The sequence below is a fragment of the Mobula hypostoma genome, chromosome 1, assembly GCF_963921235.1.
Source record: "Mobula hypostoma chromosome 1, sMobHyp1.1, whole genome shotgun sequence".
NCBI lineage: Eukaryota > Metazoa > Chordata > Chondrichthyes > Myliobatiformes > Myliobatidae > Mobula > Mobula hypostoma.
In genome coordinates, this window is record NC_086097.1 from 177,780,799 (window position 1) to 178,031,640 (window position 250,842).

Below are 250,842 nucleotides of genomic sequence, written 5' to 3' on the forward strand. Positions count from 1 at the left end.
GAGAGGAACAAACAGTCCATGAGCAGGTGGGGGTGGGGGGGGGAGTCCTTAGTTATGTCCGTGGCCCTTTTCTGGCACGCTTCTGTATATGTGTTCTTGATGGCAGGTAGGCTGTTGTTAATGCTTGAAGTTTGTTTCTCTTTGCAAAATGATGACAAAGTGATCAGTTTCACCACACATACAGAAAAAAACAGTGATGTTCTTATATTAATGATTATCATAAATGTATTTAATTGCTTGAACATGATGGTGGAGTTGAAACCCATGAAATATTTAGACAGGCTATTGAATATATACCAAGTCACCCATTCCCATTTGACAATGGAGACCTGTAGTTCAGGATCTTTTCTTTCAAGACACTGAATTCTAGTCCATTACGTCATGTCTTTATTACCACTGTGTGACTCTAGGCCACCAACTCTCCCCTGAAAATATCCAGCAAGTCAGCAAGGGCAGTTTGGGATGGAACTGGAATTGATAGTTAGTTTATTATCATTGCATGTACCATATTACAGGGAAGAGCTTGTCTTGCATACCATTCAGCTAAATCAATTCATGCATTGAAGCAGAAAGTAAAATAATAACAGAATGCCATATAAGTGTTTTGAGCATCAGAAATCAACGACCTGAAGCATGAGAAGACGTAGCTCACTTAGGTTTGCCAGTTGATTACATAAGGCATTGATTTGAGGCAGTTTGGTATTTTGAGAAGTGGCCAATCGGCAATTGGGATTGATTGGCAAGAAGAAATTAAATTTAGGCAGGGAGAAGTGGAGCAGCCATTTTTGGAGTGAACAGTGTTAGAGTAGGGATCTTAAGGCTTTAGCTTTTTAAGGCTTCAGCGAGAAGAGACTTGAGTGAGAGGAGGCAAAAAAGTTGTAGGTAGACTTTTTTCTCCAGTTTATTCATTACTTCCTTCTTTATATTTGCATAGTTAGAACCACAGGGATGCCAGGCAGGATAGTAGAATGCTTCTCTTACTGGTGTGGAAAGGCATGGAGACCTCCAATGTCCTTGATGACGTCACCTGCAAGAAGTGCAACCAACTGCCGCTTCTTTTTTGTAATTTATTTTTTATTGAAGTTCATCATCAAACAAATATTTCCATAAGATGTATTTCAGAATACCGTGTGTGTGTGTATATGTGTGTATATATATATAATATTTGTCACAAATCTCCACATAATATTTATCTGCGGTAAACACTTATAGAAAGGAGAGGAAAGAAAGAACAATTGAAAGAAGAAAACTATGTACAAAGTAGGAAGTGATTTTTTTACAACATTTTCATTGACTTGTGAGAATAAAATCAGGCCTATGAGGTGTTTATGTAGTTAAACCATTTTTCCCAGTATGAATCAAATTGTTCCAACTTATGATTAACAGTTGCTGTTATCTTCTCCATTTTGTAAATGTCCATTGTAATTTCCATCCTTACATTTAAAGTAGGGCTCGCCTGTGATAACCATTTCCTGGTAAGGGTCTTTTTACCAGCCGCCAGCAGTATATTCATTAAATATTTATCTCTTTTCATCCATTCTTGAGGTATATACCCAAAATATATGGCCTTACTCTCTAAGGGTATTTCACATTTAAAGATTTCTTGTAGGGCATTATGTATCCCACTCCAATAGTCTTTGATAACGGGACATTCCCAGAAAATATGATAATGGTTTGCATTTTGATTTCCACAATTTTTCCAGCAAACAGGAAGGTTACTATCATAAAGGGATTTCTGGGAGGGTGTAATAAAATATCTTATCAAGTTTTTCCACCCAAACTCCCTCCATTTCTGTGAACTCGTACACTTCCATTGATATCTCCATATTATTGTCCAGTCTTCCTCAGATATTATTATTCCTCCTTCCTTCTCCCGTTTTGTTTTAATGCATGAGGTCGAATGTGTTTTAAGATTTGACAAACCCTTATACACGCTTGTATACTGCCCAGACTAGCGTTGTCTGAATTATATGCTTTTCTAAATAGCTCTATCAGACATGGTTACATCTTTAACTGTCCTATTAACATATTATTGCATCTGTAAATACCGGTAGAAGTCTTGTTTTTCTGTAAGTGTTTCTCTTTGAACATTTCAAAACTGAACAGTGTTCCTTCTTTCATTATATTGCAAATAGCTGTTATTCCTTTAGCTGTCCAGTCCTTAAATGTAGCATCCAGTTTATTCGGCGTAGAATCCGAGTCATATGCACACCATTTAAGAATTGCAATGTCTCTCTCTAGTTTATATTCTTTTATAATAGTTTTCCATATTTTAAGAGTCCATTTCACCCACAGGTTATCAATAATATTTATGTAACTTTGTAGGTTGTTATCAGCCAAAATTGCCTGTATGGGGATGGAAAATATCCTCTCCTCAATGTTTTTCCATTGAGCATCTTACGATGGGTTGCACCAGCATATCACAGCTCTCAATCATGCTGCAAAATAATAATCTCTGAGAGAAGGTAGAAAAGATCCCCCCTAATTTTGAGACGAACCCTAGGCCTTTTACCTTGCCATATATATCTTGATAGCATCTTGTTCCATTCATTGAATTGATTTTGGTTAATCTCTATTGGTAGGGTCTGAAAGAGATATAGTAGTCTTGGCAGTATATTCATATTAATAGATTCAATCCTCGAACTGAGACCAAGAAAAGGAATTAGGTTCCATCTTGTTGTATCTTCCTTAAGTTTTTCATATATAGGCTGATAATTGCATTCTGATAATCTTGCCAAATCTTTTGGCATAATGATGCCCAAATATTTGACAGACTCTGTTTGCCATGCCCAAGGATATCTACTTCCAATTTCTCTTTGTGGGCTATAGTTATATGAAAGTAGTTGGGTTTTATCTATGTTGATCTTGTATCCTGATAATTGGCCATATTGTTCAAAGGATTGCATCAATTTAGGTAAAGAGTATGTTGGTTGCCCTAGATAGATCAAAATGTCATCTGTGTAACAGGCCAATTTATACTCTGTCCCTTTAATAGTAATTCCCCTGATATCTTCATTTCGTCTGATGTATTGAGTTAATGGTTCCAGATATAATACGAAGAGTAGCGGTGACCATGCACAACCCTGTCTCGTGCCCCTTTCTGGGGTAAAACTATTAGATAAATATCCATTGATTTTAATCCTAGCAGTAGGATTGTTGTATAGTGCCTGTATAGTTTTGGTAATTGTGTCATGTAGACCAAATCTATGTAAAACTCTGTAAATAAAATTCCAATTAACCTAATCAATTACCTTTTCAGTGTCCACACTTATCACTATTGCTTCAATTTCTTTTTTTTATATGATCCATAATGTGAAGTGTCCTTCGTATATTGTCCTGTGTTTGGCATTGTTGTATAAAACCTTTCTGATCATTATGTATCAGTGTGGGTAGAATCTCTTCTAATCGTTTGGCCATGATGGAGGTAAATATTCTATAATCCACATTAAGAACAGATATTGGTCTAAATGACCCACATTCCATTTTATCCTTGCCTTCTTTCAGTATAGCTGAGATTATCGCCTCCTTCCAGCTGGGTGGCATTTACGCCTTTCTTAGAACCCAGTTCAGTGTGGGGAGCAAAACAGGAATTAACTCATTTCTAATTTCTTTATACCACTCTGCCGTATATCCATCTGATCCTGGTGACTTGCTTAATTTAAGCCTACTAATTGCAGTTTTGAGTTCAGCTTCAGTTATGTCAGCAGTCATCATTCTATCTTGTTCTTTGCTTAAAATGGGTAACTCTAAAGAATTCAAGAAGGTATCAATCTGGGTTATGCTTCCCCCTGGAACTTTGGAATATGGAGTTTTGTAAAATAATTCAAAAGCTTCTTGAATTTCACTTATCTTTTTTTTTATCACTTTTGTTCTTGGATCCCAAATTCTATGAATTGTATTTTCTGCTATCTTTTTTTTTCAGTTTCCACGCCAGTATTTTCATTGATTTAGATCCACTTCCATAGTGCCTCTGTTTCAGAAACATTAATTTTTTTCTAATTTCTTGTGTAGCCAAACTATTAATTTCATTCCTAATTTTTAAAATTTCCTCTAGTGTATCCTGTGCCAAACTCAATTTGTGTTTTTTTCCTAGTTCCTTCATCTTATTTTGTAATTCCTGTAATGTTTTATTCCTTATTTTTTTCTTATATGAAGATATCGCTATAATTTTCCCTCTTAAGACTGCCTTCGGAGTATCTCCATTATCATTGAATTCTAAGTAAAGACCAATTGCTTTTTTGATTTGTTCCTTAAAATAGGGATAATTGAGTAGACTTGAATTTAGTTTCCAAGTACTGTAGTATTCTTTGGTTGTAGGTCAAAATCAACAGATAAATGTATAGGTGCATGGTCACTTACATCTATTGTCCCAATTCCACAGGTGATTATTTTGTCTTTATCTTTTCCAAAAGTTATGAAATAGTCTATTCTTGTATATATGGAATGGGGGGCAGAATAATGAGCGTAATCCCTTCTGTCGGGGGAAAGATCCCTCCATATATCAATTAGATCAACATCCTCAAAATGAGTGTTAACTTTCTTATGTAAAGATTTTGTTTCATAAGTTTTTCTATTGGAAGAGTCTAACTTTGGTTGTAATTGTAAATTTAAGTCTCCCTGACATATCAAGAGACCTTCTGTTTCCATTACTATAATATTAGTAATTTTCTGGAAGAAACTAATATCACTTCCTGGGGGTGTGTATATATTCAATGAAGTATCTGGACTTCCGTCTCTATTCCCCCTACCAGAATATATCTTCCCTCCTTATCTCCCATTTCAAATAATTTTTCAAAATTTAGCTTGCTTGAGATGAGAGTAGCAACTCCTCTCCTATGTCCAACTGCCACTTCTAACACTCCGCATTAAGGAGTGAGAGCTCAAACTGGATGAACTCTGGATCCGTCAGGAGGCGGAATGGCTGATGAACAGGGTGTATAGAGAGATGGTCACTCTGTATGTGCACGACACAGGGGACTGGGTGACGGTCAGGAGGCTGAGGGGGTGATAGACAGGGTGTATAGAGAGATGGTCACTCTGTATGTGCACGACACAGGGGACTGGGTGATGGTCAGGAGGCTGAGGGGGTGATAGACAGGGTACATAGAGAGATGGTCACTCTCTATGTGCGCGACACAGGGGACTGGGTGACGGTCAGGAGGCCGAGGGGGTGATAGACAGGGTACATAGAGAGATGGTCACTCTGTATGTGCACGACACAGGGGACTGGGTGACGGTCAGGAGGCCGAGGGGGTGATAGACAGGGTGTATAGAGAGATGGTCACTCTCTATGTGCACGATACAGGGGATTCGGTGATGGTCAGGAGGCCGAGGGGGTGATGGACAGGGTGTATAGAGAGATGGTCACTCTGTATGTGCACGACACAGGGGACTGGGTGACGGTCAGGAGGCCGAGGGGGTGATAGACAGGGTGTATAGAGAGATGGTCACTCTGTATGTGCACGACACAGGGGACTGGGTGACGGTCAGGAGGCTGAGGGGGTGATAGACAGGGTGTATAGAGAGATGGTCACTCTGTATGTGCACGACACAGGGGACTGGGTGATGGTCAGGAGGCTGAGGGGGTGATAGACAGGGTACATAGAGAGATGGTCACTCTGTATGTGCACGACACAGGGGACTGGGTGACGGTCAGGAGGCCGAGGGGGTGATAGACAGGGTGTATAGAGAGATGGTCACTCTCTATGTGCACGATACAGGGGATTCGGTGATGGTCAGGAGGCCGAGGGGGTGATGGACAGGGTGTATAGAGAGATGGTCACTCTGTATGTGCACGACACAGGGGACTGGGTGACGGTCAGGAGGCCGAGGGGGTGATAGACAGGGTGTATAGAGAGATGGTCACACTGTATGTGCACGACACAGGGGACTGGGTGACGGTCAGGAGGCCGAGGGGGTGATAGACAGGGTGTATAGAGATATGATCACTCTCTATGTGCACGACGCAGGGGATGGGTGACGGTCAGGAGGCTGAGGGGGTGATAGACAGGGTGTATAGAGAGATGGTCACTCTGTATGTGCACGACACAGGGGACTGGGTGACGGTCAGGAGGCTGAGGGGGTGATAGACAGGGTGTATAGAGAGATGGTCACTCTGTATGTGCACGACACAGGGGACTCGGTGATGGTCAGGAGGCCGAGGGGGTGATAGACAGGGTGTATAGAGAGATGGTCACTCTGTATGTGCACGACACAGGGGACGGGTGACGGTCAGGAGGCCGAGGAGGTGATAGACAGGGTGTATAGAGAGATGGTCACTCTGTATGTGCACGACACAGGGGACTGGGTGACGGTCAGGAGGCTGAGGGGGTGATAGACAGGGTGTATAGAGAGATGGTCACTCTGTATGTGCGCGACACAGGGGACTCGGTGATGGTCAGGAGGCCGAGGGGGTGATAGACAGGGTGTATAGAGAGATGGTCACTCTGTATGTGCGCGACACAGGGGACTGGCTGAGGGGGTGATAGACAGGCTGTATAGGGAGATGGTCACTCTCTATGTGCGCGACACAGGGGACTGGGTGACGGTCAGGAGGCCGAGGGGGTGATAGACAGGGTGTATAGAGAGATGGTCACTCTCTATGTGCACGACACAGGGGACTCGGTGATGGTCAGGAGGCCGAGGGGTTGATAGACAGGGTGTATAGAAAGATGGTCACTCTCTATGTGCACGACACAGGGGACTGGGTGACGGTCAGGAGGCTGAGGGGCTGATAGACAGGGTACATAGAGAGATGGTCACTCTCTATGTGCACGACACAGGGGACTCGGTGACGGTCAGAAGGCCGAGGGGGTGATGGACAGGGTGTATAGAGAGTTGGTCACTTTCTATGTGCACGACACAGGGGACTCGGTGATGGTCAGGAGGCCGAGGGGATGATAGACAGGGTGTATAGAGAGATGGTCACTCTGTATGTGCGCAACACAGGGGAATGGGTGATGGTCAGGAGGCCGAGGGGGTGATGGACAGGGTACATAGAGAGATGGTCACTCTGTATGTGCGTGACACAGGGGACTGGGTGACGGTCAGGAGGCCGAGGGGGTGATAGACAGGGTGTAAAGAGAGATGGTCACTCTGTAAGTGCACGACACAGGGGACGGGTGACGGTCAGGAGGCCGAGGGGGTGATAGACAGGGTGTATAGAGAGATGGTCACTCTGTATGTGCGCGACACAGGGGACTGGGTGACGGTCAGGAGGCCGAGGGGGTGATAGACAGGGTGTATAGAGAGATGGTCACTCTGTATGTGCGCGACACAGGGGACTGGTGACGGTCAGGAGGCCGAGGGGGTGATAGACAGGGTGTATAGAGAGATGGTCACTCTGTACGTGCACGACACAGGGGACGGGTGACGGTCAGGAGGCCGAGGGGTTGATGGACAGGGTGTATAGAGAGATGGTCACTCTCTATGTGCACGACACAGGGGACGGGTGACGGTCAGGAGGCCGAGGGGTTGATGGACAGGGTGTATAGAGAGATGGTCACTCTCTATGTGCACGACACAGGGGACTCGGTGACGGTCAGGAGGCCGAGGGGGTGATGGACAGGGTGTATAGAGAGTTGGTCACTCTCTATGTGCACGACACAGGGGACTCGGTGATGGTCAGGAGGCCGAGGGGGTGATAGACAGGGTGTATAGAGAGATGGTCACTCTGTATGTGCGCGACACAGGGGAATGGGTGATGGTCAGGAGGCCGAGGGGGTGATAGACAGGGTGTACAGAGAGATGGTCACTCTGTATGTGCGCAACACAGGGGACTGGTGACGGTCAGGAGGCCGAGGGGGTGATAGACAGGGTGTATAGAGAGATGGTCACTCTGTACGTGCACGACACAGGGGACGGGTGACGGTCAGGAGGCCGAGGGGGTGATAGACAGGGTGTATAGAGAGATGGTCACTCTGTATGTGCACGACACAGGGGAATGGGTGACGGTCAGGAGGCCAAGGGGGTGATGGACAGGGTGTATAGAGAGATGGTCACTCTCTATGTGCACGACACAGGGGATTCGGTGATGGTCAGGAGGCCGAGGGGGTGATGGACAGGGTGTATAGAGAGATGGTCACTCTGTATGTGCACGACACAGGGGACTCGGTGATGGTCAGGAGGCCGAGGGGGTGATAGACAGGGTGTATAGAGAGATGGTCACTCTGTATGTGCACGACACAGGGGACGGGTGACGGTCAGGAGGCCGAGGAGGTGATAGACAGGGTGTATAGAGAGATGGTCACTCTGTATGTGCGCGACACAGGGGACTGGGTGACGGTCAGGAGGCCGAGGGGGTGATAGACAGGGTGTATAGAGAGATGGTCACTCTGTATGTGCGCGACACAGGGGACTGGCTGAGGGGGTGATAGACAGGCTGTATAGGGAGATGGTCACTCTCTATGTGCGCGACACAGGGGACTGGGTGACGGTCAGGAGGCCGAGGGGGTGATAGACAGGGTGTATAGAGAGATGGTCACTCTCTATGTGCACGACACAGGGGACTCGGTGATGGTCAGGTGGCCGAGGGGTTGATAGACAGGGTGTATAGAAAGATGGTCACTCTCTATGTGCACGACACAGGGGACTGGGTGACGGTCAGGAGGCTGAGGGGCTGATAGACAGGGTACATAGAGAGATGGTCACTCTCTATGTGCACGACACAGGGGACTCGGTGACGGTCAGAAGGCCGAGGGGGTGATGGACAGGGTGTATAGAGAGTTGGTCACTTTCTATGTGCACGACACAGGGGACTCGGTGATGGTCAGGAGGCCGAGGGGATGATAGACAGGGTGTATAGAGAGATGGTCACTCTGTATGTGCGCAACACAGGGGAATGGGTGATGGTCAGGAGGCCGAGGGGGTGATGGACAGGGTACATAGAGAGATGGTCACTCTGTATGTGCGTGACACAGGGGACTGGGTGACGGTCAGGAGGCCGAGGGGGTGATAGACAGGGTGTACAGAGAGATGGTCACTCTGTATGTGCGCGACACAGGGGACGGGTGACGGTCAGGAGGCCGAGGGGGTGATAGACAGGGTGTATAGAGAGATGGTCACTCTGTATGTGCGCGACACAGGGGACTGGGTGACGGTCAGGAGGCCGAGGGGGTGATAGACAGGGTGTATAGAGAGATGGTCACTCTGTATGTGCGCGACACAGGGGACTGGTGACGGTCAGGAGGCCGAGGGGGTGATAGACAGGGTGTATAGAGAGATGGTCACTCTGTACGTGCACGACACAGGGGACGGGTGACGGTCAGGAGGCCGAGGGGGTGATAGACAGGGTGTATAGAGAGATGGTCACTCTGTATGTGCACGACAAAGGGGACTGGTGACGGTCAGGAGGCCGAGGGGGTGATAGACAGGGTGTATAGAGAGATTGTCACTCTCTATGTGCACGACACGGGACTGGGTGACGGTCAGGAGGCCGAGGGGGTGATGGACAGGGTGTATAGAGAGATGGTCACTCTCTATGTGCACGACACAGGGGACTCGGTGATGGTCAGGAGGCCGAGGGGTTGATGGACAGGGTGTATAGAGAGATGGTCACTCTCTATGTGCACGACACAGGGGACTTGGTGACGGTCAGGAGGCCGAGGGGGTGATGGACAGGGTGTATAGAGAGTTGGTCACTCTCTATGTGCACGACACAGGGGACTCGGTGATGGTCAGGAGGCCGAGGGGGTGATAGACAGGGTGTATAGAGAGATGGTCACTCTGTATGTGCGCGACACAGGGGAATGGGTGATGGTCAGGAGGCCGAGGGGGTGATAGACAGGGTACATAGAGAGATGGTCACTCTCTATGTGCGCGACACTGGGGACTGGGTGACGGTCAGGAGGCCGAGGGGGTGATAGACAGGGTGTACAGAGAGATGGTCACTCTGTATGTGCGCAACACAGGGGACTGGTGACGGTCAGGAGGCCGAGGGTGTGATAGACAGGGTGTATAGAGAGATGGTCACTCTGTACGTGCACGACACAGGGGACGGGTGACGGTCAGGAGGCCGAGGGGGTGATAGACAGGGGGTATAGAGAGATGGTCACTCTGTATGTGCACGACACAGGGGAATGGGTGACGGTCAGGAGGCCGAGGGGGTGATAGACAGGGTGTATAGAGAGATGGTCACTCTGTATGTGCACGACACAGGGGACTGGGTGACGGTCAGGAGGCCGAGGGGGTGATAGACAGGGTGTATAGAGAGATGATCACTCTCTATGTGCACGACGCAGGGGATGGGTGACGGTCAGGAGGCTGAGGGGGTGATAGACAGGGTGTATAGAGAGATGGTCACTCTGTATGTGCACGACACAGGGGACTCGGTGATGGTCAGGAGGCCGAGGGGGTGATAGACAGGGTGTATAGAGAGATGGTCACTCTGTATGTGCACGACACAGGGGACTGGGTGACGGTCAGGAAGCCGAGGGGGTGATAGACAGGGTGTATAGAGAGATGGTCACTCTGTATGTGCGCGACACAGGGGACTGGCTGAGGGGGTGATAGACAGGCTGTATAGGTAGATGGTCACTCTCTATGTGCGCGACACAGGGGACTGGGTGACGGTCAGGAGGCCGAGGGGGTGATAGACAGGGTGTATAGAGAGATGGTCACTCTGTATGTGCGCGACACAGGGGACTGGTGACGGTCAGGAGGCCGAGGGGGTGATAGACAGGGTGTATAGAGAGATGGTCACTCTGTACGTGCACGACACAGGGGACGGGTGACGGTCAGGAGGCCGAGGGGGTGATGGACAGGGTGTATAGAGAGATGGTCACTCTCTATGTGCACGACACAGGGGACTCGGTGATGGTCAGGAGGCCGAGGGGTTGATAGACAGGGTGTATAGAAAGATGGTCACTCTCTATGTGCACGACACAGGGGACTGGGTGACGGTCAGGAGGCTGAGGGGCTGATAGACAGGGTACATAGAGAGATGGTCACTCTCTATGTGCACGACACAGGGGACTCGGTGACGGTCAGAAGGCCGAGGGGGTGATGGACAGGGTGTATAGAGAGTTGGTCACTTTCTATGTGCACGACACAGGGGACTCGGTGATGGTCAGGAGGCCGAGGGGATGATAGACAGGGTGTATAGAGAGATGGTCACTCTGTATGTGCGCAACACAGGGGAATGGGTGATGGTCAGGAGGCCGAGGGGGTGATGGACAGGGTACATAGAGAGATGGTCACTCTGTATGTGCGTGACACAGGGGACTGGGTGACGGTCAGGAGGCCGAGGGGGTGATAGACAGGGTGTACAGAGAGATGGTCACTCTGTATGTGCGCGACACAGGGGACGGGTGACGGTCAGGAGGCCGAGGGGGTGATAGACAGGGTGTATAGAGAGATGGTCACTCTGTATGTGCGCGACACAGGGGACTGGGTGACGGTCAGGAGGCCGAGGGGGTGATAGACAGGGTGTATAGAGAGATGGTCACTCTGTATGTGCGCGACACAGGGGACTGGTGACGGTCAGGAGGCCGAGGGGGTCATAGACAGGGTGTATAGAGAGATGGTCACTCTGTACGTGCACGACACAGGGGACGGGTGACGGTCAGGAGGCCGAGGGGGTGATAGACAGGGTGTATAGAGAGATGGTCACTCTGTATGTGCACGACAAAGGGGACTGGTGACGGTCAGGAGGCCGAGGGGGTGATAGACAGGGTGTATAGAGAGATTGTCACTCTCTATGTGCACGACACGGGACTGGGTGACGGTCAGGAGGCCGAGGGGGTGATGGACAGGGTGTATAGAGAGATGGTCACTCTCTATGTGCACGACACAGGGGACTCGGTGATGGTCAGGAGGCCGAGGGGTTGATGGACAGGGTGTATAGAGAGATGGTCACTCTCTATGTGCACGACACAGGGGACTCGGTGACGGTCAGGAGGCCGAGGGGGTGATGGACAGGGTGTATAGAGAGTTGGTCACTCTCTATGTGCACGACACAGGGGACTCGGTGATGGTCAGGAGGCCGAGGGGGTGATAGACAGGGTGTATAGAGAGATGGTCACTCTGTATGTGCGCGACACAGGGGAATGGGTGATGGTCAGGAGGCCGAGGGGGTGATAGACAGGGTACATAGAGAGATGGTCACTCTCTATGTGCGCGACACAGGGGACTGGGTGACGGTCAGGAGGCCGAGGGGGTGATAGACAGGGTGTATAGAGAGATGGTCACTCTGTACGTGCACGACACAGGGGACGGGTGACGGTCAGGAGGCCGAGGGGGTGATAGACAGGGTGTATAGAGAGATGGTCACTCTGTATGTGCACGACACAGGGGAATGGGTGACGGTCAGGAGGCCAAGGGGGTGATGGACAGGGTGTATAGAGAGATGGTCACTCTCTATGTGCACGACACAGGGGACTTGGTGATGGTCAGGAGGCCGAGGGGTTGATGGACAGGGTGTATAGAGAGATGGTCACTCTCTATGTGCACGACACAGGGGACTCGGTGATGGTCAGGAGGCTGAGGGGGTGATGGACAGGGTGTATAGAGAGATGGTCACTCTGTATGTGCGCGACACAGGGGACTGGTGACGGTCAGGAGGCCGAGGGGTTGATGGACAGGGTGTATAGAGAGATGGTCACTCTCTATGTGCACGACACAGGGGACTTGGTGACGGTCAGGAGGCTGAGGGGGTGATAGACAGGGTACATAGAGAGATGGTCACTCTCTATGTGCACGACACAGGGAACTCGGTGACGGTCAGGAGGCCGAGGGGGTGATGGACAGGGTGTATAGAGAGATGGTCACTCTGTATGTGCACGACACAGGGGTCTGGGTGACGGTCAGGAGGCCGAGGGGGTGATAGACGACAGGCTGTATAGGGAGATGGTCACTCTCTATGTGCATGACACAGGGGACTCGGTGATGGTCAGGAGGCCGAGGGGTTGATGGACAGGGTGTATAGAGAGATGTTCACTCTCTATGTGCACGATACAGGGGACTGGCTGAGGGGGTGATAGACAGGCTGTATAGGGAGATGGTCACTCTCTATGTGCACGACACAGGGGAATGGGTGACGGTCAGGAGGCCGAGGGGGTGATGGACAGGGTGTATAGAGAGATGGTCACTCTCTATGTGCACGACACAGGGGACTCGGTGATGGTCAGGAGGCTGAGGGGGTGATGGACAGGGTGTATAGAGAGATGGTCACTCTGTATGTGCACGACACAGGGGACTGGCTAAAGGGGTGATAGACAGGGTGTATAGAGAGATGGTCACTCTCTATGTGCACGACACAGGGGACTGGGTGACGGTCAGGAGGCTGAGGGGGTGATAGACAGGCTGTATAGGGAGATGGTCACTCTCTGTGTGCACGACACAGGGGACTGGGTGACGGTCAGGAGGTTGACGGGGTGATAGGCTGTATAGGGAGATGGTCACTCTCTATGTGCACGACACAGGGGACTGGGTGATGGTCAGGAGGCCGAGGGGGTGATGGACAGGGTACATAGAGAGATGGTCACTCTGTATGTGCGTGACACAGGGGACTGGGTGACGGTCAGGAGGCCGAGGGGGTGATAGACAGGGTGTACAGAGAGCTGGTCACTCTGTATGTGCGCGACACAGGGGACGGGTGACGGTCAGGAGGCCGAGGGGGTGATAGACAGGGTGTATAGAGAGATGGTCACTCTGTATGTGCGCGACACAGGGGACTGGGTGACGGTCAGGAGGCCGAGGGGGTGATAGACAGGGTGTATAGAGAGATGGTCACTCTGTATGTGCGCGACACAGGGGACTGGTGACGGTCAGGAGGCCGAGGGGGTGATAGACAGGGTGTATAGAGAGATGGTCACTCTGTACGTGCACGACACAGGGGACGGGTGACGGTCAGGAGGCCGAGGGGGTGATAGACAGGGTGTATAGAGAGATGGTCACTCTGTATGTGCACGACAAAGGGGACTGGTGACGGTCAGGAGGCCGAGGGGGTGATAGACAGGGTGTATAGAGAGATTGTCACTCTCTATGTGCACGACACGGGACTGGGTGACGGTCAGGAGGCCGAGGGGGTGATGGACAGGGTGTATAGAGAGATGGTCACTCTCTATGTGCACGACACAGGGGACTCGGTGATGGTCAGGAGGCCGAGGGGTTGATGGACAGGGTGTATAGAGAGATGGTCACTCTCTATGTGCGCGACACAGGGGACTTGGTGACGGTCAGGAGGCCGAGGGGGTGATCGACAGGGTGTATAGAGAGTTGGTCACTCTCTATGTGCACGACACAGGGGACTCGGTGATGGTCAGGAGGCCGAGGGGGTGATAGACAGGGTGTATAGAGAGATGGTCACTCTGTATGTGCGCGACACAGGGGAATGGGTGATGGTCAGGAGGCCGAGGGGGTGATAGACAGGGTACATAGAGAGATGGTCACTCTCTATGTGCGCGACACAGGGGACTGGGTGACGGTCAGGAGGCCGAGGGGGTGATAGACAGGGTGTACAGAGAGATGGTCACTCTGTATGTGCGCAACACAGGGGACTGGTGACGGTCAGGAGGCCGAGGGTGTGATAGACAGGGTGTATAGAGAGATGGTCACTCTGTACGTGCACGACACAGGGGACGGGTGACGGTCAGGAGGCCGAGGGGGTGATAGACAGGGTGTATAGAGAGATGGTCACTCTGTATGTGCACGACACAGGGGAATGGGTGACGGTCAGGAGGCCGAGGGGGTGATAGACAGGGTGTATAGAGAGATGGTCACTCTGTATGTGCACGACACAGGGGACTGGGTGACGGTCAGGAGGCCGAGGGGGTGATAGACAGGGTGTATAGAGAGATGATCACTCTCTATGTGCACGACGCAGGGGATGGGTGACGGTCAGGAGGCTGAGGGGGTGATAGACAGGGTGTATAGAGAGATGGTCACTCTGTATGTGCACGACACAGGGGACTCGGTGATGGTCAGGAGGCCGAGGGGGTGATAGACAGGGTGTATAGAGAGATGGTCACTCTGTATGTGCACGACACAGGGGACGGGTGACGGTCAGGAGGCCGAGGAGGTGATAGACAGGGTGTATAGAGAGATGGTCACTCTGTATGTGCGCGACACAGGGGACTGGGTGACGGTCAGGAAGCCGAGGGGGTGATAGACAGGGTGTATAGAGAGATGGTCACTCTGTATGTGCGCGACACAGGGGACTGGCTGAGGGGGTGATAGACAGGCTGTATAGGGAGATGGTCACTCTCTATGTGCGCGACACAGGGGACTGGGTGACGGTCAGGAGGCCGAGGGGGTGATAGACAGGGTGTATAGAGAGATGGTCACTCTGTATGTGCGCGACACAGGGGACTGGTGACGGTCAGGAGGCCGAGGGGGTGATAGACAGGGTGTATAGAGAGATGGTCACTCTGTACGTGCACGACACAGGGGACGGGTGACGGTCAGGAGGCCGAGGGGGTGATGGACAGGGTGTATAGAGAGATGGTCACTCTCTATGTGCACGACACAGGGGACTCGGTGATGGTCAGGAGGCCGAGGGGTTGATAGACAGGGTGTATAGAAAGATGGTCACTCTCTATGTGCACGACACAGGGGACTGGGTGACGGTCAGGAGGCTGAGGGGCTGATAGACAGGGTACATAGAGAGATGGTCACTCTCTATGTGCACGACACAGGGGACTCGGTGACGGTCAGAAGGCCGAGGGGGTGATGGACAGGGTGTATAGAGAGTTGGTCACTTTCTATGTGCACGACACAGGGGACTCGGTGATGGTCAGGAGGCCGAGGGGATGATAGACAGGGTGTATAGAGAGATGGTCACTCTGTATGTGCGCAACACAGGGGAATGGGTGATGGTCAGGAGGCCGAGGGGGTGATGGACAGGGTACATAGAGAGATGGTCACTCTGTATGTGCGTGACACAGGGGACTGGGTGACGGTCAGGAGGCCGAGGGGGTGATAGACAGGGTGTACAGAGAGATGGTCACTCTGTATGTGCGCGACACAGGGGACGGGTGACGGTCAGGAGGCCGAGGGGGTGATAGACAGGGTGTATAGAGAGATGGTCACTCTGTATGTGCGCGACACAGGGGACTGGGTGACGGTCAGGAGGCCGAGGGGGTGATAGACAGGGTGTATAGAGAGATGGTCACTCTGTATGTGCGCGACACAGGGGACTGGTGACGGTCAGGAGGCCGAGGGGGTCATAGACAGGGTGTATAGAGAGATGGTCACTCTGTACGTGCACGACACAGGGGACGGGTGACGGTCAGGAGGCCGAGGGGGTGATAGACAGGGTGTATAGAGAGATGGTCACTCTGTATGTGCACGACAAAGGGGACTGGTGACGGTCAGGAGGCCGAGGGGGTGATAGACAGGGTGTATAGAGAGATTGTCACTCTCTATGTGCACGACACGGGACTGGGTGACGGTCAGGAGGCCGAGGGGGTGATGGACAGGGTGTATAGAGAGATGGTCACTCTCTATGTGCACGACACAGGGGACTCGGTGATGGTCAGGAGGCCGAGGGGTTGATGGACAGGGTGTATAGAGAGATGGTCACTCTCTATGTGCACGACACAGGGGACTCGGTGACGGTCAGGAGGCCGAGGGGGTGATGGACAGGGTGTATAGAGAGTTGGTCACTCTTCTATGTGCACGACACAGGGGACTCGGTGATGGTCAGGAGGCCGAGGGGGTGATAGACAGGGTGTATAGAGAGATGGTCACTCTGTATGTGCGCGACACAGGGGAATGGGTGATGGTCAGGAGGCCGAGGGGGTGATAGACAGGGTACATAGAGAGATGGTCACTCTCTATGTGCGCGACACAGGGGACTGGGTGACGGTCAGGAGGCCGAGGGGGTGATAGACAGGGTGTATAGAGAGATGGTCACTCTGTACGTGCACGACACAGGGGACGGGTGACGGTCAGGAGGCCGAGGGGGTGATAGACAGGGTGTATAGAGAGATGGTCACTCTGTATGTGCACGACACAGGGGAATGGGTGACGGTCAGGAGGCCAAGGGGGTGATGGACAGGGTGTATAGAGAGATGGTCACTCTCTATGTGCACGACACAGGGGACTTGGTGATGGTCAGGAGGCCGAGGGGTTGATGGACAGGGTGTATAGAGAGATGGTCACTCTCTATGTGCACGACACAGGGGACTCGGTGATGGTCAGGAGGCTGAGGGGGTGATGGACAGGGTGTATAGAGAGATGGTCACTCTGTATGTGCGCGACACAGGGGACTGGTGACGGTCAGGAGGCCGAGGGGTTGATGGACAGGGTGTATAGAGAGATGGTCACTCTCTATGTGCACGACACAGGGGACTTGGTGACGGTCAGGAGGCTGAGGGGGTGATAGACAGGGTACATAGAGAGATGGTCACTCTCTATGTGCACGACACAGGGAACTCGGTGACGGTCAGGAGGCCGAGGGGGTGATGGACAGGGTGTATAGAGAGATGGTCACTCTGTATGTGCACGACACAGGGGTCTGGGTGACGGTCAGGAGGCCGAGGGGGTGATAGACGACAGGCTGTATAGGGAGATGGTCACTCTCTATGTGCATGACACAGGGGACTCGGTGATGGTCAGGAGGCCGAGGGGTTGATGGACAGGGTGTATAGAGAGATGTTCACTCTCTATGTGCACGATACAGGGGACTGGCTGAGGGGGTGATAGACAGGCTGTATAGGGAGATGGTCACTCTCTATGTGCACGACACAGGGGAATGGGTGACGGTCAGGAGGCCGAGGGGGTGATGGACAGGGTGTATAGAGAGATGGTCACTCTCTATGTGCACGACACAGGGGACTCGGTGATGGTCAGGAGGCTGAGGGGGTGATGGACAGGGTGTATAGAGAGATGGTCACTCTGTATGTGCACGACACAGGGGACTGGCTAAAGGGGTGATAGACAGGGTGTATAGAGAGATGGTCACTCTCTATGTGCACGACACAGGGGACTGGGTGACGGTCAGGAGGCTGAGGGGGTGATAGACAGGCTGTATAGGGAGATGGTCACTCTCTGTGTGCACGACACAGGGGACTGGGTGACGGTCAGGAGGTTGACGGGGTGATAGGCTGTATAGGGAGATGGTCACTCTCTATGTGCACGACACAGGGGACTGGGTGATGGTCAGGAGGCCGAGGGGGTGATGGACAGGGTACATAGAGAGATGGTCACTCTGTATGTGCGTGACACAGGGGACTGGGTGACGGTCAGGAGGCCGAGGGGGTGATAGACAGGGTGTACAGAGAGCTGGTCACTCTGTATGTGCGCGACACAGGGGACGGGTGACGGTCAGGAGGCCGAGGGGGTGATAGACAGGGTGTATAGAGAGATGGTCACTCTGTATGTGCGCGACACAGGGGACTGGGTGACGGTCAGGAGGCCGAGGGGGTGATAGACAGGGTGTATAGAGAGATGGTCACTCTGTATGTGCGCGACACAGGGGACTGGTGACGGTCAGGAGGCCGAGGGGGTGATAGACAGGGTGTATAGAGAGATGGTCACTCTGTACGTGCACGACACAGGGGACGGGTGACGGTCAGGAGGCCGAGGGGGTGATAGACAGGGTGTATAGAGAGATGGTCACTCTGTATGTGCACGACAAAGGGGACTGGTGACGGTCAGGAGGCCGAGGGGGTGATAGACAGGGTGTATAGAGAGATTGTCACTCTCTATGTGCACGACACGGGACTGGGTGACGGTCAGGAGGCCGAGGGGGTGATGGACAGGGTGTATAGAGAGATGGTCACTCTCTATGTGCACGACACAGGGGACTCGGTGATGGTCAGGAGGCCGAGTGGTTGATGGACAGGGTGTATAGAGAGATGGTCACTCTCTATGTGCACGACACAGGGGACTTGGTGACGGTCAGGAGGCCGAGGGGGTGATGGACAGGGTGTATAGAGAGTTGGTCACTCTCTATGTGCACGACACAGGGGACTCGGTGATGGTCAGGAGGCCGAGGGGGTGATAGACAGGGTGTATAGAGAGATGGTCACTCTGTATGTGCGCGACACAGGGGAATGGGTGATGGTCAGGAGGCCGAGGGGGTGATAGACAGGGTACATAGAGAGATGGTCACTCTCTATGTGCGCGACACAGGGGACTGGGTGACGGTCAGGAGGCCGAGGGGGTGATAGACAGGGTGTACAGAGAGATGGTCACTCTGTATGTGCGCAACACAGGGGACTGGTGACGGTCAGGAGGCCGAGGGTGTGATAGACAGGGTGTATAGAGAGATGGTCACTCTGTACGTGCACGACACAGGGGACGGGTGACGGTCAGGAGGCCGAGGGGGTGATAGACAGGGTGTATAGAGAGATGGTCACTCTGTATGTGCACGACACAGGGGAATGGGTGACGGTCAGGAGGCCGAGGGGGTGATAGACAGGGTGTATAGAGAGATGGTCACTCTGTATGTGCACGACACAGGGGACTGGGTGACGGTCAGGAGGCCGAGGGGGTGATAGACAGGGTGTATAGAGAGATGATCACTCTCTATGTGCACGACGCAGGGGATGGGTGACGGTCAGGAGGCTGAGGGGGTGATAGACAGGGTGTATAGAGAGATGGTCACTCTGTATGTGCACGACACAGGGGACTCGGTGATGGTCAGGAGGCCGAGGGGGTGATAGACAGGGTGTATAGAGAGATGGTCACTCTGTATGTGCACGACACAGGGGACGGGTGACGGTCAGGAGGCCGAGGAGGTGATAGACAGGGTGTATAGAGAGATGGTCACTCTGTATGTGCGCGACACAGGGGACTGGGTGACGGTCAGGAAGCCGAGGGGGTGATAGACAGGGTGTATAGAGAGATGGTCACTCTGTATGTGCGCGACACAGGGGACTGGCTGAGGGGGTGATAGACAGGCTGTATAGGGAGATGGTCACTCTCTATGTGCGCGACACAGGGGACTGGGTGACGGTCAGGAGGCCGAGGGGGTGATAGACAGGGTGTATAGAGAGATGGTCACTCTGTATGTGCGCGACACAGGGGACTGGTGACGGTCAGGAGGCCGAGGGGGTGATAGACAGGGTGTATAGAGAGATGGTCACTCTGTACGTGCACGACACAGGGGACGGGTGACGGTCAGGAGGCCGAGGGGGTGATGGACAGGGTGTATAGAGAGATGGTCACTCTCTATGTGCACGACACAGGGGACTCGGTGATGGTCAGGAGGCCGAGGGGTTGATAGACAGGGTGTATAGAAAGATGGTCACTCTCTATGTGCACGACACAGGGGACTGGGTGACGGTCAGGAGGCTGAGGGGCTGATAGACAGGGTACATAGAGAGATGGTCACTCTCTATGTGCACGACACAGGGGACTCGGTGACGGTCAGAAGGCCGAGGGGGTGATGGACAGGGTGTATAGAGAGTTGGTCACTTTCTATGTGCACGACACAGGGGACTCGGTGATGGTCAGGAGGCCGAGGGGATGATAGACAGGGTGTATAGAGAGATGGTCACTCTGTATGTGCGCAACACAGGGGAATGGGTGATGGTCAGGAGGCCGAGGGGGTGATGGACAGGGTACATAGAGAGATGGTCACTCTGTATGTGCGTGACACAGGGGACTGGGTGACGGTCAGGAGGCCGAGGGGGTGATAGACAGGGTGTACAGAGAGATGGTCACTCTGTATGTGCGCGACACAGGGGACGGGTGACGGTCAGGAGGCCGAGGGGGTGATAGACAGGGTGTATAGAGAGATGGTCACTCTGTATGTGCGCGACACAGGGGACTGGGTGACGGTCAGGAGGCCGAGGGGGTGATAGACAGGGTGTATAGAGAGATGGTCACTCTGTATGTGCGCGACACAGGGGACTGGTGACGGTCAGGAGGCCGAGGGGGTCATAGACAGGGTGTATAGAGAGATGGTCACTCTGTACGTGCACGACACAGGGGACGGGTGACGGTCAGGAGGCCGAGGGGGTGATAGACAGGGTGTATAGAGAGATGGTCACTCTGTATGTGCACGACAAAGGGGACTGGTGACGGTCAGGAGGCCGAGGGGGTGATAGACAGGGTGTATAGAGAGATTGTCACTCTCTATGTGCACGACACGGGACTGGGTGACGGTCAGGAGGCCGAGGGGGTGATGGACAGGGTGTATAGAGAGATGGTCACTCTCTATGTGCACGACACAGGGGACTCGGTGATGGTCAGGAGGCCGAGGGGTTGATGGACAGGGTGTATAGAGAGATGGTCACTCTCTATGTGCACGACACAGGGGACTCGGTGACGGTCAGGAGGCCGAGGGGGTGATGGACAGGGTGTATAGAGAGTTGGTCACTCTCTATGTGCACGACACAGGGGACTCGGTGATGGTCAGGAGGCCGAGGGGGTGATAGACAGGGTGTATAGAGAGATGGTCACTCTGTATGTGCGCGACACAGGGGAATGGGTGATGGTCAGGAGGCCGAGGGGGTGATAGACAGGGTACATAGAGAGATGGTCACTCTCTATGTGCGCGACACAGGGGACTGGGTGACGGTCAGGAGGCCGAGGGGGTGATAGACAGGGTGTATAGAGAGATGGTCACTCTGTACGTGCACGACACAGGGGACGGGTGACGGTCAGGAGGCCGAGGGGGTGATAGACAGGGTGTATAGAGAGATGGTCACTCTGTATGTGCACGACACAGGGGAATGGGTGACGGTCAGGAGGCCAAGGGGGTGATGGACAGGGTGTATAGAGAGATGGTCACTCTCTATGTGCACGACACAGGGGACTTGGTGATGGTCAGGAGGCCGAGGGGTTGATGGACAGGGTGTATAGAGAGATGGTCACTCTCTATGTGCACGACACAGGGGACTCGGTGATGGTCAGGAGGCTGAGGGGGTGATGGACAGGGTGTATAGAGAGATGGTCACTCTGTATGTGCGCGACACAGGGGACTGGTGACGGTCAGGAGGCCGAGGGGTTGATGGACAGGGTGTATAGAGAGATGGTCACTCTCTATGTGCACGACACAGGGGACTTGGTGACGGTCAGGAGGCTGAGGGGGTGATAGACAGGGTACATAGAGAGATGGTCACTCTCTATGTGCACGACACAGGGAACTCGGTGACGGTCAGGAGGCCGAGGGGGTGATGGACAGGGTGTATAGAGAGATGGTCACTCTGTATGTGCACGACACAGGGGTCTGGGTGACGGTCAGGAGGCCGAGGGGGTGATAGACGACAGGCTGTATAGGGAGATGGTCACTCTCTATGTGCATGACACAGGGGACTCGGTGATGGTCAGGAGGCCGAGGGGTTGATGGACAGGGTGTATAGAGAGATGTTCACTCTCTATGTGCACGATACAGGGGACTGGCTGAGGGGGTGATAGACAGGCTGTATAGGGAGATGGTCACTCTCTATGTGCACGACACAGGGGAATGGGTGACGGTCAGGAGGCCGAGGGGGTGATGGACAGGGTGTATAGAGAGATGGTCACTCTCTATGTGCACGACACAGGGGACTCGGTGATGGTCAGGAGGCTGAGGGGGTGATGGACAGGGTGTATAGAGAGATGGTCACTCTGTATGTGCACGACACAGGGGACTGGCTAAAGGGGTGATAGACAGGGTGTATAGAGAGATGGTCACTCTCTATGTGCACGACACAGGGGACTGGGTGACGGTCAGGAGGCTGAGGGGGTGATAGACAGGCTGTATAGGGAGATGGTCACTCTCTGTGTGCACGACACAGGGGACTGGGTGACGGTCAGGAGGTTGACGGGGTGATAGGCTGTATAGGGAGATGGTCACTCTCTATGTGCACGACACAGGGGACTGGGTGACGGTCAGGAGGCCGAGGGGGTGATAGACAGGGTGTATAGAGAGATGGTCACTCTCTATGTGCGCGACACAGGGGACTGGTGACGGTCAGGAGGCCGAGGGGGTGATGGATAGGTTGTATAGAGAGATGGTCACTCTCTATGTGCAGGATGCAAGGGACTGGGTGACGGTCAGGAAAGGGAACGAGGTTAAGCAGCCACTGCTGATGCCATCCTTCTGAGAAACACATATACACTTTGGATTCTGTTGGGAGGTGGGGAGGTCGGGGTGTGGCGGGGTGGGGAATGACCTAGCAGAGAAAATCACAGCGGCCAGGTCTCTGGCTGTGTGACTCAGAAGAGCAGGGCAGAGAAAAGGCGAGCTGTGGTGATAGGTGTTCGTTTGTTAAGGGAACAGAAAGGAGGTTCTGTGGACGAGAACAAGTTGCTTAGATGGTATGTTGCCTCCCGGGACATGTTGGATTCTTAAGTGGGAGGGTGAGCAGCCAGAGGTCGTGGTTCATGTAGGTACCTATGACATGGGTAGTAAGAGTGACGAGGTTCTGCAAAATGAGTTCAGGGAGTTAGGTGCTGTTAAAGGATACGACCTTCAGGGTTGTGATCCCAGATTGCTACCTGTGCCACATGTTGGTGAGGCCAGAAATAGGAAGAATGTACAATTTAATTTGTGGATAAGGAGTTGGTGTAGGAGGGAGGGCAACAGATTTTTGGATCATTGAGCTCTATTCCAGGGAAGATGGGACCTGTACAGAAGAGACGGTTTGCACCTGAACTGGAGGGGGACTAAGATCCTAGTGGGAAGATTTGCTAGTGCTGCATGGGGGTGGGGGGGGTGTTAAACTAAAGTTGCAAGGAGATGGGAAGCAGAGTGCCAGAACAGATACTGGAGAGGATGTGTGCAGAGCTGCGTATATTTCAATGCAAGTATTGTAGGAAAGGCAGATGAGCTCAGGCTTTGATCAAACCATGGAATTATGATATTCTAGCCGGTAGTGAGACTTGGCTGCTGGAGGAACAGGACTGGCAGCTCAACGTTTTGAGGTTCAGCTGTTTTAGATGAGACAGAGCAGGAGGAAGGTGGGGTTACTAGTCAGGGAAAATATCATGGGTTGTACTCTGTCAGGATAGACTTAAAAACCCATCTAGTGTGGCTTTATAGGTGAGCTGAGGAATAAGAAAGGTATGACTATGTTAATAGGCCTATATTATGGACCACCCAACAATCCGTAGGATTTAAAGGAACAGATTTGTGGAGAGATCACAGACTGTTGCAAGAAACATAAGGTTGTTACAGTAAGTGATTTTAACTTCCTACATTTTGACTCCCATACTGTAAAAGGGCAAGATGGGATAGAGTATGTCAAATGTGTTCAACAATGTTTCCTTAATCGGTACATTTCAGTCCCAATGAGGGAGTGTGAGATACTTGATCTTATATTAGGGAATGAGACAGGGCAGGTGACAGAAATTTGTTAGTGAAACACTTTACATCCAGTATCATAATGCCATTATTCTAAGGTAATTATGGAAAAGGGTAGGTTTGATCTTTGGGTTGAGAATTTAAATTGGAGAAAGGCCAACTTTGATGGTATCTGAAAAGATCAGGCATCTGGATTGGGACAGGTTGTATTCTGGCAAAGGTGCACTTGGTAAGAGGGAGGCCTTCAAAAGTGAAATTCTGAGAGTACTAAGTTTGTATGTGCCTTTCAGAATAAAAGGTAAAGTTAACAAGTTTAGGGAACCTTGGTTTTCAAGAAATATGAAATCCTTGTTAAGAAACAAAAAGGAGGTGAATAGCAGGTATAGGTAGGATAGAATAAATTAAGTATTTATGGAGTTTAAAATGCAAAAGAACACTTAAGAAAGAAATCAAGAGGGCTAAAAGAAGGCATGAGGTTGCCATAGCAGACAGGGTGAAGGAGAACCCTTAGGGCTTCTACAGATATGTTAAGAGCAAAAGGACTGCAAGGGACAAAATTGGCCCTCTAGAAGATCAGAATGGTAATCTAAGCATGGAGCCAAAAGAGATGGGGGAGATCTTAAATGGATTTTTTGCATCTGTATTTACACAGGACACGGACACAGAGTCTATAGAAGTGAGGCAAAGTAGCAGCAAGGTCATGGACCCTGTACAGATTACATAGTATGAGGTGTTTGCTGTCCTGAGGCAAATCAGGCTGGATGAATTCCTAGGGACTGACAAGGTGTTGCGGGAAGCAAGTGCAGAAATTGCAGGGGCCTTAGCAGAAATATAAATCATCCTTAGCAATAGGTAAGGTACCAGAAGATTGGACGATAGCTAATGTTTTCCATTGTTTAAGAAAGGCTCTAAAAATAAACCAGGAAAATATAGGCAGGGAGCCTGACGTCAGTAGTGGGAAAGTTACCAGAAGGTATTCTATGGGACCGGATATATGAGTATTTGGATAGACATGGACTGATTAGGGATAGTCAGCATGGCTTTGTGTGTGTGGTCGGTCATATCTAACCAATCTTATAGAGTTTTTTGAGATAATTACCAAGAACGTTGATGAAGGCAACACAGTGGATGTTGTCTATATGGATTTCAGCAACACATTTGACAAGGTTGTTCAAAAAGTTTCAGTCACTCAGCATTCAAGATGAGGTAGTAAATTGGATTAGATATTGGCTTTGTGGGAGAAGTCAGAGTGTGATAATAGATGGTTGCTTCTCTGACTGGAGGCCTGTAACTAGTGGAGTGCTGCAGGAATTGGTGCTGGGTCCATTGTTATTTATCATCTATATCAATGATCTGGATGATAATGTGGTTAACTGGATCAGCAAATTTGCAGATGACACCAAGACTGGAGGTGTGGTGGACAGCGAGGAAGACCATCAGAGGTTGCAGCTGGATCTGGACCTGCTGGAAAAATGGGCTGAAAAATGGCAGTTGGAATTTAATGCAGACAAGTGCATTGTGTTGTATTTCATAGGACCAATCAGGGTAGTTCTTACACAGTGAACAGTAGGGCACTGAGGAGTGTGGTAGAACAAAGGGATCTGGGAATATAGGTCCATAATTCATTGAAAGTGGCATCATAGATAGGTAGGGTCGTAAAGAAAGCTTTTGTCACATTGGCCTTCATAAATCAAAGTATTGAGCACAGGAGATGGGATGTTATGAGGTTGTATAAGACATTAGTGAGGCCTAATGTGGAGTACTGTGGCAGTTTTGGTTACCTACCTACAGGAAAGATGTAATCAAGGTTGAAAGGGTACAGAGAAAATTTACAAGGATGTTGCTGGGACTGGAGGAGCTGAGTTACAAGGAAAGATTGAATAGGTTAGAACTTTATTCCCTAGAACATAGAAGATTGAGGGGAGATTTGATAGAGGTTTACAAAATTATGAGGGGTATAGTTAGACAAAATGCAAGCAGGCTTTTTCCTCTGCGGTTGGGTGAGACTACAACTGGAGGTAATGGGTTAAAGGTGAAATGTGAAAAGTTTAAGGGGAACGTGAGGGAAAACTTCTTCACTCGGAGGGTCATGAGAGTGTGGAACGAGCTGCCAGGATAAGTGGTGCATACAAGCTCAATTTCAATGTGTAAGAGAAGTTTGGATAAGTACATGGATAGTAGGGATTTGGAGCGCGACAGCCTGGGTGCAGGTGGATGGGACTCAGCATTGTAAATGGTTTAGCATGGACTAGATGGGATGAATGGCCTGTTTTGCTGCTGTATACTTCTATGACTAAAGTATTATGGTTACAAAGAAAGTGCACTGCAGATAGACAAGAAGATGCGAGGGCAATAACGAGGTAGTTTGTTGGATCATGAGTTCACTTTTATTGTATGAGAGGTCCTGTAAGAGTCTGATAGCAGCAGAATAGAAATTGTCGCTCATCTGGTGACATGTGTTTTCAAGCTTTTGTGTGTTCCTCCCAATGGAAGGAGGGAGAAGAGAGAATGAACATGCTGGGAGGGGTACCCTAATTATGTTGGCCGCCTTCCCAAGCAGCGGAAAGTGTCGACCATGCAGGGGAGGCTAGTTTGCGTGAAGGACTGTGCTGGGTCCAACATCTGTCTGCAGTTTCTCATCTTCACAATCAGAGTAGTGAGCAGAAGAGCCTATTCCTATGCTGTACTCTCTATGACTATTTACGTCCAAGCTGCATCTGTTTCCTACTGACTCAGTTATTGATGAACAAATCCCAAATTCTACTGAATGTGAAAGAATTAAATGGTCTTGAAGGTGGTTTCTATAGTCCCTTTCTCATCCCCTTCAAGACCATCCCGAAGGCCTTTATAACCAATGAATAATCACTGGTAAAAACCCTCATACTTCCTCTGTCTCCTTGGTGGTGGTGGAAATATTCTATTCACTGTGAGGATAGGATTGTTGGAGAACTCCATTTTTTTGACACACTGCAGTCTTACTTCAGAACCAGTCACAGTGACTATTCGTAAAGTTACTCTTTTACTGGCTACATACAGTCATACTGCCTGTAAACCAGTCCTGAAACACTAGTCAATTGTGTTTATTGTCATGTGCCCAAGTCCAGTAAGGTTCAGGTACAACCAAAAATCTGCTTGCATCTGCATCACAGGCACGTTCCTGTCAATACACAGAATATAAATTATACCAGACAGCAAAGAGAACAAGTGCAAGCAGAATATTAGTGCAAAAACTGAATGTAATCAGAGACAAGTTCATGGTCATACAAAAGATGGTCGGAGGTGGTCCATTGCTGAGGTACAATTAGAGTTGTGCAGGCTAGTTAAAGAACCTGATAGTTGTAGAGAAGTAGCTGTTCCTGAAACTGGTGATGTGGGACCTCCGGCTTCTGTACCTCCTGTCTGATGGTCACACCAAAAAGAGGGCATGGTCTTGACGGTGGGAATCCTTGGTCACGTTAAACCTTCTTGAAGCCCTGTCTCTTGTGAATGCATCAGTGTGGGGAGGGTTGTGGTCCACTACTGTCTGTAGCCTCTTGTGTTCCTGTGTGTTATAGCTGCTGTATCATGTCATGGTGCAAGCAGTCGGGGGAACTGTAGAAGTTTGTTAGGTTTTGGTGGTCACGGGGAGAATGGACAAACTCCACACAGACAGCACTAGTTCAGAATTGAACTGGGTCTCTGGTACTGTGTGGCAGCAGCGTTAATATCAGTGCCACTTGTGCTGCCCAGTAGAATATAGAACACAAACAGCACAGAACAGGAACAGGCCCTTCATCTTCTCCCCACCACCCATAACTGCATAACATCAAACAGCCTCTTAGCTACCACCATCATATTTGCTTCAACCACCACTATCCCTAGCAGCCCATTCCAGGTACCCACAACTCTGTAAAAATAAATAATATCTGCTTTAAATGTTTCCTCTCTTAAATGTGTGTTTGAAATTTGAAGTTTTTACCTGTCTGCCTTGTCTATAAACCTATTGTGTCTCTCTACAGAAATCAATGCAAGTTTGTCCAACTCTTCTCATTGCTCAAGCCCTCTCTCTATTCCAGGCAGCATTCTGATTAACCATTTCCAAACCCTCCACGTAGTTCCACAGAATCAGAATCAAGTTTATTGTTGCTGACATTGGTGATGATTCTCGTTGTTCTGTGGCATCGGTGCAGTGTAGGCTTTTCAAATTAGTATAAGCTTCAATAGAAAAGTAAATTGTGCCAAAGAGGAATAGTGAGGTGGTATTCACGCACCGTTCAGAAATCTGATGGGAAAAGGGAAGAAGCTGTTCCTAAAACACTGAATATGAGTCTTCAGGCTCCTGTACCTCCTCACTAATGGCAGTAATGAGAAGAGGGCATGTCCCAGATGGTGAAGGTCCTTAGTGATGGATGCTGCCTTCTTGAGGCACTGCTTCTTGAAGGTGTCCTCGAGGGTGGGGAGGCTTGTGCCTATGATGGAGCTGGTTGAGTCTACAGCCCTCTGCAGTCTCTTTGGATCCTGTGCATGGAGCCTCCACACCAGGCAGTGCTGTAACCAGTCAGAATGCTCTCCACAGTACTTCTGTAGAAAATTGCTGGAGGCTTTGGTGACATACCAAAATCTCAGACTCACAATGAAGGGAAGCTACTGGCATACCTTCGTCATGATTGCATCAATATGGTGGGCTCTGAGTTGTTGATGTGCAGGACCTTCAAGTTGTTCACCCTTTCCGCTCAGTAGGGACCTGTACCTCCTGCCTCATGATCGCACCAAACAGAGGGTATGGTCTGGATAGTGGGAATCCTTGATGATGTTGATCCTTCTTGAAGCACCACCTCTTGTAGATGCATCAGTACTGTAATGGGGTGAACAAATTTTAGAACTGAGTTGGGAACTCTACCATAAATTCTAATTTTTTCCCTTCTTTTCCTCCTTGCAGCAAGCGCTTGCGGCTGTGCAGTTTGGAAAGGGCAATGACGGCGTTCAGGGGAATCTGGACCAAGTCTTTCTGGAGGGCAGTTTCTGCTGAGTTTCTGGCCACGCTCATCTTTGTTCTTCTTGGCATTGGCTCCACCATTGGCTGGGGTGGTGTGACTGGACCTGTGGACACAGTCCTTATCTCTCTCTGCTTTGGATTCAGCATTGCCACCATGGTTCAATGTTTTGCCCACATCAGCGGGGGCCACATTAATCCCGTGGTAACTGCCGCCATGGTCTGCACCCGGAAACTCAGCCTGGCCAAGGGAGTCTTCTACATTCTAGCGCAGTGTCTTGGTGCCATCGCGGGAGCAGGGATCCTCTACCTTGTCACTCCATCAAACGTTAGGGGTGGATTTGGTGTCACCACGGTAATATTGATATTGGTTTATTATTATCACATGTACCAAGGTTCTAGGGAAATGGGACTCGTCAAATGTGGTTGGCAGCTGATCTAGCAGAAAGAAAGCTGTGATCAAAAACCTCTGTTAACTTGCGGCTATACCCACTCATGGGGAAGGCTTCGGGAATAAACCCCAATGTAAAATCTGGAGCTAGAGTCCCTAAGGCAGCCCGACGTTGAGTTCAGTGCTAACTGGCAACTCCTGCAATGCCGCTGGTGCCAAACTGTATCGGTCCCTGCTGTTTTTTTGTGTGGAGAGGGAGAGCTTACTGCGTGGGCAACAGATTGCTCTGCATATCGTACTGCCCTGGCTTGCATATTGACTTATGTATATATTACGTAGACAACCAGGTCGCAACGTCCATGGTCAACCCCGACCAACGAAGGGCCTCTAAGATACTGTAAAAACCTTGTCTCGAAGACTGTTCATACAGATAATTCATTACACAGTGCATTAAGGTAGAACAAGATAAAACAGTAACAGAATGCAGAATAAAGTGAAACAGCTACCGAGAAAGTGCAGTGCAGGCAGACAATCAAGTTCAGTATGTAAGTGTGCGGTATATCTAGGGAATTGTATGGTTATGCACTTTGAAAGAAGGAATAAAGGCATGTACTATTTTCTAAACAGGGAGTAAATTTGCAAATCAGAATTGCAAAGGGACTTGAGAATCCTAATGCAGGCTTCCCTAAAAGTTAACTTGCAGCTTGAGTTGGTAATAAGAAAGGCAACTGCGATGTTAGCATTCATTTCAGGAGGACTACAATATAAAAGCAAGGATATAATGCTGAGATTTTTTAAGGCATTGGTCAGACCACATTTGGAGTATTGTGAGCAGTTTTGGCCCCATATCTAAGAAAAGGCATGCAGGTATCAGAGAGGGTGAAGAGAAGGTTTACAGGAATTATCCTGGGAATGAAAGGGTTAATGTATTAGCAGTATCTGATAGCTCTGGGCTCATAATTGCTGGAGTTTAGAAAAATGAGCGGTGATTTTATTGAACCCCATCTAATATTGAAAGGCCTAGATAGATTGGAAGTGCAGAGGATGTTTCCAAAAGTGGGAGAATCTAGGAACAGAGAGCACAGCCTCAGAATAGAAGAACGTCCCTTTATAACAGAGCTATGTGAAGTGATGAATTGTTCTGAGAGGCTGGTATTGAAGCATATCAACTCTTGTCTGAATGCTAACTTGGATCTGCTCCAATTTGCCTACGAAACCAACAGGTCTATAGCAAATGCTATCTCGTTCGCTCTTCACATGACCCTGGAACATCTGGATAGCATAGATGCATACATCAGGATGCTCTTTATCGATTACAGCTTGGCGTTTAATACCATCATCCCCTCAAAACTAATCAGTAAACTCCAAAACCTGGGCCTCAATAACCCCCTGAGTAATTGGGTCCTTGATTTCCTCACTTGTAGACCCCAGTCAGTTCAGATTGGCAACATCTTCTCCACAATCTCCATCAGCACAGGAACACTGCTGGGATGTGTACTTAGCCCCCTGCTCTACTCGCTTTACACCTATGACTATGAGGCTAAGTACAGCTCCAACACCAGATACAAATTTGCTGACAACACCACTGCTGTGCTCTGTATTAAAGGGGATGATGAATCAGCATACAGGAGGGATATTGAAAACTTGGCTGAGTGGTGTAATATCAACAACCCCTCACGCAATGTCAATAAGACCAAGGAGCTGATTGTGGACTTCAGGAGGGGGAATCTAGAGGTCCTTGAGCCAGTAATCATCAGAGGGTCAGAGGTGGAGAGGGTCAGTAACTTTAAATTCCTGGGTGTCACTATCTCAGAGGCCCTGTCCTGGACCCTTCAGATAAATACTATTGCGAAGAAAGCACGACAGCGCCTCTCCCTCCTCAGTAGTCTGCAAAGATTCAGCATGTCATCAAAAACTTTAGCAAACTTCTTGAGATGTGGTAGAAAGTGTGCTGACAGGATGCATTGTGGCCCGGTATGGGAACAAAGCCTTTAAGCAGAAAATCCTGCCAAACATGATGCCGAATTAAACTAAATTTCTTCTGCAACCTCACCAACTTCTTGTGCGACTGCGACATAGCATCCAGAGCGTTATTCTCAGTGCCCTGACTGGTGAAGGCTAGCATGCCAAAGGCTGCCTTCTGCCTGTACATGATCCATATCCTTCCATTCCCTTCATCAAACGTCTTCTTAAACATCCTATCTGCTTCCGCGATTGGGCCTGGCAGCTATTCTGTTAAATCTATGTCACTCCTCGCTCCTAGTAAGATAAATCTGTCACCACCCTCCCTTCATGGCCCTGCAAAGCATTTCCTCAGAAGCAGACAGTGAGCAGAAAGCCCCTGGGGAGTTGTTTGGAACAGAGGGACCTAGGAGTACAGGTACATTGTTCACTGAAAGTAGTAACACAGGAGACAGTGTCTGCCACTGTGATCTTCATCAGTCTACACTTGGAGCTGAGTATAGGAGTTGGGATGTTATGTTTCTCTTGTACTGGATGTAGGTGAGGCTACACCTGAAGTATTAGGTACTGTTTTGTTGACCTTGTTACAGGAATGAAATCATTCAACTGGAAAGAGTGCAAAGAAGATATACATAAAAGTTTCCAGGACTTAAGGACCTGAATTATAGGGAGAGGTTGGATGGGCTAGGTGTTTATTCCTTGGATGGAGGGATAATCTTACAGAGATGTATAAAATCATGAATGGCAGACTGGGGGAATTCACTCCGTCTTTTATTCAGTGAAAGGGAATAAAAAACTAGAGGGCATTGGTTTAAGGTGAACCAGCAGCCTGCGATCATTGTCTTTGGTAAACTAGTTCAGTGCTCGGTATTCATTTTGTATATTTTTTTACACATGAATACAAAAACAGTCCATTTTTATTCCGTACCTCACAATTTTTGGAAGTGTTTTGAGAATTCCATAAGGCCATATTTCCATAACTTGAACTGCAGTGACATTGAGAGTACTCAGTGCGTTGTTTCTTTGGTAAAGAGACCAAACTTGTCCATAATGTTGCAGGTCTGGTCTCCCAAGGCCCTACATAATTACAGTACCAGAGGACTGACCCACTCCTGCATTTAATAAAGGAGAACACACTGTAATCTCTCTTGCCTCTTCACATTGTCTGTCAATGACCTGTGTACAAGGTCCCTTTGAATATCAATGCTATCCACAGCCTTTAACCACAAATACTCAGCCTTTCTATTTTGTATACCAATGTGGATGGCAAAATACAAACGTTTGTATTTGGACCATAAGATAAAGGAGTAGAATTCAGCACAAAAAGTCTTCTCTGCTGTTCAATTTTAGCTGATAATTTATGCACATTAAACTTCATCAGTAGTGCTATCACCCACTCACATAGTTGGTTTATATCATGTCAAAATCTCTATACATCCTCAGAATCCCATTTACTTTTGGAATCTTCATGAAATAAGGAAATCTGACCTCTGCCCCAACCCCAGACAAATTGTTAGGATAGGTTTCTCCTCCATTCCCAATAGCTCCCCCGAATCTTCCACTTCCAGAATCAGAATCAGGTTTACAATCACAGATATGTGCCATGAAATTTGTTGTTCTGTGGCAGCAGTACAGTGAAATACAGAAAAATATTACTATAAGCTACAATAAAAAGTAAAATACACAAATAGTGTAAAACGGGAATAGTGAGGTAGTTCTCATGAGCTCATGGTCCGTTCAGAAATCTGATGACAGAGGGAAAGAAGCTCTTTGTATAATGTTGGGTGTACGTCTTCGGGCTCCTGTACTACCTCCTCAGTGGTAGTAATGAAGTGGCCGGTTGACCTACCAGCCCGCACGTCATTGGGATATGGGAGGAGACTGGAGCCAGGGGGTCGGAGCTCCCACGGTCACAGTGGGAGCATGTAAGCTGCCCACACACACAGTGCCAGACATTGTAGTTGAACCTGGGTCTCTGGAGCTGTGAGGCAGCAGTTCTGTGAGGCCCAGTAAGTCAGACGGTTCATGCCAGGGCTGTCAATAAGTATTCCAGTGATCTCTCATTCTGTGAATACTAGAGTCAGAGAATCAGGCTATTCAGCCCTTGGATCCTGCTGACCCATTCAACCGATGCTACCAACTGATCTTTGTTGTATTAGTAGTTGAAGTGTTTTTTGACATTGAAAAAGCCTATGATACGATGTGGAAGGAAGGATTATTAATTAAACTGCACAAGATGGGGGTTGGTGGGAGAGTTTTTAATTGGATTAAAGATTTTTTGTTTGGTGGAAAAATTCAAGTTCAGATTGGATCAGAATTATCAAAACAGTACATAGTGGGAAATGGTACACCTCAAGGTAGTGTGATTAGCCTGTTACTTCTCATCATTATGATCAATGATGTCTTCACAAAGGTACGAGTGGATATATGTAGGTCACTGTTTGCGGATGATGGGGCCTTGTGGAAAAGAGGCAGGAACATGGAGCATATAATCAGGAAACTACGAGGAGAAATTGATGAAGTGGTGGAGTGGGGTGATGATTGGGGATGTAGATTTTCAGTAGAAAAAACTCAAACTGTATTTTTCACCACGAAAAGAATTGGAGTAGGGAAGAAGTTAAGGATGTATGGGATTGAATTAGAAAGGGTTGGATCATTTAAATTTCTGGGAATTATATTTGATTCACAATTAACATGGGCTGACCATATCAGGAAAGTTGAGGAGAAATGTTAAGTGTAATGAGATGTTTGACTGGTAGGGAATGGGGAGCAAGTTGTTCAGCGTTGAAGAGAATGTATGTGGCTTTAGTGAGGTCTGTGTTGGACTATGGAAATATAGCATATGGATCAGCGGCTAGGACTCTTATAAGGAAACTGGATGTGATTCAGGCTCAGGCTTTGAGAGTGTGCAGTGGGGCTTTTAAAACATCACCAGTGTCAGCCCTACAGGTAGAAATGGGAGTAATGCCTTTGGAACTAAGAAGGATGCAATTGATGGTAAACTACTGGGCTAATTTGCAGGGGCACAATGATTCTCACCCTGCTAAAGGAGTGTTGCAGGAGTGCTGGGAAAATGGGAGGTTTCAGAGGGATAACCTTAGTCGGGTAAGGATTGATATTGCTAAAGAATGTGGAGTGTTTGATCTAAGGATAAGTCCTTCAGTAGTTTATCCGGTTGTAGCTCCATGGAAGCTTGTATGGCCTGACATAGACAGGCATTTGTTAGAGGTAAAAAGGAAATAAAAATATAAAACTGATTTGGTAAGTGCATTTAACTGTCATGTGATGGGAAAGTATAGTGATTATACTCAGATTTATATGGATGCTGCTAAGGAACCTGAAACAGGAGTGACAGGGTTTGGGGTAGCTATACCAGCAAAAGAAATTGGAATCAGCAGAAGAACATCTAATAAGTTAGGGGGTGTATACAGTGGAGATGCTGGCAGTGTTGGTTGCATTGCAATGGGTGGAGAAAGCTAGACAAGTCAAAGCATTGATGTGCTCAGATTCACCCTCAGTTCTAGCAAGTTTAAGGTCTTTTCACTCAAACAGTCGGCAAGATGTTCTTTATGAAGTCCTTCAGTTAGTCGTAAGAATTGCATATCAGGGAGGTCAGGTAAAATTTCTGTGGGTTCCAGCACATGTAGGGGTGAAGGGGAATGAGAGGGTGGATAAGTTGGCAAAGAGGGCGTTAAAGAAAGAAAATATAGAAATGCACATTAGTATCAGTAAAGCAGAGGTTAAGTGCATAATCTGGGGAAAAAATCAACCAAATGTGGCAAGAAAGATGGGACAGGGAGGGGAAAGGGAGGCATTTATATCAAATACAAAAAAGTGTTGCAGGTACTAGGGTAGGCAGTGGATACAGAAGAGAGGAAACTGTGTGGACTAGGTTAAGGCTGGGGCACTGTACATTAAACAAAACATTGAAAATGATAGGGAAACACCAGACAGGATTGTGTCAGGAATGGCAGGAAGAGGAGTCAGTAGAACATGTGGTTCTGAGTTGCAGGAAGTATGGGATACGGAGAGAGATGATGAGAATTAATCTAAGGGAATTGGGGGTGCAGGAATTCACATTAAAAGGATTGCTGGGCATGGATGAGAGAGCACAGGTTAGGGTATTTTTAGCTTTCTTGAGGGGTACAGGGGTTTTTTATAGGATATGACGGATAAACAGGAATAGGATGGCCAAAGATGGCAGGATAAAGTGTAGGTTAGGGTATGTGTGGGTGTGTGATTGGGTGAAGGGATTTAGAATGTACGTCTATCGCACACTCCGGAGCAGAAGGTGGTGGTAATGCACCATTAAGCTGGGTGCCAACCGCCGTAAAACAAGACAGAGAGAGAGAGAATTGTTCCTTGTTGTTTAACTTTTCTATGCTTGCTTATAATCTTTATATAATCAATCATATACATGTAATTGTTCAGTAACTTTTCCAGTAATTGTTGTATAGCTGATTCTATATTTTCTAGAAGTTTCTTAGGGTTTTTTTTGCAGCAGATGTAATGTCATTTGAATCTGCCTATTTCATGACATCTTTTCAATGGAATGTGCTTTTATCTCTAGACTGAGTATGAACCAACAATGACTTTTTTAAAATATCATCTTTGTTTGTTCTTTGTTCTTGTAGCTCTTAGTAAAGCAGCTGTAACCACCAAGCTTTTTGCCCCATTCTTAACTTATGAAGAACTTCCAGACCCATATCCAATATCATGTCTCTCAATGCAGGCCAGCCTTAGGTTATGAAAACCCAACATAAATTGATTAATTGGTTTAATAATGTTACATGTACTGAGATGACAGTGAAAATATTGTTTGCATGCCATCCACACAGATCAATTCATTACAACAGTACATTGAGATAATTCAAGGGAGAAGCAACAACAGAATGCAGAATTAAGTGTTACAGTTACAGAGAAGGTGCAGCGCAGCCAGACAATAAAGTGCAAGGCTGTGATGAGGTAGATTGCAAGGGCATGAGTCTTATCTTATTGCACTAGGGGATCGTTCGGGTTATGAGCTCTCAGGAATGAAACTCCCAGTTAACCAGTGACTGTTTGTAATGCATTACAGACTATAACCCTTAATATTGCAGATTAATGAGAATCTCTCGGCCGGCAATGGTCTGTTGGTTGAACTGCTTATCACATTCCAGCTACTGTTTACCATCTTTGCCACATGTGACTCTAAACGTGATGATCTGAAGGGCTCATCGGCACTGGCAATTGGTCTCTCTGTCACCATTGGACACATGTTTGCTGTAAGTCTCTTGAACCGTGCTGGCTGTCGCTCATAACAGACTTAAAGCTTTCATTGATTCCCAGCTCATTCTAACCCTGTTCTTCTTCTGCAGATTAACTACACTGGTGCCAGTATGAATCCTGCGCGATCATTTGGACCCGCAGTTATTACTGGGAAATGGGAAAACCACTGGGTAATTATTAAGTACCGAATATGGAATCAAGATATTGGTGCTAACTGATGATAAATTAGCACATTGCCCAGCTAACTGATTTGGAAGAAGGCCATTTGGTCCATTATATCTGTGCCACCACTTTGATGGACACTGCCCATTCAAAGTCACTCAACTGCTCCTTCTCCTTCGGTTTGTCAAATTTCAGTAGGCATTCCATTCCCTACTGATTCACACATTTCATTTGCTTCCACTGTCCATTCAAGCTGTGTGTCCAAGATCACACAAGTTATACACAATTTGCACAAGAAAACAAATTAGAACAAAAAAAGTTCATTTTATTGCAAAGTGGTCAAAGTGTAGCTAAGCTGCAGTGATTAGGATTTTCCAGTTCAAGAACCAAATGGTAACTGTTCCTGAACTCCTGCTGCAGATCTCAGGCTTCTGTACTTCCTGCCTGATGGTAGTTGCAAGTAGATGGCCCAGATGGTGGGTATTCTGATGACTACTCAAAATGTCCTTCAATAGGATTGCATCTTTTTATTCAACTGCTTGTCTAAATGTCTCTTAAAATAGTGATTTTATCATATTCTACCACCTGTTCTGGCAGCAAATTCCAGATATCCACCAGTTTTTGTGTAAAAATGATTGGCCCCTTCAAGTTTGTTTTAAAACTCCTCACATATTAAACCTTGGCCTCCAGTTTTTGACACTCCACCGTTGGAACTAGCCATAAAATTGAAGGCAAAATAAACACAGAGCCAAATGGCTTCCTCTTGTTCCTTGTTTATTTGGTTTACAGAATAATAAAGATTTTTGACTCTCCAAAGCCAATAGAAAATAGTCAAGTTTTAATTCAACATCATTCCTTTTTGAGTGGTTCTTGCTTGTCCCTGTTTCAGGTTTACTGGGTTGGTCCAACAATAGGTGGAATCAGCGCTGCTGCCCTCTATGAGTATCTATTCTGTCCAGACGAGGAACTGAAGAGACGTTTTAAAGATATCTTCAAATCTACACCGGCTCCTGGGGCTAAGTATTTGGATGTGGTGGAAAGCAGGAGCCAAGCCATTGAATACGAGGATCTGGCTGTTAAACCTGGAGGCTCTCAGTTTGAGGGTGAAGGTAAAAGCAAAGAGAAGGAAGATAAGGGTGAAGAACGTCTGACACCCGTATGACTAGCAGAGGGCACAAGACAGCAAGAGATGACTTGTGAAAGCTTGGCTGACTGTGTTGTTCCTATAAAAGAAACTGATCTTTTATAAACACTCAGCACTCACTGATGACTAGAACAAGATTTACTTCACTGTACAGACAATTTTAGTGAAATGCTTAAGGGGTTCAAGTGGCACAAAATGATATGATTTCTTTTCAAACTCATTTCTAGTGTTGCTGACAGAAGATCAAAGGATTGGGAAAGAATTACATGTTGTCTTGATGAAAGCGACTTTAGTCCACAAAGAGTGGCACTGCTGGTAGAACCATTGCCTCACAGCTTCCGACCTCCAGTGCTGTCTGTGTGGGGTTTTCACATTCTCCCTGTGATGCGTTTTTCATGGGTGCTCTGATCTCCCTCCAAAAAGGTGCAGGTTGGTAGGTTAAATGGCCAATGTGATTTGCCCCCAGTGTGTACAGTAGGTGAGGGGTAGAATCTGGGGAGAGTTGATGGGACCGAGGGGAAAATAAAATGGGACTGATGTTGGTTGAGTGTAAATGGGTAGCTCATGGTCAATATGAACTCAATGGAATGAATGGCCTATTTCTGTACTGTGTCACTAAGAGTTCATGAGTCAGTTGACAGTAGTTCCACGAGTAACACAACCCTAACCAAAAGTAGAAGATGCAGGAAATAGTCAACAAGTCTCTGATCTTCTCTCAGAACTGTGGTTTCCTGCTGCCTGACCTGTAGAATAGTTGGTAACTGGTTCATTATTGTCACATGTATTGAGATACAGTGGAAAAACTTTGTTTATAGCATGCCATCCAAACAGATGTATTTCAAGACAGTACAGAAAAAAAGCAATAATATAATACAGAATGTCATGTTAGAGTTACAGAGAAAATACAGCGCCGGTGAACAATAAGGTGCAAGGGATATGATGAGGAAGATTGAGAGATTAAGAGTTTATCTTTATCATACATTCAGGAGTCTTATAATAATGGAATAAGAGCTGTCCTTGAGCCAAGTGGTACAAATATCTTCTGACTGATGGGAGGGCGGAGAGGGGAGGATGAAGGGGTGGGAGTGGTATTTGATATTGGCTGCTTTCCTGAGGCAGCAGGAAATGTAAACAGTCAATGGAGGGGCAGCTGATGCTCATGAGACTGGAAATGCTCTGCAATTTCTTGCAGTCTCGGACAGAGCAGTTGCTGTACTGGTATGATGCTGTCTATAAAATTGATGCAGGTCATTGTGGACAAGCTAAAGTTCTGAGATTTACTAATTTACCAATCTAATTCCTGGTCTGAGAGGATTGTCTTACCATCCCCGGAACTGGAGGATAGAGGTTCCATATTCCAGGGAATTTAGATGAATGAGTGGAGACCTTATTCAATGTGAAAGATCCTAGAGGGATTTTGTCAGGGTAGATATTGAAGTGTTTTCACTAGTGGGAGATTGTGAAGGCAAAGTTACCAGATAAGAGGATGGTCATTTAAAACCAAAATGTGTAGAACTTCCTCTTTTAAATGGTAAACAAAAGGCTTAAAATTCTCTGCCCTGAGGAGACAGATGAATATTTTAAAGATCAAAGATGATAGGAAATTGGCATAGCAAAGGTTGGTGTAGATCAGGCATTGCAGGGCAGGGCAAAGGCACCAAGTGGGCTGCTTCTGTTCCTATTTATTGTGTTCTTCTGTGTCCTGGTTTTTGACCATTGGGAACAGTTTTCCTTGATTCACTCTGATTTTAACTCATTCATGTTTGGTGGCAGCAGTACAAAGCAAAGCATAAAAAGTTACTGAGTTACTATACAAAAAATAAATAGTGCCAAAGAGGAAATGCCAAGTAATGTTCATGGACTGTTCAGAGACCCGATGGCAGAGGGGAAGAAACGCTTCCTAAAACATTGGTGGTGGGTCTTCACACGCCTGTACCTCCTCCCTGGTGGTATTACTGAGAAGAGGGCATGTCCCGGATGGTGAGGATCTAAATGAAAGATGCAGTCCTTCCTGTATGTGTAAACTTACTCTTTCCATCGTTCTCTAAAACTCGACCTTTTCAAGATCACTGTGCTGTGGATTTGCTGTTAAACCAAGGCGCAGATTGAATGCAGAAGATCTCATGGAGGACAGGGGATTTCTCCCAGGGCGGGAAGTAGATACTCAGACTCAGTTTCCCATAGTAGTAGTATCAAAACATAGGGTGAAAGGAAGGGGATCTGATGGTAAGTTTTATATGCAGCACACACTCAGTGGTGGTGATGAAATCAGATTCAATCACAACATTTAAGAGGCTTTTATTCAGGCACTTAATTAAGCAAGGCATGTAAGGATACAGTCCTAAAGCAGACAAATGGGATTAGTGTCGATGGGGAAAGGTCAGCATGGATGTGATGGGCTGATGGGCTTGTTCCTCTGCTGTACCACCCCTGGACTCCCAGTACTCTGGTAGATGCCCTAAGTTTGAGTTGACCTTTAGTGGGTTGCATATAATAAACCTGGGAGAGAATATGTTAGCCAACTGGACCTGCTGCACACATTTCCAGTGACCCAAGTTCAATCCTAAGAAGGTGCTGTCTGGTTGGAGTTTGCTCGTTCTCACTGTGAGTAGCTTGCGTTCTACTGGGTGCTCTGGTTTCATTCCACATCCTAAAGAACTGTTGATGGGTTAGATTACATTTAGGGCAGCTGGGTGGCAGAAGAATAAACAGGGAAACAAAGAATGTGTGGGAGATGGGTAATGAAGCAGATGGGATTGCTCTGGTAGGCACTATAAATTCAATAGGCTAAATGGCTTCTTTGTACATTATAAGAAAGTTACATTAAAACAAATCAACAGAGGTTATTGTGAGGACTTTTCAGTAACTCCTCTTCAAGCGTGTGAGTGATCTATTCTGAGTATCATTCCAAGGCTTGGAAACAACACACTGTATAAACTAGGAGGCGGCATTGGCCTGGTGTAAGACCAGCAAGAAATATGAAGAAACGGGTCAACTTACATTTCCATAGTGTCTTTTCCAGCCTCTGGGCAACTCAATTTGCTTCACAGTCAAGAGGCATATCTGAAGCATTGTTCCTCCAGGTGAGGCAACACAACACATGCGAGTCTGTTGGGGTCATCTATTGCATACAGTGCTCCAGGTGTAGTCTTCTCCACATCAGTGAGACTTGATGCAGAGTGAAGTCCGTTTTATCAAGCACCTTTGTTCCGACTACTTCAATGCAGGGTCTCCCTATGGCCAGCCATTTCAATTCACCATTCCATTCCCATTCTGATATGTCTGGTGATGGGCTCCTCTAATGCCACGATGAGGCCAAACTCAGGTTGGAGGAGCAACACCTCGTATTCTGTCTGGGTAGCCTCTAACCTGATGGCATAAATTAATTTCTCCAACTTCTGGTAAATCCCCACCCATCCTTTTTTTCTTCTTTCCCCATTCCAGTTTCCCTCTTACCTTTCTTTTCTCATCACCTGACCATCATCTCCCTCTGGTTCCCCTCCTGCTTCCCCTTCTTCCATGGTCCACTGTCCTCTTCTACTAAATTCCTTCTTCCTCAGCCCTTTACCTCTTCCACCTATCCCTCTCAGCTTTTTACTTCACTCCCTCTTCCCCCTCCACTGGTCCCACCTATCCTTTCCCTCCTCCTACCTCCTTATTCTGGTTTCTGGCCCCTTCCTTTCTAGTCCTGATGAAGGGTCTAGCCAAAATGATGACTGTTCATTCCCCTCCATTGATGCTGCCTGACTTGCTGAGTTCCTCTAGCATTTTGTGTGTGTTACTTAAGATTTCCAGCATCTCTTGTGTTTCTGAATTGGGTTCATGTTTTTATGGAAATGTGGCAGCAGCTGATTTATACGTAACGAGATCGCACAAACATCATTGTGGTAATGGCCAGGCTTTGAGTTATTTGGTATTGGAATTGGTTTATTATTGTCACATGTACCAAGATATAGTGACAACTGTGTCTTGCATACTGTTTATAAGATTAAATCATTGCACAGGGCTTTGAGCTAGAATAACGGAAAACAATACCAATACAGAATACCTAATCAATGTTACTGAAAACGTATGGTGCAGGTGAAGTGCATGATCATGTTAAGGTAGATTGTGAGGCCGAGAGTCCATCTTATCGTACAAGAGGTCCTTTTAAGAGACCGGTAACAGTGGGATAGAAGCTGTCCTTGAATTAATGTGGACTGAGGGGTGAATGTTGGTCAGTGCACAGGCTCTCTGTCTCTTACAATGGAATCTCTAGTCCCCATCAAGAGGGAGGGTGATACTGAGCCACTGAAGCAACTTAATGAAAAGTGACAAGTTTTGGTCAAAGGATATGGATGAGAGCACAGCAGATCAAGCATTAAATGTTGTATAAAGCATTCCTAGCCCTCTGAGACCTTGCTTCAATGGATGGGAACAATGTGACTGAAAGATGTTGGCACAGACCTCTGTGTTCAAACCTCTGATGGATCTGGGAGTAATAGACTGTAAAATTCCTAAGATAATGACTCGGGCTTAGTAGTCATAGGCTAAGATCAACACTGTGAGCTTTAACAGGTGCTATGCAAAGGAGGGGCAGTGGACATGGTCCTGGAGTGTGGATGGAGGGATGGGAGAACTGCTCATAACCTGAATAGTCCCCCAGTACAATAAGATAGACTTATGCCCTCACCATCCACCTCATCACAGCCTTGCACCTTATTGTCTGGCTGCACTGCACATTCTCTGTAACTGAACACTATTTATAGATTTAAGCTTACTTATTTTGAGATACAGAGTGGAATAGACTCTCCCGGCCCTTCAAGCCACACTGCCCAAAACCCCAATTTAACCCTAACCTAATCCCAGGACAGTTTGCAATAACCAATTACCCTACCCGGTAGGTCTTTGAACTATGGGAGAAAACCAGAGAAAACGCACACATTTCATGGGGAGGACGTATGGAGACGCCTTACAGAGGACACTGGGATTGAACTCCGAAACTCCGAGCTGTAATAGTGTCACACTAACTGCTATGCTACTGTGGCGCTCATCTGCATTCTGTTATTATTTTCCCTTATACTACCACAGTACACTGCTGTAATGAAATGATCAGCAACGACCTTTCACTGTACCTTGGTACATGTGACAATAATTAGCAATTTACCAATTTAAGTTGGGTGATCATAACCAAGAGATCAATGATGTTGGATCTGGTGATATTGATCTGGAGGTTTTTCAGAAGTCAAGAATGAGGCACAAAGAATGAACAAAGAAAAATCTGCTGTGGTCATCTCATATTAAAACTAGAGATAAAAGCACTTTCTGTGGATAAGATGTAACCTATGAAATAGCCAGATACAAGTGCCATGGCACCAGCTGCAGAAAAACACAGAAGCTTCTAGAAAATACAAAGTCCACTCCAGTATACTACAATTACTAGAAAATTTACTGAAAAATTATACATATATAGGTGATGCAAGGGCCTCCTTCGGGCAGAGCTGTCCTTGGATATTGAGTCCTAGTTGTCTGGATACGCAAGCCTGGCCAGGACGATATGGAGAGCAAGCTGTTGCCCATGTAACAAGCTCCCCCTCTCCACGCATCTGCTGAACCCAAAGGAACGGCAGAGACTGGTACAGTTTGGTACCAGCAGCATCACAGGAGTTGCCAGTCAGCATTCAAACGCAACATAAGACTGCCTGAGGGACTCCAGCTCTGGATCTTTCCCTCGAGGTTTACTCCTGAAGCCATCCCCATGATTTGGTATAGCTGTACGGCAGCAGAGGTTTGAGATCAGAGTTTCCTTTCTCCTAGATGAGTTGCCAACCAAGGCTGATGAGTCCCATCTGCCTGAAGTGATTGGTTTTAAGGCACCAGTAACCTGCCTTTGCCCCTTCTTCTGTCAGTAGAAACAGTTCTGCCAGGCTTAGTAGCTAAGGCACACGTGAAGGCCGGGAGCTGGACTTGGCTATCAGAGGCTATTTGAGGAGCATGCCATTGGGAGCATTTAATAGATAGTGGGAGCTTGTTACCATTACCACTTCCAGCTATAACAACCTTATGTAGGCTTAGGTTCGGCACAACATTGTGGGCCGAATGGCCAGTTCCTGTGCTGTACTTTCCTATGTTCTACAAAAAGCACCAATCCTACATTCTACTCAAACGGGGTGGTGGCTGTGTCTGTGATAGACAGGTTGAAGGGGCTGTTTAAGAAGCACATGGCAACCATGGTTTTGTGAATGGGGCATGGATTAGAAAAGCAGGAGAACTCCTGCGGCCTGCACAGTAACATTGAGACATTCCACATTCATGCTTCACTGTTTACAAACCTGGGGACCACACTTGCTAAGTCTGAGCCAGAAGCAGCTTCAATATCACTGGTATATGCCATGAAATGTGTTGTTTTGCAGCAGTAGTACATTGCAATATATAGTAATAAAATCTGTAAATTACTCCCCCACCCTGGGGAATTGACAGTGACCATTCACTCTACTTATGACCCTCAAGATTGTATGAACCTTTACAAGGTCACCCTTCAGCCTTCTTTACTCCAGGGAAAACACAAATACAAGAGATTCCACAGAATCAGGAAATCTTGAGCAACACACGCAGAAAGCTGAAGGAACTCGGCGGGTCGGGCAGCATCTATGGAGGTGGATTCAATAATTGACATTTTGGGGCAAGCCCCTTCAGGACTGGAAGGGAAAGGGGCAGAAGCCGGAATAAGGAAATGGGGGGAAGGTGGGGAGTTGAAGTGACAGGTGATTGGTGAGACCAGAAGATGGGGGTGGTTGGGGAGGGGGAATGAAATGCTGGGAGCGGATATTTAGAAGAGTAAAGGGCTGAAGAAGAATGAATCTATTAGGAGGGGCAGTGAACCATGGAATAAAGGAATGGAAGAGGGGGTGATGGGCAGGTAGGAGAAAGGTTGAGGGGCTAACCAGAATGAGGAAAGAGAGAAAGTTGGAGGGGGAGAAATTACTGGAAGTTAGAGAAATCAATGTTCGTGCCATCAAGTTGGAGGCTACCCTGACAGAATATGAGGTGTTGCTTTTCCAACCTGAATTAGGCCTCATCATGGTAGTAGAAGAGGCCATGGAGTGACGTGTCTGAATGGGGATGGAAAGTTAAATTGAAATGGGTAGCCACCTATCGATTTGCCTGCCTTTTGTGATAGACAGAGTAAAGGTGTAAAGATAAATTACATGAATTTGAACCCAGCTAGCTACAACCACACCAGCCATGTCTCAGTTGGCATGGCACTGGGTTGCTCTCTTCTCCAGCCCAGATGAAGAGTCTGGACTGATGATGTTGACTGTCCTTTACCTCAACAGATGCTGCTTGATGTCCTGAGTTCCTCTGGCATCTCGTTTGGTTCTCTCCTTTCACAATCTGTTAATCATTGACAGAAATATGTGTGTCTGGTATTTTTTTTGTCAGATGTACTGGGTACAGTAGAAAATGGTCAGCTCACCCACACTCTGAAGAAAGAGTGAAAATGGATTCTGCCATGCTGTATGCTAAAATGTGTAACACAAAATTGAAGTTTGTAAGACAAAATGGTTATCAGCTTGGAATTTGGTAATAGCCAGGAGATGTACGTGGATATACCTCCTTGAGGTTAGATAATGGTGAAGAATTCTTTCCTCCTTAAAGACCTCATGTCTGGTACTAAGTTATGCACCTTGGCTGAAGGTTATGAGAGATAAGATGGTACAAGCTGGTACCACTAAGGGATGGAAAAGTACTTGAGTAAAAGTTATGTCAGATTTCTGAAGGGTTTTAAAAAATGGGAATTTCTTTGTGCAGGTATGAACCTTCTCTTAGGCTGGGCCTTGACTAAGTACTAAGAGTTAGAGATAGAAACAAAGGTATGATGAGATGGATGGTAAGAGTTTTTTTTCCAGGGTAGGGGAGTCCAAAACTAGGAGGCACTTATTTAAGGTGAGAGAGAAAGATTTAAAAGTGAACTGAGAGGCAACTTTTCATCCAGAGGGCGGTAAGTATTGAATGAGCTGCCAGAGGGAGTGGTTGAGGCAAGTACAATAGTGTAAATTAAGAAGTACTAGATAAATACATGGATAGGAGAGGCTTACAGGGATGTGGGCCAAATGCATGAAATTGGGACTAGCTGGGTGGACAGGCGGCAGCATGGACTGGTTGAGCCAGAGGGTCTGTATCCATGCCACTCTGTGTTGGTCTGTGACTGACAAAGAGGGAGCGAGAGAGACTGGAAAAGCTGTCACACCTTGCAGTTTCCTGGGTTGTAGTCTATGGTGTAGCTTAGTGACTATTTGTTAAGTTTTATTTTGTCTCTCTTGCTCCTTTATTAACTACTTTTCTTGCTTTCTGTAGTTTTTTCTTTATATAACTCTAATAAAGTAATTTATTATAGCCTTTAACATGTGTTTGCGGATATCTTGCTGCTGAATCATAAAAGAAAAAGAAACGAATTTTAAAACATTTTTTGTTACACTCACCTACACAGGGGCAATTAGATATTGGTGATAAATGCAGGCCTTACTGGCAAAATCCACATCCCAATGTGAAAGACAAAAGAAGGGTGGTTCCTTTGACAATATCCCTTAATTGTGGGTTTTATTGTGGGATCCATACCCCATCTAGTGGCCAAGAACACAAATGGATGGAAGAGAAAACTACTAGAGAACAGGTTGCATGAGCATAATATTAACAAAACAAATCTCTGCTTGTTCCGCTGTCGTATAGAACAAAGAACATGGAACAGCACAGCTCAGGAACAGGCCCTTCGGCTCACCTGTCTCTGCCTAGCAAAATGCCGGATTAAACTGCACATCATAGATTCCTAGAAAATACAGCTCAGGTACAGGCCCTTCAGCCCAGTAAGTGCATCCCTACCACGCTGCCCACCCAGCTGCGTTTCCTGTGTTCAATCCTATCTGGCCTCTCCCCTCCATGTATCGATCCAAGACCTTCCTAAATGATACTACAGGGACCATTGGGACCTGAGGAGTGCCGGATTAGTGAAAACGTCGAATTACAGAAGGATCACATTAAGCCAGGGTTCCCCAATTAGTTTTCCACAAGGGCCAAATTATGTCAAGCATGCCAAGCCAAGGGCCAAAACGTCCAGGGTTTTTTTTTTCCATTGCACCAGTAAGTTGTTTTATGGGCAGATGTTGTTGTTGCTGCTATTATTATTATTAGTAGTAGTAGTAGGAGTAGTAGTAGTAATAATTTAGGCCTGGGATTCTCAAAGCCTGTGTTGTGGGTCACGCAAGAAAAAAAAATGCACTCTTGAAACAAAATAAGGAATACTTGTGACTCTAGCTATCACAACTGTCAGCTGTCACATTGAGAACTCATCTGGGACTTAAAATACACACACACACACACACACACACAGTAAACATGGTAGTCTTCACAAATTCTCTTCCATACAAAGAACACTTCTCTTCCACACAAAGAGTTTTAGTAGTACTGCCTTTTCCACTGTTTCTGTTCTCTCATTTAATCTATTTGTTCTTTTTAATTAAGCTATGTAGCATTTGAAGTATGAAGTGTAGCTATAAATTATCAGTATTGTTGTTGTAATATTATTATACCACAATAAGATTGACAAATGGACAAAAAAAAATTGATTCACTCACCTTGTTGCCGTGTTAGCTGACAATGGCACCGTCTTTAATAGCTCCATGATCGTTTTCTTGGTTTTCTCATCATGACTTAAAATTTCGCCAACCATATCAATTGTACACGTTTTAATCAACTCGACATCAGTGAATGGCTTCTTAGCTTTAGCAAGGTTCCATGACTCATGCAATGATGCAGCTGTTGAGGTCTTGTACAGATGTTGACTTACAGATAGTAGAAACGGGGTGCTTGTATGATGTTACCATATTTGCAATTTTTTGTTTGCGTTGATCTGGTTTTGCAGGGTAGTTGGCATTAAAACTGGCAGCATGCATAGTGTTGAAGTGCCACTTTAGATTTTCTGATTTGCAGACAGCTATGGACTGCATGCATATTAAGCATGTTGGTTTAGCATTGGCATGGTCCGGTAAAATAAAGCAAAACTGATCAGTCCAGTCAGATTTGAACTGATTGTTTTCCTGGTCGGCTTTGCACTTTTTCACGCAGACCATATTGTTCTTGGTTTAGGGTCCGTGATTTACTGCTGGTAACAATTCGCTTAGATGACAGATTCGCTTCTTAGATGACAGGTGGGTAGCTGGTGCGTGCCGCTGTCTAGTCAAGGACCGTAGAGAGCGCGCAGTAGGTCAAGTGTATGGTGTGGGATGAGGTTAAAATAAATCAGAGCAGCGCACGCTTTATTTACATGTTATGACAGGTGCATTCACGTAAGTGCCAATGGGTCGGCACGGTCTAGACATATGGTTCTTGCAGTCCAGACCTGGCCCGCGGTCCACCTGTTGGGGTTGTCTGCATTAAGCAATAGCTAACCTTCACTAATCCGGCACCATTGGGACTGAGGAGTGCCGGATTAGTGAAAATGCTGAATTACAGAAGGATCGCATTAAGCATAATCAGTGCCGGATTATCAAAGGAACTGGATTACAGGTAGTCAGATTAGTGAAGGTTGGCCTGTATTATACTTGCCTCACCACTTCCTCTGGCAGCTTATTCTATATACTCATCACCCTCTGTGTGAAAAAGTTACCATAAGACCTCAAGATATATGAGCAAAATTAAGTCATTTGGCCCATCGAGTCTGCTCTGACATTTCATCATGGCTGATCCATTTCCCTCTCAGCCCCAGTCTCCTGCCTTCCCCCATATTCCTTCGTCCCCTGACCTATCAAGAATCTATCAACATCTGCATACATATAAATAAAGACGGCCTCCACAGCTGCCTCTGGCAACGAATTCCACATATTCACCACTCTCTGACTAAAGAAATTCCTCAGCTCTGTTCTAAATGGACATCCCTCTATTCTGCTACTGTGTCCTCTGGTCTTAGACTCCCATGCAATAGAAAACATCCTCTCCAAATCTACTCTATCGCGGCCTTTCAATATTCAACAGGTTTCAATGAGATCCCCCTCATTCTTGGGAATTCCAGTGAGTACAGGCCCAGAGCCATCAAACGCTTCTCATATGATAAGCCTTTCAAACCTGGAATCATGTTCAACCTCCCCTGGACCCTCTCCAACGTCAACACATCCTTTCTTAGATAAGGGGCCCAAAACTGCTCACAGTATTACATATGAGGCTTCACCAATGCCTTATAAAGCCTTAACATTACATCCTTGATTTTATATTCTAGTCCTCTCTAAATGAATGCTAACTTTTGTCACGCACCCCGTGACGGGTTAAAGAACCAGTAGAAATGGAAAACACTTTGGAGTCCAGTACTGCTATTAACTAGTGGTATTTATTAGTAACTACGTGATACAGTAATATAAATGCAGATATATCAAACAGGTTAGCAATGATTTTATATATATATATAGAAAATGTGTGTAGAAATATATGAAAACCAAGCTTCTTCAAGTCTAGGGGTAAATAGTCTTACAATGATGAGTAAAGTTCAGTTCAGTTCGTGGTATTGAGTTGAGTAGAGATGGAGAGAGAGAGGGAGAGATTTGAGTCTTAAGGTGAACTGACACCGTCGATCTTCCCGTTGTCCTCCAAAATCTTTTAGAAGTCACCACAATAAACAGGACCGTTCTTCTGTGGTGGAATTATCAACCCAGGTGAGGGTTGGACACACGAATAACTCCCCACCGGTCACACCCTTTTCACACTGCGAGAGCCACTGATCGATCCGCCTGATTGATCCTCCAAAACCCACCTTTTCTGTGGGCACAACAAAGCTCATTCAGTGTCCAAAAGCACGTGTCTGTAGGACTAACAGCTGACCTTCTATTTATCTCACCATGTTGAACACCAGCTGTCCATCAAGCAGCTCCTCCCTTCTCTCTCTGTAAGAACTTGGAAGCTGCCAGTGTCCTTGCAGAAAGTATATACAAACTGTGAGCAGTCTTTGCCTCTCTCTCTCTTTTTAACAAGGTGTCTGTGTTTAACAACTCTCTCTCTCTTTCTCTCTCTCTCTCTCTTTTCTAAAGCACAATTCATAGGGGTAATTCAGGACCCCGTCACACATTGCATTTGTCTTCCTCACCATCAACTCAACCTGCAAATTAATTTTTAGCGAATCCTACACAAGATCTCCAAAGTCCTCTTATGCCTCAGATTTTTGTATTTTCTCTCCATTTAGAAAATAGTCTATGCTTTTATTTCTTCCTCCAAATTCCATGACCATACACTTCCCAACACTATATTCCATCTGCCACTTCTTTGCCCATTCTCTGAATCTGTTTAAGTACTTCTATAGCCTCTCTGTCTCCTCAACACTGCCAGCCCCTCCACCTATCTTCATATTGTCCGCAAACTTGGCCACAAAGACATCAATTCCTTCATCCAAAGCATTGACATAGAATGAAAAAAGTGGTCCCAACACAGACCCGGCGGGACACCACTGGTCACTAGCAGCCAACCCGAAAAAGCTCCTTTTATTCCTAGTCTTTGCCTCCTGCCAATCAGTCAATACCATGGGCATATTAACTTGTTAAGCAGCCTCATGTGTGGCACCTTGTCAAAGGCCTTCTGAAAATTCAGGTACACAATATCCACTGATTCTGCTTTGTCTATTCTGCTTGTTATTTCCTTAAATAATTCTAACATATTTGTCAGGCAAGATATTCTCTTAAGAAAACCATACTGACTGCCCTATTTAACATGTGCCTCAAAGTACCCCAAAACCACACCCTTAATAATCACTCCATCATCTTCCCAACCACTGAGTTCAGACTAACTGGCCTGTAATTTTCTTACTTCTGCCTCTCTCCCTGCCTGTGTAGCTGGATCCTGGATTTCCTGTCAGATCGCTGGTAGGTGGAAAGAGTGGGCTCCCTCACCTCTGCCCCTCTGACCCTCAACACAGGTGCCCCTCAAGGCTGTGTACTGAGCCCCCTCCTTTACTCTCTGTATACCCATGACTGTGTCGCCACCCACGGCTCCAATTTGATAATTAAATTTGCTGACAACACTGTACTGATTGGCCTTATCTCAAATAATAATGAGGCGGTCTACAGAAAAGAAGTCATCACCCTGAAAAACAAAGGAGCTGGCTGTGGGTTACAGGCGGAATGGAGACAGGCTAGTCCCTATTGGCATCAATGGATCTGGGGCTGACAGGGTAAATGGCTTTAAGTTCCTCGGCATCCACATCACTGAGGACCTCATGTGGTCTGTACATACCGGCTGTATGGTGAAAAGGGCACAACAGTGCCTCTTTCACCTCAGAAGGTTGAAGAAGTTTGGTATGGGCCCCCAAATCCCAAGAACTTTCCACAGGGGCACAATCACTGCCTGGTATGGGAACTGTACTTCCCTCAATCGCAGGACTCTGCAGAGTGTGGTGCGGACAGCCTAGCGCATCTGTAGATGTGAACTTCCCACTATTCAGGGCATTTACAAAAGCAGCTGTGTAAAAAGGGCCCAAAGGATCATTGGGGACCCGAGTCACCCCAACCACAAATTGTTCCAGCTGCTCCCATCCAGGAAATGGTACCACAGCATAAAAGCTAGGACCAACAGGCTCTGGGACAGCTTCTTCCACCAGGCTATCAGACTGCTTAATTCATGCTGATACAATTGTATTTCTATGTTATATTGACTGTCCTGTTGTGCATACTATTTATTATAAATTACTATAAACTACACATGCATATTTAGACAGTGATGTAACGTAAAGATTTTTACTCCTCACGTTTATGAAGGATGCAAGTAATAAAGTCAATTCAATTCAGTTTAATTCAATTTTAGAAGATTGAAGTGACATTTGCAAAGTTCCAGTTGTCCAGAACCATGCCAGAATCCATTAATTCTTTAAAGGTCATTACTAATGCCTCCACAATCTCTTCAGCCACATTTTCAGAAGCCTGGAGTGTGAATCATCTGGTCCAGGTGACTTACCTACCTTCAAACCTTTCAGTTTCTCAAGCACTTTCTCCATAGTAATGCCAACTTCACTCACTTCTGCATCCTGACACTCTTGAACTTCTGGCATACTGCTAGCGTCTTCCACAGTGAAGACTGATGCAAAATACTTATTTGGTTCATCCGCTATTTCCTTGTCCCCCATTACTACTTCTCCAGCATTATCTTTCACCTGTACGATATCTGCTCTCACCTCTCATTTACATTTTATATATCTTAAGAAACTTTTTGTATCCTCTTTAATACTATTGGCTAATTTACCTTTGTATTCCATCTTCTCCTTCTTTATGACATTTTATTTGCTTTCTGTTGGTTATTAAAAGCTTCCCAATCCTTTTTAGTTAACCAGTTAGGTTTTAATAACAATCCAGTAATCTCATGCTCACCATTATTGGCCTTTGGTTTATTAAACTACAGATTCACTTACCTAAGTTACATTTAAACTCCCTGGTGGGATTCGAGCTTCAGGAATGTACCTGTATATAAGCTCATATCTATCTGCTCAAAGAAATCTGCTGTCCTTAATTGTTCTTTGGAGGTGATATCTATATCATTAATTAAGAAGAATAACATAGTGGCCAAGCTGCAACAGACACCAAAGGCTGGTTGATAAACAACCTGTATTTCTGTAGTATCTGAAAGTTTTCCAAAACTCTTCACAGCCAATATCTGCAAGAACTCAGTCTACACTTCCCACTGCCACAGTAAAGCGACCAGCATAATCAAAGACCCCACCCACCCAGGACATTCCCTCTTCTCCCTTCTCCCATACAATACCACCAGATATCTTCAATTCTGCTGTTATAAGACTCTTGAATTGTTCCCTAATATGATAGCATGGACTTGAACTCACAATCTACCTTGTTACGACTTTGCACCTTATTGTCTATCTGCACTGCACTCTCTCACTTTTGAATTCTGGCTTATTTGTCCTTCCTTGATGAAGGGTCTCAGCCTGAAACATTGACTACTTCTTTCTTTCCATAGGTGTTGTCTGGCTTGCTAAGTTCCTCCAGCATTTTGTTACACTTTATTCTGCATTATTATTTTACCTCATTATTCCTCAATGTACCGTGTAATAATTTGATTGATATGAACAGTATGCAAGGCAAACATTGCACTGCATCTTTGTATAAATTATAATAAACCAATTCCAATTCCAGAATGATATTGAACAGCAGTCAATGCTGTAATATTGGAAGGGTGGCAATTTGTACACAGCAAGCTCCCAGAAACTAATTTATTACCTGATTTAAAATTGCAGTCTAAAATACAAAGAATTAGCATGAAAGTACAAGTGGTGGGCTTTGTTGTTAAAAGGTTGGGATTTTAAAGTACAGTAGGTAAAAATTGTTACAGATCTGTTGAGTTTTTGTGAGGTCACACCTGAAGTGTTGTCCACAGATATTATCCCTTTATTTAAGACCATAAGACCATAAGATATAGGAGCAGAAGTAGGCCATTCAGCCCATCGAGTCTGCTTATTCGATCATGGGCTGATCCAATTCTTCCAGTCATTCCCACTCCCCTGCCTTCTCCCCACACCCCTTGATGCCCTGACTAATCAAGAACATATCTATCTCTACCTCAAATGCACCCAATGATTTGGCATCCACAGCCACTCATGGCAACAAATCCCACAGATTTACCACCCTCTGACTAAAGTAATTTCTCCGCATCTCTGTTCTAAATAGACGTCCTTCGATCCTGAAGTTGTGCCCTCTTTTCCTAGACTCCCCTACCATGGGAAATAACTTTGCCATAACAGAAGATATACCTGCATTGGAGGCAGTCCTAAAGATATTCACATGGCAATTTCCAGGATGAAAGGCTAGAGAAGTTAGATCATATGCTTTGGGGCTTAGAGTAGAGAGCAGTAAGCTTATTGGGACAGGAAATTATAGGCTAGTTGGCGTAACTTCAGTGGTAGCTAATATAGAGTCATAGGGTCATAGAAGACTACAGCACAGAAACAGTCCCCTTGGCTCATCTAGTCTGTGCCAACCCATTTAAAGTGCCTAGTCCTATTGACCTTCAACTAGACCATTGTCCTCCATACCTCTCCAATACATGTATCTATTCAAACTTCTCTTAAATGTTGAAATTGAAACTGAAACTGCATCCACCACTCTCACTGGCAGTTCATTCCACTCTCATCACCCTCTGAGTGAAGAAATTTCCCCTCATATTCCCATTAAACATTGCATCTTTCACCTTTAACTCATGACCTCCAGTTGTATCTCACCCAACTTCAGTGGAAAAAAGGCTGCTTTCATTTACTTTATCTATTCCCCTCATAATTTTGTATACTTCTGTCAAATTTCCCCTCAGTCTTCTATGGTGTTGGGAATAAAGTTCTAACCTATTCAATCTTCTCATATAACTCAGGTCCTCCAACCCAGTAACATCCTTGTAAATTTTCTCTGTACTCTTTCAATCTTATTCACACCTTTCCTGTAGGTGGGTGACCAAAACTGCACACAATACTCCAAATTAGACCTCAGCAATATCTTATGCAATTTCAACATAACATCCCATCTCCTGTACTCAGCAATTGGGTTTATGAATGCCAATGCGCCAAAAGCTTTCTTTATGATCATATTTACCTGACATGCCACTTTCAATGAATTATGGACCTATATTCCCAGATTCCTTTGTTCTACCATACTCCAGTTTAAGACCCACCCTGACTGGTCCTCCCAAAGTACGACACATCACACTCGTCTCCATTAAATTACATCTCCCATTTTTCAGCCCATTTTTCCAGCTAGCAAACTTTGATAGTCTTCTTCACTGTTCACTACACCCCTAACCTTGGTATCATCCACAAATTTGCTGATCCAGTTAACCACATTACCATCCAGATCGTTAATACAGCTGACAAACAGCAACAGACCCAGCACTGATCCCTGCGGCACACGACTAGTCACAGGCCTCCAGTCAGGGAGGCAATCATCTGCTACCGCTCTCTGGCTTCTCCTGCAAAGCTAATGTCTAATCCAATTCACTACCTAATTTGAATGCCAAACAACTGAAACTTATTGACCAACCTCCCATGCGGGATCTTGTCAAATGTCTCGCTGAAGTCCATGTAGACAATATCCACTGCCTTGCCTTCATCCACTTTCCAGGTTACATCCTCAAAAACGCGACAAGGTTGGTTAGACTATTCCTAATCAGTCCCTGTCTATCCAAATACTCATATATCCAGTCCCTTAGAATGCCTTCCAGTAACTTTCCCAATTCTGATATCAGGCTCTCTGGCCTATAATTTCCTGGTTTATTCTTAGAGCCTTTCTTAAACCGTGGAAAAACAATGGGCATCCTCCAATCCTCTGCCTGTCACTAAGGATGTTTTAAGTATCTCTGCAAAGGCCCTTGCAATTTCTGTACTTGCTTCCCACAGGTCCGAGAGAACACCTTGTCAGGCCCTGAGGATTTATCCACCCTGATTTACCTCAGGACAGCAAATATCATATTCTATGTAATCTGTATAGGGTCCATAAAGTTGAAGTTATTCTCCGTAACTTCCGCCACCTCCAACGGGATCCCACCACGAAGCACATCTTCCCCCCCCCCTGCTTTCCGCAGGGATCACTCCCTACGCGATTCCCTTGTCCATTCATCTCCCCCATCCCTCCCCACTGATCTCCCTCCTGGCACTTATCCTTGTAAGCGGAACAAGTGCTACACATGCTCTTACACTTCCTCCCTTACCACCATTCAGGGCTCCAGACAGTCCTTCCAGGTGAGGCGACACTTCACCTGTGAGTCGGCTGGGGTGATATACTGCGTCTGGTGCTCCCAATGTGGCCTTTTATATATTGGCGAGACCCGACGCAGACTGGGAGACCGCTTTGCTGAACACCTACGCTCTGTCCGTCAGAGAAAGCAGGATCTCCCAGTGGCCACACATTTTAATTCCACATCCCATTCCCATTCTGACATGTCTATCCACGGCCTCCTGTACTGTAAAGATGGAGCCACACTCAGGTTGAAGGAACAACACCTTATATTCCATCTGGGTAGCCTCCAACCTGATGGCATGAACATCGACTTCTCTAATTTCTGCTAATGCCCCACCTCCCCCTCATACCCCATCCGTTATTTATTTTTACACACACATTCTTTCTCTCACTCTCCTTTTTCTCCCTCTGTCCCTCTGACTATACCCCTTGCCCATCCTCTAGGTTTCCCACCCCCCCCCCGTCTTTCTCACCAGGCCTCCTGTCCCATGATCCTCTCATATCCCCTTTGCCAATCACCTGTCCAGCTCTTGGCTCCATCCCTCCCCCTCCCGTCTTCTCCTATCATTTTGGATCTCCCCCTCCCCCTCCCAATTTCATATCTCTTACTAACTCTTCCTTCAGTTAGTCTGACGAAGGGTCTCGGCCTGAAATGTCGACCGTACCTCTTCCTAGAGATGCTGCCTGGCCTGCTGCGTTCACCAGCAACTTTGATGTGTGTTCCATAAAGTTGTTACTGCTTTGCCTCACTTCTGTAGACTCTGTGTCTGTCTCTTGATGCAAAAAAAATCCATTTAAGATCGCCGTCATGTCTTTTGGCTCCATGCATGGATTACCATTCTGATCTTCCAGAGGACTAATTTTGTCCCTTGCAATCCTTTTGCCCTTAACATATCTGTAGAAGCCCTTAGGCTTCTCCTTCACCTTCTCTGCTGGAGCAACCTCATGCCTTCTTTTAGCCCTCCTAATGTCATGGTCTAGTTCGTGAAGTCCACATTCCGGTTCAGGGTCCGGTCCGTGGACTCAGGACTCCGGCTCTTCCAGCTGTCCCTTGTTTTGGTTGAGTTAATCATAGGCACCTGATTCCCATCTTGGGGCTTGGAATATAAGTGGGCTTGGGGTCGAGTGTGAGCTGCTGGTTTGTCTTGTCCAGATTTCCTGGGAGCAACCTGCTGGTGGAAGGCTGGGGTGGCCATTTGCCATCTTTGGGCCGCGTTGGAGAACCATCGCCTCATGGAGCCTTGCTGTCAGTAGTCGGAGCTGTCTTTGCGGTATGGATTTGGCCGTTTCCCGGGCTTGCTGAGTGGCCGTCAGCCACTCTGAGCTAGGTAGGGATCCGGCTGTTTCCGTAGCCAGCCGAGGTTGCTGGCCGTAACTGCGACTCGGAGCAATCCCGATGCGGAGGTGGAACTGTCTGTCGTTCTTTGGTCTTTGTCTCTTCTTGTCCTCACCTCCATGGGTAAGTCAGGCCATTCTGCCATTGCCCTGCAGGGGGATCTGTCTTGTCTTGTTCTCGCCTCTGTTGGTAAGTCCAGCCATTCTGCCGTTACCCAACTGATGGACCTGTCCCACCTTGGTGTGGAGATAGAGTTGAGAACCGGCTTGTCCAAGGATAAGTCTCGGCTCTATGTCTTTATACTGTCCAGTCTCAAGTTAGTGTCGTGTTAAAGATCAGTCCTGGCTTTTCAAAGGATAAGTCCTGGCTCTATGTTGATGTACAGTTCCAAGTCTGTCTCCAAGCTCAAGCCTCGAGACCCCAGCCTGTCTCCAAGCTCAAGCCTCAAGATCCCAGCCTCCAGTCCTGTAGTCATGTCATGTCCTTGCCTGGTTCTGGGGTCCGTGCCTGAGGCAAGACCCAGGTTCTGGGTCCTTGTCCAGTCTCTGGCTCGGAGTCCAAGCCAGTCTCCTAGTTCATAGTCCCTTGTCCGGGTTCCCTGTCTTGTCCATGTCCTAGCCCAAGTCTGTGTTCTTGTCCCTGCTCCTTGTCTGTATCCTGTCACGTCCCTACTCCTGCATCCTAGTCCTGTCCCTAGTACTTCAGTGTCTGTGTCTTGCATTTGGGCCTGTCACCAGCGTCCCCTTTGAGACACCTAATTTCTTTCTTAAGAGTTTGCTTGCATTTGTTATACTCCTCAAGTACCTCATTTGCTCTTGCCTGCCAATACCTGCTATGCACCTCTTTTTTATTTCTTAACCAAGGTCTCATTATCTCTTGAAAACCAAGGTTCCATAAACCTGACATCCTTGCCTTTTATTCTGACAGGCACATACAAGCTTTGTACTCTCAAAATTTCACTTTCGAAGGCCTCCCACTTACCAAGTACACCTTTGCCAGAAAACAGCCTGTCCCAGTCCACACTTGCCAGATCATTTCTGATAGCATCAAAATTGACCTTTCTCCTGCTTAGAATCTCAGCCTGAAGACGGCACGTATCCTTTTCCATAATTACCTTGAAGATAATGGCATCATGATTACAAGATACAAAGTGTTCCCCTACACCAACTGCTGTCACCTGCCCCGTCTCATTCCTTACTAGGAGAACAAGTATTACACTCTTTCTCATTGGGACATCTATGTACTGATTAAGGAACTTTTCCTGACCACATTTGACTAACTTTATCCCATATAATCCTTTTACAGTATTTGAGTACCAGTCAATATGTGAAAAGATTAAAAAAAATCACCTACTATCACAACCTTGTGTTTCTTGCAACCGTCTGTGATCTCTCATACCTTTCTTATTCTTCGGTTCCACCTGAAAGACTCACGAGATGATCTCTCCAGTCTGTCCTGAGCACTGCCATATTTCCCTGACTAGTAATGCCACCCCTCCCCCCTTGAATCGCTCCCACTCAATCACATCTAAAACACTGGAACCCCAGTACATTAAGCTGCCAGTCCTGCTCCTCCTGCAACCAACTCTCACTAATGGCCACAATGTCATAATTCCAGGTGTTGATCTACCCTTAGCTCATCTGCCTTTCCTACAGTACTTCTTGCATTGAAATATGTGCAACACAGAAGATTAGTCCCAACATGCTCAACTTTTTCCTCATTGATGTTTGTCTGAGGTCTTACCAACCACTCCACTATCTGTTCTAACACTCTGGTTCCCATCGCCCTGTAACTCTGGTTTAAACTCCAGTGTGCAGCACTATCAAACCTTCTCATGAGGTTATTAGTCCCCCTCCAGCTTAGGTGCAAGCTGTACAGGTCCCACCTTCCCTGGAAGAGAGCCCAATGATCCAAAAATCTGAAGCCCTCCTTCCTGTACCAGCTCCTTAGCCATGTGTTAAACTGTATGATCTTCCTTTTTCTGGCCTATATGTTAATGATATGGATGACAGAAGTGATGGCTTTGTGGCCAGGTTTGCAGATAATACAAAGATAGGGGCAGGTAGTGTTGAGGAGGCAGGAATATTGCAGAGGGTATTTCCAGTAGTGGGAAAGTCTAGGACCAGAAGCAATTTATAATGTATATAAATATTTAACTAACCTGGATGAAAATGCAGATTGCTGGTTAGTAAGTTGGTGAATAGTATAGAAAACTGGCAAAGAATATAGCACATTATAGATCAGTTGCAGATATGGGCTGAGAAATGGCAGATGGAGTTTAACACAGATAAATGTGAGGTGTTGCATCTTGATACGGCAAATGCAAGGAGATAGTACACTGTTAAAGATAGGATCCCTAACAGTGTTGCTGAGCAGAGAGATCTTGGGATCTTGATACGGCAAATGCAAGGAGACAGTACACTGTTAAGGATAGGAACTCAGTTCCTAGCTCCTTAAAAGTGTCTACACAAGTTGATAAGGTGGTTAACAAGTTTACTGAATGCTTGTTTTTATTAGTTGAGTTCAAAAGCCAAGAGGGTCTGTTGCAACTTCATAAAACTCTGATTAGGCCACATATGGAGTATTGCACACCGTTCTGATCGCCTGTCTATAGGAAGGATGTTGAGGCTTTGAAGAGGGGGCAGAAGAGGTTTACCAGAATGCTGACTGGCTGGTTTAGACAGCATGTGCTATCATGAGAGGCTGGATAAACTTGGGTCATTTTCTCTGTAGTGCCAGACGCTGAGGGGAGATCTGATAGAGGTTTACAAGATTATGAGAGGCAAAGATAGAGTAGACAGAGAGTATCTATTTGCCACCGTTGAAATGTCTAATACCAGAGAGCATGCATTGAAGGTGAGATGGGTAGGTTCAAGGAGATGTGAGGAGTAAGTTTTTTATTCAGAGAGTTTTGGATGTTTGGAAGGTACTACCTGTTTTGTTGGTAGAGGTAAATACATTATTTAAGAGACGTTTGGATAGGCACATGGATGTAAGGAAGATGGAGGGATATGGATGGTGTGTAGGTGGAAGGGGTTAGTGTTTGGGTGTTTTTGATTTTCTTTTTAGCTAATTCAGCATAATATTGTGGGATGAACGTTTTTGTTCTTGTCCAGTACGGTTCTATGCTCCATGTTCTATGTAACACATCACAATACAAGGATGTCCCTTCAGGACAGAAATGAAGAGAAATTTCTTTAGCCAGAGGATGGTGAATCTGTAGAATTCATTGCGACAGATGGCTGCAGAGACTACATCATCGGGTATATTTAAAGTGGAGGTTGTTAATTTCTTGCTTTGTAAGGGCATTACCGGTTATGGGAAGAAGAGACGAGAATGGGGTTGAGAGGGAATATAAATCAACCATGATCAATTGTTGGAGCAGATTCAATAGATAGAAAATGGCCTAATTCTGCACTTATGCTTTATGGTCCAATATAAAATTATAAGAGGCAATGGTAGGGTGGACTGTCAGAATAGTTTTCCCATGATGTGGGTGTCAGATAAAAGAGATTTGAGGTGAGAGAAAGGAAGTTTAAAGGGGATTTGAAAGGAAAATACTTTACACAGAGTTGTTGATATCTTGAATATGCTACCAGAGGAGGTGGTGGAATCACAAACAATTACAATGTGTATTTTTATTATTAGGCATCTGTTAGTCTCATGAGACCATGGATTTTGCGCCTTGGAAGGTTTCCAGGGCACAGGCGGCACAGGCCTGGGCAAGGTTGTATGGAAGACCAGCAGTTGCCCATAATGTAAGTCTCCCCTCTCCACGCCACCAATGTTGACCAAGGGAAGGGCACTAGGGCCGATACAGCTTGGCACCAGTGTCATTGCAGAGTAATGTGTGGTTAAGTGCCTTGCTGAAGGATACAACATACTGCCCCAGCTGAGGCTCGAACTAGACCAACGCCTTAACCACTTGGCCACGCACCAATACAATACAACAGACCTGCAGAAATCTCTAAGACTTGCTAAAGTCTCTGTTCATGTGTCCATTGAACAACACTGAAAAAGAATGGTGTTCGTGGAAGGACACGATTGAGGAAACCACTGCTCTGCAAAAAAAAATTGCCTCATGTTTCAAGTTTGCAAAAGACTGCCTGAATATTCTAGAATGTTCTGTGGACAAATGAATCAAAAGTTGAACTTTTTGTCATAAATGCACATTGCACATTGTCATAAATGCACCATGTGTAAAGAGGGATATAAACAGGCAATTAAAAGGCAAGATATAGAAGGATATGGTTCTAATGTGGGCACGTGATTAGTGCAGATGGGCAAAAAGATCCCAATAGAGGTACTGGGCAGAAACACCTGTTTCTATGCTGTTCAATCACAAAGCAGCTACACCACTTTCTACACCATTTGGCATGTCACCAAATCCTCATGCAAACTTCTACAGTTACACTGCAGAGAGTATGCAGAATGTATGGCATTTCCTACACACAGAAACACAATAGGCTGAAGAGGGTAGTGGACACAGCCTAGCCCATCACAGGCAGAGCCCTCCCCTCGACTGATAGCATCTACAGGCAGCACGGTAGCATAGGGGCTAGCGTAATGCTTTACAATGACAGTGATCAGGGTTTAATTTCCACTCCTGTCTGTAATGAGTTTGTATGTTCTCCCTGTGACCACATGGATTTCCTCTGGGAGCTCTGGTTTCCTCCCACACTCCAAAGATGTTTGAGTTAGTAAGATATGGGCACCAGGAGCATGAACAGTGACTCAGCCATCATTGCTTCTGTTACCTCATTGCTACCTTTGGCTGGTGTGATACCGAGCTTTAACTCAGCTCCAGAGAGTGACCAGCAGATGGAGCTTGAAGTCCATGGACAGCTTGCAATCATATCACTGCTGTTCCCTTAAAAGTGATTAAAGCCCAAAACTCTGTTTTCCCTTCCCCTTTCACCAAAACTGATTTATGTTCCGGATTCTGAATGTCAAAGTATCCATCCGTCACTCAATGGCCACCTTGGACTGAGTTGGGAGAAGATGATCACGAGCTTAACTTCAGTTGGGTTACCTACTCTCCCTGGGCCTTAATAACATGACCTTGCCTCCCATAATCCACTCATCTCCTTATGGAGGTGGGGAGCTTCAATTTTAACACGGCCCTCCACTTTCCAGCCCTAAGTAATGGAAAGCAGAGGGCTGTGTTCATACACAGTAAAGATTAGAGAGGCAGCTGTCACACTGGATAGGAAATTTGCTGGCATCGGGTTTTAGAGCCATACCGTGTACCGTGTCTTCCGCCCACCGTGTCTATGTTGGTTAGCAAGTACCTTAATGTACTAATCCCATTTCCCAGCATTTGGTCTTTAGCTTTCTGTGCCTTGGTAAGTGAATTGTTGCTGTAAAGTGCCATCCGATTGTCGTCAACTAATGGCAACCCTATGGACGATTGTCCTAAATTCTTGCAAAGGCAGCTCATTGTTGGTAATATTGCATTCATAGCTGTCATTATTGTGTCCATCCAACTGATTGGCACCTTCTTCTCTTCCATTGTCCTTGGACCTTGCCGAGCAGTATTTCCTTTCCTTCATATGATGATAGGTGGAGTCTGGTCATTTGAGCCTCCAGAGAGAGACTTGGTTTGATCTTACTGAGGACTGATTCGTTTGTTCTGTGGGAGGTCCGAGAGATGCATAGTATTTTTCTCCAGCACCATAGTTTAAAGGCATAAATACTCTTCCTATCCTTCTCGTTACCATCTCACTTTCACATCATACAATGTTGGGCATCACCTGCCCAAGTCGAATCTTTGTATGTAGAGATAGATTCCTGTTCCCAAGAATCTTCTCTAAATCCTTCATGGCTGCTCTGCCAAGGATGTTTCTTCATTGATTACTTGATTGCTTATTGCTTTGGTGTTAATCATCGATCCAAGTTGAAACTGTCAACCACTTCCATATCCTCTCCATTGTGACTGAAGTTGGGTATGCTGCCAGTAATCATAATCTTCATCTTCTTCAGGTTAAGGTGCAGACCCATCTTGAGGCTATGTTCCTTGATATTAGTTAGCAGTTGCTTCAGGTTTACTTCATTTTCAGCCAGTATTGTATTGTCATCACCATATCGAAGGTTATTGATGATTCTGCCACCAATTCTTAGTATTCTTTCCATCGTTGTTTGAGCTTCTCAGATTCAGTGAGCATGGCATGTGCGAGGCTGGAATCTTCTTTTCAGTTCTTGTAGCTTTAAGAAAATTGATCTTGTCCTTCCTTTCTTATTTTCCTTTCTACTTCTCACACGTTATTGTAGTAGTTTTCTTTGTCTCACCTAGTAGAATGTTGGGAAGCTTGACTGAGAACTATGGTTGCTACCCTTTTCCCCTTAGCTTTGGCTTCTCTTCTTTCCTGTGTGATTTTCAAAGGTTCTTCACTCATCCATTTTGGTCTCTTCATTTTCACCTTATACAGAGTCTTTTCATCCTTTTTGTGTACAGCATTCTTGATACTTACCCATAATCACTCTGGTGTCCCGTAGTTTGTGTTTAGAGCAGTGAAACGATTGTTCTGGTCAGTTGTGAATTCTGGTGGGATATTTTCAAAATCATATTTTGTTACTCCGCTGAAAAGGCTTGCGCTTCTTAGGAACTTGTCTTCACAACTAACTTGTTCCACATAGCTTCCAGCTCCATTTTCTGGCCTCCTAGCTTGGACCCACCAAGAATTCCAAATATCTGTGTTCGACTGATTGCTTTTCCCTCCGAATTCTACAAGTCACCCTCTCCAACATGTGGAGATAACCTGTCTCTGTCTCTGCCACAGGTCCATGCCTCTTTCTTCTCTGTCTGCTATGGACCTCTCTGATAGTTCATCTTCTGCTGGATCCACACCTTCAAAAGCCAGTTCTTTGCCTTCCTCACATCCTAAAAGGATTGGAAGATTGCCCCATCTTCAGACCGTGTATCCCGCCGACTCCAATTCCATTTCCAATGGCCCTGGACACCTCCATATTGCTGCCCCTGTTGCCTCCCGCTCAAACCTCATTTCAATCAGTCGCCTCCAGGCTACGGATCCCGCCGTCTCCATCTCCGGCTCCAATGACTCTGGGCGGCTCCAGACCACAGATCTCATCATCACCAACTCTGGTTCCAACAACCTCAGATGGCTTCAGACCATGAATTATGTGGCCTCTAGTTCTGGCTCCAGTCTGGACCTCAGCCACCACCATCACCATGCTGAGATCTTCCTTGCTGCTGTTGGGCCTCTGGGCTCCCCTCACTCCAACACGACTCTCCAATCCTGGAATTCTCAGGCTCCCTGTCACCTCTTGGATGCTCAGAGCTTTTCTCTTCCTTCCATCCCACCATCCCCCTTTGTCTGAAATCTCCAACTCTCCTTCCCTCTTCAACTGCAGCTCTAATCCTTGCTGTGTCTTTACCATTCCCTCTGAGGTAAAACGTACTGCCCTCAGCAAGGGACTTACCTTTGTCCCACATCGCCCAGACCTCAGTGAGTTCCTCACCCACCATGACGCCAAGCTCTTCTCCATCGCCTCCGTCTCCAAGCCCGCATCTTTGGCAAGAATTCCCCACCCCGACCCAATGAACCTTCCTCCCATCTCCAAACTTCCTCCTCTTCTTGGACACCCCACACTGGTTCTCTGCCTTCACTGGATCTTTTCATTTCTAATTGCCAAAAAGACATCAACCAGCTTGACTTCCTCACACCTTAACCCCTCTGAACCCACTGCCCTCCTCTTTCTCCTCACCATCAACCCCACAGACAAATGGGGTGCTGTTGTAGTGTGGTGGACTGACCTCTACCTTGCTGAGAGCCCACAGCAATTCCCAGACACCTTCTCTTACCCCTTTAAAAGTGCCCCACCTGAACCATCAGGTCACTATCTCCGACACCATCACTAACCTCCAAATCTGGAGATCTCTCATTCACTGCCACCAAACCCATAGTTACTTTACCCTGCACTGCTCATTTCTACCTCCAACCCAAGATCCACGAATTGGGTATCTGAGTAGTCCCATTGTCTCTGCCTGATCCCGCCCCACTGAACTTATGTCTGCATACCTTGACTCCATTCTATCCTCCTTCCCACCTACATCCGTAACACTTCACATGCTCTCGATCTCTTCAGCAGCTTTCAGTTACCTGGCCCTAACTATCTCGTTTTCACCATGGATGTCCAGTCCCTATACACATCTGTCCCCCTTCAAGAAAACCTTAAAGCTCTCTACTTCTTTCTCAACAGAAGACCCAACCAGTTCCCTTCCACCGCCACCTTCCTCCATTAGGCAGAAGTGGTCCTCACCCTCAACAGTTTCTCCTTCATCTCCTCCCACTTTCTCCAAACTTGAGTGGCAGTCACGGGCACCAGCTATGCCTGCCTTTTGAATTGAATTGACTTTATTTCTTACATCCTTCACATACATGAGGAGTAAAAATCTTTATGTTACGTCTCCACCTCAATGTGCAATGTGCAATCATAGTAATGTATAATCATTTATCATAAATAGATCAGTCAATGTAGCATAGAAATACACTCAAATCAGCGTAAGTTAATCAGTCTAATGGCCTGGTGGAAGAAGCTGTCCCAGAGCCCATTGGTCCTGTTTTTTATGTTGCAGTACTGTTTCCCAGATGGTAGCAGCTGGAATAGACTGTGGTTGGGATGACTTGGGTCCCCAGTGATCCTTTGGGCCCTTTTCACACACCTGTCTTCGTAAATATCCTGAATCATGGGAAGTTCACAACTACAGATGCGCTGGGCTGTCCGCACCATTCTCTGCAGAATCCTGCAATTGAGGGAGGTACAGTTCCCATACCAGGCAGTGATGCAGCCAGTCAGAATGCTCTCAATTGTGCCCCTGTAGAAAGTTCTTAGGATTTGGGGGGCCCATACCAAACTTCCTCAACCGTCTGAGGTGGAAGAGGTGCTGTTGTGCCTTTTTCATCACACAGCCGGTGTGTACAGACCACGTGAGGTCCTCGGTGATGTGGATGCCGAGGAAATTAAAGCTGTTTACCCTTTCAACCCCAGATCCATTGATGTCAATAGGGGTTAACCTGTCTCCATTCCTTCTGTAATCCACAACCAGCTCCATTTATGTTTGCAACCTTGAGGGAGAGGTTGTTTCTTGACACCACTGTGTCGGAGAAATGACTTCTTCCCTGTAGGCCACCTCGTTATTGTTTGAGATTAGGCCAATCAATGTAGTTTCGTCGGCAAATTTAATTAACAGATTAGAGCTGTGGGTGGGGACACAGTCATGGGTATACAGGGAGTAAAGGAGGGGACTTAGTACACAGCCCTGATGGGCTCCTATATTGGGAGTCAGAGGGGTGGAGGTGAGAGAGCTCACTCTTACCATATGCCGGCAATCTGACAGGAAGTCCAGGATCCAGCTGCACAAGGCCGAGGTTTCTGAGCTTCCTGTTGAGACTGGATGAAACTATGGTGTTGAATGCCGAACTGTAGTCCAAGAACAGCATTCTCACATAAGCATCCTTCTTCTCCAGATGTGTAAGGACGGTATGTAGAGCAGTGGCTATTGCGTCTTCTGTCGATCGGTTGTGTCGATATACGAATTGTAGGCGATCCAGTGTGGGTGGCAGTACGCTGCAGATGTAGTCCTTAACCAGCCTCTCAAAGCATTTGCTTATTATTGAGGTGAGTGCAACAGGACGCCAGCTGTTCAGGCATGTTCCTTTGGTCTTTTTTGATGCAGGGATAATGGTGGATAATATGAAGCAGGAGGGACTCTCCATTTTTCATTGGCTAGATGTAACAGTCCATGTTCCAAGCCTTCCCTAGTAATGTTCCCCAACTCTTTCTCCGCCACATTGGTGCTGCTTCATGCACCCATGCTGAGCTCTTCATTTTAATCAGTTTTGCCTCCAACTTCCACCCTGCCCTTAGATTCACAGTCCATTTCTGACTCCTCTCTCCTCTTTCTCAATCTCCTTGTCTCCATCTTTGGTGATAAAATGTCTACCAACAACTTTTATAAACCCAATGATCACCATGACTATCTTTAGAATACCTCCGCACCCTCTCTCCTGCAAAAATACTATTACCTTTTCTCAATTCCATTGTCTCCACCGTATCAGTTCCTGGGATAAGGCTTTTCTTTCCAGGACATTAGAGATGTCCTCCTCCTTCAAAGAAGAGGATTTCCCTTCCTCCATCATTGATGCTGCCCTCACCCGCATCTCCTCCATTTCCCAGACACCTATGCTTGCCCCATCCTCACCTGCCACCCCATGAGCTTCCGCATCCAAAACACCATTCTCTACAGCTTCCGCGACCTTTGATGGGACCATACCATCAAACATATTTTTACTGTCCCCCCAACCCACCACTTGCTGCTTTCCAAAAGGATCACTCCCTCTGTAATCCACTTGTCCATTTGTCCCTCCCCACTAATTTCCCTCCTGGCACATATCCCTGCAGATGATAGAAATGCTACACTTGTCCATTCACCTCCTTCCTCCCCTCAGGGCCCTGAACAGTGCTGCAGCTGAGGTTATCTATTGTATCCGATGCTCCCAATGTGGCCCTCTCTGCATTGATGAGACCCGACACAAATGGGGGGTGCTGCTTTATCGAGCACCACTGCTCCATCCACCAAAAGCAGAATTTACCAGAGGCCAACCATCGGAGATTCTATCCCCATTCCCTCTCAGTACATGATCTCCTTTTCTGCCACGGTATGGAGGAGTCACACCTCGTGTTCCATCTAGGTAAGCTCCAAGCTGATTGCATGAACATCAATTTCTCCTTCCGGTACTTTTTCTTTCTTTTCCCCTCCCCTTCACTCTTCTTCTGTTCCCTCACTCTGTCCACTTCCCTGTTCTCCTCACTTGCCTGTCACCCTACCCTGGTCCCCCTCCTTCTTCCCTCTCTCCCATGATCCACTCTCCTCTCCTATTAGGTTCGTTCTTCTCCAGCCCTTTACCTTCTGTGGCTCAGTCAGTATCAATTGGTGATTCCGTAATTCGAGGAGCAGAAAACCGATCCCGTCGATGTGAGAGACACCCATATGGTAAATTGCATTGCCTCTCGGGTCCAGGGTCAGGGATGACTCAGATCAGACCCATGGCATTCCAAAGGGGGAGTGTGAACAGCCGGAAGTCGTGCTACGTATTGGTACCAGTGACATAGGTAGGAAATGAGATGAGGTCCTGAAGTGAGAATATAGAAAGTTAGGCAGAAAGCTGAAAAGTAGGACTCTCAGGGTAGTAATTTGTGGATTACTGCCTGTGCCACATGCCAGATTTGGCAGATGAATGTGTGGCTGATGAGTAGGGGCAGGGGGCAGGGTTTCAGATTTCTGGATCTTCTGGGGAATGTATGACCTGTACAAAAAGGACAGATTACATGTGAACCTGAGGAGGGAGGGTTTAATCTAATTTAACAAGAGTATGGGAACTGGAGTGATCGGGCTGAGGACAGGGCAGTTAGTGTACAAGTTGATGCAGTGTGTAGTGAGATGGTGAGGAAGGACAGACAGATGACAAGGCAAAATTGTAGTCAATGGGATGAGTCAAAGTGTAATGGGAACAAAATCAAAAAGGGTGATGAATACAGGACAGAAGGCGTTATTTTTGAATGCACGCAGTATATGTTATAAGGCAGATGATCTTATAGCATAGTTAGAGATTGGCAGGTATGATGGTGTGGCCATCTTTGAATCATGGCAGAAAGAAAATGATAGTTGAGAATTTAATATTCAAGGATATTCATTGCACGGAAAAGACAGGCAGATATGCAGAGGAGGTTCCACAGGGATCCGTGTTGCGACTGCAGCTCTTCACGTTTTACGTCAATAGTTTCGATGAAGGAGTTGTTGCCAAGTTTGGGGGATGATATGAATATAGGTGGAAGGGCAGGCAGTGTTGAAGAAGCAAGATGTCTGCAGAAGGACTTAGGCAGATTGAGGGAATGGGCAAAGAAGTGCCAGATGGATCACAGTGTAGGGAAGTGCCTGATCATGCACTTTGGTAGAAGGAATAAAGGCAGACACTATTTTCTAAATAGAAAGAGAATTCAAAAATCAGAGGTGCAAATGGACTTGGGAGTCCTCGTGTGGGATTCCCTTAAGGTTAACTTCAGGTTTGGTAGGTGGTAAGGAAAGCAAATGCAATGTTAGCATTCATTTCAAGAATGTACAAGCAAGGATTCAATGTTGAGGCTTTATAAAGCACTGGTGAGGCCTCACTTGCAGTGTTGTGAGCAGCATTGAGCCCCTAACTAAAAATGATGTGCTGGCATTGGAGAGGGTTCAGAGGAGTTCATGAGAATGATCCCAGGAATGACGGGGTTAACATATGCGGAGTTTAGAAGAATGAGGGAGGATCTCATCAAAACCTACTGAATATTGAAAGGCCTAGATAGAGTGGATGCGGAGAGGATATTTCCTACAGTGGGAGAGTCTAGGACTGGTGGGCACTGCCTCAGAATAGAGAGATGTCAATTTAGAACAGAGACGAGGAAAGCTTTCTCGAGCCAGAGGGCAGTGAATCTGTGGAATTTATTGCAAGCTAAGTCATTGTGTATATTTAAAGTAGAGGTTAAGAGGTTTTTGATTAATCTGGGTGTCAAAGTTTACATGGAGAAGACAAGCGAATGGGGTTGAGAGGGATAATAAATCAGCCATGATGAAACGGTGGAGCAGACTCCATGGATCGAATGGCCGAATTCCGCTCCTCTGTCTTATGGTCTTTTTATTCTGGGGACTTCCCCCTCTCCGTTCCAGTCCTGATCAAGGGTCTCGGCCCAAAACATTCATGTCCAAAGATGCTGCCTGACCTGCTGCGTTCCTCCAGCATTTTGTTTGTGTTGCTCTGGCTTGTGAATCTCTTGTGTTTATGATCATCTGAATGTTTGTTAGAAGTTGTGAGAGCCTCTGCCTCCAAAATCTTCTAAAGCAGTGTATTGCAGATCCTAACAACCCTCTGGGTGGAAAAAAAAACTCTTCCTCTAAACCTTTTAGTCTTCACCTTAAACTCGGGCCCTTTAATGTTAAACTCCTCTCCACTGGGGAATGTTCTTAGTCTACCTTTTCTAATGGCTTCATCATTTTGTACGCCTCTGTCCAGTCCACTACCCCAGCCTCTTCTGCTCCAAGGAAAAGAAACCCAGACAATCGAGTCGCTGCTCATGATTGAAGTATACCATCGCCAAGTAACATCCTGGTGAATGCCCTCTGCATCCTCCTTCTCCACCATGGGAATGTTTTCATTTCAACTCATTTCCTGTTCGCTGCATAAGTGGAATTACATTGAAATTCTCATCCAAGGAAATGAGCTTGTGCTAACTCAGAATATTATCACTGAATTATATGATCTAAAAATTGTTGATTTGCAAAATAACTAAATAGCACAAGCATTCAGATGAGCAGCATGGTAGTCTACCGGTTAGCTGACTGTTACATCACCAGCAACCTGGGTGCAATTGTTCAATTCCCACCACTGTCCGTAAGGAGTTTATCCATTCTCTTCATGACCACATGGGTTTCCTCCAAGATCTCTGGTTTCCTCCCACATTCCAAAGATTTGCAGGTGAGTTTAATTGGTCACATGGGTGAAATTGGGCTGCATAGGCTCACAAGCCAGAAATACCTGCTACTGTGCTGTACTTCTAAATAAAATATAAAAATAAATAACAAATAAAAGGAATAACTAGGTTCATGGACTATTCAGAGAAGAAGCGGTTCCTGAATCATTAACCGTGGGTCTTCATGCTCATGTACCTCCTCCCCAGTGGTAGTAATGAGATGAGAGTATGTCCCAGATGGTGACCGTCCTTAGTGATGAATGTTGCCTTCTAGAAGCACCACACCTTGAAGATGTCCTCGATGGTGGAGAGGGTTGTGCCAACATTGGAGGGGAGGGCAGCTTGTACACTTTATTCTGCATTATTATTGTTTAACCTAATGCAGTGTGTTCTGATTTGATCTGTGTGAACAAGCTTTTCACTGTATCTGTGACAGTAGCATGGTAGCATAGTGCTTACTTACATATTTATGTATTTGTTTAGAGATGTGGCACAGAACAGGCCCTTGCAGTCCTTCCAGCCACGTCGCCCAGCAACCACTGACAAACCCATTTACCCCTAATCTAATCCGGCACAATTAATAATGATCAATTAAGCTACCTGGTACATCTTTGGACAGTGAGAGGGAGGAAACGGGAGGACCTGTAAAAAACCCATACATTATACGGGGTGTACGTACAGAGACTCCTGACAGAGCACGCCGGAAGTGAACTATGAACTCCGAACTCCGACGTCACAAGCTGTAATAGTGTCACGGTAACCGCTACGCCACTGTGGTGCCGCCCAACAGATGTAATGCTGTACGATCAGGGTTCGATTGCTGTCTGTACCTTCTCCCCGTGACCATGTAGGTTTCCCCTGGGGTGCTCTCGTTTCATCACAAATTCCAAAGATGAACGAGTTAAAATTAGGAAACTGTGGTCATGCTATGGTGGAACTGGAAGAGTGGTGACATTTGCAGGCTGCCCCCAGCACAATCTCAATTCAAACAATGGATTTTGCTGTAAATTTCTAAGTCAAACTGTGCACGTAACAAATGAAACTAGTCTTATCTCATTAAACTATTTTCTTCTGCCTGCACATGGTCCACATCCCTCCATTCTTTGCACATTCATGTGCCTATCTAAGAGCCTTTACAACCCCTCTACAATATTGTATTTGGCTCCACCACCACCCCGGCAGCACATCCCAGGCACCCACCACCACTGTTTGCTGGACAGTGGTGTAGTGACATCCACACCGGAGTTTGAAGCAAGTGGTCCAGAGATCGAATCCAGCCGGCTCCTGCCCTCCTTCCATCCTTGCTGGGTTGGGCGTTGAGCTGGGAACGCGACCTTATAAAAAACAGGCAAAAATGCTAATGAAACAGCAAGGTTCCTGCCCGATGCACCACAAAGCATGGAAAAGCAACAACAACCACCACTGTCTATGTAATAAAACCTGCCTTAGAGATTTCCATTAAACTGGCCTCCTCTCACTGTAATTTCATACCCTCTACTATGATTTTTTTGAACCTGGAGGAAAAGGTACCAGCTGTCTATTCTATTTATGCCTCTAATAATCTTATAAACTTCGATCAGGTTTCATCTCAGCCTCCACTGCCCCAGAGAAAACAACCCCATCTTGTCCAACCTCTCATTATGGAAATATTATCAGGTCTAATGAAAGATTTTAGACCCAAATTGTTAGCTGTTTCTCTTTCCATAAGTGCTGCCTGAGCTGCTGGGATTTTCTAGTGCAAAGCAGATTCACCAGGTTAATTCCTGGGATGAGAAGATTGTCATCTCAAGTTTGTGTCAGCAGTCCTTGGAGTTTAGAATTAGGGGTAACCTTATTCAAAATTCTAATATCCTGAGGAAGCCATTCCTCCTTTCCTTGTTCTTCCTTTTTTTTTACAAAACTATAAAAGTACATTTACATAACAATCATATAAGGTACAGACATTTGGTATATACAAGACAGTGAGTACACTCAGATTAAAATATGGTTACTACCATCTATTAAACAGTCAATACCCTGGAAGTCCCCCAGTGTGCCCATCGCAACCGCATGCTCCCTCTCCAAGGACAGCCGGGCATGAACGAATCTTCAGAAAAGGGGCAGGCAGTCGGCCCAGGTAGACCCCTCTATTTTCTGCTGCTTAGATCCATGAATGGCCATCTTGGCCAGGCCCTGGAGCAAGTCCACCAGTATATCCTCCTCATGACCTTCCACTGTCTGGGTGCCCGTATACAAGGATCGCGGGGCTGAGGTGCAGCCAGAACCTGAGCAGCAGCCCCTTCAGAAACTCAAACAGGGGCCGCAACGTCTCACACTCTGTGTAAGCTCAGTACACGGACTCCTCCTGGCCACAGAATGGACATGCGGACAGGTTGTCAGTGAACCTGCTTAAAGACCTGTTGTCTGGTACTGCCCGATGCAACACCTTCCACCCCAGGTCCCCAGTGTACAGGGGAAAGACCCCTACATACAGGGACTTCCACTGGGGACCTCCTTCGTTGCCAGATGGTAACAGAGACCAAGGTGAGTCTGGTCGGCAGATGAAGGCAAGGAAGTGAAAGGTGTGCAAGAGCAGCTTGTACAAGAAACACTTTGGTGCGTCACCAATAGGCACGGTGGGCATCGCCGCGACTTGTTCTTCCTTTGTACACACTGAGCAGCTTGGGTAGAAGCTGAGATGTTTCCAGTAATGAGAGAACTGGAAAGCACAATGTTTTGACTGAAACCATAAGGGGTACAGATAGAGCAAGTGCACACAGTCTTTCTTCCGGGAAAGGAAATCAAAAACACAGGGAACAGTTTCAAGGTGAGATGGGAAAGATTTAAAAGGAACTCGAAGAGCAAATTCTTCATGCAGGGGGTATTATGCAGAAGAAATGAGCTGCCAGAGGAGGTGATTGAGGTAGGTACAATTACAACATTTAAAAGACACTTGGAGAGGAAAGGCTTAGAGGGGTTGTCTATCCAATTCCAATACAAGGATCCATCACAGACCCATCCCACCCCACCATCGAGGACAAGAGGGTGTCTAAAGAAGGTGGCATCCATTATTAAGGAGCATCTGGACCATGCCCTCCTCTCATTATTATCTCAGCAGGAGGTACAGGAGGCTGAGGATCCACGTTCAATGTTTTAACAACAGTTTCTTTCCTTCTACCATCAAATTTCAGAAAAGTGCATGAACCCATGAACACTACCTTACTACCTCGTCTTCTTTTTGTATTTATAATAATTTTATACGGCACTTTTGCACGGTCCTACCACCGCAAAACAACACTTTTCACAACATACTGTATGTCAGTGATCATAAACCTGGTTCTTATTCTGATCTTCTTCAGATAATGCCTCGGGATCAAGGTGATTGATGAAAAGCCTTTAGTCTTTTGTAGATGGGGCAAAGAGAGGTTGTTTCAGGATTGTGTCTTTGGGAAACACGCTGCAAGCATTTTGTTACGTTAGAGATCATCATAACCATTTCTCATCGTATTTACAGATTGCCTGGAGGAAAGTGTCATAAGATGTCTGAAGCCAGTGGAGTTCCAGTGACGCAGGTTCAATCGTGACCTCGGGCACTGTTTGTGTGGAGCTTGCACATTCTTCCTGTGATCGTCCAGGTTTCCTCAGATGTTCCGGTTTCCTCCACATGCCAAAGACGTGCTGGTTGGAAGGTTAATTGTCCCTAGTCTATAGGTGAGAGGTAGAATCTGGGGGGAAATTGATGGGAATGTGGAGAAAATAAAATAGGATTAGTGGGAGATTAGTGCAAATGATGGTTGATAGACAGTGCAGACTGGATGGGCTGAAGGGCCAGTTTTAGTGCACTCTCACTTTGTTATTATTCCAAGAAAGTACTGGGCAGCATTTACAAAGAGTGACACCACTGTGAGAGAGAGTTAACAATATTTTCCATCCTTGGTTCACTTGTCCTGAGTTTAATTCGAACATTTGTTCCATCAGCGTTTCTCATAAATTACCCATTATTAAAAAGCCCAGGGCAAAGAGGTAGAGCTGTTGGGGAAATCAAATTGTTATCGATTTAGTTATTTTTTCAGATTTCGTTTTAAAAATTATTTCTGAAGATGTTTTACCTTCGCTGGGTGACAGTTGCTAAATGCAGCTTTGCAGAAATATCTATTAAAACCTAAAGGTGCTGCTTCTGAGACTTACACAGTTACTAAGTGTTACTTACATGTTACAATATGTTTACTGGGCTTGTAATCTTCATGTCTGGGCTACTGAGTACAAATCTCACAAGGGAATTGTAAATTCAGTAAAACAAAAGCTCTGTCATTGATTCAGGAAGGGGAAGGCAGTGCATTTGCTCCTCTTTACATCACAAGTGCAGGGCTCAAGAGGTTTGAGAGTTTGAAGTTCCTAAGAGTGAACATTAGGAAGGTAGGTGTGAGAAGGTTGGGAAAGTGTTGGAATCTATTATTAAGGAGGAGGTTTCAAGGTACTTTACGACTAATGATAAAATAAGTCAAAGTCAGCACGGTTTCTTGCCTGACAAATCTGACACTTCTTTTTCCCTTATTAGGGAGAGAGAAAGCGAGCCTGTGGTATGCCAAATTACCGGGTGAGTGTGTAGTCTTTAGGGTACTGCAAGTCTGCGTCTTTATTAATGCTTTGTTGCACACTTGAGTGCTCTGTGGAGGATGCCGATGCTTTTTTTGGTGGTGGGGGAGTTCATTGCTTTTCTGCCGTTTGTGCGTGGGAGGGGGAGCTGGTAGGTGCTTCGGAGTTCTAACGTTTAACTGTCATTCATCCCTTGGGGAACTCTTCTGTTTTCGTGGATGTTTGTGAAGAAAAAGAATTTCAGGATGTATATTGTGTACGTTTCTCTTACATTAAATGTACCTATTGAACCTATTGAGCAAGTAACAAGCAGGGTGGACAAAGGAGAAGCAGTGGTTGTCACCTACTTGGATTTTCAGAAGGCATTTGATAATGTGCCACTCATGAAGCTGCTTAACAAGATCAAATCCTATGGCATTACATGAAAGATACTGGCATGGATAGAGGAATGGCTGACAGGCAGCAAGAGGGAATAAAGGGGGCTTTTCTGGTTGGCTGCCAGGGACTAGTGGTGTTCCTCAGGGGTCAGTTTTGTGACCGCCACTTTTCACATTATTTGTCAATTATTTGGATAATGGAATTGATGGATTTGTGGCAAAGTTTTAGATGATACGAAGATAGGTGGAGGGGTAGGTGGTGCTGAGGAAGCAATGCGATTGCAGCAGGATTTAGACAAATTGGAAGAATGGGCAAAAAAAGTGACAGATAGAATACAGTGTTGGGAAATGTTTGATAATGCATTTTGGTAAAAAGAACCACAAGTCAGACTATTATCTAAATGGGGAGAAGGTTCAAACATCAGAGGTGCAGAGGGAGTTAGGAGTCCTCATGCAAGACTTCCAGAAGGTTAATTTACAGGTTGAGTCTGTGGTGAAGAAGGCAATTGCAATGTTGGCATTTATTTCAAGTGGAATAGAATATAAAAACAAGGAGATAATGTTGAGGCTTTAGTCAGGCCGCACTTGGAGTATTGTCAACAGATTTGGACCCCATATCTCACAAAGGATGTGCTGTCTTTGGAAAGAATCTAGAGGAGGTTCACGAGGATGATTCCAGAAATGAAGAGGTTAACATATGAGGAGCATTTGGCAGCTTTCGGCCAGTACTCACTGGAATTTAGAAGAATGCGGGGGGATCTGAATGTTGAAAGGACTGGATAGGATGGATGAGAAGAAGATGTTTCCTGTGGTGGGGGTATCCAGAACTAAAGGGCACAGCCTCAGAATTGAAGGGTGACCTTTTAGAACAGAGATAAGGAGGATTTTTTTTAGCCAGAGAGTAGTGAATTTGTGGAATTCTCTGCCACAAACTGCTGTGGGTATATTGAAGGCAGAAGTTGATAGTTTCCTGATCAGTCAGGGCATCAAGAGATATGGTGAGAGGGCAGGCGTATGGGTTTGAGTGGGTTCCAGGATCAGCCATGATGGAATGGTAGAGCAGACTCAATGGCCTAATTCTGCTCCTATGTCTTATGGTCTAACATATTCAACGGCCTGAGCTGGTACAATATCAGTGCGACAGCCAAGAGGGCTCACCAACGGTTATACTTCCACAAGAGACTAAAGAAATGCGGCATGGCTCTTTTGACCCTCTCCATTTTTCACTGATGCACCACAGAAAACATCCTTTCTGGATGTATCACAGCTTGGTGTGGCAACTGCTGTACCAGTGGCTGCAACAGACAGTGCATCACGGAAACCAGCTTCTCCTCCATGAACTCTGTAAAACAGCCAACAAAAGCAAAAACCCCACATATCCTGAACATTCTCCTTCTCCCTCCTCCCATCAGGGGGAAGACACAAATGCTTGAAAGCATATACCACCAGGATAAAGGACAACTTCTGTCCTACTGTTATAGGACTATTGAACAGTCACCTAGTATGAGAAGATGGACAAAATTGACTTTATAATCTAATCTTTATGGGTTTGCACCTTATTGGCTGCCTGCAATGCACTTTCTCCATAACTGTAACACTTTATTCTACATTCTGCTATTGTTTTACCTTGCACTACATCAAGTGCACTAATGAATTGATCTGTTTGGACAGTATGCAAGACAAGAATTGTACCTTGGTACATGTCACAATAGTAAACCAAATTACTAAATTACCAGCTGCCATCTCTTGTGTTTCTATTTGTGCAATCTGAATTGTAGGATCATTTGTTAATTGCTTGTAATGCACTTTGGAATGTGTCAAGGATGGCTAAGGTGCTACAGTAATACAAATCTCTCTCCTTCCTCTGTAATGCTCTCTAGCCCAGAACTGACAAGCCACTTCCAATTCCAGGGAGACTCTCTGTTCACAGAACAATATCCAATTATAAAAGCACAACCAAGCCTTCGGGGCATGAAGGAAGGCAGCCTATGGTAGTCTTTAATGTTTGAAGAAAGACACATGCTAAACATTAAAGAGAAAATTCTTTTTCTTTTCATTATTTTATCTTGCTCTCAACCAAAGCACCACAGAATCCATCAGAAAAGATGAGTATTTCTACTGTCAGTGAGGCTGTACGCAATGGCATTACGGAGTCCACAGCTTAGCAAGCCAGACATAATAGAATAATGAAACGATAAGAATTAACCAGGCGGTCGTTTGGCCCATTTGTCCTTGCCGGCAAAAATAAAGTAATGGAGTTCTGCAGCATTGAAAGAGGACAGATGCTCTCAGCAGATCTAATTCATTGATACAGCCATGAAGAAGACACACCAGCAGTTATAATTTGTTAGGAATTTGAGGAAATTTGGTATGCAACCAAATTTCTATAGTTGTACAGTGTGGAGTGTTCTAACTGGTTGCATCACAGTCTGGTAATGGAGGCTTGAGTCCCTGAGACCACAGAACATACAACTGAGCCTGTACAGCACAGTCCAGGCCCTTTGGCCCATGATGTTGTGCCAACTTTTTAACCTACTCCAAGATCTATCCAACACTTCTCTCCCGCATAATCCTTCATTTTTTTCTTTCATCCACGTGCCTATCCACTTATTTACTTAAACCCAACATCCTACTGCGGAATAGACCTCTGACAGTAGCTTGCAGAGCCCTCTGTCCTGGGCCAGTCTTCCAAATTGTCCCCAGGTGGAGCCCATCTTCTTGGCGTATCCTTCCTCTGCCAGGGATGAGGTCTTTGGAGCTTCCGTTGGCGTTTCTGTAGCACTGGGTTTTTATGGGCTGGGGTTGCTCAACCCTTCTACTTTCCCAGCTGGGCTAGGGCCCATCCATAGTGGAGTTAGATGCCTACCTAACTGTCCCTAATGTATCTGCCTCTACTGCAACCCTAGCAGCACCTACCACTCTCGATGTCAAAACACCTACCTCTGACACCCCCATACTTTCCTCAATCACCTAAAAATGATGCCCCCTGGTATTAGCCATTCCAGCCCTGAGAAAAAGGGCACTAGCTATCCACTCAATAGATGCCTCTTATCATTTTATACTCTTCTGTCAAGTTGCTCTCATTCTCCTTTGCCCCAAGGAGAATAGCCATAGCTCACTCAACCTTTTCTCATGAGATATGTTCTCCAGCCCAGGCATCATTCTGGTTCATCTCCTCTGCACCCTTCCTAAAGTTTCCACCTCCTTCCTGTAATGAGGTGACCAGAAATGAACACAATACCCCAGGTGTGGTCTACCTACGGTTTTTATAAAGTTAAGAATCCTGCCATTAACCCTGGGCAAGCAAAGGAAGGAGTGACCTTTCCACTTCTGCATCACGCACCTCTTGTCCATCTACGGAAGGAAATGCAAGTCCCATATTAGCCTCAGTATTACTTAAGAATCCAAGGAAACATAGCAATGGTAAGTCATCATTGATACCAAGGGATGAGCTGAGAAGAAATAGAATATTAAAAATTCCATCACCCCGCAAGTCTGTGACAATTTGCTACTATATTAAAAACTAGGGCAGGGAATCTATTGCATTTTAATTATAGATTTCTAAATGATACTTGCTAAGGCAATTATAAGGCTCTTTCGGCAGTGTCTCCAGGAGAGGGAAGTAACAATTTCCATCATTGTTAGGCCAGCGTTTATCACCACTCCGAATTGCCCCTGAGCAGCTGGGGGTGATCTGCCTTCCTGAAGGGCTGCCGTTCTGCCAGTGAAGGTTCACCCACGGTGCTGTTGGGAAGAGAGTTCTAGAATAGTTATAATGGGAGGCTGTTCAAGATTCAAAGTAAAGTACAGTATATATACTGTATGTCACCATATACAACCCAGAGTTTCATTTTCTTGTGGGCATTCACAGTAATCACAAGAAACACAATGAAATTAATGGAAGACCACACCTATTAGAATGGACAAACAACAATGTGCCAAAGACAACAGACTACAAATACAAAAAGAAAAAAAACATAATTAATAAATAAATAAGCAGGCAAGTAATAAGTATCAAGAACATGAGTTGAAGAGTTCCTGAAAGTGAGCCCACAGGCAGTGAGTGAAGTTGTCCCCTCTGGTTCAAGGGCCTGATGGTTGAGGGGTAATCCTGAGGCTCCTCTACCTTCTTCCTGATGGCAGCAGTGAAAAGAGAGCATTGCCTGGATGGTGGCAGTCCTTAATGATGGATGCTACTTTCCTGCAACAGTGCTCCTTGTAGTGTTCTACCCGTAATCCACTACTTTTATACACTTTTCCATTCAAGGGCATTGTTGTTTCCATACTAGGCCATGATGCAACCAGTCAATATACCCTCCAACACATAGCTACAGAGGTTTGTCCGTGCTTTAGATGATATACCAAATCTTCACAAACGTAGAGGTTCTTTGTAGTGGCACTTACATGCTGGGTGCGGGATAGGTCCTCTGAAATGATAAGACCGAGGAATTTAAAGTTGCTGACCCTCTCCACCTCTGATCCCCTGATGAGGACAGGCTCCTGGACCTTCAGTTTCCTCCTCCTAAAGCACCTCCTTGCTCTTGCTGACATTGAGTAAGAGGTTGTTGTTGTGGCACCACTCAACCAGATTTTCAATCTTCCTCCTATGTGCTGATTCATCACCTCCTTTGATTCAGCCTACGTGACTCCTCACTGTGGTTTCCATTTAACTCTCTTTCTCTTCTCCCTCCCTTGCCCTAAACCTCTCCCTTCCTATTCCTTAGCACCCCGTCTGACTCCACAAAGCACCCTATCACTTTCCCACTTCTTCTGTTTCCTCCCATCTCCCTTCTTCCAAACTCACTCACACCCTTTCACACTCTCACCTTCTTCAGCCACCACTCACGTTGTTTTTTGGTTGGCTCCCCCCCCCCTTTGCTGTCACCTCCCTGTCCCTTCCCGGTTCTGCGTGAATAGGCGCGATCCCTCACTCGATTTCTTCATGTCATCAAGGAGTGGCTGTCTTGCTATCTCACTCTCTGGTTTAGGTGAGGGAGAGCTGTCCAATCTACGGTGGGTTTCCTCCAGGTCCTCCTGTTTACTCCCACAATCCAAAGACGTACCAGTTGGTGGTTAATTGGTCATTGTAAATTGTCCCGTGATTAAATCCGGGATTTGCTCGGGGTCACAGCTCAAAGCGCTGGAAGGGCCTGCTCCATGCTGTATCTCAGTAAATGTTCTGTCATGTACCAAGGTAGAGTGAAAAACTTTGTTTTGTGTGCCAACTGTACAGATCATCTCACCACATCTGTGCATCGAGTTAGTACACGGGGAAAGCAATAACAGAATACAGAATGATGCATTACAGTTACAAAGAGATTGCAGTGAATTCAGTTGGCTAGATGACAATGCAGTCAGCATGGACTCATTGGGCTGAGTAGCCTGTATTCATGCTGTATCGCTCTATGGCTGTATGACTCTAATTGGATGTTGTATTGGTGGCGTCTGAGGATCCATACCTAGGCACGTACACACAATCTCTCATCTTCCCCGTCCCGTTGGGCAGAGGATGCAAGAGTTCGAGAGCAGGCACCACCAGACTAGAGAGCAGGCACCACCAGACTCGAGGACAGAGACCACCAGACTCGAGAGCAGGCACCACCAGACTCGAGGACAGAGACCACCAGACTCAAGAGCAGGTACCACCAGACTCGAGCGCAGGTACCACCAGACTCGAGCGCAGGTACCACCAGACTCGAGAGCAGGTACCACTAGACTCGAGAGCAGGTACCACCAGACTCGAGCGCAGGTACCACCAGACTCGAGAGCAGGTACCACCAGACTCGAGGACAGGCACCACAAGACTCGAGGACAGGTACCACCAGACTCAAGGACAGGCACCACCAGACTCGAGGGCAGGCACCACCAGACTCGAGGACAGCTTTTATCCCGCTGTTGTAAGATTTTTAGAGTATGACACTCAGATGAATTCTTCGTCTCCCAATCTATCTATTTGTGGGCCTTTCATTTTGTCTCACTGCACTGAACTTTCCCTGTAACTGTAACATTATATTCTGCATTCTGGTTTCCTTTTCACTCCTATAATATGCAATGTATGGAATGATTTGACTGGATGGCACACAAAGAAAAACTTTCCACACTACCTTGGGACATTTGACAGCAACAAATCAATACCACTTCTAGTTCCAGTCTCCACAATAACAGTGGCTGTGCTGTTGCCTATCACCATTCAAGGCTGGATGTGGGATCACTTACCTCGGTATATTGCATGCTCTCTGGGTGTGATCCTAAGTGAGGGATATGCCAGGTTTGCAGAATGCTGATTGTGGAGATGTTAGGAAATATGACGCTGCTGCTGATCGCAACCCCAGCATCTCATAGACACCAGTTCGGCCGATCTGTTCTAGTGAAAGATCATCGACTTGTTTGCCGACCTGTTGACTGATTAGTTTACTTTATTACATGAATCAGTCCCCAGTTCCAGTTTCTCTGCAATTCCCCCAAACCTTCCAGCCCTAAGATGAAAATCTAACTCTTCAAAGCAGAGGGACCTTGGGGTCCAAGTCTATATCTCAAGAACGTGGCCACACAAGTAGATAGGATGGTAAAGGAGGTACATAGCATGCTTCCTTTTCTCACTGGGAGCACGGAGTACAGATGTAAGTTTACACCTGCATAAAACTTTGGTTGGTCTGCACTTTGAGTGTTGTGTACAGTTTTACATGGATTGAAGAAAAGAGGAGGGCTATGTACGTGGGAGGGTTTAGATTTAATATATTTGAAAAAGTTCATCACAATATCATGGGGCAAATGGCCTATTCTGTGCTGTTCTATGTACTCCAGGAAGGATGTGGACGCTTTGAAGTGGGTGCAGAAGGGGTTTACCATGATGCTGCCTGGATTAGAGGGCACAGAGGAGAAGTAGGACAAACTTGAGTTGTTTTGTCTGGGATGGCGGAGACTGGGGGAAGACCTGAGAGAAATGTATAAAATTATGAGTGACATAGATAGGGTATACACTCAGAATCTCTTTTCTTGTGATAAGTTAGACTAGAGGCTATAGGGTTAGGGTGAGAGGGGGAAAGTTTAAAGGAGACTTGTATAGTATTGGTACAGTATTTGTTTATTATTGTCATATGTACTGAGATACAGTATCGTGTAAAGCTTGTCTTGCATACTGTTCATACAGATCAAATCATTACACAATGTACTGAGCTGGAATAGCATAAAACAATAACAATGAACAATAAAGTGTAAAGACTGCTGGAAAAGTGCCATGCAGTTAAATAGCAAAGTGCAAGAGTCTGATAACAGTGGGATAGAAGCTGTCCTTGAGCCTGGTGTTACATATGTGCTTTCAGACTTCTGTATCTTCAGCCCAATGGGAAACGGGAGCAGAGAGAATTTCTGGGGTGGGTGGAGTTTTTGATTATGTTGGCTGCTTTACGGAGGCAACGAGAAGTATTGACAGAGTCCATAGAGGGAAGGCTGGTTCCTGTGATGTGCTGAGCTGCGGTTTCTTGTGGTGACATGCAGAGAGTTGCCATACTAAACCATTATGCATCCAGACAGAATTCTTTCCATAGTGCATTGATAAAAACTGTTAAAAGTCATCAGCATGGCAACACTTTGTCGACATTCGTCATGACTTTCAGGGAACTATGGCCTCAGCATTCCTCTATTCATCAGCATTTTGCCCTACCCCAATCGGACTGCTGGAAGTGCATCATCTCATACGTGTTGGGATGAAATTCCACTTGACCACGCTTCGCCCGGCATTCAACCTGACTTTAACATATTTAAAGATTAGCTTTTATTTGTCGCATGTACATCAAAACATCAAATAATACAGAGAAATGCATCGTTTGTGTCGACACCCACACAGACCGAGGATGTGCTGGGGGCAGCCGACAAGTATTGCCACGCCTCCAGCACCAACAAGGCATGCCCACAACTTAGTAACGCTAACAAATACAGTAGGTCTTTGAAATATGGGAGGAAAATAGAGTCCTCAGTGGGCAGCCAGTGCAGAGCACCCGTTGGCCATTCCCCTCAATAATAAGTATGCTGCTTTGGATATTGTTGGGGGGAGTGGTAGAATGACCTACTGGGGGGAGCTGCTACAGTGGGAACTTTGGCACCAAGTCTGGCGCAGTAACGTAGAAGGGAAGTGGGGAGAAGAGGAGTACAGTGGTGATAGGCGATTCCATAATTAGACGAACAGAAAGAATATTCTGTGGACTTGAAAGAGACACCCGGAGGGTAGGTTGCTCCGAGGTGCCAAGGTCAGGGATGTATCAGATCAGAGCCATGGCATTCCAAAGGGGCAGGTTAAGCAGCCACCAGACTTGGCACCAGCGACATAGGTAGGAAAAGGGAGGGGGGATCCCCTGAAGACAGAATTTAGGCAGGCAGGACCTCCAGGGTAGTAATCTTTAGATTGTTGCCTGTGCCACGTGCCAGTGAGGGTAAGAATAGGATGATTTAGCAGATGAATGAGTAGCTGAAGAAATGGTGCAGGGGCAGGGCTTCAGATTTCTGGATCTCTTCTTGGGAAGGTATGACCTGTACAAGAGACAGGTTACACCTGAACCCAGGGGGGACCATTATCTTTATGGACAGATTTTCTAGAGCTGTTGCTGAGGGTTTAAACTAATTTAGCAGTGGGATGGAAACCTGTGTGATTGGGCTGAGTTGGGATACAACTCGATGCAGTGAGACTGTCAGGAAGGACAAGCAAATGACAGGGCAAATTTGCAGTCAATGGGTTGAGTTTCATTGTAACGTGGGGAAAAATTTGAAAAGGGTGACAGATACAGGAATGAAGGTGTTACATTTGGTTGCATGCAGTATATGGAATAAGGTAGATGATCTTGTTGTGCAGTTAGGGATTGGCAAGTATGACGTTGTGGTCAACACAGTGTCGTTGCTGACAGAAGATCATAGTTCAGAGGTTAACATCCAAGGATACACATTATATCGAAAGGACGGGCAGGTAAGCAGAGGGTGTGGGGTGCCTCTGTTGGTGAAAAATGAAATTAAATCTTTAGAAAGAAGTGATATAGGATCGGAAGATGTAGAATCCTTGTGGGTAGAATTAAGAAACTGCAAGTGTAAAAAGACCCTGACAGGAGTTTATATACAGGCCTCCCAACAATACCCAGGATGTGAGCTATAAATTACAACAGGAAATAGGAATGCATGTTAAAAGGACAATGTTGCAATAATCACGGGAATTTCATTATAAAGGTAGATTGGGAAAATCAGGTTTGTGCTGATTTTGGATTGCTAGAGAGAGAATTTATAGAATGCTTATGAGATGGCCTTTTAGGGCAACTTGGGCTTGAACCTTCAAGGGGAAAGTCCACTCTGAATTGGGTGTTGTGTAATGGTCTGGATTTGATTAAGGAGCTTAAAGTAAAGGGACTCTTACGTTAAGTTGATTGGAAGGGGCAATAGCAAGGATGACAGCAGAACAGCAATGGCTGGAGATTCTGCAAGCAATTCGGAAGGTGCAAGATAGATACATCCCAAAGAACAAGTATCCTAAAGGCAGGAAGATGCAACGGTAGCTGACAAGGGAAGTCAAAAACTGCATAAAATCAAGAGAGAGGGCATATAATGGAGCAAAAATTAGTGGGAAAATAGAGGATTGGGAAGTTTTTTAAAAAACCAACAGAAGGCAAATAAAAAACTTTAAAGGGGAGAAGATGAAATATGAAGGTAAGCTAGCCAATGAGATCATAGTGGATACCAGCAGTTTTTTTCAGATATATAAAAAGTAAAATAGAGGTGAGAGTAGGTATTAGGCCACTGGAAAATAACACTGGAGAGGTTGCAACGGAGGACAAGGAAATGTCAGATCAACTAAATAAGTATTTTGTATCCATCTTCACTGTGGAAGACACTACTTATATGTTATAAATTCAAGAGTGTCAGGGAGCAGAAGTGTGTGCAATTGCCATTAATAAGGAGAAGGTGCCTGGGAAGCTGGAAGGTCTGAAGATAGATAAGTCACTTGGACCAGATGGACTACATCCCAGGGTATTGAAAGAGGTAGTTGAAGAGATTGTGGAGGCATTAGTAATGATCTTTCAAGAATCACTAGATTCTGGCATGGTTCTAGAGGACTGGAAAATTGTAAATGTCACTCCACTCTTCAAGAAGGGAGGGGGGCAAAAGAAAGAAAATTATAGGGCAGTTAGCCTGACCTCAGTGGTTGGAAAGATGCTGGAGTCGATTGTTAACATTACCTGGAGGCACATAATAAAATAAGCCAAAGTCAGCATGATTTCCTGAAGGAAAAATCATGCCTAACAAATCTGTTGGAATTATTTGAGGAATTAACAAGCAGGATACACAAAAGAGAATTGGTGGATGTTGTGTACTTGGATTTTTAGAAGGCCTTTGACAAGGTGCTGCACATAAGGCTGTTTAACAAAATAAGAGCCCATGGTATTACAGGAAGATACTGGCACGGATAGTGGATTGGCTGACTAGCAGGAGGCAAAGAGTGGAAATAAAGGGAGCTTTTTCTGGTTGGCTGCCAGAGACTAGTGGTTTCCACAAGCGTCAGTGTAGTTACCACTTCTTTTTACGTTATATGTCAACGATTTAGATGATGGAATTGAAGGCTTTGTGGCCAGGTTTGCAGACAATATGCAGATAGGTGAAGGGGCAGGTAGTGATTAGGAAGCAGAGAGGCTGCATAAGAATTTAGACAGATTAGGAGAGTAGGTAAAGAAGTGACAGATGGAAAACAATGTCAAGAAGTGTATGGTCATGCACCTTTTTTTTAGAAGCAGAAATGTAGAATATTTTCTGGTCAACAGAAAGTTCAAAAATCAGAGGTGCAAAGGGACTTGGGAGTCTTGTGCAAGATTCCCTAAACGTTACTTGCAGGTTGAGTCAGTGGTGAGGAAGCCAAATTCAATATTAGCATTCATATTGAGAGAACAAGAATATAAAAGCAAGGATGTAACATTGAGGCTTTATAAAGCACTGGTGAGGCCTCACTTGGAATATTGTGAGCAGTTTTGGGCCCCTTATCTAAGCATGTATGTGCTGACATTGGAGAGGGTTCAGAGGAGGTCCACGAGAATGATCCCTGGAATGGAAGGTTTATTGTATGAGGAGTATTTGATAGGCTTGTATTCACTGGACTTTAGAAGAATGATGTGTGATCTAATTGAAACCTATTGAATGTTGAAAGGCCTAGATAGGGTGGATGTGGAGAGGATGATTGATATAGTCTAAGACCAGAGGGCATAGCCTCAAAATGGAAGGAGACGAGGAGGCATTTCTTTATCCAGAAGGTGGTGAAATTGTGGAATTCATTGCCACAAACAGCTGGGGAGGCCCGGTCATTGGGTGTATTTAAGATGGAGGTTGATAGGTTCTTGATTAGTCAGGGCATTGAAGGTTACAGGGGAAGGCAGGGGACTGGGGTTAAGAGGGAAAATGGATCGGCCATGATCAAATGGTGGAACAGGCTTGATGGGCCAAATGGATTAATTCTGCTCCTATCTTTTATGGTCTTATGGTCATTCAAAGGAAAACCATGTGGTCTTGGGGGGAATATTCAAATTCCCTGCAGACAGCAGCAGAATTGAACCCAGGTCATTGGCACTGTAAAGCCTTGCACTAGCTGCTGCTCTACCATGCCAACCCTCAGATAAAAGGTGCTTTTGTGTGTTTCATGTCGCTTTCTGGTCCATACCTTTCTGTGTCATTCAAGCTGTTTTTCCCCCAGCTCTTAAACACCCTACCATTTATTTTCCTGCTATATTTAATGTCTCCAAAGTGCAACATCACACTCTTGTCTGGATTAAACTCCATCTGCCTCTTCTCTGTCCATATTTCTGGCTAGTCTATATCCTGCTGAAACGTTTGATATTCTCTCTCTCCCCTCACCCATTGGGCAGAAGATACAGAAGTCTGAACGCACCAAGTTCAATTCTCTGGAACTGGCCTATTGTAGGACAACATGGACTCTTGGCCTCACAATCTATCTCATTGTGATCTTGCAACATTATCATTTACCTGCTCTCCATTTTTTCAATAGCTTTTATCATTTATTCTGTATTGTTATTCTTTTACTTTATTCAAGCACAATGCACTGTGTAATGACTTGATCTGTACGAACGTTAAGGAACACAAACTTTTCAGTGTATTTCGGTACATGTGACAATAATAAACAATACGAATATCAATGCACTGCATAAACTCGGTGAGCCAAAGGGCCTGATTCTGTGCTGTAAGATGCCAAGACTATGACACTTCTTCCATAATTATCACTATGTAATGGGAAGGTGAAATTGCACTGGAGAAGGTGTAGAGGAGATTTACCAGGATGTTGGTTTCCCAGGGACTGCAAATTGTAGATACAAGCTATTCCGCAGATACTTGAAATCTGGAACAAGACGCACAAATTTCTGGAGGAACTCAGTCAGTCAGGCAGCATCGATGGAGGGAAATGAACCATCGAAATTTATGACACATTTCTAGAGTATTTTTCCCTTTAATGGCTTTGATACTCTTGCAAGGAAGGCTCTCTCCCCTAAGGTTGGTGGTACCTGCTATGCTGAGGGGACAGGAGTGTTCTGGTGTGCCCCGTTGCTGTGGGCCAGGGTTGAAAAGTAGAGGTCTGCCAAGGCATTCAGGTGGGATGGAGCCTCTGAGCAGGTTGTGCTGGGGCTGGGTGGGTGAGATGAGTTATGCTTGGGTTGGATGGAAGATTTCGGCGGCATGGCTAATGCAACACCGTTACAGTGCTGCAGCCCAGTTTCAGTTCCACACTAATCTGCAAGGAGTTTGTACGTTCTCCCCGTGGCTGTGTGGGTGTACTACAGGTGCACCGATTTCTTCCTGCATTCCAAAGACATGTGCATTAGTAAGTTAATTGATCACAAGTATAATTGGGCAGCAGAGAATCATTATCTTGGAAGGGCCTGCTACCATACTTTGTCACTAAATACAAAATAATTAAAAAGAAACATTAACTATTCATTTCTATTCACAGATGCTACCTAATCCCGTGAATTACTCCGGCATTCTGTGTGTATTGCACCAGAGTTCCAGCACATGCAGTCTTTTGTTTGTGTCAGCATGCTTAGACATTGCGAGATATTTGGGGGAGGTGAGGTAGGGTAATCTGGGTCAGTCAGGTGTCTTGGGAGGAGGATGAGGATGAGGAGTAGGTTGGTTGTCCCTGAATGGGTCACATCAAATTAGATGGGGAGAGCTGAGATGGGATGGTGTGGGAATGGGCTGGTATTGCTGACGTGGGACTGGTGTGTTGTAGTGAGGTGGGAAGGGTTGATGTGGAGCGGTGTTGGGGTGAGGTGGATCAGGTTTTCCGAGGGTGGGGCATGCAGGGATGGAATGTGATGGATAGCAAAGGCAAAGAATGATATGGGTCAAATTTGAGCAAGTGGGATTAGCTCAGGAAGTCACTATGGCCAGCCTGGACATGTTGAACCAATGGTCCATTTACATGCTGTATAACTCTACACCTCCATGTTGGGATGGGACATGGTGGACTGGGTTGAGTTGAAGCATGTTGGAGTGGAATGGCTAGTTTAGGCTCAGTGGACTGGGGTGGGGGTATTTTGGAGTGGGATGGCTGGTTTGGGCTCAGTGGACTGGGGTGGGGGTATTTTGGAGTGGGATGGCTGGTTTGGGCTGGGTGGGGTGGGGTATGTTGGAGTGGGATGTCTGGTTTGGGCTGGGTGGACTGGGGTGGGGTGGTGTATGTTGGAGTGGGATGGTTGGTTAGGGCTGGGTGGACTGGGTTGGGATGGGGGAATGTTGGAGTGGGATGTCTGGTTTGGGCTGGGTGGAACTTGTTAGAATGGGTAATTCACCTCTGTCTCTCTTCTGTCCCCTTTCCCTGACAGCAGCTCCCTCTTTTCCTTTGTTCTTCAACTCAAAACTTGTTTCTGTTCTAACTTCAAGAAGCTGCCTAACCTACAAAGCATTTCTGGCATTTCCTGCTTTGTGTCACTGAGAGTCATACAGCATAGAAACAGGCCCTTTAGCACAGCTGGTCTGTACTGACCAAGATACCCACCTAAGTGCATTAAAGGCTCATGTCACTCTAAGCCTTTCTTATCTAGGTACCTATCCAAGTATCTTTAAAGTTGTTAATGGACCCACTTCTGAAAGCTCTTTCCATAGGCACACCACCATCATTGTGAAAAACTGCCCCTCACGTCCCTTTTAAATATGTCTCCTCTTTAAGCCTCTAGTTCTTGATTCGCAAAAGACTGTGTGCATTATGTCTATTTGTGCCCCTCATTATTTTATCACCACTATAAGGTATATGGGGTAAATGTAGGTGAAATGACAGGGAGATGTTCACTATCTGCAGGGTCCTGCCTTTGGGTGAGGAGTAACCTTGCTCCCTGGCCAAAGGTCAGTCTTCCAGCACAGACAAGAGTTATGCATAAGCTACAGTTTTCACATATTAATAGGGTGGTTAATCGCAAGTTGATTCCCTTCATTAGTCAAGGGATTGAATTCAAGAGTCATGAGGTAATGTTGCAGCTCTATAAAACTCTGGTTAGACTACACTTGGAGAATTGTGTTCGTTTCTGGTCATCTCATGATAGGAAGGATATGGAAGCTTGAGAGAAGATGGAGAGATTTACCAAGATGCTGTCTGGATTCGAGAGCATGTCTTATGAGGAAAGGTTGGGTGAGCTAGGGCTTTTCTCTTTGGAGTGTAGGAGGATGAGGGGTGACTTGATACAGGTGTATAAGATGATAAGAGGCATAAATAGAGTGGGCAGCCAGAGCCTTTCTCCCAGGGCAGCAATGGCTAATGCAAGAAGATGTTTCCTATGTTGGGAGAATCTAAGACTCGAGGACACAGACTCAGGGTAAAGGGCGTCCTTGTAGAATGGAGATGAGGATGAATTTCTTTAGCCAGAGAGTGGTAAATCAGTGGAATTCTTTGCTACAGGCAGCTGTGGAAGCCAAGTCTGTATGTATATTTAAGGCAGAGGTTGATAAGATTCTTGATTGTTAAGGGCATGAAGGGATATGGCGGGGGCCGGGGGGAGACAGGAGATTGGGGCTGAGAGAAAAATTGGATCAGCCATGATGAAATGGTGGAGCCAACATATGGGGCAAATGGCCTAATGCTGCTCCTGTATCTTACAGTCTAAGAGGATACGATATTAAGCTGATTCAAGGAAGATATGGGGGATTGAGAGATGTGTTTTACACAGAGAGTGGTAAGTGCATGGACTGCACCTCCAAGAGCGGTGGTAGAGACAGATATGTTATGGACACTCAGAAGACCCTTCAGCAGACACATGGATGATAGAAAGATGGAAGTCTATGAAGTTACAGAAGTTTGGAGTGGGTTAAAAGGTCAGCACAACATTGTGAGTCTGAGGGCCTGTACTGTACTGTACTGTGCTGTATTTTTAACGTTTACGGAGTTTGGAACAGTGGAGACCTGTTACGAGGGTCTTGAACAGCCATATTGTACAATAAAGATGAAATTTTGATCTTCCAGTCTACCTGATCCTGGCCCTTACACCTTATTTGTCTGCAGTTTTTCTACAATTGTAACACTATATTCTGAATTGTTGTTGTTTTTCCTTTATACTAACTCAATGTAATTATGTATGGAATGATATGTCTGGATGAAATGCAAACAAAATGTTTTATTTGTATCAGGGTACATCTACCTATTAATATGTTCTCCTTGAGAGGGAAGTTGAAATGTGGTCCATGGGGTGGATGGGATTCGGGTGAGTCACAAGCGCTTTCAAAGAGAAACAAACATAATATGAGCTCCTGGACAGAGGAGACATAGAGAGGATCTGAGGGCTTGGCCTTAGAATAAAGGGACGTTCCTTTCGAACAGAGATTAGAAGGAATTTCTTCATTCAGAGGGTGCTAAACCTGTGGAAATTGTTGCCACAGTAGACAGTAGAGGCCAATTGGTGTATTTAAGACAGAAATCAATGGATTCTTAATTGGTAAGGGGATTATGATGCAGACTTGATGTAGATATGGAGGGAATCATAGGGCTGAATGGCCTAATTCTGGTCCTATGTCTGAATATTACTTATGGTCTAAAGGTTACAGAGAAAAGGTAGGGTAAAGGGGTTGAATGGCAGAGCAGAATTGATGGGCTGAATGGCTTGTATCTAATGGCTTTATGGACTGAACGAAAGGACGGATGAGCTTTGTGGACAGGATGGACCGTGGGGCTGTCTGGCCTCCTTCACCACTGGAAATGCTTTGTAAATATATTGATTGGTTTCTTTCTCCAAGCACTTTCACAACCTCATTTTATTTCTGGCAAGAAATGTCGCTCAGCCAGAATATGGACTTGGTCTCTCATTCCTCATCTCCCACCCCCCACCTCGTCACCACCAGCAGTGTGAAGCTTTGTGCCCCAGCAATGGTCTCAAAAACTTCACCGGGCCAGAAGCAAAGCTGCCAGGCATGAGATCTGATAGCTCTGACAAGAAAAGACGCCAGAAGTCTACATTTCTTTAACTCTGCCCTGGGCTATGTTCTTTATTTACTGCACAAGAGCAACATTCTTCCCTCCCCTCCCCTCCCCTCCCCACCATAGCTCGACACTGAGGCACTGCTCTGTGTACCAGTTTCAGTGGACCTGATGGGGAAAAGGCAGCTGGAGCAGACAGCGGGCAATTCTGAGTTTTACACACTTACCCTATGCAAACCAGTTGCAAAATAGAACTGAAATACAGTCAGGCAAATGCTCTACTATTCCTTCTCTGGGATGAACCAGTGTTCTCAGGTATTTGGAAAGGGTAACTGCCATCAGTAAGTGGCCATTCATTGCTTCCGGATGAGGGGTAATTGGGGAGAGGATTTTAACCCTTCTCTTCCCTCACCTCATGGAGTCAGTGAGTAATACAGCAGATATGGCTATTCCCAATTGCCCACATGCAGTCCATTTCCCTCCAAGCCTTGCCCCTCCCAGTGCTTTTTAAATGTTACCTGTCTCAACCACTTCCTCTTACAGCTGGTTCCATATACTCACCACCCTCTGTGTGAAAAAAGTTGCCCCTCAGGTCTATTTCTAATCTTTCCCCTCTCACCCTAAACCTAGGGCCCCCCGTTTTGGACCCCCCTGTCCTAAGGTAAAGAGTCTTACTTCCCATGTTATCCACACCTTTCATCATTCAAACACTTTTACAAGGTCGCCCCTCACTCCAAATAATAAAGACCTACCTGTCCCTATAACTCATGCCCTGTAGTCCCGACAACATCCTCGTAATTCTTCTCTGCACTCTTCTGCATTCTTCACCTCCTTCTCCCCTCTATCTCCTTCTTCATCTACCCCTCCAACAATAGACGTTCTCATTTTATTCGCGATCGTTTTCCCCATAGCATCAACTCTCTACCCCTTTACTTTCTTTCTTCCCCCTCTCCTCCCAACCTCCCTCGCTCCCTCTCTTCACCACCCCCATTTCTCTCACATCCCCATTCCTCTCTCATTTCACCATCCACCCACCCCTCCCCTTTCCCTCTCTCTTCTGGCAAAGAAACACTCGATCCATTTGTAGAGAAATCGCCCGCAGTAACCATCACATCAAAACTAATCATAGCGATTAAAATCAGCTTTCTGTACAGAGAGAGGGAGGGAGAGTAATGAGCAAGTTGTAACTGACGAGAGGGAGACTGTTGCAAACAAAGGAAAATAATGCAAGGACTAAAATTACACAATGTGATGACAAAATAAAAATTGAAACAAAATCTCGCACAGACGGGACAAAAGCAAGGCGGAAATCCCGTGCAGCACCTGGAAAACAGTTAATTAAATTTAACTTTTCTTTGCAGATTGGGTGAGACGCGAGGGGAAGCAATGAGCTAATTGTGTCTTTATCCTTGCCTTGGGGGGTTTCAATGCCCTGAAGCAACTCTTTCTCTCTCTCTCTCTCCCTCTCTCTCTCTCGCCTACCTTAAGCTTGCCGCTGGAAGACGGGTCGGTGCATTCTCTCCCGTGTATCGCAGCGAGCGGAGCGGAGAGAAGGCCGACCATCCGCCCGACTTTCGATGCTTCAGGTAAGAGGGTGTGTGTGTGCGCGCGGGAGAGGGGCAGCTCAGACCGCTCTGTCTCTGTCTGTCTGTCTGTCTCTGTGTGTGTGTGTGTGTTTTGATTTGTGTGTTCCTGGCACTTTAGGGACGCGGCGCGCTTTACGCATGTGCCAAGCAGTTCGATGTGAGCTGTAGAGAGAGACAGATACACAAACACACACACACGGATGCACACTCAAACACACAACACTCTCACGCACACGTCACATTACAAGCGCACACCACACATTGACATACACACACTTGCACACCACACACCACACGCAAACACACTCACAATAGACACAAACATACATATTCACCCAGGCAAACTACATTCACACAATCATACATACAGTATATACACTCACGCAAACACACACAATTACATACATACAATCACACATTTACACTGTCTCACACACACACACACGTATACACTCGCACACACGTACACAGCACACGCGCCAAACACCTTGTCCACCCCCTCCGACATCTCTCTTTTTCTCTCTCACGCACACACAAGCCTCCCGCAGAGAATCACTAAGCGGGCTCCCGCAGTTGTTCCCTGATCAACAAGCTAGGGGGACGGACCGCACTCACCCACCCTAGAGCCTTAGATGTTCGACCCTCGCAGCAGGACGACCACCCGGACATCAGCCGCTCTCCCGCTCTCTCGCTCTCTTCCCCCTCCTCCTCCTTCGAGTCTTCACTCCCTCCTTCCTTCTCCCCTCCCAGCCCTGTACGCCTTCTCTCTCTCTCTCTCTCTCTCTCTCTCTCATCCTCTCCCCTCCTCCCGTCTCTGTTCGGCGACCCTGTCACTGACCCTGGACGGGACAACCTAACCCAACTCAGCCCAGCCTGCCTCCTCTCCATGTTCCATTTCAAACTGCCCTGAATTCTGTGCGATGTAAAGGGGCCATTGTGAACCAACTTATCGCCCGCGGGGGATTAATTGTTAACAGGAGGTAGCTCTACAGCATGTCAATACCCATACACTGAATAACCTCTTTGTATTTACCATATCGTCTGAACCTTGTGCCTCTGTGTTTATCCAGCGCAGAGCGGTTTGTAAAGCCGGTTACAAGCGAAATAATCCCATATACAGTAATGGCTCTCAGTCGTTTCCCCACGGATCCCGGTGTGTGCTTTGGGCATTGCTCGAGCTAAGGTGCCTTTATGACTTCAGTATTATCCAGTGCAGCTTCGCAGCCGATCGGCCCGCTGTACCTGTGCTGCCTTTTTGACAAGGAGCCGCGCCAAAGCTCCTTATCAAAGACGCAGCACCGGAAACCACAAAGTTCCTGGATGGGTTGTTATGCGCTGGGAGACGGATCACGGGAGGGGTTCAATCGATAGAGTCTTCATTATAACCTTCAGTTATAGTCATTGGGTTACACAGCATGGATACAAGCCCTTCGGCCCAAACAAGTTGTTACCTGAGCTAGTCGCATTTTCCCGCGTTTGGCCCATACCCATTGCGGTCAGTGAACCAGAGTACCTTTTTAAACATTGTAATTGTACCCGGCTCTACCACTTTCTCCAACAGCTGGTTCGTATATAGTACCCACTACCCTCTGTACAAAATGTTTGCCGCTCAGGTCCCCTTTAAATCGTTCTCTCTCTCACCTTAAACTTATGCTCTATAGTTGAAGACTTCCCCACCCTGGGGAAAAAAACAGTGACCATTTACCTTCTCTATGCCCGTTGTATATATACACTCTACCTATTTCCCCTTAAATGTCAGCGTGGTCATCTCTACACGGAGCCAAAAAGTTAGAAGGCCTTTGACAAGGTGCCACACATGAGGCTGCTTAACGAGCAGTGAGCCCATGGTATTACAGGAAAAATACTAGCATGGATAAAGCAGTGGCTGATTGGTAGGAGGGAAGGGTGGGAATAAAGGGAGCCTTTTCCGGTTGGCTGCCAGTGACTAGTGGTGTTCCACAGGGATCTATGTTGGGACTGATTCTATTTACATTATATGTCAATGACTTGGATGCTGGATTTGATGGCTTTGTTGCAAAGTTTCCAGATGATATGAAGATAGGTTTTGGGGGTGGGGGGGGGGAAAGTAGTTTTGAGGAAGTAGAGAAGCTGCAGAAGGACTTCGATAGATTAGGAGAATGGACCAAGAAATGGCAGATCGATTACTGTGCCAGAAAGTGTACGGTCATGTATTTTGGTAGAAGAAATGAAAAGATTGATTATTTTCTAAGTGGAGAGAAAATACAAAAAACTGAGGTGCAAGGGGATTTGGGAGTCTGTGTGCAGGTTCCCTGAAGGTTAATTTGCAGGTTGAGTCAGTGGTGAGGAAGGCAAATGTAATGTTAGCATTCATTTCAAGAAGACTAGAATACAAAAGCAAGGATATAATGAAAATTTATAAAACACTTGTGAGGCCGTACTTGGAGAATTGTGGGCAGGTTTGGGCCCCTTATCTTGGAAAGGATGTGGTGAAATTGGAGAAGGTTCAAAGGAGGTTCATGAAAATTATTCCAGGCTTGTCATATGAAGAGCGTCTGATGGCTCGAGGCCTGTATTCACTAAGATTCAGAAGAAAGAAGGGTGACCTCATTGAAACCTATCGAGTGGTGAAAGGCCTTGATAAAGTGGATGTGGAGATGATGTTTCCTGTGGTGGGAGAGTCTAAGATGACACAGCCTCAGAATAGAGGGGTATCCTTTTAGAATGGAGATGAGGAGGAATTTCTTTAGTCAGAGAGGGATGAGTCTGTGGAATTCATTACCACAGGCTACTGTGGAGACCAAGTCTTTATGTATACTTGAGGCAGTGGTTGATAGATTCTTGATTGGTCAGGACATGAAGAGATATGAGGAGAAGGCAGGAGATTTGGACTGAGAGGAAAATTGGATCAGCCATGATGAAATGGTGGAGCAGAATCGTTGGACCAAATGGCCTAATTCTGCTCCTCTATCTTAAGGTGTTAAATTAGGGTGGATAAGTCCCTAGGGCCTAACAAGGTGTCCCATCAGACCTCTGGGAGACCAGTACAGAAATTGCAAGGACCATGGAAGAGGTAGTTAAAACCTCCCTAGTAATGGATGGGGTGCCAGAGGACTGGACAATAGCTAATGTTGTTCTGTTGTAATGTTGTTCAAGAGAGGCTCAAACAGTAAGACAGGAAATTACAGGCTGGTGAGCCTGTCGACAGTAATGAATAAATTATTGAAGATACTTTAAGGGACAGGATATAAATGAATTTAGACAGGCAAGGCCTGATTATGGACAGCCAACATGGCTTCGTGCATGGTAGGTCATGTCTAACCAATTTTATAGATATTTTTGAGGAGTTAACCAGGAAGGTTGATGAAGGAAAGTCAGTGGATGTTGTTTACATAGACTTCAGCAAGGCCTTTGACAAAGTCCTGCACAGAAGGTTGGTCTAGAAGGTTCAGTTGCTTGACATTCAGGATGAAATAGTGAATTGGATTCAACATTGGCTAAGCAGGAGAAGCCAGAGAGTGATAGTAGATGGTTACCTCTTTGGAGACCTGTGACTAGTGGAGTGCCACGGCCACAAGAATTAATGCTGGGTTCATTGTTGCTTGTCATATATATTAGTGAACCAGATCAGCAGATTTGCAGATGACGTAGTGGACGGCAAGGAAGGCTATCAAAGCTTGAAGCAGGATCAGGATAATCTGGAAAAATGGCCCAAAAAAACGGCAGATGACGTTTAATACATTCAAGTTTGAGGTTTGCACTTTGAGAAGATGATGCAAGTGTGGAATGAACTGCTAGTACAAGTGCTGGATGCAGGCTCAATTGCAACATTTAAGAGAAGTTTGGACAAGTTCATGGATGGGAGGGTGTAACGAACTATGGTCAGGTGCAGGTCAATGAGACTAGGCAGAATAACAATTCAACATGGTCTAGATGGGCTGAAGAGCCTGTTTCCGTGCTGTAGTGCTCTATGACTCTGATTCTAAGCTGTCATGGTTCTTTACAGCGTACCTCTATGATGTCACCCCTCAGTCCCCAATGCTCCAGGACAAAGAAAGCTCCAGCCCATCCAACCTCTCCTTATAACACAATCCCTCAGTCCTGGCAACATCCTTGTGAATGTCTTCTGCACCATCCTTTTAAATGTTGTAATTGTACCCACTTCTACCTATAACCTTCCTATAGCTTGGTGACTAGAACTGCACACAATACTCCAAGTGCAGCTTCGACAATACCTGGTTCAGCTGCAGACAAGATGCCCTAACTCTTGTACTCAATGCCCTGACTGATCATATGGTAATTTCATTGTATTCTAATGAGTGTCATCAAAAGCACATAAGACCAGTGAGAAAGAGCACTTAGTAAAAGCAGAGTGAGGGCAAGGGGAAAGTAGTTGTCGTTTGCAGGAAGAACATATGTATGTACTTAAGACTTCCAAATTTTATTGTATTATGGATAATATATCAATTGTTTGTAGGGGTGTCCGTAAGTCATGTGTTTGTAGCCCAAGGATATGAGTGAAACAGAGCATGTTACAGCTACGGTTACCTGAATTCCTCGGTAGCACCTTTGACATAACACATTGCAAATCAGTTCTCAAACACAACTTGGTATAAAGCAGCAAAGTGTAATAATAGCCACACACAAAATGCTGGAGGAACTCAACAGATCGGGCAGTTGACATTTCAGGCCGAGACCCTGCCTCTAGCAGCTCAATCCATGTATTGACCACCTATCAAACCTCTCCCCTCTCAACTTAAACTTTTGCTTCCTAGTTCTTGATTCCCTAACCTTGGGTAAAGACTTTGTGCATTTCTCCTCATGATTTTATACATGTCTGTAAGATTCTTCATTCCTATTTTCCGGTGCTTCAGTGAATAAAGCCCTTCACAGCTCCACCTCTCTCCACAACTCAGTCCCTCATGTCCTGTGACATCCTCCATCAATCTAAAGCCATATGTGACACATAGTCTGTGATAATAAGTAAGATTTCCAGCTCCAGCAGAACCTCTTGTGTTGATAATAATTCTGATTCTGAGTACTGAAGGCGGTCACCTTGGGTTTCATGTCCATACCAGGTCTTTGAAGTTAACCTTCTACCCTGCTATAATAAGACTGTATTAATACATTAATATTTCTAATATGATAAGACAGACTCTTGACCTCACAATCTACCATGTTATGATCTTGCACCTTATCATTTGCCTGCACTGCACCTTCTCTGTAGCTTGTTCTGCCTCAAAGCACTGTGTAATGATCTGGTCTGTATGAACAGTATGCAAGACAAGCTTTTCACTCTCTGTACACGTGACATTAATAAACCAACCTAACCAAACCAAACATTACAATCACTCACTGTCTCTATATTGCCTCAGTGTCTATATCCACCCAGTTCCTCTTGGGAAAACATCACTTTTAAATCTGCTTCTTTTATCACTATTGAAGTATAAAAAAATATCCTTAGTTCACCTCTGGTTCCTTTGTAACTTACTTGTCGATAAGTTTCAGGGAAATCTGTGACTTTTTTGTCAACAGGGACCTGGGTCACCTGTTAGGATGACAAAGGGAGCTGAGATTATTTGAGAAAGGGTGCCAAACTAACTGAAGTTTTCTTGCACTGTGTGAACTCTGAGGCATTGCCAGTACAGGTTGAGTACACCTTAACCAAAATGCTTGGGGCCGGAAGTGTTTCAGATTTCGGATTTTGTTTTCAGTTTCTTGAATATATAATAAGATAGCTTGGTATCGCCATCATTTCAGACTCTGAATTTCTGTGTGACCGGTAATCTGTTTTACACTTGTTTATCACACATATGTATTGATGCAGACATAAATTTTCATCGGTGACAATTTTGGCAAATTCATCAATGAATTTCTCTGCTGCTTCATGATTAGCAGGTGCATTATCACCACAAATCTTTATATATTTAATACCATGCCTTTTCTTAAATTTCTGCAAGCGGCCTGCTGAGTATTCACAATTACCTTCAATTTTCAGTTTGTTGTGAAAGATCTTTGCTTTCATGATCAACAAACTATGCTGACAAATCCACTCTTTCAATACATGATTGAGATTTTCATTTTTTGCTTTATGCAGTGTCTTTATATTTTTCACTAAATTCTGTTCATTACATATAGTATGTGAGGTCATGACTGAGAACTGCCTGTGATGCATAGAGACCTGGACATTGCCTGGGAACCTTCCAAATGACTTGTGGAATTTTCCATTTGTGATGTCATGACCACTCTCAAAATTTTTGGATTTTGGAGGATTTTGGATTTTGGATAAGGGGTACCCAACATGTAATCAGTTCACACACAACAGCCAAGCATCGCCCTTTTAATACAGCTCTCTGGTTAGTTTACTGTCTGCTTCCAGCAGTATCTGTAGCTGGTGAAGTAACACTTTGATGTGGTTTTGCACCATAAACAATTAATAGTTTAATAAGTGTGTTTAGTTAAGGTTGGGTTTATTGTCATATGCACAATTAACATATACACACGTGCAATGGAGAAGGCTACTTGCTGCAGTGTCAGATAAGCAGCATAAATTATGCACAATTTTACAAGAAATAAATTAGGACAAAATATTGTCAATTTTAATGCAAAGTGGTCATAGTAATGCTAAATTGTGGTGATTAGTGTCCGCACCACTCGGTGTTCTTCAGTTTTATTGAAGAGAACGCATCTGCCTTTGTGCCTTTACTGTAGCACTGATTTCTAAACCAAGGAATCTCCACAAAGCTTTGGACCCATTAATAATAGAAGATCAATATTTCCCTTTAGCACTGCTGAAACCATGTTCTTCATTTTTAGAGAATCAATTATTTTATTGCTTCCCTTTTCTCCCAACGCTGTTGGAGGAATGCTTTTCATTTCTTAAACTATTACTTCATACCTTCATCAACCAAGCAGTTCCTATGCTGTAAAAGTGAAGGACATCAGTTTAGCTGCCACCTCTAAGTAGATGGGTCCCATGAGATTGAAGAATGACAGTTTTAGGAAAAAAAACCATCCAGATATTTTGCATTAAATTTTCTAAACTAAATGGCAACAGCAAAGTTATGTGTCCAAAATACAAAGGGAGAGTACACAGGAGAGGATCCTTAACAGTGCTGATGAAAGTGGGACGTTGGACGTTGGCTGTTTAAGAATACAGTAACCACACAGGTTGATGGGGTAGTCATTGGCATGCTTGCCTTGATTAGTTAGAGCAATGAACTGGGAAAATTATGTTACAGCCTTAGAAAACTCTGCATAGGCCACATTTAGAGTAACGCTTTTGTTTATGGTTGCCTCATTTTGGAAAGATGTGGAGACTTGGAAAAGACGCAGTGGAGATTTACAGGCTGCTATCTAGTTTGGAGGATGTGTACTTTGGGGAGAAATTGGACAAACTGGGGTTGATTTCTCTGGAGCAATGGAGACTGAAGGCAGATTTGATAGAAGATTATAAAATTCTGTGAGGATAGACAGACAACCAGAATTTTTTTCCCAGCTTGAAATGTCTGATACTATAGGTAAGGTGAGAGGGGGAGAAGACAAATGAGGTACATGAGGCAAGTTTCTTTTTACATAGAGTGGTGGAAAGCACTATTAGGGATGATGGTAGAGGCAGATAGCACAGAAGATTTAAGGACTCTTAAATAGACACATGAATATGTTGAGAATGGAGGAATATGGTCAAAGGAAAGGAAGAGTGTAAAATTTATTAGGTGTCAGTCTAATTAGATCAGCACAGCATGATAGATCAAAACGACTGTCCTGCACTGTACTGCTGGGCATTCTATAACAAACATAAAAGTAAATAAATTGTTCTATTTGTATCAAATAAATCTATTTTAATTTTTGGAAATAAAGTCCACACCTGACCAAATTCTCCCTACAACTCGATTCCTGGCAATATCCTTGTAAATCTCCTCTGTGTTCTTTCAGTCCACATGAAGGGTCATGCCCTCTAATGTTGACTGTCCATTTCCCTGCCTGACTCGCTGAGTTCCTCCAGAAGCTTTGTTTTGTGCTTTGTGCTCCAACATCTGCAGTCAATCCATTGTGTCTCCAGAATGGATTGTTAGCTGGCTAAAGGACAGACAGCAGGGATCGAGAGTGGAGGGTGGTTGTTTATAGTGGACGTCTGATGGTGCTCCACAAGGATTAGTGCCAAACCACTATAGTCCAAAGTTTACATTCAACCTTTAGTCTCTGAAATGAAAAGCACAAATTTGCAGATGATAAATTGGAGGGCTGAAACAGATTACATTAGGATATTAATAAACCTGCAGTATTAGCAAATAATTGGCGCACTGAAGTTCAACATGTTAAAGGCAAGGCTTTAAAATTTAATTTTAAAATTAAAATTTTCAATTCAACTCAAGTTTAATTATCATTCAACCAAACATGAATACTCATGACGACAGCTAAATGAGACAGCATTACTTTGGGGCCAAGTTGCAAAACACAGCGCCAACAGTCACGCACAACACAAACCACACATAGCACGTAGAAGCTTGAAAGATTCAGCCACTCAATAAAAGAGTCCAAACTTGAGCCATCCAACACTGCAGAAGTCTACAGACAACCACAATAATAGAGCTTGTCTTCTGCTGAATGAACACTGTGGGGGTAGACTGACTGAAACCTGGATACCACGCAATAAAATGGAAATGCATGTAATACATGTAAATACATGTAAATGTATTTTATCAGAAAGAATAGGGAGCTAATATGGAAGTTGTGAATCTAGGTATGAAAAAAGGGGGGGAAATGGGACTCAGAGCCCAAATACACCAATTGCTAGAAGATACACCATTTTTTAAAAAAGTAAATCGAATATTGTACTAGGATTTATTCCTGGAGGGATTGCAATGAAAAGTCAGGATGTTATGCAAAACAGGTTTTGAATGTCAGTTAGACAACACGCGGAGGACTGCCAACAGTTTTTGTCAGCATATTACAAAAGGATTTGAAGGTACAGAAGAGGTTGCAGAGGCATTTTGCACCAAAATTACCAGAAATGTGAAGATTTACACATCAGGAAAGGATGAGCAGACTAGGTTTCTTACCACTTGAGAAAAGGCTAAATGTTAAGATAACACCAGAGATCTTTACATTGATAAAGGAGTCGATACAGAGAAAATGCTTCCATTTCTGAGAAGGAGCTTGAGGTGATCCGTATAGGGCAGTCAAAAAGAAACTCTCAATAGCAAACTGAAATGGATCTTACATTATCCTTGACACGAGGGAAATTGCGGAAGTTGGAATCTGGAGAGAAAAGCAAGTAGCTGGAGGAACTCAACAAGTCAGGCAGCATGTATGGAGTCAGAGGGATTGTCAATATTTCATGTCAAGATCCTGAATCCAGACTCATTTGGAAGTAGTTGGGGGAGGAGATAGAACAACCAGAGGGCATAGTGTGTGGAGATGGGGAGATGGAACCAGCTGACGGTGTCATGGTGCATGCTGGCCACGACTGAACCCAGATGTGGAGGATCAGTAGGCTGTATCACGGTGAGTGCTGGCAAAGACTGAACCCAGATGTGGATATCATGGTGAGCACTGGCAATGACTGAACCCAGATGTGGATATCATGGTGAGCACTGGCAATGACTGAACCCAGATGTGGAGGAACAGCAGGCTCTGTCACAGTAAGCACAAGGACTTAACAACTCTAGTTAAGTCAATGATTAGTATATACTGGTGCTCTAAAAACTCAGAAGCCCAGCCGTCTATGGCACACACACAAGCCTGAAGGACTCGTGACAGAGGGAGAGAACTGCAATAGGGTAACAGGACAGGGCAGTGGTTAACAGAAGGAGGGAGAAAGGAGCAGGGAGCATCAGTTACTTGAAGTTGGAAAGTTCAATGTAAACTGCCAATTTGGTTTATTATTGTCATATGTTCCAATGTATATTGAAATACTTATCTTGCATACCATCCGTACAAATGTTCTTTACCATGTCATAACATTATCTGTGGCTTGGATTTCCCATATTCTGTTCTGGAGGTTTAAGGTCTCCCAAAACTCTGCTCCCTGTGTCCCAGACTGAAGCATGATAATTTGGCACTATCCTACCTTCTGTTGGTCTTGTAGTAATCCAAATGAGTTTCTAAGTAGTGTTTAAATGTGATGAGGGTTTCTGCCTCTTCCACACATTCAGCAAGTGAGTACAAAAGACACTCTGGGTACAAAAACCTCTCCTCTCTCCACATTTTCTGCCAGCAGCTTTATATTTGTGTTCTTTGGTTACTGGTGCTTTTCCCTCCCAGTCTTTCTCTCCTAGGTTCTCACAACTGCATATGCTGAAAAATATTTTCCTTTAGCTTCCTCCCAAAGGTTTGGTAGATTAGTTGTCCATTGTCAGTTCCACAAACTGTGTAGGTGAGGGGGATCATACAACAGTACAGCACAGAATGGGCCATCTGGCCTACAATGTCTGTGCTGAACACAATGCAAAATTAAACTAAATTACTTCCGCCTGCACGACATCCACCTCCATTCCATCCAAACTTGCGAGTCTGTCTGACAGCCCCTTAAACACCTCTGTCGTATCTGCTTCCACCATGTCTTTGGCAGCCTGGTTCCAGGCACCCAGTACTCTCTGTGTAAAGAAAAATGAGCCACACATCTACTTCAAACTTTCTTCCCTTAAGTACATATGGGAAGTTGGAGGATCTGTGAGGAGAAGAACTTGAGATTAGTGTAAATGGGTGTTTGTCAATCAGCATGGACTTAGTGCTGGAACATCCACGCTGAGTTACTTGATCGGTGATGGTGCAGAGAGGGGGAGTTCTGGATGACCTTAAACTTGCATAGCAGAGTGTAGCAGGTACCAAACGCAATGCCTGCCAGTAGCATGAGCCCATCAACTGTGCTGAAGTTTGAGAGGTGATCCCATTGAAATGTACTTAATATAGTAAACAATACAAGGATAGGAAGAGCTTGGAGGCACGTGGGGAAAACGCTGGCAAATGGAACTAAACACAACAGATACTGCAGATGCTGGAAATCTTGATCAACACACACAAAATGCTGGAGGAACTCAGCAAGTCAGTCAGTGTCGATGGAAAGGAATAAACAGTCGATGTTTCAGGCTAAGGCCATTCATCCGGACTGGAAAGGAAGAGGGCAGAAGGCAGAATAGGAATAATGAGTATGTGATAGCAGCCGATAGGTGAGGCCATGTGAGGGGGAGGAGGTGGGTGGTGGAGAAGGATGAAGTAAGAAGCTGGGAGGGAAAAGGGAAGAGGTAAAGGGCTGAAAAAGAACGAATCTGATAGGTGACGATAGTGGACCGTGAGAGGAAAGGATGGAAAAGAGGAAACAGAGGGAGATGATGGGCAGGTGCAGAGAAGAGAAGGCACAAGAGGGCAACTGGAATGGGTCAAAGACGAGATGAAACTTCCTCACCCGAAGTGTGAATCTTAGGAATTCTCTCCCCAAGAGGGCTGTGCTCACAGAGTGTAATCAAAACAGGGATTCATAGATTCCTAAATACTAAGGGAATCGAGAAATATCAAAGGATAGAGAGAACATCCACAGTCTTTTCTCCAAGGTAGCGGAATCTAAAGGTGAGAGGAGAAAAAGCATCATTGTTCACACAGAGGGTGGAAGGTATATGAAATGATTGCAGAGGAAGTGGTAGAAGTGGATACAATTACAATATTTAAAATGCACTTGGACAGGTACTGACATGGATAAGAAAGGTTCAGAGGACTTTGGGCAAAATGTAGGCAAATGAGACTAGCTCAGCTCAGCTTGGACAGGTTGAGCTAAGTGGCCTTTTTTTGAACTGTGTTACTGTATGATAAGAACGTAAGAAACAGCAGGAGTCGGCCATTTGCTCTGCTATTCAATAAGATCATGGCTGATCTGGCCGTGGACTCATCTCCACCTACCTGCCTTTTCCCTGTAACCTTTCATTCCCCTGCTATGAAAAAACCTAGCCAACCTTGTCTTAAGTATTACTGAGGTAGCCTCCACTGCTTCATTGGGCAAAGAATTCCACAGATTCACCACTCCCTGGGAAAAGCAGTTCCTCCTCATCTCTGTCCTAAATTTACTCCCCCAAATTTTGAGTCTATGTCCTCTAATTCTAGTCTCACCTACCAGTGGAAACAATTTTCCTGCTTCTATCTTATCTCAGCCTCAGCTGTGGCAGTGTGTTTGTGTCCTTGAGCAAGGCATTTAACCACACATTGCTCTAGTGTCTGTGTGAGGAGTGGCGACCCACACAGACTTCCAATCTGCGCCTTGTAAGGCATGAAAATGCCCGATACAGTCCTCTCATGGTCTGAGTCAACATTCCCTCCCCTCCCCTATCCTATCCATCCCTTTATAATTTTATATATTTCTATAAGATCTGCCCTCATTCTTCTGAATTCTAGAGAGTACAGTCCCAGGCAACTCAATCTCTTCTCATAGTTTAACCCCCTCATCTCTTGAATCAACCTGGTGAACTGCCTTCAAGGCCAGTATATCTTTCAATTAAGGGGACCAGAACTGCATGCAGTACTCCAGGTGCAGCCTCACCAGTACCCTGTACAGTTGCAGCATAACCTCCCTGCTCTTAAATTCAATCCCTCTAGCAATGAAGGCCCACATTCCATTTGCCCTCTTGATAGCCTGCTGTACCTGCAAACCAACCTTTGGCAATTCATGCACAAGCATTCCTAAGTCCCTCTGCACAGCAGTGTGCTGCAATTTTTTACAATTTAAATAGTAATTTGCTTTCATTTTTCCTTCCAAAGTGGATGACCTTGCATTTACCGACATTGTACTCCATCTGCCAGACCCTTACCCACTCACTTAACCTATCTGTATCTCTCTGTAGACTCTTCATATCTTCTGCACAATTTGCTTTTCCACTCAATTTAATATTATCAGCAAACTTACATACACTACACTCGGTTCCCTCTTCCAGATCATTAATGTATATCCTGTACTGTTGTGGGCCCAGCACCACCCCCTGCAGCATGCCACTCACTACTGATTGCCAACCAGAGTAATACCCATGTAGCCTAACTCTCTGGTTTCTATTAGTTAACCAATCTTCTATCCATCCATCCACATCACCCCCAACTCTATGCATCCTTATCTTATGGATAAGTCTTTTATGTGGCACCTTATTGAAAACCTTCTGGAAATCCAAGTAAATAATGTCCATCTGTTCCCCTCTATCTATTGCGCTCATTATATCCTCAAAGAACTTCAGTAAATTTGTCAGACAGGACCTGCCTTTACTGAATCTATGCTGTTTCTTCTCATAGAATCCTCGCTGTTTCTTCTTTAATGATGGCTTCAAGCATTTTCCCAACTACAGATGTTAAACTAACTGGTCTATAGTTACTTGCCTTTGCCTACATCCTTTTTTGAACAGTGGTGTGACATTTGCCATCTTTCAATCTGCCAGAACCAGCCCAGAGTCCAGAGAATTTTGGTAAATTATCATTAAAGCCTCTACTATAACTTATGCCATTTCTTTCAGTACCCTGGGATGCATTCCATCAGGACCAGGGGACTTGTTTATCTTTAAGCCCACAAGTTTGCTCAGCAATACCCTTGATCAAGGTCTTCACCTCCCATCACATCCATAACATCTCTGTTTGGCATGTTGGTCCTGTCCTCCACCATGAAGACTGACACAAAACAGTCATTCAAAGCCTCTGCCATTTCCTCATTACTCAATATCAATTTCCCCTTCTCATCTTCCAAAGGACCTATGTTCTTCGTTGCTTTTTAAAGTCTTTACAGTCTTCCAGTTTCCCACTACTCTTGGAGACTTTGTATGCACAAGCTTTTAGTTTGATGCCTTCTTTTATATCCTTAGTTATTCAAGACTGGCTCTCCCCACCCTTACTGTCCTTGCTTTTAACTAGAATAGACTTTTGTTGAGCACCATGAAAAATCTCTTTGAAAGTCTTCCAATGTTCCTCAACCATCTCACCATATAGTCTGTGTTTCCATTCTATACTAGTCAAGTCTTCTCTCATCCCATTGTAGTCTCCATTGTCTGGTTAGACTGGTTTTAGATTGAACTATTGCACCCTCCATATGTATGAGAAACTCAGTCATACTGTGATCACTCTTTCCAGGAGGATCCCTAACTACAAAATCACTAATTTTACCTGTCTCATTGCAGAGACCAGATGTAAGATAGAACATTCCTTTGTAGATTCAGTTACATGCTGTTCAAGAAAGCCATCATGGATGCGTTCTATGAAGTTCTTCTCAAGACTACCTCAACCAACTTGATTCACCCAATCTATGTGCAAGTTAAAATCCCCCAAAATAACTGCAGTTCCATTCTTATATGCCTCAGATATTTCTCTGTTTATTGCTTGGGCCACTGTAATGTTACTACTCGGTGGCCGATAGACAACTCCCAACTGTCAACACACATCAAGGTTGCTAGTGAACGCAGCAGGCCAGGCAGCGTCTCTAGGAAGAGGTACAGTCGATGTTTCAGGCCGAGACCCTTCATCAGGGCTAACTGAAGGAAGAGTTAGTAAGAGATTTGAGAGGGGGAGGGGGAGATCCAAAATGATAGGAGAAGACAGGAGGGGGAAGGATGGAGCCAAGAGCTGGACAGGTGATTGGCAAAGGGGATATGAGAGGATCATGGGATAGAAGGCCAGGGAGAAAGACAAGGGGCGGGGAAACAGGATGGGCAAGGGGTATAGTCAGAGGGACAGAGGGAGAAAAAGGAGAGTGAGAGAAAGAATGTGTGTATAAAAATAAATAACTGATGGGGTATGAGGGGGAGGTGGGGCATTAGGGGGAGGTGGTGCATTAGCGGAAGTTAGAGAAGTCAATGTTCATGCCATGAGGTTGGAGGCTACACAGACAGAATATAAGGTGTTGTTCCTCCAACCTGAGTGTGGCTTCATCTTTACAGTAGAGGAGGCCGTGGATAGACATGTCAGAATGGGAATGGGATGTGGAATTAAAATGTGTGGCCACTAGGAGATCCTGCTTTCTCTGGAGGACAGAGCGTAGGTGTTCAGCAAAGCGGTCTCCCAGTCTGCGTCGGGTCTCGCCAATATATAGAAGGCCACATCGGGAGCACTGGACGCAGTATATCACCCCAGCCGACTCACAGGTGAAGTGTCGCCTCACTTGGAAGGACTGTTTGGGGCCCTGAATGGTGGTAAGGGAGGAAGTGTAAGGGCATGTGTAGTACTTGTTCTGCTTACAAGGATAAGTGCCAGGAGGGAGATCAGTGGGGAGGGATGGAGGGGACGAATGGACAAGGGAACGCGTAGGGAGCGATCCCTGCGGAAAGCAGGGGCGGGGGGAGGGAAAGATGTGCTTCGTGGTGGAATCCCGTTGGAGGTGGTGGAAGTTACGGAGAATAATATGTTGGATCCGGAGGCTGGTGGGGTGGTCGGTGAGGACCAGGGGAACCCTATTCCTAATGGGGTGGTGGGAGGATAGAGTGAGAGCAGATGTGCGTGAAATGGGGGGAGATGCGTTTGAGAGCAGAGTTGATGGTGAAGGAAGAGAAGCCCCTTTCTTTAAAAAAGGACATCTCCCTCATCCTGGAATGAAAAGCCTCATCCTGAGAGTAGATGTGGCGGAGACGGAGGAATTGCGAGAAGGGGATGGCATTTTTGCAAGAGACTGGGTGAGAAGAGGAATAGTCCAGACAGCTGTGAGAGTCAGTAGGCTTATAGTAGACATCAGTGGATAAGCTGTCTCCAGAGACAGAGACAGAAAGATCTAGAAAGGGGAGGGAGGTGTCGGAAATGGACCAGGTAAATTTGAGGGCAGGGTGAAAGTTGGAGGCAAAGTTAATAAAGTCAATGAGTTCTGCATGCGTGCAGGAAGCAGCGCCAATGCAGTCGTCGATGTAGCGAAGGAAAAGTGGGGGACAGATACCAGAATAGGCACGGAACATAGATTGTTCCACAAAGCCAACAAAAAGACAGGCATAGCTAGGACCCACACGGGTGCCCATAGCTACATCTTTAGTTTGGAGGAAGTGGGAGGAGCCAAAGGAGAAATTATTAAGAATAAGGACTAATTCCGCTAGATGGAGCAGAGTGGTGGTAGAGGGGAACTGATGAACTCCCAACAGTGATTTTTTTTTCCCCGGTACTATTCCTATCTCTACCCAGATGGATTCAATACTCTGCTCCTTAGATCTTATATCATCTCTCACTATCGCTCTGATCTTATCCTTAATTAGGAGTGTTACCCACCTCCCTTACCTTCCTGCCTATCCTTCCGAATCACCTGATATCCCTGGATATTTAATTCCCAATCCTCTCCACCCTGCAACCACTTTTCTGTAATGGCCTCTAAATCATACCCTTTTACACACACAAAATGCTGGTGGAACACAGCAGGCCAGGCAGCATCTATTGGAAGAGGTACAGTTGACGTTTCGGGCCGAGACCCTTCATCAGGACTAACTGAAAGAAGAGATAGTAAGAGATTTGAAAATGGGAGGGGGAGGGGGAGATCCAAAATGATAGGAGAAGACAGGAGGGGAGGGATGGAGCCAAGAGCTGGGAAGTTGATTGGCAAAAGGGATACAAGGCTAGATTAGGGAGAGGATCATGGGACAGGAAGCCTGGGGAGAAAGAAAGGGGGAGGGGAGTCCAGAGGAGGACGGAGAGCAGGCAAGGAGTTATTAGTGAGAGGGACAGAGGAAGAAAAAAGAGAGAGAGAAGAGGGGGGGGGGAGAAATATTAAATAAATAAATAAGGGCTGGGGTAAGAAGGGGAGGAGGGGCATTAGCAGAAGTTAGAGAAGTCAATGTTCATGCCATCAGGTTGGAGGCTACCCAGACAGAATATAAGGTGTTCTTCCTCCAGCCCGAGTGTGGCTTCATCTTGACAGTAGAGGAGACCATGGATTGACATAGCAGAGTGGGAATGGGATGTGGAATTAAAATGTGTGGCCACTGGGAGATCCTGCTTTCTCTGGCGGACAGAGCGTAGGTGTTCAGCGAAATGGTCTCCCAGCCTGTGTCGGGTCTCGCCAATATATAGAAGGCCACACCGGGAGCACCGGACGCAATGTGTTGCTTGAATTTCCAGCATCTGCAGATTTCCTCATGTTTGCTCTTTATACTGATTTGTGCCAAGTTCACTGACCTTGTTTTAAATGCTATGGGCATTCTAATAAAGTGCCCTTACACTCATTGTGCCATTAAAATCTTGCAATCTTTTACTCTTTTGCACTTGACATTTCTTCACTCCACTCTTACTTTTCTCTTTTTTTAATCTTTCGCTTTTTTTTCCACACTTTTCTTTTTTACTTCCCCAGTCTGTTGAACCCACCCGCCCCCCCCCTTACTATTTAGTTTAACACAACCCTAGTTATGCGATTCACTATGTTCAGGTGGAACTGGTCCCAGTGGAACAGCTCCCTCCTTCCCCAATACTGGTGCCAATTTTCCAAGAATTCAAACCCACTTCTCCCACACCAATCCTTGAGCCACACTTTTAACTCTCTAATGTTCTTGACCCTATGCCAATTTGCATGTGGCTCAGGTGGTAATCCAGAGATTACCACCTTCTTGGTTCTGCTTTTTAATCTATTTATGGCTTGGTCTTAATCCCAGGGTGGGAGAATCAAGAAGTAGAGGGCATAGGTTTAAAATGAAAAAGGACCCGAGGGGCAACTTCTTCACCCAGAGTGGTCAGTACATGGAATGAGCTGCCAGAAGCAGTGGTTGAGAAAAGTACATTGACAGCATTTAGAAGACACTTGGACAGGTACATGGATAGGAAAGCCCTACACAATGGTGGAAACACCTAGCAGGTCAGACAGCATCTGTGGGAAGAGAAGCATAGTTGCTGATTCAGTTCAAACCTTTGCTTCCAGATGGCCGTTACTCTATGTCACTCGAATCTTATAAGCTTCTATCATCCCTCAGCCTTCGCTGCTCCATAGAAAACAACCCAGGATCGTGCAACTTTTCTTTGTAGCGCATGCCATCTAATCCAAACAACATCCCGGTGAACCTATTCTGCATCGTCTCTAAAGCCTCCACATCTTTCCTGTAATAGGGTGACCAGGAATGCAATACACCTGATGCAGCCTAACCATCCTGTATTTTGTGTTTTGTTTAATTATTTTCTCTAATGTAATTTCCATAAGAGCAATTTTTATTCAGTACCTCAAATTTTTGGTAGTGATCTGTGAATTAGCCTTATTGACATTTATAAAATCATGAGGTGGAGGAAGCAGTCTTCCTCCTAATGTGGGGTAGCCTAAAACTGGATACAGAGGTTTAAGGTAAAAGAAGAATGGTTTAAAGGGCCCGGAAGCTCAGATTTTTCATACAGAGAATGGTGAGTATATGGAAAGAATGTGGAGAAGATGTTTCTAATCGTGGGAGAGTCCAGAATCAGAATAGAAGGACAGAAGAGGAGGAATTTCTTTAGCCATACAATAGTGAATCTGTGGAATTCATTGCCACAGAAAGCTGTGGAGGCCAAGTCCTTGGGTATATTTAAAGCTGAGATTAATAGCTACCTAATTAGTAAAGCTGTCAAAGGTTACGCAGAGAAGACAGGAGAAAAAGATTCAGAGGGAAAATAAATCAGCCATAATCGAATGGCAGAGAAGACCTGAAGGGCCAAATGACCTAATTCTGATCATATGTCTAATAGTCTTGTAGGCTTTCAACAATTAAAAGACAGGTATCTGGATGGCAGAGGTTTAGAGCTATATGGGCTAAATGCAGACTAATGGGACTAGCTCAGGTAGACCGTTTGGTCAGCATGGACAAGGTGGGCCGAATGGCCTGTTTCCATACTGTAATTCCATAAGGCCAAAATTCTCTTGCAGTAATGGCCTTAGGCTGCACTGTTTATCTCAACCATTGCCCAGAGACATCACATATTTATCAAAGTTAGAATTTACAAATAGGAAAAATGCTAGTTTTTATGTATTTATTTTACTTGGTAGTAACATATACACTGTTTACTCTCACACAAGCAAGAAATTTCAAAGCACTTTGCTGTATATGACAATAAACTAATCTGAATATGAATCTTTAATAAGTCACCAGTTCAGATTCTGAAGTCTTCAACTAGTTCTGGGCAGCACACTTCAGCAAAGGTGTAAATGTCTTGGTACAGAGAATTAGTGGAACCTTCATGGAACCATTTCAGTGACAACGGATATCAATTATGCAGACAGACTGGAGTAGGCAGATTTGTTTTCCTTAGAAGAGAGATCTGCCAAGGAGAGTGTGCTTTGTGCAGAAATACAAGGATTTTGCCGGGACTTGGGGACATGAGTTACAGGAAAAAGTCGACTACTTTAGGACTTTATTCCCTGGAGCGCAGGAGAGTGAGGGGAAATTATTTTATACAGTATACAGGTAAATAACATTATGAGGCATACAGATGGGGTGAATGCTTTTTCCCCTCAGGTTGGGTGAGACTAGAAGTAGAGATCAAGTTTTGGGGTGAAAGGTGAATTATATAAGGGCAATCTGAGGGGGCATCTTTTTCACTCAGACAGTGGTACGAATGTGGAACAAGCTGCCAGCAGAAGTAGTAGAAGTGGATTGAACATTTCAGAGAAGTTTGGATAGGTACCTGGATGAGAGGGCTATGGTCCTGGTGCAGCTAGATGGGACAAGACAGAAAAGCAGCCAGGTACAGACGGATGGGCTGAAGGGCTTGCTTCTGTGCTGTTGTTCTCTAGGATCCCAAGTCTTAGTTCCTTCAGTAATTTGGAACTGCATGGATGTCATAGCAATTCACTTAAGGATATAGATCAGGTGTTCATAGACTGACGATTTATAATGGGTAACAGGACCAGCACCAGAGAACAAGAGGCACCCGGCTCAAGGTTAGCTTCTATATCTCTGTTACAAGGCTGAGCTCTTCCCTGTTACGATAAAACAGATTGGTGATCTCACCATCTATTTGTCACGGCCCTGCACCTTGTTACCTGCCTGCACTGCACTTTCTCTGTGACTCTCACACGCTATTCTGCTATGAAGGGCTTTCTTTTATTGCTTTCCCTTGTTCTACCTTGCACTGTCGTAATGAAAAGATCCATTTAGATGGCATGCAAAACAAAGTTTTGCACTGTACTTCAGCACATGTGACAATAGTAAACCAATTTGCTGATTTTATTATTTGGGCTGACTTGCTTGATAATGAGTGTGGCATGTTGAAATGGCTTCCAGCTTCCAAACAGAACCTCCAAGTTTAAGGCAGAGGGAAATAGGCACTGGATACTGTAAGAGTCTCTTGAATATTTGATAGGTGTATTGTTCAAAGAAACTACATGACTGGCATTGATACCTTGTAAATAGGATGTAGTTGTTTGGTGACTAATGGACATATTGACTTGACAACCACAAAGAATGTAAAGAAAAATATGTCAGAATCAGATACAGGTTCATTATCATCGGCATGTGACGTGAAATTTGTTAACTTAGCAGCAGCAGTTCAATGCAATACATAATCTAGCAGAGAAAAAAATAATAAATAAAATAATCAATAAACAAGTAAATCAATTGCAGTATATGTATATTGAAATGATTTTTAAAAATGTGCAGAAACAGAAATAATGTATTTTTGTTTAATGTGTGGTAGTGTCCAAAGTTTCAATGTCCATTTAGGAATCGGATGGCAGAGGGGAAGAAGCTGTTCCTGAATCGCTGAGTGTGTGCCTTCAGGCTTCTGTACATCCTACCTGATGGTAACAGTGAGAAAAGGGCATGTCCTGTGTGCTGGAGGTCCTTAATAATGGACGCTGCCTTTCTGAGACACCACTCCCTGAAGATGTCTTAGGTACTTTGTAGGCTAGTACCCAAGATGGAGCTGACTAGATTTACAACCTTCTGCAGCTTCTTTCTGTCCTGTGTAGTAGCCCCTCCATACCAGACAGTGAAGCAGCCTGTCAGAATGCTCTTCACGGTACAACTTTAGAAGTTTTTGAGTGTATTTGTTGACATGCCAAATCTCTTCAAACTCCTAATGAAGTATAGCCGCTGTCTTGCCTTCTTTATAACCGCATCAGTATGTTGAGACGAGGTTAGATCCTCAGAGATCTTGACACCGAGGAACTTGAAACTGCTCACTCTCTCCACTTCTGATCCCTCTATGAGGATTGGTTCGTGTTCCTCTGTCTTATCCTTCCTAAAATCTACAATCAGCTCTTTCATCTTACTGACGTTGAGTGCCAGGTTGTTGCTGTGACACCACTCCACTAGTTGGCATATCTCACTCCTGTACACACTCTCATCACCACCTGAGATTCTACCAACAATGGTTGTATTCTCAGCAAATTTATAGATGGTATTTGAACTATGCCTAGCCACACAGTCATGTGTATATAGAGAGTAGAGCAGTGGGCTAAGCACACACCCTCGAGGTGCACCAGTGTTGATCGTCAGCTAGGAGGATATGTTATCACCAATCCACACAGATTGTGGTCTTCCAATTAAGAAGTCGAGGATCCAATTGCAGAGGGAGGTACAGAGGCTTCACAATCAAGATTGCAACTTCTCAATCAGAATTGTGGGGATGATGGTATTAAATGCTGAGTTATAGTTGATGAACAGCATTCTGACATAGATGTTTGTGTTGTCCACGTGGTCTAATGCCATGTGGACAGCCATTGAGATTGCATCTTCCATTAACCTTTTCTGGCAATAGGCAAATTGCAGTGGGTCCAGGTCCTTGCTGAGGCAGGAGTTCAGTCTAGTTGTGACCAACCTCTCAAAGCATTTCATCACTATAGATGTGAGTGCTACAGGGCAATAGTTATCAAGGCAGCCCACATTGTTCTTCTTAGGCACTGGTATAGTTATTGCCTTTCTGAAGCAAGTGGGAACTTCTGCCCGTAGCAGTGAGAAGTTGCAAATGTCCTTGAATACTCCCGCCAATTGGTTGGCAAAAGTTTTCAGAGCCTTACCAGGTACTCCATCAGGTCCTTCCGCCTTGCGAGGGTTCACTCTCTTTAAAGACGGCCTCACATCAGTCTTTGAGACAGAGATCACAGGATCATCAGGTGCAGCAGGGATCTTCACAACTGTAGTTGTGTTCTCCCTTTCAAAGCGTGCGTAGAAGGTGTTGAGTTCATCTGGTATTCATGCTATTGGGTTTCCCTTTGTAGGATGTAATGTCTTGTAGACCCTGCCAGAGTTGCCGTGCATCCGATGCCGCTTCCAACCTCATCTGAAATTGTCTCTTCGCCCTTGAAATAGCCCTCCCCAAATCATAACTGGTGTTCTGGTACAGGCCTGAGTCGCCACCCTTGAATGCCACAGATCCAGCCTTCAGCAGACGATGTATCTCCTGGTTCATCCATGGCTTTTGGAAATGTTGACTGTTCATTTCCCTCCATAGATGCTGTCTGACCCACTGAGTCCCTCCAGCTGTATGTTGCTCCGTGATAATTATGATTCTGACGCAGGCACTAGGAATAACTGGATAATCATTTCAAAAGAGCCAGCACAGATAGGATGGGACAAACAATCTCCTTCCATGTTGATTTCAATTCTATGATTTAAATCAGGTTCATGGGAAATGTTCCTGGATAGCTTTTCCTCACAATAAAACATAGCTGTAATTGTTCAGTGACATATTAATTCAGTCCATCAGTCTCTGACTGATTCTTCAGCATCACTTGCTCCAGTGATTTAATTTACTTTGAATCATAGCCAGGTTTCAAACCCATAGCTTAAGGCACCAGACTCTTGTGCTTAAAACTTCATTTAACTTAGTAAATTTGTGCATTTCCTAACTTACCTTGATTTTGTATACATGGCATCAAGGGGAATGCAAGCCTGGAAGCTTTTACCCCTGTAAAAATAATAACCACTGTTGACAGGGTCAAATGAATGTGCCAGAACTCTTATAGGTGTATTTTTTGGGAGGACCAAGTACAGGGTATTATGAAATGGAATTAATGCAATAAGAAGTGTTGAATGGCAGAACAGGCTTCAGGGGCTAAAAGGCCCTCTGTTTGAATTAGCATATTATCAGCCCAAATGAATTTAAATATCAGAATCAGGTTTATTATCACTGTCTCATATGATGTGAAATTTGCTGTTCTGCAGCAAAGATGTAAATTTACTAGAATTACAAAATAAATAAATTATCCAAAAGAAAGGGTGGGGGGTGAAGCAACAATGAGTTGGTGTTTGAGTTCATGGGCGATCCAGGAATCTGATGCTAGAGGGGAAGAAGTGGTTCTGAATTACTAAGTTTGGGTCTTCAGCTCCTGTACCTCTTCCCTGATGACAGTAATGAGAAGAAGGAATGTCCTGGGGGCTGAGGGTCCTCAGTGATGATGTCACCTTCTAGAGGCACCACCTCTAGAAGATGTCCTTGATGGTGGTGAGGGCTGTGTCCATGACAGAGCAGGCGGGGTCTGCAGCCTCTTCTGATCCTGGGCATTAGAAGCTCCACACCAGGATGTAACAAAACCAGTCAGAATGCTCTCCACCATACATCCATAGAAAATTGCAAGAGTCATTTACATAAAGCAATCCCACAGGTATGAGCTTTGAGTTTCAGTAGAGGTTTTTGGGGGGCAAACTTAAAAAAAAAAGAGGGCTTAACTAGCTTTGAGTGCTTTTGGAAGAAGTTAAATGAATGGACTTGTGTGTTCACAGCTCCATTTAGAAGGCTAAAAGTTTCTGAAGCACTTCACACCTGTTCAGATACGTGTTGAAATGTGCCCCTGCTGTGAAGTAGGCAGACAATTTCTGTACAACAAGTTTCCTTATCCATGATGGAATAATATTGAGATAATCTGTACTTAGTGATGTCAGTTGAGGGATAAACATTGGACACACAACAGTGCGGAGAAATCCGCTGCCCATATCAAGGCTTTTCCAAGGACAAGAATAGGAGTCTCATGGGAACACCATCACCTACAGGTCACACACAATCCTAACTTGGAAATACACTTGGTCCTCATTTTTTGCTGATTTAGAACACAACATAGAAACGTACAGTACAAAAACAGACCTTTTGGCCCAAAATATTGTGCCAGGGTAATTAAACTGGTAATTAGACATCTAAAGAAACCAATCCCATCTGCACTACATAACATCCCCGCCCCCCACCCCCCCAAATCTCTGCATATTTATGTACCTGTCCAAAAGCTTCTTAAATGCCTCTATCATACACCTCCACCACCCTGGCAGCACATTCCAGACATCCACTACTCGATATGTAAAAAAAACCTTGACCTGCACATGTCCTTTAAACTTTGTCCCTCTTACCTTACAGCATGCCCTTCTAATATGAGACTTTTTGACCCTGGGCAAAAGATACTGGATCACAAACAAGAGAAAATCTGCAGATGCTGGAAATCAAAGCAACACACACTAATGCTGGAGGAACTCAGCAGGTCAGGCAGCATCTATAGAAAAAGGTAAACAATCAATGTTTCGGGACCTGATGAAGGGTCTCAGCCTGAAACATCGACTGATTACTTTTTTCCATAAATGCTGCCCAGCCTGCTGAGTTCCTCCAGCATTTGTGTGTGTTGCGAAAAATACTGGCTGTCTATTTTATATGTGCCTGACAGTCTTATAGTCCTCAATCAGATCTCCCCTCTTTAATTTCTGGTATGGTGCTGGTGTCTCCCACAGTGAAGAATGATACAAGATATTTATTCATTTTCTTTGTTCCCCCTGTTACTACCTCTCCAGTGTCACTTTCCAGTGCTCCACTACACATTCTTGCCTCTTTTATTTTTTATATATCTGGAAAAAATTGATATCCTTGTTTACATTATTGGCTAGATTACCTCTCATCTTTTCTTTCCTTATTGCTTTTTTAGTTGCCTTCTGTTGTTTTTTCAAAGCTTCCCAATCCCCTAGCTTCCCACTAATTTTTGCTATATCACATTCCTCCTACTTTGCTTTTATGCTGCCTTTGACTTCCTTTGTCAGCCATGGTTACCTCATGCTCCCAGAAACTCCAGCCATTGCTGCTCTACCATCATCCCCGCTAATGCCCCCTTCCAGTCAACTTTGGCCAGTGCCTCTGTATTTCCCTTTACTGCACTGTAAAACCAATACAGCCAATTTTATCTTCTCCCTCTCAAACTGCAGAGTGAATTCTATCATTTTATGATCGCTGCCTCCTAAGGGATCCTCTACCATGTATCCTATTGAAATCTGGTTCATTACACAACACCCAGTCCAGAATTACCTTTTCCCTAGTGGGTTTGACCACGAGCGGCTGTAAAAAGCCGTCTCGTAGGCATTCTACAAATTGCTTCTCTTGGGTTCAGGGACCAGATGCCATCACAATGGTGATACAGAGCCCCTGGTTTATCCACAGCTGGAGCACCTCTGGGCTTTTGGCCCTACACATTGGGGAGGATACATATGTTCGTCTGGAAGGGAGAGCAGTATCTCTTTGCCAGAAAGCAGCCTGGAGCCTTGAGCTCTCCCAGCCCAGGGGATGTTCATGCAGGCTGAGAGGCTAAAGAATAGCTTGTTTAAAGTTTTCATAGCTTAATGGCAACAGGTGAGTTAGACAGAGAGAAACTATCACAGACAAAATGCTGGAGGAACTCAGCAGGCCAGGCAGCATCTATGGAAAACAGTACAGTTGACATTCTGGGCCAAGACCAGGCCTGCTGAGTTCCTCCAGCAATTTGTGTGTGTTGCTTGGATTTCCAGCACCTGCAAATTTTCTCTTGTTTGTGGAGAAACTATCGCTACTCAACAGGGGACAGACTTGAACAACTGGAGCCCAATTTTCAGGGATGAAGTTTAGAAATAGTTTGACATGCAGAGAGTGGCAGGACCTTTCTTTCTTGGGACATATAGAAACATGCTCTTCAGTCCAACCTTTCTGTGGTGACCAATGCATACAGTACATCTAAGCTCGTCCCATTTGCTTACGTTTGGCCCATATCCCTCTAAACCTTTCATGTACCTGTACCTGTACCTGTCCAAGCACCTTTTAAATGCTGTTGTACCTGCCTCCACCTCTCCCTCTGGCAGTTCAGTACATTTATTGACCACTCTCTGGGGAAAATGTTTTTCTTTGTTTTCCTATTAAATCTTTCCCCTCTCACCTTAAAGTCTCTAGCCAATCCTGATGAAAGGTTCTCAACTCAAAATGTCGATTGCTGACTGATCCGCAGAGTTCCTTCAGCTCCCTTCTATGTTGCTACAGAGTTCCAGCATTCGTCATCTCTTGTGTCTTGTCCTTTAGTCCTTGGTTTCCCAACCCTGGGAAAAAGGTTTAGTTCATTCATCCTGTCTATGCCCTTTGTGATTTTACACAATTCTATACAGAAAGATTACATACACCTCTAATTGAAGTCCCTTCTGCAATCCAAGCTTGGGGAGGGTGCTAGATTTTATCCCTAACATAAATTAATCTTTGATGATCACAAGACAAAGTTCTCATTGAATCATGGACTGTGCTTGAAAGGCTGATTAGCCTACTGCTATATTCCTATGAAACACTGGTTAAATAACACTTGGGAATATTGTGCACAGTTCTGGTTGCTACATTATTCGTGAGAACGCAGAGGAGATTCACCAGGATGTTGTCTGAATTGGGGGACTTGAGCTACAAGGAGAAGTTGGATAGAATGGACTTGTTTTCCCTGGAGTAACAGAGACTGAGGGGATGACCTGATCGTGATGTATAAAATTATGAGAGGCAGAGATAAAGCAGGTACTCCCAATCTTTCTCCCATGGTAAGAGGGTCAAAAATAAAAGTGCATAGTTTCCAGGTGAGAGGTAGATGATTTAAAGGGAATGTGAGAGGTGTTTTTTTTTTCACACTGAGAGTGGTTGATATCTGGAACCCACAGCCAGAGGAGGTGGTGGAATCACTATGTCTCTGCAGCTTCTTATGTTCCTGCACATTCCAATTTCTGTGCCAGACCACGTCAGGGTACTTTCAAAAGTACATCTGTAAAAATTTGTTAGAGTGGAAGTTTGTTCGAGCCAAATCTAATTAAGCATCCAAGAAAGTAAAGACGCTGACATGCCTTCCTTGTGATTGCATCTGTATGTGGGGAGGAAAGAATTGAGAATCGTTAAAAAATTTGAATAAAATATTTTCAAACCAAATATTTATGTAAAGAACAAAGGAAAATTCTGATACTGTTTGTTTAAAATTCAATGGAAAACAAATTCCCACAGATGCTGGAAAACCGAAATAAGATGAGAAAATGCTGGAATTATTCAGCTGGTCTGGCAGCATCTGCAGTGAGAGTTCTGATGATAGATCACCCACCAGTCTCCTCACTATGAACTCTGTCTACACTTCTCACTGCCTTGGTAAAGCAGCCGGCATGATCAAAAACCTCACCCCTCCCAGACATTTTCTCTTCTCTCAACTCCCACCCCACCCATCAATGGCAGAAGATACAAAAGTCTGAAACCATGTACCTGCAGGCTCAGGGACAGCTTCTGTCCCATTGTTATAAAACTATTGAATGGTCCTCTTGTACAATAAGATGGATTCTACCAAGCAACCTACCTCATTATGATCTTCCTCCTTATTGTCTGTTTGCATTGCACTTTCTCTGTAATTGTAGCACTTTATTCTGCACTCTTTTGTTGTTTTTGCTTGTGCTACCTCGATGCACCAATGTAATGAAATGATCTGCATGGATGGAATGCAGAACAGTCTTTCAGCGTACATCGGTACACGTGACAGTAACAAACCAATTTATCAATTTACAATTTAATTTATCTGAAATATTAATTCTGTGCTTCTCTCTCCACAGATGCTGCCTGACCTGCTGAGTATCTTCAGCGTTCTCCAATTAACCTTCATAAGGAAATCAGTCTCGTGATTAAACAGGTACACACACCCAATCTCCTTCTCCCGAAGTCAATCAGGTGAATTGTTCAGATTTTTTTTTACCGTGAATGGACAGTACAGTTTCCTCCTGAAGCATCACTCAGAATCAGGTTTATTATCACTGACATATATGGCGCGAAATTTGTTGTTTTGCATCAGCAGTGCAGTGCAAAGACATAAAATTACGATAAATCACAGAAGTAAATCAATAGTGCAAAGATTAATGAATAATGATGTAGTGTTCAGGAGTTCCTGGACTGTTTAGAAATATGATAGTGGAGGGGAAGATGTCTTCAGACTCCTGTACCTCCTCTACCAAGCAATTCAGGATGTCTGGATCGTGAAGTTCCTTAGTAATGGATGCCATTTTCTTGATGCTCTGAAGATATTCTCGATGGTGGATAGGTTTGTGCCTGGAAATGGATCTGACTGAGTCTACAACCCCCACAGCCACTTGCAATCCTGTGCATTTGAGCCTCCGTACCTGGTTGTGATGCAACCAGCCGGAATGTTCTCCACTATACATCTATCAAGATTGCAAGGGTCTTTGGTGACAGACTGAAGCACCAAAACTCTGAATGAAGTACAGCTGCTGGCAATTCCACCTGTTGTTGTACAGGTGGTTGAATTAACAACTTATGAAATTAATTTCACCTTGTAGGACATTGAATGGCTAGTCCTGGGTTATTCTTAAGCGGCAATTGCCAGAATTTGCTAGCGTTAATTTTTCAGTGAAACTTTACCCACATACAGAATTGAAGGAGGCTTTTTAGTGAGTTGCACCCGTGCTGGCATCATCTCCTCCCTGTAATATTTGCCCTTGCAAATATTTATCTGGTTCCCTTTGGCGACTTCTGAAAATTTCTGCTTCCAGTGCCCCTTCAGGAAGTGCATCCACCCTCACACCCATTTGGCACCTTGTATCTGTTCCACCTTTAAATAAGATCATGTTTGATATTTCACCTCGGTGTACTTACCCTATATCCCCAAGTTCCCTTCAATACACTCAGTGACTGAAACTCTACTGCTTCCTTGGGGAAAAAAAATCCAAAGATTCCTGTGGTAGAAGAAAATTTATCCCATCTCTGCCCTGAATGGTTCGCCTTCTACTCTGAGACGCCGACCCCTGGTTTAAACACTCCATTCAGAGATACTGAACGTGTGAGAGTCTAGGATCTGAGGACACAATCTCAGAATAAAGGGACTGAAATGAGGAGGAATTTCTTCAGCCAGAGAGTGGTGAATCTATGGAATTCGGTACCACAGAGGGCTGTGAAGGCCATGTCATTGGGTATTTTTAAAGCAGAGGTTGATAGGTCCTTGATTGGTAGGGAATTAAAGGTTATGGGGAAAAGGTGGGGGAATGGGGCTGAAAATAAATCAGCAATGATCAAATGGCAGAGAAGACTCGAAGGGCCAAGTGGCCTACTTCTGCTCCCATATTTTATGGTCTTGTGGAAACATCATCGCTATTTCTAAACTTTTAAATTCTATAAGAGTGCTGTACATTTCTATGAGATCAGTTTCTTTATTCAGGTGGGGGTTTCAACCTGGGATCCATGACCCCCTCGGTTAATGGCATTAAAAAGGCTGAGAACCTCTGGCAAGCTATGTTAATTGGCTGCAGTATAAAAGAATTGTCCCTCCTGTGTGTGTGAATGGCAGAAACTGTGTGGAAACTGGCAAGAACATGGAGAGAATAAAGATGGGATTAGTGTAAAAGAATGGTAATTAGTAATTGGTGCATTGTTGTCACATGTACCAGTATACAGGGAAAAGTTTGTTTATGTGCCATCATAGAAATCTCTCCATACAACAAGGCAGTACAAAAGGGAAAAGAACAGAATGAAGAAAAAAGTGTTACAGTTACAGATAAAGAACAGTGCAGACAGATAAATAACGTGCCAGGACCATGACAAAGATTGGATGATCAAGAGTTCATCTTTATCACACAAGGTCCATTCCAGAATCTTAAAACAGCAGGATAGAAGTTGTCCTTTAGCCTGGTGATACGTTCTAAAGCCTTTGTATCTTCTCCACGATAGAAGTGGGGAGAAGAGCGAATGACTGTGGAGGGAGGGCACTTTGATTATGTTGGCTGCTTTGCTGAGGCGATGTAAAGTGTAGACAGAGTCAGTGGATGTTAATGTTTGATGGGATCTAGGGCCTCTTTCTGTGTAGTACATCTCTAAGGCTCCATCTCCTTCCTTGGGTATGGAGACCAAGGCTGTAAATAAATTGTTAATTTCTCACGAGTGGCTTTTATAATTTTGTTTAGATTTCCTTCTTACTATCAAATCCTTTTGTAATAAGGACCAACGTAATGTTTGTTCATTGTCCCTAAATGTTAAACTTCACTGATTCTGTACTAGGATATTAAAGATTCTCAGAACACAGAAACCATTTAATCCTTCACCATTTTAGAAAAATCTGTTTGCATTTCTCGATCAAAGTGGAAGCCCTTGTACTTTCCATGTTATATTCCAGCTGTCACGTCTTTGCCTTTCGTTCAGCCTGTCCATATCCCTCTGAAGCACCGCTGTGTCAGCCTCGGTTCACACTGTTTTGTATCATCACCAACCTTGGATTGGTGTCCATATCATTGACATGGTGAACTGCTGGTGCCTCTGCACTGATCCCTGTGGAACCCCACCTTGTCACAGCCTCCCAACCTAAAATAACCCATTTAGTCCTGCTCTGCTTATTAATTGTATATTAGCCTAATCCCATGTGCTCTAATTTTGTTTTACAACCTCTTGTGTGGATCTCCATTAAAGGATTCTGAATGTCAAATGCACTTAACCATTGCCTCCTCTTTTTCTTGTTTGCCTCACACTATCTCAAAAGAAAGTTAATTGAGTTATCTAAACACACTTTCCTAAATCCACGCTGACAATGCCCATTCTGTGGAACAGATAGTGAGAGCAGCTGCCTCACAAATCTAGTAATTAGATTCCAATCTCGGGTGCTGTCTTAGTGAAATTTATAAGTTCTCCCTGTGGCTGCCGTTTTCCACATTGGTAGGTTAATTGATCACTGACATTTGCTCCAAGAGTGTATGTGAGTGATAAGATTGAGAAGAGTTGATGGGAAAGTGGGTAGAATAAACTGGGATCAATGAAGAATTATTGTAAATGGGTGCTGGATGTTCAGTGGGCCAAAGGACATATTTTCATGTTGTGTGACTATAACAATCCTCTTTTTACTTTCTAAATTCTCTGCTGCTACTCCACCAAGAACTGGGTCTTCGCATTTTTTATTGTACAGTAATAATCCGATAATCTTCTGTGTTGATAGTTGGTAATCTCAATGTTTCATTACCTGGTCCACTGGCTGCTGATTTTGCACTTCATTCCATACTCGAAGGCCCTAGAGTCACGGAACACTACTGAACAAAAACAGGCCCTATAGTCTGTGCCAAACCTACCTGCTCCCATCGACCTGCACCTGGACCATAGCCCTCCATACACTTCCCATCCGTGTACCTATCCAAAGTTCTCAAGTGTTAAAATCAAACCCACATCAACCACTTGTGCTGGCAGCTCATTCCACACTCTCACCTCCCTCTGAGTGAAGAAGTTTCCCTTTGTGTTCTCATTAAATATTTCAGCTTTCACCTTTAATCCATGACTTTAAGTTGTCGTCTCACCCAACCTCAGTGGAAACAACCCGCTTTCATTTACCCTATCTATATCCTTCACAAGTTTGTGTACCTCTATCAAATCTCCCGTCAATCTTCTCTGTTCTAAAGAATACATTCCTAACTTATTCAATCTTTCCCTATAACTCAGGTCTTCAAGTCCCAGCAATAACCTTGTAAATTTTCTTTGCACTTTTTCAATCTTATTTATATCTTTCCTGTAGGTAGGTGACCCAAACTACACACAGTACTTCAAATTAGTCCTCACAGTCTTGTATAATTTCAACATAACATCCCAACTCCTATACTCAGTACGTTGAATTATGAAGGCCAATGTGCCAAAAGCTTTCTTTACAACCCTATTTACCTGTGATGCCACATTCAAGGAATTATGGATCTATATACCCAGATCCCTCTGTTCTACCCACTCCTCAGTGCCCTACCGCTCACCATGTAAGACCTACAGTACCCTGATTGATCCTCCCAAAGTGCAGCACCTCACATCTATCTGCATTAATTTCCATCTGCCATCGTTCAGTCTATTTTTCCAGCTGGTCCAGACCATGATAGTCTTCCTCGCTGTCCACTCCCCCCAATCTTGGAGTCATCCACAAAATTGCTGATCCAGTTTACCACATTATCATCTGGATATTGATATGGATGATAAAGTACAACGGACCCAGCACTGATCGCTGCAGCACACCACAAGTCATAGGCCTCCAGTCAGGGGGGCAATAATCTCCTACCCTTCTCTGGCTTCTCCCATGAAGCCAATGTCTAATGCAATTTACTACCTCATCTTGAATGCGAAGCAACTGAACATTCTTGACCAACCTCCCAAATGGACCTTGTCAAAGGACGTGCTAAAGTCCATGCAGACAACATCCACTGCCTTCCCTTCATCAACTTTCCTGGAAACATCTTCGGAAAACTTTATAAGGTTAGACATGACCTACCACACACAAAGACATGTTGACTACCCCTAATCAGTCGCTGTCTATTGAAATACTCATTTATCCAGTCACTTAGAACACCTTCCAATAACTTCCCACTACAGATGCTCGCAGTCCTATAATTTCCTGGCTATTAAACAACAGAACAACATTAGCTGCCCTCCAATACTCTGGCTTCTCATCCGTAGCTAAGGATGTTTTGAATATCTCTGTTAGGGCCCCTGTAATTTCTGCAGTAGCCTCCCACAGGGTCTGAGGGAACACCTTGTCAAGCCCTGGGGATTTATCCACCCTAATTTGCTTCAAGACAGCAAACACCTCCTCCTCTGTTACCTGTGTAGGGTCCATGACCTCACTGCTGTTTTACCTCACTTCTATCGATTCTGTGTCCCTCTTCTGAGTAAATACAGATCCAAAAAATCATTTAAGATCTCCCCTCTCTCTTTCCACTCTGTGCATAGATTACTAATCTGAGTTTTCAAAGGACCCATTTTGTTGCATGATATCCTTTTGCTGTTAACGTATCTGTAGAAGCCCTTGGGATTCACCTTCACCTTATCATGCAATGGCAACCTCATGCTGCCTTTTAGTCCTCCCGATTTCCTTAAGTCTTCTCTTGCATTTCATACACTCCTCAAGTACCTCATTTGTTCTGACCTGCCCGTACCTGCTATGCACCTCCATTTTCTTAATCAGGGGCTCAATATCTCTTGAAAACAAAGGCTCCTCCAACCTGTTATCCTTGCATTTTATTCTGACAGCATCATATAAACTCTATACTCTCAAAACTTCACTTCTGGCGGCCTTTCCAAGTACACCTTAGCCAGAAAGCAATCTGTTCCAATCCAGACTTGCCGGATACTTTCTGATACCATAATAAGTGGCATCTCTCCAATTTCGAATCTCTACCCAAGGATCCTTTTCCATAATTACATTTTGTATCTGGTGATCATAATGCCATTAGGTTCAAAGTATCCCGTACACAAACTTCTGTCACCTATCCTGTCTCATTCCCTAATAGGAGATCTAGTATCTCACTTTCTCTAGTTGAGACTTCTATGTACAGATTAAGGAAACTTCCCTGAACACATTTGGCAAACTCTTTCCCAAACAGCCCTTTTGCAGTATGGAGTCCCAGTCAACATATGGAAAGTTAAAATAACCTACTATCAAAATCTTATGTTTCTTGCAAGAGTTCGCGCTCTCTCTACAAACTTACTCCTCTAAATCCTGAGTCTGTTGGTCAGAGTGAAACTGGGATAGGGGAAGGAAGGGGGAGGGAATTACCAGAAGTTAGAGAATTCAGTGTTCATACCAAGGGGCTGGAGACTACCTAGACGATATATGAGATGTTGCTCCTCCAACCTGAGTTTAGCCTCATCATGGCAGTAGAGGAGGCCATGTATGGACATATCCAAATGGGAACGTGAAGCAGAGTTGAAGTGGGTGGCAACCGGGAGATCCTATCTGTTGCGGCGCACGGAGAGGAGGTGCTCAACGAAGCGGTCCCCCAATCTGTGTCGGGTTTCTCCGATGTAGGGGAGGCCGCACCGGGAGCACCAGATGCAATAGATGACCCCAACAGACTCCACAAGTGAAGTGTTGCCTCACCTGGAAGGAATGTTTGGGGCCCTGAATGGTGGCAAGAGAGGAGGTGTACTTCATACTTTATTGTCGCCGAACAATTTGTACTAGAACGTACAATCATCACAGCGATATTTGACTCTGCGCTTCACACTCCCTGGATTACAAATATTAAATATCAAAGATATTAAAATAGTTAAAATTAGTAAATATTAAAAATTTTAATTATATATCATAAATAGAAAATAGAAAAAAGTGTAGGGACAGGTGTAGCACTTGCGCTTACAGGGATAAGTGCCGGGTGGGAGATCTGTGGGGAGGGACGTGTGGATCAAGGAGATGCAGAGGGAACGATCCCTGTGGAAAGCAGAGTGGGGTGAAAAGGAAAAGATGTGGGCTTGTAGAAGATGTAAGTGGATAGTCTGTCTCCAGAGATGGAGACCGAGAGATCGAGAAAGGGGAGAGGTGTCTGAGATAGACCAAGTGAATTTGAGGGCTGGGTGGAAGTTTGAAGTAAAGCATGGGAAACAATGTAGTCATCAATGTAGCGAAGGAAAAGTTGGGGAGCAGTACCAGAATAGGTTTGGAGCACAGACTGTTCCACATAACCAACGAAGATGTAGGCATAGCTGGGGCCCAGAGCTACACCCTTGGTCTGAAGAAAGTGGGAAGAGCCAAAAGAGAAGTTAAATGTGAGTACCAGTTCCGCCAACCGGAGGAGGGTGGTGGTGGTGGGTAACTGATAAGGAACCCACTGACTCTCATAACTACCTCGATCATACCTCTTTCCACCCCGCCACATGCAAAAATGTCATTCCCTATTCCCAGTTCCTCCGTCTCCGCCGCATCTGCTCCCAGGATGAGGCTTTCCGTTCCAGGACATCTCAAATGTCCTCTTTCTTTAAGGATCGTGGTTTCCCTTCTGCTGTCATCAATGATGCCCTCGCCCACATCTCCTCCATTTCCCGCACTTTGGCCCTCACCCCATCCTCCAGCCACCACAACAGGGACAGAGTTCCCCTTGTCCTCACCTACCACCCCACCAGCCTCCGGATCCAGCGCATTATCCTCCGCAACTTCTGCCACCTTCAATAGGACCCCACCACTAAGCACATCTTTCCCTCTCCACCCCTCTCGGCTTTCCGCAGGGATCGTTCCCTCCACAACTCCCTTATCCGCATGTCCATCCCCACTGATCTCCCACCCAGCACTTATCCCTGTAAGCGTAAGTGCTACACCTGTCCCTACACCTCCTCTCTTGCCACCATTCAGGTCTCCAAAAGTCCTTCCAGGTGAGGCAAAACTTCATTTGAGAGTCTGTTGGGGTCACCTATTGCATCCGGTGCTCCCGATGCAGCCTCCCCTACATCGGAGAAACCTGACGCAGATTTGGGGACCGCTTCGTCAAGCACCTCCACTCCATCCGCCATGATAGACAGGATCTCCCGGTTGCCACCCACTTCAACTCTGCTTCATGTTCCCATTTGGATATGTCCCTACATGGCCTCCTCTACTGCCATGATGAGGCTAAACTCAGGTTGGAGGAGCAACACCTCATATACCGTCTAGGTAGTCTCTCGCCCCTTGGTATGAACATTGAATTCTCCAACTTCCGGTAATTTCCTCCCCCTCCCTTCCCCCATCCGTATGTCACTCTGCCCCCTCCCCCAGCTGCCTACCACCTCCCTCATGGTTCCGCCTCCTTCTACTACCCATTGTGCTTTCCCCTATTCCTTCTTCACCTTTCCTGCCTATCTCCTCCCTGCTTCCCCTTCCCCACTCCTTTATCTTTCCCCTGACTGGTTTTTCACCTGGAACCTACCAGCCTTCTCCTTCCCACCCTCCCCCCACCTTCTTTATAGGGCCTCTGCCCCTTCCCTCTTCAGTCTTGATGAAGGGTTCCGGCCCAAAATGTTGACTGATCATTTCCACGGATGCTGCCCGACCTACTGTGTGCCTCCAACGTGTTGTGAGTGTTGCTTTGACCCCAGCATCTATCTGCAGAGTATTTTGTGTTTACCTAACTTCTTTTTATTGGAACTTGCCATGTGGTTAATTATGTGCAATCCAATGTCTCCTCAGGAACTGTTGTGCGCAAAATATGCTGGCTGCCCCCGCTTGCTTCTTTAATACTCTGTCTCCCTCCACGCATTCCAATGTCTCCTTGAGAACTGTAGCACAAAAAATGTGTGTTCTAGTTTACACAATCTCTCTAACACAGCATAAACCCAGTTCCCACACTCCCTCTAACACACTGTCAACTCAGTTCCCATACTCCCACACTGAAAGATAGCAAGCTATTAAGAAGGGAAATTATATGTTATCCCTTACAGCAAGAGGATTTGAGTATAATAGAAAGCCGGAGGTAAATAAGCCTGAAATCTAGAGCAACAAACAATATGTTGGAGGAACACAGTGGGTCGAGAAATATCTTTTGGCGGGGGGAGAGGATCTATCGATGTTCTGGGTCATAACCCTGCGTAAAGGGTGTTGCAGGGATGTTGCCCTGAAACATTGACAATTCCTTTGCCCCCACAGGTGCTGCTCGGCCTGCTGTGTTTTGTCACTAATGCTCATTGTTACTCCGCTCCTCATGCCGATCCTGTAGTTCTGCAATATGTCCAGAAGGTTTCCCGCTGCACACAAAAATAAATTCTCAATTTCCCTGTGGATATGCTGCCTTCAGTCTGCATGTCCTGAATTTAAACCATTCTGGGAACATTTTGTCTTCGCGAAAGAGCCCTGAACCATAATCATAGCCTCAAGACTGGATTATCCATTTAATCAACTCATTGGCATTTGTTTTTTTTTAAATTTCCAGTTCAAAATACTAATTTTAATTTGTGTATTTGAGGGGAAGATTACAATTCTGTATTTTGTTTTCTAAACTCCTGGCCTGCTAGATTTCCTTGATATCTGTGTTGTGGGATACAAGAATGTATTAAAGTTAGCTGGACTGGTATCCAAAGGCTTATCAACCTGAGATCTGGAACTCTTAAAGCCATCAAAACAGTTGAGCAAACTGTTTAAGTGAATCTGGAATAAAATTATCTAGAAATCTGTCCAATTCAGAAACATCTTCCAGAAGGAAGAGGATTAGCTTTATTTATCACATGTACATTGTACAGTTTGTTTCGATGTTTCAGTGAAATGTATCGTTTTTGACAAGTCAATGTTGCATGCCCACTATTCACCAACTGTAGGTCTTTGGAATGTTGGAGGAAGCGGGGAGAATGTACAAAGTCCTTGTAGACAGGGGAGGAATTGAACCTCCATTGGAGATCTCTGGCACCATAAAGTGATGTACTAACCAGCATGCCACCATTCTGCCCTAAAGTCATCCATCCTAACCCAATAGGTTTGACAGCAAGGGTGGGTCAAGAACTAAGCTGCTCTGAAATATCCAGGAGGTGGAGGTGGGGACTGGGGAGGGGCTAGCAGTGATGGTCAGGCCGATGATATCCACATCCTACGCAGGAATAAGAAAAGAAAACAAGGGACAAATGTCCAGAATCCACTACAAACAAAAAAACAACTAAAATCTGTCCTTCACTAGATTAGAGGATGCCTCTATTGTTTTGGAATTGGAATTATTTTGTTATTGTCACATGTACAGAGGTACAACTTAAAACTTACCTTACATACAGAACATGTAGATCAGTTCATTACACAGTGCATTCAGGATATACAAGGAAAAACAATAACAGAATGCAGATACTTTATACTTTATTGTCACCAAACAATTGATACTAGAACATACAATCATCACAGCGATATTTGATTCTGCACTTCCCACTCCCTGGATTACAAATCGATAGTAAATATTAAAAATTTAAATTATAAATCATAAATAGAAAATAGAAAAATGGAAAGTAAGGTAGTGAAAAAAAACCAAGAGGCAGGTCCGGATATTTGGAGGGTACGGCCCAGATCTGGGTCAGGATCCGTTCATCAGTCTTATCACAGTTGGAAAGAAGCTGTCCCCAAATCTGGCCGTACACGTCTTCAAGCTCCTGAGCCTTCTCCCGAAGGGAAGAGGGACAAAAAGTGTGTTGGCTGGGTGGGTCGTGTCCTTGATTATCCTGGCAGCACTGCTCCGACAGCGTGCGGTGTAAAGTGTAACGGCTACAGAGAAAGTGTGGTGCAGGTAAACATTAAGGTACAAGATCGTAACAAGATCCAAACCCTACATCGGTGGCCTGGATGGCTTTGAGGGTGGGAATTGGGGCCTCAGTGTGTTAAAGATCCTCATTCAGAGTTTGACCCAAATCATCATCTTTCGAGATGATGAGCAAGCTGTTGCCTATGTAGCTGGCACCCCCTCTCCAGACAGCTGATGAATCCAAAGGAAAGGCAGAGATCAATACAGTTTGGCACCAATCGCTTCGCAAGAATTGCAAATCAGCATTGAACTCAACATGGGACTGCCCTAGGGACTTCAGTTTCAGATTTTCCTTCAGGGTTTGCACTGGATCTCTTCCCCATGAATCAGAATGTCCATTTAGAGATCGGATGGCAGAGGGGAAGAAGCTGTTCCTGAATCACTGAGTGTGTGCCTTCAGGCTTCTGTACCTCCTACCCGATGGTAACAATGAGAAGAGGGCATGTCCTGGATGTTGGGGCCATTAATGATGGACACCACTTCAGAAGGCATCACTCCTTGAAGATGTCTTGGATACTATGGAGCTGGATGAACTCAGCAGGTCGGGCAGCATCAGTTAGAAATGATGAGTCGACGTTTTGGGCTGGAACACTTCGTCAGGACTGAAGAATAAAAGATGTAAGTGCTGAAGTCCCTGTAAGCATAAGTGCTACACCTGTCCCTACACCTCCTCTCTTGCAACCATTCAGGGCCTCAAACAGTCCTTCCAGATGAGACAACACTTCACTTGTGAGTCTGTTGGGGTCATCTGTTGTATCCGGTGCTCCCGGTGCGGCCTCCTCAACATCGGTGAAACCCGACGCAGATTGGGGGACCACTTCATCGAGCACCTCCGCTCCGTCCGCCACAACAAACAGGATCTCCCGGTAGCCACCCACTTCAATTCTACTTCCCATTCCCATTCCCATTCAGATATGTCCATACATGGCCTCCTCTACTGCCATGATGAGGCTAAACTCAGGTTGGAGGAGCAACACCTCATATACTGTCTAGGTAGTCTCAAGCCCCTTGGTATGAACATAGAATTCTTCAACTTCCGGTAGTTCCCTCCCCCTCCCATCCCCTATCCCTATGTCACTCTGCCCCCTCCCCCAGCTCCCTCATGGTTCTGCCTCCTGCTTCTACTACCCATTGTTTTCAAGGGCTATGACGTCAATGCTTCCCCTTCCCCACCCCTTTGTCTTTCAACTGAAGCTACAACATTCTTCAAATCCTTCCCCATCTTTCATTCTTCAGTCCTGACGAAGGGTTCCGGCCCGAAACATCGTTTCTTACTGATGCTGCCAGACCTGCTGAGTTCATCCAGCGTACTGAAAGTGTTGCTTTGATCACAGCATCTGCAGATTATTTTGTGTTTACTGTGGAGCTGCCTAATTTTACAAGTTTCTGCAACTTACTTCAATCTCGTACAGTAACCGCCCCCCCTCACCCCTCCCCCAACCAGACAGTGATGCAGCCTGTCAGAATGCTCTCCACAGTACACTTGTAGAAGTTTTCAAGTGTTTTAGTTGACAAACCAGATCCCCTCAAACTCCTACTGAAATATAGCCGTTGCCTTGTTTTCTTTATAACTGCATCGATATGTTGCAACCAGGTTAGGTCCTCAGAGACACTGACACCCAGGAACCTGAAACTGCTCACTCTCTCCACTTCTGATCCCTCTATAAGGATTGGTTGGCATTCCCTTGTCTTACCCTTCCTGAAGTCCACAATCAGTTCTTTGGCCTTGCTGATGTTGAGTGCCAGGCTGTTGATGCAACACCACTCCACTAACTAGTATATCTCGCTCCTGCACACCCTTTCATCCCTATCTGAAATTCTGCCAACAATGGTTGAATCATCAGCAAATTTATAGACGGCATTTGCAGAGAGAGAAGAGCAGTGGGCTAAGCACACATCCCTGTGGTGCACCAGTGTTGATTGTCAGAGAGGTGGAGATGTTATTTTCAATCCGCACAGATTGTGGTCTTCTGGTCAGGAAGTTGAGGATCCAGTTGCAGAGGGAGGTACAGAGGCTCAGGTTCTGTTCTGTAGCTTTTTGATCAGCACTGTAGGAATGATGGTGTTAAATGCTGAGCTATAGTCAATAAAGAGCATTCTGACATAGGTATTTCCACTGACCCGGTGATCCAACGCCGCTGGAGAGCCTTTGAGATCGCATCCACTGTAGACCTATTGTGGTGATAGGAAAATTGCAGTAGGCCCAGGTCCTTCCTGAGATAGGTGTTGATCTTAGCCATGAATTGAATTTATTTCTTACATCCTTCACATACATGAGGAGTAAAAATCTTTGTTATGTCTTCCTCTAAATGTGCAACGTGCAATCATAATAATTTATAATAAATAGAACAGTCAATGTAACATAGAAATACACTCAAATCAGTGTGAGTTCATCAGTCTGATGGCCTGGTGGAAGAAGCTGTCTCAGAGCCTGTTGGTCCTGGCTTTTATGCCACGGTGCCGTTTCCCGGATGGTTGCAGCTGGAATACAGAGTGGTTGGGCTGACTCAGGTCCCCAATGATCCTTCGGGTCCTCTTCTCACACCTGTCTTTGTAAATGTCCTGAATCATGGGAAGTTCACAACTACAGATGCACTGGGCTGTCCGCACCACTCTCTGCAGAATCCTGCGATTAAGGGAGCGACCTCTCAAAGCAATTCATGAGTGGGTATAGCCATAATGTAACGGAGGTTTGAGATCAGGGTTTTCCTTCCCATAAATGAGCTACCAGCCACAGCTGACAAGCTAACAACCTTAAGGAACCAATGGACTCTTGACTTCACAATCTACGTTGTATGACCTTGTACCTTGCAGCCTGCACTGCACTTTCTTTGTAACTCTAACACTTTATTCTGTACTCTGTTATTGCTTTTGTATCTGCTGTATGAATGCAAACAAAACAAAAGTTTTTCACTTTCCCCTGGGACTTGTGACAATGAAAAACTGACTTAACCATGTAGTGCGTTGGAAGCAGAAGAGACTGTAGACGCTGGAATCTGGTGCAAAAAAAAAATTGCTGGAGGAACTCACAGGTTGAGCAGCATCTGTAGGGGGAAGAGAATTGTCAATGTTTTGGGTCAAGGTCCTGATCCAGGACTGATAGTGGAGAGGGAAGATGGCCAGTATAAAGAGGAGAGGGAGAAGGCCTAGGAGGTGATAGGTAGATTAAGGAGGTCTAAAGGGTAACTGGCAGAGGGAGGGGATGAGTGAAGCTGGAAAACAGAGTGGGCAATGAAAAAGATGCATCCTCCAACTGTATTGAGACCACACATGTCATCTTGTTCATTACCTAGGAAAGGACGGATGAAGGGAGTGTAGTGGAGGTTAACCAGATGAGTTACAGAACTGGAGGGCCAGAGTGGTACTTTACAAGGAAAGATTAATCTATACACTCTTCAGTTGGGGGAGGGGGGAAGGAAAGATCATCAGATTAAAAACATAAAGAATTCTTAACAAGCTTGACAGGTTAAATGTAAGGATGTTTCCTCAAAGGTCATACATTCATGACCAAGAGGAGAAGAAATTTCTTCCCCTGGAAGGTGGTGAATCTTTAGAATTCTCTCTCCAGTTAGCGGTGGAGATTCATCACTGAGTGTATTCAAGAAAGGAATTGATAGATTTTTGGATACCCTGGGTATCAGTGCAAGAAGTTGGAACCTAGGTAAATGTGCATGTTAATAATCTGGGGAACAGGCTCGAGTGGACAAGCAGCTGACTCCTGTTTCAATTTCTAATGTTCTTATCTGAATGCCCAGCTACATAATGTGACCATGGATCAGGTCAAATTTATAGCTCAGTGATGTATCATGGTAACAATGATATTGTTGGTTCAATTAGGCATCTATTGGCAATGTGCCGATGTTAAGCCAATGTTTGCCTGTTAGTAGTAATAGAAGATAATGATTTGTCGGAATGGTACCACTTCATAGGAAGCAGGTATTGATCTTGGGTGTAGCAGAATTTGGTTTATCAGATGTTGATGGATGCTAGTGTTTGAATTACAAGTGGGGATTACTTGGGGTTGTAGTCCCTGGGTTAAGAAGGGCCACATAAACTTAATGAATTTTCAAGAGAAACTGATACAGAAGGTTGAAGGAAATGATTCTTGGTTGTGGACACACCAAAACTGGAGAGCGATATTCTAACAACTAGAGACAAGCCATTTGGATATTTTTTCCAATTGCCTATCTAAAGTTATTATCAGTGTGTGTGAGTGTGTGAGAGAGAGAATGAGAATATATAGATGCTGGAATTTGGAACAAATATAAACTGCTGGAGGAATTCAACATGTCAGGCAGCATCTGTAGGGGGAAATGGGCAATCAATGTTTCAGGTCAAGACCTTTCATCTGTATTGAAAGATAGTGTAGCCAGTAGAAAGAGATGAGATGCTTGGGGCGGGGGGTTGGTTGGAGAGCAAGAACTGGCCAACAGTAGTGGATCCTGGTGAGGAGGGGTGATAGGCAGATGGGGGAGGGAGAGTGGGAATAGTGACAGAGGGTGGGAGGTGACAGGTGGGCGTGACAGAGGGCTGCAGATGGTGGAATCTGACAGGAGAGGAAGGTGGAGCATGGAACCAAATAAGGGAGATGGGGAGGACAGATGGGAACTGTGGGGGGGGGGGGGGATCCAGTGGGAGAAATGTGTGAGTGAAGGGCAGATGTGGTGGGTGGAGGAGAGGAAAGAGAAAGGGTGATGGAGGCTATGGGGGCAGAAAGAACTGAGTAGATCAGAGGAGAATGAAAAGAGATGTTGGAACAGGTTACCTGAAAGTATATACAATTATGGAAATATAGGTAGAGTTTTTCCCCCAGGACAGTCATGTTAAATACAAGAAAACATATGTTTAAGTGAAAGGGGAAAAGATTAAAGTAGATTTATGAGGCAAGATTTCTTTCACCTAGGGAGTCATTAGTGCCTGGAATACACTGTAGGTGTGGGTGTGGAAGCAAACACATTTAAAAGGTATTTAAATAGACACATGGACAGGGGATGGAGGGAGATGGGGTTAAACTGGAATGACATCGTGGTCAGTACAGATATTGTGGGCTGACTGGCCTGATCGTGTTCTATGTTCTAATCTCGTTCCAGAATGAAGTTGGGGAATTAGAATTCTCTGTAAATGATGACTGATGATAGGTTCATTGTTAAATTTAAATCACGATTGATAGAGAGGATAAGGAAAAGTTATTATGTGGAATAGGTTATGAATTGATTCAATGGAAAAACATGCTGGAGGGCCAATTTGACTTTTCCTGCTCCTAAATATGTATAAACATTCATACATCAGTATTACCCAAATATTATAATGTGGTAAAACCCTCTTCACCACTACAAGAATCACTCTGATTACTGCACTAAAATGCTTCTTCTTTTAATTTCAGTTCTTTTTCTTGTAAAAATGGTGTAAAATTAGTTGTTCTTGTGAATATTGCTTATTTGTGTGCCTCTGATGCTGCTGCAGGTACTTTACTGCAACTGTACATACATTTACTTGTGCATGTGACAGTAAACTTGATTTCGACTTTGAGATACAACATATCAATGGCATGTGTCATGAAATTTGTTGTTATGTGGCAGCAGTACATTGAAATGCATAATAATAAAAGCAGTAGTTACAGTAATGGGTAGTGGGTAGTGGCTCCATATGTCACTACTACAGGGCATGACGACCCTGCCTTACACGAGTCCTGGGCTCAGCTGGCTCCGGCTGACAGTACCCGGTATGGGCCCCTATCCAGGGTTACGGATCCCACTGCCTTGTGGGTATCTTCAGGAGAAGAGAAGGCTAAGGAGTAAACTCTACACAAATCCGGAGTGGAGCCCCTGAGGTGGTTGGATGACGTATCACGTCACCTCCCGGCAGCTCCTGCAGCCAAGCTGATGCCAAATGTACTGCTTCGCATTCCTTTGGGCCACATCCGCGAGGCCGAGAGGGGGATCTTGATGTCTGGGCAGCCCAAGATCTCCATATTCATCGCCCAGGTCTGCAGCCCAAGGGCACATCCATTGTCTACTTAGACAGACGGGGCCATTAAAGTTACAGTAAGCATATATGTTTAAAAAAAAGTTAAATTAAATAAGAAATGCAAAAAGGGTAAAAGGAGTATTAGTGATGTAGTGTTCCATGGGTTCAATGTCCATTCAGAACTCTAACGGCAAAGGGGAAGAAGCTATTCCTGAATCATTGAGTGTGTGCCTTCAGGCTCCTGTACCTCCTCTATGATGGTAGCAATGAGAAGAGGGCATGTCCTGGGTGATGGGGGGGCTCCTTAATGAAGGCATCGATCCTTGAAGATGTCCTGGGTGATGGGAAGGCTGTTGCCTGTGATGTAGCTGACTGAGTTCACAACTTTCTGCAGTTTATTTTGATCCTGCGCAGTTCCCCCCCCCACCCCCCCCCCCAATACCATATGGTGATGCAGCCAGTTAGAATCCTCTCCATGGTACATCTGTAGAAATTTACAAGTGTTTTTGGTGACATACCTAATCACCAGAATCACCTACTAAAATACAGTCACTGCCATGCCTCCTCTCTAACTGCATCAATATGATGGGCCCAGAACAGATCGTAGGAATTCTACATCCTAGATATTGACACCTAGGAACTTGAAACTGCTCACTCTTTCCACTTCTGATCCCTCGATGAGGTCTGATGTCTGTTCCCTCAGCTTACCCTTTCTGAAGTCCTTAATCAATTCTTTGGTCTTACGGGCATCGAGTGCGAAGTTGTTTTTGTGACACCACTTGGCCAGCTGACCTATCACGTTCCTGTACACCTTCTCGTCACCATTCTGAAATTCTGCCAACAATAGTTGTCAGCAAATTTATAGATGGCATTTGAGCTGTGCTTAGCCACACAGTCATAGGTGTAGAGAGAGTAGAGCAGTGGGCTAAGCACACATCCTTGAGGTGCGCCAGTGTTGATTGTCAGCTATGCCCTCTAGTATTTGATATTTCTACCCTGAAGAAAAGGTTCTGGTTGTAGTGCACATAAGGTTTGTGAAACAGAAGAAATTGGACTTTCACTGTAACTTGCATAATTTCATGCTGTCGTATGATGTTAACACCCAGGGAAATGCCATAGAAATGTGGTAAGTGTGCAGTGGTGGAGACTTGGCACTGTGTACGGAGGAAGCACCATGAGGAACTGGAGTATTGTACTGACCAAACTAACCTGAACCTGCCTGCACATGGTCCATGTCCCTCTTTTCCCTGCCTGTTTCACCTGCCTCCCTGCATTCATTTTAAACCCACCAGCTGTGCCAACTGGAAGGACAAGGGCAGTAAAAGCACAGGGAACACCAGCTGGAAGTTGCCTTCCAAGCCACATACTATCCTGACCTGGAAATATATTGCCATTCCTTCACAGTCAGTGGCTGAAAATCTTGGCACTCCTTCCCTGAAAGCACTGCAGGTCTACTCACACCTCAGGGACTGCAGTGATGCAAGAAAGCAGATCATCATTACCATCCCAAGGGTAATGAGGGATGTGTACTTATATGCTGGCTGAGCCTGTGAAGGCCACATCCCTTCAATGAATATAAAAACAGAAATAAATGTTGCTTTCCAGGCACTTACCAGTCCCTGTGTAAAAAAAAAATAAATAAATAAATTGCCCCACGCATCTCTTTTAAACTTTTCACCTAAACCTACTCCTCCAGCATTTGATGTTATACTGTATACGTCTCTTAGATCCAGATTTTTATTAATGTGATGGGCCAAAGGAGATAACAAGAAACTGCATACAATACGTTGGGATATGGAGCAAAAATCAAGCTGCTAGAGGAACCCAGTATGTCAGGCACACGAGACAGAAGAGGTTCAGCAGATGATGCAAATCTTGAGCAACACAGAAAATATGCTGGAGGAACACAGCAGGTCAGGCAGCAGGCACGGAGGGAAATAAATTATCTATGTTTCAGACCTAGCCCCAATGGAAGATTTCAGCCTGAAATGTCAGATGTTCATCCCCCTCCACAAATACTGCCCGACCTACTGAGTTGATCCAGCAGCTCGTTTCTGTTTTAATGGAGCTGTGACACCTTGTTTGTTTGCAGCATGCTGACACAATACGTAAAGTGTCAGGGTCAATTTATAGTGATCCCAGTACTGACGGCAAAACATAGAAACATAGAAAACTTACAGCACAGTACAGGCCCTTTGGCCCACAAAGCTGTGCCGAACATGTCCCTACCTTAGCATACCCATAGCCCTCGATTTTTCTAAGCTCCATGCAGCCATCCAGGAGTCTCTTAAAAGACCCTATCGTTTCTGCCTCCGCCGCTGCGGACGGCAGCCCATTCCACGCACTCACCACTTTCTGCATTTTAAAAAAAAACTTACCCCAGACATCAACTTTGTACCTACTTCTAAGCACCTTAAAACTATGCCCTCTGATGCTAGCCATTTCAGCCCTGGGAAAAAGCCTCTGACTATCAACATGATCAATGCCTCTCATTATTTTGTACACCTCTATCAGGTCACCTCTTATCCTCTGTCGCTCCAAGGAGAAAAGGTCGAGTTCTCTCAACCTTTTCTCATAAGGCATGCTCCCCAATCCAGGCACAATCCTTGTAAATCTCCTCTGCACCCTGTCTATGGTTTCCACATCTTCCCTGTAGTGAGGCAACCAGAACTGAGCAGAGTACTCCAAGTGGGGTCTGACCAGGGTCCTATATAGCTACAACATTACCTCTCGGCTTTTAAACTCAATTGCACGGTTGACATAGACCAGTGCACTGTATGCCTTCTTAACCATAAGTTCAACCTGCGTAGCAGCTTTGAGTGTCCTATGGACTCAGACCCCAAGATCCCTCTGATCCTCCACACTGCCAAGACTGTGGATACGACTCTCTAGGATGTCAGTACCATGGAATTGAAATTCAACAGCCCTATCCACAGCTTGGCTGAATTAGCCCCTTTCTAAGCTGTATCATTTGGATTCTGTTCATAGTTCAAAAATAAATTAATTATCAAAAGTTTGAACTAGGTTGGCAGGGGTAGGAGAACCAGAGTAATAGTTCAGAGAATGTGGCGGTTGGTGTAAAGGTAGACACAGCATGTAGAGAGACTGTGAGGAAAGATGGGCCTAAATGCAGGCAAATGAATGGATTGAATGTGTCTATTTTAATGTAAGAAGGAACAAGGGCGATGAACTTAGAGCATGAATCAGTACATGGAACTACGACATTGTGACCATTACAGAGATTTTGCTGTCACAAGGGCAAGCGTGGCTGCTGGATTTTCCAAGGTTTAGTTGTTTCAGAAGAGGCAGGTAGGAAGGTAAAAGAGATGAGGGAGTGGCATTGCTATTCAGGGATTGTATCACAGCTGCAGAAAGGGAGGATGTCATGAAGGTATTGTCCACTGAGTCAGTGTGGGTGGAAGTCAGCAAGAGAAAGGGACCTCTCACTCTACTGGGAGTATTCTATAGACCTTTCCCCCCCCCCCCCCCGCTCCATAGCATCAGAGACACCAAGGAACAGATTGGGAGGCAGACTTTGGAAAGGTGCAAAAATAACAGGGTTATTGAGATGTCCTTCTTTTCAGCTTTCTATCTAACTCCTTATATTCTCTCCTCAGAACCTCTTCCCTTTTCCTACCTATATCACTGGTGCCAATATATACCATGACTGCTCACCCTTCCATTTTACAATGCTGTGGACCCAATCCGAAACATCCCGAGCCCTGGCCCCTGGGGGGTTAACATGTCATCGTGGTGTCCACAGAATCTGCTGTCTGATGAGTTGTAAGATGAGGGGGAGGGGCATAACTTAAGGTGTTGGGAGGAAAGTATAGTGGCCAAGTCTGACACAGTTTTTTTTACACACACAGTGGCAGGTGCATGGAATGCACATCCAGGGGTGGTGGTAGAGTCAGATACATACATTAAGGTCATTTAAGAGACTCTTACTTAGGGACAAAGAGGAAAGAAAAATGGAGTGCTATGTGGGAGGGAAAGGGCAGATTAATCTTGGAGTAAGTTAAAGGGTCAGCACCATGGGCCAAATGGCCTGTTATGGGGATGAAATTGGATTGCTGTACTAGCAGCTGGCGCAATGCTCCAACAATGGTGTGATTGCAAGTAAACAGATTGCAGGAGAGAATGGCAATGATTAATCAATGTCATTTGAAATTAAGGAAGTATATTGGAAATTTATTGTTTTGCAGCATCAGCACAGCGCCAGACTCCGGAGCGAAGGCTCCCGAGTTCAAATCCAAGCCGGGCCACCCCCGAGCACGCTTTCCATCCATGCCGGGTTGAGTGTCGAGCTAGCCACTCGGCCTCGTAAAAAGAGTACAAGGGTCGAGTCAGGAATGTTCACATCGTGACCTGGTTAATCCTGACACCACATGCCAGACAAGAATGGCTGACTATCTGGTGCGACATGCTTTAAAAAAAGTACAGGGCAAAGACATAACAATCTATAAATTTAAAAAGTAAATTAACAACAGAGAAAAGGAATAATGAGGTGGTTCATAGCTTTGTGGACCATTCAGAAATCTGATGATGGAGGGGAAGAAGTTGTTTCTGAGTCAAAGAGTGTGGGTCTTCAGGCTCCTGTACTTCCCCTCCGATGACCTGTCCTGGATGGTGAGCTATGTTCCCTACATTTTTCAACCAGTGCACAAAGGAAATTAATGTGCGCACAAAAGGTTAGTTACCTAAAATAATGTAGTAATTAATAATTATACTTATTGAAAATAATCTTTTAGGTCAATGTTTTTGTTGACTAGTTAGTCGGTTTTTCAAATACCACAATGCACGTCACGTCACCTTTCCTGTTCCGGTTTGTACAGCTGCATCACAGCAGCAGCTGTCTTTGGCGGACAGTATTCATATCATAAAGTTTACAAAGATCCGTTTCAAATCCTGTAGATAGCTTACTAAGTTTTTATTGAAAAAAATATTGATTCACTATGTTGAATTCAAAAGAAGCGAAGGGCGTGAAGCGCAAAAGAACTGTAAATTTGTTTAAAGTTGAATGGCTTAACACAATAGTAAAAACAGCGCATTTGGACAGTGTACAAAAGCTCAGGCAACAGAACCCATCATTACCTGTTACAGGAGTGCTATGCATATTACAGTTGAGTGCAGATGAGCAAGAGCGAAAATGATCAAATCCAGAGGTACAAGAATGGTCAGCTTTTGATTTCTCCGCAATTGCAGATTGTGACTTCACATTTGGCGATGGACAAGTTAATGCCTTATGTCTAAAATATCATGATTTTCTAGATAAAAATACTGTAATAGTTAGACAGCTTAATGATTTCAAATTTTCCGCGCAAGTAACTTTGTTCCAATGGTGGCATTTGTACTTCAAAATGAACAGTTTTGTGACCTTGCACAGTTGATGGACATTGGAGGAACCTTTCTTGCATCTAGTGCGGACTGTGAGCGAGGTTTTAGCCTGATTAATCAACTCAAAAACAAGCTGAGAAACCATTTAGGTGAATGTCATTTGGATATGTTAATGAGAATCAAAAGCTATCAATTGGATGGAAGTTCTATTAGTCTAGATAGAGTTTACAAAGAATGGGTAAATGCCAAAGACAGAAGAGAGAAAAAATAACTGAGTGACTTAAATATGTATGTTATTTTGTTGTTATTCTGTGCAGTTTTTTGTCAAATATTTTGTAAACCTACATAAACTGTCCCATGTGTGCATTCAGTGCGCACATACTTTTGTCACAGGAAAAAAATTTGCACAAAAGATTTCTGCGCACACTGACTACTAAAAATTAGAGGGAACATTGATGGTGAGATCCTTTGTGACAGATGCTGCTTTCTTGAAGGTGTCATCGATGGTGGGGAAGGTCGTGCTTATGATGGAGCTGCGTTGGTCTGTTACGCTCTGCAGCCTCTGGTGAACTGTGCATTGAAATCTCCATACCAGGGTGAGATACAATTAGTCAGAATGCTCTCCACTGTACATCTACAGAAATCTGTAACTGACTTTGGTGACATGCAATATCTTCTCAAACTCCTAAGAGTTAGGTGTGCCTTCTTTGTGACTGTATCAACCTGCTGGGCCCAGGATAGGTGTTGATGTTCAGGAATGTGAAACTGTTTGTTCTTTCTGCTGCTGACCCCCCCCCCCCCAACAAGTGAAAGAGGGCTGGTGTGTACTCCCCTGAAATCCCCTTTCTGAAGTTGTCCCCTGGTCCAAGATTCACATCAGAGAAATTCTTTAAAACACAAGGCACTGAGGCCTTCAGAGAGTGAAAGGTGTTATATTCTTTGTACCCAGAAAATAATTATAATATGGAACTCACTGTCCTTGTAGGTGTGGAAACAGTCAATGAAATACTTCAAAAGAAATTTGATTGATCATTGGTGAGAGTGTTTTAGAGAAAGTATGGGTCACCGGACTAATGTTATTGATCTATCAGTAGCTGGCTCAGAATTATTGGGTCCAGTGTCCTATGCTGTAACAATTCTATGACTGCAACTTGAAGAGAGTGCAGGATAGGATGGTGATGATTGACCGTAGTTGAAATTAAACTAGACAGCCAAGCAAAAGGGGAAGAACAAGGTACCATTGTTGTTGCTGTTATTATCAAGTGAAAAAGATTTGCATCAACTGCTGCCCTGTTGGTTTGCTTCAATGAAATGAGCCTTGATTACATTATTGGCACAGGAGGCTAAGTCCTGGATTACAAACTGGAGGCACAGTTTCAAACCATGCCATGGCAAATAATTTAAATTCAATTAATGGATGTAGTCTTAAATAAATAAGTTCATATCTATAATGGACCATGAAACTACTGGATTTCTGGAAACCCTATCCGATTTATTAATACCCTGCAGGGAAGGAAAATAGCCAACCTTACCAGTCTGATCTACAAGTAACTCCAGACCCACAACAATGTGGCTAGAGACACAAGGGACTGTTGATGCTGGAATCTGAAGAAACAAACAATCTGCTAGAGGATCTCAGCAGGTCAAACAGTTTCTGTAGAGATTGGAGGGAGTGGGGGGGGAGATGTCACAATCATGCATCAGGGCTCAAAATGGAGAGGCGAGATGGCCAGTATAGAGGAAGGGGAACGGTGAAGCAGGATTCCGACATGATTGGTGGATGGAGGAGGGAGTAAGATGGCTAGTGAGTTGAACCAGGTAGAGTAGGAAAGCAGGGCAGGAGTTGGGAGATAATGGCAGATGAATGATAGATGGATGCAGAAAAAGGAAAGGGAAAAGATAAATATTGAGACCCAGGGACCAAGGTAAGGGGAGGGGAGAGTGAGGTTGGAGTCAGTTGCTGAATGGAGATAGGCAGGAACACAACGGGCTCCCGGTGCTGGAATCTGATAAGTAAGGGAGATTGGAATGGAACCATTAGGGGAGAGGTATATGGTAGATGGATGGCGAGGGGTGAACAGACTAGGGAGTTACAGTGGAAATGCTCCCTCCAGAAGGTGGAAAGGGGTGGAGAAGAGAAGATATGGCTGGTGGTGGGATCTCATTGCAGATGATACAAATGACAAAGGTTGTTATGCTGGATGTGATGTTTCTTGGAGTGAAAAGTGAGGATAGGGGAACTATCTCTGTTCTGTTTTGACTGTGGCTGGCAATTAACTCTGTGGTAACAATTTGCTTTCAACATCTTTAGGAAGTGGCTCACCAGCAACTTCCTGGGAAAATTAGGAAGGGACAATAAACACTGGATACCTAATGAACAGATTTAAAAATAGAACTTTATTAATTTGGGCCAGAGATTTTGTAGAGTACTAGCTCAGCTTGGCTGGAAGGACTAATAAAGTACATGTGTGGAAAACACAAATACCTGGTTGAGAGCTGGTTATACTTTAATTATTGTAACTGTTCTGCAAGAAAGTTTATGACAGTGAGTTGGTCCATTAAAACAGAATGCTTCTACTTATTGATGCATTTGTCTGCCATGAGATCCCAATGTACAGTTGCTACTGTGGATACTTTGATTCATAGTTTCTATTGTTACAATGCAGGAGATGGAACATCAAAGCAAATTCAGAATTGGGTTTAACATGGCTGACTTTGATGTAAAAAATAGTTGTTTTGTGGCAGCAAGACAATGTAAAGGCAGCAAATTACAATAAATTACAAACATAAATAGTGCATAAATAAAAGGAATAATAAGGTCATGTTCCTGAGTTCATGAACCATTCAGAATTGATTTGAATTGAATTCACTTATATACATGAGTAAAATTCTTTGTGTTATGTCTCCATTCAAATGTGCAATATGCAATTATAGTAATTTATAATAAATATTATGCACAACAGGATAGTCAATATAACATAGGAATACAGTTGTGTCAGCATGAGTTAAGCAGTCTGATGGCTGGTGGAAGAAGCTGTCCCGGAGCCTGTTGGTCCTGGCTTTTATGCTGCGGTACTGTTTCCTATATGGTAGCAACTGGAACAGCTTATGGTTGGGATGTTTTGGGTCCCCAGTGATCCTTCAGGCCCTTTTTACACATCTGTCTTTGTAAATGTCCTGAATAGTGGGAAGTTCACATCTATAGATGCACTAGGCTGTCGGCATCACTCTCTGCAGAGTCCTGCGATTGAGGGAAGTACAGTTCCCATACCAGGCAGTAATGCAGCCAGTCAGGATGCTCTCAGTTGTGCCCCTGTAGAAAGTTCTTAGGATTTGGCGGCCTATACCAAACTTCTTAAACCATCTGAGGTTAAAGAGGCACTGTTGTGTCTTTTTCTCCACACAGCTGGTATGTGCAGACCATGTGAGATCCTCGGTGATGCTTTTGCTGAGGAACTTAAAGCTGTTCACCCGCTCAACCCCAGATCCATTGATGTCAATAGGGGCTAGCCTGTCTCCATTCCTCCTGTAGTCCACAACCAGCTCCTTTGTTTTCGTGACGTTGAGGGAGAGGTTGTTTTCTTGAAACCACTGTGTTAGGGTGATGACTTCTTCTCTGTTGGCTGCCTCATTATTATTTGAGATTAGGCCAATCAGTGTAGTTTCATCAGCAAATTCAATTAGCAGTTTGGAGCTGTGAAATCTGATGGTGAAAAGGAAGATCTTCCAGAATCATTGACTGTGGGTCTTCAGCCTCCTGTACATCCTCCCCAGTGGTAGTACCAGAAGAGGACATGTCCCATATGGTGAAGTCCTTAGTGATGGAGAGAGTTAGACATGGACGAGTATAGAGCTACATCATGAATGCTGCTAGCATTGGGACTATTGTACTCCCAAAGCAACATGGTTGAAAAATCCAAAGATGACAGCTGAGAAGTTGAATTTAAGTAATTAAATATTTTTTTTAAATGGAGATCCTGAAAACCCACACGTGTTGTTACTTAATAAAGAAACATCTGTTCTCCATGAAGGAAATATGAACATTTAAATTGGAAGCAGAAATCTTGAGCCTGGTCCAACATTTAGTAAGATCGTAGCTGCTCTGGTTGTAACCTCCATTTTACTCTCCTATGTACCTCAGCAATCTTTTGTCCTTATCAAGGATCTATTTAACTCCTCCTTAATAAATATTCACAGACTGCTCACGGCTTTGATGAAGGGCAGCTCGCAGATCCAATGATCCAGGTTTAATCCTGACCTCGGGCATTGATTGTGTGTAGTCCGCTGTCTGCTGTCTGCTGTCCTCCCTGTGATCATGTGGGATTCTCCCAGGCGCTTTGGTTTCCTCCTGCATTCCATAGATGTGTGGGTTGGTAGTTTAATTGGCTGCTGTGAATTGCACCTGGTACATAGATGAATGTTGGAACCTGTGGGAGTAAATTGGTGGGAACGTGGAGAGAATTAAAAATAGGATTAATATAGGATTGGTGTAAATGGTTAATCGATGGCACGGTGTTGGTGGGCTGAAGGGCTTGTCTTCCTGCTGTATCACTCGATAACTCTGTCTAACATAATTCTAAAGACGTGAACTTCAGAGAGAAATGGAAATAATCTCTTCATTGTCTTAAATGAGCAACCTTTAATTTTTAAACAGTAAATTTCATAAGAGAAAACATCCTCTCCTGGACTTTAGGACAAATGCCATCATCCTTTCCTCCTGTTTTCACTCGGTCTGGTTCAGGGGTAATTAGGAATGGCAATCAATGCAAGCCATATGAGTGAGATTCTTGGCCTATGAACAAGTAAATGTGGTCAGCAAGAAATCCATATGGAACTTGAAGGAAATGCCTATGCCCAGGGAAGGGGAAGAATTTAATAATAATAATAATAACTTTTCAAGCAAACAATGATTCAAAAAGGATCTTGTACTTTCCCGGCACCTATGATAAATAAACTCTTCTTGGGCTTCCAGCCAGGTATAGGTATTGATTTTGACCAGCAGGTCAATGATAAATTCTGTCATCTTCGTCAGAGATGATGCTTGGGCATGTCTAGTCCAGTGTATACCCCCATCGTCCATCCCTCCTGATTGATTAATCCCCATCCAATCAGGTTTCTGCTCTCCCACCTTGTTTACAATAGAATTCCAGTTCTCACTTAGAGTGAGACCTTTGCCTTTGTTAAAATTCTTTTCTTCTAGTTTTATTTCAATACCGTTCACTAAAGACATGGTTAAATAAATAGGTTTTGAGCTGGTGTTTAAAAATGTCAACTGAATTTGCATCTCTCATAGTTTTAGTTAATGAGTTCCACAGTTTACGAGCATAGTTCAAAATGCTGACCTGCCAATTATCTTTTGAAAGAGATTGTTTAAATTTAGGAGATTGGCGGAAGAAGATCTGAGAGCTCAAGTGGGTTCAAAGAAAGCGATTCTGTGATGTACTCTGAGCCCAGACAATCGAGAGCTTTAAAAACAAGTAAGAGAACTTTAAAATCAATTCTAAAAGATACAGAAGCCAATGCAGATCAGTTAGGATGGGAATGATGTGCTCCCTTGTGTTTTAGTTAGAAGTCTAGCAGCGACATTCTAAATGAGTTGAAGTTTGTCATTGGATTGCTTTGGAAAGCCAGTAAAAGTATATTGCTGCAATCCAGTCTACTTGATAAAAAGGCTTGAATTAGTTTTTCAGCATCATTACGTGACAGAAACAGACACATCTTTGCAATATGTCTCAAGTGCAGAAATACTGCTCTGGTCACTTTCTTTTTGTGGGATTTCAAAACTTGTTCTAATGGAGAACAAGGATAGGAGAGGTTTAGAGGGATATGAGTCAAACATAGACAAATGGGACTGACTAGCTTAAATAGAAACCTTGGTCAGCATGGACCGAATTGGACTTGCTTTCAAGGACTCTTCATCTCATGTTCTGGATACTTATTGCTTATTTATTGATGATTATTAATATTTTTTTCTTTTTGTATTTGTGCAGTTTGTAGGGTTTTTTTTGCACATTGGTTATTGTCCATCCTGTTGCGTGCAGTCTTTCATTGATTCTATTGTATTTACTGTGATTGCCTATAAGAAAATAAATCTCTGGGTTGTATATGATGACATATATGTACTTTGATAATAAATTTACTTTGAACTTTGGATGAATTGGGCCTACTATTTCCGTACTGTAGGACTTTATGATGCTAAGTGTTTTGAGGAGAAGCAGGTGTGGGATATGCTGATGGAGTTGGAGTGACAGGATGGGACAAGCTCCTAGCATAGGAGTGGATGGACCAAATAGCCTGTTCTGTCCTGGACATTCAATGTAATATGTTAAGTCACTTCTCCTGTATTGCTGTGATAAGCGATGGGCCATACACATAGTTATTGAGGTGGAAATATTGTAGTAGATTGATCACATAATTACCAAACTGCTTTTAGATTTTTGATATTTGTCTTTGCAATTACAATGTATGAAATATGTGGCCATTATTACTCTGTGTGGTCACATAATTACCTTCTTGGTTTAGTATTAATGCAAGGGATAGGACTGAGGGGAAATGCAGGGAAAGCCAGAAGCTTATTGTACCTTAATCAATCTTTCTTCTCAAAATTTAATTCAACCTTACAACTTATTCATTGTTAATTGTGATACACTTTGTAAACATGCTACTTTCATTTTATTACAATCCTGTGGTCAATGAACAACAGAATACTAGTTGCTGCATATATACCATCCATTGTTCTATATTATATCCTTAGTTTTCATTGCACTGTTGAGAAACCACCGTTACTTTTATTGCTATATTGTATCATTGCTATTCATTATGTTACGATTGGATGACTTTGTTTTCTGATTGTTATGATACAAATTGTTCTGTAATGCTTTACTACACTAAATATTTAAACATGAATGCAAGTTGGTGCAATGAAGTGAACCAGGAGTTCTGCATTGTTTTTATCATTATCTTTTGCTCACTGTTGGTACCTTGATTGTCAATTCCTGCCTTTTGAAGTTAAGAATCTGGTTCTTTGGTACACAAATTAACAAGCTGCAGATGCTGGAAACTTGAAAGAAAACCAGAAAACACTGGAAACACTTGGCAGGTCAGACAGTATCTGTGGAGAGAGGAATGGAGTGAATACTTCAGGTCAAAGGCCCTTCCGCTTTGTGAAAAAGAAAGAAATATTAGTTTTGTTTTTCTCTCTCCAAGATGCTACCTGACCTGCTACATGTATCCAGCTCTGTCTGGTTTCAGAGTGTTTCCTCGATGCCATTTATCAGGTTTGCCGTTGCAAATACAACACTCGTCTCTTTTCCTTATTGCGACATCATTGTATGCTGGTTTTATGTACCACACCACTGCCTTTTAGATGCCTGGCAGCTCCACACCTGAGGCTGTGTGCCCTGTAGCAAACCCTCAGTTCCTACAAGGATGTTTGTAAGGATTCCACATTACCAAGCTGGAGACCCAGTTGCATTGTATTCCAGCCGAGGATGTTGCTGCAGCCTTAACTCTTTGTGTTGTGGTTTGAAATTCACTGAGTGTGGTATTTAAGCATCATGTCAGTGGGTAGGAGCAAGACCTCTGCTCAGTCACAGAATCATTCTAACCAGCAGGTCATTCACAATGTAATGCCTCAAAACCTACCGCAAGAGGTCTCAGCGCACCCCCAAGCTTTCTCCATGTAAATGTTTCCACAGCAATCTTTTCACTCAGTGCCTCTGGCACAGGCACAGGGAGAGGATCTGTGTTCAATCCCAACCCTGGGCGCTGCTGTGTGGAATTTATACTATGCCCTTGTCAGTGCTGAGGGAAGGAAAGGGTATGAAGGGAAGATGTTGGGGGTGGAGGTGCTGGGGACAATGGGAGAGAATGGTAGATGGGTGCTTAGGTCATGGGAGCGTTGGGTCGTATAGAGCTGGAGAGGGTGGAGTTTGATGGAAGTGGTGGGATGGAGGGAATGGGGCTAGATTTGTGAGGATCAAGGGATGAACTGTTAGGAGGATATAGAGAATGGCAAGATATTGAGAATGGAGGAGCAGTAGATAGGATAGGACTAAGGAACTGGGTAGCAGAAAAGATGTGGAGTCGGTGGAAGAGGTAGGGTGGAGCAAAGAGATGGAATAGAGAAAAGGAAAGGGAATGAGGCTAATCAAAATTGCAGGGCTGAGGGAAGTGGAAGGAGAGTGCATTGTATGAGAGGGGCAGGCATGAAGGAGGAGAGGAAGAATGAGAGGTGTGGGAAGGACAGACAGCAAAGTCACAGGGAGAGAGGAAATGTGTGGGTAAGAATATGAATGAGGGAAGGTCAGGGTCATGAAATGGGCCAGGGGAGAGAGGGCAGGATAGCAGGGTAGAACAGACAAGAAAGGGTAAGATCAAAGGGAAAGGGGGCAACACAGTTAGCACCATCGTGAATTGAAGAGCTTTCCTTCACCTACACCAGAGAGTGAGATAGTAAGACAGGCACTTCTCAAAGGCATGGGGGATCAGGTGAGAGATTGTGCCACTTCATGCAGAACATAAAGGGGAGTGGAAGAGAGGGGTGAGAATGGGAGAAGGGAGAGGGTGAGATAAATGAAAGACAACGTGAGAATGAGGAGGCAAGAGTGATGGCTGAAGGTGAGTGTGTGAAAGGGTGTGACTGAGTAGGGAAGAAGGGAGATGGGAGAAAACAGAAAAGGTGGGAAGGGGATAGGGGGCTTTGTGGAGTTAGATTGGAGTATTGAGGAGTAGGAAGGGACAGGTTTTTGGAGGAGGGAAGGAGAAAAGAAGGAGAGTTAAAGGAAAACCAGAGGGGTGAGTCACATAGGCTGAACCAAAAGCCATGATGAATTAGCACACAGGAGGGAGATTGAAAATCTGGCTGAGTGGTGCCACAACAACAACCTCTTACTCAATGTCAGCAAGACCAAGGAGCTGATGATTGACTTCAGAAGGAGGAAACCAGGGGTCCATGAGCCAGTCCTCATCAGAGGATCAGAGGTGGAGTAGGTCAGTAATTTAAAATTCCTCATTGTTATCATTTCAGATGACATGACTTGGGCCCAAAATGTAAATGCAATTATGAAGAAAGCATGGCAGCACATCTATTTCATCATGAGCTTGTGAAGATTTGGCATGATGTCTAAAACCTTGACAAACTTTGATAGATATGTGGTGGATAGCTTACTGATTGGCTGCATCACATCTTGGTATAGAAACACCAATGCCCGGGAATGAAAAATCCTACCAGAGTAGTGGCTATGGCCTAGTCTATCATGGGTAAAGCTTTCCCCAGTATGAGCACACCTACATGTTGTTGCAGGAAAGCAGTATCCATTGTCAGGGACTCCCAGCACCCAGGTTATGCTCCCTTCTCACTTCTGCCATCAGAAAGAAAAGTACAAGAGCCTCACAACTCATACTACTAGGTTCAGGAACAGTTACTACCCCTCAAACATCAGGCTGTTGAACTTCACTTGCCCCATCTCTGAAATGTTCGCACAACCTGTGGACTCACTTTGAAAGACTTTTGCTCTGATGGTCTCAGTATTTATTGCTTATTTATTTATTATTATTTGTTTTTGTATTTCCACAGTTTGTTGTCTTTGCACCCTGGTTGAATGCCTAGTTGGTGCGGTATTTCAATGATTCTATTGTTTTTCTGTTAACTGTGATTGCCCACAAGCAAATGAATCTCTATATGTACTTTGATAATAAATTTACTTTGAACTTTAAGGTAAAGAGAAGGTGGAGGGTTGATGGGGAAAGAGGAGTTCGCAGTGGGGTGGTTTGAGTTGGGTAAGTGAGTTTGGGAAGGACAAAGGGTCAAAGCAAAGAACGGGGTAGAGGAAAGAGGTGTTGTGGACACGAGATGGAAGGGGTAGTCAGATGACACAAGGGAAGTGTGGATGCGGGGGTGGGATGGTTTGACAGAATGTGTTTTGGTGTGATCATGGGACAGGATGGGGAGGAGGGTGAAGATGTGGGGGCAGGGCCACACGATGTGGGTGGGGAGGGGTATGAAGTTGATACGATGGTGCGGCGAGACGAGAAGTGAGGAGAGGAGGGGGGCGAAGTAGGGAGGGAGAGCTGAGGGGGAAGGTCTCCGAGGAGGGGTGTCCGCGGGCGTGAGTGTGTGTTGTTGGACGCGGAGGGGCGGCGAAATGTGGCCACCACCTCCAGCGCAGAAAGAGAGTGGCGGATCCCATCTTCAATAGGGGGTGGGTAGGGGGGGTTAACAGAGTCACACCGGTGCTAGGCAGAAGAGCGACAGTCGGGACACCCGAAACTCCAGGAGGGGGGATATTCCCTCACCCTCCTCTAGTGGGATTGGGACTGTTGGCAGGTGCAAAATCCCAGAGACCAATGCAGCGCATGCGTCCGCGCTGCCCGGGCTCCGCACCAGCCGCAACATGGCGCGAGTGCCCGGCAGTGGCGAGCGGACGGGCGCAGCGGGAACAGCGGGGCCGGGGACCGGGACCGGGACGGGTGCAAGCAGTGCCCGCCGCTCTATCCGCCGCCGCCGGGAGCGGGAGGAAGAAGGAGAAGCAGCACCCGCCGCGCCTGATTTTGAGGCGTCCGGCCGCCTGAGCCAGAACACCCGGCTGGCCACCCGCTACGCCGTCAAGATCTTCCGCGATTACCTGAGCGAGAGGGAGCAGCCTTCCGACTTCGAGAGGCTGGGCAAGGAAGAGCTGTGCCGGGCGCTGCGCTCCTTCTACGCTGAGGCCAGGTCAAAGAGCGGGCAGGTGTACAGTAAATCCTCGCTCATCAGCATCCGCAGCTCGCTCAACCGCTACCTGAACGAACCCCCTTACAGCCGCACCCTGGACCTGACCAAGGACCCCGAGCTCCGTAGTGCCAACCTGACACTGGCCGCCGTCATCAGAAAACTCGAGGAGCAGGGAGCCGGTCCCGTCATCCAGAAGCAAGCCATCACCAGGTAGTTGGGCTTAACCCTCTCCATCCATCTGCTCCTCTTCCCCTCCGTCGCTTCGCTTCGCTCCCCCCGTTCACACACACTTGGCCGGGTCTTTCACATCCTCCTCTAGCACGCACGCCCGTCCGACTCCTTGCAGAATCATTTAGCTTGGTACATTACACTTGTCCCGCTGCAAATTGGCAACTCAATGAATCGAAACGTCCTTGTTGTTTTATTACCAGTGCCCTCCCCCTCCACACACACACAAATATACACAAAGTCATCGCTAACTTTGATAGACGTGCAGTAGCTGTCCAACTTTATCCTATCATTCTCAAGTACAAGTTTATTGTAGTAATGCATACTCACACAGGGCATGAATGCCAGGAAAATTAGCTTTCCGCTGCAGAAGCACAGTCCCTGCCAAGCACAAGTTAACGTAAACTTAACACTACACGCTACGCTTGGGGGAATCGCATCGGTCCTGTGCTAAGAGTTGGCTGCATCCCTCCTTTAGAGAGCAAGGCATGGTGCTCATCGCTGTTTCATTCCTTTCTACTGCACATTTTAGCTCTTTGTGTGTCTCTGTGTTCTCGATGAAAGTCGTTTGATTAGTTATGCAACGCACATATTGTATGACCTCCAGGAACTGTGCAACTCGTTTGATTAAGGTCGGGAACATTCTGGCTGGCTTTTTATTTGCATTAACTTGGCTTTTTATTTAGACTAAATAGCCTTGAACTGTTTTGTCTGCCATCAAGTGACAGTGAAACTGAAAAATTCATAAATACTTGGATTTAAAATATTTATATCTTGTAATCTCCAGACTACCATACAAGTTTTAAAGTTACCAAAGACACTCCTTGGCCAGAATTGTGCCTGGGAGTGTGGAGGATTGTCGGTGAGCATTATGCACTTGGAAGCTAATCTTGGCCATAATTATCATTGCAGCAATTGGGTGATTTGTTCCTGTATGTGGTTTGCATTAGTTGCCTAAAATTGGGTAATTATCATGGTTAATGAATATACAGGTGAGATATGGACTTAGCAAGTTTACCTTTTTTTCCAATTATCAATTTGGGACAAGGAGTATGGTGCCATGATTTAAGAGCATTAACGCCTTTCTAACCACTAGCATCTGGCAGAATGCTTCTGTTCCCCAACTGGGATATTTAGGTAGTGAAACAGCAGTTGCCGCTGGTGCTATATGGTAGTGTGTAGAGGGAATTATAGTTGCCCATTTCTAGTTATAAACGAGGGAATAGTTTTCACAGAAAACAGTTAAGCAATTTACAATGCTGTGTGTGAAATGTTATAATGCTTTCTCAGTATGTGCATACTTCCTGGTCCTTGCTAGGAAATTGAGACAATGCAGCCGGTGTTGATTTATGCCTAGTCATTATGGTTTTATTAAAAAAACAAAATCATACTTTTTTCCCAAAAAAATACTGTATCATGTCATCAAGACAAATCATATCGTGACATCCCTATCACCAGGTCCGATCTGAGGAAACTCTACACCTCCTGCAGCTTCGATACGAACATGCCCTTTGGATTGCTCAATAAGGTCTGGTTCGAGATCTGCATGTACTTCTGCACAAGGGGTCGGGAGAACCAGAGGGAACTGGAGGAGGACTCCTTTGGCCTGGGCACAGATGAGGATGGCAGAAGATTTGTCTATTATAAAGCCTGTGGACCTTATCATAAATCTCGCTCGGTAACCTGGAGTAAGAAGAGAATGTATGAGACGGGCACAGAGTTTTGCCCTTATGCCAGTTTTGTTAAGTATATTTCAAAGCGTAACCCCCTCTGTAAGGCTTTCTTTCAAAGACCAAGGGATCATTGCAATGAAAGTGATGTGACCTGGTATGAAAACAAAGCCATTGGAAAAAATCTTTTGGGCACACGGATGCAGATGCTTTCCAAAACTGCCAAACTCTCCAAGACTTACACTAATCATTGCATAGGAGCGATGTCTGTAGCCACACTGAGCAGCATAGCGGGCACTGGCAACAGGCTGATGCCTCACAGATCACCCCAAAGCACTAATGGCTCCCATCAACATCACCAGCAGCCCTGCCCTTACGGCATCCAAAACCATGATGGAGAGGTTGTAAGGGTGAAAGTGGAGCAGACTATGACCCCCGCATTTTATCAACCTATGTCATCACACGACATCAGCTGTCCACCTTCACCAAAACGAATATGCATCCGGTCCTCCGATCCCATAGATTCCCAGAATGTGCTTCCAGATGGCAACAGCTCACAGGAATCTTTGCTTCAGGAATCCAGTGACCGCCTTGGATCCAATACATCAATACTCATATCGACTATCCAGGTAATGCTTGACAATCATGGCTTTAACAACTCAACTGATTTTTTTGAAGCCACCTTTCTGATTTAAACAAAAGCTAAGACATGTCTTGGTTGTTACCATAGTCACTGTCTACATTTAAAAGTTAAGTTATAAGATGAACAAACATATTCATTTAGGGTTATCATTTGTTTAAAATTGTTTAAATTTTAAATTATTTCCTTCCTTCCTCTTTCAGCATTTAGTTGTTTTTCTGGGAGGGGGGTGAGAGGGATGTTTTAATTGAAAAGCTTTGGCAAAAAGTTTGAGATGATCAGCAAAGAAGGTATTACAACTTGGGCAAACTTACTGTATTTAAATTTTGTGTCCATCTTGTATGTGTAGATTCACACAAGAAACAAAATCAAAATCGGGTTTATTATTTCTGACAAATGTAGTGAAATTTGTTTTTCAACAGCAGTTCAATAGGTACATTTAATGTCAGAGAAATGTATACAGTATACATCCTAAAATTCTTTTTCTTTACAATATATAAAAATACTATAAGTTGCAATAACAGATACATTAAAAACAGGGCAAAATAGTGAGGTTGGGTTCATGGACCATTCAGAAATCTGATGATGGAGGGGAAGAAACTGTTTCTAAAACATTGAGTGTATGTCTTCAGACTCCTGTACCACCTTCCTAATTGCTGTAATGAATAGAAGGCACATCCTGGATGATGAGGGTCCTCGATAAGGGATGATACCTTCTGGAGGCACCGCCTCTTGAAGATGTCCTCAATGGTGGGGAGGCTGGTGCCCAAGGTGGAGATGACTGAGTACAACCTTCTGCAGCTTTTTCGACTCAGTGCAATGGAGCCTCCGTACCAAGCTGTGATTCAACCACTCAGAATGCTTTCCATAGTAAACGTAGAAATTTGCTGGAGTCTTTGGTGACATATCAAATCTCCTAAAGCTTCTAATGATGTATAGCTGCTGGTGTTTCTTTATGATTGCAATCACTGTGTTGGGCCGAGATTAAATCCTCTGAGATGTTGATGCCCACAACTTTGAAGCGTAATTTTTAAAATTTATGTTGAGTTAATGGGCCCATTAAGCCCACCCCTTCAATTAACTCATTTCTGCTTTGTTCCTGCTTTCATTTGCATCAATAATCTTTGCATTATCCAATAGAAAATTTCAAACCCAGGCCACGTTTTAATTTCTTATCTGTCTACCCCAAGTCCACTATCTTTTGTGCTTTGGCATTATGACAGGTTTCCACTGGCTTTTTGTGGCTGATTCCCACGTATTGTGCATGTTGTCTCTTGCTGCTGATAATCATTAACAAGTTTTCCCAGATGGCATCCAGTCTACGTTCCACTGTGCACACGTTCTCCTTTGTAACACCTCCGGTTATAAATGCAACCTCTGTGCGAAGAGCTGCTTCACTGTGGCAAAATTAGTTCCCGGTTCAGCTGTCATCTTGCCTCTGAGAAGCTATTTTATCTGATCTGTAGTGCACTGCTAGTTTTAAGACTATAATCACAAATTGGCTGTTGTGTTTCATAATATTATAATAGCAGGACTTAGCTATGAAACATTTTGTGACTTCTTGACCATGCGAGAGGTGTAGTAGAACTGCAAGTTCATTCTTTCCCAACACTTTGGAATACTTTGGGACCTTGGAGTACATTGAAAGCAGAGTTAGGCAGGGTGGTGAAAAAGTCATTTAGCGTACTGGCCTTCAGTCAGGATACTGAGTACAGGAGTTGGGACATTGTGTTGTAGTTTAATTTGTTTGTGAGGCTGCTCTTGGATTACTGTATGCAGTTTTGGAAGGTTATACTGCATACAGTTTGGCCATACTTGGAGTACTGTGTACAGTTAAGGAACTGTACATAGTTATAGAATGAATGTAATTAAACTAGAAAGAGTGCATTGAAGATTTGCAAGCATGCTGCCAGGACACGAGTGCCTGAGTTATAGAGAGCGGTTGGCCAGGCGAGGTCTTTAATCCCCGGAAGGTAGGAGAATGAGGGCGATCTTATAAAAGTGCTTACAATAATGGGAGAGTTGAAAACCAGGGAACATAAATTTAGGGTGAGAGTGAAAAGGTTTAAAAGGGACCTGAGGGGCAACTTTTTCACCAGAGGGTGGGGAGTATATGGAACGAACTGCCAGAGGAAGTGGTTGAGGCTGGGAGGACAGTGTTATTTAAGAAGCAGTTGCATAGGTAAATGGAGGGGTAGGACTTGGAGGAATATGAGCCCATTGTAGAAAATTGAGACTGGCTGGGTGGGCACCATAGTTGGACTGGAGGGCCCTTATCAATGCTTCCATAACTGATCTCATTTAAAGATGAGAGTGTCATTAGTTGGGGTGGGCCAGAGTACCAGAGATTAAGAGGTTCAGTCCTTTATTCCATGGAGACCCATTGAGCAGGATATTCTTACCTTTTGCTTGCCATTCAACTGGACTTAGATCTCTGTACCTGTGCATTAACATATTGAATCCAGGATGAACTGTTGCCAGTGCGTCTGACCTGCACTGGCCCTGGACACACCATTAAGTATGCTGGTGAGTGTCCAGGTGCCCTTTGTGTCTGATTGGTTACTTTATGCCAGGGAGAGGCCCTCCGTTGGTCAATGTCAACCATGAATGTTGCATCCTAGCTGTATGCATGATTCACAGTACACTGTGGAGAGCCACCTGTGTTCATGTAGCGGGCTCCCCTCCTCTCCATGCAGCTGTTGAATCCAGAGGATACAGTTTGGTACCAGTGGCTTCACGGGAGCTGCCAGTCAGTGTTGACTTCAATGTAGGACTGTCTTGGTGCTTGCTCCACCTCAGATTTTTCCTCAGGGTTTACTCCCAAAGCCTTCCCCATGAGTGTGTATAGCTGCAAGGCAGCAGAGGTTTAAGATCAGAGTTTTCCTCCTAAATGAGTTACTAATCATGGCTGATGACGTCCATCTACCCAAAGTGACTGTTTTTAAGGTGCCAGTAACCCACCTTTGCTCATTGTCTTGTCAGTAGAAATGGTTCCACCAGGCTTGGTAGCTGGGCCACTCATGAAGGCCAGGAGCTGGACTTGGTTGTCAGAGGCTATTTGGGACATGTGCCATTGGGAGTATTTAATAGGTGGTGGGAGCTTGTCCTCATTACCACCCCCAGTTGTAGCAACCTTAAGGAACCAGGGAGAACTGGTGTAAGAACCATATCTCATTCGTTTAAATGACATCATGCATCTTATAGAGAATGGTAGTTCAAGGTAAGTGCCCATTTAGATTTTAAATATTATTTTGATTTTGTAATTAAATGTAGATTTTATGAAAAAATGATATCTTAAAATTAATTTTAAATTCTTTTCTCTCTGTTTCTCTCTCTTTCTCACATTGCACATAAGAAATGTGAAAGGAGAACATTGTCTGGTCTGTTTTGCTCCACATGCATAGGGAATGTTACCATCACTGGCAGGCTTCCAATATAACTGGGCAGCAGGGTTATTGTTCTAGCTGAGAACTGGTTTTGAAACGAGGTTAATGCTGTCAGTGCAACGGTGAGATGAGTTTCTTTTTACACAGTGAGATGTGATGTGGGACACTGTCTGAAAGGTTGTTGAGAGCAGATTAGACTGGAATTTCAGCCAAACAGAATGGGATATGTTTTTGAGAGAGAGAAATTTGCAGGCAGTGGCTATGAAGAATGGGAAGTGGGACTAATTGACAAAATCTTTTCAAAGAGCCAGCACACATGATGGCTAAAAGGCTTCTTTGTTTTATCCATCTGCTGAATTTGAGTGGTATATACTACTATCTCTAACTGTCCTTGAAAAGGTGGAGGTGAATATTTTACTAAAGCCCATATAGACAACATCCATTGCCATACTCTCATCAGTCACCTTTTTCTCACTCTCCTTTTTCTCCCTCTGTCCCTCTCAATATACTCCTTGCCCATCCTCTGGGTTCCCCCCCCCCGTCTTTCTTCCCGGACCTCCTGTCCCATGATCCTCTTGTATCCCTTTTGCCAATCAGCTGTCCAGCTCTTAGCTCCATCCCTCCCCCTCCTGTCTTCTCCTATCATTTTGGATCTCCCCCTCCCCCTCCAACTTTCAAATCTCTTACTAACTCTTCCTTCAGTTAGTCCTGACGAAGGGTCTCGGCCCGAAACATCGACTGTACCTCTTCCTAGAGATGCTGCCTGGCCTGCTGCGTTCACCAGCAACTTTGATGTGTGTTGCTCTCATCAGTCATCTTTACTGCCTCCTCATAAAATTCAAGTCACGATTGTAAGACATGACCTCCCCCTCCCACCATACAAAGCTAAGCTGATTATCCCTTATAAATCTACGCTTTTCCAGATGTGTGTAAATTGTATCCTTAAGAATCTTCGGCAGTAATTTCCTTAATGTGAGGTTCTCTGGCTTAAAATTTCCTGGTTTGTCCCTATTGTACATTTTAAACAAAAGAACAACACTGGCAAATCCCTGTTCCTCTGGGACCTCACCTGTGGATAAAGAGGATATAAAGATCTCTCTCCTTGCTCCCAGTGATCTCTGCTCCTGTCTGTCTCAATGACCTGGGATGGTTATAAGAAGTCCCACACCACCAGGTTCCGAAACAGTTTTACTCTATAAACAGTAGGGTTCTGATCCATCGTGGATAAGTTCAATCACCACTACTTGGAGTTAATTTTATGACCCGCAGACTCACTGTCAAGGACTTTTTAACGACTCGTTCTCAGTACTATTTTTTTATTTGCACAGTTTGTCTTACACACTGGTGGTCTGTCAGTCTTTGTCTGTTTACGTATAGTTTCATGTAAGTGGGGGGAGGAAGGACATCGACTCAGACCATGAGAGGCCTGCATCGAGCATTTTCATGCCTTACAAGGTGCAGATTGGATTCCCCTCCCTTCATGTAAGTGCTATTGTATTTCCATTTTGTTCCTGTAAATCCTACAAGAAAATGAATCTGAAGGTAGTATATGGTAGCATAAATGTAATTCAGTAATAAATTTTCTTTGAACTTTTCTGATCTTACTAATCTCCACATCCTTCTCCTTGGTGACTATCTATCTGAAGCAATCATTTAGTCCCTCACTTACTTCCACCGGCTCTTTTGTCCTTGAGTGGTCCTATCTTCTTCCTAGCTATACAATTGTTTTTGATGTGTGTATAAAATCCTTTGGGATTCATCTTCATCCTCTTGCCAATGGTCCCATGACCCCATTTCATTCCTCAGAGGCCCTGTCTGATTCCCTGAAACTTGCATGTGCTTCCATTTTCTCTTTGACTAAATTTGCATTATGTCTCAATCATCCCAGGTTCCTGAGCTTTGCTCTGCTGTCCTCACAGGATTGGTCTAGAATTTTGAATAGTGGGTCTTTAAATGACTCCCACCCATATCATATGTGTACTTCATCAATAACAGCTGCTGCTAATCTATTCTCCCCACCTACTGCCTAATATTATTCTACATAGTTTCCTCCGATTTAGCGCATTCCCCCGAGATCCATTCTTGTCTTATCCATACCTAACTTAAAACCTAGTTCTGATCACGGAACCCATGAAAACTTGCATCACCTTCTGGTCCTTCTTGTTAGTGACCACCTATATGGGTTTCAATGCAATGGATTAATATATGAGGAGCATATGATGGTTCAGGGCCTGTACTCGCTGAGGTTTAGAATGAGGGAAGATCTCATTGAAAGCAATGGAATATTGAAAGACCAAGATAGAGTGGATAACAGTGGGGCCAGAGGGCACAGCTTCAGAGTAGGGGGATGTCCATTTAGAATAGTGATGAGGAGGAATTTCTTTTGCCAGAGGGTGGTGAATCTGTGGAATTCTTTGTCACAGATGGCTGCAGAGCTCAAGCCATTCCATATATTTAATGCAGAGATTGATAGATTCTTGATTAGTCAGGGCATCAAAGATTATGGGGGGAAAAGACAATGGGGTTGAGAGGGGAAATAAACCAGCTATGGTGGAATGGTGAAGCAGACTCGATAGACTGAATGGCCCATTCCTGCTCCTATGTCTTATTGTGATGGACTTTGGATAGTCAAGCCAGTGTGGGACTTGTTCTGTGAATGGTAGGGCACTAGGGTATGCAATGGAACAGAGAGACCTAGAAGTACAAGTGCTTCACTCAGTGAGCAGTGTCTCAGGCAGATGGAGTAGCCTTTATCAGTAAGGGGATTGAGTGCATGAGTTGTGACACTATGAGGCAGTTGTACAAACTGTTGGTGATGTTACACTTGGAGTACTGTGTACAGTTTTGGTCACCCTATTATAGAAAAATTCTCTTTGCAAGACCTTGAGTGTCTTCCTGAGTTAGCACCAATAAACCATCTTTTCTGACCATCACAACACAATAGCTGAATGGCCTCCTGGGCATGAGTTTTCTATGTCTGTAAGCGTCCAGCTACTGTTACGGTAAATTGGTTTATTATTGTCACTTACACTGAGGTACAATGAAATTTTGTTTAGCATACCATCCACACAGATATTTCATCATGTCAGTACATCAAGGTTATAAGGGTAAATTAAAACAAAATGCGGTATAAAGTATTATAATTACAGAGGAAGTGCAGTGCAGGCAGTCAGAAAGGTGCAAGGCCATTCAGTATTCTCCTAACAGTAGGATGGAAGCTGTCCTTGAGCCTGGTGGTATCTGCTTTCAGGCTTTTGTATTTTTTGTCTTATGGGATGAGAGAAGAGTGAATGTCGGGATGGGAGGGGGATCTTTGATTATGTTGGTTGCTTTACTGAGGCAGCAAGAAGTGTAGTCCATGGAGTGAAGGCTGGTTTCCGTGATATGCTGAGCCGTGTCCACAACTCTGTTTGTTGAATCACAGGCAGAGCAGTTGGCACACCAAGCTGTGATGCATCGGGATAGGATGCTGTCTGTGAAATTGGCGAGGGGATGTCATTAATGTCATGTGACCCTCAACCACTGAGAAGTCTCTAGTGGGCATATTTAGAGGTTGTTTTACTGAGGCAGCAAGAAGTGCAGTCAGAGTTAGTGGAGGAGAGGCTGGCCTTGTGAAGTGCTGAACTATACTCACAACTCTCTTAAGTTTATCATACTAGGGGACAGTCCAATGGTCTTTAACAGTATTAGACTCAGAGCAGTTGCCATACCAAGCTGTCATACATCCACTTGAGTGGTGCATTTATAGTGTCGGTTATTAGGAATCATGGCCTTAAGTTGGACTCTATTTGTTATCTCATCAGTTCAAGTATACTAGATAGATTTGTCTCAGAGGGCATTTTGTTTATTGAATAAACAAGTGGTTCAAACTGATTAATTTATTCTAAACTCAAATTTTGGTTTGGTACACATAGTTACATTTAGTCAAGAAGATAGATCACGAAAGGATGGAAATACTTTTCTTGAAGGACATAGATTTCAATACAGAGCTTAAAACCAAAGTTAGTGGATTTTCTGGCTGGGGCATGAAAGAAGTGGCAACCACTCAAGGCAGAGATGAGAAGAAATTAGTTTGCACTGTCAGCTGAAAGTACAGAATTTGGAATGGTGGTTTAATTAGTCACAGATTAGTACATACCTTAGTTCATTTTAAACAAGGCACACAAAATGCTGAAGGAACTCAGCAAGTCAGGCAGCATCTATAGAGGGAAATGAACAATCGATGTTTTGGGCCAAAATCCTTAATTAGGACTGAAAATGAAATGGACAGAAGGTAGAATGGAGGCTGGGGAGGGGAGGGGAAGGAATACAAGCTGGCAGGTGATAGGTGAGACCAGATGACACTTATCCTAACCATTTAGCTCTTTCACCTCCCAGCTTTTCCCTTTCCCTTTTATTCCCTCTTCCCCCTCACCTGGTCTTACCTATCCCCTGCCAGTTTGTACTCCTCCGCCCACTCCATTCTTTTCCAGTGTAAATGTAGAGTGTCAGCCCAAAATGTCAACTGTTTATTTCTCCCCATAGAGTTCCTTAGACTTCTTTTGTGTGTGTTACTCAAGATTTCCAGCATCTTCAGAATCTCTTGAGTCTCAGTTCATTTTAAATCTTAGATCATAGTTAGAATTGGGTAATTAGTACTACAAATGCAAAACGTGCAGAAAGTCAGGAGTTCAGTGTCATGCTGTAGAAAGTTACAACCTGCATTAACTATTAGCCTGAGGACTTGCATTTATTGGATTTTGACCATTGGTGATGGGTGTTTCATGGTTGATCCTGGTTTCACTCCTTTGTGGTTGACAGTTATTGCAGTAAATTTGAGGATTTGAGATTTTACATAGATCAGAGCTTGCACATTCTGCCCATCAGTATGATCCTGTATTTTTTATATTCCCTCCTGACTTGGGTGGAGGTTTTTTGGCCCAGCCAGCTCTCAGAACTATCCCATTTTTTCTATTTCTCCTATTTATTTCCGTATAACCTATGTTCTTACACATGCCCATTAACATCCACTGATTTTCCAACCACCCACCTACACATTAAGGACACAGTATAGTGCAGTAATTACTATTAGTGTTGATTTATCATTGTCACATGAAAAAGATTCAGTGAAGGCTTTTGTTTATATGCCATCTGGACAGATCATGCCAAATCATTGAAGTAAAAAGAAAACAATGCACAATGTAGTGTTACAGGTACAGAGGAAGTGCAGTGCAGGCAGACAAATAAAGTGCAAGGCCAATGCGGAGTGGATCAGAGGGTCAGGAGTTCATCTTTTAGCATATGAGAAGAGTTTCAAGAGTTTGATAACAATGGGATTGAAGATGTCCAGTGAGAAGATGAGAATGTCCATGGTGGGTGGGGTCCTTGATCATGTTGACTACTTTTCTGAAGCAGCGAGAAATATAGCTGGACTGAGTGGAGGGGAGGTTAATTTGTCTGGTGGATTTGAGCTGTATTCACAACAGAAATATCTTGCAGTTTGAGCAATTAACCTACCGACCTATTTTATTTGATTTCCCCTGAATCTCCTCTACTCCTCTCCATCCTTAGAATCATAGAATAATAATACCGACCTCTTAAGCCTATACGGTCCAAGTTGACCACAGCATCCTTCTTGCTAGTCTCAGTAGCCCGTGTTCAGTCCATAACCTTCCAAGTCACTCCCCTTCATGTACCCCCTGTTGCCTTCTCTCTCATGTCTTCCTCTCAAACACGTCAACAACGTTCATCTTTAACAAGTGCTGTGAGTTTCATGTTCTTACCCTACTAAAACTGAGTCACGCTCTGAATTATTGACCCACTGAAATATTTCATTAACACTTGGGCTAAGTCGTCTTTGACCTGTATATCAATAATACAGCAGCAACATCAAACTATAGCAGTCTTGCTGGTCCTTGTCGACCCTGAGGGCCTCATTACTGTCCTCTCTCACACTCAGCTGATAATGAGAAACCTAGGGGCTATCTGTGACCAAATTGTCCTCTACAGTGATAATGTCGTTGTATTTCCAAAGTTTCTCATTTGAATCAGTGCTTGAGATTTTGGTGGGGATGTATAAGTTTGGGTTCCTTGTCAGTGATGGATCTCTGGAGAAATTTCCACACATACCTGTGTTAGGAGCAATAGCTGTCACTGCATAGAACAATGTCACGATTGTATCATCTTCCAGGAGAATTTTCTCTGAAAATGCCCTATTTACATGTCGTCTGAATTTACTGTGAAATGAGATTTGAGGAAAGAATTTGCATTTTTTTTTACAAACTGTATCTAATTCAAATAAAACTGGGGGCTATTAATTGTTTTACTTGCTACTTTCAAATGATCGCCTTTGCTGCTATCTGATAGTGTTAGATTCCACCAGAGGGGGTGAAGAGAAATGCAGTTAGGACTTGCAATTTGTCTTCCAATCATATGCTGGGAGGAGGGAAGAGCATTTTTCAGGAAATTGTACTGTGCACACTCCACATCTCACTGGTTTCCTTCTCCATCTCCTGGGGTGATGTTCAAAGTGCCTTGGACTGGTGTGAATTATAATACTCCAGCAAGAGTTTTTAAGGAGACAGCGAGTCAACCTGGTTTTGTTCTTGAAGAAGCTGTTTTCTTTTAATCATGAAAAATTACATTTATTTTTCATTTTGCCTGCAGTTTATAACAATTGCAAAGTGGGACACAAATACAAGCTTTAGCAATTAAAATTCATTCTCTTTGTGCCCAAAGGCATGCACGTAATCTGTAGGACATTTAAAAATAAAATGTATACGTGCTCCTACTCTCTCTCTTTTACTCTGTCATGCCCCTCTCCCACCTGCAAGCCCCCTCTCACGCACAAGCACTCACTCGTGCACATAGATAGGACTGGAGACATTTTGTAGAATGCATCCAAGTCATTTGTGGACTTACACCACATTCAGATTTATCATCACTGATTTATATGACATGAAATTTGGTGTTTTATGGCATCGGTACAGTATAAAAATATAAAGTTACAAAATAAGTAGTGTAAATACAATGTTTTTTTTAAAAAAAGGAATAACGTAGTGTTTATGGGTTTATGGGTTGTTCAGAAATCTGATGCCAGAGGGGAAGAAACTGTTCCTAAGATGTGTGCATCTTCAGGCTCCTGTACTTCCTGTGTTATGGTAGTAATAAAGCGAGGGCATTTTCCAGATGGTGAGTGCCCTTAATGATGGATGCTGCTTCTTCAGGTACCACCTCTGGAAATGTCTTTGAAGGTGGGGAGAGTTGTGCCCATGTAGAACTGGCTGAGTCTACAACCATCTGCAGCCTCTGACAATCTTGTGAATTGCAGCCTAAATACCGGGCTGTGATGCAACTAGTCAGAATGCTCTCCATTGTACGTCTGTAGAAATTCGTAAGAGTATTTAGTTATATACTAAATCTTCAAACTGCTAATGAAGTAGTGTCGCTGACATGCCTTTTTTGTGTTGGACCTGGATTGATCTACTTGGATGTTGACACCCAGCAACTTGAAATTGTTCATCCCATCTACCGCTCACCTTCAATAATGGTTCTCCCAACTTCCTTCTTCCTAAAATACACAACCAGTTCTGTGGTTTCCATCACCTTCAACATGGGTGCCCCCCGGGGCCATGTGCTGAGCTGACTGCTGTACACTCTGCTCACAGATGACTGTTTAAACGCCTGAGTAATCATGTTGTCAAGCGCGACAGTGATGCTACAGTGGCGGAGCTCATCACCAACAGCAATGAGACAGCCTACAAAGAGGAAGTGAACGAGCTTGAAGCCTAGTGCCAGGCAAATAATCTCTTCCTCAGTGTCAATAAGACAAGGGAAATGGTTACCGACCTCAGGAGAACTTGCACCACTCACACCCCTCTTTATATCAGCAGCACAGCCGTGGGTGCTTTGAGCAGTTTCGAACTCCTTGGAGAGCACATCTCACACAATGTCTCATGGTCCTCAAATACAAGTAAGAAAGCACACCAGAACCTCTACTTTCTGAGCGGATTGAAGAGAGCTGGACAATACACATCAATGGTAGTAGAGAGCATCCTAGAATGCTGTTACAATGCATAGTACAGAAACTGCACTGTGGTGGACAGACAGGCTCTATCAAAACTGCTTAATGCATCACTGGCACCAGCCTATCTACCGTCAAGGAAATATTTACAGAAAGGTGCCAGAAAAAATCCCACCCACTCTGCTCATGGACCGTTTGCCCCACTCCCACCGGGAAGTGTTGGGGGCGGGGGAATTTGTATCCATGACATGACCACCAGACTCAAAAACAGTTACCTTCCCCAAGCAGTAAGGCTGATCAACACTTCCACCCGCTAACCCACCCGTCCACACACCTCACCACCACTTTATTATTTCCTGTCAGTCACCTTACATACAGACACTTCTGTGCCTAGTGTCACTTTATGAACATGTAATCAATCTATGTACATGAGCTAGCTTATGTATGTATTTATTTTTGCTTTTTTATTGTGTTCCTTATCTTATTGTTGTTTTTGTTCTGCTCTACATCCCTTCATTCTCCTTTACACTTGAGTGTTGGAAATGACATTAAAAATTTTGAGTCTTGGTCCTGCTAACAAGTAGTACATGGTTGTTGTTGTGACACCACTCAACCAGCCGATCTTCTCACTTCTCTACATAGCCTCATTGCCATCTGAGATTCTATCGACAACTGTAGATTGAGTGTACTGGCTGGGGTTGGGAACAGTGGATGAAGGCTCCTAGAGCAATGTATTAGGGACTAGACAGTGTCCACTCAGCCCTTTTGAGTGTCTGCTTGTATTTATTCATGACCTTGCTCCCACTGAATTATTTTAATTTCTTCATTCATTCGTCTCTTCCATCCCTTGCCATTACTCCCCTTTTTTATTATTGAATTAATCCACATGTGCCAAGACACAGTGAAAAACTTTTGTTTAGCATACCATTCAGACAGTTGATGCCATCCATAAGTACATTGAGGTAGTAAAATGGAAAAAGAATGCAGAATATTGTTTTAGAGTTACTGAGAAAGTGCTGAGCAGGCAGGCAATTGGATTGGGAGATAGGAGTTTGCAGAAGTTTAGGATATGATAGGTCCATTCAGTAGTCTTGTAACAGCAGGGTAGAAGCTGTCTTTGAACCTTGTGATTCATGCTATCAGGTTTTTGTATCTTCTACCCAGTGGGAGAGGGGAGAAGAGAGAACGGCCAGAATCTCAAGAAAGTCCTATTCATCTGACATTCAATGGCCTGTGTTTGCTACCTATTCGCATTTATCCCTGAAGAGGATGTCTTGCTTGGTCATTTCAGAGATGCTACAATTAAACACGTTGGTGGATTTGGAGTCGCATAGAGTCAACCTGTTAAAAAGTGGCATGGCCTATTCTGGCTTTCTTCTGATATCCTACCTGACCAAAGAGACAAGCTCCGATTTGAAGGTGCTTTGATGGAACATAGAACAGTACAGCCCAGCGCAGGTTCTTCAGCCTGTAGAGTTGTACTGACATTTTAAGCTGCTCTAAAATCAATCTCACCCTTCCCTCTTACATAGCCTTACATTTTTCTATCTAAGTGTTTTTTAAATATCCCTAACGTAACTGCCTCCACGCACTAACCACTCTGTTTTAAAAAGAAATTCTACCTCTGACGCCCCCCTGTACTCCAAACCACCTTCAAGTTATGCCCCATCTTATTAGCTATTTCCACCCTGGGGAAAAGATGCTGGCTGACAGCTCTATTTAGGCCTCTTGTCATCTTGTACACCTCCATTAAGTCACATGTCATCCTCCTTTGCTCGATAGGGAAAAGTCCTAGCTCGCTCAATCTTTTCTCATAATACATTGCTCTTTAATCCAGACAGCATCCTGCTAAATCTTCTTTGCACCCTCTCTAAAGCTTCCACATCCTTTGTGTAATGAGGTGACTAGAACTGAACTCAGTACTGCCAAGTTTTTGTATGGTATTTGAATGTTGCTGCTGTTCAATCACCTGAATGTGGGAACTCTTAAGATCTATTTCACAGCACCAGTTTTAGCATCATACAACATGGAAACAGGCCATTCAGCCCAACAATCCATACTGACCTAGATGGATGTCTTTTAGTCTCATTTGCCCACATTTGGCCCATATTCCTCTAAGCCAAGGGTTTAAACTAAGCCATGGCATAAACAAAAGGTTGGGAACCCCTGCTCTAACCCTATCCTATCCATGTATCTGTTTTAAGGTCCTTTTAAACATTGTTAATGTACCTGCCTCAACCACCACCTCTGGCAGCTTGGTCCAGTCATGTTATTTTGGAAACTGTTGCTGCTGCAGGTTTCCCCAGAACTCCACAAAGATCTTATCCAGTATCTCCCTCAAATATAAACCATTGTTCATCCGACCACTCCCTGGGGTACACATTGCCTTTACTGACTGCTTACGAATAAACAATTCTGCATTTCTTATTATTCATTTGGTTTATTGTCATAGAAGAATCAGGGGATCAAATTGAAAATTACCAAATAGTCAAAGGAGGTGCAGGTGATGATTCCAATAGTGGGCAAGTCTAGGACTGGAGGGCACAGGCTCAAGATAGAAGGACATCCTTTTAGAATAGAAATGAGGAATTTCTTCAGCCAAAGGGTGGTGAATATGTGGAATGTATTGTCACCGATGGATTTGAGCCAAAGTCATTTGGTATATTTAAAGCGGAGGTTGAACGGTTCTTGAAGAGTAGGGACTTCAAAGATTGCAGGGAGAACACAGGAGAATGGGGTTGAGAGAAAAAATAAATCAGCCATCATTGAATGGTGGAACAGACTTGATGGGCTGAATGGCCTAATTCTGCTCCTGTGTCTTATGCTAGACACCAATCAAAACAAGAGCACAACATTGAGGGAGAGAACACCTGATATCCGAAGGTGTCTAGGCTCGTACAAGGCCTGCCCTTTTGACAAATGCAGAACACTGGATGCTAGAAACCTGGAATCAAAAGGGTAAACAAGGTATTTCCCATGGTGTTAGCTCATGACTGAGAGTAGGACAGGCAAGACTTGGACCAGGTGGTCATCAACATCTCAGAGGATCTGTCCTTGGCCCAACAAACTGATGCAATCATTAAGAAGCACACCAGCAACTGTACTCGGTTTGGAGTTTGCGGAGAATCAATGGGTCTCCAAAGATTCTTAACATTTTTCCAGATGTATGATGGAGAGCATTCTTACTGGTTGCAACACCATCTGTTATGGAGGCGCCAATGCACAGGATCACAAGAGGCTGTGAGGGTTGCACACTCAGTCAGCTCCACCACGGGCACAACCCTCCCACCACTGAAGGCATCCTCAAGATGTGGCACCTCATGAAGGTGGCATCACCATCCAGGGCATGCTCTCTTTTCATTGTGGAGGAGATCCAGGAGCTTGGATGATTCAGAAATGGTTTCTTCAGAACGATCCATGAATACTATCACCTCATTCACTTTTTATTGTATTATCTATTTACTTTTGTAATTTATTGTAATTTTATGTCTGCATTGTACTGCTGCTGCAAAATAACAAATTTCATGTCATTTAAGTCAGTGATAATAAACCTGATTCTGGGCTGTTTTACAATGAAAACATTACTCAGTAAAGGGCAGAGAAAGCATATCGCTTCCTAGAAAAGTAGGTCAATCCCTCTGGAAGTGCATTGAATGGATTATTTACATATAGAATCAGAAACACTTATATATTCATGAAGTTTGTTGTTTTGTGGCAGCAGTACAGTATGACATAAAAAATATTGCTGTTACAATAAAAATATATAGTAGTGTCAAAGAGGAATAGTGAGGTGTTGTCTGTGGGTTCATGGACTCTTCAGAAATCAGATGTGGAGGAGAAGAAAGGTTTGCATAAAATCAATGTCAGTCACTCTGACAGGCTGACTACTCAATTATTCATCAGAACAGATAAAACTACAGGTTCTGGAACCTGAAACAAAGAAATTGGAAATGCTGGAAGAATTCAGATGGTCAAACAGCAGATGGGGAAAAGAGAGAGTGCTTGTGTATGTAGTTTGTTTTGCAGGTGCAACAGGTTAAGAAGGTGGCAAATAGAACGTTGGCCTTCATTGCTAGAGGGATTGAATATAAGGGCAGGGAGTTTATGCTGCAACTGTATGGGGAACTGGTGAGGGCACACATGGAGTACTGCATGGAGTTTTGATCTTACATGAGGAAAGATATACTGGTTGGTGCAGGGTAGATTTACAAGGTTGATTCAGAGGTAGGGGGTTAGCCTATGAGCAGAGATTGAGTCCCTAGGGCCATGCATTTGGGATTTCCTAAGAACGAGAGGGGACCTTATAGGCACATATAAGCTTATGAGACAGGTAACATAGAGGCAGGAAAATTGTTTCTGCTGCTAGATGGGACCAGAATTGGGGGATGTAGCCTCAATATTCGGGTGTGGATTTAGGATGAAGATGAGGAAGATTGGCTACTCCCAGAGAGTTGTGAATGTGTGGAATTCTCTGCCCGCGGAAGCAACATAGACTACCTCATTAAATATATTTAAGATACAGTTAGATAGAATTAGGTGTTTTGCGGGAGAAGGTCAGTAGGTGGAGCTGAGTCCACCACCAGATCAGCCATGATGTTATTGAACGTTGGAGCAGGCTCAACAGGCCAGATGGCCTATTTCTACTCCTGGTTCTTGTATTCCAAACCAGTCAACGTTTCATGGATGTAGATTAGAAGAAATGCACCTCATGTTTCACCTTGGTAGTCTCCAGCCTAATGGTGTGAACATCGGTTTCTCTAACTTACGGTAACCCCCTTATCCCACTTGACTCCATCACCTCCCTTTCTTGTCCTCCATCTGTGAATCTGCCTATTTCCCACATACTCCTCCCTCTGATTCCCCTTCTTACCTCAATCCCATATTATATAGTCCACTGTCCTGACCTATCAAATACTATCTTCTGCAACCCTTTGTCACTTCCATCGATCAACTCCGTCTCTTATATTATTCCCAATCTCCCTCACCTGTCAGCTCTTGCACCACCCCTTTTCCCCACTTTTTATACTATCTCTCTTCTTCCCAGTCCTGATGAAGGGTGTAGATCTGAAAGGTTGACTGCGTGGAGGCTGCCTGACCCTCTTGAGCTCCTTCATCTCCTTGGTGTACTGCTGCTTCTGATTCCTTCAGTTTTGTTGAAGGGTTTTCTACTTGAAATGTTAACTATTTTCTCTTTCTACAGATGCTGCCTAACTGCCTGAGGGTTTTCCATCATTTCTGCCTTACAGATTCTCACATTTATTGTTTAATTTGTTTTTAGTTACCTAAATTATGGTCACTGACTGGTATTGCTGTTGTTATCATTAGCACCCAAATAGGAACACACAGTCCAGTGAAACAAAAAATTAAAGCACTTTTAATGAAGCAGACTGCATTCTGCGTTCACAATATGGCCTCCACACGGAGTTTATAAGACTTTAGTCAGACCAGAACAGACTTGGGGCATTTGTCAATCTATTGTAGGAAGAGTGTGGACACTTTAGAGAGGGTACAGAAGAGTTTTACTGGGATGCTGTCTGGATTTGAGGGCATGTGCGATAAGGAGAGGGTAGACAAACTTGAGTTACTTGCTCTGGAGTATCAGGGCCTGAGGGGAGATCCAATAGAGTTTTTTAAATTAGTGGCAAAGATAGGGTGGACAGTCAGAATCTTTTCACCAGGGAGGAAATTTCAAACACCAGAGGGTATGCTTTTAAGGTTTGGTAGAGGGTTAGAGTTTAAAGGTGTTGTGAAGGGCAAGTTTTTTTTTATGCAGAAAGTGCCTGGAATGGGTTACCAGGGGTAGTAGTGGAAGTTCAGTGGAGTTTTAAGAGGCTTTTAGATATTGATTACAAGCAGGAAGGTGACTTTCAGTATAAATTGGCATCAGGATTAGCAAATCAACATGGGCTCAGTGGCCTCTCCAGAGCTGTACTGTCAATGTTCAGATTTAGTAAACAGCTCATTCAGTCAAAATATTCTCTGCTGTTCCTGCTTCTTGTCACTTTAATCCTCCATTCCACTACCCTCTGACCTCTCTGTCTTTTGTTCCAACAAATCTCTGTAAAATCTGAGGTTCTGCACCTCGTTTCCCATCTAGGCACAGTACAACCTGTAAGACTCAACAGTAAGTTGAACAAGTACAGAAAATATGGTAACTCTAAGGACGTCTAGCACTTTAGATGCTGTCTGACCCAATGAGTATTTTCAGCATTTTCATCAGATTTCTAGCATCTGTAATACTTTTTGTGTCTTTAGCAAGTTGAATTACTTCATGTAGTTATTCCCATTCTCACTTTATTCTTTGATTTTGTGTTCCTTGTCTAATTTCCACCCTCTGTCACCCTTCCCCATTTCAAATTACATCTCCCACCCATAGACCTGATTACCTTCTGATTTGTTCTCACCTCATACTGTCCTCTGTGTTGCAAAACTTGTTTTTTCTCAATTTTTCCCAGTACTGATGAAAGGTCTTGGAACAGCTTCTATCCTGTCGTTATGAAAGTCTTGAAAGGACCCCTTGTATGATAAGATGGTCTCTTGACTGCACAATCTACCTCATTCTGATCTTGTACCTTATTGTTTACCTGTACTGCATATTCTCTGTAGTTTTCACATTTTATTCTGCATTGTTTATTATTTTCTACCTCAATGCACAGTACAATGATTTGATCTGTATGATCAGTATGCAAAGCAAGCTTTTCACTGTGTCTTGTTAGATGTGACAAAAATAAACCAATACCAATATCTGATACGTGGACTTTAGTTTCTCTCTCCACAAATGCTGCCTGGCCTGCTGAAAATTCCTAGCATTTCCTAGTATTATGAGCTGGAATTGATTTTTGAATTTTGTTTTAAAAGTTACTTTGCAAAGACTTTACTGCAGAACCTAGTTCAATTTCCTGTTCAGCCACAGTTGTTTCAACAACTCAATTTATTTAATGCCATTACTTGGTGAAAACGCCCCAAGGTTTCTCGCAGGGGTCAGGTGTCTTTCAGTTGCCTCAGCAATGAGACAGCAATCACTGACTGTTTGGGATTCCCCGAGGTTTCGGCAGATTGTTGGGGATGGCTTTTTTAGAGGCAGAAGGGGTCCATGTCCAAAGGAAGGCAGGGAATGAAGCAAGCTGTTTTCTGCTGGAAAAGGTGGTAGAAGCTGATTCAACAAAGCTTTCAGAAGGGAATTGAGTAATTAATCAAGGAGTAGAAAAATGCAGCACTTTGGGGAAAGAGCAGGTGAGTGGGTAAAACATTGGTCATTGATAGCATTCCCTTATTTCTGTACATGTTAGCTTCCCGCACCTCTCCATCTCTCCCCATCACCACCTGTCCTTGTATGTTTAACTAACCACCCTTAGATCCATTTGTTGATCAAAACAAGAGCTGGTCATTGACTTCGGGAAGAGGGGCAGCACACTTACTCCTGCCTGCCTCAACTGTGTTGAGGTTGAGAGGCCTGAGAGTTTCAAGTTCCTGCAGGTGACATCAGCAATAGCCTGTCCTGGTTCAATCAAGTAGACACCACTGCTAAGAAAGCTCTCCAATGCCTGTGCTTCTTTGCGAGGCTAAAGAAGTTTGGCATGTTCCTGTCAACCCTTACTGATTTTTATCATTGCGCCGTAGAAAGCATCTTATCTGGATGTATAAGGGGTTGGTATGGCAACTGCTCTGCCGGTGACCACAAGAATTTGCAGAGTGTTTTGGACACAGCTCAGCACATTATGGAAACCAGTCTCCCCTCTATGGGCTCTGTCTATACTTCTTGCTACCTCAGTAAAACAACCAGCATAATCTAAAACCCCACTCACCTTGGGCATTCATTTTCCTGTCCCTTCAGGCAGAAGATACACATACAACCAGGCTCAAGGACTGCTTTTGCCCACTTTTTTAAGTCTATTGAATGGTCCCCTGTTACAATAACATGGGCTCTTGACCTCTTCATCTATCTTGCTGTGATCTTGCACCTTATTATTGTTCATCTGCACTGTGCTTTTTCTATAGCTGTTGCACTAATTAAGCAATTATTGTTTTACCTTCTTTTACCTCAGTGTGCTGTGTAATGGTTTGATCTGTACAAACAATATGCAAGACAGGCTTTTTGCTCTGTCTTGGTACATATGACAATAATAAAGCAATTCCAATCTTGACTCCCTTCCAGTGGGAATGTGCTCTTGATTCCTATTACTTTGTGGGTTCTGCCTTTGATCTATCACCTAGAAATGATGAAGGATTTTCCTAAATTCTAGGATCTGCCTTGTGCCTGTACATTTGAAAAACTTGCTTCTGTTTCTGAACATGAAAACATGTGCCTCCAGTAGCTTCTGTCTGCTGCTATAGAAGTATTGAACGGTTCCCTTTTACCAGAAGATGGACTCTTTAGCTCACACTCTAGTTTGTTATGGCTTTGTACATTATTGTCTGCCTGCACTGCACCACTTTTTCTGTAACTGTAATGCTTTATTCTATATCCTGTAGTTGTTTTGCCTTGTACAACCTCAGTGCACTGATGTGATGGAATGATCCATATGGATGGCATGCAAAACAAAGTTATTGTTGTACTTCAGTAAATGTGGCAATAGTAAACCTATTAACCAATTGATTGTCCTTGAAACTGTATAATTAGCATAAAGAGTTGCATTAATGAACTTCAGACAAATGGAATCATGTCACAGCAACTGAAGTCAAATTCTTGTTATTCTTGTTAGGTTGGAGGTGTTGTGGATACTGTAACCTGTCAGAGGTTACAGCAGGACATTAATAGGATGCAGAACTGGGCTGAGAAATGGCAGATGTTCAACCCAGAGAGAGGTGTATAAGATGATGAGAGGCATTGATCGTGTGGATAGTCAGAGGCTTTTTCCCAGGGCTGAAACGGCTAGCCCGAGAGGGCACAGTTTTAAGGTGCTTGGAAGTAGGTACAGAGGATATCAGGAGTAAGTTTTTTACGCAGAGAGTGGTGAGTGCGTGGAATGGGCTGCCGCCGATGGTGGTGGAGGCGGATACGATAGGGTCTTTTAAGAGACTCCTGGACAGGTATATGGAGCTCAGAAAAATAGAGGGCCATGGGTAATCCTGGGTAATTTCTCATGTAAGGAAATGTTCAGCACAGCTTTGTGGGCCAAAGGGCCTGTATTGTGCTGTAGGTTTTCTATGTTTTGATGTTTCTTTTAGGCAGACCCTGGGGATCGTGGATGACTTGCATCCACCCCGGTTCTGTTGGTTGTGTGGAGGCTGATGAGGCCAGTGTGGAAAGTACAGACTCCACCATAGGTGGGGCAGGATGTTTGCATTTAACCTTTCTATACCCCTCATAATTTTGTATACCTCTAACAAATCTCCTGTCAATCATCTATGTTCCAAGGAATAAAGTCCTAACCTATTCAGTCCTTCCATATAACTCGGGTCCTCCAGGCCCGAGAACATCCTTATAAATTTTCCCTCTACTCTTTCAACCTTATTTACAACTTTCCTGGAGGTGGGTGACCAAAACTGCACACAATACTCCAAATAAGGCCTCACCAATGTCTTATACATAACATCCCATCTCCTGTATTCAATATGAAAGCCAACGTGCCAAAAGCTTTCTTTATGACCCTATCAACCCGTGACATCACTTTCAATGAATTATGGACCTGTATTCCCAGATCCACTGCACTCCTCACTGCCCTACAGTTCACTGTGTTAGATCCGTCTTGGTTGGTCCTACTGAAATGCAAAACGTCATTCTTGTCTGGAATAAATTCCATCTGCATTTTTCAGCCCATTTTTCCAGCTGGTCCAGATCCCACTGCAAGTCATGATGGTCTTCCTTGCTATCCACTACACCCCAAATGTTGGTGTCATCCACAAATGTGCTGATCCAGTTAACTACAACAAGGTTTGCGGAAGGAATGCGACTTAGATCAACATCCCCCAGAGACAGTGCACAGAGGAACGATGGATTGGTGCCACAGAAACACTGCAAGACATTTATTCCACCGTGCTGGTGTATGTTGAGTACAAGATGCAGTTGCACCTACCCACCCCCATCCCCATCCCCACTCCCAGCTCTGCTACAATCCAATACTCTGGCAAAATTCCCTCTTCAAGCTATTCTCTATCAACAGCTCTTGAATAATCTACTTCCAATATTCCTTCAGGTATTGCAACTTGGGCCACAACAACCCACTTTCCACAATTTTTTCCACTGCCCCTTCCCTCTGCCCACCCCTTTCAATTAAACTGAAGGCAAATCTTGTAGACACCAATAAACCTGCTGTTAATCATGGAAATAAAACACCACTGACTAACCCTTCCTAGTACTGGATGTTTCCCAGAATTTGAGTTTGACTAATTGTAAAATTATATTTTGTTATTTTCTTCCTGTACTTGCTAATGGAATCATTTATAAGCTATAAGCAATGCCCCCTAACCATCTCTGTTCTAAGCACAACACCAGACCACCAATCAGCCCCTCCCCCTCCCCTCCCAACCACCACCTCTTCTGTACATCCGAATAAATCACCCTTGGTCTTTTCAAATTTCTCACTCCTACCTGATATAAGTTTATAAAATTATGAGAGGCATAGATAGTGTAGATAGAATCTTTTTTGCAGGATAAAAATGTCAAATATTCAATGACACACATTTAAGTGAAGATGAGGAAGTTTAGATGCGCGGGGCAAGTTTCTTTACAGAGAATGGTGGGTGCCTGGAACGGGCTGTCAGGAGTGGTAGTGGAAGCAGATACAACACTCTTAGATATGCACGCATATACTGAGATAGTGAAAAAAATGTCTTGCATATTATTTGTACAGTTCAAACTGCTACTCTGCATTGTGGTAGAACAAGGTAAAACAATAACCACACAAAAGAAAGTGTTACAGTTACAGATTTGGGCACCCTGCATGGCAGTACTTAGTAACACCCCATTTGGGAATTATCACAGCTTGTAAACGCTTTTTGTAGCCAGCTAAGAGTCTTTCAATTCTTGTTTGGGGGATTTTCGCCCATTCTTCCTTGCAAAAGGCTTCTAGTTCTGTGAGATTTTTGGGCCGTCTTGCATGCACTGCTCTTTTGAGGTCTATCCGCAGATTTTCGATGATGTTTAGGTCATGGGACTGTGAGGACCATGGCAAAACCTTCAGTTTGCGCCTCTTGAGGTAGTCCATTATGGATTTTGAGGTGTGTTTAGGTTCATTATCCTGTTATAGAAGCCATCCTCTTTTCATCTTTGGCTTTTTTACGGACGGTGTGATGTTTGCTTCCAGAATTTGCTGGTATTTAATAGAATTCCTTCTTCCCTCTACCAGTGAAATGTTCCCTGTGCCACTGGCTGCAACTCAAGCCCAAAGCATGATCGATCCACCCCTGTGCTTAACAGTTGGACAGGTGTTCTTTTCATGAAATTCTGCACCCTTTTTTCTCCAAACATACCTTTGCTCATTGTGGCCAAAAAGTTCTATTTTAACTTCATCAGTCCACAGGACTTGTTTCTAAAATGCAGCAGGCTTGTTTAGATATTCCTTTGAACCTTTTGAATAGAACTTGCCAAAGAGGGTGTTACTAATTACTCTCATGCAGGGTGCCCAAACTTTTGCTTCGGGCCCTTTTCCTTTTTGTTATTTTGAAACTCTAAAAGATGGAAATAAAAAATTAATCGTAAAATATTAAAGAAATGTGTCGTCTTTAACTTTATGCCTTTTGGAAAAATATATATATATGTGTGTGTGTGTGTGTGTATATAGGTATATATGTATATGTGTGTGTATATGTGTATGTATATGTGTGTGTATATATGTGTGTATATGTATGTATATGTGTATGTATATGTGTATGTATATATGTATGTGTATATATATATGTGTATGTGTGTGTATATATATATATGTATGTATATATGTGTGTATATATATGTGTGTGTGTATGTATATATGTATATGTGCATGCATTCAGTCCTGACCAGTGTTGCTGTCTGGCTGGAGTTTGCATGTTCTCTTTGAGCATTTGGCTTTCCTCTGGGTGCTCCAGTTTCTACCCACATCCCAAAGACATAACTTAGGCTAATTTTCTGCTGTAAATTGCTCCCAATGTGGAAGTGGGTGGTAGATTCTCTGGGTGGGAGGAGTTAAAAGAATAGGATTAATGTAACTGCTAAGGTTGAGAGCTTCAAGTTCCTAGGTGTGAACATCATCAATAGTGAGTCCTAGTCTAATCACATTAACGTCACAGCCAAGAAAGCTCACCAATACTTCTACATCCTCAGGAAGTTAAGGAAAGAGATTTTTACCATTTTTTAATCAATGCACCACACAAATTATACTGTCTGGATGCATAACAGCTTGGCATGGTAACTGTTCTGCAGATGACTACAATAAACTGTAGTGAGTTGTGGACACAGTTCAGCACATCACAGGAACCAGCCTTCCCTCCATGGACTCTTATCTGTACAACTTGCTGCCTCAGTAAAGTAACCTGCATAATCAACGATGCCACCCACCCTGGGCTTTCTCTCATCTCCCCTTTCCCATCAGGCAGAGGACAAAAAAGCCTGAAAGCACGTAACACCAAGCTCAAGGACACCATCTATCTGTGCTGTATCTCACAGTGACTTAATGATGTAGTCAGACAAACTGATTTAACTGAGTGTAATTAGGGTCCCAATGCCGGAGGTATAGGTTTGCATGAGTACTTGTAGAATATTTGAGTGCCCATTTGATCACAGCAGGCTGCTATAAGCAGCATTGTGATAATAGCCATATAACTGGCTTTAGTGATTCTGACTTTCAAAGATCTTGATGAATTGGCCAGTGAGCCAAGGAATGGCAGATGGAGTTTAATTCAGATAAATGTGAGCTGTTGCATTTTGGTGAAACAAACTAGGGCAGGACCTGCACAGTAATTGGAGCATCCTGGGGAGTATTGTAGAACAGAGAGACCTAGGGGTACAGGTACATAATCCCTTGAAAATGCTGGCACAGAAAGGCTTATGGCATGCTGGCCGTTATTGGTCAGGATATTGACTCGAGGAGTTATAACATCATGTTACAGCTGTACAAGATATTGGCGAGGCCTCATTTGAAGTACTGTGTACAGTTATGGTCACCCTGCTAGAGGGAAAATATCATTAAACTTGGTGGTATATAAATAGCTTTATGAGGATGTTTCTAGGATTGGAGGCTTGAGTTATAAGGAGAGACTGGATAGGATGGGAGTTTATTTCCCTAGAGTACAGGAGATTGAGGGGTGATCTTATAGAATTCTATAAAATCATGAGAGGCACAGGAAAAGTAAATGGCTACAATCTTTTCCCCAAGGTAGGATTGTCCAAAGCTAGAAGGCATGGTTGAACGAAAGGAGAAAGATTTAAAAGGGACACAAGGGACAGCTTTTTCACACAGAATGATGGATTTGTGGATCAAGTTGTTAGAGGAACAGGTAGAGGCTAGTAAAATAATGACATTGAAAAGATATTTGGAAAGTTACATGAATAGGAAAGGTCAGTACTTACCAAGAACCTATTAACCTCCACTTTAAATATACCTAATGACTTGTGAATTCCACAGATTCACCACCCTCCTGCGAAAGAAATGCTTCTTCATCTCGGGACAGCTTTCTAAACTGAGGCTGTACCCCCTGATCCTAGACTCAACCGCTATTAGAAGTATCCTATCGAAGCCTTTCAATATTTGACTGAATCCAGTGAGATTCCACCCCCCCCCCCCAATCATTCTGTACTCCAAGTACAGGCCCAGAGACATCCATTGAGGCCCTCTGTTGTGGGGTTTGATCGGGGATATTGCATCCTAGCTGTCAATATGATACACAAGCCAGGGCAGTAAGGTATGGAGAGAAAGCTGTTTCCCGTGCAGCAGGCTTCCCCTCTCCTTGCAACTGATAAGTCCAAAGGAACAGCAGACACGGATGCAATTTGACACCAGCAGCATGGCAGGAGTTGCCAATCAGCATTGAACTTAATGTAGTCCTTCCTTACGCGCTTTCCTTCGGGTTTACTTCCATAGCCTTCCCCATGAGTGGGTAGAACCTCAAGTCAGTGGAGGTTTGAGATCAGAATTTTCCTCCTTGATGAACTGCTAACCACAGTTGATGAGCCCCATCTGCCTGAAGCAACTGGTTTTAAGGCACCAGTAACCCACTCTTGCCCTGCCCCTGTCACTAGAAATGGTTCTGCTGAACTTAGTAGCTAAGCCACACATGAAGATCAGGAGCTGGACTTGGTTGTCAGAGGCTATTTGAGATGCACACCATTGGGAGCATTTAATAGGTAGAGGGAGCTTTTCTCTACTACCCCCCAGCTATGGCAATGTTAAGGAGCTCAGAGACATCAAATGCTTCTCACACATTAATCCTTTCATTCCCAAGATCATCCTCAAGAACCTCCTGGACTTTTTCCAATGCCAGCACATCCTTTCTGAGATAAGGAGCCCAGATTGTATTGGAGTGTCAGCCTCGATTGTGTTCAACCTCCATGGGTGGGGGATCCACTTCTTTCTGACTTGGAGAGGAGAGCACTGCTCAGTGAGTGCAGACCAGCAACTTACTCACAGCCCTAAGTTATCACCCAGAATGAGTTTTACAAATTACTGATTTTCATCCAATTACTGCTGTAATTTAAAAAAAACACTACAGCACTACAGATGCTGGAAATCTGATATAAAAACAGGGAATGCTGGAAGCTCAGCAGGTCACTCAGCAACTGTTACAGTTTCAGGTCATTGAAGAGGATGTAAATTCTAGTTTATCCCCCTTTAGCAGATGAAAACGTGCAGCCATCTTGCATCAGAACAGACCAGATTCTGCTGCATTTGCTAGTTCTACCATTGTATGTTTTGGTTGAAGATTCCCAACATCTATATTGATTTTTATCTCACATGTCTAGCATTGTTATTTTTACCTTTGTTCCTACCCATTTCTCCATATTGACATCCCATTCAGATAGATCAGTTGTGATTACCCAGTCTCCCGCACTGCCCACCCCCACCACCCATTGTGTAACCCAATTTTTCCCTGGTGTTCACTCCACAGAGTCATACAGCACGGAAACGGGCCTTTTGTCTCAACTCCCAGGCAATTCCCTATCTTGTCTATAACCCCACCCTTCTCTGTGACTTTTTACATCTGTAACTTGCACCCCACCATTGAGGATGCCTCCAGAAGGCAGCATCCATCATTAAGGACCCTCACTTTCTGGGACATGCCTTCTTCTCATTACTACATCAGTGAGGAGATGCAGTAGTCTAATGACCTAAACTCAAATGTTTTAGGACATCTTCATCCCCTGCCTTCAGAATTCTAAATGGTTCATGATCCCATGAACAATACCTCACTATTCCTCATTTGGACTATTTATTTACTTTTATTTTGATTTATAGTAATTTGTTCCGCCAACACTACACTGCTGCCACAAAATAACAAATTTCATGACTTATATTAGTGACGATAAGTTTGATTCACCCCAAAATGCACAGTTCCTGCCTGACCTGCTCAGTGTTTCCAGCATCTGCTATCTTTTTTTTCTCAATTTCTGAACTTTCATTTTAAAAGTTGTACTGTTAAAACAATTATGATGAGCCCATGCAACACACACACAATGCTGGAGGAACTCAGCAGGCCAGGCAGCATCTATGGAAAAGAGTGAACGGTCGACATTTTGGGCCAAGACTCATGAGTCCGGGTCCTAATGTGAGGTACAATCCACTGTTCGGACAATTTAAACGCTGGCCCAGATAATCTGGGGGCTCTCCTCTCTGAGATGCACAGGCTGTGAGACTAGCCCTGGCTGCTGTGCTTTGTGTCTGTGAACTTTGCTATGATTTGCCCTGCTAATATGATGAATTGAATACCAGTGCTTTGGGCCTACTCTGGGCTGCTCCAGGGATTTCGATCTAAGGACTCAATTTGGTTCAGAATGCTGTTGTTGTTCACTTCTATTGTTGCATGATTTGTGTTTTTTTTCTCTTTCTTTGCGCATTGGGGGTTAGTCTTTTTTTTTAAATTGGATTCTCTTGGGTTCCTTGCTTTGTAGCTGCCTGTAAGCAAACAAATCTCAAGGTTCCTTCTTTGACATTAAATGTACTTCGAATCTTTGAATCTTATGCAGTTTTATGCAGTCCTACTTGTTATGATATACCCCTCACCAATGGTAGTAGGTTTATTATTGTCGCTTGACACCAAGATGCATGAAAAACAAAAGCTTATCACTGTCATTCAGACGGATTATTCCATAAATCAGTACATTAAGACAGGACAAAGGAAAAGCAATACCAGAATGCAGAATATAGTGGTACAGTTACAGAGAGTGCAGTGCAGGTAGACAAATGAAGTGCAAGGACAATGATGAGGTGCTATACATTTTGAAGATTTGTACCTTCTGCCTGATTTGTGAGGGAGGAGGTGGTGCTGATGGTAATGTTGAGGGGAGAAGAGGGCATATCCGGTGCGCAGGATCTTTGATTAAGTTCAAATCATCAGCAAACTTAATTCGATTTGAACTGGATCTAGCAGTGCAATCATGCATCAGCAGAAAGCCTAGGGAGTGCTGGTACAGAGCATGATGGAATCATAGTCATAGAAAAATAATGCCTAGAGCTAGAGATGTTTCTGCCAACACAGACTGACAGTGGCCTTTCTGTCAAGAACTCCAAGATCCAGTTACAGAAAGGGGTGTTGAGACCCATTGAGGACAGTTTGCATATCAGCTCCTGAGGCATGATCATATTGAAAGCAGAGCTGAAGTCAATTAAGTCTGGAGGCAGAAGAGAGGAAATTATAGGCCAGTTAGTCTGACCTCCGTGGCTGGAAAGATGCTGGGGTCAATTGTTAAGGATGTAGTTTCTGGTCGTAGTCAGCATGGTTTCTTAAATGGAAAATCTTGCCTGACAAATCTGTTGGAATTCTTTGAAGAAATAACAAGCAGGATAGATAAAGGTGAATCAGTTGATGTTGTGTACCTGGATTTTCAGAAGGCCTTTGACAAGATGCCACACATGAGGCTGCTTAACAAGTTAAGACCCCATGGTATTACAGGAAAGATATTAGCACAGATAAATCAGTGGTTGATTGGCAGAAGGCAAAGAGTGGGAATAAAGGTTGGCTGCCAGTGACTAGTGGTGTTCCACAGGGGTGGGTGTTGAGACTAATTTTAAATTATATGTCAGTATCTTGGATGATGGAGTGGTTAGCTTTGTTGCAAAGTTTGCAGACGATATGAAGATGGGTGAAGGGGGCAGGTAGTTTTGAGGAAGCAGAATGGTTACAGAAGGACAGACAGATTAGGGGAATGGGCAAAGAAATGGCAGATGGCATACAGTGTCAGGAAGCATATAGTCATACACCTTGGTAGAAGAAATAAAAGGGTAGATTATTTTCTAAATGGAGAGAACATTCAAAACTCTGAGGTGCAAAGGGACTTGGGAGTCCTTGTGCAGGATTCCCTAAAGGTTAATTTGCTGGTTGAATCTGTGGTGAGGAAGGCAAATGCAATGTTAGCATTAATTTCAAGAGGATTAGAATATAAAAGCAAGGATGTAATGTTGAGGCTTTATAAAGCACTTACTTGAAGTATTGTGAGCAGTTTTGGGCTCCTTAGAAAGGATGTACTAACACTGTAGACTGGTTTCAAAGGATGAAAATCATTCCAGGATTGAATGGCTTGTCATATGAAGAGCATTTGATGGCTTTAGGCCTGTATTCTCTGGAATTCAGAAGAATGAGGGGTGACCAAATTAAAACCTATCGAATGTTGAAAGGCCTTGGTAGAGTGGATGTGGAGAATGTTCCTATGGTGGGAAAGCTAGGACCAGAGGACACATCCTTAGAATAGAGGGCTGTTCTTTTAGAATGGAGATGAGGAGGAATTTCTTTAGCCAGTGAGGGGTGAATCTCTGGAATTTGTTGCCATAGTCAGTTGTGGAGGCCAAGTATTTATGTATATTTAAGGTAGAGCTTGTTAGATTTTTGATCGGTCAGGACATGAAGGGATACAGGGAGAAGGCAGGAGACTGGGACTGAGAGGAAAATGGATCAGCCATGATGAAATGGCAGAGCAGACTCAATGAGCCACATTCTGCTTCTGTCTTATGACTGGAGATGGCTACTAATGACCATCACATTAACGTAGGTGAATGTGAGGGACCTGTGACTGGCTAAATAGAGAAGTGTATTGAGGACGTCACCATTATTAAATACATCTCTGTGAGGAAAATCAGAACCAATGCTGACAACAGAGGTCCGGGCATGGCTGAGAGATCGGGATGTTGCCTTTAGATTGGGGAATAAGACAGCTCTCAGGTCAGCAAGAACTGCACTTTCCCACGCCATCGGGAAGGCAAAACAGGCTCATTCACAGAGAATATACAGCCATTTCTGTGACATCGGAGACATGTGGTGCAGGAGCCTTGAGGAGCAGGCACTTAGTCTGGCTGCAGCTGATATGAAGAAGACACTAGCCATGGTCAGCCGACATAAAGCTGCTGGGCCTGATAATGTACTTGGTCAGGTGCTGAGGGACTAGTTAAATGAGGTCCTAACAGACTTCTTCAATATCTCTCTGGAACAGAACCACTGTCCCTCCAGTTCACTATTTTAACTGTGCCATACCAACGTTACCTCCACTGATTTTTAGAAGGATAGGCAATTGGAACACACAGTCCTGAGGATGTGAAGAATTCTGCATTCAGTGTAACTTATGCCGTACAAAGTGCTGGAAGAACTCAGCAGATTAGGCATCAATGGAAATGAATAGTCAGTTGAGGCTTCAGGCCAACACCTTTCTTCAGGACGGAAAATAAAGGAGAAGAAGCCAGAATGAGAGGGTGAGAGGAGGGGGAGGAGATGATAGATAAAGCCAGGAGAGCGAGGGAGGGGATTGAAGTAAGAAGCTAGGAGATGATAGGTGGAAGAAGAGAAAGGCTGGAGAAGAAGGAATCTGATAGGAAAGTGGAGTGGACCACAGGGGAAGGGAAAGAAGGGGGATACCAGGGGAGTGTGATAGGTGGCAGATGAGGAAAAGAGAAGAGGTAACAGAGGAGCCAGAGTAGGGAATGGAAGAAGAGGGAAGAGGATCGGGGAAATTACCAAAAGTTAGAGAAATCTATGTTTATGCTATCTGATTGGAGGCTACTCAAATGGAATATGATCTGTTGTTCCTACAACCTGAGAATGGCCTCATCATGGCAGTAGAGAAAGCCATAGATCTACATGTAGGAATGTGAATGGAGACTGAAATTAAAATGATTGGCTTCTGGGAAATCCTGCTTTTTGCTTGTGGAGCGAAGGTGCTTGATAAAGCGCTTCTCAATCTACGCTGGGTCTCGCCAATGTAGAAGAGGTTGCATCAGGAGCTCCAGCTACAGTAACGGATTTGCAGGTGAAGTGTTGCTCGCCTGGCAGGGCTGTTTGGGGCTCTGAATGAAAATGAGGGAGGAAGTGAATGGACAGGTGTAGCACTTCCACTTGCAGGGATAAATACCAAGAGAGAGATTAGTGGGGAGGGACGTATGGATAAGGGAATTACGAAGGGGGAGATCCCTGCGGAAAGCGGAGAGTGAGGGGTGGGAGGAGAGGTAAAGGTAGCTTTGGTGGTAGGAATTCATTTGAATTGTTTTCAGTCCTGGTCGGCCCATTACAGAAAGGATATATTTTTTCTCTCTGCTAGATTATGTATTGCATTGAACTGCTGCTGCTAAGTTAACAAATTTCACGTCACATGCCGATGATAATAAACCTGATTCTGATTCTGGATATTCAGAGTACATTTATTATTAAACTATGCATACTAAATACATCCTTGGGATTTGTCCACTCACAGAGAGCCACAAAACAAAGAAACCCAATAGAACCCATTAAAAGACCATCAAACACGCAATGTGCAAAAAAAGAACAAGTCATGCAAGCAATAAAAAGTAAGCAAGTAACATGCAGCAGTAAAGTTCACGAAAGTGAGTTCATAGCCACAAAGCCAATCACACCCGATCCAAGAGCCCGTTATTTGCAGGACCCAGCCTCAGTTCAATGCAGAGACAAGTAAATCTTGTCGAGCAGCTGACTGAACACTGGTCCCATCCGCTGCCTCTGGCCCCAACAACGTGATCTTTTAAATGTGTCCCGGTGATCAAATTGGCCAAACCTCGGCTTGTTCTTCACTCTCGGACCTGGGCTCTGCTGCTTCGATACACTCTTGGGCCTGAGGCATTGCATCTTGATCCGGCCTGTACCCAACCTTTCAATCTGACCCGGCACTTAAATTGGTCAAATGTAGGGTCACTCCTTGCTCCTGGGCCCAGGCTGCTGCCTCGCCTCAGATCCACCACTTTGAATTGGCTCCGTCCACTCCAGAAATGGCCATACACTGGCTCATTCAGAATTCTCCTGTCGTTTCGATTCAGCCTGTGCACGCCATGATGGGCAACCATTCTGCACCTTCAAGACATCAGTTCACACTGCAGACATGCCAGGTCATATAGGCGGTTCAAATGCTCAACTCCAAAAGGGAAGTTACAGTCTATTGATTGCAGTGATCATTTTGGAGAGACTGCAGAAGAGGTTTACCAGGATCCTCCCTGGTTTAGAGGGCATGTGGACTAACCTGGGTGCTTACTCTGGAGTGACAGAAACTGCGGGAGATCGGATAGAAGTTCGTGAAGTTATGAGAGGCATAGATAAGGTAAGTAGGTAGAGCCTTTTCTTTTAGGGTAGAAATGTCTACTACCAGCATTTAAGGTGAAAAGGGGTAAGTTGAAAGGAGATGCTTTCATTTTTCACATGGAGAGTGGTATATGCCTGAAGTGTGCTGTCTGGGAGAGTAGTGCAGACAAATACAGCAGAGGCATTCAGGAGGCTCTTAGGCACATGAATGTGCAGGGTATGGAGTGGTATGTATAGATGTTGTGTAGACAGAGGGGATTAGTTTAGCTGGGGGCATTTGATTCCAAATTAGTTTGGCATAATATCGTGGGCTGAAGGGTCTGTTCCCATGTTCCATGTTCTATTTTTCAAGGTAGAACATCTTCAGTGAAGAGGTCAGAGGTCCATGGACACCAAATACTCACGATATCATCTTGGAACAATTCTGGTGGATGTCCACTGATCAGAAATGTCAAATCTTTTCACCAATTGTATCCTGCTATCAATCTATTTATTTGCTGATCCTGTTTCTCCTCATTTTTCCAGTCTCTGTGCTTAAGATCACTTTGTCCATCAGAACTAAAACAGTTTCACAGAATCATACAATATTTACAACAAAGAAAGAAGTGTATGTTCTGGGTGGATGTACAATGAGAGGTGTTTTCAAAGATGGGCTGAGGGTCCAGCATTTTCCCTACAAATGGCTAAGTAAGCTCATGAGGCAGGAAATCTCCTGCTGAATTTTTAAGTTGTGATGTGCGTGAGGCAGAATAAGTATGCTTTAAACACAGGTTGTTGTGTTGTAAATGGGTAACATGTGAATTGTGACTCCCAAGAATTGGGAAGCCTGGGTCCGATTAGCAATGCATCTCTCTGCTCAGTCGTTGGTTGATTTTATTGGCATTTTAATAGTGATGTCTGCCTAATATGATAATTAGGTTTGATGATTATACACATCCTGTCAGTTGGTAGGCTTAAAGCATTGACAGGGCTTTGTGCAGAGATGCTGTGGTGAGTAGTTTGTTGCAGTCTATATTGGTTTTGCTTATAATACTTAGGGGTTGCCAGCATGACGTTGATGTATTGCTTCACCAGCAATGCACTGGAAAAGTTCTCAACTCCAGATGTTATAAATGAGATCCCAAGCTTGAAGTCCATCAAATTTGGAGGAGCTATTCAGTGACTTCATCCTTTTCTGAATCTCTTAAACAGATCATTACCAAACAGAAGATTATTTTAATAATGGGACGGAATTACTGTAAGGCTATTTTGTTGCATTTATATTGTTCTTTTCTCAAGCATGTACATTCCAAGCAGTTTGCAATTATGAATTACTATTGAAGTAATGTAATGTAGAAAACTTGGCAGTTCCCCCAGAAAGTGACAATAATTATCTATATTTGCTGATGCTGATTGTCTGCTTAGACCAGAGCTCCCTTGTTCTTTAAGCTAGTTTTCCATCCAGGAGAGTTCAAGCCCAGGATGATGATTAAAGTCTCTGGATTACTCACACGGTAATGAAAACAATAAGGGCAGGAAATTCTCAGCAGATCAGGCAGCGTCTATTGAAAAAGAAATATTTCAGGTCCAGGAATTTCACCTAGACTTAAAATATTAACTGTTTATCTTTCCACTGATGCTGCCTGATTTTCTGTGAGCTTCCTGTGTTTTCAGTTTTTATTTCAGCTCCTGGCATCTTCAGTTTTGTTGTTTATTTTTCATTTGATAGCTGAGTAATGTTGTTTAGTTTTGTATAATGTATTGAACAAGGCTCTCTTGTCAGTACAGCCCTCCCTTCGTGGAGAGAAAACGCGTTTAAGTGAATTTTCTGGAGTATCAAATATGCTCCTCAAAGCTCAAAGTAAATGTATTACCAAAGTACATATTACCCTGAAACACATTTTCTTGCAGGCATTCACATTATGAAGAAAGAAATACAATAGAATCAATGAAAAACCTCACAGGAAAGAGATGGATAAACAACCAATATGCAAATACAAAAAGAAGAGAATAAATAAATTAAACAAATAAATAAGCAATAAATATTGAGAATAATATTATAATAATAATAATAAAAAGATTTGAAAAGGAAAGGAGAATAAGAGTTGTAGAGTCCTTAAAAGCGAGTCAATGGGTTGTGGAATTCAGTTCAGTACTGGGGTGAGTTAAGTGCCTAATGGTTGAGGGGTAATAACTGTTCTTGAAACTCGTGGTGTGAGACTTGAGGCTCCTGCACCATCTCCTTGATGGTAGCAGTGAGAAGGGAGCATGGCCTGGATTGTGGGGGTCCTTGAGGGATGCGACAGTGCCCCTTATATGTGTGCCCAGTGGCGGGGAGGGTTTTACTTGTGATGAACTAGGCTATGTCCACTACCTATTGAGTCCTTGGTATCGATCACCCATTTACACTCATCCCTTTTTATTCTCCCCACATTCCCATCAACTCTGTCCCAATTCTACTGCACACCCACACACTGGGGTAATTTGCAGCTAACCTACCAACATTCCTTTCCTTGGGTATGGGAGGAAATCCGTCCACCCAGGGGAAACTGCAGATTCACAATGAGAACGCGCAAATTTCACACTGGCACCGCTGGAGATCAGGATTGAACCTGAACTTGAATCTCTGGTGCTGTGAGGTAGTAGTTCTACCAGCTGTACTCAGTGGGACATGAACCCTTTGGATCCCATTGCAGAAGGAAGAACATAAGTTGTCTCATAAAAAGCTTCTATTTAGCTGTAGTATAGAGTGCTAACAGAATATTCAGAATTGGGAGACCACAGTCAATGTGGACCATCAGTAACATCTCTTCCTCACTGATAATTAACAGTGGCATAACTCGGGGAAGTGTGCTTAGCCCGCTGCTCTACTCTCTCTACACCCACGACTGTGTGGCTAGGCACAGCTCAAATGCCATCTATACATTTACTGATGACACAGCTATCGTTGGCAGAATTTCAGATGGTAATGAGGAGGCGTACAGCAGTGAGATAGATCAGCTGGTTGAGTGGTGTCGCAACAACAACCTTGCACTCAATGTCATTAAGACCAAGGAACTGATCGTGGACTTCAGGAAGGGGAAGTTGGGGACACACACACACACACACTGGTCCTCATCGAGGGATCAGCAGTAGAAAGGGTGGGCAGTTTCAAGTTCTTGGGTAACAACATCTCTGAAGATCTACCCTGGGCCCAACATATTGATGGCATTACAAAGAAGGCACAACAGCAGTGATATTTCATTAGGAGTTTGATGAGACTCAGTATGGCACAAGATTTGCACAAATATTTACAAGTGTACTGTGCAGAGCATTCTAACTGGTTACATCACTGTCTGGTATGGGGTGGGGTCCCTTATTTTAGGGAAATAATTAAAAAGGTATAAAAAGACAAGCTACTGAGTAACAAATTATGTATTTAAGTGAAATACAGAATCAGTGTCAGGTTTAATATCACTGGCATATGTCATGAAATTTGTTAACTTAGTGGGGCAGTACAATGCAATACATGATAAATATAAGAAAAAAGGAATTACAGTAAAAAAAAATACATATTAAATAGTTAAATTAAATAAGTAGTGAGGTAGTGTTCATGGGTTCAATGTCCGTTTAGAAACTGGATGGCAGAGGGGAAGAAGCTGTTCCTGAATTGCTGGGTCTTCGGGCTTCTGTACCTCCTTCCTGATTGTAGCATTGAGAACAAAGCATGCCCTGTATGATGGGGATACTTAATAATGGACATTGGCTTTTTGAGACGTTGCTGCTTGAAGATGTCTTGGATACTATCAAGACTAGTACCCATAATGGAGCTGACTAATTTTACAATACTGTGCAGCTTACATCAATCCTGAGCAGTTGCTCCTTCCCCCCACCAGACGGTGATGTAGCCAGTTAGAATGTTCTCCACGTTACATCTGTAGAAATTTTCAAATGTTTTAAGTGACATATCAAATCTCCTCAAACTCCTCTCACCTTAAACCTATGTCCTCCAGTTCTTGGTTTCTCTTCCCTGGGAAAAAAGACTGTGCATTCACCCTATCTACATATCTGTCTACACTTCTGATATAGATATTCAGACAATTATCTGTCTATACTTTTCACTGCCTCAGTAAGGCAGCCAGCATAATTAAAGACGACACTCGTACATTCTTTCATCCTTCTTCCATTGGGCAGAAGATGCAAAAGCCTGAAAGCATGTACCACCAGGCTCAAGGATAGCTTCTACCTTGCTGTAATGTACTAAATGGCTCCCGAGTACAATAAAATACAGTCTTGAACTCACAGCCTATCCAGTTGTGATCTTGCACCTTATTGCTTACCTGCACTGCAGCTGTTGCACTGTTCTGCATTGTTATTGTTTACCTTGTTGCACCATGAACAGTAGGCAAGCTTTCCACTGTACCTCTGTATATGTGACAATAATAAATTCTAATTCCCTCATGATCTTATACATCTCTATACGATAACCCCTCAATCTCCTATGCTCCAAGAAATAAGTCCCTAGGTTGCCCATCTTCACACTAAATTAGATCTCTGTCTACTGGCATCATTCTTGTAAACAGTGATCTCTCTAACTTCTGATAATTACTTCCCCTCCCTCTTCTTTCTTTATCAGTTCCCTATTCTGGTTCTCCTGTCACCCCGTCTCTTCTCCTCACCTGCCCATCACCTTCCTCTGGTGCTCCTTCTTCCCTTCAGTGGTCTACTGCAGTGGTCCCCAACCTCTGGGCTGTGGACCAATACATTGCCGCAAAAAATGCAGCGGTAGCTGGAACGCACACAACATATCTTTAAGAAAAAAGCTGAAATAAACAAGCTAATTCAGGCACCTAATTAATTAGCTTGTTTATTTTGGCTTTTTTCTTAAATATGTGCTAGGTGCGTTCAAGCTACCTCTGCATTCTTCGAGGCAGTGTATCAGTTCGTGGCCCGGAGGTTGGGACCACTGGTCTACTGTCCTCACTATCAAATTCCTCCTCCTTCAGTCCTTTATATCTTCTGCCTATCACCACTCCTCTCCCAACCACCAAGCCTCATCTATCACTTGCCAACTTGTACTTCTCCTCCCTCTCCCCCACCTTCTTGTTCTGGCTTCTGCTCCCTTTCCAGTCCTGATGAAGGGTCTTTGCCTGAAATGTAAACTGTTTAATCCCCTCCATAGATGCTGCTTGACTTGCTGAGTTCCTCCAATACTTTGTGTGTGTTGCTCAGGATTTTCAGCATCTACAGAATCTTTTATGTTTGTTCATGTAAACTTTCGTTATACTCTTTCTAGCTTAATCATATATAACATATATAAAATATTATATATTATATCATTTTTATATACATAAAGAAGTACAGAATCTAAAATTTTTACACAGTACTCCAAGTGTGGCTCACTGAAAATTTATGCAACTCTTGGCTTGAAGCTATTACGGAAAGATAATTTATATCATCACTGTCATAGATGTGAATACCACATGAACACAGAAAATAAATAATTTTATTTAAAAAGGGAAGCATCTATGAAGAAATTTGCGAACATTGTGCAGGATAAGACTGCTAATGATGTGTGTAGGGCTCTCTAATTAACGTGCAAATGCTCAGATTATGCAAAACATTTAAATGATAGGCTGAACCAAAGCTAGAGTATTGTATCCAGTTGTGAGAACATTAAACTGTACAGCACAAGAACAGGTCCTTCAGCCAATGACATCTATGCCAAACACAATGCCTAATTAAACTAAACCTGTTCTGCTTGGACAAGATCCATATCTTCCATTCCCTGAATACTTGTGTATATATCTAAGAGTGTTGTATCTGCTTCGACTACCACTCCTGACAGCCCGTTCCAGGCACCTACCATTCTCTGTAAAGAAGCCTGCCTCACACATTAAAACTTTCCTCATCTTGACTCAAATGCGTGTCGCGGAGTACTTGGCATTTCTATCCTGGGAAAAAGATTCTATCTACCCTATCTATGCCTCTCATAATTTTATAAACTTGTATCGGGTACAAGTGAGAAATTTGAGAAGAACCATTAGTGTCTTTGAAGGGTGATTTATTCAGATGTTGTCAGAGATTTCAGTTATCTAACAGTGTCCTCCATTGTACAGAAGTAGTAGTGGTTGGGAGGGGGAGGGGCTGATTGGTGGTCTGCTGTTGTTCTTAGAACAGAGATGGTTAGGGGGCATTGCTTATAACTTATAAATGATTCCATTAGCAAGTACAGGAAGAAAATAACAAAATATAATTTTACAATTAGTCAAATTCTGGGAAACATCCAGTACTAGGAAGGGTTAGTCAGTGGTGTTTTATTTCCATGATTAACAGCAGGTTTATTGGTGTCTACAAGATTTGCCTTCAGTTTAATTGAAAGGGGTGGGCAGAGGGAAGGGGCAGTGGAAAAAATTGTGGAAAGTGGGTTGTTGTGGCCCAAGTTGCAATACCTGAAGGAATATTGGAAGTAGATTATTCAAGAGCTGTTGATAGAGAATAGCTTGAAGAGGGAATTTTGCCAGAGTATTGGATTGTAGCAGAGCTGGGAGTGGGGATGGGGATGGGGGTGGGTAGGTGCAACTGCATCTTGTACTCAACATACACCAGCACGGTGGAATAAATGTCTTGCAGTGTTTCTGTGGCACCAATCCATCGTTCCTCTGTGCACTGTCTCTGGGGGATGTTGATCTAATTCGTATTCCTTCCGCAAACCTTGTTGTAGTTAACTGGATCAGCACATTTGTGGATGACACCAACATTTGGGGTGTAGTGGATAGCAAGGAAGACCATCATGACTTGCAGTGGGATCTGGACCAGCTGGAAAAATGGGCTGAAAAATGCAGATGGAATTTATTCCAGACAAGAATGACGTTTTGCATTTCAGTAGGACCAACCAAGACAGATCTAACACAGTGAACTGTAGGGCAGTGAGGAGTGCAGTGGATCTGGGAATACAGGTCCATAATTCATTGAAAGTGATGTCACGGGTTGATAGGGTCATAAAGAAAGCTTTTGGCAGATTGGCTTTCATATTGAATACAGGAGATGGGATGTAATGTATAAGACATTGGTGAGGCCCTATTTGGAGTATTGTGTGCAGTTTTGGTCACCCACCTCCAGGAAAGCTGTAAATAAGGTTGAAAGAGTAGAGGGAAAATTTATAAGGATGTTCTCAGGTCTGGAGGATTTGAGTTATATGGAGAGATTGAATCGGTTAGGACTTTATTCCTTGGAACATAGATGATTGAGAGGAGATTTATTAAAGGTATACAAAATTATGAGGGGTATAGAAAGGGTAAATGCAAGCAGGATTTTTCCACTGAGGGTGGGTGGGACTACAACTGGAGGTCATGGGTCAAGGGTGAAAAGTGAAACGTTTAGGGGTAATAGAAGGGGAAACTTTTTCACTCGGAGCTGCCAGCGTAAGTGGTGCACGAGGGCTTGATTTCAACATCTAAGAGAAGTTTGGATAGCTACATAGATGGTAGTGGCATGGAGGACTATGTTTGCTATGCAGGTCAATGGGAATTGGCAGTTTAAATAGTTCAGCACAGACCAGATGGGTTGGAGGGCCTCTTAATATGCTGTATTTTTCTATGACTCTATCACCATTTGTCATGTCGATTGTCCTGCCTATGTGTTGTAATCTCTTACTCCACTTTAGTCAGAGTTGTACATAATGGAAACAGGGTCTTCAGCCCAACTGGCTCATGCCAGCTGTCTTGCTCAGTGAGCTACTTGCATCTGCCTGTTTGGTCCATAGCCCTCTAAACCTTTCCTATCCGTGTACTTAACAAGATAGCTTTAAATGCTACTAATGCGTTGCCTCAACCAGTATTTCTGGCAGCTCATTCCAAATATACACCAACCCCTGCGTGAAGAAGCTGTCCCTAATGTCCCTTTTAAATCTCTCGCCTCTGACCTTAAGCATATATCCTCTTGTTTTTTTAGCACCCCCTCCGCTCCAGAAAAAGATGATGTGCTTTCACAATTTCTGTCAGCTCACACAAATCTCCTACATTCCAAGAATAAGGTCTTAGTCTGCACAAACTCTCTTTGTAACTTTCCAAGTCCAGGCAGTATCCTGGTAAATCTTTCCTGTGCTCCTTTTAGCTTAATAACATATTTTCTATAACAGTCTGTACATGATACACCAAGGGTGGACTCAACAATGCCTAAAGTAACCCAACTCCTATACTCAGTGCCTAAAATGATGACAGTCAATGTGCCAAACGCTTTCTCCACCCACTACCCACTTTAAGTGAACTGCACACTTGCACTCCTAGGTCCCTCTGTCCCCAGGACCCTACATTTCATGGTATAGGTCCTAACCTTTATTAATTTTGGTTAAGTCCTTGTGCAATATTGCAATCTGTTCTGCTTTGACTTGCAAACTCATTCCGTAAACCATGCTAAATGTTACTTCAAAACCCTAAAGCACTGGCAAGTTTCACTGGCTGTGCAAGTTCGTGCCTAGTTTGGTTGTTAAGCTGTGACCTTGTTTCATTTCTTTCTAGTTTTTTTCCTTCACTGTTTTGAAACTTCAAGGTGGATGTGAGGCAGAAGTTGCACAGGGAAATTTATATCAGCCAAAGGCTTCAGGAGAAATAATCTCCCACACTTGCCTGCAGTAAAATAGTGAATATTGAATGAGACCTCTTTCTAATATGAAAAATATCTCCTAGGGAAATATTTCAAGGTTTTGATCAGGCTTTTCTTGAAAAAGCCGTGAATTTAATATTAATAAAGCAACAGGAAGTCTGGCAACCAGCAAGCTGTAAGTTTTTTATGCTTGGTAATGATTAATGCACAATTAAGTTTTTCCCCAAGGCAACATCAGGACTGAAAGAGTTAATATGTGAGCATAGGGTGCACAAACTTCTCTGGAATGTGAGGGGGTTAAGAATGGCAAAGCAAAACAAATGAGCAGAACCTTAAGATTAGTGGTGGTGTCAGGAGGGAACTTCCTGATACAGAGGGCAGTGGAAACCAGGAATCCTTCCCAACACAAGGACTGAAATAAATAACCGTAAGATGTAGGAGCAGAAATTGGGCTACTCAGTCCATTGAGACTTTCTACCATTCTGTGAGATTTTCTTTTCTCAATCTCATTCTCTTTGCCTTCTCCCCATAACCCTTAATTCCCTTACCAATACGAACCTATCAATCTCTGCCTTAAAGATATTCAATAATTTGGTCTCCACTGATTCCCCACCCTGTAGCTGAAGAGATTCATCCTCATCTCTGTTCTAAATGGGCATTCCTTTACTCTGGGGATGTGCCTTTGGATCCTAGACTCTTCTACTGATGCAAACATCTCTACATCCACTCCATCCAGATGCAGGTTCAGATTTGTTTATCATATGTATATTGAAACATACAGTGGAATGCGTCATATGCATTAACAACCAACATATCCAAGATGAACTGGGAACAGCCTGCGAGACTTTCAATATTCGCTATGTTTCAGTAATACGCCCCCCTCATCCTTCTGAACTCCATTGAGTACAGGCCCAGAGACATCAAATGCTCCTCATGAGAAACTTTTCATTCCCAGGGTCATTCTTGTGAACTTCCTCTGGACTCTCTCAGGGCGAGCCCATCTTTGTTGAGATGTGGGGCCCAGAATTGTTGACAGTATTCCAAATGTGGAATGACCAACCAAATGGAAAACTTCAAAAACTGATGTAGATTGATTTTTATTAAGAAGCAAATTTACTGTTTGGAATCTGGGAAGGCAGCCATGATCCTTGTGAATAAAAGGACTTGTTCAAGGAACTTAACAGGCTTCCCTGTCAGTATTCTTTTGTTGTGATTTATAAACTAGACTTCACCAGATTTGTACAGCAAATAAGCTGATTAAAACAAATCTTTAAATAGTTTCTCTGACCTATATTACAGCCTCTTGCATGATTATAACCACCAGTCATACAGTCTATAGCAGTTGAGTAAAAGGATAACTTTCCCCCTTTTAAGGGTCTTCACACTTTGCATTTCAAGATTCAGACTGGATATCTGACTGGATGGGTTTTAGTCTGAGATTTGCATCATACAACAGAAAATAGTTTTGAGATGAGAAAGATTTCATTGGAACTTCAGGGGCAACTCTTAAACACAATAGGTGGTACCTTTGTGGAATGAGCTGCCAGTGGAAGTGGTTGAGGCAGGTACAAAACAACTTTCTAAAAGACAATTGAACAGGTACATGGATTGGAAAAGTTTAGAAAGGTGTGGGCAAATGGGTCTAGTTGGTTGGTGTGGATCAGTTGGACCGATAGGCCTGTTTCAGTGCTGCATAACTCTATGACTCGAACAAACAACTTAAACAAAAATTCCCCCCCCCCCTTCTCCTTAGTCCTCCCATCCCATGATCCTCTCATATCCCTTTTGCCAATCAACTGTCCAGCTCTTGGCTCCATCCCTCCCCCTCCTGTCTTCTCCTATCATTTTGGATCTCGCCCTCCCACTTTCAAATCTCTTACTATCTCTTCTTTCAGTTAGTCCTGATGAAGGGTCTCGGCCCGGAACGTTGACTGTACCTCTTCCTAGAGATGCTGCCTGGCCTGCTGCGTTCACCAGCAACTTGGATGTGTGTTGCTTGAAATTCCAGCATCTGCAGATTTCCTCGTGTTTGTGTCAACAAAATAGTATCTAAGCCAAAAGTACAGGTGGATGGATTTAGTAAGAACAATAAGTTTAGGAATAGGGATGATGTGTTTACTTATATTGTCTTGGACATTTCTCTTGTGATCGCAAGACCCTGTCAGACATTGAGAATGTGAGAAGCCACAGGCCTGTTTCCCTTCTTTCGTGGCAAGACAAGGCAATGAGGCAGCAATGTGGCCTCGGTTCTAGCAAGGACGAGGCCTCAAGCGGGCTTGCCTGCTGTGGCAGTCCAGGTGAGACAACGCTGGAGAGGAGGCTGTGCTCAGTTGGGAGCTGGCCTCTCCCATCAGTGCTGCCTTCAAGTGTTTGACAGGCGGAAGGACAGGCTGGACGGCCGGGAGTTGCACCATCGATTTGCATGTCGCTCATCAACGAGGACTATACTTGTGTTTTCTTAAGTAATGATGTGTGTGTATTTTTTTCCCCTCTCTCACTATTTTGAATGTATGTTATACAACTGGGCCCCAGAGGAACACTGTCTCATTCGACTATATCCATGTATGGTCTGAATGATAATTTGATTTGATATAAGTCAATGGTATGGTTGCACTTTGTGTGTTGCGTACAGTTCTGGTCCCCTTTTTTTGGGGAAGACATTATCAAACTAGATAGAGTGCAGAAGAGATTGACAAGGATGCCGCACTGACTAGAGGGCCTGAGAAGTTGGAGGGGTTAGCCGTGTCTGATCTTTATTCCCTGGAGCGCAATAGAATGAGGAGTGAACTCACTGAAGTTTGAAATCACGAGAGTATGGATAAGTTAGTGGGTCATACTCTTGTCCCCTGGGTTGGGGAGTCCAAAACTAAAGAACAGAGATACAAGAGGGGAGAGATTTAAAAAAGACCTGAAAGGTAACTTTACACAGAGACCTGAAATGGGCTGCCCGAGGAAGTGATCGGGGTCGGTACAATTGCAACATTTAAGAGGCATTTGGATAGGTACATGGAGGGGAGGGGCTTTGAGGGGTATAGGGCGAACACAGGCAACTGGGATTAATATGGAGGTTGCTGTGATCAGCATGGAACATTTGGGCCAAATGGCCTATTTCTGTGCTGTATGACTCTATGACAGATAGCTGATGTACATGGGAAAAGGTTACAGTGACTAAACTCAAAATTGTCAGATGCACAATACATGTATATATAGGTCCAATGATAAAACTAATTTGCAGAAGCATTACAGGCATATAGCATCAGATGCACAGCATTTACAAGAAAAAAACATATTAAAGTAATATAAGAGAGAGCATAAGTGGGGGGAAAAAAAACATTGTGCAAAGTGATCATAATGTTGTTATACTGAGGTAGTGATTAGAGTTGTGCCAGTTGGTTCATTAACTGAATGGCTGAAGGGAAGTACCTGTTCTTCAAGCTGGGGGTGCAGGACTTCAGGCTTCTGTACCTCCTGGCTGATAGTAGGTGTGAGAAGATGGCATGGCCTGGACGGTGGGATGTATGATGATGGATGTTTGTTTCTGGAGGCAACACCTCCTGTAGATACTACCGATGATGGAGATGGATGTGCCCAACTACAGAAATATCCATTCAACAGTAGTTTGTGTCTGGTTCTGAGGTAAGCCCAATGTGGAACCCGGAGATGCTTCATGAGATAGCTTGTGGGAGGTTGTCTTTCCTACCCTCCCGTTTGCTGGGCTTCCATATGTTTTAATTGAAGAGACAGTCTGTAAAAGAGGCGGCATCCATCCCTAAGGACTCTCACCGTCTGGGACAATACTGACTACTATCGGAGAAGATGCAGGAGTCTGGAAACCCAGATTCAAAGATACAAAAGCAGCTCCTTCCCTACCTTCGGCAGATTTACAAACAGTCCATGAATGTTCCCTCATTATTCTGTTCTTTTGCGCGCTTGGTTTATTTACGTAATTTATAGTAATTTTATGTCTGAACCACACTGCTGCCACAAAAGAGCAAATTTCACATCATATAAATCAGTGATAATAAACCTAGATCCAAATCTGATCTGATTATTAGTGCCTCTCTAGGCGTAGTTTTTCCATTTTAAATAAACACGGACCAGGGTTCCTGTCAGTTGGTGAGACTATTATTTATTTCACGAGACTTGAGAATGTCCTTGATTTGTCCAGAAATCCTTACCATTGGATGAGGTCAAAATTATGTGCATGTTTTTGGAGTGTGGTGCTGGGCTGTGAGAGTCATCACTGGGACTGGTTGAACATATCCCTGGAAACATTGACGTTGTTTTGCCTATGCTGCCATTATCATTAGTTCCCAAATCAAAAGCTCCGAAATACACATCCCTGTCCTTCCCACTTCTCTTTCCCCGTTGTAAATCATTCCTTTAAACCTATCCATTTTGATGAACATCTGTAAATGAGTTTGAATATTGCATTTGATTCCATATTTGAGACACTTCACAGTGTTTTCTTGATAACATCGGCGACCTGCTGAGGAATACAGTGGGTGGAGCAGCATGTGTGGGAGGAAAGGAACCGCCGATGTGAGCTGATCCCACAGATCTACAGATGCTGCCCGACCCACTGAGTTCCGCAAGCATATTGCTGGTTATTCCAGACTCCAGCATCTACAGTCTCTTGTGTCTTAGTATGCAACTACACTCTGTAGTTAAAGATACTGAGTGAAAGTTTTCTGTTATCTATCAGTTTGTGAATATTGTCGTAAACTGACCGTGTACATGTTAATGAATAGTACATTGTTCCAAGGGGCAGGGGGATAAAATTTATTCCATTTTATTATGTATTAATCTGCAGATATGAAATGCAATGTAATAATGTATAAAAGTCTTGCATAATAAACTGTAAAGAAGTAGACCATGAGGCCCTAATGCCCTTTATTGCTGTTTCTGCTTCACATAAATCTCCAGCCACTCTGCTCTGAATATCTAATTCCTTCTCCTTTACACACTCTCCCAAGTGTGCTTATCCAGCTTCCCCTTTAGCCTCTTCCTGTGGAAACAAGCTCCATGTTCTTTGAGGAAGTCCCAGACCATACAAATTACAGCGGTCCAACTGACTAGATTTGATTATGCATCCAGACAGTTTCACTCTAGAAGTGATGTGTTGCTGACGTAGTACTGAGGGAGTGCTGAGCAAAGAAAAGCTCTTTTAGATCAATATTTTTAAAAAAAAAACCATGGACACCATTTTGAAGAACGGGAATACTTCCCAATGTCATGGGCCATGGGCCAATAAAATTCCCTTAATTACTACCCAGAAGAAGCATTATATGTCTATTATTATGTTATTGGGGTATATTTATGCGTAGTATTAGAATAGTAAAATTCAAATGAAATAATAATGGAATTTTGGAAAGGTCATGGAAGTGCTCTTTAAAAAAAAAAGTTTTAAAATTTTAATTCCTTGGATATCCATTATTAATGTTTTCTGCTCAACCGATTGCAATGTCTTGTATGTGTCCAGAAATCCACCGAGATAAGATTTGTAAGTTGGCCTTGCTTTGAGTTTGTGCCTTTCTGGATGCTTGTTCTCACACTGTTGTCCCAAGTTTATTAAACAGCTGCAAAGCTGCAAATCCATTCAGGTTTGCAGTTGGCGAAGGGGGTCCTTGGTACCAGTGCAGTCAGGGCCAAGGGTTTCAGTGGCACTTTTCCAAAAACACAGGTTTAATGTAAGAAAGATATGAAAAGAGGTGGAATTCTTGAGTGGACAGTGCACAGATTCCACATGTTTATGGTCTGTCTTCTACCATTTTAAATGCCGGAGTAATGTTACTTCTGGCTGCATTTCAATCGTAGCCACTTGGCTTTGCCTTACTGTGATCCCTTCCCTTCTAGGACAGTCGACGTAACATGTCAAGGCCACTGCTGACCCGGTCTCCCGTGTCCCCGCTGAGCAATCAAGGGATCCCAACCCCGGCACAGTTGACAAAGTCCAACGCTCCAGTGCACATTGATGTGGGAGGTCACATGTACACCAGCAGCCTGGCAACTTTAACTAAGTTTTCTGATTCCAGGTAAACATACTGCTGTGTTGGGGAGTGGGTGGGTGGGGAATGTCTTCTTCAATTTTTATAAAACCTCGTTTATAAAACACTCCTAGAACGAATTCCAAGACAGGTATCTGAACCCAAGCTGTCTAGCCTCACTTTATAAGATAACCCTCTAATTCCAGAACACAACACAGGGAATCTAGTAAAGTAAATCATTTATTATTCTTTAGTTTTTTAATTTTTTGGTATCTAATGCGAGCAACAAATTCTCTGATTGTCCAGATGACAGGTCTCACCCCAAAACCTCAACTGTCCATTTCCCTCCGCAGATGCTGCCTGACCTGCTGGGTTCCTCCAGTATTTTGTTTGGTGTTGCAGTCTCCCACTAATGACTTGTACTGTTGCAACATGCATGATATCCCAAATCCTGTCCTCAGTGCCCTGACCAAGTGCCGCCTTCACCACCCTGTCTACCTGTGTCACTACTTTCAGGGAACTATGTCACTGCACCCCGAGGTCTACAGCATTTATACAATTATATTTATCATTCACTACGACTGAAAACATCTCCATGTCTGTCCTGCCAAACCCAGTTTGTTGTTTTAAAGACCTGCATTCGGTTACACTCAGCTATTTTTAATACTGTGGTATATTATTCTGAGCCACATTGCAAACTTAGCTGCCTGGCCTTGTCTTAATGCAACCTTTTCCTTCCAGGTCAGTCAACATTACAGAGGAAGGGGTTTGAAGTGGCTTCTCTGTAGAGAGTGGGAGAATGTATTACGTTGTTAAAGTGCAGCCAGTGTACTTACAAACCTAAATACAAAAGGAGTGGTATGGAAGTATAGCAGTTAGTTTAATGCTTTACAGCGTCAACAGTCACGATTGGGGTTCAAACCTTGTTACTGTCTGTAAGAAGTTTGTATGTTCTCCCCATGACTGCATGGGTTTCTCCAGGTGCTCTGGTTTCCTCCCAAATTCCAAAGATGTGTGGCTTAGGGTTAGTGAGTTGTGGATATGGTATGTTGGTGCTGGAAACATGGTGGCATTTGCAGGCTGCCCCGGCACAGCCTCCAACCCTTGGTGGTTGTTGACACAATGACGTGCTTCACTGTATATTTTGATGTACAAGTGACAAATAAAGCTAATCTTTATATCTTTATAAAATAAACTTATAAATTAATAAATGAGCAAATTTACAGGTTGTTGTCTGAATGGCCTGAATAATGACTTCTAACTGCTTGAGATATAAATGTATAATGCCTTTTAATATGCTGGCCTTTTGTCTTATCTTTATTATATGTTAGATCTGATGTGAAGGCATAACAACTCCTAATGAAGGGTAAAAGTAGGACTCAGCTATTCATTCCCATCTCCCTTGATCTGCAGTTCACCAAGGTGAAACCTGACCTTGTACCTCAAGTGCTATTTTCCTGCACGATACATTATATACCTGGAACAACCTTGGGCCCTGAATGTGCCCTGGAGAGGGTCCAGCCAAAGTTCATAGGAATGATCACCAGAATGGAAAGGGTAACATATGAGGAGTGTTTGATTTCTCTGGGCCTTACTCGATGGAGTTCAGAATGATGAAGGGGGAATCTCACTAATACCTACTAGACACGGAATGGCCTGGATAGAATGGACGTAGAGAGGATGAATGAGTAGGAGAGTCCAGTATCTGAGGCACAGCAAGAAGATGCTAGGTGGAGCACAATGCAAATTCACTCAAGTGATTGCTGGTATTGTGGAATGGTAATAATCTTTTCAAAGAAAATTAAGCTAACCAAGCCTCTGCTGTCTAGAACTTAGCAGAGGTGATTGCACGGAAATATGCAACGTTCCATTGAGGACTCTGATAGAGGGTGATTTGGCAAAAGAACCAGAGGAGGGATTTTCACATGGCGAGCTATAATTTGGAACAGACTACCTGATAGGATAGTGGCAGTAGATTGATCTTAGAGGCGGCAGGTCAGTAAATACTGGCCTGGAATATGTGCTATATGTCCCTTTGCAGAATAGAAGCTGCTGGAGGAACCGGGGGGTCAGGAAACATCTGTAGAGTTAAATGTATAGTCGACATTCCAGGTCAAAACCCACATCTGGACCTGTGAAGGATCTCGACCCGAGATGTTGATTGTCCACAGATAAATGGTAAATTGGCTGATGATTGTCATATATACTGCAGAACGGTGAAAAACATTTGTTCTTGCATACCGTCCATAAAGATTAAATCATCACATGGTGCATTGAGTTAGAACAAGGTAAAACAATAACAAGAGTGCAGAATAAAATGTAACAGCCACAGAGAAAGTGCAGGCAGAGCTAAAGATGCAAGATCATAATGAGGTAGAGTCAATCTACCATTCTAGGGAACCATTTACTAGTCTTGTAACAGTGGGATTGAATTTATCCTTGAACCTTGTGGCATGAACTTTCAGGTTTTTGTATCTTCAGCCTAATGGAAGGGGGGAAGAGAGAATGTCTGGATGAGTCTTTGAGTGGCAGGAGATGGTAGATGGGAAAATGAGGTGAGTTTATTTGAGCAATTACAAACCTGTGTAATATAACAGATACAGTGGATCTTGGAGAATTAACTGGATAAACATTTTAAAATTGTGTTAAACTTAAGAGGAAAATGCAAGGAGTAAATTATCCATAAACTCACATCATTTGGAAAAGTGGGTATAGTTAAGACATTTAAAAAGTATTTTGACAGGTACAGACCTAATCAGTTCCCCTCTACCACCACTCTGCTCCATCTAGCGGAATTAGTCCTTACTCTTAATAATTTCTCCTTTGGCTCCTCCCACTTCCTCCAAACTAAAGGTGTAGCTATGGGCACCCGTATGGGTCCTAGCTATGCCTGCCTTTTTGTTGGCTTTGTGGAACAATCTATGTTCCGTGCCTATTCTGGTATCTGTCCCCCACTTTTTCTTCGCTACATCGACGACTGCATTGGCGCTGCTTCCTGCACGCATGCTAAGCTCGTTGACTTTATTAACTTTGCCTCCAACTTTCACCCTGCCCTCAAGTTTACCTGGTCCATTTCCGACACCTCCTTCCCCTTTCTAGATCTTTCTGTCTTTGTCTCTGGAGACAGCTTATCCACTGATGTCTATTATAAGCCTATTGACTCTCACAGCTATCTGGACTATTCCTCTTCTCACCCTGTCTCTTGCAAAAACGCCATCCCCTTCTCGCAATTCCTCCGTCTCCGCCGCATCTGCTCTCAGGATGAGACTTTTCATTCCAGGACAAGGGAGATGTCCTCCTTTTTTAAAGAAAGGGGCTTCCCTTCCTCCACTATCAACTCCCAAACGCATCTCCCCCATTTCACGTACATCTGCTCTCACTCCATCCTCCCGCCACCCCACTAGGAATAGGGTTCCCCTGGTCCTCACCTACCACGCCACCAGCCTCCGGGTCCAACATATTATTCTCCATAACTTCCGCCACCTCCAACGGGATCCCACCACTAAGCACATCTTTCCCTCCCCACCCGCCCCCCCCCGCTTTCCGCAGGGATCGCTCCCTACACGACTCCCTTGTCCATTGGTCCCCCCCATCCCTCCCCACTGATCTCCCTCCTGGCACTTATCCTTGTAAGCGGAACAAGTGCTACACATGCCCTTACACTTCCTCCCTTACCACCAGTCAGGGCCCCAGACAGTCCTTCCAGGTGAGGCGACACTTCACCTGTGAGTCGGCTGGGGTGATATACTGCGTCCGGTGCTCCCGATGTGGCCTTCTATATATTGGCGAGACCCGACGCAGACTGGGAGACCGCTTTGCTGAACACCTACGCTCTGTCCACCAGAGAAATCAAGGATCTCCCAGTGGCCACACATTTTAATTCCACATCCCATTCCCATTCTGACATGTCTATCCACGGCCTCCTGTACTGTAAAGATGAAGCCACACTCAGGTTGGAGGAACAACACCTTATATTCCGTCTGGGTAGCCTCCAACCTGATGGCATGAACATCGACTTCTCTAACTTCCGCTAATGCCCCACCTCCCCCTTGTACCCCATCTGTTATTTATTTTTATACACACATTCTTTCTCTCACTCTCCTTTTTCTCCCTCTGTCCCTCTGAATATACCCCTTGCCCATCCTCTGTGTCCCCCCCCCCATCTTTCTTCCCGGACCTCCTGTCCCATGATGCTCTCATATCCCTTTTGCCAATCAGCTGTCCAGCTCTTGGCTCCATCCCTCCCCCTCCTGTCTTCTCCTATCATTTTGGATCTCCCCCTCCCCCTCCCACTTTCAAATCTCTTACTAACTCTTCCTTCAGTTAGTCCTGACGAAGGGTCTTGGCCTGAAACGTCGACTGTACCTCTTCCTAGAGATGCTGCCTGGCCTGCTGCGTTCACCAGCAACTTTGATGTGTGTTGCTTGACAGGTACACCATAGTTAAGGTTTAGAGCAGGGGTTCATAACCTTTTTTATGCCATGGACCAAAGCCAGTAAGCAAGTGGTCCATGACCCCAGGTTGGGAACTCCTGGTTTAGAGGGATATGGGCCAAACACAGGCTTATGGTACTAGCTCAGTTAGGCAACTTGGTTGGCATAGACAAATAGATCGAAAGGCCTGTTTCCTGAGTTAGATAACTCTATGCCTCTATGGAGAAAGATTCATTGACTACGTTAAGAGCACGGAATGCGGTGTCAAGGTATCAGACATTGCTAGCTCCATTGTCATTAGATAGATGAATTTGCATGGAGAGAGGATTTTTCACCCAATGAGGAGGAGTTATCTGAAAAGTACTTCTTGGTATCTTGATGGAAGAAGATTCAGTGGATATTTTGTAGTGGTCGTTTCTTGTACTGTATGATTCTTTACTAATACAGAATGACTTTTGCAGACTTAAGTCACAAATGGTCTGAACACATATGTTGTTGGTGCATTTCATATCTGTCAGCATCTACCCATCAATAGAGTTGTAGAGCACGGGAAGAGGCCCTTTAGTCCAAATGGTCCCTACTGACCAAGTTGGCTATCTAAGCTAAGTCCATTTGCCTGCATTTGGCACAGATCCCTCTGAACCTTTTCTATCCACGTAACTCTCCAAGTCTCTTATAAATCAATGTACAAGTTGATAGATTGGTTAAGATCATCTATATTGTGTTGGCCTTCATTAATTGAGAGTTTGAGTTCAAGGGCTATTTGTAATGTTGTAGCGCTCTAAAACCCTGTTTAAAACACACTTGGAGTGTTGTGTTCCTTTCTGGTCACCTCATTACAAGAAGGATGTGGAAGCTTTAGAGAGGGTCCGGAGAGATTTAACAGGATGCTACCTGGATTACCATGTTTTATGAGGATAGGTTGAGTGAGGTAGGAGTGAAGGACAATGAGAAGTGACTTGACAAAGGTGTTAAAGATTATAAGAAGCATACACAGAGTGGACAGTCGGTGCTTTTTCCCAGGGTGGCAATGGCTAATACAGGAGGGCATTATGTGGGGGTTAATTGGATTTGTCAGTGATTGCTGGGGTGGGGTGGCTTGAAGGGATGGAAGGGCCTACTCTGTGCTGTGCCATAAAATAAATAAATACATATAAATAAACAATTTAAAGATGATTGGATGAAAATTTAGAGAGAATGTCAGAGGTGTATTTTGTTAACACGAGTGGTAGGTGCATGGAACGCCTGCCAGGGGTGGTGGTAGAGGCTGATACATTTAAGAGTCTCTTAGACAGGAACATAGATGATAGAAAAATAGAGGGCTTTGTTGGAGGGAAGGGGTAGGTTGATTTTGGAGTAGGTTAAAAGATCATACAAATGATGGGCCGAAGGACCTGTACTGTTTTATGTTCTACATATTGCTATTGTACCTGTCTCAACTACATCCTCCAGCAGCTTATTTCATATATTGACTACCATCTAATGAAAAATTGACCCAGGGTTCCTATTCATTTTTTCTCTCTCACCTTAACATCTTCAGCAAATTCCCATGGTTAGGTAACTTTTTTTAATCGTGCAGCGATCCAACCCGATTTCTGTTTCTTTTTTTGTAGAATTGGTCGTCTGTTTGATGGGACTGAACCCATTGTTTTGGACAGCCTCAAGCAACATTACTTCATCGACAGGGATGGACAAATGTTCCGTTATATTTTAAACTTTCTCCGAACTTCAAAACTCCTTATTCCCGACGACTTCAAAGTAGGTTGACATATTGAAAATTCTGTGTGTGTAGTTTAAAGTGCAATTTCACAAGAGTGCTGGTGTCAAAATAGTCCTAATGAAAGGTCTTGGCCAGAAACGTTGATTTTTCATTTCCCTTCACAGATGCTGCCTGAATAGCTGAATTCCTCCAGCAGTTTGTGTATTTTAATCAAAATATTTGGGACCATCTCCAATAGCATTACATTCCCAGTGAGCTATGTTTGAATTTGAACTGTTGTGGGAAACAAGTGAAAATTAGAAATAGTTAGGATGTCTGTGGTGTACTAACAAAAAGGCAGTAAAAGCGATTTGGTTGTTCTTTGAAAGGGAATTGGCGAACAATTTATTATACCATGGGGAATGAGCAAGGCATAATATGTGCTGTTTTGGGCATTGAAGCATGTAGAGAGGGTGCGGAAGAGATTAACTATGACACTGCCTAGATTAGAGGATATGAGCTTTAAGGAGAGGTTGGTGTTATGTTTTGTAATTCCAAAATTGGAAGCAAAACAAGGGAGTCCGGAATGAGAGTCTAACTTTGTTTTTATTTTAAGTGAGGCATGATGACATATGCCATGTCTGTACTTTTAAATATAGCCTGTAATGAATTATTTGAACAACAAAGAATGCTTAATCAAATACATACATATATACACACAATATTACTCAAACATTACTGAAATATTAAATTCACAACACTTCTTCCTGCTTAGCAATAAACTCCAACTCGATATAGAATGCATCTTAACACAATTCCTGGCAGGTGAGACTTGTGGCTGTAAAACAGTTTCAGGTTCTGGGGCCTCCTTCGTGGTGGTTGTAGGATTTGACTCTAAGACTGCAGGAAGTGGTTCTGACAGCTGCGGACACCTTTCTTCCCTAATAATTGACTGCTATCATCAACAGATCGATGTGTCGTCTCCAGATGACACCAGACACAATCTCCATTATGTAGGAGAGTGGTCCAGTTCTGTCCTTAATCTTTCCAAGTACCCACTTTAGATCACCTCTGTAGTCCCTCGCCAGGACTGCTTGGCCAGGAATGAAACATGGAATTTCCTTTGTTTGAAGAACCCTCAATTAGTGTCAGCTGTTTGCCCTGCATACTCCCTCTGCTATTGGGTTGAGGAGATCCAAGCATTCCAGTGGTTCCAGTGATCATAACACCATTAGTTTCAACTTGATCATGGACAAGGATAGATCTGGTCCTAGGGTTGAGGTTCTGAACTGGAAGAAGGCCAAATTTGAAGAAATGAGAAAGGATCTAAAAAGCGTGGATTGGGACAGGTTGTTCTCTGGCAAGGATGTGATCGGTAGGTGGGAAGCCTTCAAAGCAGAAATTTTGAGAGTGCAGAATTTGTATGTTCCTGTCAGGATTAAAGGCAAGGTGAATAGGAATAAGGAACCTTGGTTCTCAAGGGATATTGCAACTCTGATAAAGAAGAAGAGGGAGTTGTATGACGTGTATAGGAAGCAGGGAGTAAATCAGGTGCTTGAGAAGTATAAGAAGTGCAAGAAAATACTCAAGAAAGAAATCAGGAGGGCTAAAAGAAGACACGAGGTTGCCTTGGCAGTCAAAGTGAAGGATAATCCAAAGAGCTTTTACAGGTATATTAAGAGCAAAAGGATTGTAAGGGATAAAATTGGTCCTCTTGAAGATCAGAGTGGTCGGCTATGTGCGGAACCAAAGGAAATGGGGGAGATCTTAAATAGATTTTTGCGTCTGTGTTTACTAAGGAAACTGGCATGAAGTCTATGGAATTAAGGGAAACAAGTAGTGAGATCATGGAAACCGTACAGATCGAAAAGGAGGAGGTCCTTGCTGTCTTGAGGAAAATTAAAGTGGATAAATCCCCAGGACCTGACAGGGTGTTCCCTCGGACCTTGAAGGAGACTAGTGTTGAAATTGTAGGGGCCCTGGCTGAAATATTTAAAATGTCGCTGTCTACAGGTGAGGTGCCAGAGGATTGGAGAGTGGCTCATGTTGTTCCGTTGTTTAAAAAAGGATCGAAAAGTAATCCAGGAAATTATAGGCCAGTAAGTTTAACGTTGGTAGTAGGTAAGTTATTGGAGGGAGTACTAAGAGACAGAATCTACAAGCATTTGGATAGACTGGGACTTATTAGGGAGAGTCAACATGGCTTTGTGCGTGGTAGGTCATGTTTGACCAATCTATTGGAGTTTTTTGAGGAGGTTACCAGGAAAGTGGATGAAGGGAAGGCAGTCGATATTGTCTACATGAACTTCAGTAAGGCCTTTGACAAGGTCCCGCATGGGAGGTTAGTTAGGAAAATTCAGTCGCTAGGTATGCATGGAGAGGTGGTAAATTGGATTAGACATTGGCTCGATGGAAGAAGCCAGAGAGTAGTGGTAGAGAATTGCTTCTCTGAGTGGAGGCCTGTGACTAGTGGTGTGCCACAGGGATCAGTGCTGGGTCCATTGTTATTTGTCATCTATATCAATGATCTGGATGATAATGTGGTAAATTGGATCAGCAAGTTTGCTGATGATACAAAGATTGGAGGTGTAGTAGACAGTGAGGAAGGTTTTCAGAGCCTGCAGAGGGACTTGGACCAGCTGGAAAAATGGGCTAAAAAATGGCAGATGGAGTTTAATACTGACAAGTGTGAGGTATTGCACGTTGGAAGGACAAACCAACGTAGAACATACAGGGTTAATGGTAAGGCACTGAGGAGTGCAGTGGAACAGAGGGATCTGGGAATACAGATACAAAATTCCCTAAAAGTGGCGTCACAGGTAGATAGGGTCGTAAAGAGAGCTTTTGGTATATTGGCCTTCATTAATCAAAATATTGAGTATAAGAGCTAGAATGTTATGATGAGGTTGTATAAGGCATTGGTGAGGCCGAATCTGGAGTATTGTGTTCAGTTTTGGTCACCAAATTACAGGAAGGATATAAATAAGGTTGAAAGAGTGCAGAGAAGGTTTACAAGGATGTTGCCGGGACTTGAGAAACTCAGTTACAGAGAAAGATTGAATAGGTTGGGACTTTATTCCCTGGAGCATAGAAGAATGAGGGGAGATTTGATAGAGGTATATAAAATTATGATGGGTATAGATAGAGTGAATGCAAGCAGGCTTTTTCCACTGAGGCAAGGGGAGAAAAACACCAGAGGACATGGGTTAAGGGTGAGGGGGGAAAAGTTTAAAGGGAACATTGGGGGGGCTTCTTCACACAGAGAGTGGTGGTAGTATGGAATGAGCTGCCAGACGAGGTGGTAAATGCGGGTTCTTTTTTAACATTTAAGAATAAATTGGACAGATACATGGATGGGAGGTGTATGGAGGGATATGGTCCGTGTGCAGGTCAGTGGGACTAGGCAGAAAATGGTTTGGCACAGCCAAGAAGGGCCAAAAGGTCTGTTTCTGTGCTGTAGTTTCTATGGTTTCATGAATACAAGGGATGACTCAGGAACAGCATAGCTGGTGAATTATTGGTTGTGCAGTGTGTTGCATTGCCATATGTAAGGATGAAATTGGCAAGCTTCTGATTGCATGTCAGTGTAGTGTGTTCTGCTGACATTGCTTGCAGTGTGCTCTTTAGATTCTGGGCAAACCGTTCCACCAAGCCATTTGTGATAAGGTGCAAATGTAGTAAGTCTTTTTCCACTCACTTTCAGGAATGACTGAAACTATTCCGCAACGAATGGTGGTCCATTGTTATTGACTAAATTTTCTGGAACAGTGCTTGTGAAGAGGCTTCTCAACATATCAACAGTGTGCGAGGCTGTAGTGGGGGCGATTTCCTTTTCCAAGGGTAAATGGGGCAATCCGTCAGCATTTCCATGATTAGTCATCCTCTTGAATTCGATCTTGTAATTGTCGCGTCCAAGAAACAGAGCCGTTCTCTGCATTCGTGCTGCTGCTGTTGGTGGATTGAAGAAGGACACCAGTGACTGATGGTCAGTGATGAGGGTAAATTCTCACCGTACAAGTTCTGGTTGAAATGTTTTACATCCCAGAGCAGACTCAAGGCCTCTCTTTCAATCTGTGAGTAATTGTTCTGAGTAGCAGTAAGGGAACATGATGCCAAGGCTTTGGGGTGTTCAGTTCCATCACTCATCACATGATATAACTGCACCTATACCATAAGGTGAGGTATCACACGCAAGCTTCACTGGACGATGTGGATCATAATGTGTGAGTACAGTGTCTGATGTCACCATTTTCTTTACTTTTTTTTTGAAAGGCACCTCACACAGCTTTGTTCATCGCCATTTCTTCTCGGTCTGTAGTAATGAGTTCAAGGGATAGAGCACAGTAGCCAGATTTGGTAGGAATCCATTATAGTAATTGACAAATCCTAAAAAGGACCGCGACCGTGATATTTTCTTTGGCCTCAGGGCAATCCGCCACTGCTTGAATTTTCTCAGCACACTTTGATGGTGTGATGGTGTGACCACAATAAGTGATGCTCGGTTTAAAGAATTCTGAAACCATAATCTTGCAATTTTTTTTTAACACTGTCTTAAGATTTTGGAGATATTCCTTGTCATCCTTATGTTAACAATGATGTTATTCTGGTAACACTGAGTGCTTGAAGAGCTTTGCAGCACCTGGTCCATAACTTTCTACTAGAGTGTAGGTGCAAATGTTACTGCAAAATATAAGCAATTATAATAATAAAGCCCTTTGTGATTATTTATGATGAGAAACATTTTGGACTAGTCTTCCATCTCCATTTGTAGGAAGGCCTCAGCTGTCCACTTTGTTTTCCTCCAAGAAGGTTTACAAAGATATCCTCTGTCGTGGGCAGAGGGTATTGATCTACTGCAGTACTGTCTTGGTGGTGGCCTTAAAATATCACAGATCCTGACAGACTCATTCTTCGTCGCTTCTGGGACCACTGGTATTGCCTATGGGCTGCACTCAACCTTGGAATCAGTTCCTTCAGCCTCCGTGTGATCTGGCTCACTGGTTACTTTACCTTGGATGGGAAAAGAAACCTGATGGCTTTGCAAAACTTAGGTGTGGCATTTTCATTTAATACTATTTTACCCTTGGTATGTTTGAGTTTTCCATTGCCATCCTTGAACACTGCGGTGGCATCATCTAAAGCGGCCAGTGAGTGAGTGGGCCAGTGAAGGAGTGGAGCTTTGAGGCTTTGACTCGAGAGGCTTCGACGAGAAGAGGCGGAGGACAAGCTAGCTCGCGGTTAGTTTTTACAATGTCTTCTGAGACGGCAATGTGCCTCTCCTGTGAGATGTGGCAGTCTTGGGGGATCTCTCCTCTCCCGCAGAGTCACATCTGCCAGAAGTGCATACGGCTGGGCGATCTGGAAGACTGTGTAAGGAATCTGGAGCAGCAGCTGGGTGACCTTCGGCTCGTAAGGGAGAATGAGGCAGTCATAGAGGAGAGCTACAGGGAGGTAGTCACACCTAGGCTGTCAGAAGCAGGTCGTTGGGTGACAGTCAGAGGGGGAAAAGCAAAGGTGAGCAGACAGGTAGTGCAGAAGCACCCCTGTAGCCATTCCCCTGAATAATAAGTTTACCGTCCTGGATACTGTTGGCGGGGACGACCGACCAGGTGTGAGCCACGGTAGCAGGGCCTCCGGCACGGAGTCCGACCCTGTGGTGTGGAAGGGTGGGACGGAGAAGAGGAGAGCTGTCGTCATTGGAGACTCTATAGTCAGGGGAGCAAAGAGGAGATTTTGTGGACGTGAGAAAGTTACATCACAGGTAGATTGGGGTGTTAGCTTTCATAAGTCAAGGGATAGCGTTTAAGAGTCGCGAGGTAATATTGCCTCCCGGGTGCCAGGGTCCGGGATGTCTCTGACCGGGTGCACGACATCCTGGTACAAGAGGGAAAGCAATCAGAAGTCGTGATACATGTTGGGACCAACGACATAGGCAGGAAGAGCGATGAGGTCCTGAAGTGTGAGTTTCGGGAACTAGGCAGAAGGCTGAAGAACAGGACCTCAAGGGTGGCGTTCTCAAGATTGCTGCCAGTGCTACGTGACAGTGATGGTAAGAATTGGAGGAGATGGCAGTTGAATGCATGGCCGACTGGGGTGATATACTGCGTCCAGTGCTCCCGATGTGGCCTTCTATATATTGGCGAGACCCGACGCAGACTGGGAGACCGCTTTGCTGAACACCTACGCTCTGTCCATCAGAAAAAGCAGGATCTCCCAGTGGCCACACATTTTAATTCCACATCCCATTCCCATTCTGACATGTCTATCCACAGCGTCCTCTACTGTAAAGATGAAACCACACTCAGGTTGGAGGAACAACACCTTATATTCCATCTGGGTAGCCTCCAACCTGATGGCATGAACATCGACTTCTCTAACTTCCGCTAATGCCCCACCTCCCCCTCGTACCCCATCTGTTACTTATTTTTATACACACATTCTTTCTCTCACTCTCCTTTTTCTCCCTCTGTCCCTCTGAATATACCCCTTGCCCATCCTCTGGGTCCCCCCCTCCCCCGTCTTTCTTCCCGGACCTCCTGTCCCATGATCCTCTCATATCCCCTTTGCCAATCACCTGTCCAGCTCTTGGCTCCATCCCTCCCCCTCCTGTCTTCTCCTATCATTTTGGATCTCCCCCTCCCCCTCCAACTTTCAAATCCCTTACTCACTCTTCCTTCAGTTAGTCCTGACGAAGGGTCTCGGCCTGAAACGTCGACTGTACCTCTTCCTAAAGATGCTGCCTGGCCTGCTGCGTTCACCAGCAACTTTTATGTGTGTTCCACAGAGAAAACTGATAGGTCTACTTAGCGCAAAGAGAGATCAAGCAGGATTCATTCATTTTCTTTCTTTCTTTTCTCTCTCCCTTGCCCTCGCTAAAAAATCAGTTTCCATGATATTGTATATAATTTGAGGGCATCAGGGAGCTGCTATCGATATACGGGAGACTCCTGGAACTCCCGGGAGAGGTGGGATGTCTGTCTTCTGCCCTGCTGCTATTAGACTTTTGAATACAATAAGATGGACTCTTGACCTCACAATTTACCTGGTTTTTAGACTCGCACCTTACAGACTGCCTGCACTGCATTCTCTGTGTTGCTGTAACACTTTATTCTGCATTGTGTTACTGTTTTACCCTGTATGACCTACAGTACGTACACTGTTGTAACAAAATTATCTATATGAATGGTATGCAGGATAAGCTTGGAGCTGAATCTTGGTACGTGGCAATAATAAACCAATTTACCAATTCAGTTGCACCCCATCCTGGAAAGGAAATAGATTACTAGTCCTTTCAATGGTGCATCGATAGACATTGGTGGGGGTCAGAGGAGACTATCTTTAGGCTCCTGAGGAAGTAAAGGTGTTATGAGTGTTCTTGGCCGTGGCATCTACACGGTTGGAAAAGGACAGGCTATTGGTAATGTTCACTCCTAAGAAAGGAGAGGGATTCCCATTCAGATTTGCTTATCGTCACATTCACCAGGGTGCAACAAAGCTCACAAAGTAAACAGTATGCATAGTATTAATAAATATAGCGACAAGTGCAAATGCAAGCAAATGATGCAAAATACAGCATTGCAATCAAATGCAGTGCCGAAAGAAATGTTAACGTTACAATAATGGAAGAGGTATAATTAAGGGTTCAAGAACATGAACAGGGAAGGGGATGTGAAGGAGGCAATTGGATCAAAAAATCTGATAGTAGTTGGACAAAAAAGCTGTTCCTGAATGTGGTCATCTGGGCTTTCGAGCTCCTGTATCTTCTCTGACAAGGTGGAAGAGGGAAAAGGGAATGGCCAGGGTGGCAGGCATCCTTGGCAATACTGACAATATTGAAGAGGTTGGAATGCTTGAGAGCAAGCAGAGAACTAACTGGAAAGGTTTTACAAAGAGCTAGCATAGAACATAGATGACTAAATGGACTCTATTGTCCATTTAAAGACACCTTATCTTGTTATTTCAGGTTCTGGTTATTTATTGCTATTTATTTATATCTGCATTTGCACAGTTTGTAGTCTTTCTGCACTCTGGTTGATCTTTCATTGATCCTGTTCTAGTGACTACTCTATAGATTTTCTAAGTATGCCCACAGGAAAATGAATCTCAGGGTTGTATGTGGTGATGTATATGTACTTTGATAAATTTACTTTGAACTTTGCGATCATTTAAGCCAAAGTACTGATTTTCCATCATCATCACTGCTGTGAAGTCATACAAATTTAGTGCCTTTACAATTAGGTCTGCTGGCAGTGTTTTGAAGATTTTTTCTTGAGATTTAAAATTCTTTACTTTTCTCAAAAATTCTTCCCAGGATTTTTTTCTAAATATGGGAATTGGATGATGAAAACTTGTCACTGCGCCAAGCAGATGATACTAACAGTACAGCATTCATGTCTTGTACCTAGCTATTGTTACTATCAAGCAACACACACAAAATGCTGGAGGAACTCAGCAAGTAAGACAGCATCTACAAAGGGGAATGAACAGTTGACATTCTGGACTGAGACCTTATAGGATTGGAAAGGGAGCGGGTAGAAGCCAGAATAGAAAGGCGTGGGGAGAGAAGGAGTACAAGCTGGCAGATGATAAGTGAAAACAGGTGAGGGGAAAGGTTAAGAGTGTGGGGAAGGGGGAATGAGGTAAGAAGCTGGGAGGTGATAGGTGGGAAGGTAAAGGGCTGAAGAAGGAGGAATCTAACAGGAGAGGAGAGTGGACCATGGAATAAAAGAAAGGAGAAGGGGTCGCAGAGGGAGAAAATGGGCAGTTGAAGAGAAGTGAAGGGGTGAGTGGGATACCAAAACAGGAAATAAAAAAAGGAAGGGGGAGAAATTGGCCGACGTTAGAGAAGTCGATGTTCGTACGATCAGGTTAGAGACTATCTAGACAGAATGCGGTGTTGCTCTTCCAACCTGAGTGTGGCCTACAACAGGAGTAGGGGAGGCCTTAGACAGACTTGCCGAATTGGGAATGGAAAGTTGAATTGAAATGAGTGACCACTGGGAGATCCTGCCTTTTGGACGGATGGAGCGAAGGTGCTCAATGAAGTGGTCCCCTTCTATGTTGGGTCTCACTGATGTAGAGGAGGCTGTACCAGGAGCACTGGATACAGTAGATGATCCTGACAAAGATACAATTTCAGCTAAACAGCAGGGGAAGTACATTTAGTTAGGTAAAAAGTTAATATTTGTAATAGTGACTATCACACCATCTACCTTGTGGTACGTACATTCTTGTGTATCTTCTGCCCAACAGGAGGTAGAACAAAGAACGTCTGCGGTGGTTGGGGTCTTTTATTATGTTGACCGTGTCTGTGTAGTACAACTCTATGACTCTATTAAGGGCTGTAGAAAAATATTTTGGAGAGCTTTAAAATGTTCTTTTGGAATAATGTTCACTTGTAATGAACCATTGCAAGTGTAGAAATTTGGGTACATCTTTCAACCAAGGAATGCTAAAGTTTAAAAATGCCTTGTAAATGAGACTTCAAGACTCCCCCCAAACTTGTGTCTGTTTGTTTTCCACCTTCAGTTTTCACACAATATGCTAGAGGAACTCAGCAGATCAGGTAGCATCTACGGAGGGAAATGAAAAGTCAACTTCTTGAGCTGTGACCTTTCATCAGAACTGGAAAGGAAGAGGGCAACAGAGGCAGTGGGATGTGTCGAGAGTGGCCAGAGAAAGGTTGAACAAGTTGGGTCTTTATTCTTTGGAGCATAGAAGGTTGAGGGGGGACTTGATAGAGGTATTTAAAATTATGAAGAGGATAGATAGAGTTGACGTGGATAGGCTTTTTACATTGAGAGTGGGGGAGATTCAAACAAGAGGACATGAGTTGAGAGTTAAAGGGCAAAAGTTTAGGGGTAACAATGAGGGGGAACTTTACTCAGAGAGTGGTAGCTGTGTGGAATGAGCTTCCAGCAGAAGTGGTTGAGGCAGGTTTGATGTTGTCACTTAAAGTTGAATTGGATAGATATATGGACAGGAAAGGAATGGAGTGTTATGGGCTGAGTGCAGGTCGGTGGGACTAGGTGAGAGTAAGAGTTCGGCATGGACTAGAAGGGCTGAGATGTCCTGTTTCCGTGCTGTAATTGTTATATGGTTATATAATGGGGAGACTAGTTTTCATGATGGATTCACAGCTTTCTGCAGTGTCTTGCGGTCTTGGATGGAACATTTGCCATACCATTTCAGGATGCATCCAGCTAGCCCTTTGCAAGGTGTGGCACTGTTGCCTGCCGTTAGTTGCTAACTGGCCTGGTGTTTCTCCTGCTGCCCCCAGGATTACAGCTTGCTTTATGAAGAGGCCAAGTACTTCCAGCTGCAGCCCATGCTGGTGGAACTCGAGCGGTGGAAGCAGGAGCAGGAAATGAGCCGTTTCTCACGCCCGTGCGAATGTCTGGTGGTGCGTGTGGCCCCTGATTTGGGTGAGAGGATCACCCTGAGCGGGGACAAGGCCCTGATTGAGGAGGTGTTCCCCGAAATTGGTGATGTCATGTGCAACTCCATCAACGCAGGCTGGAATCACGATTCCACACACGTGATCCGCTTCCCCCTCAATGGATACTGCCACCTTAACTCTGTACAGGTAGGTCGGGTTGCTGGAGGGGTGATGCTACCGAGGCTTTCAAAATTGAGTCAAGAGTTACCCTATTGAATGCACTGCCTGGGGTGGTGATGGAGGCAAATTCAATGGAAATTTGAGGCTTTTGTATAGGCAAATAAATGTGCAGAGAATGGAGGGATTAGTTTAATTAGCCATCTTTAGCTTTGGCATTGTGGGCCAAAGGATCTGTGCTGTATTATTCTGTTCTATGAATGAAGTATATCTTCTGTGAAATTGATTGTGTGTTCACAGTGTTGGAATGTGGTATGTTTATTACTGTCTCATATACCCAGGTACAGTGAGAAGCTTGTCTTGCAAACTGTTCATCCACATTAGTTTATTACACAGTGCATTGAGGTAGAACAATAAAATAATCTATTTGCTGAGAAAGTGCAGCACAGGTAGACAATAAGCTGCAAGATCATTATGAGGTAGATTGAAGTCAAGAGTTCTATTTATTGTACAAGGGAAATGTATAATAATCTTATAACAGTGGGGTAGAAGCTGTACTTGAGCCTGGTCATACATTCCTGTTGTGTTGGCTCCCGAGCAAGCTTAGGCTCCATGTTCACTGAATCCTACCCACCTCAGCTCATCCACCTCTGCGCCCCTTCCATTTCTTATCTCATCTCCAGATGCTGGTGGTGCTCTTCACAAACTTGGGGTCATCCCATACTCTGCCTCAGCTCTCCCTCAACCCACCTTGGCATTCTTCTCTTCTCCCCCCCCCCCACAGCCCAGCACTCTTGCCCATCTCGCCCCATCGCCACAACCCTCTCACCCTCCCCGTGCCTCCTTTCTGTCTTCCTCCAAACCCCCACCTCCATGCTGTCTCTTCTCTATCCTCCTCTCCTTGGAGCAACGAAGGCGCAGGGGTGACCTTAGAAGTTTATAAAGCCGAAGGAGCATGAAAAATGTGGATGGTCACAGTCTTGTTTCCAGGAGTGTATAGTCTCATGTTTGGAAGAGAAAGTTCTAAAGGGGGGCATAAGAGGCAACTTTTCCACACTGAGGATGGCGACTGTGTGGACGGAACAAGCTGCCAGAGGAAGTGGTAGAGATGGGTACAATTAAACATTTGAATGATACTTGAACAACAGGTATGTGGAGAAGTGAAGTTTAAAGGGATACGAGCTAAAATAACAAGCAATTCAGATGAGCACATGAAGGCTGCTTGTTCGGCATGGATGAACGTAGGACTCTAGCTCTGTTGCATATTTGCTTTAGGTGGGATGGTACATTGGTTAATATACAGGATTTGCTCCATGTCTGGACCACTGCCTGAGAGAAGGGCTGAAGGGTCTGTTTCTGTGCTGTAGTGCTCTATGACTTTGTAAGTATGCAGTGGTTCAAGAAGGAAGCTCGCCACCATCTTCTCAAGGACAACAAAATGCTGGCTCAGCCTGTGAAGCCACATCCCCTCAATTAATAATTTTTTAAAAAGATGATGAGGCCGTGAAGTGGACATATGGCGTGCCTTTATAGTTTGGGGCAAAGAATATGACTTGGGACATTATGTTACATCTTTACTAAACACTAGTTGGGCATAATCAGAATAGATAGAACCATTTTCCCATGGTTGGTTATTAGATTTGAGGGCAAAGGTTTAAAGTGAGAGGAAAAGGACAATCATCCCCTCAAAACTAATCAGAGGGCTCCAAGACCTAGGCCTCAATACCTGCTTGTGCAATTGGATCTTCAATGTTCTCACCTGCAGACCACAGTAAGATCAGGTTGGCAAAAACATCTCCCCCACAATCTCTATCACACACATGCACCATAAGGCTGTGTGCTTAGCCCCTGTTCTACTCGCATCACACTTGGACTGTGTGGCTAAGCACATCTCCAATGCCATTTGTAAGTTTGCCAATGACACCACCATCATTGCCTGAATCAAAGGTGGTACAGAATCAACATTTTGGGAAGGAGAATGAAAATCTAGCTGAGTCGTGCCACAGTCGCAACCTCTTTCAGTATCAGCAAGATCAATAAGCTGATTATTGACTTCAGGGGGAGGAAACTGGAGTTCCATGAACCAGTCCTCATCGGGGAATCAGAGTGGAGAGTGTCAGCAACTTCAAATTCCTCGGTATTATCATTTCAGAGAACCAGTTTGCAAAGATTTGCATGACTTCTAAAACTTAAACAAATTTTTATAGAAGTGTGGTGGAAAGTATATTAACTGGTTGCATCATAGACTGGTAAGGAAACACCAGAGCCCTTGACCAGAAACACTGCGGTGTTCCCACTAATTCTGGACTCACTTTCAAGGACTTTTCATCTCCTGTTGCTTATTTATAGTATTTATCATTATTATTTCTTCTTTGTTTTGTATTTGCATAGTTGTCTTTTACACTGATTTTTTGTCCTCCCTGTTGAATGCAGTCTTTTATTTACTCTCTTATGGTTCTGAGTATGCCCACAAGAAAACAAATCTCAGGGTTGTATATGGTTACATATAGGACTTTGATAATAGATTTACCTTGAACTTTGAAGGAGTGAGGGGGTAAGATTTTTACACAGGGAGTGTTTGGTCTCTGGAATGCATTGCCAGGGGTGATGGTGGAATCAAATACAATCACTAAGAGGCACTTAGATAGGCAAGGCTTAGAGGATATGGTCAAGTGAGAACTAATAGGATTGGTGTCAAATCATAGAGCAATACAGCATGGATGCAGAACCTGTTGGCCATGGTGCACACCCAACTAGTCCCAATTTCTCGTGTACAGTGAATAGTTTTCTAAGCCCCACTGCTTCACATACCTATCCAAGGGTGCTTAAATTATTATTACTGTACCTGCCTCAACCACTTCCTCTGGCAGCTCATTCCATACACTCACCACCCTCTGGGTGTAAAAGTTTCTGCTCAGGTCCCTTTTAAATCTTTCCCCTCACCCTAAATCTATGGCCCCCAGTTTTGAACTCCCCTACTCTGGGGGCAAAAAGACTTACAGCTATCATATCTATGCCTCTCATAATTTTAAACATTTCTATAAGGTCACCCCTTGTTCTCCTTTATTCCAAGGAATAACAACTTAGCCTGGCGATCCTCTCCCTATAACTCAGGTCCTCTAGTCCTGCCAACATCCTTGTAAATCTTTCTAGTGCTCTTTCCAATTTAACCACGTCTTTCCTGTAATAGGCTGACTAAGTCATAAATAGTATTCAAGTGTTGCTTCACCAATGACTTGTACAACTGCAAAATAATATCCCAACTTCTATTCAGCGCCCTGACCGAGGAAGGTCGGTGTGATAAGCACCTTTTTCAACCTACCTGTGATACTGCTTTCAACGAGTGATGCACTTGTACTCGTAGGTCCCTCTGTTCCATCACGCTCCAGTAAAGTCTCACGTAGACAAAATGGTCAGCGTGGACATTGTGCTGAAGGGTCTGTTTCTGTAACTTCAATCTTTAAAACAATTATGTGGAATGCATTCAAAGTAGCTGTTGCTCAAATTATAATTCATCAGAATCAGGTTTTTTTCATTGTCCTCTTTCTCATGAAATTTGTTATTTTGCAGCAGCAGTATAGTGCAAATACATAAAATTACTATAAAGTGCAAAAAGAATAATGAGGGGGTGTTTGTGGATTCAGGGACCATTCAGAAGTCTGATGGTGGAGCAGAAGAAACTGTTCCTGAATTGTTGAGTGTGGGTCTTCAAGCTCTTGTACCTCGCTCTGTGATGGTAATAACAGAGGAGGCAATGTCCTAGCAGGTGACGGTCCTTCATGAAGGACGCCACCTTCTTGGGGTGCAGCTTCAACAAAGCAGCATAGATTCATTATTTCCTTTCATTTGGCTTAAATTATTTCTTTTCCATGTTTTTCTGTGACTTACGAGTTAACGCCAGCTAGCACTCAGTGATTGTATTGGTAAGGGGGAGCTGGCTCCAATGGGGATTGCATCTCTCCATCTGGCCGTACGTTTGACATCTGTGATCTCTCTGGCAGGTCCTCGAGCGGCTACAGCTGAAGGGATTTGAAATAGTGGGATCCAGCGGCGGAGGCGTCGACTCTTCCCAGTTTAGCGAATATGTACTGAGACGGGAAATCAGGAGATTTTCCCGCATTCCACCAGTCATTCGGATAAAACAGGAACCATTGGACTGAACTGATACATCTGTGAAATAAGGGAGCGGGAGAGAAAATATTTAAAAAAATAAATAAATTTTAAAAACATACTTCCTGTGCATTTGGTTAAAGGTGTTGACTGCTGAACTGATCATAGTCTTTCCCAGAGACCATGTCCGCATCGCCTTTGGACCTTGTGGGTCACCAGTGAAAAATTGATTGTTCTAGTGGAAGAGGTTTGATTTTTAATTGATTTGACATAACCTAAGGTAACCTTTCCTCAAATTAATTCTGAAAAGCTTTTTATTCAATTGGTAAATTGGTTTATTGTCCCATGTACTGAAGTAGAGTGGAAGAACTTGACCTGTGTACCATTCATCCAGATCAATTCATTACAACCGTGCATTGAGGTAGTACAAGGGAAAAAAATAACAATACAAAATGAAGTATTATAGAGAAAGTGTGGTACATATAGACAATGCAAAGTCATAATATGGTAGATCATGAGGCCAGCAGTTGATACGCGATGCTTAATTCCATCCCAAATTATGTAGAGATACCGGGGACCTTGTGTTTACATCTGTTTTGGTGATGCTTGATTATGCTGTGCCCAGAAGGGAATCAGATGGAGTGACAATCATCTTAACAATGGCCTCATCCAGGTCTCGGAGTTGAATGTTCAGGGCTAGTGTTGCCTTTGCTCTGCAGCTAGTGGTTTCTGATTTATTAAATTTTAGCTGTTGAAAAGAAATTTTAGAACAACATATTATTCTCCGTAACTTCCGCCACCTCCAACGGGATCCCACCACTAAGCACATCTTTCCCTCCCCACCCCCGCATTCCGCAGGGATCGCTCCCTACACAACTCCCTTGTCCATTCGTCCCCCCCATCCCTCCCCACTGATCTCCCTCCTGGCACTTATCCTTGTAAGCGGAACAAGTGCTACACATGCCCTTACACTTCCTCCCTTACCACCATTCAGGGCCCCAGACAGTCCTTCCAGGTGAGGCATCACTTCACCTGTGAGTCGACTGGGGTGATACTGCGTCTGGTGCTCCCGCTGTGGCCTTCTATATATTGGCGAGACCCGACGCAGACTGGGAGACCGCTTTGCTGAACATCTACGCTCTGTCCGCCAGAGAAAGCAGGATCTCCCAGTGGCCACACATTTTAATTCCACATCCCATTCCCATTCTGACATGTCTATCCATGGCCTCCTCTACTGTAAAGATGAAGCCACACTCAGGTTGGAGGAACAACACCTTATATTCCGTCTGGGTAGCCTCCAACCTGATGGCATGAACATCGACTTCTCTAACTTCCGCTAAGGCCCCACCGCCCCCTCGTACCCCATCTGTTACTCATTTTTATGCACACATTCTTTCTCTCACTCTCCTTTTTCTCCCTCTGTCCCTCTGAATATACCCCTTGCCCATCCTCTGGGTCCCCCCCCTTGTCTTTCTTCCCGGGCCTCCTGTCCCATGATCCTCTCGTATCCCCTTTTGCCTATCAACTGTCCAGCTCTTGGCTCTATTCCTCCCCCTCCTGTCTTCTCCTATCAGTTTGGATCTCCCCCTCCCCCTCCAACTTTCAATCCCTTACTCACTCTTCCTTCAGTTAGTCCTGACGAAGGGTCTCGGCTTGAAACGTCGACTGCACCTCTTCCTACAGATGCTGCTTGGCCTGCTGCGTTCACCAGCAACTTTGATGTATGTTGCTTGAATTTCCAGCATCTGCAGAATTCCTGTTGTTTGCGTTTAGAAAGGGATTATCAGATTACATTACCATGTGCCCTGGTTTTCCTGATGGTGAAAAGCAGAGGTTATTTTGGCATAGAACAGTGCTACACAGGAACAGGCCATTCGGCCCAGTGTTGTGCCGAACCAGTTAAAAAGCAAATCAAAAACACCCAAACACTAATCCCTCCTACCGACACCATGTCCATATCCCTACATCCTCCTTACATCCATTTGCCTATTCTAACGTCTCTTAAAAGCCTCTAATGTAGTTGCCTCTATCACCATACCAGGCAATACATTCCAGGACACTGAATAAAAATTTTACCTCTCACATCCTCCTTGATCCTAAACCCTTCACCTACAGCGCATGCCCTCTGGTATTTAGTCATTTCAATCCTGGGAAACAGATACTCCCTGTCTATTTATGCCTCTCATAATCGCTCTGTCAGATCTCCCCTCAGCTTCCGGCACTCCAGACAAAACAACCCAAGTTTATCCAGCCTCTCATGATAGCACATGCCCTCTAAGCCAGGCAGCATCCTGGTAAAACTCTTCTGCACCCTCTCCAAAGCCTCAACACCCTTCCTTCAATGGGTGACCAGAACTGTATGCAATACTCCTGATGTAGCCTATCCAGAGTTTTTAAAGAGTTGCAACATAGCCTCTCGACTTTTGAACTCAATGCTTCAACTAATAAAAGCAAGCGTTCCATAAGCCTTCTTAACCACTTTATCGAGCTCTGTAGCTACTTTCAAGGAGTTATGAATTTGGATCCCAAGGTCTCTCTGCTCAGCAACTCTTTTATGGATCTTGCCCTTAACAATGTACTGTATCCTTGCAATTGCCTTACCAAGGTGCAACACCTCACATGTATCAGTGTTAAACTCCATCTGCCATTTCTCTGCCCATATCTGCAATTGATCTTTATTGCATTGTATTCTTTGTCAGTCTTCTACACCATCTACAACTCCACCGGTCTTGGTATCATCTGCAAACTTACTAACTCACCCATCTACATTTTTATCTAGGTCATATCTCACACACAGCAGAGGTCCCAGCACAGATCACCTGAGGAACTCTGCCAATTACAGACCTTCAGTTGGAATAAGTTCCTTCAACCGCTACCCTTTATCTTCCATGTACAAGCTAGTTCTGAACCCAAACAGCCAATTCACTGCAGACCGCAAGTATCTTAATCTTCTGGATTAGCCTCCCATGACAGACTTTGCAAATGCCTTACTAAAATCCATGTAGACAACATCCACTGCCTTACCCTCATCAGTCTTTCTCATCACCTTATCAAAGAAACTCAGACATAACCTGCCACATACAAAGCTGGCTCTCCCCAATTCCCAAATTCTCATATATTCTATCCCTAAGAATTTTCTCCAGCAGCTTCCCTACAACTGACATGGAACTCACCAATCTATAGTTCCCAGTATTCTCCCTTTTTCCGTTCTTAAATAGAGGTACAGCATTAGCCACTCAACATTCCTCTGGGTCCTCACCTGCTTCCTTCAATAACCTTGGGTAAATCTGATCAGGCTCTGTCAACTTATCCACCTTAATACTCAGCAGGTGGTCCAATACTTTCTCCTCCTTGACCTCTGAATGCCCCAACATATTTACACGCTTAGTGATTTTCCCCTCGTTCTCCACATCCTTTTCTTTGGTAAATACAAAAGCAAAGTACTCATTGAGTACATCACTCACATTCTCAGCATCCAAGCGAATGTCTCCCCCCGCCCCCCCCCCCGAGTGGTCTCACCCTCTCCCTAGTTATCCTCTTACTCTTTATGCATGTATAGAATGCCTTAGGATTCACCTTAATCCTACTTGCCAAGGACTTTTCTGGCCCCTCCTGGCTTTGCCTCATTCCCTTTAGTTCTTTTCTGGCTTCTTTATAATCCTCATGTGTTTCGTTTGAGCCTAACTTCCAAAGTTTTACATACTTTTCCTTTTTCTTCTTGACTAAATTCATCACCTCTCTGGACATCCAAAGTTCTCTATCTTTCCATCTCCATCCTACCTTCTAACAGGAGCATACCTTTCCTGTACTCTGTACAGTTGATCTTTAAACACCCTCCACATGTCTGACATGGACTTGCCAGGGAAAGGGTATTTAATGCCTTCATAATCTGCCCTACTCCAATTTAAAACTTTTCCACACTGCCCATACCTATCCTTATCTATAGTTATCCTAAAGTTAAGGAGTTGTGGTCACTGTTCACCCACTGGATGGTCAGTTACCTGGCCAGCCTCATTACCTGACACCAGATCCAGTATGACCATCCGTCTATTGATTTAAGAAACCTTCCTGGATATGCTTAACAAGCTTTGCACCATCTAAACCCCTTGCACTAAAAAGGTCCCAGATTCTATTAGGGAAGTTGAAATTCTCCCATGTCGACAACCCTATTATTTTTACATATTTCCTTAATCTGATTATATATCTGTTCCTCCATATCCCAGTGGCTATTAGAGGGTCTGTAGTACGATCCCATTAGTGTAATTGCACCCTTCCTATTCCTGAGTTCTACCCAAATGGACTCTGTCTGACCCGTCAATTATGTCTCTTCTGAGTACAGCTGTGATATTGTATGCCTCTATCAAATCTCCTCTCAATCTTCCATGTTCTAAAGAATAAAGTCTTAACCTATTTAATTTTTCCTTATAACATAGGGCCTCCAGACCTGGCAACATTATTGTAAAATTTCTCTGTACTCTTTCAAACTTATTTACCTCTTTCCTGCAGGTTGGTGACATAAACTGCACACAGCAATCCAAATTAGGCCTCACCAATCTCTTATACAACTTCAACATAACACCCCTTCTCCTGTACTCAGTACTTTGACTTATGAAGGCCAATATGCCAAAAGCTTTCTTTATGACCCTAAATACCTGTGAAGCCACTTCCAGTGAATTTTGGTCCTGTATTCCCAGATCGCTTTGTTCTACCACACTCCTCAGTGCTCTACTGTTCATTGTGTAAGACCTATCCTGGTTGGTCCTTGGTTTGGATTTGCATTAAATTCCACCTGTCATTTTTCAGCCCATTTTTCCGGTTAATGCAGATCCCTCTGCAAGCATGATAGTCTTCCTCGCTGTCTACTACACCCCCAATCCTGGTGTCATCTGCAAATTTGCTGATCCAGTTAACCACATTATCATCCAGATTGTTGATATAGATGACAAACAACAATGGACCCAGCACCGATCCCTGCAGTACACCACAAGTCACAGGCAACCATCTACGATCCCCTTCTGGCTTTTCCAATAACGTCAATGTCTAATCCAATTTACTACCTCATCCTGAATGCCGAACAACTGAACCATCTTGACCAGCCTCCCATGTGGGATCTTGTCAAATGCCTTAATAAAGTTCATATGGACAACATCCACTTTCCTGGTAACTTCCTTGAAAACCCCTATAAGATGGGTTCGACATGACCTACCACACACGAAGCCATGCTGACTATCCTAAATCAGTCCATGTCTATCCAAATACTGTACTTGTATCTGGTCCTTTAGACATAATATTGTCTCTGATTGGTAGTCCAACTCCCCGCCCCCTCCTTTCTAGCTTTTTTAAAACTTCGAAAACCCAGTGCATTATTCATGCATTCCTGCCCCTCTCTCAACCAAGTGTCAGTAATGGCCACAACATTGTAGTTCCATGTATTGATCTGTGCTCCAAGTGCATCACCTTTACCCATAATGTTCCTAGCATTAAAGTATACACACTTCAAACTATCCAACCCATCATATTTGTTATTTTGATTTTGCCTTTCAATACTTTCCCTCACATCTATCTTCTGGCCCAATGCTTTCTGAAAACTAGTTTAAACTCTCCTGAGTAGCACCAGCAAACCTCCTGGCCAGGGTATTGGTTCCAGTGGTTCCCCTCCATTTCAAGTGCAACCTGTCCTTCTTGTACTGGTCACCCCTTCCTCAGAAAAGATTCAAATGATCTAATAATATGAAACCCTGTCCACTGCACCATCTCCTCAGACACTCATTCATCGGTGCTGTCACCCCATTCCTACCTGCACTAGCCCATGGTACTGAGAGTAATTCGGAGATTACTCCCTTGGAAGTCCTTCTCTTCAGCCTCTTTCCTAACTCCCTATACTCTCTGCGTAGGACCCCTTTCCCCTTTTCTGCTAATGTCATTGATGCCAATATGCACCACAACCTCTGTCCCCTCCCCACCCCCCGGAGAATATCCTGCAACTACTCTGATACATCCTGGACTGTAGCACCTGGGAGGCAACTCACCATCCCGGTGTGCCTTGAGGCCACAGAATCTCCATTCTGTCCCCCTAACAATCCCCTATAACTACCTCACTGCCTGGCTTTACCCTTCCCCATCAAGCCACAGTGCCACCAGCCTGGCTGCTGCCACCGTGATCTGTTGGGTCTCGATAGCCGTTATCCCCACTATGAAAGAGAATATTCCAGAAACAGCAGGTCAGGCAGCTGCCATGGAAACACAAGAGCTAATGTTTTACATCTAAGACCCTAGCTCTTGTTTAACCCTCAATCAGCATTGCCAGCTTAAACAATCCAAATGGGCCAATTGGTTTATTACTGTCACGCGTACTGAAGTACAGTGAGAACATCCCTTGCATACAGTTCATACAAATTGATTCATTCCAACAGTGTTGAAGGGAAAACAATAACAGTGCAGAATAATGAGCAACAGTTACATAGAAAGTGCAGTGCAAGATCATAACGAGGTAGACCGTGAGGTTCAGAGTCCCTCTCGTCATACTCCGGGGCAATTCAGACTGTACTTTCTCCAAAGGAGAATGAAAAATGCAAAAGTTGTCTTAGAAAATAACTGAACCAGATGAGGTTAGTGACAACCATTCATTGCTAGCAGAAGCATTTTCTTTACAATGGCAGTTTCTGATTTGTCGATCTTGAGATGTTGAATACAAGTTTTAGAAGGTTAATGTGCAAAAGTTGACCAGCGTGTTTCCTGTGTTAGAACATTTTTACTTGGTTTTGAATTGTTTTGGGATGACTTCCATGAAAGATGTGATCCGAAATATAAGTCTTTATTCAATCTTTCTCTGATCCAAGTCTTAAAGAAGATTATTATCCACCCAGTTAAGCACAGAGTGGGACAAAGCCACACTGCACAGAAGCACCATTAGGCAAAGAACATCTCCTACTACTTATTTATATTTTAAGTTTCGTTTTTGATTTATGTTGTTACGCTTTTCTAGGCCTAGTTTAGGATTGGCTTGCTCAGTCACCTGTTGAATGACTGTCATCTGGCTTTCAATTGAAGGCAACAGAATGAAATCAAAGTTCAAGTCAGGAGGTGCTGAGACACTCAGCCAGTCCAGCAGCATCCAAGAAGATAGAAACTGAGTTGCTGTTTCAGGGTAAAGACCTTCAATCAAAGCTGGTGAAGTTAAGGAACAAGATTTTGCTGAGTTGTGGGGAGAGTCTCTGCCAGAATGGGATCAGGAGAGACTGAGAGAAGTTGGAAATGCAGTGCAGTCTGAAAGAGGTGGCTGAAGAGATTGTGGAGACATTTTTCAAGAATCTTTCAAGAATCAATAGTTTCTGGCATAGTCCCAGAGCACTGGAAATTTGTAAATTTCACTCCACTCTTCAAGAAGGCAGGGAGGCAAAAGAAAGGAAATTATAGGCCAGTTAATCTGACTTCAGTGTGGTTTGGGAGTCAATTATTAAAGAAAAGGTCTCAGGAAGGGGGCATGAGAAGGCCTTGGCGAGTAGGGTAAAGGAAAACCCCAAGGCATTCTTCAATTATGTGAAGAACAAAAGGATGACAGGAGTGAAGGTAGGACCAGTTAAAGATAAAGGTGGGAAGATCTGCCTGGAGGCTGTGAAAGTGAGCGAGGTCCTCAATGAATACTTCTCTTCGGTATTCACCAATGAGAGGGAACTTGATGATGGTGAGGACAATATGAGTAAGGTTGATGTTCTGGAGCATGTTGATATTAAGGGAGAGGAGGTGTTGGAGTTGTTAAAATACATTAGGGACAGTTAAGTTAAGTCCCAGGGGCCTGACGGAATATTCCCCAGGCTGCTCCACAAGGCGAGAGAAGAGATTGCTGAGCCTCTGGCTAGGATCTTTATGTCCTCGTTGTCCACGGGAATGGTACCGGAGGATTGGAGGGAGGTGAATGTTGTCCCCCTGTTCAAAAAAGGTAGTAGGGATAGTCTGGGTAATTATAGACCAGTGAGCCTTACGTCTGTGGTGGGAAAGCTGTTGGAAAAGATTCTTAGAGATAGGATCTATGGGCATTTAGAGAAACATGGTCTGATCAGGGACAGTCAGCATGGCTTTGCGAAGGGCAAATCGTGTCTAACAAGCCTGATAGACTTCTTTGAGGTGGTGACCAGGCATATAGATGAGGGTAGTGCAGTGGATATGATCTACATGGATTTTAGTAAGGCATTTGACAAGGTTCCACATGGTAGGCTTATTCAGAAAGTAGGAAGGCATGGGATCCAGGGAAGTTTGGCCAGGTGGATTCAGAATTGTCTTGCCTGCAGAAGGCAGAGGGTGGTGGTGGAGAGAGTACATTCAGATTGAAGGATTGTCACTAGTGGTGTCCCACAAGGATCTGTTCTGGGACCTCTACTTTTCGTGATTTTTTAACGACTTGGATGTGGGGGTAGAAGGGTGGGTTGGCAAGTTTGCAGATGACACAAAGGTTGGTGCAGTTGTGGATAGTGTAGAGGATTGTCGAAGATTGCAGAGAGACATTGGTAGGATGCAGAAGTGGGCTGAGAAGTGGCAGATGGAGTTCAACCTGGAGAAGTGTGGGGGGTTATATGTGAGGCAGGGTTTAAGGGTCAGCACAACATTGTGGGCCGAAGGGCCTGTACTGTGCTGTACTATTCTATGTTCTATACTTGGAGGCACATGATAAAATTGGTCAGAGTCAGTATGGTTTCCTTAAGAGGTAATCCTGCTTGACAAATCTGTTGGAATTCTTGGAGGAAATAACAAGCAATTTAGACAAAGGAGAATCAGTGGATGTTGTTTACTTGAATTTTCAGACGGCTTTTGACAAGGTGCTGCATATGAGGCTGCTTAACAAGGTAAGACCCCATGGTATTACAGGAAAGATACTAGCACGGATAAAGCAGTCAGTGGCTGATTGGCAGGAGGGAAAGAGTGTGAATAAAGGGAGTTTTTTTTCTTGTTGGCTGCCGGTGACTAGTGGTGTTCTGTAGGGATCAGTGTTGATACTGCTTCTTTTTACATTATGTGTCAATGATTTGGATGATGGAATTGATGGCTTTGTGGACAATATGAAGATTGGTGGAGGGGCAGGTAGTGTTGAGGGTGGAGGGAGGCTGCAGAAGGATTTGGACAAATTAGGAGAATGGGCAAAGAAGTGGCAGATGGAATACTATGCTGGAACGTGCATGGTCATACACTTTAGAAGGAACACATACATAGTTTATTTTCTAAACAGGAGATTCAAAGCTCTGAAGTGCAAAAGGGACTTGGGAGTCCTCGTGCAGGATTCCCCAAAGGTTAACTTGCAGGTTGAGTCTGTGGTGAGGAAGATAAATGTAATGTTAGTATTCATTTCCCGAGAACGAGAATACAAAAGCATAATGCTGTGGCTTTATAAGGCACTGGTGAGGCCTTATTTGGAGTATTACAAGCAGTTTTGAGCCCCTTATCTAAGAAAGGATGTGCTGACATTAGCAGTTGATGAGAATGATTCCAGGAACGAAAGGGTTATCATATGAAGAGCATTTGATGGCTCAGGGCCTGTAATTACTGGAATTTAGAAGAATGAGGGGGAATCTCATTAAAACTTATCAGATATTGAAAGGCCTAGTTAGAGTGGATGTGGAGAGGATGTTTCCTATAGTGGGGGGATCTATGACCAGAGGGCAAGGCCTCAAAATAGAGGGATGCCCATTTAGAACTGAGATGAGGAGGTATTTCTTTACCAAAGGGAGGGGAATCCGTGGAATTCGTTGCTACAGGCGGCTGCGGAGGCCAGGCCACTGGGTGTATTTCAGGTGGAGGTTGACAGTCAGGGTGTGAAAGTTTATGGGGAATAGGATTGAGAAGGAAAGTGGATTTGCTGCCATGGCTGAATGACTCAATTCTGCTCCTGTCTTTCTCATGGTCTTATGGAAATGACAGCTGAACCATTTGGAGGAGAGGGGCACAGGAGGAATGCTATTACTCAATTTAAAGATTAGATTTTTTTGTCACATGTACTTATAGTGAAACACAGTGAAATGCATCATTTGTGTCAATGACCAACACAGTCCGAGGTCAAGAGTCACCATGCTCCCAGCGCCAACATAGCTTGTCCACAACTTACTAAACTGACCGTCTTTGGAATGCGAGAGGAAACTGGAGCACCTGAAGGTGCCCGACGCTGGCCTCTCAGGTCTGAGTCGAGGTCATCATCGTGAAGGAAACCCCCGCCATTACATGGAGAACGTACAAACTCCTTACAGACAGTGGCAGCAATTCAATGTCAGTCGTTGGCACTGTAAAGAGTTATGTTAACCGTTGTGCTACCGTGCCACTCCATTTCAAATCTGCTGACGATTTGAAATAGAAACCGGAAATCTGCAGAGGGTTCGATCATAAAACATTGGTTAGGTCACTGCTGGAGAAGTACGTTTACCTCGGGTTCACGCACTATAGGGAGTGAGCGACCGCAATGGAGAGCGTACAGAGATCCACCAGGATGATAGTTGGGACGGAGCTGTTCAGTTATAAGAGAATAGACAGATTGGGTTTGTTTGATTTGGAGCAGAGGGGGCTGAGTGGGACCTGACAGTACAAAGGGCACAGATCGTATGAATCAGGATCGTTTCATTATCACTGACATAGGTTGTGAAATTTGTTCTTTTGTGACAGAAGTACAGTGCAAGACATAAAAGTGACTACAAGTTATATAAATAATTCAATAACTAGTGCAAAAGGCAAATAATGAGGAGGTGTTCATGGATCATACACAAATCTGATGGTGAATAGGAATAATCACTGACTCTGCATCCTCAGGCTCCTGTACCTCCTCCCCAATGGTAGTAGCATAAAGAGGGCAGGTAACAGATGGTGAGGGTCCTCAGTGACGGATGCTGCCTTTTTGAGGCAGTGCCTCTTGAAGACGTCATTAATGGCAGGGAAGGTTCTGCCTCTGATGGAACTGGCTGAGTCTACAATGGTCTACAGCCTCTTTTGATCTTGTGCATTTCAGGTTCCATACCGGGCTGTGATACTGCCAGTCAGAATGCTCTCCGTTGGACATCTTAGAAATTTTGGCATAAGTGTCCCAGATCAGAGGGGATAGGTTTAAAGGAAATACAAAGGAGGACTTTTTTCACCCAGAGCACACTGCCTTGAAGGAGTGGTGCAGGCAGAGACTCTCAACATTAGGATGCATCTGGACAAGCACTTGAATCACCAACGTACAGAAAGCTACAGACCTGGTGGTGGTAAATGGAATTAATGTAGATGGCCAGTGGATAAAGTGAGCTGAAGGGATTGTTCCACTTTCTGTGGCTCCATGACTTTAACTCTAGGTTAAGCAGCATCTAGATCATGGAAGAGCATAGTACAGGAACAGGCCCTTCAGCCCACAATGCCTGTACTGACTATGATGCCATTCTAACTAATTCCATCTGCCTCTATCCATCTACCCTGCGTGTTCATCCCTCTGTCCAAACGCCTCTTGGGTGCTGCTAGCATATTTGCTTGTACTACTTCCTCAGCAGCATATTCCGAGCACCTACCACTCTGTGTAAATAAAAACTTGCCTAGTAAACTTCTCCCCTCTCACTTTAAGCCTATGCCCTCCACAATATGACATTTCCACCCAGGTGACTGGGAGGAGCAGAAGGGAGCCTTGACTTTCAGCTCGATCTATACGTAGAGTTGCCCTTCATCTGCAATGCCAGAGAAACTAGTCAAATTTGCCCAATCTCTTCTTATAACGAATTCTCTCTAATCCAAGCAGCATCCCTGCGGGCATCTTCTGCACCCTCTCCAAGGAATCAACAACTTTCCTGTAATGGGGCAACCAGAATTGCACACAGTACTTCAAATGTGGCCTAACCAGTCTTGGGGAAGAAAATAGTTAGCATCACAAATTAGGACCTTTCATAAAAACTGACATTCAACAAGAGATCAGTTTGATCCACATCCACTATCCATCCCCATAACCATACAATGCTCTGTCAAGTAGAAATTTTATCCACAGCTGAATTTGTTTCCTAAACATTACAGAGCTTCAGCTTTTACCTTTGCCTCCAATGATCACAACCCCACCCACCCCATTCAGAAGTAAACTCGCAAAATCAGTTGTGAATGAACTATCATAAGGTTAAGATTAAGACCATCCCTTTAGCAAAGTGCCCAATGCCTGTCCCTGTGTCATGATTTTATGAATACATGTTTCATAAGCAGAAATATGCATTCCATCTGCATTTGCACTGAGGATTTTAATCTGAGGAATGTCACAAAGAAGGGGATAAATCTATCTTTGTCTGCTAGTGTGAAAATAGTGACCATCAGACTGAAGTCAATAGTTCCAGACGTGCAGAGATGAACACAACTTTGTAATCCTACATCATACGCAGCACAGAAACAGGCCCATTGGCACATGATGTCTATGTTAACCCTCAAATACTAATTATACTGATCCTATATATTTTATTATAGGCCAGTGAGGGTTACATCAGTGATGGGCAAACTATTGGAGAGGATTCTTAGAGGCAGGATTTCTGAGCATAGTCTGACTAGGGATAGTCAGTGTGGCTTTGTGAGGAGAGTGCCATGCCTTACAAACCTAATTGAATTTTTTGAGGACGTGACAAAGCACATTGATAAAAGTAGAGCAATGGACATTAGTAAGGTGTTTGATAGGGTTTGCCATGGTAGGCTCATTTAGAAAGTCAGGAGGCATGGGATCCAGGGAAATTTAGCTGTGCAAGTCAGATGGTAGGAGTAGATGGAGGGTACTCTGCCTGAAAGTCAGTGATCAGTGGTATCTTTTTGGGACCCCTGCTCTTTGTGGTTTTTATAGTTGATTTGGATGAGGAAGTGGAAGGGTGGGTTTGCAAGTTTGCAGAAGACACATAGGTTGTCTTAGGTTATAAGGGGACACTGACAGGAAGCAGAACTTGGCTGAGAAGTGACCAATGGAGTTCAATGTAGAAAAGTCTGAAGTGAATTACTTTGGAAGATTGAACTTGAAGACAGAGTTAATAATAGAATTCTTAGCAGTGTGGAGGAACAGAGGAATCTTGGGGTCTACATCCATAGATCACTCAAATTTACTACACTAGTTGGTTGGGTATTTGGTAAGGTCAGTTGGCCTTCATTAGTCTGGGGATTGAGTTCAAGACCTACAAAGTAATGTTGCAGCTCTATAAAACTCGGGTTAGACCACACTTGGAAGCACTTCATGATTGGAGTAGTGTGTGCAGTCCTGGTCGCTCTAAAGAGGGTGCAGAGAAAATTTACCAGGATGCTGCCTGAATTAGAGAACATGTCTTATGAGGATAGATTAAGTGAAGTAGGGGTTTTCTCTTTGGAGTGACGAGAGATAACTTTGATAGAGGTGTACAAGATGTTAGGAGTCAGCCTGAGACTAATCCAGGATGGAAATTACTAATACGAGCTAGTACAATTTTAGGTGATTGGAGGAAAGTATGGGGAAGTGGGGAGAGAGAAGATGTCAGAAGTATTTTTTTTAAATACGGAGACTGGTGGATATATAGAATGGCTGCCAGAAGTGGTAGTAGAGCCAGGTAAATTAGGGACATTTAAGAGACTCTTAAGATAGATTGCATGAAACAAAAATGAAGGGCAATGTGGGAGAAAAGGGTTAGATTGATCTTGGAGTAGGTTAAAATGTTGGCACAACATTGTGGGCCAAAGGGCCAGTCTATGTTCTCTTTGGTCTGCAAGTTTCATGATTGCACGGGCTCATCTAGGTACTTCTAAAATATACTGTATATTTAGGGCTAGTGACCAGAGAAACAATTTCTTCCCCAGGATGGGTTTAGTGAGTCACAGATAATCAGGTTCCAATTTCTTACTAGCTCTTCTTTCACTTAGTTCTGACGAAGGGTCTCGGCCCGAAATGTCGACCGTACCTCTTCCTAGAGATGCTGCCTGGCCTGCTGGGTTCACCAGCAACTTTGATGTGTGTTGCTTGAATTTCCAACATCTGCAGAATTCCTCGTATCAGGTTCCAATCATTGTTTTGATCTTGACATTGGTTTATTGTTGTCTCATGCACTGAGATATAGTGAAAACTTCTGTTTGCAAACCATCCATACAGATAATTTCAAAACAAATGTACATTGAATTAGTACAAAGGGAAAAATACTAACAGAATTGTTAATGCTTCTTGATTTTAAATCTCCCCTTTATCTCAAACGGTCCAAGGTGAACAACACCAGCTTCACAAGTCTTTCACCTTCAAAACCTTTGTGCCTATATATTTAACACTGAAAATGCAAGCAGTAAGCATCATTGACCCCAAAACTATGATGTATTGGAGCTTGAGCTTTGTAATACAGTGTGCTTCATTCAAGCGTCTCAGAGTCGTAAAGTCAGAGATTTTTTCTTGCTGGTGCTACAGTGGGGTTGAATTATTCAGTGATGGTGCTGTGGGATGTAGTGTTTGGTAATATGTATTCGCAAGGCCAGATGCATGGCGTTCAAAAGTCAGTTTCAAGCATTATGTGCCTACTATAAACGCCTCTGTTTACAAGCAACAGCAGTTGAGAAATATAATATAGAAGTGAACTGTGACAGTGTCAACAGCATCAGAGACAACTCGAGCTACACAGAGCATAAACAAACAAATCACCAGAACATCCGACCCACAGCGCACAACGTGAATCCCGCACCAATCCCGCAATCAGCGTCAAATGCGTGCTTTTCAACTGAAAAATACAACACTAACCCACAATGTCCACTGCTATTTGCATTACATAGACAGACAATGCCAAAAGATATACAGTTATTAAAGTCAGATAAGGCAAACAACAGATGCAAGGCTTTACCAGGAGTTGGACAAATCGTACTCTGACTATGCAATACCTCAATTAATTTGGCTACTGAATTTAAAACAAAAATCAACAGGATCACCGCTTGGAAGTCTAAGCAAAACCAGCAGGCTTAATAGCAGTAAATGTAATATCTTGGGATTTGCAGGAAACATAAGGACTATGGGGTATCCACCACAAAATAATAATAATAATCAGCATTAGTCTTGGACCAAATTTTTTAAAAGATCAGCTGCACTCAGGGCCAAGCTGCTGTTCTGAGCATCGCCGCTGCTGTTCCTTAGGTAGTTCTTGAGGTGTCTGAGGCAAGAGAAACTCCGTTTGCATGAGGGAGATGTCACAGGTAGAGTAAAAATCGATCCATTTTTCATGCCACCAAAATAATGCACGTGCCAGGCCCACACTAGCTTGTAAAAGCACAATGTGTGTGTGTGTGGGGGGGTGGGGCATCGTTAGTCTCGCAAGACCATTGATCTGCGCCTGGATATATACTATCAATCTCCCGCGTGAGTGACGCCACCACCTTAAGTGATCTTAGATCAGCTTAACTGATCTGAGACAGCAATGGCAAGACATTGACAACGAACGAATAAGCAGAAGTGTAGAGTGGATCTGACAGAGTTTACAACTTTATTGCTGCGTGGGTGCTATGGTAATTCGGGGCGCTCTTTCACCAGATCAACTGGGGAAACAAGCTGTATTCAAAACTATACAGAGAAAGCAAAGCAGCTGCAGTTAATTTCTTGGTGGTGCTACGCTGGTGCTATTGCAATTTCTGCTGGGGTCATAGCCCCAGCTAGCACCACACCTGCGTAAAGTACGTGTGTTTTTATGTTTATCGCCTAGTGAATGGGAAGTAGGAATGTTCTGCTTACTGGAAGCAAAGCAACACGCTCAATGCAGCTTGGTTAGGTTCTATATGATGGATGTTGTCCAACAACATCAGAGGTAAGGAATGGGGTCAATACTGAAGGCTCCAATTTCATATTCATCCATACATTAAAATGCAACCCTTGAATAAAATTTATGATCTTTATTGTATTAAGTACAACATACTTAAGTACTATTGTACTGCTCTTTGATCAAATCACTCATGGTCTTATGGAATAGCAGGAAGAACTTGTCACTAAAATTGAGTTAAAGACAAGGCTGCTCCAGAAACATTATAAGGAGATGTAAAGGAAATGAAAAGGGACGAAAGGAAATTCTTCACCCAGAAAGTGTTGAGTACCTGGAAAACACTGCCAGAGAGTGTGGTGAAAGCAGAGACAACATTTAAGAAGTGCTTAGAGGCATTGAGGGACAGAATCATGGAAGGAAGTTGTGCAAATTGGGAGTTTTTTTTTCCCCCTTTGGAGCGCAGGAGAATAAGGGGTTCATCAGAATGTTGCTGGGATTCGAATATTAGTTACAAGAAGTTGAATAAACTCGAGTTGCTTCCTCTGATTCAATGGATATCTGGTAATAGTTTATAGCATTATAAGATGCATAGACAGGGTAGACAGTCAGAATCTTTTTTTACCTCCCAGGGTAGAAATGTCAAATACTAGAGGCTAAGGTTTAAGATGAGAAGAGGAAAGTTTGAAGGAGATGTGCGAGGCAATTTTTAAATTTTTACTTTTGTTTATTTATTTACACAGAGTGGTGGGTGTCTGGGATGTGCTGTCAGGGAAGGTGATGGACCATGTTTAGACGGCTAGGATTAGGTTAAACCTGTATCACGGAGTTACGGAGTAATATAACACATAAAAGTGGCCCTTGACCCATATTCTGGTGTTATACTATTGTACTGTTCTTTGATCAAATCATCCATGCTCTTATGGGATGGCAAGAAGAACTCATGGCAGAAAAGCCTAGACTAGCTCCTACATCTTATAGTTATCACTGTAGCCAAAAAGTTGCAAAGCTTCAGCAACTCAGGGTGCCAAGGTACTCCAGTGGCTAGTATCGTCCCACAATCTGCTATTCCAATTGCAAAATCACAGTACACAGGCAGACCACAGACAGACAACTGTAGGGGTTGGAATTATTTTACAAGCTGACAGATAATTTGTTGTTAGAACTCTGTAACAGATATATTGTTTTCTTCCCTTCTAAACAACACTAAAGCACCATCAGATCTACTCCATAAATTTTGCATCTATAAACAAAGTGAAAGTATTTCATTATCAGTCACTGAAGGTCTTATGCAATTTGTCACCATTAATGGGAGTGGGAATATGGAACCTGCCCTATACAACTTATTTTTCTATCACAAACAATGCTTATTTTAAATAATTATTTCATTTGGATGTTTTGGGTGGTGACACCAGCACTGCTTTTATATGCATTGGGTACACAATACAGCACAGATACAGATCCTTTGGCCCGACTGCTCCATGCTGAATGAATTGTCCACACACCTAGTTCAGATTGCCTGTTTGGCCCATATCCCATTAAGCCCCACCACTCCATGTACCTATCCAAGTGTTTGTGGCTACCCTATCCTCTTCCTCTGGCAGCTCATTCCGTATACTCACTATGCTGTGTGTGAAAATGTTGCTCTTTAGGTTCCTTTTAAAGCTTTCCCCTCTTACCCTAAATCTATGCCCCCTTGATTTGGACTCACATGGCCTCGGGACAACAGTTTTACCATCTGCTCTCATAACTTCAAACATTTTTATGACATTGCTCATTGTCCTGCATTCCAAGGAATAGTGTTCACTACGGAAAAGGACCTTGGTGATTGTAGGGATGACTTACAGCAGACTGAAAAGCTTAAGCATATAGACAATAAGAAAGAGGATGTGCTGGAGCTCTTGGAAAACATCAAGTTGGATAAGTCACCAGGATTTGATGAGATGTATCCCAGGCTACTGTGGGAAGCGAGGGAGGAGACTGCTGAGCCTCTGGCAATGATCTTTGCATCATCAATGGGGATGGGAGAGGTTCCAGAGGATTGAATGGTTGTAAATATTGTTCCCTTATTCAAGAAAGGGAGAATTTTTTAGGATGTGACTAAACACATTGATGAAAGTAGAGCAGTAGATGTAGTGTATATGGATTTCAGTAAGGCATTTGATAAGGTACTCCATGCAAGGATTGTTGAGGAAGTGAGGGGACCTTGCTTTGTGGATCCAGAATTGGCTTGCCCACAGAAGGCAAAGAGTAGTTGTAGACGGGTCATATTCTGCAAGGAGACCAGTGGTGTGCCTCAGGGGTCTGTTCTGGGTCCCCTACTCTTCGTGATTTTTATAAATGACCTGGATGAGGAAGTGGAGGGATGGGTTAGTAAATTTGCTGATGACACAAAGGTTGGGGGTGTTGTAGATAGTGTGGAGGGCTGTCAGAGGTTACAGTGGGACATCAGTAGGATGCAAAACTGGGCTGAGAATACTTGTGTGGCTCCAGATTTCCAGCACCTACAGGCTCCTGAGTCTCCAGACCAGTCAGTTCCTCAGAAGCTCTTCTTTTTCCGATTTAACTCCTCTCCATCAAAGTTCCAATGAATCACAGGTCCAATCTGCTCAACCTCTTCTCACAAGGCAACAGCATCATAGAAGGCTCACCAGGTTAATTCCTTCAATGCACTACGTCAAATGTGTCCTTCCTTAAAGTTCAAAGCAAATTTATTATCCAAGGACATACATGTTACCATATACAACCCTGAGATTCATTTTCTTGCAGGCATTTATGGTAAATAGAAGAAACTCAACAGAATCAAAGAATGACTGCCCAAACCAATTCGCAAAAGACAACAAACTGCAAATATAAAAGAGAAAAAAAGTAATAATAAATAAGCAATAAACATTGAGAATATGAGATAAAGAATCCTTGAAAGTGAGTACATGGGTTGTGGGAACTGTTCAGTGATGAGGGGAGTAAAATTATCCCCTCTGGTTCAAGAGCCCGATGGTTGAGGGTAATAACTGTCCCTGACCCAGAGGCTCCTGACGGCAGCAGCAAGAAGAGAACATGACCTGGATGGTGGGAGTCATTGATGTTGGATACTTTCCTGCAACAGCGCTGGGTAGATGTGCTCAATTACGGAAAAGGCTTTATCTGTGATGGACTGGACCATATCTACTACTTTTTGTAGGCACTTCCATTCAAGGGCATTCAAAAAGTAGTGGATATGATCCATGAAATATCCACGATATGATCCATAAGCAATGGAACAGGAACAGCCTCACCATATTGTGTAAATTTGCAGCAAGATTTCCTTTCTTATACTCCATAAGATATAGGACCAGAATTATGCCTTTTGGCCCATCTAGACTGATCTGCCATTCAACCATGGCTGATTTATTTTCCCTCTCAACCCCATTCTACTACCTTTTACCCGTACCATTGACAGCCTTACTAATCAAGAACATATCAAATTCCACTTTAAATATACCCAATGACTTAGCCTCCATAGCTGTCTGTAGCAATGAATTCCACAGATTCACCACCCTTTGGCTAAAGAAATTACTCCTCATCTCTATTCTAAAGGAACTAGAATTCTGAGACTGTGCCAACTGGTCCTAGACTCTCCCATTATTTGAAACATCTCCATACCCACTCTATGTAGGCTACTCAATATTCAATATGTTTTAATGAGATTCCCCATTCTTCATTCTTCTAAACTCCAGTGAGTACAGGCCCAGAACATCAAATGCTCCTCATTCCTGGGATCATTTTTGTAAGCCTCCTCTGAACCATCTCCAATGGTAGCTCATCCATTCTTAGATATGGGGTCCAATATTTCAAATGTCCTCTGACCAATGCCTTATGAAGTCTCAGCATTACACCCTTGCTTTTATATTCTAGTAATCTGGAAATGAGGGACTGCCTTCCTTACTGGCAACCCAACCTGCATTAACCTTTAGGGAATCCCAAGACCCTTTGCAACTGAATTTGCTCCCCATTTAGAAAATAGTCTGATACCCTGACACAGTGGTGCCAAGAAAACAACCTCTCTCTCAATGTTGAAAAAACAAGGAGTTGATTATAGGTTGCAGCTAGCCCCTACTGACATCAACGGGACTGTAGTTGAGATGGTGAGTAGCTTTAAGTTCCCCAGTATACACATCACTGAGGATCTCATCTAGTCTGTACGTACTGGCTGTGTGGTGAAAAAAGCACAACAGTGTCTCTTTCCCCTCAGATGGCTGAAGATGTTCGGCATGAGTCCCCAGATCCTCAGGATTTTCTACAGGGCACCATCAAGAGCATCCTAGTTGGCTGCATCACTTCCCTCAATCGCAGAGCACTGCAGAGAGTGGTGCGGACAGCCTAGCGCCTCTGTGGATGTGAACTTTCTTCTATCCAGGACATTTACAGCAGCAGGCCCGGAGGATCATCAGAGACTCCAGCCGCCCCGACCACAAACTGTTTCAGCTGCTTCTGTCTGGCCAACAGTACCGCAGCATTACGGCCAGGACAGACAGGCCAAGTTTGGACAGCTTGCACCAGCCTTTCAGGTTTATCAATACACATTGATCTGATTGCATATCTGACTGTACATATATGTATACAAAACAGTCAGTGTTTGGGCAATGTCCTCCCTTGTTTCCCTTCCTTACTGCCTGTACATTGAGACAGAGATGCAACATAAAGATTTTTACTTCCTCATGTTGCGAGATGGATGTAAGATGCATGACAATACACTTTGCCCATTATCCTAATCATTCTAAATCCTTCTGCAAACTCCTTTCTTCCTAAACATTACCTGCCCCTTCATCTATCTTTATATCATCTGCAAATCTGACCACAAAGCCATCAATTCCATTAACATAATGTGAAAAGTAGCAGAGCCAACACTGACCCCTACTTCATCTCCCTTACAATAAAAGCCAATGTCTCAGTGGCCAGCCTAATGCCCTACTGTACTGGTATGCCAACTCTGTGTCTCGTGCTGACCTTGCGCCACACCATTCCATAGCCTTGCTCTGTGTAAAGAACAATTTGCTTTTTCATCCTTCCTTTCAAAGTGGACAACCTGATGTCATACCACATTATACATCATCTGCTGACCTCACTTAACCTATCCATATCCTTATGTGGTTTTTCGTGTTCTCAAAGCTGATTTTGTATTTGAAGGAACTTTTGCTACAGTGCATTCAGCCCCCTTCTCCAACCTATTGCATGACAAGATATATTCTTGACTTCACAATCTGCCTCATCTTGGCCTTTTACTGTATTTGTCTGCCTGGACCCCACTCCTTGTAACTGGAAATCCATATTCTGCATTGTTATTGCTTTTCCCTTTGCAATACCTCAATGTACTTGTGTTTTCGAATGATCGGTATGGATAGCATTGCAAAACCAAATTTCTCATTGTATCTCGATAGATTTGACAATAATAAACCAATTACACCGAACAAATGTTTTCGAAAGTGTTGCTTTCTCAGAATTATTTTTTATTTGATAGACTGCTTGAAGCTGAACACAAATATACAGTACCTATAAAAAGTATTCAACCCCCTCGCCCAGCTCCAGAAGGTTTCATGTTCTATTGTTTTGCAACATTGAATCACAGTGAATTTAACTTGGCTTTTTTGACACTGATCAACAGAAAAGACTCTTTCATGTCAAAGTGAAAACAAATTTCTACAAATTGGTCTAAATTTATTACAATCAGTAAACACAAAATAATTGATTGCATTGTTACTCACCCGGTTCAAGTCAGTATTTAGTAGATGCACCTTTGGCAGCAATTACAGCCTTGAGTCTGTGTGGATAGGTCTCTATCAGCTTTGAACATCAGGACGCCGCAAAGTTTCCCCATTCTTCTTTACAAAACTGCTCAAGCTCTGACAGATTGCATGGGGATCATGAGTGAACAGCCCTTTTCAAGTACAGCCACAAATTCTCAATTGGATTGAAGTCTGGACTGTCACTTGGCCACTCTAGGTCATCAACTTTGTTGTTTTTAAGCATTCCTCTGTAGCTTTCTTTGGCTTTATGGTTGGGATCATTGTCTTGCTGGAAAACAAATCTTCTCCCAAGTCACAGTTCTCTTGCTTCACAGTAGGGACGGTGTGTTTTTGATGATGTGCGGCGATTGGCTTACGCCAACATAGCATTTAGTCTGATATCCAAAAAACTCAATTTTGGTTTCATCAGACCATAGATGCTTTTTCCAGCTGACTTCAGAGTCTCCTATGTGCCTTCTGGCAAACTCTAGCCGTGATTTCATGTGAGTTTTCTTCCACGGTTGCTTTTTCTTTGCCACTCTCCCATAAATCTGTGACTGATGAAGCACCTAGTTAACAGTTGTTGTATGCGCAGTCTCTTCCATCTCAGCCAGAGCTCCTCCAGAGCTGTCATAGGTCTCTTGGTGACCTCTCTCACTAATCCCCTTCTTTGCATAGTCATTCAGGTTTAGAGGATGGCCAGCTCCAGGCAGATTTACAGCTGTGCTATGTTCTTTCCAATTGATGATTGACTTAACTGTACTCCAAGGGATATTCAGTGACTTGGAAATGTTCTTGTATCCATCTCTTCACTTACGCATTTCAATTACCTTTTCACAGACTTGCTTGGAGTGTTCTTTTGTTTTCATGGTGCAATTTTTGCTAGGACTCTGACTCACCAGCAGCTACATGTGTTTTTTTTAAAACTAAAATCAATTGAAACACCTTGACTGCACACAGGTGATCTCTATTTAACTAATTATGTGATTTCTAAACCAATTGGCTGCACTAGGATGATTTGGTGTTTCATATTAAAGAGGGTGAATACTTAGGCAATCAATTAACTTGTGTTTTATATTTGTAATTAATTTAGATCACTTGGTAGGGATCTGTTTTCACTTTGACACCAGTCTTTTTCTGTTGATCAGTGTCAAAAAAAAATCCACTGTGATTAAATGTTGTAAAATAATAAAATATGTAAACTTCCAAGGCGGGTGAATACTTTTTATATTTTTATAATTTCAGACTGCTTGTATGACATAGGAATTTGGAGAAACAAGAAATTATTTTTTATTGAATATAATGTGTTTAATTGCATAACAGTGCTGAAGCATTGCAATACTTCAACTAAGCTGAAAATGTTCTGTTGATAATTTCCATGTGTACTCAGTATCTTAGGCTTCTTGCTTAAGTGCCCAACAATAATCAGCCAGCATTGATGGATTCCAGTTGCCCTGTTACCCTGTCTCCATAACTGTAATGTTCTGGTGAAATCTTTCAGCCAAGATTTACAGGGAAGAAGTCTAAGTGGGAATGCAGAAAATGCATCTTTAGTGACACGTTGCACTTCATGGTTTTATGTGCTTAAAGAATGTTCTCAACCAGCTGCACATAGATGGTGATCTATAGTTGCCAAGAAAATGTTCAACAACCTTGAATGCCTTCCAAGCAATTTTTTCCAGTTCCACTAGAAGTTCTTCAAATTGCCTGTCATTGATGACATGTTTGATTTGTGTACCAACAAAAGTGCCTTCCTTAATCTTGGCATCATTACTTCTGACTTGAATTATGAATTAAAATAGCAAATATAGGCAATTAAAGTGGTGCATTAGGGAAATTTCATGATTTTCATGTTCAGCAGCCCAAAATCCATTAGACACACCTATACAGGAAGCAAAATCATTGTTGTCCAGTGTTACCAACAGAACAGATTCCTGCAGAACACCACTGACCATGAGTTCCACGCAGAATGCAGACCGTCTACTACCACCCTCAGCCTTCTATGAGCAAGTCAATTCTGAAGGCACGCAGCCAATTTTCTCTAGATCTCATACTTCCTGACTTTCTGAATGAGCCTACTGTGGTGAACCTTGTCAAACACCTTACTAAAATCTATATATACAACATCCACTGCTCTACCTTCAATTTCATTTTGTCACTTCCTCAATGAATTCAGTCAGGCTTGTGAGGCATGAACTTGCCCTCACAAAGCTATGCTGACTACCCCTAATTAGACTATGCTTCCCCAATGCTCATAAATCCTAATAGTTTGCCCACCACTTACGTAAGAGTCACTGTTTCATAATTCCCAGGGTTTTTGCTATTACCTGTTTAGAACAAAGAAATAACATTTGCCAGCCTTCCTTCATTCATCTGGTGCTACACCCATGGCTAGTGAGGGACACAAAGATCATTGCCAAAGGCACAACAATTTCTTCTGTTGCTTCTCATTGTAACCCAGGGTAACCTGTCCAGCCCAGGGACTTACCTATCGTAATGTCTTTCAAAAGTTCCAGCACATCCTCTTTCATAATGTCAACATGTTCCAGTATATTAACCTGTTCTATGCTGTCCGCACATTCATCAAGATCCCTCGCACTGGTGAATACTGAAGCAAAGTATTCATTAAAGTCTCCCTACCTCCTCTGACTCCAGGCATATTTCTCTTTTATCCCTGATTGGTCCTCCCTCACTCTAGTCGTCCTCCTATCATGTACGTGTAGAACACCTTGGGGTTTTCCAGCCTTCTCATGACCCTGCCAGCTTTCCTAAATCTGTTCTTAAGCTCCTTCCTGGCTACCTTACAACTCCAGAGAGTCCTGTCTGATCCTTGCTTTCTAAGCCTTAAGGATGCTTCCTTCTTCCTCATGATTAGGTGTTCTACCTCTCTTGTCAACCTTGGTTCCTTTACCCTACCATCCTTTCCTTGCCTCAGTGGAATAAACCTATCCAGTAGCCCATGTACGTGCTCCCTAAACAATTTCCCCCATTTTCATTGTTCATTTTCCTGAGTACATTTGCTCCCAATTTATGTTCCCAAGTTCCTGCCTTAACTGTGCCATAATTTGGCCATCCCCAATTAAATACCTGCCCATACTGCATCTATCCCTGCTCAAGACTATGGCAAAGGTCAGGGAATTGTGAGCACTGTCTCTGAAAGGCTCACCCTCCGAGACTTGTCACCTAACCAGGTTCTTTGCCTAGTACCAGATCTAGTTAGTCTGCTCCTATAGTCAGCCTTTCTACATATTGTAGTCGGCCCGAAACGTCGACTAATCTTTTCAACTGATGCTGACTGACCTGCTGTGTTCCTCCAGCGCATTGTGAGTGTTCCTTTGACAACAGCATCTGCAGATTATTTTGTGTTTCTACATATTGTGTCAGGATTCCTTCCTGGACACACCTAGTAAGTTCTGCCCCAGCTGAACCTTCTGCACTAAGGAGGAGCCAATATTAGGGAAGTTCAAGTCCCCCGTGACAGCAACCCTGTTATTGGTGCACCTTTCCAAAATCTGCATCCTAATCCACTCATCAGTGTCTCAGTTGCTACTGGGAGTGGTCAATAGAATATTCCCAATGGAGTGATTGCTCCCTTCCTGTTTCTGACTTCCACCCACTTTGACTTAGTAGACGATCCCTCCAGGACGTTCTCCCTTTCTACAGCTTGATTCATCCCCGATTAGCAATGCCATTCACCCACCTCTTTTACCTCCCTCCCTGTTGCTTTTGAGACATCTAAACCCCGGGATATTCAGCACCATTCCTGGCCTAATGATGGCTAAGTTTCTGTAATAATCACAACATCATATTTCCATGTACTGATCTATGCTTTTAGTTCAAGGTGTAAAGATAACAGGGCACAGGGATCAGAATCAGAGCACGTTTATTATTGCAGAGGAATTTGATGATTTGTGGTAGCAGTATAGTGCAAGGCATTAAGAATCCTTTAAGTTGCAATACAAAATGAAAATAAATAAATAAATAATGCAAAGGAGGAATAGCAAAGTCATGTTCATGGGTTTCACAGACCATTCAGAGATCTGATGGCAGAGGGGAAGCTGTGCCTGAATTGTTGAGTGTGGGTCTTCGGGCTCCTGTACCTCCTCCCTGATGGTAGAAATGACAAAAGGGCATGTCTCGGATGATGGGGGTCTTTAATGATGAACGTCACCTCCTTGAGGCACCGCCTGTTGGAGATGTCCTCAATGATGAGGAGGGTTGTGCCCGTGATGGACTACAACCCTCTGCAGTCTCTTGCGATTCTGTGTATTGGAACCTCTATACCAGGCTGCGATGTATCGTCAGAAGAGTGTAAAGAGGAGAGAGGCAGTGAAGTTTCAGCACAGATTACAAGAGAAAAACAGAAGAGGGCAGAAAGTGAGAGGTCAAACATATTTAAAAAGCAGGACTGCTGATCCCCTGACCAATTACAGTGATTAGGGGTTACACAGCCTCAATATTCTGCCTGGTCTGTTTAATTTTCCTATTTATCTCTTGCAGGGAATGGAACAAATGAGATCACTGAGGTCAAAAGGACACTATATGAATAATAATTCTCATCTTTAGCCCCAAGGTGTGTAATAACAGTAAATGGGCAATGAATAAATTGAAAGAAATACCTAGCCTGGCGACGCACACAGTACGTTTGCAGTATGTTCTACAGTGGGAGAAGAATATCAGTTTTTGAAAAATGAAATGGAGAAATCTATTCTGGCAAAATGATACTGCCATCTCCTAGTTTTAATCTCTTTGAACTTAGTTTTAATTTGGGTGAATCTCCAAGAGGTTACAAATCGGAGCAAGACTTGAAAATGCCATCTTGATGGAGCCTTCAAGAGGTGCTGCTTCAAGAAGGCAACAGCCATTATCAAAGAAACTCCCAGCATCTTGGCTATGCCATCTTCTAACAGTTACTACTGGGCAGGAAGCACAGAAGCCGGAAGTCCCACAGTACCAGGTTCAAGAACAATTACTTCCCTTCAACCATTCAATTCTTGCAACAATCGTCCCAATCCTGATCACAACCATTTCGCAACACTTTGATCAGTGTTCTTTCCTGTAAAAATTGTCAATTATTTATGCTACATTTATGTTTTTTTCTTGTGAATCTTGCTACAAGTAAGTTTGTCATTGCACCTGTGTATATCTTTACTGTCCGGCTGCTTCAGCGATGAGGGTAGGATCAGGGGAATGGTTCCTGCTGTAGGCCTGTTTCAGTGATAGGCGAATGGCTGTGGGTTGAGGTTGTCTGGGAGGCTGGAGTTAGTGCGTGCCATGACCAGCCTCATGCTACTGCAAAACGACATATTTCACGTCATTACACAGTGATGATCTGGCAGCTGCGAGGAACCTCGGTATGGGTAGGATGGACATAGACATGAAAAGATTACAAATATGAGTGTCATAAGTAAAAACGTCCAAGCAAGAAACTTTCCCCCAGTGGTTCACTCAAACCTCTTCAGATGCGCCATTGGAAACATCTTGACGGGTTACAACTCACTCTGATGTGGCAACTGCTCGGCATAGAGAGGGAAGTACTGACAGTCCAACACAGGTTTACAACTGCCTTCCATCCAGCCCATCGCCATGGTGCACTGCTGCTCTGCTCATTCCCTTCTCTCTCTTATGCCCTCTGGGAGAAGATACAGGAGCCTGACTGCCTGAACAACACTCAAGAACAGCTTTACCCCACTGTTATCAGACTT

The 250,842-nt window shown here is 44.2% G+C and overlaps 2 protein-coding genes across 5 annotated transcripts; both read left to right on the forward strand.

The window, feature by feature from the left end:
- Nucleotides 1-29,115: 29,115 nt before the first annotated feature.
- Nucleotides 29,116-38,095, forward strand: aqp4 (aquaporin 4). The gene is made up of 4 exons (XM_063041032.1): nucleotides 29,116-29,505; nucleotides 36,603-36,767; nucleotides 36,861-36,941; nucleotides 37,823-38,095. The coding sequence occupies exons 1-4, from the start codon at nucleotides 29,131-29,133 to the stop codon at nucleotides 38,093-38,095; spliced, it is 894 nt and encodes a 297-aa protein (XP_062897102.1). The 5' UTR covers nucleotides 29,116-29,130.
- A 55,290-nt stretch (nucleotides 38,096-93,385) lies between these two features.
- kctd1 (potassium channel tetramerization domain containing 1) lies at nucleotides 93,386-223,778 on the forward strand. Of its 4 annotated transcripts, XM_063060284.1 has the most exons (7): nucleotides 93,386-93,645; nucleotides 121,329-121,405; nucleotides 143,543-143,644; nucleotides 202,747-202,925; nucleotides 208,924-209,068; nucleotides 219,289-219,594; nucleotides 223,566-223,778. In XM_063060284.1, the coding sequence occupies exons 4-7, from the start codon at nucleotides 202,762-202,764 to the stop codon at nucleotides 223,722-223,724; spliced, it is 774 nt and encodes a 257-aa protein (XP_062916354.1). In that variant the 5' UTR covers nucleotides 93,386-93,645; nucleotides 121,329-121,405; nucleotides 143,543-143,644; nucleotides 202,747-202,761; the 3' UTR covers nucleotides 223,725-223,778. The 4 variants fall into 4 exon arrangements, with proteins under 4 accessions (XP_062916354.1, XP_062916346.1, XP_062916337.1 ...); XM_063060276.1 differs by lacking the exon at nucleotides 143,543-143,644 and having other exon boundaries at nucleotides 93,387-93,645; XM_063060267.1 differs by lacking the exons at nucleotides 93,386-93,645; nucleotides 121,329-121,405; nucleotides 143,543-143,644 and adding exons at nucleotides 153,285-153,972; nucleotides 155,449-156,289.
- Nucleotides 223,779-250,842: the final 27,064 nt, after the last annotated feature.

Bases quoted from the DNA above. Each gene is read 5' to 3' on its own strand.
- aqp4 (XM_063041032.1), top strand. From the start codon at position 29,131: ATGACGGCGTTCAGGGGAATCTGGACCAAGTCTTTCTGGAGGGCAGTT. The intron at 29,506-36,602 runs GTAATATTGATA...TTAATATTGCAG, and splicing joins GTGGATTTGGTGTCACCACG to ATTAATGAGAATCTCTCGGC. The intron at 36,942-37,822 runs GTAATTATTAAG...TCCCTGTTTCAG, and splicing joins GGAAATGGGAAAACCACTGG to GTTTACTGGGTTGGTCCAAC.
- kctd1 (XM_063060267.1), top strand. From the start codon at position 153,443: ATGGCGCGAGTGCCCGGCAGTGGCGAGCGGACGGGCGCAGCGGGAACA. The intron at 153,973-155,448 runs GTAGTTGGGCTT...CCCTATCACCAG, and splicing joins CAGAAGCAAGCCATCACCAG to GTCCGATCTGAGGAAACTCT. The intron at 219,595-223,565 runs GTAGGTCGGGTT...TCTCTCTGGCAG, and splicing joins GCCACCTTAACTCTGTACAG to GTCCTCGAGCGGCTACAGCT.